This window comes from Meles meles, chromosome 12, assembly GCF_922984935.1.
Source record: "Meles meles chromosome 12, mMelMel3.1 paternal haplotype, whole genome shotgun sequence".
NCBI lineage: Eukaryota > Metazoa > Chordata > Mammalia > Carnivora > Mustelidae > Meles > Meles meles.
Genome location: NC_060077.1, coordinates 65,189,425 through 65,477,782, shown reverse-complemented (window position 1 = coordinate 65,477,782; position 288,358 = coordinate 65,189,425). Strand labels below are relative to the sequence as shown.

The 288,358-nt window shown below is 38.8% G+C and overlaps 1 long non-coding RNA gene and 1 pseudogene across 1 annotated transcript; both read right to left on the bottom strand.

The window, feature by feature from the left end:
* Nucleotides 1–38,542: 38,542 nt before the first annotated feature.
* On the bottom strand, nt 38,543–38,643 carry LOC123954781 (annotated as a pseudogene).
* A 46,984-nt stretch (nt 38,644–85,627) lies between these two features.
* On the bottom strand, nt 85,628–194,143 carry LOC123954719. Its single transcript, XR_006821117.1, has 3 exons — nt 194,093–194,143; nt 95,499–95,601; nt 85,628–85,771 (listed from the first exon to the last, which is right to left on the bottom strand). It is a non-coding gene; the product is annotated as an uncharacterized LOC123954719 (long non-coding RNA).
* Between the last annotated feature and the right edge of the window lie 94,215 nt (nt 194,144–288,358).

Sequence of the window (288,358 nt, the reverse complement as noted above, 5' to 3'; positions counted from 1 at the left end):
GCTAGACAAAAAAAAAAGAAAAAAGAAAAAAGAGAAAAAACTTCTATCATGCTCTAGAGATTAGCTAAAATCTTTGTTTTTATGATCTGGTGGTAATTTCCCTAAGTAACAGAGAAAGAAAAATTCTGAGACGAGACCACATGAATACACAACATAGCATAATAAAATGAAAGTCTACCCAGAACTCTTTAAGCTAACTAAGTCTACCCATAACTCTGAGGTAAATAGACAAGCTTCTAACAATTCTACTCATTTTTAATAGGGTTGATTGCATCCTATGTGATAGTTGGTGAGTTATGTGAAAAAGCTGGTTAAATCAAGATACTAAAAACAAAACAAAAAAACTCATGCACACCTCAACACAATATTTTAATTTATAAATATATATACATATGCAAATTATCTACCAATCTTTTTCTATTTTGTAATTTTTGACAACCTTGATCCTGATTACCTAAAGAAAACTGATTTTTGCAGGTCCAAGTTCTTTGCATTTTGGACTGAGACTACATCAGCTTCAGAATCAAAATGCCTGACTATATCCCTGGACCAGACACTTGAAGCTGAGAGGTTACAGTCTATTTGAATTAGATAAGCGTTACCTTCTGAAACCTCATGGAACTGTTATTTTGAATGAAGTGTTTGTCCAAAGTAGTTAACAAAATAACTATCACAGATGTTCAGTATATTAATTATTTATCATGGCAAAATAATAAGAGTAATAATAACTTTGAATGGGAGTAAGTCAGAGAGGGACCAGACAGGTTCTTAACTACAGAGAAAGCAAAGGGATAACATAGATCCAAAGAAGTGAGGAAGAAATAAAAAAGGAGATGGCTGTGACCATCAGAGAATTTTAAACATGGTGGTGTGTGGTGCTGTGAGGCAACAAAAGTAAGAGTCTGCTTCTCTGCAGGCTTTTACCTGGGTACTCTCTGGCTCACAGATGGAAGTATAAGGTCTTGACGTGTTTGACCACAAAGAATTAGTTCAGACTCAGGATGATTTTTAGTCAAAAGATAAGGTAGAAAGAATTTTGGACAAGGTCAGCAAATGGCTTGTGAATCCTAACACCAGCATCCTGATTTGCCCTGAGAAAATAATTCAAATATTTTGGCTTAATTTCCTTATCTATAAGAGTATAAGGCTAAAAAAATACCAGCCCAAACATTATCAGTTATTATTCCCACTCCTCTTGTCTGAATTTTCTGCAGAATACTTTTTGCATATTTCTATCATAGATCATTATATAATTTATATGGGGCTTCGAAAAATATTTGAAAACAGCTCTTCAGGAGCCCCAGCTTAAGAATCACTAGATAAAACTATGCCCAAGCTAATTCTCTTTCAGTTTTCCAAAAAATTATGAGTTTAATATATTCTATCAATATACCTATGTGGCTAATAAACAGCACGATTTGCTAGGAACAAAAATTTTTCTTTCGCCTTTTATTATCTGAAAAAAATATGTATATGTATATATAAAAAGACTTTAAGGTAATCACAGCTAGTGGCATAAATGAGACTAGGACGTAAAATAAACTTTTACTACCTTTAAAATAACCATTTCCCCTTTGTTTCTTGGGCCAGCACATAAGATTTCAGTCTGCAGGAACCGGAACACACATAAAAACAGTTTTTGTGTCCATACACCAGGATTTTATCTGTGTCATTAAATTCGCATGTCAGACTACTCATGTTGTAAAACCAAAGGAAGGAGACCGAAGTGAGCATTTAAAAAGTCAATTTTATTTGTCCCACAAGGAAATGATTTCCTATAACATAGGCCAGAAAGAGACAAAAAAAAACCGGAGTACTAAAATGCTCATCTCTTGGTCTACCTGCAGATTAACCCTAAGCAAAAGATGGATTATATATAAGGAAAGGATGGCTTTCAGAAGTCAGAACTGAAAAGGAATTTAAACATCTTGGCGTTGACTGAGAGTTGAAGAAACCAAGTTTGTGAAGTTGACTAACTTGACCTATCATACAGCAAGGCAAGACGAGAGCTTAAGCTAGAACCCACGTGTTCATTTTTCTCATGGAAGTCCTTTTACAGAGATTTTAAGAACATGGTAAATATCCACTCATCTGAGTGGCCTAATTTTCAGTGATATATGAAAAAAAAATTAGAAGCTAACGTCATTTTCAAAAATCATTTCAATAGACAAGGTTCAATTCAAGTCAAGAAGTGTATTGTGAGTGGGTTACTTACTTGCAGTTACTAATATAAGGCACTTCAAAGAATAGAGAGATAATACTATCTCCACATAACATTATTAGGAGGTCAAAATAATTACCGTAATAAGAGTATAGTAAGTGCCCTTGGAGAAGAGCAAAAAAGTACAGAACAAAAAAGTAGTTTCAAAAGAAAGGGATAGTATCTGAATTAGATAACACAGAAAAACTCCACAGTTAAGGAACAGAATAACAATGACAAAAATAAATGGTTATTAAATGCTAACATGTCAAGCACTATTTTATACTTACTATCTTAACCTGTATATTGATTTTTTGAAATAGGCAAGTATTACACACATTTTTTTAGATGTAAGGATGTTACTCACTTGGAGTCATACAACTTTCAATGAGTGGTATCAGAACTCAAACTTAGTTCCATTTGTCTCAAAGTAAATTATTTAAACTCTGGTATACACTATGAATGAGATGTTCTTGGAACTCTGGGATGGTTTGGTGGAAAGGGCTCTTTTTTTCCTTCCATGTTACAGAAAGAACATATAAAGTCTTAGCCTGAAAACAAAATTTCAGCAAAAAATCTATTTTTAGTTAGACTGCAACTCAAGATATATATAGAAAAAGTGTGACAAATTTAGAAAAATGCTTTGAAATGGGACTTTGGAAATCAGACTTAGAGGTGCATATTTTACTTCTTAACAAATGAGATTCCAAATAAATTTAATGAGAATCTGAGAAGGGCTATGGTTCTTCTCTGTATTTATGACCTATTGCTGCATCACAGATTACTCCCAAATTTAGCACCTCAAAATAACAATTTTTCATCTTCATTTTCTGTGGGTCAGAAATCCAGGAAGGCTTAGATAGGTAATTTGTACTCAAGGTCATTTGGGAGGTTGCAGGCAGGCTGTCAGCTGATGCTACAGTCTCATCTGAAGGCCTGACTGGGGAACAATCCATATCCAGTCTCAATCAACTATTGGTAGCCCTCAGTTCCTTGCAGGAAGGTGGACCGGAAGCCTCAGGTCCTCACTGGCTCTCAGCCAGAGACAACTACCTCAACACACTGGCCTCTCTACAGAGCAGCTTTCAACCTTCCTTCAGAGCAAGTGACCAAAGAGAATGAGAGAAAGACAGAGGTGGAAGATTCAGTCTTTGTATAACCTATTTTCAGAAGAGACAAACCATAAATTTTGTCATATTCTATTTTGAAGGTAAGAGTATCAGATAATTTCTGGACTTATTTTTATAACGCACCAAAACTTTTCTGCCTTAAATGAGATGAATAATTAATCAATTTATAATTATAATAAATCTAATAATTAATCCAAAAGCTGGCTATCAAGTATCTTCTTGGCTACCTCTCTTAATATCCCTTGTCTTCTCTCTGAAAGTCAAGATACTCCTGCTTCAAAAGTTTAGACTGTTTTTTCTTCGTTTGGGGACTTCTAAAAGAAAATCCTTTATGTATTTTATAAGCAAATCCTGTCCTAAAAAAAAATAAAAAAGTAATTATGCCACATTTTAACCTTCTTGTCTTCAGAATGAAATCATCCTAGGAGAAGTAAGAATTAAAGAATTGTGGCTCTGAAAAAGTTTAGGGATCATCTGCTCTAATTAAGACTGCTGAAACCATACAAGCAAGATATGTTTAGACACCAGAGATATTCTAACCTAACTGTTTAATTTCATGGCTGCAGATACTAAAGTTCAAAGATGTAAGACGATTCACCCACTGGCACTACTGGTAGGCATCTCAATATTAGAATCTGGATCTGCCTCTATATCCATTTTATCATCTTGCCATTTCATGTGCTTAGCCACTGATTGTCCTTTTCATCTTTATTAATCCTAACCTAAATTCTTTCAACTTTATCTTATTGCTTCTGTATTTTCCACTGTGACATTTTCAGTGTGTAAAACAGTTCAATTTCCAATAGAAATGACAGCACCTAACATTTCACTGGGCATATATCCCCACTCTCAGGACCTCAACATGAGTATCATGACTTGTGAACTTTGGTTCAGGCAAAAACTGGAGGAAGAAATGGAAGCTGTACATGAATATCAGCTTGTTGGAATGTCTTTATCATTACCTCACTGAGAATGTAATCTGAGAATTACCTGAAAGTTTTAGGGGAATAGAATCAGAAGATGAAAGTTACTGGTCAGCATTTCAGAATACAGTCAAAAGAAAATATTAGTAACTTACAGACTTCTAAAGATCACTCAAGCCAGGTACCTTGTCCAAAATCAGCAAAAATATAAGAACTGTTGAGGCTTGGGCTAGAGAGATTTTTATTTTGTTTTAGTAGAAATAAGTCTTCCTCATGCCATCCTTCCCCAAATACCACATAGGGACCGAAGTCTCATTCCTCCTCACATCTATGAGGGCATCCATACTTTACCCAGTTAGTTCCCACTACAAGCCTTTTAGTCTACCCCAGGATGATTCTTTAGATGTAGAATTTAAAGTTCCTAGGGCAGAAACCTTTCTGTTTACTGCTAGATTCCTGGTGCTTAACATAGTGCCCAATTCATAACAAGAGCTCAACAGTAAATGTTCAGTGAAGAAAAGCATGGAGAAATCCTGCAATAATGATCCAAGTGAAGAAGTTACGTACTGATTACCAACTTTTCCACAATTCTCTCCCCTGGCTTGATTTGATATGATAATTAGTCTTCCCAAATAACTAGGACAGATGCAATTCTACTTAAAAATCAAAGATAACTAGTTTTGTGAATGATCATTATTTGACTGATATCATTGACAGTTGAAGGTATGTGGAGATAAAACTAGTTCAGGGCTAAGATTTACCGATTTAAGTATTTTTAGAGGCACAGATGAGTGTTTGAAAGGATCCCAAAGACTGCTTTTCTCTTCTCTATAATTGCAAAAAGAAAGAGACTGAAGCACATTAAGTGTAAGTGATGTATTTAAAGTTCCTGGGGTAGTCAATGAAATACAGGTTGTTCAAAAGTTTGTTGTTTTCATTATTATCTTATTAGTAACTCTGACATGCCTGTATCTTTATGAGGCAAGTTGTGAACTGACAGAAGCCTTAAATGTTGATATGTCTGTTAACAAGAGAGACGAAAACAATAAATAGTCAACAATTGGTGAGGAGTGAAGTAAATACTAGTTCTCAGGGGAGAAACCTATCAAGCTGAAGAAATTTTTTTGAGGGTAAAGAAAAACTTTATTTTCAGGGATGGCCTATCATTTCAAGAGCACAGTTACAAGGCTATTTCTTACGAATCACTGAAGTGGAGGAGGATGTACAAAGAGGGAAATGATATCTGATAGTTTTCTATGAAATCATGCAAAACTCTCTTCATCATGATCAGAGGAAGCTGTATTACTGCATTCAGAAAAAAAATGCTTTCATAAAATAAATTTAGATCATCATCTTTGCGAGAACTACCATTTTTAGGGTATGTGAGTCCATAAGCATAAAATGTATATAGAACATTTGATCTATAGTAGATCTGAAGACTGTAGAAAGATGAGAAATGAAAGGCTTATCTTCTGACACTGGAAAAGGACACAGGGGATCAAACATGGAGCATCACCACTTGCAGCCTGGACTGGTCTTCTGGAAAGTGTACACTAGACCCTTTCCATCTAGCCTCCCTCTGCCCCATCTCTGTGTATTGCTGAATATAAATAGTTAGACTTTGGAAGTATGATGTTTTAGGGCATTCTGTCCTTTTAGGGGTGTGGCAGGGTCAGGGAGAGCATATCTAAAGACAGTGGAGCAAATCAGGGAATGGTGAGTCCAGGGAAGTTTTAATGTTGGTTACTGTGCCTAAGTGTCCAGAAAATTCCATAATAGGCATCCAAGTTGATTTCTGCCCTACTCCCTGTGCCACAACCTTAAACAACTGGTTAGTCCCCATCCTTTAGTCAAGTGTCTTGTACACATAGTCATATTTTTGTGATAGTCACAAAATTTCACAGATAGGGCCCTTCCCTGCATTACCCCTTTAGTGAGGTCAGCAGTGGTGGCTGAATTGGATGAGAACAGGGTTGCTTTGGAATTAGTCACAGAGCCTTTGCAGAGGAAATGGAGGCACTAAAGTGCAGCAAACTTGCAAAGAGGAGCACCTGCAAGATGAATGGACTCAAGGGCAATTGTCTAGCAAATTCTACGTTGCACAAATATCTCCTAGAAGAAGACTCTTGAAAGAGGTGAAGTTAACACTTGGGATTACATAACACACTACAATTTCCACAATTATTAAGGAAGGCAAAAAAAATCAGGAGAGAGAACTGTATATACATTTGATCATACTTTAAGTGTGATCTGTACCTATATCTATACCTATATCTATGTGTGTACATTTCATATATATATATATGGTTATACCTGACATATAGATAAAAACCATCATATGCATATTATACAGTTTACAAATGAAAGACTAGAATTTAATGACTAGAATACTCCACAATTTTAGCAATGGATTTGTACCCAGGACTTAATGTCATGAATCATTTTCATGCCAGCCTTTTCTAAATTTTTCACTATTGGCATCTTTGTGTTTACAAAAAAACAGAATTTTAAATCCTAAATAATAGTTCCCATTTGAATAGCCATCAGGGGTAACGGTGTCTTTAGGGAACCCTGAGTAATATCAGAGACCTTCTCCATAATAAATTCTCACTTGATTGCTTGAAAAGCAGCCTGAGTTTTCTGTGAAAATGAATTGCCATTATAGCCCACTAATCAAATATGGCCTCACACTGGAATATCATAAGGTTTATTTGGTTAATTCTTTTTAGCTTGGTTATTTCAGGAGAAACCATATGATTATTAAAGAAATATCGTTATTCTTCGGCCAAGTTTCTACTCCACTGAGGTCTCTTCTCATCCCCCAGAATATTATGCCTCAGAGCCTCTGATGCTGCTACTCACCCTGTAATGCCAACCTATTCATTCAGGCAGCCGGTTCTTCAAGATCCAGTGCAGTGAACATTTCCTGATTATGGCTCCTGACTATGGTTTCTCCTTAACGATTGTTCTCACTTGGGAATATCTCAGACACCGCTTGCTTGTGCTGCCTGCTCTGCAACATTTTCAGATTTGGACTGGACCATAAGTACCAACAAGATCAGGAGTCCCTGCTTAGCAAACGCTGTTTCATGTCTTTGTTCTCTGCTAAAATGCTATACCTTTCAGGTAACCTCTACCGTCACTCCTCCAGATACACTCTTCTTTCTCCAGCTACTTGATGGCAGTTATCACATGATAGACATTACATTGTGGTTTGTGTTATAACAATGTGTGCCCCACTCCCCACCCCTGGAGACAGCAAGCATTTGCGTAATGGAGAGGAAAGAGTACTGGGTTGGGAAGCAGATGACCTGGGTTTACCTCTAAGTTTCACCACCAGCAGAGGGGACTTTGGGGAAGTCACTTTGCCTAAACAGTCTTGGTTTTTTGTTGTATACGTTCATAGACTTTGTTCTGGGAGTCAAGTAAGATAACATCCACAAAATCACTTTCTAAACTCCAAAACACTCAAAACTGTATGCAAAATGTTTACGCCATCTTCCATACTTGAGGTCCTAAACATGGCTGATTATGTTTGTGGCCTCCAGAACACCCACAGGAAGACTTGGTACCTTCTGATTCCCCTGTAAGTATTGCTACATAAATTAATAAATGAATAAGTGATCCACAAGAAACCCATGCAACATGAACTAAACAGAAAAGTTTGAGAATAATCCTATCCCAGGACTCCTTTTTAAAGATCAAATTTTTCCCACTTTCTTAAAAGTTAATGCTTTGATATGTCTCCTGTGCCTCACACCCATTTCTTCTTATTGCTGGTTTATGGGAGATTGCCTCATTCATGGACAGATTGTTCCTGTCTCAGATGCCTTCCATTTACAACCAGCTCTCATGCTGCCCCATATTTCTTCTTGATGGCTTTTAAAAAGCAAGCCAGCCCTTCATCCCAGCACAGCCAATTGCAGTTTCCCTTTTGGATCTTGTTCATCTGTTTACAAGGCAACAAAACACACATAAACATCCTTGACACAGCCCAGTGGTGGAAAAATATGATAGTAATAATCTTGGTTTTCAGGCAGGTACTGAATGGTATATCTATATCCCTGAAGAGAGAACATTAGAAATGATTACAGCATCCAGCTGCCATATGACCTACCTCATATAAGTGATGCTGACAAGAGCTAGGATAAAAATGTGTTTTTTTTATTCTATTTGATTTTAAAATGATGAAAACAACCAAGATCAAGATTAGGGTGATAATACTAATAAAAATAATACCTTACTTCAGTGTCAAAATAGACTTGTCCATTCTATATCTTACTTATTACTCATGAAGATCTCTTAAGGTACACAGGACACTGAATATTAGCTCAAGCAATAGATGAGAAAACTAAGGTATTAGGTAACATTTTAATGCTCCCTTCATTCATTTATGAAGTTTATGTTAAGTTGTGTAGCTGGTCCTGTGCGATCAGCATGACTCCAGAGAGAATTTTTGCTCTCAGGAAGCCTGTGTCCTAGTCCTGGGAATTACACAATGCCCAGATGAACATGGAACAGACAAGATAGTGTGGATATTGACAAATGTATTGATGAAAATTAGAACCTAATGATAACTGTTAAAGAGACATAGAGAATTCTGGATGGAAGGGTAGACAGGGAGGCTACTCTCAGAGTAGGTGGTCAAAAAACGTCTCTCTGAGGGCAAACAGGTGACCTGAGATGGGGTTAAGAGGAGATAACCAATAGGAAAGCTGTTAAAAAATTCCAGGAAGAGGTAATTACAGATAAAAAGACTGCAAGTCAATATAGAGCCTGATGCTCTGTAGAACAAGATAGCCATCTACGTGGTAGAATCTAGTAGAAATGGAGAAATCACAAATTAGGTCAAAATGGGTAGAGAGAGACCACATTATGCAAGATTTATAGGCCATGGTTAGGGGTTTGTATGGTAATATATCGGTAACCATCCTGAATACTGGTATAAATCCTATTTAATCATGATAGATATTTTTGTATTGCATTATTAAACTCAATTATGTAATTACTTGCTTTTGAATTTTTGTATTTGTCTTTTCTTATTCTACCTATATCTTATTAGGGATAAAATTTATATAAGCCCCATAAAATAACTAGACAATCATTCCTTATTTTCTGGAGAATATTATATAAGATAGATATTTTCGATTTCTCAAAAGGTTGGTAGAAGACACTAAAACGACACTAAAAATATTGTTATATTTGGATGGAGGAAGAGAAGTCGCTTTTATTTTCTATTTAGCATTTTACTATCATCAAAATTCATTAATCTATTCATTTTTCAGTTCCTTCTCAGGTCAATTTAGCATTTTAGAATTTTCTAGGAACTTCTACCTCTCATTTTTTCTTGGCAAAGTTATTGTCATGTTTTATATTTTAAATTCTATTATAACTGACCTATTTCTTTTTTTAAAATGTTTTACCTACATCTGTCTTTTGATTTTTATCACTCTTGTCAGAAAGTTTAAGAGTAAGTTTTTTAAAGAAGTATCTCATTATTTTCTTCCTTTTTTGTATACTTTTTGCTCTTTCCTTTATATAAATATATCTCACCAAGTGAAAAACAGTTTCATGTCATCATTTTAAAGGCTGCATGATCATAGTTTTAATCATTACTCTCTTAGTAGATTGTTTCTAATTTTTCTTATTAATAATTCTTAACACTTGTTTCTATTCTTTATTAAGAAAAAAATTTTACAAGTGGACCTCCAAAATTGAAGGTTATAAACATTTATAAACAGCTAATGTATCTTATGGAAAATTCCTCCAAAATGTTGATCCAATAACACTCTTCCCAGCACTCAATAAGTCTTTAAACTCCTATATCTTCTCACCTTTTCCAGGCCTCAGTGTTATTAATTATCTGAATCTTTGGTTATGTTAAAAAAAAAAAAAAATCCTGAAATGTCTGTCCATCTTACCCAGCATAAAACACAAAGTCCCTAAAATACCTACAAAGTCCTACATGACCTGGTTATCATCTTCCTAACCCCTCACATCTTGATAACTTTGTATTTTCTCATTCTCTCCTCTATCATTTGGTTTCACTGAGGTCACATACACTGGATTCCTCACTGTTGCTCACCCTAAGCAAATCCCTACATTAAGGTTCTGTACTTGCTTCTACTAATCTGAATACCTTAGAGTCTTCACTTCACTTCACTAACCTGGTCTTCACTTTCTTCATGTTACTTCTTTTATGAAGACTTCTCTAAAAATCTTGTTTTAAAAGCACCCATTCTGAAGGTACAGACTTCCAGTTATGGAATTAAATAAGTCACAGGGATGAAAAGTATAGAACAGGGAATATAGTCAATAGTATTGTAATAGTGTTGTAGAGTGACCGGATAGATGGTAGCTACACTTGTGGTGAACAAGGGGTGTTACCAACAAATAGAATTGTCGAATCACTATTTATACACCTAAAACTAACGTAACATTGTGTGTCAGCTATACTTCAAAAAATACATAATTAAATACAATCATTCCCTACCCAAATCCATACTGTACGGTTAGCACTGATTTAGAAAGAGCAATTTGCATTCATGATTTTAAAAAAGATAATACAACTTTTATGTATCCTTCAAAACTGTCAAAAAATCAAGTCATCCCTATAATATAAATTGATATATACCCAAGAATCCAGATGTTTTTCCTAATATATTTTTCAGCCAAAAGAATCCTAAATTCCTTGGAAAATGGCTAATTCTCATGTGTGAGGCAGATACAGTAAAAGGGGAACATGGGATATCTTGTGCCAGAAAATTGGGAAGTTTTCAAAAATTAGTATGATCACATCAAGAGAACAAAGGTAACAGCATGAAGGGGTTCCACTGACCAAAGTTGTGACAATGTGAACATTAAAAAGATAATAATGACTATATTGACTGAAACACAATGAGTCCATGAAAAGTCATTGGTGCATAATGATCCTCAAGGTGAAAAAATCAATATGAACCATATGAAATCACCTGTGAGGTCTCTTTGGAGGAAAAACTAACTTGTATTTAATTGAGTATTTAGAATTAAACTCCAAATTATAAGAGTTACAGAATAAAGGAAAAAACTCAATGATACCACAAGGAAGTAATCACACAAATCCCAAATTAACAATTTATAGGTCAATTGGTAGAACGACATTGCACAAATGACTTGAAACTTGAAAGAAACTTAAGAGACGGAACAACCAGATGTAATGGATGGTTTAGGTTGGATCATGACTGGGACAGAAAAATGACAAAGGACATCTATGGGCAGCAAGGAAATTTCTGTTGGTTGTATGGAGGGATGCTGATGCTGATGTTGTATGGAGGGAGAAGTTGGTGTTTTTATCAATATACCAGGGTGGTCAAAATGATGATATATTATCTTCACACTTGGGTTCTGATGAATATTTACCTTAAGACACAGTCATCTGGCAATTCAGCCAAAATGTATATGTGATACACAAGATAGTTAATAATGAATATTAGAAATGGGTTTGCAGTAGTAAAATTTTTTTTAAGAGAAGAAGGGGAGAAGGAGAGAAAAAATCCCAAGCAGGCTCAACACCTAGCATGAGGCCCAATACAACCTTGAGATCATGACTTGAGCTGAAATCAAGAGTCAGATGATTAACCAACTGAGCCACCCAGATGTCCCTGTAGTAATAAAATTAATGACTTGTTATTTAGAATAAAAATGTAAAATTTTGAGGTTTTCTTGGTGAAATTATTCTTGGTCAAAATACCTGGATTGTCCAAAGTACTAAGACAGTCTACACTGTTTCCTCCATGTAGTATAAGAATCTAGTGAATTCTTCATTATTCATATTTCACAATTTGAGACTGGCTTTGTGTCTCACATTTGACTCTTGGTAACCTGATTCTTCCTATCAGGGTCAGCTGGATCTCACCTTTAATATATTGTCACATTTATGTTCAGGGCCCTTACCTTGCAAAGTGCTCTTAGAACCCACAAAGGGCCAGATCTGAGATTCTGTCAAGTCTATTTAAAAGGTTATATGCCGGAGTGCCTGAGTAGTACAGTTGTTAAGCATCTGCCTTTGGCTCAGGTCATGATTTTAGGGTCCTGGGATTCCTTCGGTCCATGTCATGATCCCAGGGTCTTAGGATCAAGCCCCACATTGGGCTCCCTGCTCAATGGGAAGCCTGCTTCTCCCTCTCCCACTTCCCCTACTTAAGTTCCCTCTCTCGCTGTCTCTCTGTCAAATAAATACAATATCTTAAAAAAAAAAAAGGTCATGTGCCTACTTTATGCCTCCTTGCTAATAAATGTTTGTAATTAGTTTTTCCCATGAGTGTAGAAGAAAAGTATATCATTTACCTCTATTAAAATATATTAATTTTTACCAAAAAGATTATGATGTTGTTCATAACCAAACTGGCTTAAGTCAGCTCAAAATAACATACCTTCCTTAAAAACTCAAAACAGAAATTTGTTCATATGTGCATGCACACACACACACAACCATTCTCACTGTCATCCTCTCTCTTGCAGTCATAGTTCTTAGCTCTTCTAATTTTTCCTTTGGGCGAAAATTGGTAAATCTTAATGGAAAAAGACAAAGAATTGTGTAGACCCTAGATGTCCTCATTCCACCTCAAAGGGTAATTATACTTTGTTATAAAAGTGGGTCAAGTGGATATAACTTAAGTGAAATGTTTATACTCCATGTTATAACTGATATTAAATACCTCAAAGATAGGTTCAATAACATTAATACAAAAGAAAAAAAAAAGAATGAATGAATGAAATGCCCTGGGAGAAATAGTTGACTCCAAAAATAAAGCACAAAAAATAGCAGATGAGCCCAGAGCAAATTCTAACAGGAAGTAAGCAAGTATGCAGAAAATGATGGAGGTATGCCTAAGAGACAAAGGATCCAGATTGAAGGGGCTCTTATGAGTCAAGACTGGGATAACTTGAGCATAAGCTATACTTACATTTATATCTATAATACATATACACACACAACATATATAGATATACCTACATCCATGTACACAGATTGTAAATTATAACTAAAATAATAAGAACCATGATTATATTCTGATGTAAATAAGTGGAAAAATAAATAAATAAATGGGGAAGAAGGGAGAGCTCTTCCTTACAAAAGTCTCAATATATTCTCATAAAATTTTTCTTACTTGTTAATAATGTAAAATACTTATTAAATTTATAGTAAAGACACAGGTCAGACACCATCTTAAACAAGTGATAACATGTGTTTCTTAATATGATGGAATGGAAAGATCTCAGCATCACTTTTAATATATTTCTGTCCCTCCCAAATTTGGGTATGCATAAATCCTGCATAAATTATAAGAAAACACAATCACATATAAAATAAGTGGACTATACTCTTTAAAAATATAAACGTCCAGAAAGATAGGCAAAGGCTAAAGCACTCCTTAGATTGAAGGAGATTAAAAGAACGTGATGACTAAACATAACACATGATCCTGGACATTTCAAGTATCACTAAAACAATGGGTAAAATTGGAAGGGGGTCAGTTGATAAGATGGTAAACTTAGATAATATTAATTTTCTGACTCTGATAGTTGTACTACTGTTACTAGGAGAATGCCTCTTTTCTTGCAAATGCACACTGAAGCATTAGAAGTGACCATGACTTCAACTTACTCTCACCTGGTACAGAAAAAGAAATGAAAACGAGAGAAAAATGCTAAGGCAAACGTGGCTCCAGCTACCAGCTGGGGAAGCTACATAAAGGGCATTGTACTACTGCAATTGTTCTGTGGATTTGGGAATATTTTAAAATAAACAGCTCAAGTAAATAATACTGCTAAAATAAACAAACAAAAATTTTTAACAATTGCAGAAACAACTGTCCTCATTCCATCTCAATCCTAGAATGTGGGGATCCCTGATGAAGTTACAAGAATTCAACAACTCCCCTGCACCAAGCACAGCAATGTTGATCATCACTTATAAGGTTCTGAAAACTATTATTTGTTAACACAAAAGGCCTCTGCACCCAGAATCATTACTCTAATACCTTCCCAGACTCTGTAAACCTTCTACTCACTAATAAATTTTACATAATTATAGGGAAACTACCCTATTTGAAGCCTCAATTAGACACATCTAAATACATTAAATGCAGTCCATAGATGTATCTCTAAGAACAAAAGCATTTGTTAGCTAGCCAAGTTTATCTCTTCTGTTTCTTTAAAAAAATCAATAAACTTGAAGATGTGGGGAGGGGGTGAGGCTTACCTGCATTTTAACCCATGTAATCATCTCCAAATGGTATATAAGAAACAAATAAAGTAGATTAAAATCTTTCCAGTCATTTATCACCAATTGTGTTATCTTTTTCTCATACTCATAGTAACCTTCTTCCCAGAGAGACACAGATAACATCCAGATAATAAATTGTCTAAAGGTGTATAAAGTTATGTAGGTACGAGGATACATGCAGAACTGAGGGTTCCAGCCTAAAACAAAGCTAACTTCTGATTTCCACCATGCTTGCTCTATGGACTCCTTCCAGTCTGAGATGCCTGTATCTTCAAATCATGGATAAATCAAACTCAGGGTTTGATTTATCCTTCCTAAGGCAAACTACAAACTTCAGCTGACTGGTTTTGGAAGCTGTCTATTACATTCAAGTTCATTACTCCTATGAGATTGCATTTTGCAGTTGGTTAGTAGACGTGAAGTGGAATACAAAGGCTACAAGGAAAAACTGTTTCTTTGGGATTCCATGGTGGTTTTTCATCTCAATGTACATAGCTCTTACTATGTTGCATTACAGTGATGGTAAACATCTCTGTTTACCCATCCCAGCCAGGATAAATATTCCTTAAGGGAATGAATTGTGTCTTCTTTATCTTGATACTTCCAGGTTTTTGTGTATGTCTGGTATATAAAAGCACCTAATACATATTTGTGTTGTTGAATGAAAGACATTCATTCCCTTTGGAGATATAAAAAACTTAAAACTTTAACACTTAAGTTCAAGAGAACAGAGTGCCCAAGAGTAAGAACACATTAAGAAAATGGCTTTATAAGCAAGTAGAGAGAGCTCTGACCTACTATTTGCATTTTTTTTTTTTACTGGATTCTGGTTTTAGTAAAAATTATCAGATTAAATTAACCAGAAATTATGAGAAAGATGCTGAAAGGTTACGCAAGATGTCAAGGAAACATATTAAGGGTTTATATCTGGTCTCCTTTCCTGAAAATGTTCATTAATCCTTTTTTTAAAAGAAACCAGGAAGACAAATTAGAATTTATAAGGGGAAATAATTAGAGATGCATAGCCCATAGGTAACCTACAACTGCAGATGAATGTATATCTATTCAAAATTCAAGATGCTTATTCTTTGTTCTGCTTTTTTTCTCCCCAAAGGGCAAGGCCAGAAAAGATACTCTTTCTTCATAGACAAATGTGTGTGCCAAAAGCTCTCTTTGCTGTTCTCTACAGATAAGAAAGGTTTTTTGGTTTTTTTTTTAATAAATTAAATAAAACCTATGCTGCTGGCAAATTCTGCACTTGGGTCATTTGCCTCAATTAGCTGAAATATGGGGATGCTAGAATTAATGTTTCCAGGGGCTTATTATTTTTTACCTATGAAGCTGGTCTTTCCAGGGAGTGAAAACTCTAGCTCTGACAATTTTGTGGTAGTGATTTAAAGGGACAGATCTATTGGGCAAGGTAAATTTTTTTTCATTTATTTTGGCTAGTCAATACATTCTTAATATTTCACTAACTAAACATCAGAAAGACGTGAAAACAATGATAACTGAAGGTGTGGATCTTGGGTTAATCAGCCATGGGTTGTTGTATGAGTGAGAACAAAAGATGACCTGAAAGGTAATATCACAAACAGCATGGATTTTGAAGAAATGGTTAACTTTAAAATATTTCTTTGGTGAAATAATTGCTCTCTTATCACAGAAGACCTCGTTATACTTTAAACTTGACCCATTTAATTCAATTTTTTTATTTAATTGTTCTTTAAACCTCACTTATAAACTGCATACAAAATTATTTTATGGGATTAGAAATCCTTTGTCAGAGGAAATGACTATAAAAGCATTATGGGAAAAAAACGTGTAGGCAACTTTTTCCAGAGTTCCTTCCTGGTCTGCTCTTACTAGGGTGTGGACTGTGACTCTGCCCAGTCCCTGGGAAAACACTCCATAGCATACACATTTGGTAGCAGGAGGTGAGGACAAGACGTCTTACTCAAGAGGACTCTCCACGTCCGTATCACCAGATCCAGGGTTCTTGATTTCTTTGGCTGTACCTCTTTTGTATTTTCTGATTCATGATTTAGCATCCTTCCTGAAATCTCTATTTTAAGTGGCAAGCCAGTGGACCTTTTTTCCCCCTTCACATTTCAGAGCAATCCCCTATTTCTACCTTCCTCATTATCACACTTTTCAGCAGAATCATTTGAATGCTATCTGCAACAAAGGAATTATTGACCTTCAATATGGCATTTTTCCCAAATTGAGTCTGCTAACCTTTATCAGTTATAATATAAACTGTGTGTATTTACTAAATCCGGACATCTGTGTTTTAAATAACTATCCACTTTGCTTTGGGCCAAGATATAGATACAGATATTTTGAAGATTTTATTTATTTGAGAGAGTGAGAGAGCGCACAAGAGCAGGGTGAGGGGCAGAGGGAGAAGCAGACTCCCCACTGAGCAGGGACCATCCCCCCCATGCAGGGCTCTGATCTTGGGACACTGGGATTGTGACCAGAGCAGAAGGCAGACGCTTAACCAACTGGGCCACCCAGGCGCCCCATGGGCCGAGATATATTCATCGGGAATGGCTTTACCCTCTCATTTTGTATGTTTGGTAGGGGAGAGGGCTGCCAACAAAGGATCACAAATTGGGTGACTTAAACAACCAAAATTTATTGTCTCACGGAGATAAGAATATGAAAGAGAATGTGTCCAGGCTTCTCCCATAGCTTCTGATGGTTTACCACAATCTTTGTTATTCCTTTCCTTGCATGTGCTTTACCTCAGTCTTGCCTCTATGTTCACATGGCGCTCTCCCTAGGAGTGTGTCTGTGTCCCAATTTCTGCTTTTCAAGGATTCCAGTCATAAGGGGTTAGAGGCTTATTCTACTCCAGTATGACCTCATTTTAACAACCGTAAATTACATCTCCAGTGACACAATTTCCAAGTAAGGTCACATTCTGAAGTACTGAGGGTTAAGGACTTCAACATATGACATGGGGTTTTGGGGGGGGGGGGTGCAGGTAGATGGGGGCATTGTGAAAGGGTAGCACAATTCAATTTATAACACGCTGAAACAACTATAAAAGAAAAAAACACAAAATATTAAAACTTATCAGAACTAATAGGTGACACCAGAACAACTCTATACCAATTAATCTGAAAATATAAATGAAATGGATTAAAAGCCTTAAAAGCTTATTTATGAAAAAATAACTTGATTGGCCCTATATCCATTACAGAGATTCACTTGGTACAGATAAAACCTTGCACAAAGTCCAGAGCCAGATGGCTTCAAAGATAAATAGTATCATATTAATTCTCTAAAAACTATTGTAGATACTCATTTCACGGGACCATCATTATATCGTATTTTAGTTTCTCTGGGTTTGCTATAATAAATTATTGCAAACTAAGTGTCTTAAAATGACAGAAATTTATTCTTTCTCAGTTGTGGAGTGGAGAGTCTGAAAGCAAGGTGTCAGTAAGACCCCACTCCCTCCAAAACCTCTAGGAGAGAATCCTTGTCTCCTCTGGCTTTTGGTATATCCAGTCCTGGTGTTCCTTGATTTGTGGCCCAATCTCTGCCTCTGTGGTAAGCTGTCTTCTCTTCTGTGTGTCCTCTCCTTTTCTATCTATTTCAAATGTCCCATTGCTTCTGTCTTATGTGAACATTTGTCTTTGGATTGGGAGCCAGTCAGATAATCCAAGATAAGCTTGAACCTCTCAACATTCTTAACCACGTTTTTTTGCCATATAAGGTGATAGTTACTCTTTTACATATGAAATAAAACTCATAGGTTCTGGGCATTAGACATATCTTTTTGATAATTACCATTCAGCCAGCTAAATCCTGATGCCAAAACTGGGCAAAACTCTTATGATAAAGGACAACTACAGACCAATATCCCTCATGAAATCAATGGAAAAATTCTAAATAAAGTTTTAGAAATTTGAACACAATCATTTGTAAAAGGTTTATCCAGGAATGCAAGGATGGCTGATTATTTTAAAAATCAATCAACACAATTCACCATATTAATTCATTTAAAAAGAAAAAAAAATATGACCTAGAATTTGACTTAAATTAGTAGCTCAATATCAGTGAATAGCAAACTTTCCCTTTTAGATCTGAATACTTTGAAATGATGGTCTTCATGTGACCAGTAGAGATTTGATAAGATTTCTTTTAAAGCCAAATTTACTATTTTTTTTGAAACACTGAGATTACTTTATTTTCATATGTTAAAACTTCTTTTATATTATCAAATTAGATGTTGGTAAATGGTATATATAACTGACTTATTTATATATAGATATACACTAAACTTGCATAACAGTATCGGCTTACCTAAGTCCCTGGAAATCCTACTGATCCATAAAATTCCAAAGTCTGGGCCCCACTGTCCTAAAGCAGCACACCACATTATCTGTCACGGTATATATATATATTCTCCACTGTCATGAGACAGTGAGTCAAAAAAAGAAAGGGAAATAAAGCACATGAAATGTTCTCTCTCTGAAGTAAGTGTAAGAGAGTAGAAAAAAGAGGGAAGAGTAACTTCATTCACTAGAAAATATAATCCACTCACTGTTCTGAACTCTTCTGATCCACAAATATAGCAACTCCCTTCCCCCTCCCCTCAAACACAACACCTTTGGTGATGGGAATGGGTAGGAAGAAGTTAACATAAAGTTTTCCTTTCTCTTAAGATATTTCAGTTGTTGACTCTCCAGCCAGAGGAAGACTAATTCTTGCATTCAATCTTTGCGTTAAGTCCCTGTCCTCTCCCCTCACCCAGTAAACTGAAAGGGACAAACAGAAACACCCGCTAACTCTTTGTTTCCCTTTTGACCTCCCTCCTCTTACTTCTCAAAAAAGCAAAAGTCACACCTATCACCAAACCGTGCCCTCCCAAATTTTACCACCAAGAATGCCACACCAAAGGGTCTAAGAAATGGGATGGAAAGAGTGTGGACACGCCTTCCTCCTGCAAACCCAGTTGTCTCTCTGCCCCCACCACCATTGCAGTCTGAAGATCCCTGTGTGTCTGGTAGGGACTAAGCCTCGCGTGGATGAGGGTGGCAGGTGGAGTAGGGAGATGCGAAACCAACGTAGGATTTCAGGAAGTAAACTGGAAGTATTAACCTGGAAGCATTAAATGAAGACAGAAGTAACTTCTTCAGCCTGCCTCTGACCAGGTACACAATTCTAATCATCTGAACACCTTTGGTGGGAAGCTAAATGATGGGGATTGCTGTTTTCCTTTCTCTCTGCCTCCACTTTCCAAATTCATTTTGGGGTGCAAAGCTGCTCCACATGCTGTTTCCACCATAATAAACCTCCATCAATGCCCTGTTCACCATTTTAACATGCTTCAGATTAAAACAAAACAAAACAAAAACAGATTAAAAACAAAAACAAAAAAAACAAAAAACCCCACAATGTTGTCATCTTATTCTATGACTGTAATTCATCTTTAATAGGAAAAAAAAAAAAAAAAACAAAGAAATTTCAATAGACACAAGTATCAGAATACATGTTCTTTATCCTACCTTAACTCATCCTGGCCACAGATGGGATGGCTGGCAGAGACTATGAGGGCACAGTGCCAGGCTCGTTTTCATTTGGGCCTGCACAGATCTGTTTCCCTCCATTGCTTGGATATTTCTCTCTTAATTTTTTCTTTAGATGTCTCTTACTCCAGTGGCAGAACTCGAGCTCAAGTAATTGATCATTTCAGGAGGGGTATGTTACACTGTCACTTCCTTGGCATCTTGATACAAGTTTCTGATTCTAGAGCAACCTCTTTCCATTTAAGGTAAAGAGAGCTTTTTCTTCACTGTAAATAGAAAGGAGAGTCAACTGGATTTATAGTGAGCAAACTGTTTTTATCTAATGTAATCGAGCACAGAAATACTTGGAATTCATGTTGATTATGTAAATTGCTTACGAATGCCTTGACAGAGTTTGTGGGCAAGCTGTCTTTCTTTCTTTCTTTCTTTCTTTTTTTTTTTTTTATGAAAAGGGTGTTTTTTTAAAAAAAATAATTCCCTTCTTTCTTTTTGCCTGTAACTACTTACAGCAACCAGGAACAGAGCCACATCCATCCCCCTCCCCCTTTTAATAAATATAAGACCTTTGATTCTTCTCAGAATGAGATTTTACAAAGCAAGCAGACTAAAAAGGCTTGAGAAAAGCACAGTCAAGTAAATGTAAGATGGCCGCAGTAAACAACAAAATCCCGGGTTCACTCAGAGAAAGGGGTTCCTGTAGGCTGTACCTAGCCAGCTCTGAACTGCCAGGGGGAGGAATCTGGATTTCATCTGTGAGAAATGGGTAACTGTTGGAAAGCTGTACATTGGAGAGGGACAAGACAAATTTGGGCATCGAGGACCATGAATCTGGCAAGAATATACAGATGGATGAGTGGAGGGGAAGAGTGGGTTAAAATGCATCCATATTCCTCATGAAGAGCCCTATAGAGCCTTCCCCACTAGTAGGAATTCACCTAGGTGAATCTAGGAATTCACCTAGATCACCAGGTGCCACTTACAGAAGCCCTGTAATTGCCCCCTCCCCCCGTCCTGGCTCAACATCTAAGGGTGCGTCCTGATAGTACACATTTCCATAGAGAATTAGGCTGAGAAAAATATACACATCCACATGCACATACATATTCAGAGCGTAATACTCTCAATCTGAAGGTGAGCATTTTATAGCACATAAAATGTATATTAAGTTACATTTCAATGACAAATAGCATCCAGGTTGTCAAATGATTTAATACAAGATGTCCTCATTAATTCAGGTCTGAAAATCTGTGCTCAGAGCACATCTAAGCGCCTGATGTGTTTTTGGCAGCATTATTTATTTAATGCCACTTTCCCAGGTGTTGATATTCCTCCCCCCAAAAAGGAACTTCTCGAAAAAGTGCTTCCACAAAGTGTTACTGTTATCTCTTCAAATCCATATCCTCACTTAATAACATCTCTTCTCTCCTTAGTCACCTCCCTTAAGTTTCCCATCTTCAACTATGGTTATTTGTTGAAAAGAGAGAACTTTTTTTTCCAGTGTGAGACCTGGGAAACTGCCCTCCAACTCTGAATTAAATAGCAGCAAAACGCAATTCCTTCCTCCAGATCTCTCTCCTCTTGTTCAGCTACAGTGCTTAACACGCCCATGAAAAGCTATAATTCTTAAGCAAGGGAACTGACTCAAACCATTCTGTGCTAACTCTTCCATTCTTTTGAAGCAATATTTTTAAAAAATATTTATTTATTTATTTATTTAAGAGAGATGGGGAAAGGCGGGAGGGGCAGAGAGAGAGGGAGAGAACACACAGGGCTTGATCTCATGACTCTGCGATCATGACCCTGAGATATGACCTGAGCCAAAACCAAAGGTGAGCCGCCCAACCAACTGTGCCTCGCAGGCAGCCTACCAGCCTTAGGTATTTTGGAGACAACAGGAGTCACTGAAATATTGAAGCTCTGTGATGCTCCCTTCAAAACCGTGCAATTAGCATGTACACTGAAAAGCAGTCACACATCAGATTTTGACTTATAAATAATGTTTATTTAAAAAATAAAAACACCATTATTTGTAAGCAGGCAGAACCATTCACTCCACCTGTAAGTCTCTGTAAGCTTGTAGTCCCTGCTGTCTTTCTCAATGTGCTAACCACCACCTCATCTGAAAGATCCATTCAAGACACACATGGTTTCCCTGCAGAGGTAAAATTCTGTTACTCTTAAAATCATCATCATCATGCAGCCCCATCTGTTGTCTTAAACCAATGTCGGGACCACATGGTCTTGGGTGCTATCCCGAAACTAAAGACTGGTGATCTTCTAGATTTGTACAGTGTTCTTGCAAAGATCTGAAGGGATTTTGATTTTTTTTTACCTATTGATATATCTTAAGTACCTTTTAATTTCACCAAGAAGCACTGATTTTATCATACCCTAAGCAAATTACAAAATAACTAAATCATCAATAAAAATGTTTGTCATTCACCAGTCTAACTTGAATAGGAGATGTTGATCAAGACGCCTTGTAGTAACTGTTTGTAGAATACAGACTTTTTTACATTATGCTAGCTATCATCCCTGCAGTGTGGATTCTCCCTGAGGACAATTGCCCCTAAAGCTGAAGTTTAACTATTTAGCATATTATTTCACTGCCCACGTCAGAGTATTGAAAAGTAAATCATAGTCTTAAGTTATCTAGCATATTTGAGAAATTCTGGACCATGAATAAATAAAGCTGAAATCTACAGATGGATTTGTTCAAGTAATATTTAGGATCTTAGAAAAGTTCCTCATTGTAGTTATTACTTTCCTTCCTTCCTTTTCATTTATTGAATAGGTAATCTCCAATATTCTTTCGACTCCTGATATCATATAACAACTAACATGGAATGCATCTTGCCCTTTTTCACATAACATGCTGGTAATATTCCTATTTTATAGACGGAAATGAGGCTCAAAGAGGAGATGAACTGGAGCCTGCAATGGGCCCAATTTGATTGATGTTCCATGGTCAAGAGCAGGAAAATGTCACTATTTCTTTTTCTGTGATGGTCTATCAGAAGTTTACTGCTGAAGGGCCACCTTACTCTGTAGAATCAGACTTAGAACTCACCAAAACCAATTCTTTAGATGTTTTTTCACAGCCTTGCTCTTGACCTATATTATGAACCTCAGTTTAAATCCAAGAGATACATACTCCCTCTAATGACTAGAGTTGTGTTACTGGGTCATTCTTTCCTGTCTCGTTCTTCTCTTCAGAGAAAAGTTTCTCCAGTGAGGTTTCTCAGCCCCTCAGAGAGGTAGACCTCTGGTGAACATGCCCTACAGAATGAGCAGACATGACCCCAGAATCCAAAGAACCTCCTGTCATTCACCTCATCAAAAAACCTTGTTGGAAAGTGGGAAACACTGGCAATCTTTTTTTTTTTCCATTTTATTTATTTTTTCAGCGTAACAGTATTCATTCTTTTTGCACAACACCCAGTGCTCCATGCAAAACGTGCCCTCCCCATTACCCACCACCTGTTCCCCCAACCTCCCACCCCTGACCCTTCAAAACCCTCAGGTTGTTTTTCAGAGTCCATAGTCTCTTATGGTTCGCCTCCCCTTCCAAATTTTTTTTTTTTAGTAAACATATAATGTATTTTTATCCCCAGGGGTACAGGTCTGTGAATCGCCAGGTTTACACATTTTACAGCACTCACGATAGCACTTACCCTCCCCAATGTCCATAGCCCCCTCCCCCTCTCCCAATCCCACCTCCCCCCAGCAACCCCCAGTTTGTTTTGTGAGATTAAGAGTCATTTATGGTTTGTCTCCCTCCCAATCCCATCTTGTTTCATTTATTCTTCTCCTGTCCCCCTACCCCCCCCATGTTGCTTCTCCATGTCCTCATATCAGGGAGATCATATGATAGTTGTCTTTCTCTGATTGACTTATTTCACTAAGCATGATACGCTCTAGTTCCATCCACGTCGTCGCAAATGGCATGATTTCATTTCTTTTGATGGCTGCATAGTATTCCATTGTGTATATATACCACCTCTTCTTTATCCATTCATCTGTTGATGGACATCTAGGTTCTTTCCATAGTTTGGCTATTGTAGACATTGCTGCTATAAACATTCGGGTACATGTGCCCCTTCGGATCACTATGTTTGTATCTTTAGGGTAAATACCCAGTAGTGCAATTGCTGGGTCATAGGGTAGTTCTATTTTCAACATTTTGAGGAACCTCCATGCTGTTTTCCAGAGTGGTTGCACCAGCTTGCATTCCCACCAACAGTGGAGGAAGGTTCCCCTTTCTCCACATCCTCTCCAGCATCTGTCATTTCCTGACTTGTTAATTTTAGCCATTCTGACTGGTGTGAGGTGATATCTCATTGTGGTTTTGATTTGTATTTCCCTGATGCCGAGTGACGTGGAGCACTGTTCCATGCTCCTGGATTGGAAGAATAAATATTGTGAAAATGTCTATGCTACCTAAAGCAATCTACACATTTAATGCAACCCCTATCAAAATACCATCCATTTTTTTCAAAGAAATGGAACAAATAATCCTAAAATTTATATGGAACCAGAAAAGACCTCGAATAGCCAAAGGAATATTGAAAAAGAAAGCCAAAGTTGGTGGCATCACAATTCCGGACTTCAAGCTCTATTACAAAGCTGTCATCATCAAGACAGCATGGTACTGGCACAAAAACAGACACATAGATCAGTGGAACAGAAGAGAGAGCCCAGAAATCGACCCTCAACTCTATGGTCAACTAATCTTCGACAAAGCAGGAAAGAATGTCCAATGGAAAAAAGACAGCCTCTTCAATAAATGGTGCTGGGAAAATTGGACAGCCACATGCAGAAAAATGAAATTGGACCACTTCCTTACACCACACACGAAAATAGACTCCAAATGGATGAAGGACCTCAATGTGAGAAAGGAATCCATCAAAATCCTTGAGGAGAATGCAGGCAGCAACCTCTTCGACCTCAGCCGTAGCAACATCTTCCTAGGAACAACGGCAAAGGCAAGGGAAGCAAGGGCAAAAATGAACTATTGGGATTTCATCAAGATCAAAAGCTTTTGCACAGCAAAGGAAACAGTTAACAAAACCAAAAGACAACTGACAGAATGGGAGAAGATATTTGCAAACGACATATCAGATAAAGGGCTAGTATCCAAAATCTATAAGGAACTTAGCAAACTCAACACCCAAAGAACAAACAATCCAATCAAGAAATGGGCAGAGGACATGAACAGACATTTCTGCAAAGAAGACATCCAGATGGCCAACACTGGCAATCTTTTAATCTTCCCAGAGACATCAATACCCAAGACGCAAGGTCCTGAGCTATATGGACAGTTCCTTCTAGCTGCCTGGTAAAGCAGTAGATTTTTCAATGAATCTGGGCAAAGGACATAGAACCTCACACCTTGTTCTAGAAATTTCCAATAATTTTCTTCACATAAATTTTCTTCTTCACATAAACTTTCCATCCTAGGTAAGGGCATCTCTGGCTCCTTTTTAGTCCTTCCTGCTTTGGGGGATATACATGTTCAGAGGAGCTGTGGGCTGAGTGGCCATCACACATTAGATTGATGCCTATATGTATGTTTCTCTGGCCCACAGTTTAATGGCACCTCCTCTTTCCTCCCTCATCTTCTCTATTTCATAAAGAGGTATGAGAAGACGGACCTCCAAACCCTTTCTTCAGAGTTCACCTTTTCCTTGATTTGCTGTCTGCCAACTGGGCTTCGAGGCAGAAAGTAGGCAATGCCATTAGTCTTCATTTAATCAGAGGATATTGTTTAATCTGCCAAAATCAGAGACCCTTTCCTTCTCAGGACCGGTATGAATTTAGTTTATGTGATTGGAATGAGTCAAATATTAGAGGAATCAAATAACAGAAACTGCTGAAAGTGTTTTACAAGAACTTTTACTCCATTTCATGTGCAGTGCCCAGACTAGATTTATTTATTTTCTACCTTGCATTTAATCCTCTGTGTCAAGGTCAGACACCTCACTTCTCAGAGTGCACCTGGCATTGCTCCCTTGGGTTTAGGGGCAAACAATCAGTGTCCATGGCCTTCAACAATGAAACCTTTCCAGTATAAGGCAGAAAAATCTTGCTTTGTACCTTTTTTGGGGCTGAAGACTAGGGAACCTATGAAAAAATTTATTTGTAACCTGCTCCCTTGTGCTATACCTGTACCTGTGGTAAAATCCCATGAGACATTTCTTTTCTGTCACATCTGGTCAAAAAAGGGATGCTCAAATAGGTTAAGGTACTTACATCTCAAATGACAAGTAAGTTCCAACCCAAAAGGAAGGAGTTTGAAGCAGGAGATAGCATGTGTTATTCATTCTCTGACAGTGCAATACTCATAGGGAATGATTTATGGAGAATAAACAGTAGCTTGACTCCAAGAATGACCACTATTTACTGATCTCTCTGTCCTAGTCAATTGGAAATTGCACTTCAGAAACCATGAAGTTTGGGCTTCAGTGGAGCTTTTCCCAAAGATCTTTCCTAACAGTGATGTCTGTGTCTCTCTTAATTAAATCTGCGTTTGTTTTCACCTGCAGTTTGATCTGCTCTTTCACCATCACATAGAGGAATTAATTTCTTTTGATGTAAGTGGTTTCATCCTTTTCAGATATGTCCATGTTTTAGCTAAATTTTAGCACTGCCCTGGAAAACCATTCTGGGGATTAATGCTTTTCAGTGTTGCAGCTTGGTCAAGTGTTAAGCTTCTTAATGTTTGTCATTTAGTTTAAGCTCATACAGATTGGGGCCTGATGAGTTCTCACTGGTATCATTCATTCCACACAGGCCATAGAGGCCGATGTCATCACTTCTCGTGACACTGTAAGTATGCACCAGGAATGTTACTTTCAAGTTACTTTCTTTTAGAAATACTCAAATTTATGAGTGAATGTCTGAAATGGTAGATCCATCTAAAACATAATAAAATGATGTTAGTTTATTAAATATCATTCCATTGATTCCCTCCTTAGAGGGTATACTCTGTTTTCAGCTCTGCCACCTGAAGGAAAAGGTCCCATTCTTTAGGATTATCAATGGTCCTGACTTCCTTTTGGGAACTTACTCTTGGTGTTCTGTGAATATGCCCACTGAAATGAGGAAACTGCTTGCTAAGCCCAAATTTATGATATGTATTTTATGGTCAAGTAACACAACCAGCCACCACTGACCAATTCTGTCCAGCTTGATACTAGTTATAAGCAAGTTACAGAACTCATTACTTCTAGAAAGAAATGTTATAGATTTCCTTTGAGAATTTCTCTATGATTGCTAACTTGAGAACTAAGAATTTAAAATTTTTGATAAAATTTCTGTTTTATAGAAGCTATAGGCCTCTTACCTTTTTATCTTTGGACATATATATAGCCTTAGCAGTCTTAAAACTGACATTAGTGAAAATATATGTGGGGTCTTAGTACAATATGTAAAGATCTAGTCTGGAGGTTGAACCAAAAGAAGTTGACCAAAGTCTTCTACCATAGTTTCATTGATTTACTTCCCATACTGATTCCCACAGAGTGCAAAAGGCTAAATGATCTTCCTTCTCTTTTTCCCATAAAAAAGTCCTTTTTTTGGATCTATTTTCTCACAGGGTCAAGCTGAGACCTGAAATCCACTGGTTATTGTTTCTAATGATGGACTTGTTCTTTATAAATATCCCAGAGCATAAGTTGCACTCAAAGAAGGTTTTAACCCTCAGTCATTAGTGGTTGTGGTAGGTAGCCAGTGAAGAAATGTGCCTGGTTAATTCTTAGCTCTCCCTGGGTCAATATACTGCACATATTTTAAAGAGGCCCACCAGAATTGGTCCTAATCATGGATAATTTCCAACTAGCATCACACCTGGACATATGGAATGTGAAGAAATGTTTCCTGCAATGTCTTGACAATAAATCCATAACAGTGTCTACTATAATCTATTCAAAGTTCATGTCAACCATCACTTTCTCCAGTGGTTCTTAAGGATCTCCTGCTTTGCCCATTACTAACTTTGTAACCTTAGTTTTATCTAGGGTTTCCAGATTTAGCAAATAAAAATGCAGGACACCAACCTAAATGTTAATTTTAGATGAGCATGTATTATTTGAAATGTCTTTAAACTAAAAAAAAAAAAAAAAAAAAAAATGCTTATCTCAAATTTGAATTAAACTAGATGCCCTGTATATTACCTAGCAATACTTATTCAATCATATTCTCTAACTAAATTTTATTTGCCTCATCTCTAAAATGTGGACTCTTGGGAGATGAACACACTAAATGTGTCAATGGCTTGGGGCACCTGGGTGGCTCAGTCGGTTAAGCATCTGCCTTTGGTTAGGTCATGATCCTGGAGTCCCAGGATTGAGTACCATAATGGGCTCCCTGCTCAGCAGGGAGTCTGCTTCTCCTTCTCCCACTCCCCCTGCTCAAGCTCTCTCTCTCAAATAAATACAATCTTTTTAAAAATGTGTTAATGACTTAAAAAGAGGTTTGTAAACAACAAAGGATTGGTTACCTGTTATTAGTGTCAGTATTGGTATTATTTATCTCAATTACCCAACTTTTACTTCTATAAGGCTTACATTTAATTTACTTCCAAATGGATTATTTAAAGATATTAATATTAATGATATTTTCCCCAGAGATCAAAATAATGGTCTTTGTTTTTTTTTTAAGTAAGGATTTAAGATTGTGTTTTGGTGTCTATGGTCATGAGAGCAGTTTCCTCTTAGTTTCTCCTGGCATTGATGGATTGCCTGCATCTGTTGTACAAACAATCATGGTGAAACAGCAGGAAACAGGGTTCCAATTTGACTTTACTCCCTGAAATACTCTAAGCATATGGTGAGGTGGCAAGACTGTACTCCCAGGGTGGGCATTATGAGAGAGCAGGGGGAGCCTACATTTTTACATTGCTCAGTTGGAAGCCTTGATCCTTCACTGCAGGATATTCTCAGGCAAGTGTGCCAAATAGCTAGCTAGGTTCCTCTCCACTTGGACCTAAGGTGGCAGAACTGAGGAAGTAGTACATGCTAACAATTGGCAAAAGATCCTTTATTCAGAGGAAAAATTTTTACCCTATTTTCAAATAAGAATTTACATTTTGGGAGGACAGAAAGGAGGAGAATTTTTAAAGTCTAGAGTGGTTGATTTTAAAACAAGTATTAAATCCCATATTTAAGTTTTACAATCTGGACACTTTCTAGATTTCAAAACAAAACAAAAAAACCTTCACACAAACATTCACAGTCTACATAAAAATAAATCAAAGAAGTATTAGTATGTGGTTCCTTTGTAGTTTAATATACTCTCAGCAGATAGAGCCTCCTTTACAAAATCACACAAAGATGTTTATTCTGAAGAAACGAAGGATTGGACATCCTGGCCAGAAAGGGTGACTTTGTGGTGCTTACATATTCCAGGATATATTGTTAGTCAGCCATCTTAACTTCCAGTAACAGCAATCTAACACAAACTAACTTCAGTAAAAACAACGAAGAGACTGAAGTATCTCATAAAGCCAGTTTATGTCTAGGAGGATCAATTTGTGTACCCTGGCTTCTGGAAAAACCAGAACCAGGTACCCAAATATGGCTGGTACTCTCCCTCCTTTTCTCATCTCTGATTCTTTCTGCAAGTCAGTCTCATTTTCTCCCATGGTAGATGTCTAGGAGTTCACCAAATTGTGCAGAGAAGGCTGTCAAGAGCACCAGTTGCTACTCAAGAAAAGGCTGATTATGATTACTGCAGTTTGAAGAAGCCTACTGAAAAACTCTAATTGGCCCCCTTTTCCAATAAACTGTGACTAGAAGAGGTACTCAGTTGGAATTAGGTGTCCATCCTTCTATTACACAATTTTTGGGATGGGCTTACAAATGCATAAATGAACTTTCTAGAAAAGATAACATAGATGGAATGGGGAATAAGTTTCCAGAGGGTACTTCTGTACAGAAGAATGCTGAGGGGACAAAATAGTAGGTATTCACTCCACAGAATCCATGACTATTAAACTAACAATTAGATACAAAAGTAAATTACAAAGACTGGTGAGCATTCAGTTATAACAGGGCACCATATTTGGAGGTTGGGGAAAGCCTTTTTCAAGGAATGTCCTTTAACTTGGAATGGAGAAATAAGTGGGAGAAAGGTATTCCTGAAGAGGGAACAGTAAGTGGGGAAGCTTTAAGGTAGGAAAGTGCTTAAGTGTTGAAAAGAAAGAAAAAAAAACTGACCAAAAAAACCCAAAACAAACAATAACAACAAAAAAATCAAGCGTATTGCATGCTGAGAATGATAAAGACATGCAGTAGCACAACTTGAAGTTACAAAGGCATGGGCCTGACCATGTCCACTGTGGATGAGGTTAAAGATTTTGTATTTTTTTTTCCTCAAGTGCAATGGGTTTTGATTTAAAATGTGATAGAATCCAGTGGATGTTTTCATAACTTACATCACACAGCTGAGAATGCCAGGGCCATGAAGGGTAAAAGCAGATATATAAACAAATAGAAAACATTTGTAGTTGGGATAAGGTAAGAGATGAAGACTGAAATTACATATTACGTCTTGCTATTTTGACAGATTGACATTTTTTTTCTTCTACTATACTGAAAATCACCACGTGGAATATCTATATTCAGCAGGGCTGATGGAGTCTGACATTTCTTAATATGTGCCCACCTGTTCCAAGATCATGAGAACTTAAGTGTATTGTTGAGACACTGGATTCAGCTCTTATGTGAAGAAAGAAAAAATATTAAGTTTGAAATGATGCCTTTCTGCAATAATTATTCCATCAAAATAACCATGTATTAGTTGTAGGAAGTTAGAAATGCCTATGAGAGATGGGACACATGGGTGACTCAATTGGTTGAGCACCTGGCTCTTGGTTCATGACCTTATGGGTCATGGGATCAAGCACACATTGGGCTTCCTGCTCAGTGGGGAGTCTGCTTGGGATCTCTCCCTCTGCCCCTCCCATTCAGTGCTCGCTCGCTCTCTCATCTTGCTCTGTCTCTAAAATAAATCTTAAAAAAAAAAGAAAAATGCCTGAGACAGTTGATATATCCCACTGCCCCCTTTTCAGCAAGACTTTACCAAACTGATCAATAATAAAGAAAAGAGTGCGACATTTTTAAAGACATCACAGAAACTGAATCAACAAAATGGATTATACAAATGCTAGAAATACTTGTCTTTGTTCTTCTTTGTCATTACTGTTTCTGGAGAAATAATTTCTTTGAGATAAACATAGGACAGAACTACAGTGGAGGTCAGCAAAGGAATAAAAATACTCCTGCTTGTATGTGGTGAGAAAACACTTAATCTGGCATTGAGTCCACACGTACTTTTAAAAATAGAACAGAAAGGGAAAATCAGTCCAAAATTACCAGTTACTTTTTCTACAAACTGATCACCAACCAATTTCGTGGAATCTTTTTTCTTTTTCCTTTTTTAAATTCATTGTCTGGATAGTTAATTTGGCCATGCATAAAGATATCAATTTAATTATCAGGATAAGCTCACCAACAAAACACATTTATTTACAGTGTACCATATTTTTACACAGCAAAATTCTGTAAGTTAAGTAAATTAACTAGAAACATATAAACAGAGTTCTCCCTGGTTAGGACAGACTAAGCTATCCTGCTGCCACAAGACACTCAACATTAATTCACTGGCTTAAGAAATAAAAAAGTTCCCTTACTCGTGTAACAGTCCAGGACGGGTGTTTTAGGCAATGGGCACCTAGCTACCCACATGCCATGATTCAGAGACCCAGAGGGACAGTGGCTCTGCTACCTTCAACAAATGACTTCATAAGCAATGATGCTCTGCTCATCTCAGCCAGTAGGAAGAAAAGAGTATATATGGCAAGACATCCAAATTTGGGGCGGGCCAGGAGAGAATTCAGTTACATGACAATGCCTTTGCAAAGATATGGTGTACCCAGTAAGACAGCTGAGCTCCAGCCCAACTCCATACGTTTGAAAGAAGAATATGGATTTCATTGGAGACCTGTTTCTATTAGGTATTTAAAAGATGGTAATTTTTTAGAAGAATATAATGTAAATATCTAAAGAGACTTAAAGTATAAGGGAAGTCCTCAGTTCTGATATGAGTCTGGCCCACAGAGCAGATGTGGGAGCTCTGAGGGAGGTGCTTCTTCATGGGGGAGGGGGGTACATGTTAGCTATAGCTCTGACACTTAGGGGCTATGTGATCTTGAATGTTCTCAAGACAATGTCTACCTACAAAAGACTAGGGTATGAATTCAATGACTTTAGGTAATACAAGAAAGTAAAGCAAACGACTTAGTGGTGGATATGGAATGAGAGCTTAACAGATGAGATTTTTGTGCTTCTGTTCTCCACATCATCTCTGGCTCAGAGAGGTGCCATCTTCTGAAGGAACCAGAATTAGTTTCGGGCAACTAGAGCTGCCTCCTCATAGCCCCTAACAAATTTAATGATTAGGATACATTTGTAGATCAGGTAGGACTTTAGGGTTCTACTCAATGATACTGGCTTAATCCAAAAAGTTGGCTGTGGCTCATCTTGCCCTTCTCACCTTAATGAGAGGATCAGGGAGTTGTACACATCAGGAGGGGGATCCCTTCAATGAAGTCCCAGGGTTGGGCCAGAGCCCATAGGCTGGGATTTCCTCCCTCTGAAGAAAATTCCAGATTTTTATCAATAAAGAATTCAGCCAGAAGGTTGGGGTGTGGTGAGATAGAGAGAAAGAACATAAATGACAGAATTGGTCCTATGTAGTCAGCCTCCTCAGACAGCCAAATAGTGAAAGTAGGAGAGATCTATTAGCAGGTGTATTCATCAAAATTCAGAACCGAAAGGATATATATGTTGAAGAGTATTTGTGTGTGCATGCGTGTGTAGGGAGAGTAGGTGACAAGGCTACTGAATAAAATTTATGGGGAAAGACAATCAAATCAAATAAGGAGGAATTATCCTTACATAGGCATTGCAGTAGAGTATGAAAATCTCTAAATAACTTTCTATCAAATGTATCCTGAATAAATAATATCTATGCCTTTTTACAGGGAGGAGGTTAATATTTAATATTAAGCTTACTCTTGTCAAAAGCAGGCAAGAAGAAACTAGGTTACTGGTCTTAGAAACATGCTAAAATGTAAGCAATATGATAAATCTTTTGTTAAGTTGTATTTTTGTAAGTTTTCTCTAAACAGCACTGCTGAATATTGTCTGATAAATTATAGAGGAAATTGGCACCCTTTAAATCTTCTGAGAAACCAACCAGTAATAGAGTATATTAGAAGAAGCATGGCTGCAATTTATGGTAATCATCAAAGACACAGGATAAATTTGTTTTAAATGAGAAAAGTTTATAAAGTAATTAGACTATTTTTCTGACCAGGGAAATATAATTTAGGCTTAGTCTTGTAAAACTAGCATATTCTTTTGTTCTTGGGGGCTGAAATTTTAGAGAGATATCAACAACAAAAGAAACTGACAACCTGTAATGCGTCTAAAGAAGGGAATACTGTATCTGCATAGAAATTGTTAAAAATGAACAATTGTTCACTCTTCAGTATAGTCAGTCAATAGATACTCTGAAAGCCGGGATAAGCGGGGGCCTCACGTGTAAGATAAAATCTCAACCCTCAAAACAACTGTTCTCAGCCTCACATTGTAGACATACTTTATATGATAAGACATCCTGTCTCCGGGTATTCCCATCAAAATGCGCGCTCAGCTCAGATGCAATTGTTTTTGATAATAAAGTGTTTCATGGGAGTGCTTCATGGAAAACAGGGAGTGAGATAGTGTTTCAGACTCAACATACTGAAGAGCTTCTTGCCCTGAAAGAACTGTAGTAATGCCGGCATTACAAAAGCTAGAAGAATATAATTCTGAAACCCAAATAATGCGGTTTTGATTACACCTCTCATTTGCTCAAGAGTGATGTCCATTGTTTTCCTCTTGTCACCACACTGCACATTATAGATTCCCTTATTTCTGTTATTGGCTACAGAGAGGAGCAGGACAACTCTGCTTGGAGTCTGTATGTTGACTCTGTGTGTGTGTGTGTGTGTGTGTGTGTGTGTACCTGTTGAATCAACAGCTTACTTATGGTATCACCTTTATTATAGTGCTGTTTAGGGTATGTCTGAATTGCGGTGTGGCCATTTCAGTTAAAGCAATTAAAAAGCGCTATAGGGGCGCCTGGTGGCTCAGTTGTTAAGCATCTGCCTTCAGCTCAGGTCATAATCTCAGGGCCCTGGGATTGAGCCCCACATTGGGCTCCCTGCTCCTTGGGAATTCTGCTTCTCCCTCTCCCACTCCTCTTAGTTGTGTTCCCTCTCTCACTGTGTCTCTCTCTGTCAAATAAATAAAATCCTTTAAAATAAATAAATAAATGTGCATATGAATATATCCTAATGTTCTCTGTTTTTCAAAAGATTTCCTCAAATCCAAAAGAATACACAGTTTCTCACTGAAACACCCTCCATATCCAATCCCAAGGAAACTTGTTAAAGTACACATACACACACACACACACACACACACACTTACTGTTTTCCTATAATCTACCTGAACTTCTGCTTTATAATTTTTTTGGAACTTCTGCTTTTTTGTATTATTTCTTTTCTTGGGCATTCTTTGGTTTGTCTTTTTTCTAGTTTCTTGAGCTGGGTATTTGTTTTCTTTCTTTTTTTTTTTTTAATTTGTAATGGTGGAAGTGTTTGTAATATAAATTTTTCTTTGACCACTGCTTATAGCATATCCCAGAGGTTCTTGTATGTAGTATTTTTATTATTTGACTGAATTCTGTAGTTTCAATTTGTATGTTTCCATTTCACCTGAGCTGTCCAATAGAAGAATTTTTTTTTAAGATTACTGGTGGAAGGGCCTCTTATTATTTTGATTTGTTAATAATTTCTAGTTCTATTGCATTGTAAGTGGAGACTATATTTTGTAGTACGTCTGTATTATAGGACATCTTGATGTTTTCCTTGTGAACTTGTGTATGGAAAACTTTGTTCCATAAGCATCCAAAGAGGAAGTATATTTTCTATTATCAAAGCCTAAACTTTGGTATATAATGATAAGATCTATTTTATTAACTTGTTCAGGTCTTTGGGCTTTTTGATTTTTGGTTTGTTCACTTGATCTGTCTTGATCTGAGACTGGTGCACTTCTAGGAGTTATAATTAAAAATTCAGTCTATAAAGACTTCATAATTATGCTATTTCTATCTATGTTTTAGAGTTTTTACTACATAAACATGGTTGCTGTATTCTTTGTTCAATAGTATTCATAAATACCTTATCATTTTGAATCATGGTATTTAGCACTAAAACATATCTCTCATCAATCTTTTTTTTAGCTTTTTGGTTGAAATGTTACTTTATCTGATATCAAATTCACACCCCTTCTTTCTTACCATTTCTGAGGACCCAGTATACTTTTGTCTGTTTTGTTTGCTTGCTTTTCTGAATCCCTTTATTATTCCCCTTGTATAGAGCACATGGCTTGGCACAGCTATGAAAACCACAGAGCCTGGTGATGGGTATTAAGAAGGCCACGTACTGCATGGAGCACTGGGTGTCATATGCAAACAACGAATCTTGGAACACTATTCAAAAGATAATGATGTACTGTATGGTGACTAACATAACAATAAAAAAATACATTGTTTTAACAAGTAAGTTAACTTCATTCATATTTATTGATATGACTGATATGTGTCTTCTAACTTGAATGTCTGAATTCTGTTGGTCCCAATTTTTGTCACAATAATTTTATAACTATGCATATTAGGTTATACTTGGTACATTTATTTCTTTACAAAATGTACATTATTTGCTCTTTAATTAAAAATGATAACTAGTGGCTCAGTCAGTTAACCATAACTTTTAGGTTAGGTTATGATTTTGGGGTCCTGGGATCCAGCCCTGCATCAGACTCCCTGCTCTCTCTCTCTCAAATAAATAAATAAAATCTTTAAAAAATGATAACTGGGAAGAATTATATTTTCATTCTACTTGTCACCTTTACAGTTATGTCTTCCATAATGCCCTCTGTTTTATATTTTCTTTGGAAAAGAGTCTTGAGAAAAAATTCAGTTTGGAGCCTAGTATTTTCTAGTTTGTTAGTTTTTAACAATACCCTTGAAATCCTACCTATTCCCTATACGTCAACCAATGAGCTTATTCTACTTTCTACTCCCCCTCTGTCATCTCCACTCATATCTCATTGCCTTATTTCTGCTTTGCCACAAAAATGCAATATCCATGTGTTCATCTTCTCCACTTACCCACACCTTTGTTTTTGTCTTAGGTCCCCAGTTACATGCATTAAAAAGCCCATCATCAGTGTTTGGTGACATTTTCCCAATCATTTATTAATTGAATAAAGCTGATCTAATAAATTCTTCATGGAGAACTCATACAAACTGTATGTTCTAAGCAGTATGAGTTTAAAACTGTTTAGAGACCCTTAACCATAGGAAACAAACTGAGGGTTGCTGGGGGGGAGGCGGGTGGGAAGACAGGGTAACTGGGTGATGGGCATGAAGGAGGGCACATGATGTGATGAGCGCTGGGTGTTACATACAACTGATAAATCACTAAATTCTACCCCTGAAATTAACAATATGCTGTATGTTTAAAAAAAAAAAAAACTCTTCTGCAGGTTTTTTTTTTTTTTAAATCTTAATGTTTGACAAACACCTTTGCTGGACATAAAAATCTTTTCCTACATTTACTTATTCCTTTTTCTAAAGTGACTCTCTTTTTGTCTCCTCTTGTATTTTTTTATTATTACTATTACTATTATTATTATGTACTAACATATATTATATTAGTTTCAACTGTACATGAGTCCATATTTGTATACATATGAAATAATCCCCACTACAAGTCCTATTAACATCCATCACTGCACAGAGAATTTTTTCCTTGTGATAAGAGCCTGCAAGGTTTCTTCTCATAGCAACTTTCAAATATGCAATATAGCATTACCAATCATAGTCACCATGCTGTACATGACATCCCTGTGACTCACTTATAACTAGAAGCTTGTACCTTTTGAACCCATTTACCGGTTTTACCTGCTCAGAGTAGATGGATTCTTCCTGGCAATGCTTTTGGCTTAATTTTCTTCTGGTCATCAGCTCTTTTGTTTCTTCCTTGTACTTTTATTTTTTTTTTCTTTTTAACACTTCTTGCTTGACCTCAAGATCTTGTAACATTGTGGGAACATAAGAGATCATTTGCTGGGACTTGGTTTTATTTTTCTCTCTTTTTCCTTATTCTTCACTTCGGCTACAGTTATTTTAAGTTAAGCCACACTTTAGCTCCAAGTATGTTGAGTGCGTTTCACATATAGTTCTGTTGATCTCTGTTTTTCTCTGTTACATTGCAGGAAATATTGAGTGAGATGGATTTAGGTCCATTCTTTAAGCTACTCTTATGACTTCCTTTTTTTTTAAGATTTTATTTATTCATTTGACAAATAGAGATCACAAGTAGGGAGAGAGGCAGGCAGAGAGAGAGGAGGAAGCAGGCTCCCCGCTGAGCAGAGAGCCTGATGCTCCGCTTAATCCCAGGACCCCGGGATCATGACCTGAGCCAAAGGCAGAGGCTTTACCCCACTGAGCCACCCAGGCTCCCCTACTCTCATCACTTCTTAAACTACTCTCATGACTTTTCTTTTCCCCCAAGAAACCAGAGTCCAACACTCCCTGCTGGGAGTAACTAGAGGGCATTACCCAAATGTTTCTCAGCCTTCACTTAATTCACTTCTTGAGTCTTCATAGGGTACCATAATCTAGGCTCAAGGTAAATTTACCTTAAAATCCTCCTTAATAGAAGTCTCTTATTCATGCCCTTAAAAAGTGAGGAAACAAGATTGCTGAGTATTTGGGAAGCAGACCTCCTACATTCAGTAGCCAAAAGTCCCAGTATAAGTAACTCCAGGGTCAAGATCTCCTAAATGTCTTTCTTGAGAATAAGAAGTGCATTCGACAACAAAAAATGTAGTTTCATCACTAAAGTGCATCACTGGAAGAGACTTAGAGATTGTCTGGTATGACTAGAAATTAAAAACTAAGATAAATACAACAATGTTTTAAAACTCCCATAGACACTGACCGAGTCATTGCCAGAAACCAGATCTCCTGATTCTGATTTCCCTGCTAGTGTTTGTGTTTTCGTATCCAATGCATGTTCATTTATTTTATACTTACAAAAGGAACCACCTACTCTTCTTCCCCATACCTTCTTCTTTCACAAACATTTAAAAATTAAAACCAAATGAGGATAGTTAATTTCAGTACAATTATTTTTCAACGTAACTGTCACAATGTTTCTAGTTTCAATTTCTTAGAAAGGAGCAATGTCCAGGTGACTTAGAGAGAAATCCGATTATTGGCCAAAAGGAAAATTCTGTATTCAAGTTAGCAAATTTCAGTACAAAAATAGTTTGTGTGTTGGAATAGCCTTTCCTTTTAAAACTATGGAATGCTTTATGAATTTACATGGCATCCTTTCTCAGGGGCCACATTAATCTTTATATCATTCAAATTTCAGTGTATATACTGCCAAAAGCAAATGAAAGTACTGTTTCTTATGCTTTCATGCCTAGTTTATATGAGAAAATATTTCCTCAGTATCAAGAACTACACAGTCATTAAGCGTTAAGTTTAGTTGGCTAGTCTGAACAGAAAACCCAGATTTTATGTACTTCTCATAAATTACTTTACTACTAACCAAAGCTTCTGGATAGCAGTGAGAATACACATAGCAGTGTTATTTATGCCCTGAGTTGGTATCTAGCCAGTCAAAAGCAAATAAAGTTGAACCCTACATCAACCAGTAAATGTATGATCTCCAGAAACTTTTATGAAATTCTGAACATGATTATCAACTTACATTTCTACCTTTATAGACTGGTGATCCTCTGTGGACTCAGGAACTAGATGGGAACCCAAGAACAAGATGATTTTTTTTTTCTTTTTTCAAAGATTTCATTCATTTATTCCACACAGAGAGAGAGAAAGCACAAGTAGGCAGAGAGGCAGGCAGGGGGCGGGGGGGGAAGCAGGCTCCCCGATGAGCAGAGAGCCCGATGTGGGGCTCTATCCCAGGACCCTGAGACCATGACCTGAGCCAAAGGCAGAGGCTTAACCCACTGAGCCACCCAGGAACCCCAGAACAAGATGATTTTTTAGATCCCATTTACCCAGAACATTCTTTATCTCTGATATCATATAATAAATTACCATGTTACATAATAGAAGCCCAAGAACACCCACTTCATAATAAATTTAAGAACCATATGGAATTTGGATTTTGATGTATTTATGGAGAACTCCTTGTTTTCATCATGCAAAAAATGAATCAGTCTCAATTTACAAAGGTAGAGTAAATACGGGTCAACATGGCCTTTCTAGTCTCAAATACTTGAGGCTCTTTTTAACATAGTCCTCAAATCCAGGATGAAATGGACAGACTGGTTGTATTAGAGACACTTATTTGTTACCAGCATCACCATGGGTGTTACAGACAAAGGTGCACACAACTCTCTGAGAAGGGAAGGAGGTAAGACCCTGTCTTTATACACTGGTTTTCATAGAAGTGACGTTTTCTCATGTTGTCAGCATTCAATTTTCCACTGATGCACTTACAAGTTTTCATGAACACTTGAATGCAAATGTGACACTAACCCAGAATGAAGCCCAGCTCTCCTCTTAGAGCCCTTGGTGCTGAAACACTGGCAAGCAATAAACACTCACCCCTGGCCCATTTCCACAGCAAAGTTTCTCATTGCAAACTCACCAACAACTTTTGACCTCTGGACCCAAAGACCATCAATTACCCAGCTTACAGAAGTGGAATATAGTGAACCAGCAGCATCATTTGGCCGTCACCGGGTTAACATCCTATCATAGGTTGAAAAGCAATTTGTCCAATATTTCAACTGCCAGGGAGAATTCTTTATGTGCTTTTGGGTAGGTTTGCCTTTCAATCGGATGATTTGAATAGCTTCTGTGGTGGAGAGATGCTGCCCTCAGATAATGATTTTGCATTTCACCTCATCATTAATGCTTTGGACCTCAAGGGAAGTCACTGTGCCTTTTATGAAGGTCGAAGCATTTTATAACCTTAATAAAGACTCATAGCCTCAGGAACAGCAAGTGTGAGCAAGTGTGGGGGATTGACTGAATAAAAATATAACTAAATTGGCACTTTAGACTACACACATTGGAGGACTTCAAATGCAAATCAACAGTTAAAGAGTATAATGACACCCCAAACTTCAGTGCTCTTCAAACACACAAACACACACACATGCATACACACAGGCAGTATTCAAAGCAAAATTAGAGAAATAATCTTTTTTTTTCTTCTGGAGAAGCTTTTCTCTGTAATTTTATGTTTAATTGCTAAATATTTTACATGCTTACAAGCTTGACAGACTTGAATTAAAAATAATTAATAGTCATGGTGATTCTTAGTTATTGTAAATTTCTTTCTGTATAGCATATAGGTTACTATATCTTGAAGTGTCAAATGAATACAATAAGCCAGAGTGATTATGAAAACTATACCACATTTCCCAAGGTCACTTTGTCCCAAATATAACTAACAAATTACTGCTTTCAATAACTTACTTAGGGGTACTCTCCAGAGGAATCATTTCAATTTAATAATTCAAGGGACTCTTTCAATTTTCCTAGGCTTCTACTTCCCTCCTCTGGGCATTGTTTACTGTCCATACTTCTGTTCACAGGAACTGAGAAAGAAAAGAGGAGCCCCTATGACAGGCATTGTGATAAAATAATATCTCATCTTCTTTGACTGTCACAGAAACCTTCAGAGAAAGGCATATGATTCCTATTTACAGACTGTGGATTAGAGAGCTGAAATAATTTCTCAGGGTCATATTCCTGAGTGTTATCAGGGCTCAGTTCTACTGAATTCATCCCATTCTTCAAGTGCAGAAAACCAGGCTGTCTATTGCAGCAACAGAAAGAGAAGACCAGGAAGGCAGGGGAATGATCTAGAGCAGGACAGTGCGTGGATTGCCCCCAAAAGACCCTCTGAATGATAAGACACCTGACCAGGGGGCTGGTTCTCATGGTGAGTCCTGGGGAGCCTGATGTGACATGCCAGCCTTGAGAGGATCGGGTCTGAGTGAACGCTTGAAGTCTAAACTTAATAGTCAGCTTTGTAGACTGTCATGTGGCTAGATGGACACTGAGTTTCCCAAGCAATTATGCCGTAGGCTACAGGAAGGTTTCAAATATCCAACTTTATTTGTGTATTGCTCTATGAACTTGAGCTGTGTGAGGGCAAGGTATGGATCTCTCACTTTATCTCAGATATCTAGAAAATGCTTGCTAGAAGGTAGTTTTTCAGTAAATTAGCAATAAATGAAGATGATCAAAATTCAAGCTAGGCAGAGGAAAAAAGTCAGGGTTAGGATTCAGACACCCATCCTAAGCCCAAGACCACTGTTTCTGGGGGGTAGAGAGCACTCAGCAACTGAAACACATTAGTGTACCCAAGAATTCAAAAAATCAGAACAATGCTCATTAACTTTAACTCCTTCATTAAAATCTGGCACATCAATATCCTGACTTTCAGAATCACAGCTTTCCTTGAACTGGTCAGACTTGCATTGCAGAGCAGAAAGCAATTTAATTATTTGAGGTTTATTCAATATATTTCTACCATCTTTGCAACTTGTCGATATGCCCACCATTCACCCAAACCTGGAGCTGACCTCTACTGAGTCACTTGATCTAGCTTCATGAAACCCTTGTCTCAGCACAAGCCCTAGAATGTCTTTTAAAAAAATATTTTGATTTATTATTTGAGAGACAAAGAGACAGAGATAGTGAGAGAGAGCACAATCAGGGAGGAGAAGGAGAAGTAGACACAGGCTCCCCATTGAGCAAGGAGCCTGGTGTGGGACTCGATCCCAGGACCCTGGGATCATGACCTGAGCGTAAGGCAGACGCTTAACCAACTGAGTCACCAGGTACCTTCTAAAATGTCTTTATCCTCTTAATTTAACCTTCATTCATTCACTCATTTATTCTTTTGTTCTCAAAATTTATTAAAACCAAACTGTGTACAGCAATGGGGATAAAATATTTACCTTAGTAGCCATCATGGAGCATACCAGTTGTCAGGGAAAAAGGAAATGACGAAAGAATTTATAATGTAAAAGGCTTTAATAAGGACAAGTAAGGAAAACTAGCCAATCAAAGGCTGCTATTGTCTGTCTTCACAGACACTACAAATCTTAAGCTGATGTATATTCCCTCTTTACTTTGAAGCCGGAACAATTAAAGCTGGATGGGCAGTATCTGCCTGCAGTTATATGCACTGACCTCCCTTTCCTGGTCTTGGTTTCCATTTGTCTCATTTCCTTCACTACTAACTTCATTCTCATCCTTTCTCAGTTACCTCAATGAGCGCAATGAGATAGGGTATGAGGAAATACATATACCATCCCAGAAAATATTCCTTTCATTTATTAGGTATCTGGAAACTTTGGACGTAACAAATTGTCTTGTGTACTTATTTTCCTTCCTGGAAAACTATACTGAGAGTAAGACCACAATTTCCTCAATATTTAAATGTTTGAGAGGTCTAAGGTCTTATTTCCAATACAATGAAGTAAGAAAGATGTAGTAAGACTCTATATTCCTTTATTCCTTCATACAGTCCTTCATTCACCACTTAGTTATTATGGGGCTATCCTGCACCAGGCACTGCTTTTAAGCACTGGGAGAGTAAATAGTAGAAATATTTAAAAAGATAAAAAACCTTTGCCCTCATGGAGGCTGCATTCCAGGAGAGCAGATAAACAACACATATATATGCTCTGTTCAAAGACAAGATATATTGGGGTGCCTGGGCGGCTCAGCTGGTTAAGCATCCAACTCTTGGTTTCTGCTCAGGTCTTGGTCTCATGACTGGTGAGATCTAGCTCTGCACAGGCCTCTGCACTCAGCACGAGTCTGGTTGAATATTCTCTCTCCTTCTGCCCCTTCCTCACTCCTGTTCTCTTTCTCTCTCTCTCACAAAAAATAAATAAAACTTAAAAAAAAGAAGATGAGATATATTGTGATAAAAGATGATACAAGGAAGGTTATTGTTTTTTACACAAGAAGGCGGGAGATGAAACCTTGCTAATAGCTCTAAAGAAGATGAAGCAATGGTCGTGAGGTTTCAACTGAGCCAGCCAGATGCCCCTGACCATTTGGTTTTCTAGGGAAAACCTCCCAGACAGAGAAAGCACAGACTGCAAAGACCCTTATACAGGAGTTTGTTGCCAAGTCTGAGGAATACTGAGGAGGACACTGCCACTGGAGTAGAAAAGCAGGTGACAGGTAGTGAGGTTGGGAAGGTAGGGATCTTGCAGATTGTCCCACAAGCAGGGAGGAGACAGAGTGACATTTCTGAGACTCTCTGAAACAAACCAGGAGAGAGACAGTGGTGGCTTAGATGAGAATGGTGTCTGTGGAGATGCTGTGAAATCATTAGACTCTGGAGACATTCTGACAGGAAAGCTGAGAAATTTGCCAGTGGATGTGATGCTGGAGGTGAGCAGCCAGATTTCCTGGAATAGGAAAGATCTAGAGGACTGCCTGAGTTGACTAGGTTGAGGGAAATTAGGTGGGCAAGTACAGTCAAGCAAGGGGGACCTTTAGCAAAGAAATGAGGAAGGGGCAATCAAGAATGGAGTAGAGGGGCGCCTGGGTGGCTCAGTGGGTTAAGCCGCTGCCTTCGGCTCAGGTCATGATCTCGGGGTTCTGGGATCGAGTCCCGCATGGGGCTCTCTGCTCAGCAGGGAGCCGGCTTCCCTCTCTCTCTCTGCCTGCCTATCTACTTGTGATCTCTCTCTGTCAAATAAATAAATAAATAAAAATCTTTAAAAAAAAAAAAAAGAATGGAGTAGGGGCAGGGAGATGGAGAAAAGCAATCTGAGGGCTGAGAGCAGCCCCATTTTACACTTGGGGAACCCCAACAGCTGTGCTGATTGCCAGTGACCAGGAACTGCGGGCAACAACGGCAGGGCCGGCTCTCCCACTGCCTTACACAGACACTGGCACCTCCTCAAAAGCCTGTATACGCAATCTGGCCTTGGACCCACCTTATGGGAAAACTGGCTTCTAAGGAGTAACTTGAGGAACCTGTGAGCAAAGTAACTATCGCATGGATTTCTAGATTGACTCACTATTGGCGGGTTCTCTGAAGTACATGGATCATGAGAGTAGTTTGTTTTTTTCTTATGTGTACTTAAGTATTTCTTCATGAATATGATTACATTTTCATCTGTCTATTTGCTCCCATATTTCCAATGATGTTGGACATTTTATGTTGTAGGATCTTTCTATTTATATCTCCCAAATTATCACTCCCTCCACTCTAGCTAAAACCAAGGTTGGTTGTGTTACCCTAAGACAGAAGGAGCTTATTTAGATTTATCTACCAACCAGTCTTGTGCTCCCAGAGACATTATTTCACTAACAAGTGATAACTTTTTTTAACAATTAGGTATTTAGATTGTAACAATGCTATTACATTGTATCCATCAGGCATTGTATCCATGAGGCTAAGCAGAAGCACTTTTATTTTTTTTTTTTAAGATTTTATTTATTTATTTGACAGACAGAGATCACAAGTAGGCAGAGAGGCAGGCAGAGATTTAGGGGGAAGCAGGCTCCCTGCCGAGCAGAGAGCCCGATGTGGGGCTCAATCCCGGGACCCTGGGATCATGACCTGAGTGGAAGGCAGAGGCTTTAACCCACTGAGCCACCCAGGCGCCCCCAGAAGCACTTTTAATATGAAAATATTTCATATACATATTAGATATATTTAGAAACTATATTTTGTATAGTTTCTGTATATATACATATATGTATATAAATATATATACATATATGTATATAAATATATATACATATATGTATCATTTTCTGTATTTTACATATATTATTATATACTATTTATGTATTACCTTCTGCTGCATTATAATGAATGATTCAGGTCAATCTGGAATAAGATTCCTGTTTCCCAACTCTACAGATTAGATGTTATTAATATAAAAATATGCATGGTATTTTTAAGGGCAGAATCCTCCTCTCTCTTGCTTGAAGAAAGAATAGCTTTTATTAAGCTGTGAATGATAAAGGAAAAACAGATGGAAGTAAGATTATCATACTGAAGCATTAGCAAAAAGAAAGAAAGAAAGACAAATAAGGAGAGAAATAATTAAAAAAAAAAAAAGCCGGGGCACCTGGGTGGCTCAGTGGGTTAAAGCCTCTGCCTTCAGCTCAGGTCATGATCCCAGAGTCCTGGGATCAAGCCCCACATCAGGCTCTCTGCTCTGCAGGGAGCCTGCTTCCTCCTCTCTCTCTGCCTGCCTCTCTGCCTAGTTGTGATTTCTCTCTGTCAAATAAATAAAAAATATTAAAAAAAAAAAAAAAGCCAACCTATAACTCATGAAGGGTAATGGGGAAAAAGGAGAAGGTAATGGAAGAGTGAGATTATGCCTCAGGGGATTGATGCTCTTAGTCCTGGCCTGTGAGAAGAAGGGGAATGAATGAGCAAGTTAAAGACTCCCATGATAAAATTGTTTATTAAATATTTCCATGAACTTAAAGAACAATTCTTCCTCCCTAATGTAATGAAATATATCATCTGCTATTACTTAAAAAAATAGACAACAAAAAACAAGCATTTTCTTCTGGAAGTTTATGTCTGAATTTCAGACATAGAAATAGGTAGACTCCTACCACATGGAAGGTTCTGTGTTATAAAGTGATGAAGAGCAACGAATAGATTTGGGGTTGGAAAATCAAACCAGTTCTTAGAAGAAAGTGATCAGCCTCTATAGCTCATGCCTCATGACTTCAGCCTATTTTAAAATGTGTTTTAAAAAAGTCATAAGATTCCAATTTTATTCCTATGATAAATGGATTTTGGTATAAAGAAGTCCTGGCTATAATTCTTCATTAATTTCCAAACCACATTTATCATTATTAGAAGTTTTATGAGAACCATAAAAATAAAAATTGTTGTTAATACCTGCAAAAGCCTACTTACAAAAAATAGACAAGAGACTAAAGGTCATTATGAAACAACTCTCTCTCCCTCTTTCTCTCTCTCTCTCACACACACACTCCACACAAATACCCGTGAAATAAAAGAAATGTCCAACTTTATTAACAATGCAATAAAATCAATGCCATTATTTTCACCTATAAAATTGACTAAGATCTTTCTATAAAATCATATTCAATCTGACAATGCATCTTTTATGAAGTAGATGGGCCTCCTCTTTCATTGAACGGATGATAAGTTGGTATTTTTAGGGGAACAGTTTGGCAATATGAGCTCACATCACTAAAAATGTTGATATATTTTGATCCAAATAGCTTACATCTGGGAATTTACCCTGAGAGAAAAAGCGTTGAATTATACATTGATGTTAAGTGGTGTTTATCAAAGTGTTAATTGCAATAATGAAATATTATGAAAATGCAAATATTCAAGAATAAAGAATATTTTAATAAATTATGGTGTGTTATGTGGAGATTAAGTATAGTTTGAAATGGCATACTTTTTAAACATTTTTTAGGAAATCTTCTCTAATGTAACAGAGGAGGAAAATTAAGATACAAACTATATATTTGGTAGGACAACAATTATACTAAATACACATACGCACATGCAAATAGATAGACAATTGATCTCCACATGCTATACAGGAAAAAAAAAAAAGGTGATAAATTCGCCGAAACATTAGCTGTGATTTCTTTGTAAGACTGTGGGAGACTTTTATTAAATTTTCTAATTTACATATTTCTCTAACCTAGTTTGTAAGCCAGAGAGATGGAGATAAACATGGGTTTTTAAAACCTTGTGTTCTGGGCAGAGTGAGTGCTTAGTTGTTCAAGCGAAGGCAGAAAAATAAACAAGCAAATGCAGCCATTAAATATCTCCAAAGCCCAGCCTTGCAGAGAAAGCCACAGACTGACAACTCTGGGGATAATGTATGGGTGACCAAGGGAAGCAGCATGAATATTTTTTCTTATGAAAGAACCATGAGATTTTGCATATTTAATGCAAAGCTGTGAAAATGTCTGCTTTCATGATCTGATATGAAAGATCTGCACACATAAAAACTCCTCGGAGTTCAATTTGTCTACTTTGCTGGAAGACTGAGTCAGTCTCTCCTGGGAGGCCACCTTCCCTTTCACAGAGTCTGGATATCATGGTGAGCCAACATTTCCCAAATAGGACATACACTCATTTTATTTATATATTTTTGTGTGTGGGAAATAGGAATTTTCCACATGTCTATTGATGATATAGCATCACAGAATATTTTCATTTTCTTCCAGTTCTGTGCATTTCTTTCTCTGCACTTTTGTTCATTTTCTTATTCCTCTTAAGATGAACCCTTATTTTCTCCTCTGCTCATACAAGTCTAGTATCTTTTCCAAAGCCCAAGATAAGCCCCTCCCCCCATTGCCCATGAAAACCTTGTGACTCAAGAGTCCTCTGTCTATCTCTCCCTTTATCATTTTAAGCTCCACACAAGTTAACAACTGATCACAGAGTAGATTTTTCCATAGCTTTCCAATTAGTCCAAGGGTATTAGAAGGCAGGAACCTTGAAGTACAATTGTTCTTCCCTCTACCTCTGCCATGCCTAACTCAGTGCTGATCACAATAAAGGCTAATTGAATGATTTCCAAACATGTTTGAAGTAGTTCAGTGTTCCTCCGGCAGGTTTTTAGCAAAACAATTCAATGCATTGGGTACCATGAGGTTGTTTAAAGAGAGTACTCCAAGGAACATAAGAGAACTTGGACCAGATGGGTCTTCATTTCAATATGGCGGGGGAACATTTCCAATGCTGAAGGAGTGCTTTTTTCCACCTCCTCCTGTGTAAACTCTGGCTTGTCACACCTTAATTATTTAACAGCCCCTGCCTGGCACGAAACCAGAAGAGACTGCCTCATTAATGTTCCATTCCAGCACACATTCTTTCCAAAAGCCTTTAAGAAACTCATGAATATTTCATTGTCTCCATAAGTGCCAGGAAGATGGCACCATTATCTAAGAAACTGAATGCTACTTGCTAGGTTTGCTTCCCTGAGCTACTTATGCCCAAACAAGGTGCTTTCCCTCAAGAATCCTTTTGGTGAGCCATACGCAGGTGACACAAATGAAAAGCAGAATTTTAAACAGGGCATTTGATAACAGAAATCATGGGGTGGGAGCTTCTCTTTAAAGGCAGCAACACTTCAAGCCAAGAAAACTCTAGGGAGTTTGAATATTTAATGTTATGCTTTCCCACCCTCTTCTTTCACACTCTTCCCTATATGCTCAAGAGCCATATGATTGGGGCCATAAGGAAAAGCTGCTTTACTCAAATATATCCAAGCTGTGAGCCAAGTTTGAAAATAGAAACTTAAGAAAAAAAAAAAATATACCACATTTCAAAGTACACCAGGTCCACGATGGCTAGTGAATTCTAGGACATGGAACACAATAATCAACCTTGGGCTTGTTAAATGAGATTATATTTTCCAAATACTTATTCCACTGAAAATGAACATTTGACACCCTAGAATTCCTGCAAAAGGCACAGGCATTATTTTCCCATTTTATAGGTGAGAAAACAGGAAGAAGTTAAAAGATTTGTCTCAAGAAAATACATAGCTATCCGATGGTGGATCTAACTGTAAAATGCATACCCACTGATCAGTTCAGATCTTTTTCATTGAAAACATGTGCTGTATTCCCAAGGGACATTCCTTTCCCAGAGACGACTTACTCTCTGCACAAGATTAATACCAATATAAGTACTGTTTCAAGGTATTTTGAAACTGGGTGCAAAACCTAGCTCAAAATTGTCGTGAGAAATAAAAGTATGGAAAAACTTGGAAATATCTCCAACTGACAACTAATCATTTTTTTTTCATGGCTTAAAAACACTGTTTGAAAAGATCTGACCACTAAGAATATCATTTAGAGCACAGAACTGGGTGTGAATTCAACAGCTCAGCACCACTCACTTGGATTCATTAGACCATGTTCCTTTCTTTCTGTTCCCAAAGACATATTTTATTCTATCTTCATGAAGGGGACAGGTCATTATCTGCAGTTTGACAAGAGAGGAGACAATTAAAATGCAGCTTGACCATTATTAAAATAATAACAGAGTTATCATATTATAACCTCAGCTGGGAATGTGCCCATTTTTTCTCTAACTAAATACAATTCTGGAAACAATCTCTGAAAATTAAAATTTGCTCCAGTTTGAAATTGTTTCCCTGATAACCAATCCAGTAGTCTTGCCGAGAACACTGTTCTGTGGCCAGTCAACGTTGCGTCTAGGCAGTTATACACAACAAGTAAGACTGGGTGATTTGGGGCACAGAGAACACCCCTACCTGACCAGTCCCCACCTGCTGATGGAACGTTATTGCTAAGGGCAGTGCTGCTTTTGAGATTCAGCCCATGCAGTGTGGTTCCCAGAGAACCTTGAGACTGGACACAGAATCAGGGCCTGAAATGTCAGCCTTGTAGGGCAAAAAAGATTTCAGGCAGCTTCCGTGGGCTCCTCAGGTAGAGGGGGCCCTCAAATCTTCACCATCTATAAACCATCTACCAAATAAATATTGGATGGATGTGTTAAATCTTTTTATGTGAGAGTAATTATTCTTCTTTGCAAATGTATCAAAGAAACGAGGAAAAGGAAGACAGACACCAAAACTGGCAAGACTGCATGAACTAAATATGACGTAAATGTCACAAATGCATTGATTGAGCTTATACAGTGCAAGACCCTTGCACTGGGAAGCAGAGAAACGGAACTGTAATCCCAGATCTGTCACTAAGTAGAAATAAATGTATCTTCCCAGCCTATCTTCCTAGGCTGCTTCAGAATTAGATAACGAATGTGAAAGTTAGACAATGATATAAGTGAAAATGCTCTTAGTAGCCGTTTATTGGTATGAATATTGTTAATAGATAAAGCAAAGATAAAAAGGTAATGTGAAAACACAATTATAGAAATACCTAAGTGCTTGTCATAATGTAACTACGCAGCTTTATATTCTGTACAGTGCATATTTATAACTGAGGAGATTGTTCGTGGCCTGGAAACTAAAATTAAAAGTAATTGCAGAAGAATGTTCTAAAAATTCCCTGGTAACGTTCATCAAAATTCTGCGAAATACAAATATTTTCTTTTCTAATGTAGCTCCTAGATTCCTATTTCTGAAGTCTAATACCACATGTTTTCTTCAGAATCTCATTTCCCAATTAAACAATCTCAATGTCTATAGTGGTTAGACATCGATAATGTACTGCACTCACTTGTGGATCAAATCTGCATTGAGGCCTGGGGAACACACGGAAGTAGAAGACATCCCTGGCACTGAAGAAGTTTAATATTTAACCTCATGGAAATTTACAATAAGTTATAGGGTTTTTTTTGTTGTTTGTTTGTTTTAGGATTAGAAGTGAAGAAAGAGCTGAAATGGGGTATAAGACAGGGTTTCCCCATAATCCCCAAAGGCAATGAGGCACTGTGGATCATTCACACATCCTTTCTTACCCTCTCATGTTTTAAAATTTCCTTTCACCACCTCCACACACATCTAGCAACAATATTACCTTGCTCCTCACTTTAAGCCAAGCTTCTTGAAAACTAATTGTTTCCCGAGGGGCTGTCTGCATGGCCCCACCTACCCGAGGCAATCACTAACACTAATGACCCCCACCTGAGGTTGTATCAGAGAAATTCTACCTGGCACTGCTAGTTCACTTGGGGTACATATAGTCTCCATTCCAAGTTACTACAAGGAACAGTTTTTCCAAACTTTCCGCCTCTCAGTACACAACCAGGCATCTTTTCCATCTCCAAGGTCAGGCTCCTCTCCATTTTCTTCCTGACCACTATCCTTTGCCACATGTTTTAGGTGTTTGTGATGGTAGCACTCTACTTCTGTATCAGCGAGGACAATAACAAATGTTATTTAAAAATCCCGATGCTTCAAATAATAATGATAAAAATCTCTCTCTTCCACCAGTGCAAAGGGAATCAGAGGATTCTGAAACAGGAGCACCCCATGATGGAAGGAATCCAGATCCCTGAGTTGTCACCAGGGAACCTATCTTTTTCCCATTACATTGTGCGGTGAGCAACACAGAATATTCTCAGAGTTTTGTCACTGAGATTTTGGGATCACTTGTTATAACAAGTAGAATGATCCTGACTAAGGAACCCCCCCCCCTTAAAATCCTACCTATTTCACTGAACCACTATTAACCCAGTTACCTGAACCAGGAACCTGGGCATGACTTTGGTTTTTACTTTTTTCTTATTCCCATCTTTCCATCCTCACAAAGACTTCTTGATTCTTTTTTTTTTTTAAGCTTTTATTTATTTTACAGAGATCACAAGCAGGCAGAAAGGCAGACAGAGAGAAAGAGGGAAGCAGGCTCCCTGCTGAGCTGGGAGCCCGATGTGGAACTCAATCCCAGGACCCTGAGATCATGACCTGAGCCAAAGGCTGAGGCTTAACCCTCTGAGCCACCCAGGCACCCAAAGACTTTTTGATTCTACCTCCAATGTAGCATCTTTGAAATGTGTGTATTTCTTGGTACCACCAGTACACAATCTCATTGCCGACTACCAAAATTCTTTCCCAAATTACAGAGCCTCAAAGCACTTTATCCTTCATTTCAACTTCTAGACCCAATAATCCATTTTCCACATGGCATCCTGAGTGAGCTTTTAAGGGTCCAGCCTGGTCATATCACTTCTGTGCTTAATATCTTTCAAGGAATTGCTATTGCCACAGGATACAGCTCTAATTACATAGATCAGTTATTAAGACCTCTCACGACCTGATCCCTTTTCCTCATCAGCCTCAATTTGCCACTTGCCCTTCAACTCGACACAGTTTTTTGAAGGCACTATTCTTTCCCATGCCTCTGAGCCTTTGTAATACTTAACTTCTACCTAAAGCTCTTCCCCTGATTTCATGTCCTCTTTCCCTTGCTTTTCATTCCAAACTTTGCTTTTTGAAAGTCTTTCTTGATTCCCTAAAATATTTGGATTATGTGTCTCATGTCACATTGTCACAGAACATTGATTTTCATCTGTAACCACTGTCTTCTTGTCACTTTCCCTAAACCCTACATTCCTTATGGTTCAGGACTGGGGCTCAGAATGTGCTCGATAAATATTGAGTAAGTGAATGATTAACCCTCTCTTTGTATAAACAGTTGCTTGTGGAGAGGTCAGCGTAATCACGGACTAGAGTCTTTAAAATCTCCAGAGTTTATAAGAAGTCTTACCGGCTGTTGTAAATGCAAAAGATTCTGACTATTTTGCACCTCTTTGGTATATGGACTATGTATAGGGCTAGAGGCTAAAGGTCAAGGAGGAAAACCTGGAAGTTTAATATGAATATTTATATTCTTACATTTTTTTTTTAATATGGAATGATTCATGAATCTGTGTGTCACCCTTGTGCGGGGATTTTAGTATACATGCTGCCAAAACAAATTCTTAGATTTCTATTTCATAATCTGATTTTTAAAAGTTTTCCTACTGCTACAGACACACGCACACAAGCAGAAATGAAAGTACTTTTGCATTTTTCAAATTTGTAAGACCTGCATGCATATCTAAAAGCACATTCACCAGATATATCCACATGAGCACAATTCCAATCAAGGCAAAAGATGGAACTTCAACAGTAAGCCCTTAGAATCAAAATTAACATGAAAATCCAATTTAATCATTTTGCAGGGTTCATCCTTTCAGTAATCCCAATTTTACCCTTGACAATAATCAATGCCATTTCTTATGATTTTCTTTTTGTGATTTATCCCCAGAATGTAAACAAACTCATCTAAATAGGCTCAACTAAAAATACTGAGTTCTGTCTAATAAATTCCTTTTTATTGGAAACAATTTGTGTAAAAAAAAAAAAAAACCCAAATGGGTCATTAAAGCAATTATTGTGACTGTGTAATTTTACTGCCCAAATTACCTAAATAAATAGTATTTACTGCAGCAAAATACAAGCTTATTGTCTTTTCACTTACTTTCAAATGAAAAGAAAGACTGTTCCTGATGTTCCAAAAAAAAATCCATACTGCTCATAGACATGATGGTTTCTGATTCATGAGAACTCCACTGCTTCAGCCCATAGGTATAACATGCTTTGAAAGAATATTCACATTTGTTGTCTTATTTTTCATGTTTCATATTTAATAATTTTATTTTAATTTCAGTTATTGAAGCTACATAACACAGCTATGCTGTTCTATATCTGAACTTGCTGCATGTAACATTACGTGTTTGCCACCTGTCCTAGAATTCATTCTTAGTCTTTTTAGAGGCATGCATAACTCTTAAAGCATCCATGCTCGTATTCAAATCTGCATATTTTTTAAAATCCAACAGGTTCAAAAATTGTTATCTATAAAAAAAACAGAAACAAAATATGATCATTACTGAAGGCTAATTTTAGGGGGCTAGGAAAGGGCTTCCCTTTTACTCTAAACGTTTTCTTGCCCTGCATGAAAAAGGCTCAAACCCTTTAATCAAGCACCAATCTTCTTTCTATTCCTCTACATAAAACCGAAAAATGCAAACAGGTGAAAAATATTTAATATCGGTTAAATATCGATACTAGTTTCTAATGAGTTTTTAAAGAAGAGAAGACACAATGAGGTCAGTGGACACGGCAGAAATGAGAGGCCAAAGAACAACTCCCATCAATTTCAGAACTTTGAGGCCAATAACTCCTTGTTCTCCAGTTATGATTTACCCACTCCTGACTCTAGCTGATTCACAGTTGATGAAGGAAGGACTTCAGATCATGTGATTCATTCTTTACCCCTCAAAATCAAACATATATTCATTTCTTTATGAATAGGTACCCTTTGGATACAACCCACAAATTCAATCATAGCGTATGAAGTATCCTACACCATTCAGTAATGATTTAAAAAAATGAATTCCTTATCTAGTTTTAGAATTTGTTAATGTATTTTAAACTTGAGAACTTTTAGTTTCATCTTAAAAAAAAAAAAAAAAGATGTTTTGTTGACTTTAAGTGCCCTCAGAACCAGAGACACCACACCAAAGTTAAAATCAAGGCCAGGAGAAATACCATTTACTAAACTTTGAACTTAAATACCAAACTATGCATTTTACACACATAATGCTTTAAATCTTTGCAAAGACTCTGTAAGGTAGATGTTACAGTCCCATTTTAAAGACAAACAACAACAAAATAATACTGAGAAAGGTTAAGTTATCCACTAGCTAGTGACTAGTAGTCACTAGTAGATAACTAGTGACTAGTTATCTACTAGTCACACAGTGAGCCTGCTGATTGTGGTTAGATCTCACTTCTGTTTGACTCAGAGCCACTTGTGATGGGAAGGTAGGTGGCAGCAAACCTACCTTGACAGAAAGGTCTGTGTCCCACAGATATTGAGCTGAACAGAAAGGGCCAAGAACAAAACAGAGCAAGAGGGATTTGGAAGCTACTCTTGGTCTCCTAGACAAGCATGCTACACATGACAGACCCACCAAGGGGCGGGCCTATAAACAGTAACACTGAGGTTTGTCCTGATTTTACAAGCAAGACTTCAGGATTGCTGTTATAAACTCTGCTAGGAATGGGTGAGCAAGTATTCACCTAAATGTGTTTGGCACAGAGAACAAATAAGACCTTAGCACCTGAAAAGGACAGTCAGGGAGTCCTTTCCTAGAAGGAATTACCATCTTCTGAAAAGTACCTGGAGATGGAGTGAAAGGAAATAGTTTCTCAAAGAAAATAAGAGCATGCCAAACCATAACTCTGGCCATTTGATGGGTTTCACACAATATACTTGAAGGAAGAAGCCCTCAGACTTTCTGGAACCATATCTGATTCTCTATAAGGTCACTCTCAAGGTTGGACTTAACACAGGTAAGCTAGACAGCTCATCATAATGTCCTGTTAGGGGATGTCAGCAACCTTTTACATCTCCATTTCTGGCCTCCAAAAGGTATGTAATTCCCCAAAATGAGAGACCAAGGCCTTTCTCTTGAGAGAAGTATAATTCATATAGAATGGGTAAAACTCAGATGATCCTTAAACACACCAGTAAAAACTTGTTGGGAATCACAGTCACAAGGGTACACCCCATCAGAATGGAATCCACTTAAGGTTGTTCTTGTTGTTGTTTGAGAGAGAGAGCATGCGCGCACATATGTCTGTCTGTGGGTGGTGGGGAATGGGCAGAGGGAGAGAGAGAATCTCAAACAAACTTCCAGCTGAGCAGGGAGCCCAAAGTGGGGGGTCGATCCCAGGACCCTGAGATCATGACCTGAGCTGAATTCAAGAGCTGGACACATAACCAATTGAGCCACCCAGATGCCCCTGGAAATGATTTAAGTTTTGCTTTAGGAGAAAGACAGAAATTCTGGAGCATGGATCCATGCTCAGAAGGAGCACTGTGATTAGAGCAGTGAATAACTCCACATAAAGCTGTGAAAACCTTAAGAGAGGGAGATGCTTGGTTCTTGGGGGCACTTACGGATGTTCTAAACAGTTAAAAAAAAGGGGGGCTGCTGCATAAAGACGAAATACAGAGTCCTCTGTTGTATTTGCATGTAACTTTCCTCTTCAAGGGAGACAAACCATAAATGACTCTTAATCTCACAAAACAAACTGGGGGTTGCTGGGGGGAGGTGGGATTGGGAGAGGGGGAGCGGGCTATGGACATTGGGGAGGGGAGGCGAACCATAAGAGACTATGGACTCTGAAAAACAACCTGAGGGTTTTGAAGGGTCAGGGGTGGGAGGTTGGGGGAACAGGTGGTGGGTAATGGGGAGGGCACGTTTTGCATGGAGCAATGGGTGTTGTGCAAAAAGAATGAATACTGTTACGCTGAAAAAATAAATAAAATGGAAAAAAAAAAAGAGTGAATATAAACATTTTTCAATCCTTTCATGGTGTGACATAGCAAAGGACACACAGTCAAAGCTTAAAATTCTTCTTGATTTGAAATATCAGCTTTATTTTTTAATAAATTTTTTTAAAAATTAATTTAATGAAATCTGTTGACTATAACCCATATCCCATTCTCAAGGACAAAACCTATCAAGGTATAACCTAGACACCATGATAGGTATTACTCTGCTACCTAACTCTAGTTCAGAGAAGACTCATCTTCTCTTGAATACATTCTCAGAAAGAAAGAAAAAAATCACGTAGCATTTGTAATGAAATACAAACAGCTTGGAGTCCTCAACATAGCTAGAATTTAGAGCATTTCATTGGATCGAATATATGGTATATGAGTCAGCAGACAAACGGAAAAGAGATCTCATGATCATAACCCACAAGACAAGGGTGATTCCAAAATAGCAAGCCAAGGAAGCCATCTACCAGGGGAATAATTAAGCCAGAATGACATTCTATTCTGCTGCTGCTTGCAGAATGCATGTCACAGCACTTTACCCTGTAATTCCCACTGAGCAGCACTGACAGTGTACATATTCAAGCACTCTGCACTATAGTTTCCTCATCTGTCAAGCAACTTTTCAAATGGGCCATGAAGAAGGAAACACTGGGGACTGCTGATTCATAAGATGAAACATACTTTGAGATCCTTTGTGAGCAGGCAATTAACTACTTTTGTTTTTAATCTTCTCTTAAAAATGTTCTGATCTTCAGAAAAGATGAGAGTGTAATTAAAACTGCAATTAGTGACTAGGTAATCAGGAGCAATGAGAATAAAAGGAAACTGGAAAGAGCTCTCAGGTTAAATCAGAATGCAACCAGATTCAAAATAGTCTGTAGTCTAAAAATAAAGGAATTGCCTGATAAATCGTGGCCAGGATTTCACATAATTCTTCATTAAAAGTATGGGGGGGACCTAAAATAATTTTAAAGTTATTTATTGCATTCCAAAGCAAGGAAAAAAAAATGAGCATCACATACATAGAAATAAACAAAGACCAACTGAAGGAGAAAGGCAAAGGCCATTTATTCAGAGCTTGATACAGTGGGAGAGTCAGCTATTATTACTTGTGTGGTGGCAGAGACTCAAAGACCAGCAGAAGAGGGGGAAAGTTATAATAGTGGGGGAAAAAGGGAAGGCTCCAAGTATGCCCTGAATGGAGGCTGTTGGAATGGGGAGCATGTAGGCAGCCTACCTAGAAGGGGGGGGGGGGAAATCCTATGTGATTGGTTAGCGTGCATAACTGGCTTTCTCTGGGTGGTCCAAAGTTGGTAGTGGGGACAAAAATTAGGGAATTGGTTGGTTACTAGAGGTAGCAATCTTGTTTCCTGCAAGTATGACCTGTGGTAGGCTGGCTTCCTGGGTTAACTGGGTAGATGAATGGCTGGTTTCCTAGGCAAGTTGCTACAGGCTGTGGGTCACAGTTCTATTTATATGGATGGCCTGGGTATTGTCCATTTGTAAACTGAGTCTCTCACTTACATTTAGGTTATTAAATAAGAATAAGATCTTTTAAGGTCTATAAGAATTTCAAGCAAAAGGATTTTATTATTTTATTAAGAAACAAATGATAATATATCAAGGTGGCCACAGAGCCTATAATACCTAGTAGGGCATGGACTAATCCCTTTGAGAAACTCCGTAAATATTACTCAAAATAGTTACAAAAATATCAAATTAGGACTCTGTAACTGTAGAAACAAAAGACTGTCTTTCCTATTGTAAAAAGCATTTTCAATAGTTTATTAAATATTGTAGGATGCTGTTTTTGAAGGAATATATTCATCTTTGTCATTCACTCCTTTTCAAACAAATCTTGCTTAGTGTCTATATTAAATCTTCTCAAAAGAGGTCAATCCTTACATTCTAGGTGGGCTTAATTTTTATTTTATTCTGCTATATTTTCTTTTATTTCAAATTACAGAAATTTATAGAAGACCAAGACTGCCTTCATATATGGCTCTGAAATGGCTCCAAGTTTCAAAATGGGATTTCCCTAAGAGTTTGGGCAGAGGCAACATTAGCAGAATCATGGTGTTCTATCCCAAGTAACCATATGGAAGGGGATCCCACACATCATTAATTTACTCTCTGAACAACATATAGGAAATACATGCCACATGCATGATACGAAATGAGCTCTGGGATTGTAGAGAAAACTTACATAGACCCTGCCTCAAAGAACTTTGAGTCTGATAGAGACAGACTTATTATCAAATAGGAGTAAGTACTAATGAGCCGTTCATCTGCAAAGTCATTTCAGGAGTGCGAGATACAATAAAGCTCACAAAGGAGAGTGCTCCAGTTCTCTGGAAGAGATAAATGATAAAGCATCAATGAAATCTGTTTATAACAGATCATTTCTGGACTTTCTATCTTTGATCATTTGGACACAGTCAGGAAAGGCATTTAAGACAAGGGGAGAGGGGCACCTGGGTGGCTCAGTGGGTTTAAAGCCTCTGCCTTCAGCTCAGGTCATGATCCCAGGGTCCTGGGATCGAGCCCCGCATCGGGCTCTCTGCTCAGCAGGGAGCCTGCTTCCCCCTCTCTCTGTCTGCCTCTCTGCCTACTTGTGATCTCTGTCTGTCAAATAAATAAATAAAATTAAAAAAAAAAAAGACAAGGGGAGAGAGTAAGCAAAAGCACGGAGGATAAAATAGCCTAATTCATTTGAGAAACTTTAAGTGGTTTACAATGGCCAAAAAGAGGATATATGTTGAAGAGGGGTAAAGGGGAAAAAATGAGAGGGTTCATAAGGACCAGATTATGGAATTCAAGAATGTCCTACCAAGAACTTCATACCTTATCCTATAGGCAATGAGGAACCTTGAAAAATTTAAAGGAAGCTTCTATTTTTACAAAATGGCTTTTTTAGAAAGATACATCCACTGTTGATACATATATACTTGTTTAAGAATAATTTTTCTTCCTTGTTGCTCTTGTAGTCACTCAAGTGAGAAGTCTAATGTCCTGATAAGAACATTTACACTGAAATTTTTTTTTCCATTTTATTTTTTCAGCGTAACAGTATTCATTGTTTTTGCACAACACCCTACACTGAAAATTTTGATCAGAAACAATTTGTATAGCAAAAGTAAGATGTCTAAGAACTCAGGGGACAAAATTGACTTGGGGTGAGAGAAAAGAAACTTGAGTCCCAAAGAAGGGTAGAGAACTAGCCTAAGACTCTAGAGATCATCTACCCCAACCTCTTCTTTGACACAGACAGGATGCTAAGTGAGAAATTTTGTTAGAAGATAAAACCGACAAGATGCACCAAAGTGAGCTATCAGACCACAGTGCAAGTTTCCAAAGGAAAATGTAGAAACCCAATTACAAGGGATAAGGGAATAACAGAAATTGGTCACTGGAGATTGAATGAGGGAATGTGGAAAACACTTCTTTGGAAGGAGGTGTTTCTTTGTGTGAATCCCTGCCTCTAGCGGTAACCATGGGAAGTACCTGCCCCTACCACTGAGTGAATAGACAGCAGGGTGACCTCTCTGAGTGTGTGATGTATCAGCTGCTGATGAAGAAGCACAGAGACTCGTGTCTGACCATGGGGTGGAAAAGCTAAAGGCAAGAAACAGCTGGGTGGCAGCTTAGATAGCAGGAACAAAGGTGAGGCGGTAAAATTGATGGTGTGCACTCCCAGACTTAACAGAACAAAGGCTGCATGAATGTTTCTAATTGACCAAATGTAGGCCAAGCATGAGAGATCTGCTGTGTGAGTTGTCTTAGATCTTATCTAATAAGGCATCCACAGAGGCAAACGGACACCCCTACAAGATACACAAGGTGTATTTGTCTCAATAGAAAGATCACCCACATCAAGGCAACTGTAGCTAAACGTTCCCAGTAATAATGGGGAGTCCCTAAGGATACAGAGTTGTCAGATTTAGCACATAAAAATATGAGGTACCAGGTACATTAGAATTTCAGAAAAACAACAAAGAATATTTTAATATAGATCTATTTCACACATTGCACAAAATCTGCTGTTTATCAGTTTTGGCTGGGCATTGTTTACTTTATCTAGAAACCTTACTGAGAAGCCACATGGGCAGTGAAGAGTAGCCAGAGTCAGAGAGCATAAAACCACCATGAGACCATACGGGCTATGTAAGAACTCTTCTGCTCCCTTTACCATTCTTCCTTCACTAAGATTCAACCCTGGAGGGCTCACAAATTGCAATTTGGGGGAGGAAGGGAAGAAAGGGATCAAGGGAAGAAAGAAGAAACTGCCCAGATCTCCTTCTTCCTCTGCAGCAATCTCCGCCAGGAGAGCAAGTAAGAGTTGGAAGTGTGAATACATTTGACTGTTCCATGAGCTGTGTGTTCTGAGTACAGGGATAAATCTGTTTCGTGACTCCAGTCGACTGTAGGACATTGAATTAAGACATTGAATTTAGTTATGGGTCTGCCTGAGTTTTCCTCTAGATTATGGAGGAAAAGTGGCTTCTTCCCTCTCAAACAAAGTAACTGGGACAGTGAGAGAAGAAAAGGAATCTGTGCTCTGATTGAGTGCATGAGCTTTGCATATTCAATACACCAGTTATAGGCAAGTTAGTGAACGTGGGCCTAAAGAGATCTAATGACTGCTCTGATAGCAAACTGCTAGAGATGGACGAATGTGAGGAGGAGCTGCAGGTTCACAGACGTGCTCTACAGCTCTTCCCATGGTGATTCTCTCATTCTTCTGCCTTCAGTGAACCATCCACTCCTCCTCACAATTCCCAGGAACTAGAAAGGTCATAGCTTCTCAAGTTGACTCAAAAATAGTCAAATAATTAGCATCTGAAATCTCTCCAGAGAGACTTGCATGAAAACTCAAAGTCAGTTTACCTATCCGAGCCACGTGAACTGAGAAAAGGAAGCCATCTATTGCTTGTCTTTAGCCTGTGCTCTGCCTCGATGTGTTTACCAAAAGGAGAAGCCCATCACCAGTGGATGTAAAAAGCGAAACAGCAAGAGAAAGTAGTTTATTCTCCTGAGCACTTAGTGATGGGTTATTTTTCAAAACTGTGGTCCTGCTTTCCAGGGAAATATGAGCCAGGGAATGTCAGGCCAGGTAGGGTGAAGACCTAGGAAACTGGGTATGGTGACAGGGAGGGAGATCAGGAAAGGAGAGCTATCAGAAGAATATATGAATCCTGTATTCATTTCCTGTGGCTGCTCTAACAAATTGCCACCAACTTTGTGGCTTAAAAAAACAAAATTATCATGCTACAGTTCTGAAGATCAGACTCCAAAATGGGGATCGCAGAGCTAAAATCAAGGTGTCATGGATGTGACTGCACTCCTTGGGAGATGCTGGGGGAAATCATTTCCTTTCCTTTTCTAGATTTAGAAGCTGTCTGCATTCCTTGGCTTGTGGCCCCTTTAGCCAGCAATAGCGCCACATTCTTTTCTCTACATTTCCTATTACCTCTGATTCACTCATTCACTCCTTGCCTCCCCCGTCCACTAATGCAGACCCTTGTGAGAACTCTGGGCTCACACATACCATCCAGGATCCTCTGCCTATCTCATGAGCCTTAACTTAACCACAGCTGCAAAGTCTCTTTTGCAATGAAAGAACCACATTCACATGTTGTGAGGATATATTTGAGGACCATCATTCTGTCTACTACAAATGTGTTCTCTCAGCCTTCCTTTTTGGGCAAATTCAGAATTATGAAATGAGAGTCAGGAACGGCTACATTGGCTGGGATTTCTCCCTTTGCTTCTTCCCTCTTCTAATGATGTTGTTCATCAGCCCATTTTGTTATGATTCGTTTCTGCCATCTTGCCAAACTTGACATCTATTTAACATTCACCTTCCAGTGGCACCTTATATCACTCCCTAATCTGTCTGCTTTCTTTTCCTACAACTATACCTTCCTGCTCCTCCTGGGGACCAGTGTTCTTCCCCTACCCCAACTATGTGATTCTGCTAGGGAGACCAGTCTAAAATCCCCCATGCCAGAGCTACAAGGGTGGACTTGTGGCCCAAGGTTAGAGAAATAAAATCCTTTGGGATATCTGTATACTGCTGAAGTAGGGACATATAAACCCACTCCTAACCACAGACACTGAAAGGCAAGATGAATTCCAGCAGAACCTGTGTTGTGTCTCCCAACAAAGAGAATAACTAGTCTGCACAGTAGGAAAGAAACAAAAAACGAAGCTGAACCTCAGGAGAGCAAGATGAACAAGACGAAGAGGCAGCTCTTTTAGCAACTCGATTGCCCGAAATTTACTTTACCTAACAATCAACCTCACCTTTATCCTTCACTGTTAACAAAGGGAAAAAAAATCCTTTTGTTGTTTAAGCGAATTTAAATTGGATTTTAATCATTTGTAGCAGGAACAATCTTAATTAGTACAAACTGACAACAGCCCATTAAATTCTCAAAACAATCTTGAGATGATATAATATATTTTACAAATGAAGAAAGCGAGGCAAGCACTTTTAACCCTGGTCCCTGTGTCAGAAGCCTGGTCTCCCACCCGTAACACCAGACGGCCTCCCCCTCTCACCCCCCGCAGTGAGACAGCACACCATGCCAGCCAAGATGAGACTCCTTGGCACGCTCGGAGTATGTTGTGCTTATTTGGCACATGCTGTTTCTTCCATCCTGATGGATAATCACCACAGTGCTGCAGACAAAAAATGGTAAGTGTATAAACCAAGAAGGAATATTCAGCATTCACTGCTGGTTACGTTAGCTGCCGCTGTTAAAAGGGAAAAAAAGTATTTAGACCACAAACTGGCAATGGAAACTGATGGTGCCCAAAACCCTGCACCTCAAAGGCACCATTGTGTATTGTCAGCTTTCTTCGATTTGTTTTGAGTAAAACTTTCTACCTCAATGTGTTGTGCTACATTTGAGGGTCTAAAATTAATGATGGAATCTCGGAAAATCTATATAAAATGACTTTAACATGCAGCTTTCCAATCTGTTCAGAGCCTTAGGGGACGTCAACCACTCCAAGGAAGTTACCAGGCTACTGTCATGAGGAATCAAGGGACACGATCCAGACTGGGGATAGGATGAGCAAGGGTTGTAGGAGAGGCAGGAAAAGGATGTTGTTCTCTCTGTGTTAAGAGTTCTATGGTAGACTCAATTCAGCATCAATATCACTACCTCGAAGACATTTTCCTTGAATCTCCACTCCAGTTTAGTTTCCCAGGTATATATTCTCTTAGAAAGCTGCACTTGTCCTTTACAGGACTGACTTCCATAATTCATGGACCAATTATTTATTTATTTTTTCTGTGTGACCACCAGATTTGATGGCAACCTCCCTGCTTGCGGTGGTTGTGTACTTCCCTAGTACCCAATAAGAGAGCTTTGTCCTTGTAAAGGAAAAAAAGAGAAAGGGACAAAAGCAGGAATGTTGACTCATACAGATGATGATACAGGGAAGTGGATAAAGACCACTCTCCAAGAGGCCCAGGGATGTCAATAGGAACACTATGATTTTAAGTTGATTCTTTGCTTTGGGTTGGTATCAATAGTCCATATCCTAGCAACAATCTGTAACCTGTCTTTTATTGTATCTCCAGAACTTCTCAGAGCATCTAGCTGATGGACAATTTTGATCAAATTACTATTCTTCAATCCCTATTATTCATTGCAACATCATTACTGAACATGCTAGAGCCAGTTTAATACACAGTATGAGATGGTGCCTGGCTCTGGTATTTGAGGATTTGCTGCCATTTCTTTCTGGGTTCCAAGTCCAACTCCGAGTTTCAGAACAAAAGTACATTCCTTTCCATTAATAGAAATTGAAACTGGGCTTTATACTAGACCTGCTTATTTGTCCTTAAACATTGGTTCTCTGTCTTACCCTCCTACAAACTCACCTCTCTTCTCTGATCTAACATGTGGTCCTCCAATCAGTGCATACCCTCTCTTCATCTCCTGCTGCTACGCTTCTTCAGTACTCTTAACTCCATCATGTTCCTAAGCAAGTTGTTTTTCACTCTTTTCATGATTTATTCACGCACTTTTCTGTCTATTCCTCTCCCTCCTTGCCTCTTCCCTACGTCTGCTGTTTTTTACAAAACTAGTATCTCCAAACTTCGCATTTGCCCAAGGCATGTAAATGCTCATCTACAAAGGTCATGCTAAGTCAGGGGAGACAGACATTTAAAGGATCAAGTGAAGAGCCAGATACAGAAAGCTGAGCACACATGAAAAGAGCAGACCAGAGGCCATGAAAACAATAAGGATGAGCCTACAAAGAGAAGAAGGCAAGTCAAGGAGTCAATTGTCCATGAAATAGTCAACAGCAAGAGAGTTTCAGAGAAAGATGGCTGGTAAAAAGTCCTATTAAATTAGTTAAGAGAATGAGTCCAGAGACATGTGAGAGAAGGAGGAGGGTATCAGAGAGCAATGAAAGTTCAACAAGTTTACCACAAGAAAAGTCTCTGTTTAAGCCTCTTACGCCTCAGTCTTAGACACCTACCGGCCTTCTTGTTCCCAGTCAGAGCCATCTTCGGATGAACCTGTCCTGAAGTTAGCAAGGAAGAGATCCAGATCTCCTGAGACTAAAAAAGGGAACACTCCATGATATGGATTTAATCAGGTATTTTCCTAAATTTGCTAACTTCAGCTTCCATTTTAAGACACGGAGAGAGAGAGACCAGCATATTTTTAATCTCCCTTCAGACAGAAACCATTCCCTCCCAAAACTCTTGTCCAAATCAAGCTGTGGTATCACTAAAGAATGTTGTCCTGCAGAGAGCTCCCACCTCCAAAACCCTAATTCTCTTTCCTCCTAATATATCTTCAAGACAACCACAGTGATACTGTAAAGGTGTTATGAAAAGATCAGGTGAACTTAACTCCAAATCATGTTTCTCAAAGTATTCTGATAATCGGGGCATCTGGGTGGCTCAGTGGGTTAAAGCCTCTGCCTTCAGCTCAGGCCATGGTCTCAGGGTCCTGGGATAGAGCCCCGCATCAGGCTCTCTGCTCAGCAGGAAGCCTGCTTCTTCCCTCTCTCTCTGCCTGCCTCTCTGCCTACTTGTGATCTCTTTGTCTGTCAAATAAATAAATAAAATCTTTTTTAAAAAGTATTCTGATAATTTTTAGAGCTGTAGTTTTTTTTCTTTGTTTGTTTCCCCACCCTACACTATTTCCCTTCTATTTCTCATAAGCGTTTTTAATCAAATTTTTGATGAGTTTATTATTTCAAACCACTTGTGCTGTGAAATATAACATATTATTTAAAAAGTGCCCCCAAATTGTACAGCTCAATGAGGCATCACTAAACAAACTGGACAAACACCATCCAGGTAAGGAAACAGTGCTGATGATACCCCAGAGCCCTCTTCCCTCTCTGTAACACTTCTTCTTTATCACTGTTACTGCCTCACTCTTCCTTGAAAAAAAGTCTGCTAACCCCTACTAAATAATACTCCATCATTTGGTTCCCAAGACTATCAATCTGTACTATTATTGACAAAAAAATGCATGCCGTTTTTAATGTTGAGGCTATTATGGATAAAGTTGTGTAAGCATTCTTATACCTGTCCCATGGGGTACATGCTATTATTGGGTGTAGACTCAGATGAGTGTCTATAACTGTAGTGAATAATATCGAACATGTTTTATAAGTGGTTGGGCCAATTAACACTTCCATCAGCAGTGTGTTAGAGAACGCAGTGCTCTTCTTCATCTCCAATGAATTTTATTTAACGAATTTGGTGCCATGTATAGAGGCATCTAATATGGGTTTAATACTAGTTTTGTATTTTTATTGGTTATTGGGATATCTTCTTTTGTGAAGTACCCATTCCAGATCTGGCCCAATTTTTATTATGCTCTCTCTGCCTTACTGATTTGTAGATTTTATGTATTTTGGATTCACACCTTTCAACAGTTAAATGTTTTGTAAACATCTTCCATTTGGTGGCTTACCTTCTAATTCTCTTAAGTTGTTAATGTTAATGCGGTTACACTTAATCTTTTTTCTTTATGAAACATGCTTTCTATAGACTAAAAAAGTTTCTTTTTCCCTCTGCTCCAAATCATGATAGCACATAACAATATTCTCTACCTTCTTGAAGCTCTATTCTTTAAACTTAAATATTTAAAACTAAATCCACTTGACACAATTTTTGCATACAGTATGAGGTAGAGATTAAGGTTCATTTAAAAAAATGTATATCTAAATGTTCTAGTGATATTTACTCAGACTATCCTTCCCCCCACAACTCTGCTGTGCTAACTTGAATATAAATCAAACTTTCATATACATAAGTATTTGCCAGTAAACAGGCAGAATCTACTAAAGTTAAATGTATTCATATATTATGATCTAGTAATTATACTCCTAGGTATATAACCAATAGAGGAGCATATATATTTATAAAAGTCATGTATAAAAAGATTTCAAAACAACACTACTTCTAATAGGCCAAAACTAGGAACAAGCTAAGTAATCGCCAACAGTAGAATGAATAAATACATCATATGAATTTATTCAACATAAATATCCATACAATGAAAATACTAAACAGCAATAAAAATGATGAAATACAGTTACATATTTCAGGAACAAATCTTATGAATATAATGTTGGGCAAAAAAAAAAAAAGCCAAAAGAAAAAAATACATGTTGTATGATTCCTTTATCTAAGATATAAAAATAAGTAAAATTAAACTGTTAAAATTTTTAAAAAGCTACCATTGGGAGAAAATAGAGAGTGATGAATGGAAAGATGGTAAGAACTTTGAATTACTGATAATTTTTTTAACTGTATTTTTTTAACCTGGTTCATTTTGTGAATTCATTTATCAGAATGCTTACAACTTGTACATTATTTTTCTGTACCTGTGCTATATTAGAGTAAAAAGTTGTTAAAAAATCATTAAGGTAATGAAAAATTAAAAAAAAGAATCAGAAAAAAAAATCATTAAGGTATAAAAGCACATATTTATGTTGATGTGGCATGTATCAGTTTTGAGGAGAACAGGAACACTTTGTGATGCAGATGAAAGAAAGCAAGAGACTTCAGGAGAGAATGCTTTGGTTGTGGCTCTGTCATTAACTAGTTTGCAAACTTAAAAAAAAAGTCCATTGACCTCTGTGGATTATTGTTTACACACCTGTAGAAGGAAAAGCATTGGCCCTTCAGTAGCCACTTCAAGAAAACCTATTCTGAAATTAACATTTACCTGGATGACTGGGGTGGAGTTGTACACCTTCTTTATGCCAGTCTCCAAAGGGACTCTAATCTTTATTTCTGTTTTGGGTGAATTCCCTGTTGGTTTTACTGTTGGACTGTCTCTATGGATTTTTCCCATAATAGCTTTCATCTTGGAATAATCATAAGATAGATTTGAAAAAAAAAAAAAAAGAAAGAAAGAAAGAAAGAAAGAAAGCAAAAGCACTTCAGTGTTTCTCAGAGGCGTGTGTGACTGGCCATCTGGTCGCATTTACAGCTATGGCAAGATGAGGTTTTCTTGATCTTATTAATTCAGTGCGTGTCTTTCTTTGAGAAGTTAAATGGTCATATTCAATTCTAACATTCCTGTCAACACTTCGGGAGAACATGTGGCCCTTTTAAGTTGTAGCACATGCCCACCCATTCACAATTTCTTAATGATGGGGCAGGGTTTGGTATGCTAGAGGATACCTTTCATGCACATCAAAATAAACATTCATACAGCAGTCTCCTCGATTCATTACCATGATTTAGAGTCATGCACCCACCCAAACACCAAGATTAATTTCTGTCCTCCTGCCCTTACACCTACCTTAGAAGTACAATAACTTTCTAAATGTGTCACAGATCCCCAAATCTCCCTGATATAATCCATCTTGTACATGCTAGCACGTTAATCTTCCCAAAATTCAACTTTCAAAACTCTTCAGTAGCTTCTGTTTTTTTTTTACTTCATATCAGATGTTTTAAAATTTTAGCAATCTAAAGAATCACAGGGAGGTAGGTGCTATCTTAAAAGGCAGATTCCATGCCCCCTACCAGAGACACTGTTAGTCAAGAGAGAGCCCCCAAATCTATACCTGTTTTCCTGTCCAATTTGGGGAAAGATGGGAAACCCAGAACTGTTTCTGAATTTCATAAAAATGAAATTTTTATAGATGCTTCTCTAACCCTCTGTAAGTAGAGAAATGACATGTAAAAATAAACTCTGTGCTTTGGCCAAATAGTCTACAACAGTGAGTGTGTGTACTGCCAAGAAACCATCTCTCTTAGCAGGTTCCTCTAGATAACTTTAGAACTTTCCCTCAGTTACTGCAATAAAACTTAACCTGACTTGGAAAATAAGGGTAAAAAAAAAAGCTAAAATCAACAAAGAGTATGACAGCAGGACCTGTGTCACAGGCTTCTCAGAGGACAGGATAGGAAACTTTGGACAATTTCCCCAAAAGTCAGATCAAGCAGCTCCTTGGAGCTACTCAGCAATCCCTTCAGAATAAACAGTCTTTCCAGAAAAATCAAGAATTGACTTGACATTATCAGAGGAGTAAGAAACCCTCAGAATTCTATAGGAGGTGTCACTGTAGCTCCTATATAATGAAATAATGAATGGAAGCCCCACCAGAGATCAGCAAGGAGACATTAGGAAAAGAATGTTCTGTTGTTTGGAGATGTCCATTCCCTTATCCCCCCATGCAAGGAAATAACCCATGATGGAATACACACATCATCATTTCACATGGAACATGAAAGGGATAGATGGGGAAAAGAGTAATTTTCTATGAGCCCAATGAGAAGGGAGAACTAGATTTCTCAAAAAGAAATGTGGTGGGATGGAAATAATCAAGATACATCAGATTATTCTGTCTATCCCAACCACTCCCATTTCCTCTTCCCCATCCACTTAATATTTTTCTTCTGCAACCAAACGATGATTTGCTCTTGTTCTGCCCATGCCTTCTATTTCATTCCTTCATATACTTACATGGGCTCTTCTCTTTGCAACTCCAGAGTGCCTACTCATTCTTCAGAGCCCAGCTCAAACTCCATTTCCAATCCAGTTCTCTTAGACCTACTAGAAATAATTAATCATTTTATCCCATTACCCTCTGCTGGCACCCTACATTTAGGAACTTTTATTGTGCTACTACACGTATTACTATACTAGGATCACGTGTTTCCCCCACCAGACTGACTCATGAGGATAGTGTCTTTATCATCTGCATCGCCCTCACATATGGAAACAGAGTGTGATCTAGTTATGGAATTAAGTAGAAGGGAAGTAATTGAGAGAGGCATCAAGTTCATTATAAAACATCCAGGTGCTCAGTTCTAGCCAAAAGAGTAATCCTGATGGAGAAACATAAATATTGCATCCTCTACAATAGCTAAGACATGAAATATATAGGTGGATTTCAAAACCTATTATTGAACAAAATGACATTGTGAGTTCCCTTAAATTGGCCAGAGAATAAAAAATAAAAGGTAAATTCAGAACATCAATCAATGTGACTATTTTGATTCACTGTGCCACTAAAATAAAAGATACATTTAGTCAGAAAGGATAAATTGTTAAAGCTTTCATCTTAAGATAATCATAGGTAATGTATATTGATTACTTAAATAGACTGAACACCATGCTAAATATTTCACATGCTTTATCTCATTTAATACAATAAGCTGATGGTGTAGGTATTGTTACTGTCTTCATTTGAGGGAAACTGAGGCTTAGCATGGTTGCATGATTCACACAAGATCATGCAGTTGAAGAAAGCGCCACTGGACTTCGCAGCCAAGGAAAGTGATTAAAAACTGCACCCAAAATAACTGCATCACATAGCATATCACAGGACAAGGTTATTATGTAGGTAATGCCCAATGTAAACTATGAAATTTTTTCACATCTAATTTTTATTGTTACACTGCTCTTTGAAAGCTCTAAGTTTAAATGAAATTCTTTTTTTCTGATGTTTTGGCTCATTAAAAATTAATCTTGTGGAGTTTTTTCAAATATTTATTTGTGTTTGAAGGCCAGATGGCAGAGGACACTGTTCAATGGCCAATTTTAAGAGTTATCTCAGTTGGAACTGATATTCTAATAACAAAATCCCCTTCATCTCATATGGCAAAACCCATAAAAAAGCCCTTCTGGCTGGTACATTATGACCACGTCTAGAGAACCAAAATAACATGTCTCTGTACATACCCTCCCAAAGAAAACAGATAAGAATATGGAGTTCCTCCAAGCCCTTGGGCTCCAATAGATTTTCTCAAGCTAAAGGAAATGGAAAAATGTTACAGAAAAAAAATGGGCCATGCCATTGTTTGTGGCATTTACCAAGTAAGAGCCCCAAGTCAGAGACTGTAAATGGGCTGACTCCTGTTAATATGAACATTCATCTAACAGTGCCAAAACCCATAGACATGAATTCCCATAAATGCCCTTCCTCAGTTTGGGTAACCTCATCACCCCATTCCTTCCTACAATTTCATGAAGAAATCTAGTTGATATTCACTGACTGAACTGAAAAAAAATTCACTTAATCTCTCACTCTAAATGACTAGGAAACTTCCCTGTATCAGATTATTAGTCAACTGTCATTAATCTTTATCAGCAAACTTAACACTGGAAGCTAAAATCTTACGTTGGCCACAGTAATAAAAATGATTAATAAATAAAATTAAAGAAAAATATTTCATCAACCTGGTCACACTGCTCCATCCTACACAGGACTTCAGATTTAAAATCATTTGTAAGTAATTATCTGGAAGTTTCTGTTGACAGTTATGGCAAAGTTTTGTTTGTTCTGGTAACATGTTCATTTTGATAAAATCTCAAACTTGGAGAAAAGGTACACATACAGCACAAGAAACTAAAACCTTTTACAAGGACCAATTGTTTGCTTTCTACCCCATTTACTTTTTTATTTGGTTAAATGCAAGTGGAATATCCTAAGTCTTTACATTTATTTATTATTTATTTATTTTTAAGATTTTATTTACTGATTTGACAGAGAAAGAGAGACAGCAAGAGAGGGAACACAAGAACAGGGAGTGGGAGAGGCAAGCTCTGCACTGAGCAGGGAACCCAAAGTGGGGCTCAATCCCAGGATCCTGGGATCATGACCTGAGCCGAAGGCAGACGTTTAATGACTGAGCTACATAGGTGCCCTAAGTCTTCACTTTAAATAAAGATCATCCTTGTTCCTTGAACTCTCTTTTGAAGTCTGTATCTGGTTAGCTACATTGACTACTTCCATGCATTTAACTCCTGCAGATATGAATCCCCCTAAAAAAAGCCATCTCCCCTCAGTAACTCAACTATAATCACACATGGCATCTGATCTTCTCTCTTACATAAGCTAACCACTTCACACTCACTTCTAAAACAGAAAACAATCTCTCTTCCCACTTCCAATCTAAACCCCAACTGCATCCCTCTATCTTGACTAGTAGCATCTGTGATTAAAACAGTCAACCCAACTTATAACTATTGGTTACGAGATCCTTAACAACTCCATGTCTCTCATATTCCACATCTTTCTAAGAATGTAAACTCCTTCCCCTTACATTTTTTTTTGTATTTAAATTTATTTATTTTTTTCAGCGTAAGTATTCATTGTTTTTTTTTAATTTATTTATTTTTTCAGCGTAACAGTATTCATTGTTTTTGCACAACACCCAGTGCTCCATGCAAAACGTGCCCTCCCTATTACCCACCACCTGTTCCCCCAACCTCCCACCCCCAACCCTTCAAAACCCTCTGGTTGTTTTTCAGAGTCCATAGTCTCTTATGGTTCGCCTCCCCTTCCAATTTTTTTTTTTTATAAACATATAATGTATTTTTATCCCAGGGGTACAGGTCTGTGAATTGCCAGGTTTACACACTTCACAGCACTCACGATAGCACATACCCTCCCCAATGTCCATAACCCCCTCCCCCTCTCCCAACCCCACCTCCCCCCAGCAACCCCCAGTTTGTTTTGTGAGATTAAGAGTCATTTATGGTTTGTCTCCCTCCCAATCCCATCTTGTTTCTTTTATTCTTCCCCTACATTTAAAATTTTCTCTCCATCACCATTTTCACTCTCAGATAATAAAGCTCTCTCTGTATCTCACTGGGACTTGAAATAGTCTCCTATGCATTCCCTTTACTTAACATCTCCCTCATCTAAAATTCATCCTTAACAATGCTATCACAGTGGTCTCTCTAAAACACAAGAAAACATTATGTCATTATGTCACTCTCCAGTTTGTCAAGCTTTGATAGCAACTTGTTGCCTAAAAGATGAAATCAAAAGCCCTTAGACTTGTAAATGATGTCTTTCAAAATCTGACTCTTGTCTTCTTTCCAGATTTATGCCTTTGTATTCCTCCTCACACCCTGTAAATACTAAGAACTAGACAAATGGAATCATACACATTAACTGGTCACAAAATTACTTTGAAGCACAAACTCAGCTTCTGTTAGGATTAAAAAGCCAATCCTTCTCACTTATAATAATTTTCTTCCTAGAAGATTCCAATTTATTATGCAAACCAGGGTCCAAATGCCACCTCCTCTAACTAGTGTTTCCTGAATTTGCAGTCGACCATTATTTCATATCTTTTCCATAAGCTCATAATGCCTCACCTATGTTTCTTTGGTTCTTATATTATAATGCTTCTTTACTGTGTGTCTGTTACTCCATTAAACTGTGAGCTGCTCAATTCTAGCTTGTTGCATCCCCGTAAGAATTGCTCAGGACATATTTTACAAATACGACTATTGCTATGAAGAACTAACAATTACTGGACCTTTACTATTTTCCAAGAACATGTATGTTATCTCACTTCACCTCCCTCCAAACTCTCCAGGAACAGACCTTCATATGCTACTAATAGTCCCATTGTAAGTAAGGAAAGTAAGTGAAGATAAGTGAAGAGAAGTCATCTTCCTGAACTTTTACACACAACAGAGTCAGAATCAGGAGTCATCCTGGATGTGCTGATCCACAGCTAGCGTTCTTAAACCCTTCTCTAGCAAGAGCAATACAATTTAGTTCTTGTACTTAAAATGAAGAATTTGCTACCCAAACAGCAATGCCCTTGACATTTCTCTCTCTTTGTGTAATAAAGGTCTGTGTTTTAAGAAGTGTACTTCATATTTCTAAACATTTTTCCAAATATCTTTATCATCCCTACAATTTCTTTTTGCTTAGCTTGATTTACCCAGTCAAGGAACAACTTTCTTAAAGCCGGGATTGTTTCAAATGTGAAGAATTGCTTTTTAGATGTTGGTTATGAACGACTCATTCAGACCTTTAAATTATTCAACCCAATGTTTCCATTATTATTGCAAATAATGAACTGAATTGCTCTTCAAAACACTCATCCGCTCTCTACCACATCAGGGGAGCAGTTCTTCCCTCAAGAAAGACTCAAGAGGGAAGTCTGCGAAGGGTAAAGGGGTTTTGCTGTTAGCTACACTTAAATAGAATTCAGAGGAGGAGTTGAGTTAGCAAGACTCATGACTGAATTTGAATATTTCTGACCAGATTTGGATATTTGTAATTCCATTCTAAATAAATGCTTAATTTAATGCCACCACTAGTACCCCTGCTAAAACCAGTTTGCATACGTACACACAAGTCTGTTTGGTTTTTCAACTCTATCATCCCAGACTCTGGATGTCAGATACAAACTTAGAGCCATCCGTATTAAGAGGTCCCATGTCAAAGAATGCAGGTGAAGGCAATATGATATGCATTTTTTAAGCTCCTTTTGCTGCTCCCAGACTAGTAAGTTTAAAATGACCACAGTAAGTAGAAGAAACACTATTACCAAATTCAATGCTTCCTCTGAACAAAATCCTGAGAACCTAGAGGGTTATCTGAAAATGTATCCAGAGCATCATCCAAAGAAAATGTTGTAGGTTCAGATAAATTTCTTTTTTTTTTTTAAGAATTTTATTTATTTAAATGACAGACAGAGATCACAAGTAGGCAGAGAGGCAGGCAGAGAGAGAGAGGGAGGGAAGCAGGCTCCCCACTGAGCAGAGAGTCTGATGCAGGGCTTGATCCAGGACCCGGGATCATGACCTGAGCCAAAGGCAGAGGCCACTGAGCCACTTAGGCACCCCAGTGAGGTAAACCTTTATTCACAAGATCTCTCCTGTTTCTCCCAGAAGCTGTGATTTCTTTCTTTAAGTACTTCAGAAGTGAAATCCATCTACTGTGTGATTTGGGCAAACAGGTGAGTCCTCACTAGAGCCCCTTAGAAACAAAATAAGGTTTACAGAAATGGAAATTGAAATAACACAACATCTTCTTGGAGTGATTTATTTTTTTTTTAAGATTTTATTTATTTATTTATTTATTTATTTATTTATTTATTTGTCAGAGAGAGAGAGAAAGAGAGCACACAAGCAAGCAGAGAGGCAGGCAAAGGTGGAGAGAGAAGCAGGCTCCCTGCCGAGCAAGGAGCCTGATGTGGGACTCGATCCCAGGACCGTGGGATCATGACCTGAGCTGAAGGCAGTGGCTTAACCCACTGAGCCACACAGGCATCCCTGGAGTGCTTTAAATTGGGCCCTAGGAAGTTAGGGCTGGAAGTGCCTGGAGGATAACCTGATACACACCTTATGGGAAAGCTGAGATCCAGGGAAAAGAAAGGACTTGAGCCTCACATGGGAACAGAGCTGGGTGCCAAGCTGGGCCAATTCACCCTACAACCATGGGCTGACACCCATCATGTCCCTTAAATAAGACACAACAGTGAAACAAAGTGGGCAATGTCATCTCTGCCGTGTGCAGGCCTTCATAAGAAAAACTGACCCAGATAAAGGGGAAGGCAGTAGATATATTCTTCCCCTGATACTTTTTCTTTATCACACTAATTTCTATTGTACTTCGGACTAAGGAAATAATGCTTAATTAAATATGACTTATAACTTCACAATTAACTAAATGCTCCTTTCAGTATGGCAAAGAGCTTTTAGTGCCAGTTCTAATATCCTCCTTCCCTGACTTCATTGATCCAAAGTCCATCTCTGAAAATGAAACACAATATTAAGATTTTCTTTCTCTGGGTGATGGGGTTAAAGGGTAATCTTATTCTCCTGCATATATATATTTTTTTGCATTTTCTACATTTTATGTTATGAGTATGTGTTATTTTAATTCAAAAAATAAAATTTATAAAAGAGAAAATGAGCTAATCTTTAAGATATATCTTTAATAGGATCTCATAGTAATCTCCTATAGGTGAGGACCAAACTACCAAAATTTAGTGGCTTAAAATAACATAAATTTATTATCCTAAAGTTGGAAGTCCAGATATTCAAAAAGGGTGGGCACAGCCTGATCACTTCTAGAGGCTCTAAAGGAGAATCAATTTATTTGCCTATTCTAGCTTCTCCAGGCCACCTGCCTTGCTTGTTCCATGGCCTCTTCCTCCATCTTCAAAACCAGCAGTGGAACAATTTCAACACTTACCATCTCTTCCCTCTCTCTCACCTCTGCTTCCCTCATTACATCTTCTCTGGTTCTCTTCTGCCTTTCCATTATAAAGACCCTTGTTATTGTCCTGGAGTCACCTGGATAATCCAGGCTAACATTCCCACCTCAATAACCTTAACTTGATCATACTTACAAAGCCCCTTTTGCCATGGAAAGTAATATATTCACAAGCTCCCAGGATCAGGATGTGGACATCTTTGGGGAAGGGGGGTTCATTCAGTCTACTCCAGATCTTGTTTCTCAAGCCTTTCTCGTGTCTTCCAAATATTCTCAATTTCTCCTACTTCTGTCTCCATTTACTACTCCATTTATGGGACTTGGGATATATAAAGAAATAAAAGAGGTAATAGAGAAATAGCCTTCAGTTTCCTCATCCTTTATATTAAGGAGTAATAAAATATTCTATGTGTTTGATGACTATGTATATAGTTGCAATTTATATAGTTTTAGATGCACTGTCCTTTGGGATACTGAAAGTCAAAGGCATTTGGCACTAATAAACTGCTCTATTTAGGTTGTGTGCATGTGTATGTGTGTCCAATAAATGTCAAGATGGACGAGCATTTCATTCTAGGAATCATCAAACAGGCCAATTGAAAGAGCAGAAGTAGGCAGGGAAGCCTTTGGATTGGGGTATACAGCAAGTATACCTGACTGGAGATTAGGAAGGAGGGAGAATTGGGTAGAAAGAGACTTGCACTGTGGTGCAGCCCCAGGAAAATCTTGGCCAGACCAACCAAAGCTCTGGTGTGATGATGGACCACAGAGAAGGCCCATGTTGGGCAGAAATGGTTGGGCTCTCACATCCCCCATGATCAGCCATTGGCTGGAATTGAATGCTATGACATACACATATATGGGAACACACACACACACACACACACACACACACACACACACACACACCCCATTGCTTTTTCTTGTTTTTAACATCTCTACAGAGTATATTTATGAATATTTTTAATATTATACCAATTAATATTCTTGATCCCTTCCCCTATGGACTTTAAACACTATCAATTTTTTCCCTCTTTGCTTCTCTCTCATTCTTCCTTCTTTTATTCAATGATCAAACATGAATTGAGCACCTACATGGCCCCGGGCACTGTCTACTTTCTGAATATAGAGTGGTGATGATAAGGATCCTGCTCAGGGACCTTTCACAGTGGTAGGAACAGTGGAACAAACCTGCTGACAGGTTTTACATAAACAAAACAATTAGAATTTTTCCAAAATATGAATAGGAAACTAGGCAGGATATAATGAAAGCATAATGGAAAGATGGATAATAAGATCATCAATGAGGTTCTTTCTGAAGAGGGAAAACTGAGGCTGAGGTCTGAAGTAGGAGAACAAGATGGGGTAAAACAAGATGGACAAAGACTCCTCTGAGTCATTTCCTAGAACATCTACAGTATATCCATGAGCAAACCAGCACTGAGTAGTGGCATAAGTACTGATCTGGGACTTGGGAGATATAAAGAAATAATAGAGGTAATAGAGAAACAGCCCTCAGTTTCCTCATCCTTTATATTAAGGAGTAATAAAATAAAATATTCTATGTGTTTGATGACTATGTATATAGTGGCAATTTACATAGTTTTAGATGCACTGTCCTTTGGGATATTGAAAGTCAAAGGCATTTGGCACTAATAAACTGCTCTATTTAGTTTGTGTGCATGTGTATGTGCGTCCAATAAATGTCAAGTTGGACGAGCATTTCATTCTAGGAATCATCAAATAGGCCAATTGACTGAAAAATAATTACAAGATTATTATGGCCATCTAAGCCCATGTTATTATCATTTCTGAAATGAGGCTTCTGATTCCTTCATGCTCCTAATAAAAGTGTACACACAGCCCAAGTTTATTGCTCTGACTCAGACACACTGTCCACAGGCTGCGTTCATCCTTCCCCTGCTTCTCAACACCGGGAAATTGTCTCACACCAATGACCCCAATACAGTTTGGATCCTATTCAATACCCAGGAAAACATTATAGATCATTCTTATTTGATCATAACAAGGCAGCTCAGCCCTGTTTTATAATGGTCATAAGTAAAAATAAATAACCAATTTTGCCTGAATGAAATAAAATCAATACTTCTCCTTTGCAATATGCTTCTCAGGAAGAAAATCCACAAATTTGTCTCATTTCTAAAAGTCTGGTGGCAAATCACTCAGAGGTGTAAGTTTTTTCTTTTTTTTTTTTTCCAAGTCAACATGAAATGGGCCAAAACACACCATCCCGATTTTGCATGTATCCAACAAGCTCCTAGTGACTCAACTTAAAGTAATTTTTACGGATGATTACAACAGATATATATCCTCTTGCCTGATAGAACAACACAATCTAATTCTTTTTTGTGACCGAGCATAACATAAAATGAGATTTATCTGTGTGCCCACAATATCTATTAGGTGCTGGGGAGATGGAGATCAGGTGAGCTACCCGCTTATTCAGTAAGACATTATCACGGATAGTGTTCTAACACTTACGATAAATGCCGTTACGGCAGCAAGGCTATAAAAGTCATTCCTGGATTTTTTTTTCTTCCTTCTTAAAATCCCCAAGTTTACAGAGCTAATTATCAGGAGAAACCATGAACCTTTCTTTTACAGGTATTCATTAACTTTCGTCATTCCTTTATGAATTTTTGGTTAAAACATTGGACAATGTAAAGAATATAAATATAACGGAGCACCTAACTTTGTTAAGGAATAGATAATAAAGAAGTAGAAGTCACACCTTTTAGAAGATAAAAGCACATCTGTTTCATCCACTGATTTGGCAAAAAAGAGAAATACAGAGAAATAAATGCAATTTCAAATAGTTTCACACTGAACATGTTATAATGTGTGCTATAATGTTTGTCAAGCAACTCAAAAAACTGGGAAAAGTTTTCATATTGCATAAGAATCAAATAAAAAGACATATGTCAATAAAATACATTATTTACTTTGTCAGGACTTCAGGTTTGTTTCATTTTGTATTTGATTTTTATTTGATGACTGAATATAATGGGAATAAATGTATGAAGACAAAAGATTTTTTTTTCCTCAAGTGTATTGCAAGGTTATGGGCTATAGTTTATCTTTAACAGTTGAGGATGTCCCTCCAGTCTGATTAGTCCTTGCAAAATAGCAGAACCACCTATTTCCTAGTTCTACCTCATGGAAATCGTGCAGTCCACTGTTCAGAAATACCATCAGCATTTGATTATCAGTTGGGTGGCATTAAACAAAAATAGAAACAGCACAATAGCCATAATACATCTGAAACCTTGTTTTCTTTAGGGCTAAACACAAGTACAGCTATTTTAGAATACCTTTGCGTGTATAATTATAGTAAGACATGTATAATGAAGTTTGAGTCTAAACTCTAAACTAAAGACTGAGCATTCTGCCATCAAAAGGAAGACCCTCTTCCCATGTTTCACACAGGTCCCCCAGGTCTCATGGACAGGTCTCCTAGGGAGGCTGATATTGCCCTCATCCTTTTATGCACCCATTTATCAAAAATCATACCAGCCTTGAGTAGAGTAGAATATAAGGCTACCTCAGTTCCAACTTTGGGAAAAGGAAATATTGGAAGGAAGCACAGAGTACCCTTCCCTTAATTATGGGAAGAGGATTGAACAGGAATTTGAAACGCCAGGCTCTCTCCTCAACTATAGTGAAGCTGGCTAATGCATTCATCTCTCTCTCCTTCAATGTCTTAGATAACAGAAAGAGGTTAGCTTAGCTACTCTCCAAGGTTCCTTTCAGAATCCTTATGAATTCCCAATTTCAGCATTCCTGATGAAGAAGCTGTTTCCTTCTTCCTTTCACCATGTGGCTCATTTCATATAAATGACCTGGAGCCGCAAAACCCTTCAACGCTTGCCAGCGCAGTGTGAGTAGCTGACCTCCATTTTACACTGCCTATGTCTCTATAGCTGACTGCTTCGACTATGGGCAAGTCAGCCTCTGAGCAATTCATCTTATCTCTGCAAGCTGGCAACAATGATTTAGTGGTTAAGACAACTGGGGTAACCTGACCGTGAAATGGCCACTCTCTATCTAGCTCCACATTGGCATAACTGGCCTTTTATTGTCTGTTGCAGCTCAGTCTAATTCCTATAGTACTGAGCCCAAACCCTTAACATCCTTAGACTTATTTCAGATAAGATAATGGATAGGCTGTCCAGCCACTTCTGCTTCACACAGGCAGGCAGACAGTGGCATCCCCAAAGTCCAAGGGATGGACCATCCTGAGGGAGGATGACTTTATACATTATTCCACCCATGCTGAAGCAGGTGCAAACCTCCTCTCCAAGAAAAGTCAAGGCAACACAGGAAATGCAAAGACAAGTTTGTGAAATAAAAAACAATCAGGAAAAACTCAAAAGTTCAATACTTCAATGTTCATAATAAATTTCTGCTTAACGAAAGGACACATTTGTCTTGGGAATGGTGAGGGGTCAAATTAATATCACTGGCTCAAAGGTCAGAGTCAAGAAACAATTCATGTTTATTCTAACACCACGGTACATTTTTATGGAGCTATAAAGTTTTAAATGTCCTTTTGTAACAAGTGACCCCTAATAATGGAGATAGTTTTTCTTATGACATCAGTTGTCACGATTGCTGACCTATCCATTCTGGATAATACTGGGCTGTAGACCATATATTCACAATCGTTGTCATAAGTAACTTTGACTTTTGGCAGTGAAAGAACAAGTCTTAGGTTGAATATTACCTGAAAAAGCATATCTCACTTTGCAGAAGTCACTGACTATGCTTCCCTCCTACAAGACGTTATTGAACTTCACTTACTTCCCTACCAGAGCATATAGCAATCCAAAATAGTGATATTAACAGTTTCCTAGGCTACGCTTTTACAGGTATCAGCTCATTTGAATATAAAATTAACCCTACTCTCAAGAAAACTGAACACATTTGAAATTACAGAACTGCCAAGGGACGGCACTGGAATCCTTATTTCAATCCTGGTATGTTTTCCACTGCACACAGAAGTGCAACTCAACTCGCGGAGCTGCTTTGGGCAATCAGATTAATTCAATGGTAGCACTGAAAACACAAGAGTCAGGAATCTTAAGAAAATGGACCACAGAGGTTACTCCCAGGGTAAGAGCTCCAGCATCACATGGTAGGTGAGATGAGCACAATGAGATGGAATCCAGCACAGAGTTTCTTCCACCAAACCTATTTCATAAGTCTTTTTTGACCCACGAAGTGAAGATTTACATCAGTCCTTTATGTGATTTTCACGGTGCAGGGAGCACCCAGCTTTAGAGAATGACTGAATACCCTTTTCTCCTCTCAATTACTTTCCACCCCAAATGATGACTGCAGACCACGGACACCTCACTTCTTTGTGGTAAGACATCAACAAAACAGGTTTGTGACTTAGACTTTAGTATTTAGTCAAGTCCAAGTATCACTCTTTAAAATTAAAATACATTTAAAAAAATTTTTTCTTCTCTATAAGCATCGTGTGAATGGGCATCAATGAAATGAGCAGTGGTTGGTTTAGCTCCCCATTTCCAAAATAAGCAACTTGAAATGAAGTATGCACATAGCCTATATGAGACCTCTGAAAGTTATGCTGTACAATCTGGCTACACCTGGAAATCTGTTGCCTGAATCCTCAGCACCATTCATTTCAAGGATACAGAATGACAGGCAAATGGGACCGACCAAAATAAACCGCTGTGCGCATTCAGTTATTACATTTAAAAAAAGAAAGAAAGGAAAAGAAAAAAAAAAAACCTCTATTCTCACCAAGTGAAAGCAAACTCATCTGAATGGAAGCCATGTCACTCCATAATTTTGTAAGAGGGAATACAATGTAAAATACAGCCAAGATTTTCAACGAACATACACAACAGAAAAGTGAACTTTGGTGATGGAAGCATCCTGCTTTATTCGCATGACTGTTCTGTGGATTTTGAGAGATGGATTTTTATTTTTCATTTCTAGGTATCAGAAATAATACTAAGAGGTGTGCATTGCCCCAGTGGATGTTCAATATGATGTGGGTCACACAGGTCATACTTCTAAATGCTTCCAACCTCTGGAGAATTCACCCATGCTTCATGCATCATTTGCTTCCCTGCTTTAGCTAGACTTTTAGTCAAGAATCTCAACAATGTGACCATGATATGATGAATCTTTTCTACAGGAATAATTTTCCCCTTAACTCACACATGCAGCTTTCTCTAAGGCTGTGTCCACATAATGCACAAAGGGTTCAATGAGAGGGTCATACACATCCATCAAAAAATGCTTTTTTATAAACATTCGGGTACACGTGCCCCTTCGGATCACTATGTTTGTATCTTTAGGGTAAATACCCAGTAGTGCAATTGCTGGGTCATAGGGTAGTTCTATTTTCAACATTCCGAATGTTTATAGCAGCAATGTCTACAATAGCCAGACTATGGAAAGAACCTAGATGTCCATCAACAGATGAATGGATCAAGAAGATGTGGTATATATACACAATGGAATACTATGCAGCCATCAAAAGAAATGAAATCTTGCCATTTGCGACGACGTGGATGGAACTAGAGCGTATCATGCTTAGTGAAATAAGTCAATCGGAGAAAGACAACTATCATATGATCTCCCTGATATGAGGACATGGAGAAGCAACATGGGGGGGTAGGGGGATAGGAGAAGAATAAATGAAACAAGATGGGATTGGGAGGGAGACAAACCATAAATGACTCTTAATCTCACAAAACAAACTGGGGGTTGCTGGGGGGAGGTGGGATTGGGAGAGGGGGAGCGGGCTATGGACATTGGGGAGGGGAGGCGAACCATAAGAGACTATGGACTCTGAAAAACAACCTGAGGGTTTTGAAGGGTCAGGGGTGGGAGGTTGGGGGAACAGGTGGTGGGTAATGGGGAGGGCACGTTTTGCATGGAGCACTGGGTGTTGTGCAAAAAGAATGAATACTGTTACGCTGAAAAAATTAATAAAAAGGGGAAAAAAAAGGAAAAAAAATGCTTTTTTAATTCATGAAGCAAATATCTTAAATAACTGTTTTGGAATGGATTTGACTACCCTCCCCCACCCCCCACGCCTTTTTTTTGGCTTTGTGAAAATGCCGCCTTACTTTTAACAAGGATTTGCTACAAATCCTAGAAAATGGACTTGTCAACTGACAAAGGCCTTTATACTATCTATGTTCTACTTTTGAGCGCTGGAGCGTTCAATTTGGTGAAATTGTGCAGATAACTGGATTTTAAGCTTTGATACCTAGGCTCTCGAGTTCTGCAGAAATGCACCATGGAATTTCATTAAATAGATATTTAAATTTCAATTAAAATGTATTTGAAGATCTTTAAATGGTAACAATAACATTTACTCACCATTCCTACTTTTGTTTTTATCCTTCCACCTATCACCTGTTCTTACACAACCCTTTTTCCTTTCCTGGAAGAATAATATTCAAAACTTTAAGCTCTAAACCAGGAAGAAAATCTCCAAAGCCTTCTAAGGGTTTAGCCAGACAATACACATGTTTGGAATGAGAAAGACATGGATACCTCTTATATACATGGGGAGGGGAGGGATGGGTGGAAGAAGCAGGTAGCAGTCAACCCCAACCACTATTGGTGTGCTTACATCAGGCCTGAATTGTTCACTCTCATCTTGGGAGGTGAGAATAATTTTGTTGTGTTTATAGCTCATGTAGAAGAAAACATTTCTATGTACCTTGAACTTTAGACTGATATGCTGAGGTTGTAGGAGGAGGTGTTAAAGAAACTAGCTTGGAAAAGAAGTGGTCTCTACTACCATGTTGATGACTGAATAGGAGTTTTCTAAAAAGTTGAGCTCCCAATTGTCTCAACTTCCTACTCTTGATGGAGATGCTACAGTGAGTTTCAAAACTGGGGCATACGATGGTGTTCTAATTGGTGAACAGTATGGGTTATTCCAGTATCATTAATAATATGGTCCTACAATTTCTCACTCAGCATTCATTGATCCAGATATTCAACAAAGGCATTAAGCATTTTTTGTGTGCTAAGTCCTATGTTACATGTTGGGAACACAAAAAACTCTGAGTCAAGAAGAACTCAAAAGAGAAGAAGTTGTTTCTATTTGGAAACTAAACAGACAAACAAAACCAGAGTTTAAATGGCAGAGATAAGATGTGACGCTCCAAAAAGGACCTAGCGTTACCCATTTGGCCAAGGCTAAGGGAAGGGAAAACTTGTTTTCGTCACAGAGAGTTTTGGAAGAGAAAGCAAGGAGGCAGGAAACAAGGTGGCATGATGGTGGCAGACATGAGGAGTGATGGCTGGATGGAAGGGAGTTTTGTGAGGGGTAGGTGTGAAGGAAGAGTGAGAAGTACCGTTAGAGTGGACAGAGATCAGTTCCCAGGATTCCATGTTAGATGTCAGACCTTGTCCTGTAGGCAGGAAGATGCCTTAAGATTGTAAAGTGTTTTGAGCAAAAGGAAGGTGAGTAGCAGGGTTTGTTCTGAAAAAATATATTTCTACCTTATTTTACATATGTGGAATCTGAGGTTCAGAATTATGACAATTTGCCAACATGTTTATTAAGCAGAAATGGCACTCAAAACCAAGATGTAAACACTAGTAGTCTGACTTCGAACTTAGTACTCTATCATAAGATAAACCCTTTACTAAAGGGCACTACGGCATCCTACTTTGAATATCCGCAAGTGCTCACAGATGCCTCTGAAAACCATAACAATAAAAAAGGGAAACAAAATCCATATGCAGAGTTTTAAAATGTCATTCAGTTTGGATGACATGGATGCAATTACGTTTAATTTTCCACCTTCATCCCGCTAACACTGCAGAGCCAACAGCCTCTCACTTTGGCCCATCTGAACATTTCAGTGGAGAGCATCTGTGCCTACCAGACACAGCCAGGGCCTGCGCTGGAAGTCCCACAGTACCCCGCCAAAGGTCACACATGAGCTATCACTGCCACAGTCAGAGCTAGGAGAAAGTCTGTTCTCAGAGATTTTCCCACCCAATGAGCAAATCCAACTGCTTTAGTCAAACCATAAAAAAATATATATATGATCATCAAAACAGGGTAGTCAAGACGAAAATGATCTTATTACATATTGCCTAAGTATTTCAAGGCCTCCCTCCTCTCACGCGTTGCGTATTAGTGGTACAAAGGGCAAAGACCTCTTCGTTGAGGGGCTGTTCATCAGGGTTCTCCTACACTGATCAGAAAGGAAATTACACCCATGCTGCCATTTCTCTCCATTCTCCAGCCTATTTCAAGGTCAGTCTCATGGTGATCCACACTGACAGGACACCTGTGTTGTTCAGGTTGGCCAGTCACATTATTATATTTGTTCCTCTCTGGATGGTCTCAGGTTTTCTAGTTCATGGCCTGGCCATTTAAGAGAAGAGTGGATGGCTGCTATTCCCAGAGTTTTGTCTATTTCCTCCAGTTATAAAGATAAAACAAAATGTCCCTAAGTTTTCCAGCCTTTAGGAAATCACCCCTCCTTTAACATATAGTTAACAATCTTTCGATCCCTGATTCTGATTCAGGCAGGCAGCTCTATCTCCAGTTTCTAATAAGGAGTCTGACCAGCCTACCATTCATGGTGGTTACCTGTCTCTGGTCTCTCATCTGCCTTCCTTTTCAGTCCATACCCACACCCCTGGCTCTACATTGCTTTGGCTTTCCTTTTCCACCTCATTCCAAGCGTGGCTTCTCCCTTCATTCCACCCAGAACAGCAAACACCAGGCTGAAAATTTGGCAAAATTTTCTAGACTTAGGGATAGGATAAGGAAAAAAATAAAGTGGGTGTCCACAGAGAATTTTCCTGGAGTCCTCTGTGCATAGTTCTATCTGCCAAAGGCTTCCTTTTGCCCTTCTCCTTCCTTAGCCCCCTGCCTGTCTTCACATTAATATTTCATCCCTATGTTTTCTTGTGGTAGGGTGGGGGTGGGGTAATCTTACCTTCAACAGATGGAAGATGTTAACCTTCTCCTACTCAGAAAACAGGCCTTCAACCTCTTTTGAAAGCAACAAAGAGTAAAGCCTTGCTTACCTTACCGTACTTTCTTTAGCCAGCTTCAAGTTCATCCTGTAGTTCGGTCCCACGGAAATGTCACTCTGCTCCAGTAATGACAGTTGTTTTTATAATCATGAAGTGCATATTCATATCTCGCTTTCTAGACCATCTCCATTCCAAAGAACCTGTACAAAATCAAAACACCCATCAGAAGGAATAACCTGAAGATGAATAGAGAAACCTGAAGGAAGCCCTTCAAAAACATGTCATTTCTGAGACATTACTTTGCTCACAACTTGTTTCCATTAGCATATTATTCTGCACTCATATTCTTTGGGATTTCACCAGTTCAGTCCCTCTCCTTCCCTGATTCTTCAATTCATGTCTGGTGGAACGGGGCACATTACATTCACTTGCCATTATTTTACAACAGGGATATCGTGATTTCTGCAGATAGCAATATTTAGTGTGTTAGTCTAAGAATATTTCAACAATTACAGGATATACATTTTCAGGATTTTCATACGAAGGACATACTGCATGATTTCAGTGGATTATCCCATAAATCACCCAGAAAAAAGTATTGGGACATTGTTAGCCACTGGCAATGAAATAAGTCAAACACAAAGATAAATAAGGCATTACTTCAGCTGGCTTCACTAATAAGGAAGGTGGACAAGAGAACACAAAGACCAATAGAGGTGAAAATGAATCTCAGTAGAAACAGAAAGGGAATGAGAACATACTCAAGCAGTGAGTATGTTGTCTTACCACTGGAGATGACTGGGCATGAAAACTGAGCAGGATTTGGACAGGTAGAGCTGAGGAACAAAGGCCAGCAGTAGAGGTAAATAGGGCTGAGAGAGAAAAATTTTGAGGGAAGGGGAACAAAGAAAGCAAACGTTTATCAATTTCCAAGTATCAGAATTTTGGTGCAAGGGTGGTGATGGACATATCCCCTTTCTGGGGTTGCAAATTTAGGGAAGGATTTCCTGTCTCTTCTTCAGCAGATGCACAGCAATTCTCAGGGGAGGCCCTTTCCAGAATAGGAACAACCAACTGCTCTCTGTTTTTAAAAAAAAAAAAAAAAGAAAGAAAGAAAAAAGAAAAAGCAGTCTTTTAAGTAGCAGTAGCCAGCATTTGAGATTAACTAAGAAACAAATGCTGTGTTCCCTCCAAACAAAAGAGGTGTCCTGTATCATAGCACCTGAAATTGCCATTCTGAAAATGATGAGATCTTTCACAAAACATGTGCCTACAATGTAATAATAAAACAAAACAAACAAAAAAAAAATAGACCAACAATAATCCCAGTGTTCACGGAGCCTCTCCAGATCTGACTCGGATGTGTGTCCGACGACCTCATCAGTTTTCTCAGGGGTGGGAAGTAGCCCAGACAGATGTCCTGGGCCATGTGACTGGGTGAAGACGAATAGCCAGGATGCAGCTGTGTAGACAGCTGTCTAAACCGATTAAAAAAGAGATCTATCCATTTCCCTCGGTACTTTCAAAGGCTCTGGGATTATCACAATTTATACACCAGTCTAAATATGTCTCCTGCATAATAACACAACTTAGCTCTTCCCTGGCTAGGCAATTTTTCAAAGCTCACTACAAATACAGATTGAATTTTACAATCTTTAGGAAAGGTAAATAGGAATTTCTAGCTATGCAGATACACATGGATTGGAGCATTGCCCCTAATTAATTAATTAATTACCTCTCTGGACAACATCTTCGGATGTGTGATCCATGATCTCATGACTTCAGTCAAGGAGCTGCAGCCCCAGAGACCTATCGTTCATCCTATGCTATAATTCTGCATAACAGAGGGGATGAGGCAGCTTCAAATTCTGGGTCTGATATAGTTATCAGGGATCCCATAATCTCCATTCTAAATATTAATCTGAGAGACACAAAAACAGAACAGCCCAGTTGTCCATCAGTTGGAGAATGGAAAAACTATTAGATGGTTAAGCAATGGAAGCCAAGTCAGTAATGAAAATGAACAATTTACTGTTTCTACCAGACTTCAGATGAGATCACTGAGATTGAGGTATGAAAAGATACGTGTTGCATTCAGTTAGGTAGGTCTGCATTGCCTGCCCAGGCCTGCCTGTCATTTCATCTGTGCATCACATTGGGGGAGAAAAGGGGACTCAGACCTTTCCAACAATGACCATGGAAACAGGGCGCTGCCAGTGTCCTTTGTAAAAGTTTCTGTTGCTACTTTCACCTCCCTAAATGTAATCTTTTTTCACAAATTTTTGTTTTCTGACTTGTAGAAAGACAGTTTTAAAAAAAATATACCCAATAAGAATAATTTTATTGATTTGAATATTTGTAAATTATTTGGGGTTCTCTGTGTATAGAACCAATTACCTGAGAAACATTATAATTTGATTCATCTTTTCTAAATAACAAAAGCTAATGCAGTCTATATTTGGAACATTCTTTTCAAAATGACTGAAATAAAATAGAGCAAAGAAACTTGACCTTTCCAAAGCCAAACAAAAACATCTACTTATGACGTCAATACTCTAAAAACTGTCAATTTACAAAGGTAAACAACAAAGTAACTTGGCCTTGAAAATAAAAATTGCAAAATGTTAATAATACATTTAAGTATAACAGAAAACAGAAAAAAATATATTCCATTAACCAACTCAGAAAGCATAAAGCATTATTAATCTAAGTGGAGAAATCAAAGGTAAGGAATCTAGCCACACTTTTGAATTATTTATTATCAGTATGATGAAGTCGTAGAATAAGCAGTGTTTTCAACTAAAAAAAAAAAAAAAAAGAATTTGGACTCTCTTTCCATCTTTGCCACTAATTTGCCACTAACTAGTCTTTGCCTTTATGGAAATTATTTCTCTGGGATTCTGACCAAATAATACCTGTGATCCTTCTCACCTTAAAAATTTTATTTAATGATAAATACTCAAAAGTTATTTTAGTCAAACTTAAAAGTGTTTTCATATGATTCCTATAACCAAATTGACTGATAATTCCTGTGGTAAAAAACCAATAGTGCTCTGTACTAATACTGTCTTTCAGAATGCCTTTGCAGACATGACCTTTTTATCCCATCACCCTGTATAATAAGTATGAAACCCAAAGTTGAGAAGTGATTTATCAAAGGCCTCCAATAAAAATATTATCAGAACATAAATAGTACTTAAGTCCTATTAAGAAAACCTACAGGTGTTAGTTCACATTTCTCCCCACAATGGTGCTCATTTGAAGAGCAATTAATGGTGAGTGATACTCAGGTTGGTATTTTAAGATGACATCAGTGGCTAAGAAGATATATAAATAAGATGTAAGAAAAGTTTGTATTTGAAGAACTTACACTTTTGAGAGTCCTGGGAATGGGAGAACAGTGAACATCATGAAATCACAGAGCCAGTATGTGGAGGTTTAGGAGTTCTAGGCTACTATGCCATGTGTGAAGAGACAAGATAGACCCTGGGCTTTGAATGAGTAAAAGTGTAAAAATGCACATGGTATACTGTGCTTACAAAAATACTGAGCTATGCTGTGTTTCAAGGGTGAATTTGGCTGGCAGCATGACAAAAGAGTTGGCTTGGAGTAACACATCAACCTATGTGGCCAGGAAGCAGAGCGAACATCCATTTGAATAGAAACCTCCTTGATGTTAAGATGTGAAGATTATCCCAACTGCTGGATACAGAGACAAGAAGGTGTTCCACCAGATAAAGAGCAAGATGCTAGACACTGACAATGGCAGTGTGATACTGAGGGAGTCCTTCCTGACTTCAGAGTAGGTGGTTCCTGACAAATCAGGGGCAAGGTCTCCGTCCTTCAATGAATCTACTCACATGAGTCTGAGTCTATGCCTCAGGGTATTCCCACTGACACTCCTAGGTGAGCCCAACATAGTAGACTCTCAAAAGCAACAGTGTCTGTAGGACAAACATGAGGCCAAACACATACTCAGTAATCCATTCTGAATTAGTCACATCTCCAGTTCCAGTTCTGGATATATATTTTCCTCATCCTTGCCCATCCTTCCAAAAGAGGGACTGATAATATCCTTTTGTTGATATTTTCTCCTAGAGTATGAAGTCATTTCAGTAGAAGTCTGTGATAGGCTGCATGCTGGTTCCCAAAGACAACCCCCCAAAATACCCTGATCCCTTGAACCTACAAATGTTACTTTATACAATGAAAGTGACTTCGCAAATATCAGTAAATGAAGGATCTTTGGATGAGATTGTTTTGGGTTATCCGGGCCATAAATGCAATCACAATTGTCCTTACAAGGAAGAGGGAGATTTGACACTGATCAAGAAGGAAACGTAACCACTGAAGCAAAATGCTATGCCACTTGCTCCATAGATGGAAAAAGGGGCCATGTACCAGGATTGCAGCTTTAGAAGCTGGAAAAGGTAAAGAAAGCTATTCTCCCCTAGAGCCTCCAGAGGGAACACAACTGTTGACGTATTGATTTTAGCTCACAATAGCTAATTTTGGACTTCTGATCTCCAAAATTGTAAGAGAATAAATAGTGCTCATTTAAATCACCAAGTTTATGCTAATTTTTTAAAGTAGCAACATTAAAATAATACAAAGTCCACAAACCAGTAAAGTTAATCTGGTGGATAGCACAAAATCACATATAATCCTCACAAAATTAAACAGAGGATGCTTTGGATGTCTGACTTTCTGTGGGTCTCAACTTCTATTAGGCTCCGTTCACTTTTTATCCATGTCAGTGACCATGTCTGTCATGGCCCATTCTGCACACCCAGATTCTGCATGTATTTAAAGAGTCAGTATTTCAGGGTCTCCCCTGTCTCCAGGGTCAAGTCTTGGACCCTCTATCCTTGAGGGCAGATACAGTGTTTTGCTTCAGACTGCTGTATGTGGGGCTATTTAATAAATATTTGTTGAGTCACTCAGTGATTGATTGATTAACTGTTCCAAACAAGCACTGAACCAAACCAACCATGACATGGCTAAAATAAATTGGTCCTTTGTTTGCAGTGAGGAATAAGGCCTTTTTAAACAAATTCAGGAGCAGACAAAAATAGAGTAATTAGTGCCAAAAAGGAAGGCAGGTATAGAGACCCACACAGTTTTCAAACTCTGTGACATGGAAGCTTTGGGGAATAGCCCCTCTTGAATGATTTCGAAGAGATATTGATTCCAAAGACTAGATGCTGAAATCAGTGAAATAACAGTGGCCATTGTGGTTAGGCAGCCATTCAGTTATAGTTCTTCCAGCTAAACTGGTCACATCTGAGAGCAAATTATCCATGAACAGCAACCTAAATCCATGCAAGCTTAAGGGGAAAAAAAAAAAAAAGTTTAACATGAAGAATTTCAGTTCAAAGAGACCAGTTCTCCTAGAATCCAAAGAAATTACTATGATAAAATGAAAAAACAATGGAAAAAAGACAGTCTCTTCAATAAATGGTGCTGGGAAAACTGGACAGCTATATGTAGAAGAATGAAACTCGACCATTCTCTTACACCGTAAACAAAGATAAACTCGAAATGGATAAAAGACCTCAACGTGAGACAGGAATCCATCAGAATCCTAGAGGAGAACATAGGCAGTAACCTCTTCGATATCAGCCACAGCAACTTCTTTAAAGATATGTCTCCACAGGCAAGGGAAACAAAAGCAAAAATGAACTTTTGGGACTTCATCAAGATCAAAAGCTTCTGCACAGCAAAGGAAACAGTCAACAAAACAAAAAGGCAACCCTTTGGGAGAAGATATTTGCAAATGACAGTACAGACAAAAGGTTGATATCCAGGATCTATAAAGAACTCCTCAAACTCAACACACACAAAACAGATAATCATATCAAAAAATGGGCAGAAGATATGAACAGACACTCCTCCAATGAAGACATACAAATGGCTATCAGACACATGAAAAAATGCTCATCATCACTAGCCATCAGGGAGATTCAAATTAAAACCACATTGAGATATCACCTTACACCAGTTAGAATGGCCAGAATTAGCAAGACAGGAAACATGTTTTGGAGAGGATGTGGAAAAAGGGGAACCCTTTTACACTGTTGGTGAGAATGCAAGTTGGTGCAGCCACTTTGGAGAACAGTGTGGAGATTCCTCAAGAAATTAAAAATAGAGCTTCCCTATGACCCTGCAATTGCACTGCTGGGTATTTACCCCAAAGATACAGATGTAGTGAAAAGAAGGGCCATCTGTACCCCAATGTTTATAGCAGCAATGGCCATGGTCGCCAAACTGTGGAAAGAACCAAGATGCCCTTCAACGGACGAATGGATAAGGAAGATGTGGTCCATATACACGATGGAGTATTATGCCTCCATCAGAAAGGATGAATACCCAACTTTTGTAGCAACATGGACGGGACTGGAAGAGATTATGCTTAGTGAAATAAGAGAAGCAGAGAGAGTCAAGTATCATATGGTTTCACTTATTTGTGGAACATAACAAAGAACATGGAGGACATGGGGAGATGGAGAGAAGGGAGTTGAAGGAAATTGGAAGGGGAGATGAACCATGAGAGACTATGGACTCTGAAAAACAATTTGAGGGTTTTGAAGGGGCGGGGTGTGGGAGGTTGGGGAACAAGGTGGTGAGTAATAGGGAGGGCATGTATTGCATGGAGCACTGGGTGTGGTGCAAAAACAATGAATACTGTTACGCTTAAAATAAATAAATAAATAAATAATAAGAAATTTAAAAATCCAGTAAAATTTTAAAAAGTTAAAAAATGAAAAACAAAGCAAAACAAAAAACAAATAAACAAACAATAAAAACAAATACAATAAGAACCTACACAGTAAGTCATGTTTCTTAATTTCAATCTTTTGTGACTATATGACCACTGCCAGCAGACAAAAATCCAACCTTCAGTTTGATTCCAAGAATGTACTTTCCCATTGTTTGTTCAGTTTAGTATTCTTGACCAAGCCCAACTTTGGTGAAGTTTCTCTAACATGTAAATTACTTATAATTTCACATAGTGATGCAAAACTGTAAGTAAAGGGACCCTTTCAATCTTTTTTAAGCTATTGAGCCTAAAGGAAATTTGTCAGTCTTGATGACTTTATAACTGTTCTCACTGAGGAATCTGTGAAACACGAAGGTTCTACTTTGATTAAGGCACATTACTTTTAGAGATGAACCCACATCTGGAGAGCTGAGAAAAGACAAGGAGTAGTCAGGCATTTTCATGTGAGGGAATCCTTTTCTAGCAAGCATGGTTTTGCTTTTGAAGACCACCTTCTTTACCTTCTGGATGTCAACCCAAGTCTGGGGAAACAAACAGAAAAAACTCAAAACTTCAAGAGATTTTAACTTCATTGTTCAGGGGCCTCCCAACACCTCACCTCACTGTTTTCTTTGTATTGACTTCTGATTGGTTCTTCTCAGACTTCCTACCTTGTCTGGTGTCTTCAGTTTGCAGTTCCAGTTGACAGACAACTCAAGCTTACAATCCTCCTTATGTTTTAGCTTTCTTTCTACTCCCCTGCCAAAGCATATGTTTTCTTCCAGCTCATATAACATTTCCTTTTCACGATTCATTTTAATCTTAACTGTTAACATTTCAATGGGATCAAAACTTACAAAGCATTAATCAGATTGCCAAAAATGTGATTTTTTAATGTAATTTCTGTGTTGAAGATCATCTATCTCTTTCATCTAATAGCTTGTTTTTATTTGGTAATTATTTGGTCTTTGGGGATTTCTCACCTACACATTAGAGTTTTTATCCTTCTCCCCCTTCTAAAAGTAAGATCATTCTTGGTAAGGGGAAACATTTACAGCTCAGAGGTTGGAGAATTATTACATGATCCCTATTGCTTCTACCTCAGGTCCTTGCTGTGTTCACTGTGGTGCCACATGGGTCACTCATCCATAGTACCCTGGAGTGAGAGATAGTTGGTCCCATCTGGGCTTTTGGGCATGATATTGGCTGTTGCTGAAATCCATGGCCATTTCTTCCCAATTTGATAACTGCTTTAACTATAATCAGTCACAGATAGCTTTGTATGAACTAAATGACTAAATATCAACCTTCTTGGAAGTATGCACCCTACACTAGTTGTGCCTGAAAAGTTAAAAATCAGACATGATGTTCCTTAATCATCCCAAATTACTAGCATTTTTCTACTCCTCATAACCCATCACATTTGCCTCTGGGCTCTTACACAACACTTCTGCTCTCTCATGGCACCACTTCCCACTGACAAGAAAGATTTTTCTTCCCCTGGATGAAATAAACTCCACTTCTTTATGATAAACTTTCTCTTCCTATTCATTGACAACTATGGCCAGACTTCCAAATAGTAGTATATTTTTTTTGGTACCTCATTTAGTTCTATTCTAATCTTTATTAGTGCTTATCTGTTGGGTTTGGGTTCAGTTTTATTTCTTTTTCTAGTTCCTTAAGGCATAGTTAGGTTTCTTGAGATCTTTCTTCTTTCCTCTTTTTTTTTTTTTTGGTTGATGATAGATTTTTTAATGTTCACTTAGCTAACATATAATACATTATTAGTTTTTGATGTAGTGTTATACACTACATCTTTCTTGTTTCTTAATGTAGACATTCACTGTTGCAAACTTCCCTCTTAAATTTGCTTTTGCTGCATCCCGTGTTTTGGTATACTGCATTTCCATTTTTATTTTTTTCAAGATACTTTTTTTTTATCTTTAATTTCTTCTTGGTTCAATAGTTGTTCAGGAAAGCATTGTTTAATTTCCATGTATTTGTGAGTTTTCCGGTTTTCTTCATTATTCATTTCTAGCTTCATATCATTGTGGTCAGAGAAGATACTTGGTATGATTTCAACCTTCTTGGATTTGTCAAGGCTTGTTTTGTGGAATAACATATTGTCTATCCTAGAAGATGTTCCATATGCATTTGAGAATGCATATTTTGCCGTTGTCATATAGAATGCTCTAAATATGTCTATTAGGTTCATTTGTAGCATAGTGTTGTTCAAAGCTGCTGATTCCTTATTGATTCTCCATCCAAATGATCTACCCATTATTGATAGTGAGGTGAAATCTATCGCTGATTGTTTTAAGGGGAGAAAGGAAAGAGGTGACTAAAGATGGCTTGGTTAAGGGGACAACTGGCAAGAAGAGATATGTCAACAGGTTTTAGTTATGGACTGTGCTGAGGGGCATGGTAGGCAAATGGTTCTTCTATTTCCCCTACCATCTGCTCAATAAAATCTATGCATTTCACTAATGCTTATGAGGGGAGTAAATTCTAGCAGTGGAATGTCAAGAACTGCTGAATCTACCAAATTTCTGGGTGCCATTGTTTACTGGGCCAAAACAATTGACACAATACCTTAATGACAAAAATTTTCTATCCTGAGACTCTATCAACATCATATTATACTTCTTTCATCTTATTACATTTATACCAGGAATGGGAACATATTAGACAATAAAAATATTAAGTTAATGCAAGTTAACTTAATTTCATTAGTTTTTTAAGGGATTTTTAAACAATGAGTACTTTGTTGAAATAAAATATTACAAACTTCACCCATACAAGAGGAGGAACCGTGCAAGTGTAGAAATAAGTGTAATGTCTCTATACTGTTTGATTGCTTATAATAGGGAGGGATCAGAATGAAAAGGCAATTTTACCCTTAAAACCACCACGCTTTCACTTCTGTTACAGAAATTGACGAAATTTCGTTATAGAGGATACCACATACCCAGTAAGAAGATCCATGACCTAGATCTGACTTATCTTCTCTACCAGTCCTTCAGAAGCCATTTCTTCTAAATCCCTATGGTCAATGACAGATTTTCTCTGAATTCCTAGCAAATGCTTTGCCTTGCTGACAGAGTATTAAATATTACTTTTTGGTTGAACAAGTCTTTAACCACCTAAGTGCACAATTTTCCAATTACCTTTTCAGAAATGATGTGCAGGAATAATCCAACTAGAAGGTGAAACCTTAGCTCGTTCACTGATGTGAAATTGATTGCTTCCTTTGTTCCCAGTGATATTTTTCTTAAAAGAAAAGAAAAAGGCAAATCATTTTAAGTGCTGAATTGACAGCCTTGAGACTAGAGTGCCAATAGACATTCATTTGCTAAAAGTTGATGTAAAGATAAAGCAAACTTCCCTATGGTAGAAATTAAAATGTCTGAAACAAATTGGTACCAACATCTGGGTGATCTTAATTTCTAATGCTGGGCCAATCACCTTACACAGAAAGTTTCGAACCCTGATATGCGGAGTTGGGCCCCTCCTAAAATACCTCAGTTATTTTAGATTCCTACTTCTTCCTCAGTTCCCAGTACTGATTGGTCAAAGTTGCAAAATTTAGGTCTATTTGTTACATTTTAAATTGCTTTAATGTGAATATTGCCAATAAGGAAGCATTAGATGTCTGGATAGTTGAACTGATTCTGATGTTAACACAGGAATGATTGTGCAGTCATTGATGGTACTGTTTAAGACCAATCCAAAACCTTTAGACTTTTTTTTTTATATTCAAAATCACTTAAAATGCATGCTTGAATTAAGTAGCATGACTATCTGGCTTTTTTTTTTTTTTTTTGGATACTATCAGAGATAAATAGTTATTTGAAATTCTTAATCTGTTTATAACAGGTCAAAAGGAAATCAAACAATATAAACTTTATTAGGAATAAATACTAAAACTTTTAAAATTATAAGACCAACCAGAAGCACAAATTAAAAACTGGATCATGCAAAGGTCATATGAAAAAGGTTTAGGAGTTTCAAGCACAAGGAACTTCGTAAAGTTTAGTGGTTTTTGGAAAATATAAAGTTGGTGGAAGCAGTTTGCTAAAATCATAACACCCAGGAGGGCACTCCCAGAAACAGTCCACACAGTATTGCTGTCCAGTCCCCAACCAAGATGGCATGTTCAGTTCTAGCTGTTGTGTTAAAGGGAATTCTTACACTCTGTGGAATCCATCCAGAGATAAGGGTGTTAAAAATATTCATACTAAATAGAAGACTCAACTAGACCACAGTATTGTCTACAAATGACAGGACAATGGCAATATTTACTGAATGCTAACCTGAACCCGCCACTGTATTAGACACTTTGTATGCCTCATCTCATTTAGCAACAGCTTTAACCACCTACTATTACTACAAATAGTGGTAGTTACCACCCTAGAACTTGATACTAGTATTAAAGTGCATTTTCCAGAAGAAAGAACCGAAGGAGAGATAAAGTAACTTCCGTAGTATGCAAAAGACCACTGTGAGGAAGACAGCTTCAAGTTGTTCCACTTGGCTAAAAAGAATACAGCAAAGACTAAGAGTAAGAGCGGCAGGGAGGGAGCACATAACTATGTTAAAGGAAAAAGGGTTTTTTTGGTTTTGTTTTGTTTTGTTTTTTAAGGATTTTTTATTTATTTATTTGACAGATAGAGATCACAAGTAGGCAGAGAGGCAGGCAGAGAGAGAGAGAGAGGAGGAAGCAGGCTCTCCGCAGAGCAGAGAGCCTGATGTGGGGCTCGATCCCAGGACTCTGAGATCATGACCTGAGCCGAAGGCAGAGGCTTTAACCCACTGAGCCACCCAGGTGCCCCAAGGAAAAAGGTTTTAAGAGCTGGATCTCTCTAAAGACTCGTCTGCTGTCTCTGGGAGGTTGTTCAAGAGCAGCTGAATAGCCCCTCAACAGGGATGAAGTGAAGAAAACATCTGCTACAGACCCACCACTTCTCTAATCCTAGCCAACACTCTGGTTTTTATGAGTCTAAGAAAATTATCAGCATTTTAATGTCATGTGAATCAATCTATTGAACAAAAGGTGATTTCTGACCTCAGTAGATTTCCTTTTTTTTTTTTTTTTTAAGATTTTATTTATTAGAGAGAGAGAGAGAGAGTGAACATGAGAAGAGGTAGGGTCAGAGGGAGAAGCAGACTCCCTGCCAAGCAAGGAGCCTGATGCAGGACTCGAACCCAGGACTCCAGGATCATGACCTGAGCCAAAGGCAGTCACTTAACCAGCTGAGCCACCCAGGTGCCCCATGACCTCAGTAGAGTTCCTGGCACCCATTTCTAAGTTTGATGGAGAGAGAGAAGGAGATATGAATATCATACATGGCTAGGTTATGTTGCAAGAATGTGAAGAGCCATGACATGCAACGGTAAAATAGAGACCCAACCCAACCTCTTTCTATCTTTATTCCTAATCTACTACAAGAATACAATCCTTCCTGAAGAGCATTTTTCACCTATAACTCCTAGCATTATGTAGTTCCTTGCCTGAACAAAAAAGAATGATAAATTTCTAGCATGGTGGAAGTTTGAAAAGATAGTTAGCAGGCTCTGGGCTTGGGGCCAGTTTGTTTCCAGAGAACAATAAAACCTTTTGAAAGGAGGGGAAAAAAAGCCCACAAATTCTCTACATTTAAACAGTTGGCATTTCTCTCAATATTTTAGCTGCCCCAGTCCTGTTATGGAATGTGATTCATTTTATTAATAATATTTTTACACTCCAGCCTCTAGCTACCAAAGGTCAGTGTATTTTAATAAGATGTTTCAATTTTATCTAACATAAATGCTTCCAGAAAAAACTAAATTCTTCCTTTCTGGTCAATTACCTATAAGAAGTTAAATACAAGACCCTTTGTTTCCTGGTAGGCAGTAAAGGGAGGATAAAATTTTCAGTAAGCCCATCAAACTCTCAGGTTCAACGAAAGTAATTTTCTCAGGGTCCAACAGGTCACCCTCTGAAAGGGAAATTGCACTGTTCTTCCTGGTTACAAGTGGCAGAGCTAAGATCAATGTGGAGAAGTCCCAGGAAGGGAACAAGTGAAGTAGCTGATTGGGAGGTGAGTGGATTGGTCCTTCTCTAGCTTTTCTTACGGATCCCACATGGTCCCTTAGTGCCCAGGAGAGCAGAGTGGATCAGCGTACCCACCACCTCACTCTTTTTTATATGAAGTAAGGTCAATAATGGGACAACACAGTGGTGTGACTTGACCACAATGTAAGTAGGATGAGAAAAGGAAATCCCCCCATATCTGCATCACTTGTTTTTCCTTCCCTTCTAAGTTATCTTTTCCTCTCATTTTTAAAACTCTGCCTTTTTTCTCCTTTAGTTCCACAGCATAGAATATCAGAGTTAAGGTTAGCAGTGACAAGAAATCAGAAATATTTTCTTTATTAAGAAATTATTTCTTATTAAGAATTACATCTAGTGTTAAATTAGGTAATGACAGAGCTCAGAGTATGTGTGACATAAAGGTGCGAATGGACGATTATAAAACAATTCAGTAAGTATATGTTTGTGATAAGTGAGAATTATAGAAGGAATAAGGGCACCTCACATTGTCTGGGGAAGGGTGCCTATGGAAAGAGGCTTAGAAGCCTTCACAAGCACTGATCCTTATGTTTTAAAATTTACGTTTATTTTCATTGTAAGTAAATTCTTAGTCCATGGAAAACAAAATCAAAAGGTACAGATAAAGGGCTAGTATCCAAAATCTATAAGGAACTTAGCAAACTCAACATCCAAAGAACAAACAATCCAATCAAGAAATGGGCAGAGGACATGAACAGACATTTCTGCAAAGAAGACATCCAGATGGCCAACAGACACATGAAAAAGTGCTCCACGTCACTCGGCATCAGGGAAATACAAATCAAAACCACAATGAGATATCACCTCACACCAGTCAGAATGGCTAAAATTAACAAGTCAGGAAATGACAGATGCTGGAGAGGATGTGGAGAAAGGGGAACCCTCCTCCACTGTTGGTGGGAATGCAAGCTGGTCCAACCACTCTGGAAAACAGCATGGAGGTTCCTCAAAATGTTGAAAATAGAACTACCCTATGACCCAGCAATTGCACTACTGGGTATTTACCCTAAAAATACAAACATAGTGATCCGAAGGGGCACGTGTACCCGAATGTTTATAGCAGCAATGTCTACAATAGCCAGACTATGGAAAGAACCTAGATGTCCATCAACAGATGAATGGATCAAGAAGATGTGGTATATATACACAATGGAATACTATGCAGCCATCAAAAGAAATGAAATCTTGCCATTTGCGACGACGTGGATGGAACTAGAGCGTATCATGCTTAGTGAAATAAGTCAATCGGAGAAAGACAACTATCATATGATCTCCCTGATATGAGGACATGGAGAAGCAACATGGGGGGGGGAGGGGGATAGGAGAAGAATAAATGAAACAAGATGGGATTGGGAGGGAGACAAACCATAAATGACTCTTAATCTCACAAAACAAACTGGGGGTTGCTGGGGGGAGGTGGGATTGGGAGAGGGGGAGCGGGCTATGGACATTGGGGAGGGGAGGCGAACCATAAGAGACTATGGACTCTGAAAAACAACCTGAGGGTTTTGAAGGGTCAGGGGTGGGAGGTTGGGGGAACAGGTGGTGGGTGATGGGGAGGGCACGTTTTGCATGGAGCACTGGGTGTTGTGCAAAAAGAATGAATACTGTTACGCTGAAAAAATTAATAAAAGGGGGAAAAAAAATAAAAAAAAAAAAATAAAAGGGAGTTACATTAAAAAAAAAAAAAAAAAAGGTACAAATGAGAAGAGAGGAAAGGTTAAGTCTCCCTCTTATTTTTTTATTTAGAGCATCCCAGTTTCCCTCCCAGATTTTCTGCATGTCCTTCCAGAAATACTCCATGCATTTAAAAATATATAATATTTTATGTGCTATGGTGAGTGTTGTGAAGTGTGTAAACCTGGCGATTCACAGCCCTGTATCCCTGGGGCTAATAATATATTTTATGTTAATAAAAAAAGTAAAAAAAAAGTCAATATATATATATATATAAATATAATATCTTTATACTATGAATGAAAGCATAATGGATAGCAGCATTGTCCAAAAAAACATAATTTCTAGACACATATATAATCCTAAATTTTATAGATGCCATGGTAAAAAGGTAAAGAGAAACAAGTGAAATTAATTTTAATATTTTATTTAACACTGCATACTCAAAACTATTTCAATGTGTAATGTATTATTTAAATTACTGACTTTTTTTGTTTTTCATACCAAGTCTTTAAAACCTAGTATGTATTTTATACTTATAGTAAATCCCAGAGAGTGAATTTTCACCTGAAATATTTGCTTTGCATTTAGACTTTATAAGATTAACAGGTTAAAAAGTACATCCCCATAACCAAATTATGCCCAACATACTTAAATTTTTCTTTCAATAAACAAAGTATCAGATTTAAATTTTAATTAAAATAAAAAAAACAAATTTATTTCTTCAGCTACACTATCTACATTTCAAGTGACTATATACTGAACATACTGAACAGCTCAGACCCACTTACTGTTCTCTATCTTTTTTCTGTTAATAATGAATCTCAGAACTTTTTCTCATGTTAGAATATAAAGTAGACTCATTTCATAAAGGCTACATAAAATTCCGTTGTATGAGTGTGCTATAATGTACTCAAGTAGCCCCTACAGACAGGCATTTAGGTTACTGTCCAACCCTTTGTTGAAGTACTACCATGCTACAGTGAACGTTCTGTGTTTATCAGCCATTTCACACATTTGAGTAAGTGTATCTTTAAAAATCCTTAGGGGGAAGGGGCGCCTGGGTGGCTCAGTGGGTTAAGCCTCTGCCTTCGGCTCAGGTCATGATCTCAGGGTCCTGGGATCAAGCCCCACATTGGTCTCTCTGCTCAGCAGGGAGCCTGCTTCCCCCTCTCTCTCTACTTGCCTCTCTATCTACTTGTGATCTCTCTATATATATCAAATACATTAAAAAATCTTAAAAAAAAAATCCTTAGGGGGAAAAGAAAACTCCTGGGTCAAAGGGGTTTTGTATTTTTTATTCTTGAAATATATTTCTAAATTACCAAGCAAAAACACCAAGATTTCCTACTAACTTACAATCTTCCATATCTTATTAAACTTTTTATTTTTGCCTTTCAGAAAAGTGAAAAAATGGTGTTACAGAATATTTTAAGTACATTTCTCGTATTATGAATGAAGGCAAATATCTTTACTTAAAAATTATTAGTATTTTCTATGAACTGTCTAGTCATTGCCCTTGTTCCTCATTCTGTCAGGTTAATTCACAGAACTCAGAAAATTTTGAGTAAATAGCCACTGATACATCATGTGAGTCGCAAATACTTTGATATCTGTATTTTGTCTTTGTTTTGGAACATATGGAGGGGTCGTGCGTGTTTCTGTATGTGCTGCCATACAAGCATTATACTCTTTATGTCATCAGATATACCAAAGTTTTGCTTATTGGTTGGTTTTGTTTCTATATGGATTGCTGGTTGGATATTGTGATAGGAAAGCCCTCCTCCATTCTTAATATTATTAAAGAAGTTTTATCTACTATTTCTACTTTTATTCTTTTTATACTTTCTACTTTTATTCTTTTTATAATGCCATTGCTTTGATAATCAAATAATTAATCCAACAAGATTTCATTTTGATATAAGATATAAGAAACCGTTTTATTTTAATGGCAACTCTTCTGTCTCAATACTATTTATTACATAATCCATCTTTTATATATGGATTTCATTTGTAACCATGATTATATACTAAACTCCTGTAGGTAACAAGTCCTTCCAATGGAACGGTCTATTTATACACCTGGCATTAAGTCTTAAAGAATGAGTATACTCAATTGGCGTAAGGGAAGTGAAGATGTTCCTCACAACAAAGCAGAAAAAGAGGCAGAGGCACAGAGTAAAGGTAACCAACTAACTAAGGAGAGCACTACAAGAAGTTCTGTCTTGCTAAGATGAAAGTTCAGGACAAGTATTAGAGAAAAATAAGTCTGGGCTGGCAGCAGACCATGAGCAACATTACATGCTGCATTAAGTAAGCTATACTTTATTATGGAAGAGATCAACTGAATGATTTCCAGCAGAACAATATGGTGGGATTTATGCTTTTGAAAGATTGTTTTAGTGACAGAGTGAGGACTGGGTTTGAGGAACCAGCCCTATACATCAGTAGCCAATTTGAAAGGCTCCTACAACAGTTCACGTGAGAAATGGAATTATATAGCAGATGAACTATGTAATAGGGATAGAAAAAAAAAAAAGGGTGGACTAGAGAGACTGGGAAGAGAACTGGGGCACGTGGTGACTAATAAAAAGGAAAATTAGGTAAAAAACAAATAGCAAGTGAATTTTGGACTCGGGTTTGAGATACTTGCTGAATGTACCTAGTATGCAATCAAATATGTGAAAATGAATCTTAAAGTAGAGCTCTGTAGTAGAGATGCTGAATGGGATGCAGCATATGAATATTAATTGATACGATACAGAGACAGGAGATCAAGCAAGGAGGGAGTACATGAGGAGAAGAAGGACCACACACTGAAGAACAAAAGATCATCAGAAAAGGAGATACAACAATTATACAATAGTGGTATGAAATAAAAGAAAACTGAGGTTAACAATGATGAGAAAAAGCAATGTAGAGAGAGATTCAGTAATATAAGAATGTAAAATATCTCCTATATGTGACAACTAGTGTCCTTGAAGAGAACCTCTTAGAACATGTCCAGAAATAGGATTAACAGTAGATCCCAGTCATGTGAGAACAGGAAGGGAGGCAGGAAATGAATGTGATGGGAATGGAATGAGAGATTAGAGGTTGTGCAAGGTTTGAGCAGGAAGTCAATACAGACAGAGAGGTTGAAGAAATGGGAGAATCAATCATGACACAAAAGGCACAAAGAGAAAGGTCACCATTGAGGAGGAAAAGGAACACCTCATTCTCTAAAACCACAGAAGAAGACAAACACTTAGAAAGTTTGTAGACATAGAAAATATTTTGAAACCATTGTTCAGGAGACTGTTCAGAAAAAGGAAAAATGGTGAGTGTTACCAAAGGTCCAGCTGATGATTTAATATAGAGGATATTTTGTTTGAATAAAATTTGGGAAACTAAGTACCCAGGAAATGTTAGATATCAGGAGGATAAAAATAAGTAAAACTCTCATGTTGTTTATGATCAAGTTGGGAAGGACTTGACAGTACTCATGAACAGCTAATTTCTTCATAAGAGTTACCAGGGACTGGTTTTAATGTAGAGAAAGAAGTGGAAGTGATAGAGGAAGCTGTTGTTGGGTTCAGAAATCTGATATCATTTGACCTCAGGCATTGCAGGGCAGGTAATTTTTAACAGACTGAAAAGGAGACCGAGCGTAGGGTAAAAGGCACATCAGGAACAAAGCTACAGAGGCTGAAGTGGTATATGTGTTAAGGAAGGCGTGGTAGAGAAAGTGCTCATTTGAGGGCTGAGAATTAGGAGACAAAGCTAGGGAAGAGAGTAGCAGACTTTAAGAAGGCTCATGGGAGGGGCGCCTGGGTGGCTCAGTGGATTAAGCCGCTGCCTTCGGCTCAGGTCGTGATCTCAGGGTCCTGGGATCGAGCCCCGCATCGGGCTCTCTGCTCCGCAGGGAGCCTGCTTCCTCCTCTCTCTCTGTCTGCCTCTCTGCCTACTTGTAATCTCTCTCTCTGTCAAATAAATAAATAAAATCTTTAAAAAAAAAAAAAAAAGGCTCATGGGAGTATGCATACACATGTATGTGTGTGCCACACAATGTCATATATAAAATGTATATGACATAAATATACAAATAAAAGTGTATATATAGTTATTAAATATATAGTAGAAATATAAATAATAATTGTATATAGAACATACACAGAATATCATACTTAAGATCACCGGACCCCAGAATAAAAGATGTAACAATCTCTGAAATTTATATCTTACGTAACATGCTAACTTCACATTCTTAGTGAATGTGCAGAGTATTCAAACTCTAATTATAAACCAGCAAGTGGTAAACCAAGCTCTGGGATCTCTGTCATCTAGATCTAGATCTGAGAGAAAATCAGCTCCAGGGGACTCACGCCATCTCTTTATTTCACTGAGCCAGTGCCTCACATCCCAACTCCAATCTCACGGGCCAGCTTTTTGCAGAAACTGTGCCAGAATCAGCCCTGAAATGGACATGAAGGCAATTTGGAGGATTAGAAGAGATTTGGGTTTCAGACATCTCACTTAGGTTTACAGTTCTGTTTCGGTGACGTTATGCCTGCACTATCCGCTCCTCATTTTTGCTCCCATCCCCTTAGTTTCCCAAAGATAAATGTAAAAACTAAAATTCTCCCTGGACTATAAAGGTGAGTGCTTCTTTCCAAGTCCAAGCTCATTGCCAAAGTCTTTATTTGACTTTAGCAGTCTAGCGAGTAAGAGGATGTACATCTCAAGGAGAACACAGGTGGGGCTTGCTCTGCAGACCCTCTTCATGAGAACACTTATTCCTATTTCTCAAGAGAAAGTAAAAAACAAAACAAACAAACAAACAAATTAAGACCTCCTCATGAACTCTTTATGTGTCAAGGAGGAATTTCTGTTGAAATAAGTAGTGTATGTGTCTTAATCTGAATTTCCCCCAAAATAGACATAGATTCAAAAAAATCAAATGTAAGTATCTTACTTACTCAGACAATGAAGGAAATGCTGGTATGAGAGTGGGGAATTGAAATAAGAAAGGGAAGCATACTAAAGGCAAGAGAAGCAGTAAATGGTAAATTTTCAAGCCAACTACCACTATAGGAGGCTGGAGATTCAGCCAACAGGGTAAATCTAGGAGCTAGCAGAACACCCACACCTCAGAATTATTCCACCAAAAGGATGTAAAGCTGGGGTTTCCCAAAAAGTGTTCAAGAAATCCCTTTGCCAGCAGGTAGAAACTGACCAATGTGCACTGAGGAGGAAGATACAATTAGTTGGGGAAATGGTAGCATCTGCCTTCCAAAGGTGAAATGCTTTTGCAAGTTTATATGTACCATAAATTATCAGAAATAGAATTATTGGAATTTCTTTTTCAAGTCTTCCTACAATTCAAGTGAGTTTAGTTATTATTATTTTTGCAACACTCTTTTCTCTTTTATAAGCTGAGTACATGCAGTCAATTTAGATGCTAGCCTGGTTTTACAACAGCATAAGGAATCTCATGATACAAATTATATGTTGTATCATAGTCAGTGAAGATCTGTTTAATAAAGAAGAATTTACTTCAACAACTTCCTTATCATGGCGGAACTTCCCCTCTTTTTTTTTTTTTTATTGTACAGCATCATTTATGAACACCTACTATATATAGAACAATCTGGCTGTCAGCATAGATACAAAAGAACCTGAAAACATAATTGCTGGCTTGTGGAATTTCCATCAAAGCAGAAAATTCTTGACAAGTACATAAAAAGAGATGCAAAACATACAAAAGATAAAACATAAATAGATGTAAGCAAATCAGTTAACCAGGACATATATATTGAGTGTCCTTCCTCTACTAAATGACATGGTAAATGCTATGTGACTAAGCCAAAGCCTTGTACTCCCAAAGTTTACAGTATGTATACTTGGAAGAAATCCTAACAATGAAATGGTAAGAGAATCTGACAAGAGAACACACACTGAATTCATACACTGAGTAGTATACAGTCAAGTGATTTCAGAACAGGGAGCCATGAAAATGGGGTACCTAGAAAAATGTTTCCTGTAGTAAAACAGAGAAGACATTCCAGATTAGTGTTATCAAAAGAACAGAGGAACACATTGTGGAAAAGTAATTGTGTGGATCTGTTTGTTTCCCTTGAATTTGCTGGTGTTTTTCTGAGTTAATCAAGCCAATGTTCTTTTGGTGACAAAAGCATGTGTTCTGGCATTACTTACAATTTCTCATCATTATTGACAAAAATCTAGTTTTGTGCAAACATCAAACATAAAGTTCTCATGTCTAAACGTGGTAATTTGACCTGAGAATACATTTTGCAAACGTGATGCCAATTTGCCTCCTGAGAACCAGAACTGATGCTTTTCTCAAAGGAACATACTGATTTTCTTTTGTTCCCATGACAAAAAAGCCAGAGCTACGAAAACAAACAAAACCCAAGAAAGTCTATGCTAGAGATCTGAATGTTTAGTATGTACTAACTCATAATTACCGAACATCTGCTATGAATGGGGAACTGTTGTAACATCCTCTTTGTCCAGGGAGTAGTCTAAGAGAGCAAAATGTAGAGAAACAGGCAAGAATAAAATCTAGCCAGTGACCAAATAAAACCTTTCAGCCAAGGGAAAGCTACTGGAATTATTAATAAGGAGAAAAGCTTAGGAACATTTAGAAATGCATTATTTATTAAGAAACTGTCAGTGGGACTCATAAAAGGCAGGCTGTGAGTGAAAAATATGCTTGTTTGGGTTGAGTATATTACTGCAGACAGGCTGGAGATAAGCTGGAAACAAAAGGGAACATTAATCTACTCTCAGGAAGGCATTTGTTATGGCAGCAACTATTGCTGTGGTTTTAAGCAAATGAATCACCGTATGTGGTGAAAGCAAGTAGGAGTAATTAAAGAACAAAGGTTGTATGTTGTCTCAGCGATGGAGGTGAATTTAGTCATCTCACCTTGGGGCCAGTTAGAGGAGAGTCCACACACCAGACAGCCTGACCTGCCTCGTGAGAAATGAGAAAACGGACAGGAGACAACCAAATAAATACATGAGGATTAGGCAAAGAACACTTGACTGAGCAACTGAATGATGGGGCTTTCCCACTAACAAGAAACATGAGGAGTTCACTGTCTTGTTAATTTTGGCCATTCTAACTGGTGTAACGTGGTATCTCAATGTGGTTTTGATTTGAATCTCCCTGATGGCTAATGATGAGAATATTTTTTCATGTATCTGTTAGCCATTTGTATGTCTTCTTTGGAGAAGTGTCTGCTCATGTCTTCTGCCCATTTTCTTGACGTGATTATCTGTTTTTTGAGTGTTGACTTTGAGGAATTCTTTATAGATCTTAGATATCCACCCTTTGTCTGTCCTGCCATTTGCGAATATTTTCTCGCATTCCATGGGTTGCCTTTTTGCCTTGTTGACTGTTTCCTTTGCTGTGCAGAAGCTTTTTATCTTGATGAAATCCCAAAAGTTCATTTTTGCTTTTGTTTCCTTTGCCTTTGGAGACATGTCTTGAAAGAAGTTGCTGTGGCTGATGTCGAAGAGGTTACTGCCTACGTTATCTCTAGGATTCTAATAGAGTCCTGCCTCACATTGAGATCTCTTATCCATTTTGAGTTTATCTTTGTGTATGGTGTAAGATACTTGTGGAGCATAAGGAATAACATGGAGGACATTAGGAGAAGGAAAGGAAAAGTGAATTGGGGGAAATCGGAGGGGGAGATGAACCATGAGAGACTGTGGACTCGGAGAAACAAACTGAGGGTTTTGGAGGGGTGGGGGGTGGGGGGTTGTGTGAGCCTGGTGGTGGGTATTAAGGAGGGCATGTACTGCATGGAGCACTGGGTGTGGTACATAAAAAATGACTCTTGGAACACTGAAAAAATAAAATTAAATTAAGAAAGAAAGAAAGAAAGAAAGGAAGGAAGGAAGGAAGGAAGAAGGAAAGAAAGAAAGAAAGAAAGAAAGAAAGAAAGAAAGAAAGAAAGAAAGAAAGAAAGATGAGCAGTATCTGTGGAGAGCCCTTCTGTACCCCCACGGATGACTGGGAAACTGCTGGTCAGGACACACTGGAGTGAAGGTGGGGGTGGGGGGGGTGGATTTTATCTCCAAAGCCCCTAAGTATTTACCTCTCTCATGCACAAGAGGAAGAATGAAGTTAATGACACAGGGATTTTATGCAACAAGCTCAGACCTTAGACCAAGCTGATCTGGAGTCGAACCTGGATTCTGCCACTTACTAGCTATATAATTTGGACTAGTGTTCTTGCGGTCTTTTTGTGTACAGTGGGAATAGTAACACTAACCTCACATAGTTAAACATTTCATGTTTAACATATGAAGGTTAAAAATTTAAAAGAATTAATGAACACGAAATGTCCAACAGAGTTGCTGGCATATAGCTGGGGCTTAGTGAATATTAGCGACTTTCTCTTTTCTTGGCCCGGTATATAATACTTTCTTAAACACAAGGAGAATAGTTTGATATGGATCTGCTCATTATATTTGGAGTACATATCACTGATATACTCCAAAGCTTTGTTACTTCTCCATTTGGTTCAGTATACACTGACAGAGTTAGATTAAAATCTCATATAATAATTCTGTGTTGATTTCTGAAATGTTTGTTTTATATGAGTTGCTGTATTCATATTTGATAACTGAATTATTGGTTTTTCTATCTTCATTGTGGATTCTACCCTTTATCTTTATAAAATAATCTTTTCTTATAAAATAATTCTCTTTTGCCAATTTTTCTTGAATTCCAGAATATTATTGAAATTAACATTGTCAACATTTTCTTTTTGCTTGGATAGTTGCCATTTCATTTCTATTTTTAACTGCTGTATAATGAATTTTTTATAAGCAGAATAAAGTTTAAAAAAGCTCCTGAGTCTTCATATTTTAATCTGCTTCAACTAAGTGATAATTGATAATTTACATATTCAATATGATTGTTCATCTTGATTTTTATTTCCTTTTTAAGTATTTTAATGTTTTTGCTCTTTGCTTCATTTCATGTTTTAATTATATAAATTATATTTCCTTTGCTTTTCTTCTTCTCTAGAATTCATAACATAAAGTCAATCAGAGAAAGACAACTATCATATGATCTCCCTGATATGAGGACATGGAGAAGCAACAGGGGGGGGTAGGGGGATAGGAGAAGAATAAATGAAACAAGATGGGATTGGGAGGGAGACAAACCATAAATGACTCTTAATCTCACAAAACAAACTGGGGGTTGCTGGGGGGAGGTGGGATTGGGAGAGGGGGAGCGGGCTATGGACATTGGGGAGGGGAGGCGAACCATAAGAGACTATGGACTCTGAAAAACAACCTGAGGGTTTTGAAGGGTCAGGGGTGGGAGGTTGGGGGAACAGGTGGTGGGTAATGGGGAGGGCACGTTTTGCATGGAGCACTGGGTGTTGTGCAAAAAGAATGAATACTGTTACGCTGAAAAAATAAATAAAATGGAAAAAAAAAAGTAAAAAAAAAAAAAGAATTCATAACATACAAAGTAAGCCTTAATTCTTCTACAATTTACCTCTAGTTTTTTCTGAAAATATTCTTGCTTTTATGTGTTTTCTTATTACTAAAAGCGCAGGGTATCTTCAGATACCTTTCCTCCCACCCAGTAGGAGTATGTGGGATTTTTAGTACTTCTATCCAGTTGCTAGTCTCGATCTTACTCTTTATTCTCTCACATTCCTCTTTCATAAATGATATTTAAAGCCATGGATTCTCCTCAGCTTCAGACTCGTCTATCTAGCTGGCTATTGAAAACCTCAAAGGGATATCTATTAAACATCTCAAACTTAATATGCTCAAAATTCATCTTTTGATTTTTTCCTACAAATCTGCTTCAGCCAGCATCTTCTCTATCTCACTGATGGACATTCTGTCCTTCTTGTTACTCATGCCAGAAACCTTGGAGTAAATCTTGACTCTTTACCCAATTACTTACCAAATTTTAGTGGTTGTCTCTTAAATTTTTCTCTACTATCCTGTTGCTTCTCTCTCCAACTTTGACTCCCTAAGCATCACCTTTTACTCACCTGGATTATTGCAATAGTCTCCTACCTAGTCTCCTTCCCTACCTTGCCTCTTATAGCCTACAGTCTGTATAGCAGCCGAAAGAAAACTGGTCATAAACTATCTTTTGTGATTTTCCCATATCCTCAGTTTTCCTCATTTCCCTGCATGATGTAATAGAGGCACTCTAGAAAAGAAGCCAAGGTCCTTGCAGCTTTGCTTGGAAGATTGTCAGCTAGGAGGTTCTCCTCACCCCCTATATCACACGAAGAAGTAAACTAAAAGCATCCTTCCATTGAGTTAAACCATGAGATTTTGTTGGCGAGTGGTGTGGTTATTGCTTCAGAATAGCCTCAACTAATCCAGAAATTATTACCAAAAGTGAGATGTCACTGAAAAAAAAAAAATCCTAAAACACAGAGTATTGACTTAGAAGTTACATACCAACTGGTAACAAGAACTATTATCGGTCAACTGGTCTGCTGGAGGTAGTTATAATTGGCAAAATATTTGCTGGTACCACCAGTTACTACAACTTAGGAGACAGTTCATGAGTTTACTGACCTTAAAGCTCCAAGGGAAAAGGTTAGAAAACATAACAGTAGTAGCTAGATATTCACGAATCCCATCTGATCTAAACACATAGGAATACTGCAGTAACAAACTTCTCTTGAATTACGACTATATGACAGAGTACTTGACAGTGGAATGTGGGTAGGAGGGATGATGGTCATATTCAAATGGGGTGCAAGATCTCCAGTATGTTCTCATTTACCCATCTATATAGTAGACAGCAGAAAGTTTTGAGGGGGCAGGGCCACACATAAGAAAAAAAAGTATGTGAAAGGCATATTTTCTGAACTTCTTGCTACCTGAGAAATTCCTTTTGGCTGCTTCTACTGAAGAATTCTTAGTCCTCAATATTTTTGCTGAAAACTCTATACTCATGTTAAGTTTCATTTTCTTCTAACATTTGGTATTACTAAGACAAATGCTGATGCCCACATAATGTTTGATCATGATATTAAACTGTTCTTTTCAAACTGATACTTGTGTTCTTTACTGATACTTGTGTGAGATTTTTCTCATGTTCTTTACTAACCATCTATTAAATCTCTCTTTGGGACACGCAGAATCTTTCAATCTAAATACCCGTGATTTCTTCAATTTGGAAATGCTTTTCTTTACATCCTAGATTCTTGTTTCCTTCCCATTTGATTTTTAACATTTTCTTGTTTCATTTTTTAGAAGAGCCATAAATCTGTTTGAAGTATTACCATTTAAAAATGTATTTTCTCTGTTTTCACATAGTAGTGGTGTTCCCTTCCATTTAGGTGTGTCTTGATTTTATACCCCAGTCTACTGATTCAACTTTCTGTAACCTGAATTCTTACCATGTGTAATTTCTAAGTATTGCCCTTACAGTTTTCAATGGCATTCTTTTTCTCAGGGAGTTCTATGTCCATGGATACACCTTTTAGCATCATCTTCCATTTTAGATTTTTCTTTCCTTGTGAACTTGTTCTTTCACAGACTCACACCATTAAAACTCTGCCCTTTGGAATATAGCAAGTAGTTTTCTCAAGTTTCAGCAGAACATTTCCAGATGATTTTTCTCACAAATCTTCTTGATGATATTTATTTCCTTTCCCATGTCCTACAGTGCACTTTTATGTCTGCATGTCACTCAGTCATAAATAAGGCAAATCTACTTAACCCTCATTACGTGTCAATAGAAAGAGTGTTTATATAGATATTCCTTGCCTTCCTTCACCATTTATTTGGGTGACAGAGGAGCCTACTTCCCCGATGCACAGCCAGAGGATGGCTGTATCAGCAAAGCTTCTCCCCAAATCCCATTATCTTGTACCCATTTATCTAGTAAGCTTTACTAGTTTAACATAGTATTTTTTTCTCTCCCCACTGCTGATCTGAATCTCTTAATGGTTGAAACACCTTAAAAACCATAATTTTAAGTCCAGCATGTTACCAGGGCTCATGCTGTGTCATATTTTGTTCATTTGTTGAGTCATTGATTTGCTTAACAATATGTGTTACTCAATAAAAATAAGTTCTCTAACTTCAAGATGTGAGTTGAGGTAGATGAAGTTATAATCTAACATCATTCAAGGGAACTAGCTCTAGATGAAAAGCTATATCACCTTCTTCAGCCTCCAGCCTAGCACCTTCTGCCCTAATGTTACTTGAAAGGCAAATGAAAAAGGAACGGGCCAGTATTACTCTAATCCCATTAAAAAAAAAAAAACCCAGAATATACAACAAAACAGTGCAGTTTTCTTCAGATTATACATCACTGGTCTCTGCGCTATGAGCAGGAAGTAGGGGAGGCCAAAATGTCTTTACATCTTTTGGATGAGCAGAGTTGTTTTTATTCTTAAGCTAAGATGCTATTAGGAAGTCAAATATTTTCCCCCAAAAGCTCAATTTCCTATGTAACCAACATGTTGAAGGCCTTAAGTTGAAGGCTTGGTCTTTGTCTTTTGGGTTATAAACTTGTTTTCTATTTCTTTTTTTCTATCTTTCTCTATTTTTAATGTGCCTACCATGAATTTTCTGTTTCCATTACTTTACTTTTTATATGTGAAGTTCTCCTTCTGATCTATTTCACTGATTCAACTAGCTTCAACCCAAGGTGTATGCAGAAACCTCACAGACATAGTTCTTCAGCCCTCACCAGTCTCCTGATAACCATCCCCACATACACAACTCCATGTCAGACATCCCATCCCGACATGCTAATAGACACAGAATACAATTCCACATCCCAACAACAAAGCCAATCTTTTCTAACTGCCAAAATAAAAAAATCACTCCTCTTACCATTTCCCTTCCATATAATGAGATCCTAATCCTCTCCATCAGTCAGGCTTAAAATCTTAGAAGCACTTTGCTGATCTTCTCTTCCTGAGTACACTTCCAATAACTTGTTCCTTTAAAAACACCATTAACTTCCTCCAGAACTTTTCTGAATAGCTTAATGTATAGCAATTACAATGCTCATTTTATTTATCATTATCATTTAGCATAGACTGAAGCTTCTATATACCAAGAAATTGTACTAAGGGCTTTATAGTTAATCTTCATGAAAATCCCACATGATGGTTACTATTCTTTTATCCAATTTATAGATGAGGAAACTACACCTTAAGGAAGTTGAAGTTTCCCAAGTTAATATAACTAGTAAAGTGTTAGGAAATGTTCCTCCTTGGAGGGCAGTAAAATATAGAAAGAAAATAGGCTTTGAGATTGGATGGATATACCTATACCTTGCTTCTTTTATTTAGTTTCTCTGTGGAGCTATTTAATATTTCTGGACTTTGCTCTCCACGTTTATACAACATAAATAATCACAGAGTTGTGGTGAAAATTAAGCATAAAGTATCTAAAACAATACAAATATGGATGACCCTTCAACATGAAGGTTAAATGTACCAACTCCCCACTCAGTCAAAAATCTGTGAACAACTTTTGACTCCCCCAAAATTTAACACCTGCTGACCAAGGCCTTACAAGTAACATCAACATTCAATTAACACATATTTTGTAGGTTATATCATATATTGTATTCTTAGAACAAAGCAAGCCAGAAAAAGAAAATGTTAAGAAAAATATAAAATACATTTACAGTACTATACTACATTTATACTAAAAAATTCCATGTATAAGTGGACCCATGCAAACCCATGCTGCTCAAGCGTCAACTATAATTTTAAAAGCTAATTCTCTTTTCTCCAGTACAAAAACAAAAGGACCTGTTGAGCTTCTTTTGGTCAACTAATTTGGAATATGAGAGTTTCTGTGATCCCTAAATCTTATCTAAGAGGCAAATATAAATGAACATAGCTTTTGGTCTCCTGTTTTAATATTCAGCTTTAAATCGTGACATTTAAAAATGTTAAATTAATGGGTGATCAATTCCAAATAAATTATCATCTTTAGAGGTGATGCTAATCAATGGAGGACATGGCAGTGTTGGTTTCATAAAGGCTCATTTGACATTGAAGAAGAAGTGATAATAATGACTTGATATTTGTGATTTTTACTCACTTATCATGTCATTACCACAGCAAACTTAATAGCTCTAATTAAACCCTTTGATGCTATTACCTCTACCAAGATGATGATGGTAATCACGTTATTATATAGATTATATTAATAACAGGACTGGCTTTCTTAGAAATAAAGGAGTGATAACAATAATTTAACGGTGTCCATATTCTTCACGTATCAGCAGAGCAGCACAATATTAGACATGCACTGTGTGAGAAGGCAGCCTAGACACAATAGCTGTAGAAGGAGACTTGAGACATAAGGTAACTGGTTGGGAATGGGGGGAAATAGAGAGAGAGAATGTCACATAATGGTAGCTCAGGGACATTCAGATAAATTCACCTATACCAAGAAAAAGTATTTGCACAAAAGAATTCTGACACCAGGGGAACCTGGGTGGCTCAGTCAGTTAAGTGTCTGCCTTGGGGTTAGGTCATGATCTCAGAGTCCTGGGATCAAGTCCCATGTCAGGCTCTCTGCTCATCGGGGACCCTGCTTCTCCTTTTCCCTCTGCCTGCTGCTACCCCTGCTTATGCACATTCTCTCTTTCTCTGTCAAATAAATAAAATTTTTAAAAAATCATGATATCAGAAAAAGTAGTGTAGAAGTGAGAAGCCTATGCTCTAATACCCAGAAATAGTACTGTGGATATAAGCAAAGATTCTAAGAGACAAAGGACAGAGTTGAGCCAAAGAATTTGAAAGGTCAGTGGACAGGAAAGAGGGGAAAGCAGGGAGGGGGAGAGAGACAGAGAAATAGAATATAAATTTAATGATGAGATGCTACTCTCTGAGTCAAGGAAGCAATGAATGTTAAGTTTAGCAACACTCTAGATTTGAAGAGGAATGAGGTAAGTCTGAGACAAGTCTCCCAGCAGCCATGAAATTCTCTCCTTGACCTTGTCTTTACAATATAGAGAACAACAATTGACAGAAGACATTCTAGCAGATTTTAAGCTAAGATGATAAATGTCACTCTGGTTCTCAAGTACTCTTCTAGTTCAAGGTTAAGGCGTTCTTGTAATGTTCCATTTAGGCACTTAATGTTTTTCAGATAAAATGATTATAATGTTTATGTGTTTAACTAACTTGCTTCTAAACAATTATAATCCAATTCTTTCCAGTGAGGAGGAGTAACTAGCAGCTAAACAAAGAAATGTTTCTATTTTCAATCATTAGACAAAAAAGGGACCAATGAAGTTATTGATTCTAATTCCATCATTTTAAAGCTAAAGAAACTCAAATCAATAATATATGGTACTTACCCATGGTGGTTAGCATTAGTCAGTGGAAGAGTTAGATCTAAAACGCCTACTTTCTAATTCCTAGTCGATTTTTCTTTCCCTACTAAGTAATACTATCCTTACATTACAATATGTAATTTCCGAAACACTTTTCACATTTTACCTTATTGAATTCTAAAAACATCCCTGAAAATTAGCTAATGAGAAAACTGGGACTTAAACTAAAAAATTTAAATACACCCAAGTAACTGGTCTCTTCAACATTATCTTCACTCCTTAGCTGTCACTGGATACCCAGGTTCATGTATCTACCTATCCTTATGACATATCTGATGGAATATCTAACTTGCTTCTCAAACTTAATGTGGTAAAAATGGGAATCTTGATTCCCACATCCAACTTTTGCTCTTACCTGCTGATCCCCTAGCCTTTCTTATCTTATTAGATGGTACTGCTATGCATTCAACCACTAAAATCTAAGTACAGTTCTTAAGTCTTCTCTTCCCCTTCTTCCCAGTGTCATGATCATTCAGCAAATCTACTGACTACCTCCAATACATATCCCAATGTCCACTTCTTACCAGCTCGACTTCTGCCATCCTGGTCCAGGCCACTGTTGTTTCTTGCCTAGATGATCACTACAGTGTGTGTCTAGGTCTGTTTCAATACTGCCCATCTGAGCTTCTCCCTCCATAGAACTGAGAAGAAATTTTCTCAGAAATTTGGGAACAAGAGTTTCAGAGCTCTCAACAATGGACACTTTGACAATATCTGCTCATCTGTCCCTGTGACCATCTCCCAAACTGGAAGGTAAGAACATCGTGAAGGAAAATCTTCAATTTTCAATATTGTATGCATTCAATACATGTGCCTAAATACAAGTATGTTTGGAGAATATTAAAGTAATTGAATTTTAATAAATATGTACGCCCATCATCAAGGAAATCTTGAAGCCCCTAATATTGCAGGCTCCCTTCATGTTTGAATGTGCTGTCCCTCCCATCCCCCTCAAAAAAGAAGCCATGCTCCAGATCTTTGTGTGTAGGAATCTTATGTTCTGCTTTATAGTTTTATAATAGATTATTATAATCCAAAATCACATTTTTATCGTTTTTCTTATCTTTAAACTTTAAAGAATTGGAATCATAGTAGTTATATTCTTATGTGACTTGCTTTTTCTTCTCAGTCAACATATACGCAACATCATGAAGTCTGTATAGTTTACACATGTTCAAGTGTAGAGCTACGGTTAATTCCTTCCTACTGCTAGATTGTCCATTCTGTCACTCTATCACTGTTTATGAATTTCATAATTTTTATTTGGGCTGTCTTATATACAAAGACTACATAGTATTATGTAGTAGTTTTATATAAAATCATTCTTACATGCCCCCTGGTACACATGTCCAAGATTTTCTTCAGAGTATATATCTAAGGGTAGAGCTGCTGAATTGTAGGACTTAGAGACCTTCAAGTTTATCAAGAAGCAACAAAGAGCTTTGCAGAGTGGTTACAAATACACCCTTCTACTCCCACTAGCAGTGTGTAAGCTTCCCTACTGTCTCACATTCTTCCCAAATCTTGACATTGTCAGAAATTTTAACTTTTGCCAAAATGATTAATGTGAAATGAAAGATTTTATGGCTTTAGTCGCAATTTCTCTGATTTATAGTTAGCTTGAAAATTGTTTCATATTTATTGGCCACTAATTTTTCTTTTTCTATGAAACGTCCTTTCATATCTTTGAATTATTATTTATTTTCTTAGTTCATAAGAGTTTTTTACATAGTCTAGATGCAAATCTTTTGTTGAATTTATATATGGCAAATATTTTCTTCAGATAGCTTATATATTCACTTCAAAATATGTAACCTGATAAACTGAAATGTTAAATTTATTTTTAAAAATTCTATGTAGTTTATGCTTTCAAAAATTTGTTCTCATCCCCAAACAGCAATAAATACCTCTTTCTAGTTTTGAAATTTTACATTTTACACTTACTTTACAATCGTCTTGGATTGGATTATTGTGCACTGTGAAAGGTAAGCACCCAAATTTATATCTTCCCTAATTGAGAACCAATTGCCTCAGCATCAATTGTTCAGTAGGCCACCCTTTTCTCCAACTGATATGTTTTCCACCTTTGTCATAGAGCGAGATTCTATATATGCTGGATTCTGTCTCCAAGTTCTGTTTGACATTCCACTGGTTATCTGTCTCTCCTTGGGTGAATCTAACCTGCTCTGAATTACTAAGACAGAATAGAGAGCCAGTACAGTGTCATGCTCAGAGAGTGGGCTCTGGCACCAGTTACCTCAGTTTGATTTCTAGTTCATTTCCATTTGTGTTAGCTGTGTGACCCAGAGCAGGTTCCCCATCCTTTCCCGTGTCCATTTGTAAAAAATGGAGATAATAACTCTACCTATTCCAAAGGTTAGCTATGGAGACTAAATAAGTCAATAAATATTTTTTAAAAACTTGTAAAAATGCTGATGTGTAGTAATGCTTCATATATGTTAGCATTGCTTTAAAAATTAATTTTCCATTACATGCATTTCTTTCAGACTGTCAAGAAAGCTAGTCCCAAAAAAAGTAGTCTGTTATTAGATAGGCAAATAAAAACTACATTCTGTCTTCTCCTCATTTTCAAAATGTAATTAATATCATTACTTTTCAGGTCATACCTGCTGTCCTCAAACCTGCTGTCATTTCTCCATGAGGAATTGTCCTTGACAAGTATTTTGGCCCCTTTCCCTGGCCTGCTACCAGCCTTCTGCTTATTTCCTGGGACCTGCCGAGTGATGTATTGTTTCTAGCCTCAGTATTGTTTAATGTTCATACCCCAAACACTAATTGAAGTTTCCAGGAGCTTATTCCTGCAAGCCAACTTTATGCTAGTGCTGGGTCCAATCTGTCCAAGACCCCCTGGGAAATCATCCATCCAAATGTAGGGATGCAGGGGCTTGGTCATCTGGCTACAAACCAGAGGTTTCACCATGGTCCACTTGGCTTTTAAGGTCTTTAGCCTTGAAAGTCCACATTTTAGGAGAAGGTTTATTAAGGGAGAGACTGAAGCATCTCTGAAAGTCCTCCAAAAAGGCAGTTTTGTCTGAGTAAAGAATAGGCATAGATGTTCAGAAAAAAAGTGAGTACATTCTCCAGGTTGCAACGTGCTGTGTGTGCTTTGCCTGAGACAGAGCAAAAAAATAAGTTATTTGTCAGATGGACCAATGATGATGATGATACACTTTATCTTTGCAAATCCCCTTCTCCGAAAGGCTTTCTCATATATGCAATTTTCACCTTATCACCTTGGGAAAAAATTCTCATCACTCACTCTTCTTATCAGCCTCATTTTTACCACTGAAAAACTAAAGAAATGGCAAATATATGGATTAAATCAAAGTTAAACAGTTTCATGTTTCTTCTCTCACTTTCTGATTTAGCAGTTTTTGAATGTATGTCAGGAACTGTTAGCTAATAGAAAAGCAAAGATGATTAAAATAATGTTCTCAATACCACTTGCTGTCTTGCCCACTCACCTACAGCTTCATGTTGCAGAAGGTAAAATAAAGGTGTAAATACATTTGTATACAACAAAATTACAAATGCTGTCACAGAGATCCACGCAATGCACTAACAGGAGCAGGATTACAGAGGTCCACATTCTACTTAGAATGACCAAGGTCTTAAAGAATCAACAGAAGCTCCCAAGATAAAGAATGAAGTAAGGAAGTTAGAGACAGGCAAAAGTTTAAAGGAGAAAGGTGATTTTTGTCTTCAGGAATGGAACAGAGTCATCGGGATTTAAAAAAAAAAAAAAAGAGGATGGACATGGTATAATTTAAATGGAGGTGAAAAACTAAGGTTAGCAAAATAAATAAATTAAGAATTTATTTTGGCTATTATGAAGAGTGAGACTATAAACGTATATGAGTTATCTAAGCACCAGTTTTCCATTATTTGGGCTACATAATTAGAAGAGCAATCACTAGGTCACATGGTAATTCTATGTTTAACTTTTTGATGAACTGTTAAATTGCTTTCCACAGTGGCTGAAACATTTTATATTCCTACCAGCAAGGTAAAAGGATCCAGTTTCTCCTCATCATTGCCAACACTTGTTATTTTCCAACTTTTTGATTGCCAAAACTTTTATATTCCATCTTTTTTATCAGAACATCCTAGGGGATGTGAAATATATTTCATTGTGGTTTTGATTTATATTCCTCTATTGACTAAGAATATGGAGCCTCTTTTTTTTTTTATTTTCATTTTATTTATTTTTTTCAGTGTAACATGGACATTGGGGAGGGGAGGCGAACCATAAGAGACTATGTACTCTGAAAAACAACCTGAGAGTTTTGTATGGAGCCTCTTTTAATATGCTTGGTCACTTGTATATCTTCTTTGGAAAAATGTCTTTCCAGTCTTTAGCCCACTTTTTTTTTTTTTAAGATTTTATTTATTTATTTGACAGAGAGAAGATCACAAGTAGGCAGAGAGGCAGGCAGAGAGAGAGGAGGAAGCAGGCTCCCTGCGGAGCAGAGAGCCTGATGTGGGGCTCGAACCCAGGATCCCGAGATCATGACCTGAGCTGAAGGCAGCGGCTTAATCCACTGAGCCACCCAGGCGCCCCTTTAGCCCACTTTTTAAAAAGATTTTATTTATTTATTTGACAGCGAGAGAGCCATCACAAGTAGGCAGACAGAGAGTGGGAAACAGGCTCCCTGCTGAGCAGAAAGCCCTATACCGGGCTCCATCCCAGGATCCTGAGATCATGACCTCAGCCAAAGGCAGAGGCTTAACCCACTGAGCCACCCAGGCACCCCCCTTAACCCACTTTTGAATTAGGGTGGGTCTCTGTCCTTCAGTTGTGAGTTTCAAGAGTTCTCGATATGTTTTGGATAGTAGATCCTTGTCAAATAGATGACTTGCAAATATTTTCCCCTATTCTATAGATGATCTTTTTGCTTTCTTGAAAATGTACTTTGATAAAAAGAAGTTTTGAATTTCTGTGAATTTCAATGTATTTCTCCTTTTGTTACTCATACTTCTGGTATATTTAAGAATACAATGTCAGGGGCACCTGGGTGGCTCAGTGGGTTAAAGCCTCTGCCTTTGGCTCAGGTCATGATCCCAGCATCCTGGGATCGAGCCCCGCATCGGGCTCCTTGCTCAGCAAGGAGCCTGTTTCTCCCTCTCTGCCTGCCTCTCTGCCTACTTGTGATCTCTGTCTGTCAAATAAATAAATAAAATCTTTAAAAAAAAAAAGAATACACTGTCAAATTTATAGATATAATGATTTACCTCCATGTTTTCTTTAAAGAGTTTATGGCTTTAGCACTTATATTTACATTGTTGATCTATTTTGAGTTAACTTTGTATTTGGTGTGATGTATGAATCCAATGCATTCTTTCACCAATGAAAGCTCTTGGAACCCTTGTCAAAAATGAATTAGCTAGGGGCACCTGGGTGGCTCAGTGGGTTAAAGACTCTGCCTTTGGCTTGGGTCACGATCCCAGGTTCTGGGGATCAGGCTCCGCATCAGGCTCTCTGCTCGGCGGGGAGTCTGCTTCCTCCTCTCTCTCTCTCTTTGTGTGCCTTCTGCCTACTTGTGATCTTTATCTGTCAAATAAATAAATAAAATCTTTATATAAGAAAAATCAATTAGCTATACAAGCAAGGGTATGTATATGTACAGATGTACATATCCGAGTTCTATTCCATCAATCCATAAGTCTATCCTAATGTCAGTACTATATTATCTTCATTACTGTTGCTCTGTAGTATGTTTTAATATTGGGAAAAATTAGTCTTTTTTAAAAATTTTTTATTTATTTCTTATTTTTTTATAAACATATAATGTATTTTTATCCCCAGGGGTACAGGTCTGTGAATCGCCAGGTTTACACACTTCACAGCACTCTCCATAGCACATAACCTCCCCAATGTCCATAACCCCCCTCCCCTTCTCCCAACCTCCCTCCCCCCCAGCAACCCTCAGTTTGTTTTGTGAGATTAAGAGTCACTTATGGTTTATCTCCCTCCCAATCCCATCTTGTTTCATTTATTCTTCTCTTATCCCCCTAACCCCCCATGTTGCATCTCCACATTCTCATATCAGGGAGATCATATGATAGTTGTCTTTCTCCAATTGACTTATTTCACTAAGCATGATACCCTCTAGTTCCATCCATATCATCGCAAATGGCAAGATTTCATTTCTTTTGATGATTGTATAGTATTCCATTGTGTATATATACCACATCTTCTTTATCCATTCATCTGTTGATGGACATCTAGGTTCTTTCCATAGTTTGGCTATTGTAGACATTGCTGCTATAAACATTCGGGTGCACGTGCCCCTTCGGATCACTATGTTTGTATCTTTAGGGTAAATACCTAGTAGTGCAATTGCTGGGTCATAGGGTAGATCTATTTTCAACACTTTGAGGAACCTCCATGCTGTTTTCCAGAGTGGTTGCACCAGCTTGCATTCCCGGGAAAAATTAGTCTTTTAACTTTGTTATTTTTTTACAGTGTTGTTTTGAGGACTGAATTAGGGTTCTAGAGAGAATCAAAACTAATAGGAGATAGACAGGTATAGATTGATGGATAGAAGAGGTTTATTAGAGGAAATGGCTCACTTGAGAAGTCCCCCCAACCTGCTGCTACAAATTGGGAAACACTGATATAATTCAGTCCAAGTCTGAAAGCCTGAAAACCAACAGAGCTGGCAGTAAAACTCCCAGTGTATGGCCAAAGGCCTGAGAAACAGGAGCTCCAGAAGAGAGAGAGCAAGAATTCACCCTTCTTTACCTTTTGTGTTCTATTCAGGTCCTCTAGGGATCAGATGAGGCCCACCTACATGACAAGGAAAGATTTCCTTTACTCAGTCTACAGATTCAAAGTTTAAATTTCTTCCAGAAATGCTCTCAGAGACACACCCAGAAATAATGTTTTATCAGCTATCTAGGCATCCACTGACCCAGCCAAGTTGATACGTAAAATAAATCATCACAGGGCTCCGCCTGGCAGTTACATACGAATTTGAGGATCAGCAATTTCATTTCTACAAAAAAAGGCTCTTAGAAATTTGATAGGGATTGCATTGAATATATGGATCATCTTGACAGTATTGTCATCTTAACAATATTAAGTCTTTCAGTCCATAAATACTGGATGTCTTTCCATTTATTTAGGTCTTTAATTGCTTTCATCAAGTTGTTATGGTGTTCAATTTACAAGTCTTTCATCTCCTTGTTCAAATTTATTCCTAAGTATTTTTTTCTCAAATCCTACTTTATTTTTTTTTAAAGATTCATTTATTCATTTGACAGAGAGAGACAGTGAGAGGGAACACAAGCAGGGGGAGTAAGGGAAGGAGGAGAAGCAGGCTTCCCACCTAGCAGGGAGCCTGACACAGGGCTCAATCCCAGGACCCTGGGATCATGACCTGAGCCAAAGGCAGATGCTTAACGACTGAGCCACCCAGGCGCCCCTCAAATGCTACTTTAAATGGAAATCTCCCAAACAAACACATAGTAGTCAGCCACATAAAATACACCACATGTATAAGCTATAACAAACCAATAGAAAATAGAGTAAGATCTATACGGCTATTCCTGGAAATGGGAATTTTCAGATGTAGATTTTAGAATAATATGTATACTACCTTTAAGAAGATAAAAGGTTACAAAATTCAGCTCATCAATGAAAATGTTTTTTTAAAAAGGAAGTAACTTATTTGAAATCAACAAGTTAAAGTTTCCAATCAGAAGAAAAGCTGAGACCATATGTTCTGCTGACTCTGCTTTCATTATAACAAGAACAGCTGTTAATTTTTGAGCACTTATTAGTGCCAGGTCCTATTTTAAGTGAATTATATGTTTTAACACAGTTAATCTGTATAGTAACCAGATGAGATAAATACCATTAATACCTCATTGTTCAGATGAAAACCAGAGGCAAAGAGACCATAAAGCCCTTGCCCAGTATCACAAAGCTGGTAAGTACTGAAGTCAGGTTTTAAGTCCCAGTCCCCAAATCTTAGAATACTAAAAGTATGAATACTCCTTTCCATCAGTTCCTTGGAGGAATACAATTGTGCCTTTGCCAACTCTGAAGAATCTGAGATTTTTTTTTTTTTAAGAAAGCCATTTCGTTTCACAAATATACACCACATAAACTGTGTATCAGATTATCATAAGTTTTATTTCAGGAAAAAAAATGAAAGTAAGCATTGAAAGCTGAAGCAAGGCAAATAACTTTCAAAGAAAGAAATAAAAAAAAAATTGAAAGGTCACATATGACCTTACTATTAGTTGGAAATTATTTCTACATTTGGAGAAAGAAAAGAAGGGTCTTACAGACAGAAGGAATAACACTGATGTGTTCAGGGATCATGCCTCATTCCTTGTGCCTGGAGCACTGAACGTATGGAATACCAGGAAAGGAGTTTCATGGAGAATGGAGGATAAAGATGTAAAACACACACACACACACACACACACACACACACACACACACACACACACAATCCCCCCAAAACAAAGATTCTGGAGTGATAAACTGAGATTGTGAAAGGTTTGAATTAATTTTAATGTGGCTTTCGTGCTTATCTTTTAGCAAAATAAAATTACCAGGGACATTGAACAGGGCAATGACACGATCAGAACAATGTCTTAGAAGGTGACAGTGGTGGTCAGCACCCAGTGAGCAAGCAAACCAGCTTGGAAGCAACTGCCACGGTTGGCAAAAGAGAAAATTAGAAACTCTTTTAAGGCACTGGCTAAGAAAATAAAATCGACTTTAAAATGTAGTAGTTAGAGCTCACGCAAAACAGGAATGGAAACAATCTACTAAATCAGTATTTTAAAATGTAGGAAAATGAGACCTTGTCATATGGCTAGAATTACCTACACAATTACTTCAAATACCTTTCTTTTCCTTTCTTTTTTTTTTTTTTTTTTTTTTTTAATAAGAGTTGCTATGGGGCACCTGGGTGGCTCAGTGCGTTAAACCTCTGCCTCTGGCTCAAGTCGTGGTCTCAGGGTCCTGGGATCAAACCCTGCATCAGGCTCTCTGCTCAGCAGGGAGCCTGCTTCCCCTGCTCTCACTCTGCCTACCTCTCTGCCTACTTGTAATCTCTGTCTGTCAAATAAATAAATAAAGTCTTTAAAAAAAAAAAGAGTTGCTATAAGTTTAATTTCAGGGTATTTACATCAAGAAAATGTTTGCATACTCTTGACTTCTTTGTTCTAATTGTTTTAAGTATAGGCATGTACTGACTCATGGCATGTTGAATTCAATAGAAAAAAACATAACTAAAAAAATTTTCATCCCACCTGTGCTATAATCAAACTGTGTGACATTAAGAAAGTCTTTGGAACTCAGTTTTTCTTAAAATTAAGGGATACGGAACCAACCTAATCTCTAAAATCAATTCCCTCTACAAAATTATGTGCATAGATTGCCACATGAACAGTCTGGTTATTTACATCCCACAAAGAAATAAGTCTTTCAAATGTTCATTTGAAAGAAGGCCCAAGCACCTATAGCAGCTGTATACTGAAGTGATTTTATTTTTAAAGATTTTATTTATTTGTCAGAGAGAGAGAGAGAGCACACAAGAAGGCAGAGTGGCAGGCAGAGGCAGAGAGAGAAGCAGGCTCCTTGCAGAGCAAGGAGCCTGATTCGGGACTTGATCGCAGGACCCTGAGATCATGGCCTGAGCCAAAAGCAGTGGCTTAACCCACTAAGCCACCCAGGCGTCCCTACTGAAGTGATTTTTAAGAACTTCAGCAATCCCACAATCCCACTGATAGCCTAATTGAAAGTGTTCATCATCTTTCTTGATCCTTGCACTGTACTCTTTTCAATCTTCAGAAAGAAGAAGAAGATTGAAAGAAAGATTGAAAGAAAGAATCTTTCAATCCAGAAAGATTTCTGGACTTAACCAAAAACCCATTCCCAGAAGAGGTGCTCTCTCTTCCGCTGAGAGGGTTGGCTGAGGAGTTGGGCAGAGGAACGGTCAGACTAGAGCATTAGCCAAGCCTGCATGGGACCAGGATGGAGGGGAGGAACAGTGGTACGTTTATCTCCAGGGCTATAAACGTGAGGCCTCTCAACGCCCTTGAGACTATTCTGTAGAGCAAGTGGCATTCAACAGTATCTGCTGACAGCTCCTGACAGCCTCAGCTGGCACCACACAAACCAAACAGAAGGAGGCGGCTAGGAGGTCACAATTTAATTATGAGACCTAGTTGCTCTTCCAGTCTTCCCAGTCCTTGAGACTGGCCAGAAACCCTAATACACACTATGTGGACACCGAGTCTTCCTTAGGACTTCTGCAAGTTCTGGGAAAGCTAACATTCTCAGGCTGTCTTCTGCCAAGTTTCCAAGCTGTTATCCTGTGTCCCCACAGCACTCAGCCTAGGTATAAACCATTCATTCACATTCATTCATTCATTTCCACAATAAACACACACACACACACACACACACCCATTCTTTTGTTTTGCTTTTTTTAAAGATTATTTATTTATTTATTTGATAGAGACAGAGATCACAAGCAGGCAGAGAGGCAGGCAAAGAGATAGGAAGGGAAGCAGACTCCCCGCTGAGCAGAGAGCCTGATACAGGACTCGATCCCAGCACCCCGAGATCATGACCTGAGCCCAAGGCAGCAGCTTAACCCACTGAGCCACTCAGGCACCCCACACAACCATTCTTAATAAAAATGTTTCCGAATGCAATGATTATTACTGAACAATGGAGAAAGATAACACTAGCCCGGGGGGATGGGGGCACAGACTATTGCAACTGCACAGACCACCTTCAACCTGCACAGAAAAAGGTATTTTTCTTCCTTAAGAGGTTTGTGAGGCAAAACTCCAGGAGCATCCCCCTTCCCCAGGAATTCTGGTTCAGCTTCTCAGGGTGGGACTCAGCAATGTGAATTTTTAGCAGTTATATAGTAACTGATACAGGAGGCCAATGGGTCACAGATAAACTGTTCCTTAGGGTATCACTTTCTCCCTGAGAAGCATATCAACTAATTTCACTAAGGGTAGCTCCTTTAAGAAGAATTCCAATTCTGAATGTTAAGAAAATACAAATTTCTCTCATTTTTATTTTAAATTTGGTTAGTGGCAAAAGTGTACATAGATGATTAAGGCCCTAAGTGACTGTATATTGTTTAAAGTACCTCGATAACTCCATTGAGAATGACTTTTTTTTTTTAATAATAGATTCAGAAATTTGCTTGGAAGAGGGTTATGGTAAATATCTTACTCATTTCTTTGAGTTATGTTAATTTTGAGGTAACTCTGAAATACACTGTGTGTGAGGGGGAGAGATGAGATACTTTCAGAGCTCTGGAAGATGGACACGCAAGCTGTTAATCTTAGAAGACTGTGCCTCTCCTGTCACTGAAGCAAATGCATTGTTTAGATGAGTGCGTGGGCAAAGAAAATGCACTTGAATCACAAAATGCCCCTAGTCAAACTTAAAGAGAAGTGAAGGGAGAGTTTCAAATACTTTCCATCACAATACCTTCAATCCCCAAATCATTGAGGTGTTTGCACTGTCTTTATTTTAATTAGGGACTGCTCTAATTTATGCTTGTATTTTAACTTCAACAACTTCTGTTTTTCAGTGTAATGACAATCACTGTATTATGGTGACAAACCACTCATTATAAAATTCAAATAATACTGAATGGCAGAATTTAATAAGCAGAAATCTCAACTCCTTCACTGTTCTAGTTGTCCCTTTATGCAAATACACACACATACACACACACACACACACACACACACACACAAGCATCTATATTTCAACATACATAGAATTATGTTCTATATCCTTTATTATAATTTCCTTTTTTCCCCCTTAAATCAATGTTCTCTATCAATGACAGAACACTGTCTTATCCTGTTCTTTCCAAGAGGGTTATCTGATTCTATATTAACCATATACTGCAATTTATTTAACCAATCCTTTATTGTGGAGGTCAACTGTTTATTTGATTGAAGTAACTATTACCTGTAGTTTGGAGAGCTTTGTTTTTTAACGTGCTGGTTGTTTTTAAGTTTTTCTCATGATATCTATTAATATTGTGAATAATTTTGAAAAACAGCACATTAACAATTTGTTTTCTCTTACGGCATAATTTTTGTTCTTCTATTGCTCAATATTGTAACTTTACATGGTAAACTAAAACTCTCATTCTTGTCACATCAATCTCAGTGTATTTGTGAAATCCTCAGGGTGAGAGATGGTAAGCAAAAACACATCCTTCCATTTTTATGCTCTCTTCCCCACCTTCTGGTTTAAAAAAAGTCCGTTAATATTTATCATACAAAGCCAGAACCCAAATTAAAATCATCTTCTATGTTTTCCCTAAGTTGATTCTAAAATTTCCCACCCAGTAAAAGTAATAACAATATGAGTATTATATAAGTATCATTCTCTAGAGAAGCAAGTAGTGAAGCAAGATCCACAAGGACAGAAAAATAATCTTAGGTCCTCACCTCAATGTTGCTTGAGGGAGAATGCCTCAGGCAGCTAGGACCAAAGGAGTTTCCTGTGATCCCTTTGTTCACACTTTTTTACTCTGATTGTTCCAACTCCTTGTGATTATTGGACCTTACATGTTCTTGCCATTGTTGGTTTATCACCTTATGTCCTACAGTAATATTTTCAAGTTGAGTATAATATAAATAGTTCAGTATCTAGTCCCATGCATATTTGAAAAATACCTGTGTGTATGTATGTGTATTTGATTAGCAGTTGTGCAATGCGTAGAGGTACTGGTAAATATAATTTGCCCCTTCAGAATTTCTTCATCATTTTAGTGTGGGAGCAGATGAGCCTTCGAGGCAGGTGGCAGAGGTAATTAACGGTGGGCTCTGATTCTTAGCCCCTCAGCCACTTAAGTAAAATTACTTTGCTTTTCTGTACCTTACCTTTCCCATTCATAAAATGAGCATCATATTAAGACTGGTGAGATGAGTTAATACATATAAAGTTTATAGCTTAGTGCTTATGACTTAGTGACATTTAAAAAATGACCCTTCTTTGAGGTAGTCAAAATTGCTAATGAGAAGTTGATGTCATATTTATTTCAAACTCTCATAAATAAATCTCATATACTTATTTTGTACCTATTTCTGAAAGTTTTAAGATTTTCTCTTTTCCTTGGAGAAGTTAAATTTCACAGAATGTGTCTAGGTATGATCTTTAATCATCCATCCTCCTCAGTTACAGATAGATCTTTAAGTTTGAACTCTGTCTTTGCCTTGGGGAAATTTCATTTTATATTTCTTTGATTACTTACTTCCTCTGCTATCTATATTCTCTATTTCTGGAAATGAATTCAGAGAGATGTAGCTATCCTGAGTCTATTCTGCATTTTCCTTCACGTTTCTTAACTATTTTCTATTTTTAGAGTATTGCTGTAAATTGCAGATGTTCCTAGTTTTTCCTTCCTACTGACAAACTGCCCATTCATTGACTTTTTTATTTCAGTAGTTAAATATACTCTGATTTTCAGGAAACACTACTTGTTATTTGATTGCTAGTTTTTCATAGCAGCCTATTCTTTTTCTTGGATGCAACAACCTCCCTAAGGATGAAAATTAGAATTTAATTCTCAATTCTCTTCTTTTCCCTGAATTATCTCACCTTCTCCTGGATTGGAAGCTTTGTTATTCATTCATCTTAGTTACTCTCCATTCTTTTCTTGTGTTACTCTATTGTCTGGTGAACTCTGTTTCTTTATGTAGAGATGTTTTATGTAATTTCAACCAAAATAATGCATATATATAGGTTAAAATTTCAAATGTGGCCTGAAAGTCTATGCTGTCCAGTCACTGGACCCCTCCATCCCTGAAAATTTCCTCCAGATCTCAGACTGGAGCAGTCACTTTCTACTCTTTCATTTCCTCTTGTGTGTTACTCAGGTTTTTGTTTTCTTTAAGATTTTATTTATTTGAGGGGCGCCTGGGTGGCTCAGTGGGTTAAAGCCTCTGCCTTTCGCTCAGGTCATGATCCCAGGGTCCTGGGATCGAGCCCCGCATCGGGCTCTCTGCTTGGCGGGGAGCCTGCTTCTTCCTCTCTCTCTGCCTGCCTCCCTCCCTACTTGTGATCTCTGTCTGTCAAATAAATAAATAAAATCTTAAAAAAAAAAAAAGATTTTATTTATTTGAGAGTTAGTGAGAGAGCACGTGAGTGAGTGGGGTTAGAGGCAGAGCGAGAGGGAGAGAATCTCGAGCAGACCCTGTGAGCATGGGGCTCAGCCCTCCAGCCCCAACATCATGACCTGAGCTGAAATCAAGAGTTGGATGCTTAACCGATTGAGACACCCAGGCACCTGCCATCTCAGTTTTTTCTAAATAATGTGTTCATAGTTCTGTATGTTCCCTTATCAGTTCTAGACACCTTGTACTGAGTTTCTACTATGGAAGATGAAAATTTAGATCTTATACTATGATCCCAGGATACACTTGCCTCTTCCTATCTTTATATTGCAATATTTGGTTAAGTCAATATGCACTATTTACACTAAGATGTCCCAGATGTGGTTTTACTTTGCATTCATCCTCATTAGGGTTTACTATGCTTCTTGAACCTGTGGGTGACCATCTCTCAGGGGAAGAACTGCTCAGTGAGATACTAGTCTAGAAGCAGAAGGCTCCTTCTAACCTGAGTTTAAAACGCCTTGTTCAGGAGTCAAGGTCTTTGGCTTTGCCTTCAAGACAATAAACATGTGAAAAATTTGTTTGCCAAATCAATATGGTGCTGAACGAGTTGGATAACTAGAAGAAAAGCAGATTTACATGAGTAAAAGATTGAGAGTATTTTTCCATCATATGTTAACTGTTTTTAAACATTCAATGCACTGTCTAGGATGTGCTAAATTTTCATTGCTTATCTTACAATCCAATAAAAATTCCAGTAAATAATTTAAAACTAGTCTTATTAAAATCAGGCTTATGTGTGCATTTGACAGACTTCCCATGCTATAGCTTTATAACACCTTTTTTTTTAATATTATGAGAAAATTATCCAAACTTAGACTTCTGTTTGGTTAAACATAAATCATAGAGAATACAGTTTCCTTACATTTTAAGAAAAATAGTCATTCGTTAACTCTTTAAATTTCCTGATTATTCAAGACATATTCCATTAGCAAATGTTTCACAACAGTACTATGAAATTTCTCAACACTAAAGATTATTTTTGCTTTTCACCTGTAAGATAACCAATAAGAATCAAATAATTAGCTACATTAGTGGTAAGCAATGTTGTTGAACCTATTACCTATTTCAAGGACCTATTACATTTCAAGGAAAATAAAAAATGAGGATGAACTGCTTCCCATTTCCCATTCAAAAGGAACTTTTTTAATACCACAGAGAAAACACGAGTATTCTGATAACTTAAATCAAGGGTTAACAAACTTTCTGTAAAGATATAAAGGGCCAAACAGTAAATATTTTCGATTCCATGGGCCTAATATCTGGGCCTCATAGCTCAAGATAGTACATTTTATTTTTTTAAAGACTATTTATTTATTTGAGAGAGAGAGAGAGAGAGACAGAGTGAGCACAAGCAGGGAGAGGGGCAGAGGGAGAGAGAGAAGCAGACTTCCTGCTGAGGATGGAGTCGGATGTGGAGCTTGATCTCAGAGCCCTGGGATCATGACCTGAGCCAAAGGCAGACACATAACTGATTGAGCCACCCAGGTGCCCCAAGACAGTACATTTTTTAAAAAGGTGAATATGGCTGTGTTCTAATACAACTTTCTTTAAAAAACTCAGTTTTCCGTCATTTTGCCTACATCAGAGAATCATTCTTTCCATCATACTTAGCCCTTCTCCCAGCCCCAAACGAAATGTTCTGAAGGGACTAAACCCTCCAAAGCTCAGAAACTGTCTAGAACTTCCACTAGATGACCAAAAAGTGGCATCACCATCTGTACCTACTACGATGAGGATTCTGTGCATGGCAGACAGCTGAAGGACTAAAGTCCACACTTCTGCTTTATCAAAATCACCCCCTTTCAGAAAAAAAAAAAAAAAATCACCCCCTTCCTGTTTGGTTTAGCACACTTCATGGCTCTCTGGTCTCAATGCCCTTAGGATGAAGACTTTAGTGGAAACAAACATTAACTGGTGGAGCGACAGGAGAGAATAACTTGTGTTTTGCTTTTCTTGCATGGGCTCTCTCCCATGTCTGCCATCAGCCGCTGGGGCGGTTTAGGGCTGGCCAACACTGGTTGGGCACCTCCCTTCCCCACCATATAGTCACCCATCCTCCAGCTGACCAGGGTGGGCTCCTTCCCTTGATAACAGGTTCCATGAGAAAGCAAGAGGGAAAATCCATTGGAAAAGTATTTGTCAAACCTGTGTCATGTTTGCTTTTATCCCACTGGCTAAAGCAAGTCACATGACCAAGCCCAGGAAGACACAGGGCGGCCTGAATGAGCTAAAGCCATATTGAGCTTAATGTTAACCCCAAGAAAGGTTATTAAAAATGAGAGTCAGGATAATAATTATTCATTAGGTCAACTGTAAAGCTACCACATGTCTAGATTTTTTTTCAAACTGTTTTAGTTTCATAAATCTTATTTTCAATGATGATGATTTATTGAATATATTACTAATATACATTAATCTCACAGAGCTATTTTACAGATAAATTTGAAAATCAATTAGCATTTTTTCAGTTTGATTCTTTACATTCTGTTTGGGAAATACAGCTACTGCCCTTATTCACTCTTCAAAGATTTATTTCTAACCTACCACTGGTAGGTATAACATGGCACTTTATTATGGAAGGCTGTGTCATTACAAGGGCATTTTTCAATCAAGAACTGATAAGGAGAGCTAATCCAGTTTGCAACTAATACATTTAAAAGACAAAAGCCATAATCCTTTCCAGCAGCTTTCTGGCTCCTATGTTCAGGGTTATAATAACTGCTAGAGGGGGAAAAAAAAAGAGCCTCGGCTTGATTTTTTCCTCTTAGAAAGGACCTACTAAATCAGAATTTATTTTTAATCTTTTTTTTTTCCTGCTTTAAACCCAACTCATTTAACCATGTATAGCCATGTTTTTCCTGAACCTGAATATCATATTTCAGTGAATTCAGAAGACCACGGCAAGGAGACTGCAGAAAAAGCCTTGCATGCCTTTAACCTGGACAAACAGACAGCCACAGCAAACAGCTCCTTTGCAGAGACACAGCTTCTATCCAGGACCCTTTTACAAATTAGAAAATCATTTAGAAAAAGAGACATAAACGGAGCCTTTGTTCATGCCACTTTTGTGTCCCCAGATAAGATCAGATGATCTTCTTGTTTAATCAAAATGCTGTTAGGTAGATTAAGTACTCTTGCAAAAACCCAGGAGAGGGATTTGGCAAAGTGGAAGCAAAATGCATGTGCCATCGAGAACAGCAAGTGTGCAATCCCAACATGAGAGAAGAGATGTCTCATGAGAAAGCGGGGGCACTGCCCTTCATTTTGAGGAATGACCCATTTGGAGTCCTCCTTCTCCCTGGAGTTGTTAACTGTTTTGCCTGAATGTAAGAGGACTCTGACAAGGGCACTGCTACTATCTGTTTACAGAGGCAGAATGGGTTTTATCTGGACCACAGGGATCCTTTCCTCCAAATTAAATTGTTAGAACTATCTGCACATATGAGTTTATGTTTCTGTGTCTTAAGGACCAACTCTGGCTTTTTACCTGGTGATTCTGGAACAGAAGTTGATCATAGTGTTCCCTATTCTGAAATTCAGTCACTTTCCAACAATTTTTCTCTTACAGAAAGGGAACTTTCCCTTTCGTATCCTATGTTCCATGCTGGGAATGAATGTCTGTGGATGAATTGATTTTTAAAACAAGAATGCTAATAGAATATATGCATGGTGTTGTAACAGATTTGGATTTTATTGGGCAATGTATCAATAAACTTGTTCCTTTCTTAGGGTGTTGAAAACCAAATGAGCAAAAAGAAAAGAAAAGCAGTGTATAAAAATTTAATGAATGCAAAGACCTTCAAAGTGTCACTGAGACCGTAAGTACAAAGCTTACCCACTGATGGAATAATGCAGGAGTAAAGTTATTAGCACTTACAACTTTCTGGCCTCATGCTCCTGTGTACCTGCGCTGGGCCTTCTCATTGTTCTGATCACTCTGTTATTTTTTGTTTATCAGTGAATCATATTCCATTTCTTTCATTTGCAGTCTATCATAGGAAGGGGACTTCTGCTAATTCCTTATGATGCCCAGTGCCCTGGAGGAGAAGTTTAATATTCTATGTCGTCTGGCCCTTTGCTTTGTTATAGGATCATTTATTTCACAGACCTCACCTCAGAGACAGTCAGTTTTGGGATCCAAGAGCTTTCCCTAAAATGATATTAAAGCACCATTTTCCATCCTAGCCCAATGCTTTAAGGAAACAGTCCTACTTTAAAATTAATGACCTCAGGGCGCCTGGAGGCTCAGTCAGTTAAGCAGCTGCCTTTGGCTCAGGTCCTGATCTCAGTGACCTGGGACTAAGCCCTGCATCAGGCTCCCTGCTCAGTGGAAAGCCTGCTTCTCCCTCTCCGTCTCCTGCTCCCTCTGATTGTGTGCTCTTTCTCTCCCTCTCTCTGCCAAATAAATAAAGAAAATCTTTTAAAAATAGTAATAATAAAATTGATGACCTTAAAAATAATACACCTCAAGAGCGGAAAACAAGTAACTAAAATGGAGAACATTCCTCTTTGAGGGTTTTTTCTACCCCCACCCCCAGAGGGTTGGTTGGGGAAGTTAGCAGTCTGAATACAATAACTTCAACTAACTACTTGTGAAAAATGACCCAAAAAAGAAACAAATGAACAAACAAAAAAGCCCTACCCCATAAATTGATACTAATGTTTTCTAGACAAAAAGAGAGAGAGAGTAATATTTCTTTGTATTCCCCAACATTTACACTCATACGCACATATATCCTACAGATACACACAGACTCTCAATTCTGCATGAGAACTGTGCCCAGAGGGGAAAGAAAATGTTAAGTAAGGGGTTTCTGGTAGAGAGCATCCAGAGTCCTCACTTGTAGAGATAAATATTGAGAGATACATATGTTTAATATGTTCTTCTAAAACAAAAGTTAAAAGGAAACATCACTCCCACTCCACCTTTCATTATCATGATAATGAGAGGCAGATGGGGTTTCACACATCTTAGTTCTTCACAGAAGCGGAATTCCCAACAGCAGCAAAATGCCCACCAGTGAATTGGACTCCATGGAAGCCCTCCCCCTATCTTGAGTCTTTAAGGCTTACAGTAGCACAGGAGGGGTGCATAAATCACCCCGAAAGAGTGAAAAAGGAAACAGTTTCAAGGGTAGGAGTTTAGGGAGCCATTCTGGAGTTACAGAAATCCCAATGTTACATTATAGTCTCATTAGCCATGGCCAAACCCCAGCAGGGCCTGGCTCTGCAGACTCTCTGAGCAATCCGACGTCTAAAAGCTCCTTTCCATCTTGTCTGAAGCACCCATACTGATCCTAAGAAGGGAGGTTGTGGGTGCAGGACCGCCAGGCATCCTGAGATTCCCAGCTCAAGCGGAAAATGATGTGAAGGGTTATCAGTATTCAGTGTGAGTCAGTGTGATGTTCCGGTAAGTTTCCTTCTGTAACCAGTTACAGGATTTCTGGAAAGGCTCTCTAAGTAACAAGAAAGGTTTTAGAATATATGTGTGTGTGTGTGTGTATTTATATATAATAAGTTTTGTGAAAAGGAGCTTACTACAACTCCGAAAACAGCGTTTCCTTTTATAACTATCTCAATAACCTGTACCGAGAACATGCTTTATTGCTCATTAGTAAAATACAGAAAAAAAATATATATATATATAGTTTATATATATGTATTTTACATATAGTTTATATATATGTATTTTATACACACACACACACATATATATATTATCAAGTGGTATCAAGGAAAAGCCCTCTGAACAGTATAGATGAATAATAGAACCACCCTTTAAAGGAAGGGTAAAAACAAACAAACAAATAAATAAATAAAGGAAAAGTAATGATCCAAACATTAAAGAGAGTCAGATCCCTGCCACCCCCTTGGGTCAAAGGGACAGATAAAGAATTGATTGGTAGAGGATATACCAGCAACAGAATGAGAAATGAGGAGATGAGGATAGAAGCTTAACCCTTAAATCCAGGAGGAACCTGAACAGGTCACTGATTCTCCTAGTCTTACTTTCAGGTCCAAACACTAAAAACACACTTGTTATGGGATGTACTTCCCAAACTCATATGGTGAAGTCTTAACCCCTAGCACCTCAGAATGTGACTATATTTGGAAATAGGGGCCCTTAAAGAGATAATTAAGTTAAAATGACACTATTGGGTGGGCCCTAATCCAATACGACTGGAATCCTCACAAGAGAGGAGATTAGGGGGGAAAAAAAAAGAGAGGAGATTAGAACATGCACACATACGCATGTACACGCACACACAAGCAGAGGAAAGACCATGTGAAGACACAGGGAGAACACAGCCACCTGCCAGTCAAAGAGAGGGAACTATGAAGAAACCTGCCGACACCTTAAGCTTAGGCTTCTAGCCTCCAAAACCATGAGAAAATAGATTTCTGTTGTTTAAGGCACCCAGCCTCTCACACTTTGTACGGCAGGCTAGCAAACTGAAACACCATTTTAAATAATTTGTATCCATTCGTTTAACAAATACTTATCAAGCATCCACTCTCCATCAGACATTTGGGTAAAGAAATCAGCAGAAACGAATCCAGTCTCTGCCCCTATCCAGTTTAGAGGCTAAGGGAGGAGACCCACATGATCCAGTCCCACGCAGACACGCACAGCTGCAGTTGTGACATCTGGTGCAAAGAGAAGGTAGAACAGGACGACACGGCCAGGGAGGTCAGGGAAACTCTCAACAGGAAGGAAAGCGTTGTCATAGATGTGAGTCAGGAGTCTGTCCGGCAATGAGGGGAGATTATGGAACAGGCTTCCTCCCTGACCCCCACTGCAGTCTTTTCTCAACAGTTCCCAGAAGAATCCATTAAGGGCATGTGGCACAGACAGCTCTGAGTTCAGTAACCCATTACCTTCCCCTCCTGGGACACGCAGAAGAACCAACCACCCGCAGCTTCCCTGGCCTCAAAGTGAGGTCATGTGATCAGTTTCTGTCAATGGAATACGAGCAGAAGTACTGGACACAAGTGCCGTCCCAAGTGTGGGGACAGCAAAAAAACCTGGTCTCAAACTCATACTGCGTGTTACTGAACAGTGGTGAGATAGAAAATCCTTCCTGCAGGATGTGAATCGCCCATGACCCCAGGCACACCTATTTGGCTGACATTTTTCTTTTTGCACTTTCTTTTTTTTTTCTTTTTTTTAATTTCTTTTCAGCGTAACAGAATTCATTGTTTTTGCACCACACCCAGCGCTCCATGCAATACGTGCCCTCCTTAATACCCACCACCTGGCTCCCCCAACCTGCCACCCCCCGCTCCTTCAAAACCCTCAGCTTGTTTTTCAGAGTCCACAGTCTCTCATGGTTCACCTCGCCTTCCAATTTCCCTCAACTCCCATCTCTTCTCCATCTCCCTATGTCCTCCATGTTATTTGTTATGCTCCACAAATAAGTGAAACTATATGATACTTGACTCTCTCTGCTTGACTTATTTCGCTCAGCATAATCTCTTCCAGTCCCGTTCATGTTGCTACAAAAGTTGGGTATTCATCCTTCCTGATGGAGGCATAATACTCCATAGTGTATATGGACCACATCTTCCTTATCCATTTGTCCATTGAAGGGCATCTTTGTTCTTTCCACAGTTTGGCGACCGTGGCCATTGCTGCTATGAACACTGGGGTACAGATGGCCCTTCTTTTCACTACATCTGTATCTTTGGGGGTAACTACCCAGTTGCACTTTCTTTTTAAAATGGTTTTAGGTTACAGAAAAATTGAGAATATAGGGGCTTCTTAGTGGCCCAGTAGGTTAGGTGTCAGACTCTTGATTTCAGCTCAGGTCATGATTATAGAATTGTGAGATGGAGTCCTACATTGGGCCCCCTGCTCAGTGGGGAGTCTGCTGGAGATTAGCTCTCTCCCTCTCCTGCTTCCCCTCCCTTCACTCTCTCTCTCCGCAAAATAAATATTTTTTTTAAAAAAGTAAAGTAAAAATTGAGATCATACAGAACGACCCCATGTACTTTATACCCAGTTTCTCTGACTATTGACATCTATATCGACGTGGCCCTTTTCTCAATGACTGATGAACCAATATTGACACATTGTTATCATCTGAAGTCTATGTTTTATTCAGGTTTTGTTTTTTCTTTTGTTTTTCCTCCTTTTTTCTCTTAGTTTTTTTCTAATATCCTTTTGTTGTTGTTGTTCCAGGATCCTATCCAGGATACCACTCTGTATGTGTTAAATAGTCCTATCTCCTAAATTTCTAATGGTATGACAGTTTCTTAGACTTTCCTTATTTTTGTTGACATTGGCAGTTTTGAGGAGTACTGGCCATGTACTTTGTAGAAGTCCCTCTATGTTGATCTTTTAGGTTTTACTCATGATTACACTGTGATTACACGTTCTGGGGAGAAAGTATCATTTTCCTCATATGGCATCAAGAATATATGCTATCAACATGATGTCACTGTTGCTTTTCACCTTGATCACTTGGCTGAGAGAGCAGCTGTTAGGCTCCTTACTGTGTGACTATTTGCCCACCCTCTTCCATATCTTGCTCTTCAGGAGGAAGTCACCATTTCCAGCCCACATTTAAGAATTTAATTTAAGAAGTGGAGAGCTGGGCTCTACCACCTTGAGTGGCGAGCATCTTCTTCAATTCTTCTGAATTCTTTGCAAGGGAGATTTTTCTCCTCTCCCAGATTTACTTATTCATTATTTGTTCATGACACAATGGACTCATAAATATTTAATACTTTGACTTACAATCTAATATTACTTTATTTTATACTTCTTTTATATCTTATTACTTAATACTTAAAGAGGACTGATGAAATCTCTAGTCATAATAGCAACTTTGTCTATTTCTCCTTTCAAGTCTACCAGTTTTTGCCTCACATATTTTGACACTCCATTTTTTAAAAGATTTTATTTATTTATTTGACAGAGAAAGAGAGAGCAAACAAGCAGGCAGAAGGAGAGGAAGAAGGCTCCTCACTGAGCAGAGAGCCTGACATGGGGCTTGATCCCAGGACCCCAGGATCATGACCTGTGCTGAAGGCAAACTTAACCAACTGAGCCACCCAGGTGCCCTGACACTCTGTTGTTAAGTACATAGACATTTAGGAACATTATGTCTTTTTGGAAAATAGACCCCTTCAAAATTATGTAATGCCTCCTTTTACCCTGGTAACTTGCCTATTTCAAAAGTTTCCTCAGTTTGAAATTAATACAGTTTTTCTAGCTTTATTGAGATTAGTATTAGCACCACATAGCTTTCTCTATCCCTTCACTTTTAACTGGAGTCTTTGTATTTACAAACTCCACTCAGTAATCACAGTTTTTCTTTTCTTCCCATAGAAATGCCTCTTATTGAATACTTAATTACTTGAAACAGAGACCTAACTTTGGGAATGCACCCACATTGCCACCTCCTAAAATAAGTTTACCTAAACCTACCCATTGTTGGGACTAACAGCTGGTATTGAGTAGGACTGCCAGCTCAAGCTGTTTGTATTTGAATTTTCAGGGAATTTCAGAGGATGAAATTCTAGGGAGCCAAGGGAGGCTGTCTCCAGAATATTCAACTATGGCATATTTATTATTTTGATTTAAAGATTAAAAAAAAAAACACCCTATGATCCAGCACTTATACTACTAGGTATTTACTCAAAGGATACAAAAATACAGATTTAAAGGGTGCATGCACCCCGGATGTTTCTAGCAGCATTATCAACAATAGCCAAACCATGAAAAGAGTCCCAATGCCCATCAACTGATGAAAGGATAAAGAAGATGTGGTATCCATACACAATGGAATATTACCCAGCCATCAAAAAGAATGAACTCTTGCCATTTGCAATGACGTGGATAGAGCTAGAGTATAATATGCTAAATGAAATAAATCAATCAGAGAAAGACAAATACCATATGATCCATCTCACTCAAATGTGGAATTTAAGAAAGAAGACAGATGAACATACAGGAAGGGGGGAAAGAAAAAAAAAAGGAGAGAAGGAAACAAGAGACTTAATGATAAAGAAAAAAACTGAGAGTTGATGAGGGAGGTGGCTGGGGATGGGCATTTAGGAAGGCACTTGATGGAATGAGCACTGGGTGTTGTATGCAACTGATGAATCACTAAACAACCACTGAAACCAATAATACACTATATGTTAAATTAATTGATTTTATTTTTAATTAACATATAATGTATTATTGGTTTCAGAGGTAAAGGTCTGTGATTCATCAGTCTTACACAATACCTTGCACTCACCATAGCACATATCCTCCTCAATATCCATCACCCAACCACCCCAATCCCCCACCCTCCTACCCTCCAGCAACCCTCAGTTTGTTTCCTGAGATTGAGAGTCTGTGATGGTTTGTCTCCCTCCCTGATTTTGTCTTGTTCCATTTTTTCCCTCCCTTCCCTTATGAACCTCTGCCTTGTTTCTTAAATTCTGAGATCATATGGTAATTGCCTTTCTCTGATTATGTGAGATCGTATAATTATTTTTCTCTGATTAATTAATTTTAAATAAAAGAAAAGAAAAAACAATGGAGGAGGGAAACAAACCATAAGAGACTCTCAATGACAGAGAACAAACTGAGGATTAATGGAGTGGGGATAAATGGGGGATGGGCTAGATGGGTAATGGGTACGAAGGAGGGTACTTGTTATCATGAGCACTGGGTACTGTATGTAAGTGATAAACCACTGAATTCTATTTCTGAAACCAATACTGCACTGCATATTAACTACCTAAAATTTAAATAATTAAAAAAAAAACAAAATAAAAGAACTTCATAAATGGCCAGTGCAAGAAGAACCACTCTGACTCTCCCTTGTCTCCAAAGAGCAGGAAATAAATCTTCCATGTGAAATATGCCCCCACTTCCTCTGCACCAGGAGGTAGGTGGACATCCTTATCACCAGAGGAATTCCTTAAGGAATTCAGGGCCAGAAAGTCTATATAAACAAAACATGTTACTTTTACTAATTTACTACCCCAGCCCAAATCCTGTTCAGAATGCCGTACTAATTGAAGCTCCCGAACATAAGGTGTAATTGTCCTGAGAATTCCTCACAGATTTATACGTGTCTAACAAGTACAGAAGCTGCCCACCTTGGCAGCTCTTTAGGTCTCAATTTCATTCCTGGGCCTCCGTGCACACTTAATGCAACTTTTTTTCTCCTGTTAAAGAGAAAAATAACAAGTGCATTTCTTGTTGATGTTATAAGGTTGGGGCTTATTTTCTTATCTCTGTCTTTTAAGTGCTATAAACATTTTGCAATTAATGTATTTATATACTTTTAATATCTATTTTCTACTTGCTGCATTTATTCTCTCTTTCTGCCTCCTGTGGTTTTAATTGAGGATTTTATGTTATTTTTCTTTCATATGTTAGCACTCAGTTCTACTTTTTGTTCACTTTTCCTGCAACCTCAGTTCTTTGGCAAGCCCATGAGAAGTTGTTCACTTTCAAACTGTTCAAAATTTTTTCTTGTTTTAAAGATGGGTGTGATGAATTCCAAGATTTTTACATGTCAAAGCTAGAACCAGAAGTACTGATTTTTTTTCCCTAACACCAATTTCTTGATGAAGGAAGCCATGTTTAGATTTATATTCTGGTGTAAACTGTTGTTGTCACAACCAGAGATATATACCACTTCCTAGCCTACCCTGTAAAACTGATCAAGTATGATGTATAACATTATAATAATGCAGATAAATATATCTCTGATCTAGTTTGTTGCATATATGATTAGCTCATGTCCCCCAGAAGGACCATAGGATTAGATACAAGTCAGCAACATTTGATTTGGGAGAAGGCTGACTGGGGGAGGAGAAATAATGGCAAATAATATACAAGTCTGGTACAATGGGCATTCCTAAGAAAAGGCACTATCCCAATGTAGAGAAAGAAAGAATGGAGTATTACATATAGACTTGCCTGCTTCTAAAATATAACAGTCCTTTAACAGCTGATACGGAGGACCTATGTGCTGGTAAAACATTCTACGTGGAGATAGCATCCCAGGGGTTCACAGTTTCATCCATTCACTCATTTGTTAATTGTCCAGGAAAGTTATAAATGAAGATACTTATTCCTAGATTTTACAATTGATTAACCACTCATGAATCATTTCTTTCAAATAACTATCCTACTGCGTCTACAATTCTATAAGAGGCAGCCTTATCTTTGTAAGTGATTGTCATTGGATTTGGGGTACATTCCACTCCAGACTGGGAGGCAGTGGCCAGAGCAAGCTTCCTGCTGCAGCTTTCAGGTGGTTTGATTAGAAGCTTGACATCCCAAGCCAGGCCAGCTCTTTGTGGAATTATCTCTTACTCAGTTCGTCCACCCATTCCCTGCCTGTTCAGCACTATTTCCCCTCTTCCTACCTTCTCTGCTCCAGGTGATCTGGTTTCCCCATTAATCCATGAACCAGCCACTTACCTTCCCACTGCAGCTATTTATTCACATTCCTAACCTGATCCAGAATCTATTCTTTCCTCCATTCAGAAGTTCTGTCTTCTACATAAAATCTCTGGGATTGTCCCAGTGCAAAAAAAAAAAAAAAAAAAAAAATGGCCAACAAAACTGGGCAAGTGCTGAGAATATTACATTTTTCAATGAATTTAATCGGCACAGCTGCTCTAAGAGCTGACGTCATTAGCTCTATTTGACAGATAAGGAAACTGAGGTAAGTGAAGGCCAAGAGTGGAGCTACAGAGTCAGTGAGCAGTGGACCCAGGGTTTGAAACTGGGAAGCGCAGCTCCAGGACTCCTGTATGTAGCCTCTACATGATAGTGGTTCCTACCATACTGATTTCCCACTTCATTCTTGCTGTCAGTAAGGTATTTTAGAATTTCATTAGTCCTTGGTTTTATAGCTGAATGTCTCACCTCATAGAATAATGCCAGTACCAGAACTGGAGCCATGTTTCATATATTTCTGTATTTTACTCAGTATATAACATGGAACCAAGCTCATAGTCACCAAATAAATATATTTTGGCTGATTAATTATTCTTAATCTGGATTATTGAATTTCTAATCCATCCAGGCAAATAATCAAAATGATAAAAATAACATGACACATGAAAATGGCATTATCATCTTTCTATACCTAAAATACATATTCTTACATATTTAATAGGCCTCAAAGAAATGGGACTTAAACACAACTACCATCGCAACAAAAAGACTTCCCATCAACATCCATAACCATGACTAAGAAAGAAAGTGTATGAAATGTTCTAATATTTCCCTCCGTGACTCTGAAACGGTGAGTACAAAGTCTGAGAGCCCTTATAGCTCCCAGCCTCAATTTTATTCTTCCCTTCCTATACTGCCACATAGGACCACATGAAGTGAGTCAGATTTGGCCATTTTACAAAGACAAGTGTAAACTCAAGACACTATCCAGCCAACAATTACAATGTATGATCTGTGTGACTGTGGCCAGAGTTTTGAAACTTCAGTTTCCTTGGAACTCAGTATTCTCACTTAAAACGAGTTCATAAGCTACCCTGCCTAACTCATGGACCAGCAATAAGGAATTTAAGACACATGCACCTAAATACATTGACAATAGTTTAAAGTATTAATGACAAGAAACAAGCAAGTGCAGACCCATTTCTTAAATATAAAACACTGCAAAGCACAGGGATTTACACTGCTGGTCTGTACCTGTATTATAAGGCGATTTCTGACACACGGGGTTCCCATGTAAAACTCCTGGAGAGTTCATCATCTCCCAATCCAGGAGGGAGAATCTTGTTTTGAGTTTCTATTTTCCCCCTTAGGAGAACAAAATTAACTGTAACATGTAAGTGGGGAAATTTGAAAAAAAAAAATCACTTTCCCCAAACTCGGAGCCCCTTTCTTTACCTCAAACCTTTTGAACATGTAGAATGACCGTTTCCACATATATATATATATATATATATATGACCGTTTCCATATATACAAAATCTAGGATGGAAGCCCATGATATCAGCACATTCTAGCTTCCTAACAAAAGTTCTCTAATCCCCAAATCCCATGATCATTGCTTTGCATAGTAAATTAAGTTAACGGTGTTTTAATTAAATATGTAAACTACTGACTTAGAAGATGCTGACTTTCAGTGGATTCTAAATCATTAGCTAATAAAAGTTACCTAAACACACACATATCCAGCATTTTTAGAAGGACAATGTGTTAACTTTCCAATTTATTAGGAAATGTAAATGTTGATGCACACCTGATGTTATCACTAGTTTTCACAAATGTCTCTTATGATATAACATTGATCGAGCGTCAAGAACAATTGTCATCCTGCTCCTGCATTTTCCAAACCATGCTGTCTGTAACACATTGACTGTCATGGCTACAGAAATAAACCCCAGCTCTCATGCTATAGGACAAAAAAAAAAAAAAAAATTAAATTCTTCAAAAAACTTCAAATTTTCATTTTTTGTTTGATAATCACTGTCAGCTGTCTTTGTATGTGAATTTCAAGGCCAAGTAGGCACTTATTAAGGTTATTCAGGCCAATAAAATCAATATTGTAAGAAATAATCAAATCAGTCAACAGTTTCATGTGCTATTTTTTTGAACCTCACTTACCTGAAAAATTTTATCAATTCTCCATTTAATAGGTATTAGCACTGTCTTAGACTGGTGAGATAACAAGAGAGTAGAAGGGGGTTAGAGGAGAATGACATGTGGCCAGAAAAATGGAAATGGACATTAAGTGTTTCAATATTGTTTTTGCATTCAGGTTAATTTTTAAAAATCATGATTAATGTCCTAAGGACAACTATCAAGAACTCTTTTATTCTAACAATTTTCCCCCCAAAAGTTTCATGTATCATGGTAAGATTCCTATGTAGCCAAAGCCCTGAATTCTCAAGATGGTAGGTAGTCTTCCCAGTGCCAAACACCTTAAAAAGCAAATCTTGGAAGCCAAGTAATTCTATAAACAAATGGGATAACCACAATTTAAGAATTAGAGTACTCATGTACATGCTTCAGATAATTTATAAATCCTTATTTTCAGATTTATATATTTTTAGAATATGCAGTTTGAGTTCATGCCCAGTGGAAGATGACTTGGGTAGACAGTTTAGAGTGCTTTGTTATAGATTTCCCCTTCAGTTTTGCAGTTGAGGTCCCTACCCAAGGATATTAGAACTCCTTTTCATCATATGTTAACAATTCCAAATTTGCCACAGAGTTCTTTTCACAGACTTCTTCCTCTTGTCCTTTTCCTGACCTGTAATGGTGAAATGAGTTCTAGTTTTAGGGAGTGCAGCAACTCTCTTTCTGGAGTCCTCTCTCACCCCATTCCTCTTGCTATGACAATAAAAGAGATCCTGCTGCAGGGTATTCTCCAGGACAGAGGATACTATAGTAATCCTTCTCTTGGGTAGATGTCAGGAAATCACTCACAGAGGCTTCTCAATATCTTTTTCCTCCTTCACTGGAAGAACACATACAACGCAGTGGACTTCCCATAGCAAATTCCAGGCATCTACCCAATTGGGGATGGGAAAAGATGTTATAGAATGTCCCTTTCTTAGTGATCATGGGTTTTCACTCTTACTTTCTCCTAGGACAGATACTGGGGGTAGAGCAGGAGGACACTGAGAACAAACTGATCTCAGTAAGTTTTGTGGGTCCCCATGTCCCACTTTAAAGAAACATATACAAGAAAAATACTCAAATCACACTCAATTTTCAAGAAAAGTACACCAACCATAATCCCATAATTTTCAAGTAAGTGAACATGCTCATAGAGTTAACACCCATATCAAGAAACAGAACATAATCAGACTATGGGAGGTATCACCCTGCTCATGTTCGCTTCTGATCATTAGGCATTTCTCGCCCAGACTAAGGAAAACCACTATCCCAACTTCTAATTCTAGTGAATCATTTGTCTCTTTCTCTCACTCAATATGTGAGATTCATACACATTGCTGCATGTACTTAGTGTTCATTCATTTTAGTTGCTGTATCGTATTCCATTAGTGAATATATGACAATGTATAATTCAACCATTATACTCTTACTTGGGTAGTTTTTCTGAGAGGGTTATCAACAGAGCTGCTGTGGTTAATTCTCTTACATAACTTTTGATACATACGAGCACTCATTTCATTTGAATATTCAGGTATACTTGCTGGGTCATAAGGTATGCATGTGCTAAGCTTTAGCAGATATTCTAAAACTATTCTCCAAAATAGTGTACCAATTTGCATTCCTACTAGCAGTGCATGAGAAATTTAGTTGCTCCATATTTTTACCAGCAGTTTGGAACTCCCTAATTCATTTTATTGTGTTGAGTTTTGATGCATTGCATTATGGCTTTAATTTGCATTTCCCTATGGTTAATTTTTGTGTATTTACTGGCCATTTAGGTAGTATCTTTTATTAGGTGCCTATTCAAGTATTTTGTCCTTTTTTATGCTGGGTTGATTTTTTAAATTGATTCTTAGAAATTCATTCTACGTTCTGGCTATGAATCCTTTACTGAGCATATGCTTCGTGATGATCCTTTCCCCCTCCTACTAGCCTGCCTTTTCACCATTTTTTTTCTTAAGACTTTATTTGTTTGGGAGAGAATGAGAGTACAAGCAGGGGGAGGGGCAGAGGGAAAGAGGAAAGCATACTGTCCACTAAGCAGGGAGCTGGATGTGGGGTTCAGTCCTGGGACTCCAGGATCGTGAACTGAGCTTAAGGCAGATGCTTAACTGACTGAGCCACCCAGGTGCCCCTGTGTTTTCACCTTTAATGATATCTTTAGATGAACATGATTTTTATATTTCTGTAATTAGACCTGTTTGTATTAAGAAATTTTGTTTATTACAAGGTCATGATGATATTTTTCTCATGTTTTCTCCTAAAAGCTTATTGTTTTACCTTGGTATTTAAATCTACAATCCATCTCAAATTGGATTTGAGGGTAGGTTGTGATTTACTCTATTAGTGCTCATAAATTGAGTTCATGGAGTTCGATGATTAATTTCCCAAAGAGCTGGTTTTTTACCGTTTAAATTTTTATTTTCAAAGAAAATCATGTCAACTCTAATACAATTAGATATAGTTATAGCAACAGATACAGTTACTATTAAAGATATGTTGTTCTCTCATGCTGAGTTACTTTTGTATTTATTCTTTTTTCCTCATCTACTTTTTTGGGTCGAATTTTCACAAATCTAAGTTTTAATAAGACTTTTGTCTCTTTAGTAAATATATTTTAAATCCCATAGTTTTAATTAGTGTCACTTTAAATACTGTTTATTTAGGAATCAGATAAAGAATAGCAGCTTGTTTTATATGTTAACATGAGAAACCTGGGAGTGTTCTTCAACAAGGAAGAACAGAAATAGATAAGGTAGGGCTGAAGAGTTAGAGACATAATCTCATATGACTGTGTTTCCACAAGTAATGCAGAGCAGAGACTCAACATTCTTGAGAACACAAAGGAGTCAAAATGTTGGGATAATCACCCTACTCTACACCTAGGACAAGCCAATTCAGTCTTCTATATAAGATTGTCTTAAAAGACATTCTAGTGTCTGTCCTACCTCTACTGATGACTTGATATGGTAGGCACACTTTTCAACTAGGAGGATTTAGTTTTCAACCCAGCACTAATACAATACAATATTATATAAGACATGTGAAATCATTTAACATAACAGAATTAACTCTGATATCTTGCAGATGCCTATTTTAGTGTCTAGAAATTAGATAGAGGGGTTTTTCCCCCCCTTTCTTCCCTCTGGAAGAACATTCTTAAATGGATTGGAACTAGCCTAGTGAAGTGTACGAGGATTCAGTCATGAATTAATGGAATTCATTTACAAATGGCCATGGCTTTTTAGATCTGATTCTAACTGCTTCTCAATTTAAAAATAATACTGGTATTTCAGAGAAAACTGAGGGAGCCTGCAGGACTGTACTCATAAGGGTGTGGAATGAGTGGGAATAAAACTGTCCAAAAGCCAATTCTATATTCAAAGTGTCTAAGTTTCTTTCCTAATTTCCTTCAAAATGATGTGGACTCTTTCTCCAGCACTCCTTGACCACCCCCCCCACCCCGCCCCTTTTCTGGATCCTACAGCACAGCAGAGTCAATAGCTATATATTAATTGGTTTGACAATATTTACCACGTTAATCCTATCTCTATGTTGTATGCCACTTGAGGACAAATACGGATGCAATATAATAGGATAGCTACATTCTTTGAGTGGCTTTAGAGGACTTTGAAAGTATTATTTTCTACCCTAAATATATTCTCTTCCTTTTTTATTTAAATGTCTGAGATTCCATTTTCATAAACCAAAGCTTTTCATTACAGTTAGAAATATACCTTAAAATGAGAGTGATGTACTCATCCCTGATTTACAAATAGTAATTTGAAAGCCTATTTGGACAGCAATTCACTAGGGTGGATGGATAAGGGATCTTGAGGCAGGCTTATCTCCTGAAGAGGATCTCAGAAAGTTTGGGATGCATTGAAGAGGCTGTCCCAAGGACACACACAAAAAGGAGTTTGAATGAGAACCTAAGTGGTCAAGAAGAATTTTGTTCAAATATGATTTTGCTGAGGAGCTGGTCCTAAGGGTAGCAATTGTAGGCTACACTTTATTATGCAACCCCCTACAGTATTTCACATTTTAATTTTGACTGACAAAATGAATACAGCTATCATTGAAATAATTATAACATGTGAATTTATAGATAATCAAGTAACTTTCTGTCAGGTAAGACACATCTTCAAATTATGGCTGTTATAATTGGCTTAATACATTCTCATTATTGTGCAATATGCCAAAATAAGTTTATTTAAAAAAAAAAAAGAGCACTACAAGCCTTTCCTTCCTAACAGCTAGGTAGATGCTGCTTCGCATTCTGAGCATTGCCTCTGCTCCCAAATAATGAATGTAAAAGGAAGTGGTTACATAGATTTATGATGTGATTTCATGGCATTATGGTGAATACTCATAACTATGGGACCTTGTAGAAAGCAGGACCTGATATTTAACTCAAGCAGTCTGGACCTTATCCCTCTGTGGGAAAGCATATATTTTCTTGTAGCTTAAGGCCATCTCAGAAGAATAGATACACACGGCATGAATGTTGTAACATTTTGTGAGTGTGTGTGCAGAATTTATCTCTTCCAGTCATTCCTGGCATCATTTTTCACCATTGAAAAGCTCTATCCTTGTTATGCAATCCCCTATTTCTAGCTATAAAAATGAGAAATGTTTTTTTTTCCTCCAGAAATGTTTGATTAAAAAAAAAAAAAACAAACAAGCAACTTGCTGTCAAGTTTTGGTTTTCAGATACAAATTGTGCATTTTACAACGTCACCCAAATAAATGTTATTTTTCCCAAGAGGTCACTGTTCTGAAATGCATAAATAAGAGTCACTGACACCATAAAATTAGTTGGTATTTTTTAGAAAAGTAAAGGGAGAAAGAGACTTAAACGTGTCCAAATAGTCTTCTTATTATCTCTATTTTCTACTTCAAAGCTAATCACTGAATTATGGGAAGAACACATGTAACACCAGGGAGATCTATGTTTAAGACAACCTATTATTCTCAGGGTTTCTCTTTCTGCCCTTCTATTATGGCATAAATAGATACCAAGTGCTATCATTCTAATTTGTCTCTCTGCTTGGGGTTGCTCACCCCTCACCCCTGCTTCTATATTCTTGAAATATCTCTTGAAAAGACTGTCAAGAAGCTCATCAAACCAATCTTAATACCTTCAGGAAGAGTCACAAAGGCAAATTTGGCAGTATTTACAAAAGATGTACCCAGCTACGGGCACATGGGTGGCTCAGCTGGTAAAGCATCTGACTCGGTTCAGCTCAGGTCACAATCTCATGGGCTGTGGGATCGAGCCCCCGTGGTCCTCTGCCCAGAGCACTCTTCCTCCCCTCACCACCTATGTAATTCCTCCTCATTCAGCAGGGAGGCTGCTTGAGGATTCTCTCCCTCTGTCCCTCCTCTCACTTGTGCACCCAGTACATTCATGTTATAAAATAATCTTAAAAAAAAAAAAATTACCCAGCAGACATCTTGTGCTTGTACTACAAGGATTTAAAAATGTAAGTAAATGATTAACATTTAAAATTCGGAGAGTACACACACACACACACACACACACACACACACACACAAAAGGCAGCTTTCTGAATACTATTGACCAACAGAACATTCCTTCCATGGAGAACCCAAATTCTGGTATAGGACAATCAGTCTCCAGCTCCCACCCTCTGCTCTTTAACCACTTATATGGTTAAATTTCGGGAGAGGCTTGAGTTCTGCATTCCTGAGATGCAAAAGATCGCTTGTCATACTGCTCATCCCGTACTGTGTAACATTTAATCCTACCTTTGATGTCCCTGACCCACTCAGGATGCCCTCCTTTTGGCCCAGCATTAATCTGACTATTTAAGCCCCACTTTCACTCAAGAATTTCCTTCAATGAGGCAGTGCCACACCAGCCAGTACTTGATCAGGCTCTATCATGCACCAGGCCAAGGACAGTGTCCCAGCTGGACCTTTCACCAACATCTTCCCAAGTTAATTCACAAGTTAGAAGGCAGGGTGAGTCATCAATCTTGCCCTACGTAAAAATGTTTTGTTGACTCTAGACTCCCCTTCTTTTTCCCTTTTTCTTAGGTGAATCTTGTCCCCACCCTCTAGGCATTCCTCCCTGACAACTGGGAGGAGCAAAGAACCCAGGTGACTCTCCCTTTCACATCCAGGGAAGCTGCTGGAAACCTGGGGTTTCCTTAAGAACAGGAATGGCATTTTCCCTCCTGGGTACCAAGCACATGGGCAGGAACACTGTGCAGGAGTAATCAATGAAAGTATTTGGATGAACAAATGAGGAAATGAAGCCCAGGCTACATGGATGCATGAGCTGAACTTAGCGGAGTCGTTGAAGCAGGACTGGAGTTAGCAGGAAGTAGAGCAGGGGTGATTTAATGAAAAATGGTCTGTGTTCAGAAATAAGTATTCCACTATTTATCACTGTCTTAAAAATCTTTCCTCAGAGTCATTTTTAAGAATCCCAATATAGGGGCACCGGGGTGGCTCAGTGGGTTAAAGCCTCTACCTTCGGCTCGGGTCATGATCCCAGGGTCCTGGGATCGAGCCCCACATCAGGCTCTCTGCTCCGCAGGGAACCTGCTTCCCCCTCTCTCTCTGCCTGCCTCTCTGCCTACTTGTGATCTCTGTCTCTCAAGTAAATAAATAAAATCTTAAAAAAAAAAAAGAATCCCAATATAATAAAATACCTTAATGAAAGGCATTTCTTTGAGTTAACTTTTTTTTTCTTTTGGCAGAATTTCATCATTGGAGTGACTTCTACTGATAAAAGCTAGAGAACTTCAGAGAATTTATCCCACAACAGGCTTACAGGAAGATGAAAGAGGAATGGGGGCCAGGTTTTGCAATGTTGGTAGATCCCACATCAATGAATTTTATTCCACAATGAAGACTCACAAACTCATACAGAAAAGAGACATTAAATTTATCTTCTTCTCCCTCATGAGAGCATAGGAGCCTACCCTACCCACTGCAGATGTGACTACCCCAAGACCAGGTCACTCATGAGTGGCCCACAGATGATGCTGGTCCTCATCCCGTGTTTGTTCTGCATTTCCATAAGCAGATAATATTTTCTTCCCCACCTACTAAATATTTTTTTTTAACTGATTGGTAGCTTGAGACTCATTTTCCCAGTGTCACTTTATAGCAGGCCTTTGCACCAACTCTTGGCTGAAGAATAAACTTACTTTCCCTTCTGATGGGTACAGTCAGTCATCCAGGCTCTGCTCCCATGAAGAAGAGCTGGCACTAAAAAATGGGGTCAGGGGGTGACATGCACTGGGTAGGCAAGAGAAGGCAGCCCGAGGGTGTTGCAGGGAGACTGAACTAATTCAAAACCTCATTATCTGGTCATTCTTCTGACGCTTGTGCCTAAACTTCATCATGGGAGTGTGTGCGCACACGTGCACGCATACACACATCTATATCTATGTATCTATATCTATGCAGAAAGAGAGAGAGATTTTTATGAACTCACCTAACAGGGAGATGAAGCCTAGAAGAGAATGTGTAAGAATTTGGGGGGAAAAAAAAGCACACACACAAAAAAAACAAAAAACAACTGTGGAATGAAGGAGGAAAAAAAATACATGGGGCATTGTAAATCTATTTAAAAACAAATTCTAAATGTCACACTATATATCATCCTATAACGGATCTCCTGCTGTGTCCTTCACGGTCTCCTTCCTGCTTTGGCCCCATGCTAGCTAGCATCAGCCATGCAATAATATCTGTATGTATTTTTCCACCGGCAGCCCTGAACAAATGATTGCGTTGGTTAATTTCCCAATTTGCATTTTAGAATCAAGGAAGAGTGTGTCTTTGGCAGAAGGGGTTAAGCCAACACCCTTGTTGGCCCTGACAGCCTCTTGGATCTCTGTCGCTCTCAGCTCAGATGTTTTCTTGGGCTGCTGTCCTTCCTGCGGTGGTCAGCGTCCACAGACCCTATCCTTCCTGTTCACTGTCACACCTGCTTTCTGCAAAGCATCAGGAATTCATTCAGACTAATGCAAGAGCATCTGAGGGCAGCTTTTAGTGGGTCACTTGGACAAACAAAATAGCAAAGGGCTGACCAGTGAAACTGCAAGTAGCCTTGACCGAGTGACATGTATACAGGAAGAGGGTTGGGCAGGGGCTCGAGAGGGGTGCCCTTTCCCTAGAAGAGCATCCTACAAATTTCAGCCATTCATTCCTGGGCCAGACCATTCTGTTAAAGGGGAGAAGAGGGAGGGAGGTGGGAGACAGAAACACCATTCCAGAACCATCAGGGAGGTCAGTTGTCACGGTCACTTGTCATCTCTCTGGTCTTCTAGGCATGGTTCCACAAAGGCTAGAACCATACTGAAGCATAAACAGTAAAATCAGAAGTTATCACACAGATGCCTTATTAAAACTCAAAGTAGATGTGCAATCTATTCCAAGGATAGAAGTCATTACTTTCCTAGATTTAAAAAAGAGAAAGAGAGAGAGAAGGAGTATAAGGGCTCCTATGGTTATGTCTTTTGACACACTTTGTTTTTATCTCTGGCTCTTGTCTGATGAAAAGAGGCTGGGGTTTGGGATTTGTAAAAGAGAAGCTTTCTGAGAAGGAAGAAGGCACAAGCAGGCATCAGTGACAGATAAATGGGACCAGCACAGGCCTGCCCATTGCAGCCCAAGACCTCTAACAAGAGCCCATATAACAGGCAAAGCTTTAATAAGAGGCACCTTGTGTTCACTGTGCTAGACGGGGAGCAGAGAAGAGAAGTTCATTAAATACTGTTTTCTTAGCTCCACACTTTCGACGGGGCCATCATTCCCTCCCTCTAGCCTTTCCAATGCAAGTCTCTGTTTGGGGATTTGAAGGGGCAGCGGCATACAGTCTTAATATTCTTTATTAAAAATCAACTAAAAACACAAAAGGAGAGGCAGCCTGAAGAGCTTCCTCATGGCAGGGGGCCCATCTCTTGGGAAAAAAATGACCATCTATTGCTTTGTCTTGTGTCTTCCCCATTAGAGGCTCCTGGAGTGCTCCCTGGCATCATCTGTAATCGCACATCCTCAGCAGAACTCTGAAAGAGTGATTTTTTTTCTTTAATGAAAAAGATTGAGGCCACTGTGGAGGGGAGGGGAGGGAAGGGGAAGGGAGGAGAAGGGAAGAGAAAGAGAAGCTGTCGGTATGTGTGTTTGACAAAAAGATAGGATATTCTTAAACTTCATGTCACATATACATACGTGGAACCAATTAACCCATTAAAATTTTAATTCTGTACTTTCAAAGAAGTTTCCCTGAGAATACTAGGTAAATATATTTCCATTTCTGGTGAGCTTTCTGTATAACAGCACGTTAGTAAACTGGATTTCCAAATCGCTTATATTAGGGGCAAAGCTTCTCCCACAGATGACATTTTGAAAGGGACTTTGCAAACATCTCTGTCTTCTGTGTTCATTATGTATCTATAATATCTAGCAGCGGAGGACTTGGGGAGTTCATCACTGCTAATAATGGTAAAGTGGTAATTCAACATAAGTGATCTGTTCTTTTCTCCAATGTCTCCTCAGCTCCAGATTCATTATATGAAATGGGCTAATCCCTTCTATCCCTGTGCCTGAGCCCTGTTTATTCATTTATTCATTCAATGCATATTTATGAACAGGCCCTGAGTAGTCAATTGTGAACACAACAGAAATGGATGTTAACTTCATAAAGTTTGTATCTGAGTGGGGAAGACAGGCAATAAAAAAATAAATGAGCATAAATGAGTCTGTATATGCTGTGATAGGTTTCACAAGGGAAAAGGACCAGGTGTCATAAGAAAGACAAACGGGAACAGGTACAACAATTACAGATTTTGGAGGGGTGGGGGTCAGACAAGCCTCTCTGGAGGATGGAAAAGAGCCAGAGGGAAAGTATTCTAGAGACAAAGCAGGTATGTAAAGATCCCAAGTCTGGCTTTCCTCTTGTTCTGGTATCTTCCCCTTCCTACTTTGCTTTTCATCGTCCCTTCCTGATGGCCAAAAAGGACTAGACTTAGCTCTGGCAACCAGCAGCATGTATGGGCTCTACTTCTTAGCTGCAGAGTCCTCTGCTGGTCCCTCTGCATCTATCTGCTTACACACTGTCTCCTTGACTGGACTTTATTGTGTCCCTAATGATTCTGCTCCCAATTTCAATGTGTGGATTTCTTCCCCCATACCATCAAGTGATTCCCTTATACCAGTGGGTTTTCTACAATTTAATTCAGCTCTGACATGATCTACTTACCTGGAGATAGCATCAGATGCCACAGGTTAAGGGCCCACTCCTAGAAGACTGTTCTCACTTAACACACCAACTGCAAATCCAGCTTGTTACCTGTAATCCTGACCAACAGGCTATCTCAATCAGAGATTCCCAGGTCTCCCACCTTGGGTTGGGTTAATTTGGTACAGTGGCCCAAAGAACTCATAGAAATGTTTTACTTACTAGATTACTGGTTTATTATAAAAGGACACAACTCAGGAACAGCCAGATGGAAGAGATGCACGTGGGAGGGAAGCAAACCTTACATGCCCTTTCTAGGCAAGCCACTCTCTTTGAATCTCTACCTATTCACCAACCCAGAAGCTCTTTGAAGCCCATCTTTTGGGGGTTTTTATGGAGGCTTCATTACATAGGGATCCCTGATCATACCATTAGCTATTGGCAACTGAACTCAATTTCCAGCCCCTCTGCATTCCCCGGACATTTAGTCATCTGTATCCTCATTCCACCAAAAGGACCTAGCTAGTGTCCAATTATGCCCATTAAGACAGCAGATACCATTTCTTTAAATCAAGTCAAAGAGTGACAGAGTGTTTATGAGCATAGACTGTAGAGCCTGGCTTCACACTCTGAATACTGGCTCAGCTATTTATTGGCTGTGCGAGCTTAGGAAAAATATAACTTTGTTTCTCCCTTCATTTTCTCAACTGTAAAATGGGGTCATAGTGTTAACCTCACAGAGGAGTTAGAAGGATCAAAGAAAAATACACATAAAATACTTAAAATGGTACATGGAACACTGAAAATATTATCTAGAGCTGCAAAGGAAATAAATTGGTAACTGGTTATGACATCCAGTATATATATTAGAAGGCTTAGTCCAAGAAGCATAAAATACTAGACTGTAAATACTAAAAATCTAGACATAAGATTAGAATGGGTCCACATTAAAGCTGAAGGGTTAACGAATTTTGTGCCATAAATTTCCTTACGTTTTTCCTTTTGTTAAAAGATTTTATTTATTTATTTGAGAGACAGGGAGTACGTGTGTGAGAGTGAGAGAGAGCATGAGCAGGAGGGATGGGTAGAGGGAACGAGAGAAACAGACCGTCTGCTGAGCAGGACCCTGGCATCATGACCTGAGCCAAAGACAGATGCTTCACTGACTGAGTCACCCAGGTGCCCTTCCTTATATTTTTTTTTCCTAATCTGAAGCAGGAGTAATACCACTTTGTATGATAGGGCTGAGCAGGGGCCAGCTGTCCTTGATTTCTGGAAAGGAGATATGTGGGGGTCCGACAAACTAAGTAGGTGATTTTTTTCCATCATGGGCTCTACCTGTACCCTGTTTTCCTTTCACTGTCAACTGAGAGATGTGGGCTGGATGATCCCTTATACAGTTCTAGATACTCCACAATGCCGAATTTCTGTGCTTACAGATTTGAATAATTCAGATAGGAAATGGTTGCTTCCTGAAAGGACCTCATTTATCCCTTAAAGACGCACGACAGAGACATATAAGAATCTTAGTAGCAACATGACAATAAAGCACGACTCTATAGGAATTTATTACATGAACAACAAGTGGATCATCTCTGTGAGATGGGAAGACTTCCTGTAGGACATGGAAATTCCATCAAGGCATAAAAGCCGTAAGTTTAGGCTATTTGCTTTCCCAAACGCACACCGCCAGTTTGAAATGCTGCTTGCATAGAAACACGTTCACCGGCTCCAGCCAGCTACAGATTCCTGTCATTAGTAATAAATGACCGTGGCAATCTTGGAAATGAATAGCATCCAGCCTTATAAAATGGCTGTATTCCCAATGATGTTTGTTTATGGGCAGCAATTAGAGCCCAGCTGCTGTAGGGGGACACTTATATCCCCAGCTGGACTTCAGGAAGTGTGGCCTTTCATGAAAGAGACCTAGAAATTGGATTGGATTTATATGAACGAAAAGAAGTATACCTTGCAAAGATGTGTCAAAAATGCTGCATAAAATCATGAGTCCCCTCTGGCTCATCCTGACACCCCAATCATACCAGTTTGAGTAGTGGCAAACTCCATTTACTTATCAAAAGAGGACCTGTCCTGGGACTGCCACAGGCTACAAAAGAAAACCAACATGAACTTACATTTGGATTGTAGACCCAAACCTCTCTTTTCAAGGAGCTTCAATTTCCAGATCCTCAATCCAATGAGGAATTGATACAGTCTAAGATCGTGGGGATGGGAAGGGGAGAGGGAATGCTGGTATCAAATGGGAGGAGGAAGCCGCAGGAGAAAGCTAGTGGAAAGTTATGGGGGAAGTAAATGTAACTCCAAAGATGCATCCTGAATAAGAGTGGGGTGAATAAGAGTGTCCCGGAGAATGTGCAGGCTGCATTTCTAATATCAGTGCTATTTTTATCCTATATCCATTCCTCCACTCTCAGGTTCTGGTACCCCTTGACCTGCAAGGACGTGCGGTGTATTTGTAGTTGGCATGTGAAGAGATTTGTCATTGGATGGAAGGCAGAATCCATTGGGAAGACTTTCTCCTTATGTTTCATTTCCTGAAAAACCCTTACTCATTCAGAAGATTATCCTAAGTGTCCCAGACTAAGGTCATTTTAAAGACCTCCTGGGCCTCTCAATTAATGGTTTCATTAATTTGCTTCTTTGGCCTCAAGAGCCATTTGATTTGATGATTGATAAAGGTGGATTTGAGAACAGAAGGGTGACTTCTTTGGGGGAACTGTGCCTGGTGAAGCAGATTCCTTCTCCCTAAACTCTACCAATGTCTTGGGGGAAAAGAAAGGGACTTGGAAGCCTTGGATGCACACAGTAAATCAATCTCCTGACCTCACCAAAAATGCTAACTCCACTGCAAGGCACAGAAAGAGTGGTGATTCAAGTCTTAAGGATCCATGGGAGCTAAGCCAACAGTCATCTCCACAATTATGAGCATGGACAAAAAGGCCAAGATCAGCTGGGTCTCCCTAGACCGTTAGTTTTGCCTATAAACATGCAAACTTGGTAAAACCCTTGGCAAAACTCTGGGGCACATACCTAATGTAAAATTTCCACCAACCTCAGAAAGTCAGATTTGGAAATTAAGTTAAGAAAATAACTAGAAGCATTTGGAGAAAGAAGGGAAAAACAAAGAGGGGAAAATCAGAGGGGGAAATGATCCATGAGAGACTATGGACTCCTGGAATCCAACTGCGTTTTAGAGGGAGGGGGGTGGGGGGATGGGTGAGGCCGCTAATGTGTATTAAGGAAGGCACCTAGTGCACGGAGCACTGGGTGTTATATGCAAACGATGAATCATGGAACACCACATCAAAAACTAATGATGTATTGTATGGTGACAAAAATAACAAAAAAAAATTTTTTTTAAAGGGAAGAAAATAACTAGAAGCCGTATTTCTTGCAAACTGAATTCAGGGACCTGGAATTGTGTCCAGGTTCAAACAGCTGAGAGGAAAGAGTTCCATTATCTCTGAATCAGGACACCCAGTATTAATGACATCCAAGTGACATATTTTCTTAACAGCTGGAACTACCCATTTTTTAAAATTTTTTTCTTAGAAAAGCAGCAAAATCAAATTCAAACAAGTAGTTAATTGCAACATTAATTTAATAGCATCCCTCTGTCTTTAGGACTGAAGGAAACCCATCATTCCATTATCACCTTCTTTGTGATACTAGACTGGAGGCCCCTGACCTCCCCGTACACAGAACCAGAAGGCAGGCAGCCCGGGCTCCACCCACAGTAGAGAACGTACTCACACACTGGACAGGATCACACCTATTGTATGAATTACATTTAGCAGTCTCCACTACAGCCTTTAAAACTCCCTTTTTTTTTTCTGATAGTGTGACCTATGAAAGTGCCCCAACAGCATAAGTATATTAACTGCATGTATGCACCAAAGGAGATAACATTTCGAATAATAGACCAGACTATCTAGCTTTATCACGTGTAACAAGCCTTTTGAAATTAAAAACAAGATTATCCCGTAAATGCTTGGGAAGCCACAGTTAATCCTCATCTTCATGAGGAAACATGAAAGGACATTCTTTTTTTTTTTTTTTAAAGATTTTTTACTTAGTTATTTGACAGAGAGAGATCACAAGTAGACAGAGAAGCAGGCAGAGAGAGAGAGAGGGAAGCAGGCTCCCTGCTGAGCAGAGAGCCTGATGTGGGACTCGATCCCATGACCCTGAGATCATGACCTGTGCCGAAGGCAGTGGCTCAACCCACTGAGCCACCCAGGCGCCCATGAAAGGACATTCTTAACCAATACAATACTGGCTCCATGTTTCCGGTGTCATTATTTTGAGGGGTGAATTTGGTGCTCTCATAGTGAAACGCTTCCACATCACTATTCTAGATGGTTTCCACTGGTCATAACAAAAAGGCATTTTTTTTTTCCACCATAGCATGTCTGCGTTGTTCTTTTCAGTATCAAATCCACTGAAGATTCTGAACAGCATTGCCTCAGCTTTGAGGAACTGGAAACTGCAAACCATAGTTTGTGGCCACAGATCTCAAACACATAGATGATAATACTGATGGTATGATTTTTTGGTTGTAGAGTATGTTTCTAAGTGGGTCTTTGCACAATAGTAAACCAGCATGTTCTGTTTCCCAATAAGCCTATGGCTTGTTTTTTCATGTTTAGGAAAAACATGGGGCAATCTACCTGAAAGACAAAGAAGCCTAGTGCTGAATGCTAAATGAGGAATTCCCTTCTCATTTGTAGGCCATTCTGATTCTGATTATCATGTCAGAATCAGAACAGAGTGGGGTGAAGGAAGACATCTCACATGATCTGTAGCATGCTAGAACTTCACAGCTAACTTATTAAATCACAAAACATGCTGGTCTAATTTTGATCAGATATTTCTGATTTGTTGATATAAGACCCTGCATTTCTCAAGCGGGTGTGAGTTAAAATTTTCTTGCCAATTTTATTTCTTTAAAGATTTATTTATTTGAGGGGGGCCAGGCAGAAGGAGAGAATCTCCGACTCCCCACAGAGCATGGAGTCTGATGTAGGGCTAGATCCTACAACCCATGAGATTATGACCTGAGCCGAAACCAAGAGTTGGACGTTCAACAAATTGAGCCACGTAGGTGCCCCAAGACTTTCTCACTAATTTTAAAGTAAACTTCTACACATATCTGATAAAATGATTTTATCTATTTACCTATCTACACACACACACACACACACACACACACACACACACACACTTCAAAAATATGTGCCCAAACTTACAGTTGGATCCTTTAAAACTGAACTCTCAAAATGTGCCTGGAATTTGATTTATAGGTATGATTCAGTGATGACATGGAAAGGTCAATGCCTTTGAAAGCAGAGTTTATTACTTACAATACCCAAGAGGAGGAGGCATACCACACCATACAGAGCCATATGGAGAAGCACCAGCTCACCAGGAGACAGGAGGAGTGACGGGAAAGCTTGGGAGGAGCTATTATTACTAAAGTGGAGGGAAAGTGTGGGGCAGGGACATCTCTTATGAGGCAGGAAGAAAAATACAGATATTAAGGTTTGTCGTGAGGGTATTAAATAAGATTTTTGTGCACCTATCAAAGCACATGGATGGTACAGCTGTAAAAAAGCTTTGGTTATTAGTTTGGCCCATGCCTCCAAGACACCAAATAATCAATTACAGAATATTAATAATTCCACGACAATGTAGACTAACACTTCATCAACTTACATGCCTTTTCTATTTATCAGTAAGTAGTCTTTCAAGTATTTGAAATAACGTTTATGAAATATTACCGAATTTCATATAGATACTTTGGAAAAACTTTGAAATTTTCTTCAAAACCTTGGTTTTCTCCAACCAGACTAACAAAATTACATTTCACTTTTTTTTCTTTCCTTTAATGCATGAGTAAATAATCAATATTTTTCCCTCTCAGATTAGCATTCTATTTCATCCTTATTCCTAATCTGGATAATTAACTATCAAAGGTACAATTTTGAACCATGTAACCTTATTTTACAGCAGTTACAGTATGTATTTTGGTAGAAAGCCATTCACCTTTTAAAAATTTCACTCAAGGCTAACCAGAAACTATTCAACACTTAAAAGATTATTATTATGCTTCCATTAAGGTTGGGAATGGGCTCTAGTTACATTTAAACTGTTGTTTGTTGGTGTTGCGCATACAGGAGAGAGAGAGAATTTAAAGGGTTCAATTAGTATTCTGTGATAATCTGCTCATCACACCGAAACATCACACGGAAACAGCACCTATGCAGAGGGCTTGACATTCAGAATCAATACTGTGCTGAACATTTACATGTCACAGCAAATATCAATAGGCCCAAAGTCGTTCATGTGCTGGGTGAAGTCTGACTGGCAATGCAACCAGAATGGCCAATGTATTTTCAAGTTCCTCCCACCAGATCTTTCCCCTCACTCACAGCCAGACACTGGAATCCCACAGGGTCAACACATGCAGAGACCCACATGGGTTCAGTTCACTTGAGCTCCCTAGGAGGGCAGCAGCTCACTCCCTGTCACACAGGACTTAAACTCAAACTACCAGTTTATGGATCTGACATTCCCATCCAAGCACACAGGCTTCTCCTCTTTAAGTTTATGCTTTTATTTGTGATGTGATAACATAAGAAATAAAAAAAAAATAGCATTTAAACTAACTGAACATAAACAACATCCATAATTTGACCAATGCGATGTGTACATGACTTCTTTAGACTGAGCAGACCTTGCCAAAATAACCTTATCATGTAACCATTCGTTTTCTCCTGGTGATGGGGAATAGGGTTGTGTTCAGGACAGTGAAGGTGACCAGAATAGGAGGATCTGAAGTCCTAAAACCTTCATGAGTTCCCTACTTAAACTCTTAGCCTTGGTTTCCTTCTTGGACAAGGGAAGAAAATTATCCATGTCTTACCTATCTTGTAGTAATCAGATGAGATCATTAGAAGGGGCTATGCAAATATTCCATGTTATTAGCTGTGTCTCTCCCTACACCTCATTTGTTCTAAGAATTGGATTTTATTTAATTTATTATACTATCTAATCATTATTTTAAAATGGTGTAGTTGAGTTTGGCCAAACAGCTTGTTTTATTTTATTTTTTTTTAAGATTTTATGTATTTATTTGACAGAGAGAACACAAGTAGGCAGAGAGCAGGCAGAGAGGGGGCCAAGGGGAAGCAGGCTCCCTGCTGAGCAGAGAGCCCAATGCAGGGCTCCATTCCAGCACCCTGGGATCATGACGTGAGCCAAAGGCAAAGGCTTAACCCCCTGAGCCACCCAGACACTCCTGGCTAAACAGCTTGTTATCAACTAAAAAACAGTTATTTGTATTAACCACTTCTTATTTTAAGTAGATTGTCTCTACAGATACTCTTTTTTTTTTTTTTTTTTTTTTAAATTTTTTTTCGGGGCACCTGGGTGGCTCAGTGGGTTAAAACCTCTGCCTTTGGCTCAGGTCATGATCCCAGGGTGCTGGAATGGAGCCCCGCATTGGGCTCTCTGCTCAACGGGGAGCCTGCTCCCTCCTCTCTCTCTGCCTGCCTCTCTGCCTTCTTGTGATCTCTGTCTGTCAAATAAATAAAGTCTTTAATTTTTTTTATTTTTTTATTAACATATAATGTATTATTAGCCCCAGGGGTAAAGGTCTTCTACAGATATTCTTAAAACAGTTCACTTAAAGATTGGTCTTTCAATGTTCAGTAACATTGATGAACAGAGATAATCCCTCACACTATAGTCTTCATTTTTCTCAAAATTCAAGTATCAAACAACAACAACAACAACAACAACAAAATCAAGAATATACTGACCAGGTGTTAGACATCAGAAACAAAGTCTGGCAATCCCAGGAGACCAAGCCATCTGCATTCAGACACTTCCACCCAACAGCTGAATCAAAAACAAAGTTCTATTGGTGGTGTTAGAGGACCATGGAGGTGGGCAGTAGCATTCAGGTTTTTCAAATTTGTATTCTTACTATTCAATAAATACCCACTGTGTGTAAGACAACTTGTAATAATGGAGAATATAAAAATGACTAAGGCACAACCCCTTGTGAAAAAGCATCTGTGAAACAACGTTATGGACTGTGAAAAATTCCCTAGACCTCTCTCAACAACGTCTTCAGTCTGGGCTTGTCCCACAATAGTATTCTGGGTCTCAACCACCTGTAGTAGGGTCATTAGTGCCCCCTCCCCAGCAAATTCGCATATAGCCAGAACCTACAAATGTGACCTTAGATAGAAACAGGACCTTTGCAGATACAATAATGCTAAGATGAGGTCAAACTGGATTAGAGTAGACGGTCTTACAAGAGGGAAATTTAGAAACAGGAGAAACATGGGGGAGAAGGCCATGTGAAGATCCAAATGGGGACTGGAGAAATGTATCTGTAAGCTAAGGAATGTCAAGGACTGCTGGCAAACACCAGAAGCTATGAAAAGGAAGGAAAGATTGTTTCCTAGACTCTTCAGAGGAAGGACTGCCTTGCTAACAACTTGAGTTTAGACTTCTAACCTCCAGAACTATGAGAAAATAAATTTCTATTGTTTTAAGCTACCCAGTTTATACTATTTTGTTAGGACAGCCCCAGAAAACTCATACTAAAGACATTAAGACCTGCTATTTCTCCTTTAGAGCAAATGTCATTTAGATAGTGAGGGAAACTGATTCAACAGATATCAATATAGTATAAAATAGGATTGAGTGCCAAAAGGATTAGAAAGGAATAGCGATCAGAGGACAAGGAAATTACAGAACAGAATACTTGATTAAAGCTAATTTCTTAGGGTTAATTATGTAACACTTAATCTAACTCACTTTACTGAGAAAGTCCTGAATAAATGTCACTTGAGCACTGACAACATTAATATTCTCTTTAGGGATTCTACTCACTGGGAAACTCAGTGCGGCTGGCCTTGCCTCACTTTCCCAGAGGGTCTGTCAGTCTCCCAAGATCCCATCCCCACTCCACAGCCATATCTGATCAGTTTGAAGGCAGGATAACGCCATCATTTGCTACAATTTATAAAGGGAGACAAGAGGGGAGGGAAGTGAAGTTGTCTAAAATGTCAGGCATCACAGTAATTACTTTTACATATATAGATTAATCACTTGTGCTCCATGTCACTCGGCATCAGGGAAATACAAATCAAAACCACAATGAGATATCACCTCACACCAGTCAGAATGGCTAAAATTAACAAGTCAGGAAATGACAGATGCTGGCGAGGATGCGGAGAAAGGGGAACCCTCCTACACTGTTGGTGGGAATGCAAGCTGGTGCAACCACTCTGGAAAACAGCATGGAGGTTCCTCAAAATGTTGAAAATAGAACTACCCTATGACCCAGCAATTGCACTACTGGGTATTTACCCTAAAGATACAAACATAGTGATCCGAAGGGGCACGTGCACCCGAATGTTTATAGCAGCAATGTCTACAATAGCCAAACTATGGAAAGAACCTAGATGTCCATCAACAGATAAATGGATAAAGAAGATGTGAGATATATACACAATGGAATACTATGCAGCCATCAAAAGAAATGAAATCTTGCCATTTGTGACGACATGGATGGAACTAGAGGGTATCATGCTTAGTGAAATAAGTCAATCGGAGAAAGACAACTATCATATGATCTCCCTGATATGAGGACGTGGAGATGCAACATGGGGGGTTAGGGGGGTAGGAGAAGAATAAATGAAACAAGATGGGATTGGGAGGGAGACAAACCATAAATGACTCTTAATCTCACAAAACAAACTGGGGGTTGCTGGAGGGAGGTGGGGTTGGGAGAGGGGGAGGGGGTTATGGACATTGGGGAGGGTATGTGGTATGGTGAGTGCTTTGAAGTGTGTAAACATGGTGATTCACAGATCTGTACCCCTGGGGATAAAAATACATTATATGTTTATAAAAAAAAGAAAAGAAAGGATGAATACCCAACTTTTGTTGCAACATGGACGGGACTGGAAGTGATTATGCTGAGTGAAATAAGTCAAGCAGAGAGAGTCAAGTATCATATGGTTTCACTTATTTGTGGAGCATAACAAATGACATGGAGGACATTGGGAGATGGAGAGGAGAAGGAAGTTGAGGGAAACTGGAAGGGGAGGCGAACCATAAGAGACTATGGACTCTGAAAAACAACCTGAGGGTTCTGAAGGGGCGGGGGTGGGGGGTTGGGGGAACCAGGTGGTGGGTAATAGGGAGGGTACGTATTGCATGGAGCACTGGGTGTTGTGCAAAAACAATGAATACTGTTATGCTGAAAAAAAAAATAAATAGATTAATCACTTGTTCATTTGACACTCATAGATATCTTGTTTGATTTTATTAAGCATCTCTTAAGTGCCTAGCATTAAACCAATTTGGGGGGATTCCCAGTTGGACAAGAGAGTAGCAATCCTTGTCCCCTTTTCCACTGATAGTCTTTTTTGCCTGATTTGGGGAGTTACACCTTCATCTGCCTGCTGGGTTCCTGGGTGGCCTCAAAGCCTCACCTGACACCAGGCCCAACTTCTGTCAGCATTTCAAGTTCCCTAAAGCACCTTCACTGACCTGCCTCCCTTAAATTTGTCCAGTTGACCAGTTTGGGCTCCTCCTTGACAACTCATATCACTCCACAGTTTCCCCTGTTATCTTTGGTAAGGCCTCATCTCCACTGTTACCAAATTCAAGCCTAGAACCTTGCAATGGCAGAGGATCTTTGGCTAGCATCCGACAGCTTTCCTTCTTTAAAGCCACATTCTCCCCCTAATATGCGCATTCCCCTAAATCATTCATTCAATCTGTCAGAGAGGCATTGAATATTTACGTAGAACTGACTATCCCCCTGAAACTACTCTCAAGACATGGTGCTAAACATGATAGCTACAGTTTTTCTGTCATGGAGCTCATGTTCTACATTAATAGACCAAAAGAAAGAAAAAGAACAACAGCAATAACAAAAATACAAGTAGTACACAGATAAATAAAACTCTGCCAGGACGAAGACAACCTGTCTAGAAAACAAAACAAAACAAAACAAATTCGGGGTGATGAAAGAGGAGGTTGAGTAAGACCTTCCTAAGGAGATGTCATTTAAACCAATATTAAAACCGCCACCACCACCACTACCACAAGAAAAACTAACCCTATGATTATGGGTAAAAGCACACAAGGCCCAGCAAAGAACCTGTGCAAAAATCCCGAGGAACACTGCCACATGTTATGTTCCAAAAACAGAAGACATACAGGCAAAGCATAGTTGAAAAATGAGAAAATGGACTATATCAATTTCCTATTACTGGCACATATTACCACAGACAACACAAGTTATAGTTGTAGAGCTCTAGAGCTATAGTTCTAGACCCATTTCAGATGGGTCTCACTGTCTAACATCAGTGGGTCTCACTGGGTCTCACTGGCTAACATCAAGGTGTCAGCTCAGCAGTATTCCTTTTGGAGGCCCCAGGGGAAAATCCACTTTCCTGCCTTTTCCCTTATCTAGAAGCCACCTGCATGCCTTGGTCTGTGGTTCCCTTCTACAAATCACATCATTCCAGCTTCTGCTTCCATCCTCACATCTCATTCTCTAATTCTGACTTCCTGCCTCTGTACTATGAGGACACTTCTGATTACACTAAGTCTACCTTGATAAATCTGGCCAATCTCTCTCTCTCTCTCTCTCTCTCTCATACACACACACACACACACACACACACACACACACACACACACACATCTGCCTATCCATGAAAATGGAAAGGTACAAGAGGTTTTGGGAATAAAAATGTTGTTTGATAACTTTTATTTTCAAAAAAGATCACCTATACCATTACGTGGGAAAAGAATTCAGGATGGGAGAGAGGGCTACTTAGAATCAGGGAGAAAAGATGCTACCCTTGCAAAATGGGTAAGAAAATGGCAAATGTCGAGACGAGAATGGTGGCAGTAGACATGACAAGTAGAAGGAAAATCCAATTCTATCAGCTGGGCTAGACAGACTATAAAATGAAGAGTGAAGGAAAGATCAAGAATCAACGATGACTCTTAAATTTTTAAAAAATTAGTTTATGGGGGCACCTGTCAAGCTCAGTGGGTTAAAGCCTCTGCCCTCAGCTCAGGTCACGTTCCCAGGTTTCTGAGATGGAGCCCCGCATCAGGCTCTCTGCTCAACAGGAAGCCTGCTTCCTCCTCTCACTCTCTCTGCCTACTGATCTCTGTCTGTAAAATAAATAAATAAATCTTTTTAAAAAATTAGTTTATGATGATGTTATTTACTGAGATGGGAGACTAATGGAGAAGTTAGGGAGGGAGTTAGAATTCTATCTGAACATGTTAAAATTTAATTGACTATGAGAAAGTAAAGGAGAGATGTATAATTAGTTTCTCATCTGAGTCTAGAAGTCAGAGAGGAACTGGGCTAAAGAAATTAATCTGGGAGTTATCTAAATAAAGATAACTTTCAAACTGTGATTGAGGAAGTCATCTAAGAAGAAAGCCCAAGTAAGGAGTGGGGAGGAGAGGGAGGAGAAGGAAAGAAGGGAAGGGAAGAGGCGAGTTCTTATCATCGAGGATTCCTTGAACACTCAGACACCAATTGTTAGTCTCTGACCTTTTTAGACTCAGCTATCATCTTACACTTGGCCTTCTACTTCTCTGACTGATTCTCCCAGTCCTTCCAATTTACATTCCTTTTTTTAAATTTTTTTTATATATTTTTATTTATTTATTTATTTGACAGAGAGAGAGGTCACAAGTAGGAAGAGAGGCAGGCAGAGAGAGAGGGAGAAACAAGCTCCTCACTGAGCAGAGAGCCCGATGCGGGGCTCGATCCCAGGACCCTGAGATCATGACCTGAGCCGAAGGCAGAGGCTTAAACCACTGAGCGACCCAGGTGCCCCCCAATTTACATTCTTACCCTCCCGGGATATTATGCAGGCTTCTCTTTCCCATTTGAACTCAAATTCTGGCTTTCATTTACCTGTTCTCTACTGTCACCATCAATAATTCCTACTGGTCATTAAATGTGAATTTTTCTATGTTCCTCAGCTACTGACTTCTAGATGAAGCTACTTCCTCATCTAAGGGTCACCTATTAAAATACTAATCTTTTCTAGGAGAAAAGCCTCAGGTTCCCACAGTCCCAGGATTATCACAAAACCTTTCAGGAAATGTCTTAGAATCCAATAACGTCAGAAGAGAGTTTGAGAAATCCCATTTAAGGTCCTTTATCCTACATATAGGGACACCGAGGCTTCAAACTGTATTCAATATTTTACAAGCAGATGCAGACCGAGAACTAGAACTTAGGCAGCAACAACCTTCACGTGACAAAGATGCTTTCTACTAAACCATGTTATTTTTAGACAGAAATAACAATCTGACACCAACATGCTCTTGTCCCCATAGACAATGATAACAAAGGCTATGGAATCTCAGTGCTTTTTCTGTACTGTGGGATTTAAGACAAAAAACAAACAAACCTTTCCTGGAGATGACTAAGCCCTCAGATAACTCTTTATGCAAAGAAGAAATTGGGGATAATCGTGCGGCCCTAACTAGAAGAAAGTTAACATGATTGTCTCCATCATATTATGCTAATGAAAGATGTCCAAACAGCAACCCTGTAGACTTAAATTGCTCTCTTCTAGAAAAAGACAAAACTCTAGGTTTCAATGCATATTTAGAAGGAGGACTGGAGACATGCTAATTCAATTTCTACAACCAATTCCATCTCCAATCCTCTTTCTAGATTTCCAGCAGCTCCCGATAATCATCAGTTGTGAAGGTGTTTTTTGGCTATGCCAGGAACTTAACTAAGACCAGTAACTCATTTCATAAGTCACCAAGGAGTTGACAAAGGATAATGACTTTCAGTCAATCTTAAACTGGGGATAGATTCGAACCAAAGACAATAACAATGAAAGTCCTCTACCCGGTGTCCATTATGCAGCCTCAAGGTAAATTTATGTTTAATGCAATTGTATATTTGAGAGCTGAAAAGAACTGAGTGGTAATTAATCTTCAAGGATGCATTTAGCTGTGACTTGTCTTCCTGAAAGCTTTGGAAAGTGGCATTCACAAACTCCTCCACATTAAATAGGTGTGACTGTGTGTCCAGAGGTCAGCCAAGCACAGCATGTTTTTGTAGTACTCACTGAAGCAGCAAAGTAAAATTCAATGCAAGTTGAAGATACATGATAATATTAGAGTTCTTGTGATTGATTTTTTTTTATATCGTGCTGTGGAAGGTTTCTGTGTAAGTGATAGGGAATTTTTTATATCACTCAGTGTTTCCCAAGTCCATTATTTAAAAGAACTCTGTAATAAATATATCCATTATCATAAATACATTGTAACTTTTATACAAGAGTGTTCTTTCATCAACAGATTTTTTTTAATAGTTCACAGATAAACACTGAGATTTCTGTTAGACAATAGCATACATGTGCTATTAAATGGCGTGAAGCTCTTTCCTTACACAGCACAGAAACATTCATAGAATTATTCTAGCTGGAGGACAGAATGAAATATCTGATTTAAGCCTCCCACTTTGTAAATGAGAGAACTGAAGTCCAGAGTGCTCACCTGACTTCCCTACATTCATACAGCTCAGACTCTAAACCAAACCATTTTATTAGAGGCCAAAATAGTTTTGAATTCATCATACCTTCTTACCCACGAAAATCTATAATTATTTTTAAAGAGATGATTAGTTTTTAATCCACACATTTTTTGTAAAATAACTATGGATCCTGCCAAATGAAATGCTTTCTCCCAGGAAAACTGATCAGTTCAGGAGCTTGTTTATGGAGTACTAGATATGCATTTAAGCAGCACCTGTGGGAAGAGAGGGACCCAAAGTGAGCAAAGCCCTGTTACTGCCCTGAAAGAGCTTAGGACCAAACTGGGAATAATAATAATGTCATAGTAAAATCAGTACTGGGACAGTAATTTAAGGATGGGAGAGGGAAGATAACTGTGTCAGAGGAGGTGTTCAGTAAGAATTACAGTTGAAAAGGTTTTGAAAGTAAGATTCAGGTGGATGTAAGAAACTAAACATCAGAAAGTTGAAAAACAAAATCAGCAAGTGAATGAAACTGGAATCCGCAGTCACAGTATGATAGTGACCTGAGCAACCCAGAGTAAATGTAAGGAACTATTTTGCTTTAGGAGGAAAAGGAGAAGACTTCCTGGCCCAGCCTCTTTGGTTTCAGCTCCTTGTTGATGACCATACTTTCCACTCAGATGCTATATTTGAAAAGTCATTTGGAGACTGTAATTTGCATTTATCACTTCACTTTTTGTTGCTTTCTGCTTTTCACAGACTCAATTTTTAAACTGTGCTTATCCATATGCTATAATGCAGGAACTATAAGGGGTCCTGGAATATAAGGATAAGTGCGATGAACATAATCCTAGCTTTTTTATGGGAAGGCAAATAATTGGGAACAAATACAATGAAGTGAGGCCATGTCTATGTATGAAAAGGACAGGACAAGATGATACAGCAATGCATGGTATAGACACCTGTTTAAGCTTAAGTATCCCAGAAAAGTTTCCCATAGGAAAGGGGAAGTTGGTTTGGTATCTAAAAGATGGGTAGGAGCAGCTAAAACAAGAGGACTAACATGGAGGTTTAGGGGAAAATGTTCCAGGCAGAGGAATCAGCATATATAATAGCCAAGAAGCAAGAAGCAAGAGAGAACATGAGAAGTTCCAAAATTATAGGAAGTGGATCAGGGCTTACAGATAAAGCTAGAGGGTTATAGATAGGAGGCAATCACAGGGGAACTTAAAAACTGAGATATGTAATTATATTTTCTCTTTATGATAAGAGATTAAACTATTTTGAGTTGGTTTTTAGGTCAGCTTTCTTGCTGGGCTTGTACCAACCTTATTAATGGAACCCATAAAAGATGGTATTTAAAATGAAACCATGTTCTGCAGAGTTTTCAAACCAAAGTAATTGTTCAGGTTGTTATCCCACAGGCAATGAGGAAGGGAGGCTCATTAAAGGAGTGTGACATAAAATTGTATTTTAGGTATAAATTCCATAGAAATGCCAAAAAAATGATGGCAATGAAAAAGTAGAAAAGAAGAAAAAAAAATGCATGGCAAATGCTATGTCCATTAGCTGATACAGCAATGGGCACAATGTGAATTCAGTGCACTTTTGGGGCAACCTCCCCTTAAATTTTGGTAGTTCACCTAGGAGATTCTTCTCACATTCCAGATACAGCAGCAAAATGATGATTTTTGATTATTTAGAATAGCATAAGTCTTACCATTTCGACATTCTCCTATCTGGCTGATAATTTTTTAGAACAACTGGTACAAAATCCTTAACTTGATATTGTATACAATTAGGCAGCTATATAAAGGTGATTGTAAGTCATACCTTCTTTACAGGAAATTAACAATCACAGTATATAAGCAGACACATTTAAACAATGTCTGCTAGAACATCAAACATTATTCCTAGTCAATATTAATCTTTTTAATTGAGTTAACTGTGTTCACACTTTCCCCAGTCAAAGTCTGGTCTGTGCTGCATGAGAAAGAAAGAGCCCAATCATATCCACTCACATTGCTTACTCTCCATGTTCCTGACAACATTAAGACCACAGGCATCAACATCAGTGTTAAAGGATTCAAGCTACTGTAGGTGACAAAAGACAAGCAGCCCAGCTGTGCTCGTGTGAATTCTGGGTTTACTCAAGGCTCATGGCTTTCACAGGTAAAATTATAGTAGCCTAAAGCTCTGGCATGTTGTTTTTTTGTTTTGGTTTATTTTTTATTAACTTCATAGTTCAACTAACGAAGTTCTCCAGAAATGTTCACTCCATTCTTAGTCTTTCCAGTTAAACACACTATGTGCCATGTACCAAAAGCTAACATGCAGAATATAACTTGGATGGAGCCAAGACCTATGTGGTTCTCTCTCTTGTTGGACCAAGAAACACTACCCAGCAAATAAAGTCATTTCAAAAATAGGGAGGAAGCAAGATGGCAGAGGAGTAGGAAAATGAAATATCATCAGGTCCCAGGGGTTCAGCCTCGGGCAAAGACATTTGAGAATCATTGCAACACCCCTCCCCAAGAAGATCAGCAAGAATATCCAGCCAAGACCAAATTTACTGATCAATGAGAACTGCAAAACGTGAGAGCTAGGTGAAAACAATACATAGAATTCATGGTTTTTTTGCCCCATGATCCTTTACTCTTTCAAAGTTAAATTTTTTTAACTTTAGTTTTTGTTAGTCTATTTTTAACTTTTCCTCTTTCCTCTAACATTTTTAACTATTTTATCCTATCAATACTGTTTAAAAAATCTTTTTTAAAGTCTTCATTATTATAGTCATATATATTTTTTTATTTTTTTTTAAGATTTTATTTATTTATTTGACAGAAATCACAAGTAGGCAGAGAGGCAGGCAGAGAGAGAGAGGAAGGGAAGCAGGCTCTCCACTGAGCAGAGAGCCTGATGTGGGACTCGATCCCAGAACCCTGAGATCATGACCTGAGCCGAAGGCAGCGGCTTAACCCACTGAGCCACACAGGCGCCCTATTTATCCTGTCATTCTATTTAATCTTATTTATTTGCATATATAGGTTTTTTTAATCTTTAAAATTTGAGGATACAATTCCTTCTAATAGATCAAAATATACCCTAAATCTAGAGCATGGCTTTGTTCTAGTCTCCAGCCTGATCACATTCTGTCCTCTATTTTTTTCTTCTTTCAACCAACTTTTCTTATCAATTCCTTTTTCAGAATATTCTTAAATTTTCATCTTTACAGTAATATTCCATCCCTTCATCATGTGTGTGTGTATATGTATGTGTCTGTGTGTGTATATATATATCTTTCTTTCTTTCTTTAAAATTTTGGGAGGTAGTTTCTTCTAAGTTCTTCTAAGAGACAAGAATACACCAAAATCAAGTGGGTGCCTCTGTTCTATTCAGATATATATATATATGTGTGTGTGTATGTGTATATATATATATATATACATATACATATATATGTATTTTTTAAGTCCCCCCCAAGAATACACCCAAAATCAAGTGGGTGCCTCTGTTCTATTCAGATATATATATATGTGTGTGTGTGTATGTGTGTGTGTGTGTGTGTGTGTGTGTGTGTGTATATATATATATACATATACATATATATGTATTTTTTAAGTCCCCCCCCCCCCCCGCAATTTCTTCTCCCCCTGGTTTCAGGTCCCTTCTGATATGGTTAGCATATATTTCTCTGGGGTCTTTACCACCCTTTTCATATTTTGTTCTCTCATTCATCTATTCTTATCTGGATAAAATGACAAGACAGAAAAACTCACCACAAAAAAAAGAACAAGAGGCCATACCAACAGCTAGGGACCTAATAAGTATGGACATTAATAATATGTCAGAAATAGAGTTCAGAATGATGATTATCAAGGTGCTAGTTGGGCTCAAAAGAAATCATGGAAGACATTAGAGGATCCCTTTCTGGAGAAATAAAATCACTTTCTGGAGAAATAAAAGAACTAAAATCTAACCAAATTGAAATAAAAAAAAGCACTCTCTCTGGCACAGGTGGTTGCTGGCAGTGCCCATCCTGGATACATGGGCTGAGGCCCATGCCCATAACCCACCAGATTCTAGCAGTTGCCCCTTAAGATCTTTTGATTTTTTGAGTTCTTTTAATGAGACTCCAAGTTAATGCTCATTCCCAATCACAAGGTACTTTCATACTGGGGGTATTACTTTCCAGTGGGTCAGTTCTAGAGGCTCCCTCCACCTCTGTTTATCCTCTGATATCAGCCTGAGCATTCCCACTCTGCTTTACCTCTCCACGGTGTCTTCTGCCCCCGTAGAGTTCTGGGAGTGTATAATCCTACATCTCAGGCTGCTCTCATGGGTGTTCAGAGTGTTCTGGTAGATACTTAGCTCATTTTAGGGAACCAGATAAAACAGGGTCTCCCACTTCTCTGCCATCTTGCCCCTTCCTCTCCCAGATAAATTAGATTTTAAGCAAAAGACTATAATAAGAGATGAGGAAGAACACTATATCATACTTAAAGAGTGTGTCCAACAAGAAGATCTAACAAATTTATATATCTATGCCCCTAACATGGGAGCAGCCAATTATATAAACCAATTAATAAACAAAATAAACAAACATATTGACAATAATACAATAATAGTAGGGGACTTTTAACACTCCCCTCACTGAAATGGACAGATCATCCAAGCAAAAGATCAACAAGGAAATAAAGGCCTTAAATGACACGCTGGACCAGATGGACATCACAGATATATTCAGAACATTCCATCCCAAAGCAACGGAATACACATTCTTCTCTAACCCACATGGAACATTCTCAAGAATAGATCACATCCTGGGTCACAAATCAGGTCAACTCTCACCAAAAGACTGGGATCATTCCCTGCATGTTTTCAGACCACAATGCTCTGAAACTGGAACTCAACCACAAGAGGAAAATTGGAAAGAACTCAAATACATGGAGGCTAACAAGCATCCTACTAAAGAAGGAATGGTTTAACCAGGAAATTAAAGAAGAATTAGAAAAATTCCTGGAGGGCACCTGGGTGGCTCAGTGGGTTAAAGCCTCTGCCTTGGGCTCAGGTCATGATCCCAGGGTCCTGGGATTGAGCCCCACATCAGGCTCTCTGCTCTGTAGGGAGCCTCCTTCCTCTCTCTCTCTGCCTGCCTCTCTGCTGACTTGTGATCTCTGTCTGTTAAATAAATAAATAAAATCTTTAAAAAAAAAGAAAAAGAAAAGAAAAATTCCTGGAAACAAATGAAAATGAAAACACAGCTGATGAAAATCTTTGAGACACAGCAAAAGTGGTCCTGAGTGGCAAGTATATACCAATACAAGACTTTTGAAGAAACAAGAAAGGTCTCAAGTATACAACCTAACCCTACACCTAAAGGAGCTACAGAAAGAACAGTAAAGAAAGCCTAAACCCAGCTGGAGAAGAGAAATAATAAAGATCAGAGAAGAAATCAATGAAATAGAAACCAAAAGAAGAGTAGAACGGATCAACAAAATTAGGAGCTGGTTCTTTGAAACAATTAATAAGATTGGTAAACCCCTGGCCAGGCTTATCAAAATGAAAAGAGAAAGGACCCAAATTAATAAAAGCATGAATGAAAGAGGAGAAATCACAACATCAAAGAAATACAAACAATTATAAGAACATACTATGAGCAACTATATGCCAGCAAATTTGATAATCTAGAAGAAATGGATGCATTCCTAGAAACATATAAACTACCAAAACTGAGCCAGGAAGAAATAGAAAACCTGAACAGACCCATAACCTGTAAGGAGATTGAAGCAGTAATCAAAAATCTCCAAACAAAAAAGAGCCCAGAGGGGCGCCTGGGCGGCTCAGTGGGTTAAAGCCTCTGCCTTCGGCTCAGGTCATGATCTCAGGGTCCTGGGATCGAGCCCCGGAGCCTGCTTCCTTCTCTCTCTCTGCCTGCCTCTCTGCCTAGTTGTGATTTCTCTCTGTCAAATAAACAAAATAAAAAAATAAAAAAAAAAAAAAAAAGAGCCCAGGGCCAGAAGGCTTCCCAAGGGAATTCTACCAAACATTTAAAGAGGAATTAATACTTATTCTCCTGAAACTTTTCCAAAAAACAGAAATGGAAGGAAAACTTCCAAATTCATTTTATGAGACCATGACCTTGATCCCAAAACCAGACAAAGACCCCCACCAAAAAGGAGAATTAAAGACCAATGTCCTTGATGAACATGGATGCAAAAATCCTCACCAAAATACTAGCCAATAGGATCCCACAGTCCAATAAAAGGATTATTCACCAGGACCAAGTGGAATTTATTCCTGGGCTGCAAGGTTGGTCCAACATCTGCAAATCAATCAATGTGATACAACACATTAATAAAAGAAAGAACAAGAACCATATGATACTCTCAATAGATGCTGAAAAAGCATTTGACAAAGTACAGCATTCTTTCCTTGATCAAAACTCTTCAAAGTGTAGGGATAGTGGGTATGTACCTCAATATCATCAAAGCCATCTACGAAAAAACCATAGCAAATATAATTTTCAATGGGGAAAACCTGAGAGCTTTTTCCCCTAAGGTCAGGAACACGGCAGGGATGTCCACTATCACCACTGCTATTCAACATAGTACTAGAAGTCCTAGCTTCAGCAATCAGACAACAAAAAGAAATACAAGAATTCCGTATCAGCAAAGAAGTCAAACTCCCACTCTTTGCAGATTATTTGATACTTTATGTGGAAAACCCAAAAGACTCCACTCCAAAACTGCTAGAACTCACACAGGAATTTAGTAAAGTGTCAGGATATAAAATCAATGCACAGAAATCCGTTGCATTTCTACATACCAACAACAAGACAGAAGAGAAATTAAGGAGTATATCCCATTTACAACTGCACCCAAAACCATAAGATACCTAGGAATAAACCTAACCAAAGAGGTAAAGAATCTGTACTCAGAAAACTATAAAGTGCTCATGAAAGAAATTGAGGAAGACATAAAGAAATGGAAAAATGTTCTGTGTTCATGGATTAGAAGAACAAATATCGTGAAAACGTCTATGCAACCTAAAGCAATCTACACATTTAATGCAATCCCTATCAAAATTACATCATTTTTTTCCCAAAAAATGGAACAAGTAATCCAAAATGTATATGGAATGAGAAAACCCCAAATAGCCAGAGGAATGTTGAAAAAGAAAGCCAAGGTTGGTGGCATCACAATTCCAGACTTCAAACTCTATTAGAAAGCTGTCATCATCAAGACAGTATGGTACTGGCACAAAAACAGATACATAGATCAATGGGACAGAATAGAGAGCCCAGAAATAGATCCTCAACTCTATGGTCAAATAATCTTCAGCAAAGCAGGGAAGAATGTCCAGTGGAGAAAAGACCATCTCTTCAACAAATGGTGTTGGGAAAATTGAACAGCCACATACAGAAGAATGAAACTGGACCACTTCCTTATACCACATACAAAAACAGACTCAAAATGGATGAAAAACCTTAGTGTGAGACAAGAATCCATCAAAATCCTTGTGGAGAACACAGGCAGCAACCTCTTTGACCTTAGCCACAGCAACATCTTCGTAGGAACATTGCCAAAGGCAAGGGAAGCAAGGGCAAAAATGAACCACTGGGACTTCATCAAGATCAAAAGCTTTTGCACAGCAAAGGAAACAGTCAGAACGAAAACAAAAGACAACTGACAGAATGGAAGAAGATATTTGCAGATGACATATCAGATAAAGGGTTAGTCTCCAATATCTCTAAAGAACTTACCAAACTCATACCCAAAGAACAAATAATCCAATCAAGAAATGGGAGGAAGACATGAACGGACATTTCTGCAAAGAAGACATCCAGATGGGGCACCTGGGTGGCTCAGTGGGTTAAAGCCTCTGCCTTCGGCTCAGGTCATGATCCCAGGGTCCTGGGATCGAGCCCCACATTGGGTTCTCTGCTCAGTGGGGAGCCTGCTTCCTCCTCTCTCTGTCTGCCTGCCTCTCTGCCTACTTGTAATCTCTGTCTGTTAAATAAATAAATCTTTAAAAAAAAAAAAAAGATATCCAGATGGCCAACAGACACATGAAAAAATGCTCCACATCACTCGGTACCAGGGAAATACAAATCAAAACCACAATGAGATACCATCTCACACCAGTGCGAATGGCTAAAATTAACAAATCAGGAAACGACAAATGTTGGCGAGGACGAAGAGAAAGGGAAACCCTCCTACACTGTTGGTGGGAATGCAAGCTGGTGCAGCCCCTCTGGAAAACAGTATGGAGGTTCCCCATAAAGTTGAAAATAGAGCTACCCCACAACCTACCAATCACACTATTGGGTGTTTACCCTAAAGATACAAATGTAGTGATCATAAGGGGCACATGCACCCAAATGTTTATAGCAGCGATGTCCACAATAGCCAAACTATGGAAAGAACCTAGATGCCCATCAACAGATGAATAGATAAAGAAGTTGTGGTACATATATACAATGGAATACTATGTAGGCATTAAAAGAAATGAAATCTTGCCTTTTGCAACAACATGGATGGAACTAGAGGGTACTATGCTGAGTGAAATAAGTCAATTAGACAATGACAAATATCATGTGATCTCTCTAATATCATAGAGACAGGGCAGGGGTTGTGGGGGGTAGGGAAAGAAAAAATGAAACAAGATAGGATCGGGAGGGAGACAACCATAAGAGACTCTTAATCTCATGAAACAAACTAAGGGTTGCTGGGGGGTGGGGGATTAGGAATAGGGTGGCTGGGTTATGGTCATTGGGGAGGGTATGTGCTATGCTGAGTGAGTGAAATGTGTAAGCCTGATGATTCACAGACCTGTACCCCTGGGGCACTTAATACATTATATGTTAATAAAAAAATAACTCAACATTTGTGCTTCTCTCCCGATGGCTTAAATATATACTCCATGGGCAACACTTATTAAAATTCATTGGACACTGAAGTTTACCTTCCTCACGTTCTGCAACAGTTGCTCCAAAACTTTCCCTTTAAACCTCCCGAGAAAAAAATGAAATGTTAAAGAAGACAATGGCCAAAACTAGATAAAAGTCCTCCTCTATATTCAGCTTGATGAATTTTCTCCTCCTTTTTAGTTCTTCATTGTAAGTCAAGCCTTCCTTTGAATCTTACTTCCCCTCTAGCTTCTGCCCTCATAACTCACCCTCTTCTTCTGGAAATTATCGCCAAAGTCCAAAGATTCAGTCTGGCATAAAGAACTCTGCTCAGAAAGATGAGTAGGGTAAGGAAGACATGTTGGCAACATCTGGGGGAATGAGATGAGAAGAAGGGTAATAAAGGTAGATAGAGACCCAAAATTATTTTTGGGTAGTGGAGTCTATGAACACTTACATGGTACTTGTATTCTCATTCAGAATCCTACCACCCTCTAGCCTTTACCTGTCACTTCTTCCCTCCTCTTAACACCAACCACACTCTCTGATTCTTTCCTGCTTATTTTCCTTATTGTACTGGCCCCAAACCTATGATTCCTCACCAGGGTTAAAGCAGGAAAGCCAAGGTTGGTCCTTTTAGTCTCCTAGATAGTCATCCCTCCCCTTCAAGGTCATCTTCAGTATTTCCATTTTCCTGGTTATTATTCCCAACCACAACACATGGTCATGCTCTTCTCCTCTTCCTTCTACTTAAGCATGGTCTTAAGAGTTGCTGGTATTGGGGGGAATTTTTTGCATGCAAATGCTCAGATTTCTCCATCAGCATCATAGACTGACAACTCCTAGAAATTTACAAATTTCACTTTTGAGAATCAAAATAATTTGCAATCTGACAGTGTGTCAATAAATGATACAATGTGGCAAGCCCATTTAAAATGAATCAAACAATCATTTAGTGATAATGGTACAGATAGTTTCATATATTTATTTCTGTTGTCATTTGCATGCCTAACACATAGCCTTCCTTCAAAGGATGCAAAAGCACTTTTAGCACTTTGGCCTATGATTTGATGGAAACTTGTGCTTTTAAATCACTACCGTGTCCTCTGCAGATAGATAATATTTACCATAGGGGGCACTTCATGTTCAGTGTTTTATTTCAGTACTGAAGTCTCCATGCTTAATGACATCTCTAAAAAAACGTGTAAGTGATTGGAGGGGAAACATTCAAACAATGGGCAATGAAACAGCTTCATGGTCTGATAACAATGTGCAGTTGTAGAGACTGCAGAAGGTAAAGATGAGAATCATTTCTCAGACTCAAGGGTCTGGGATGTTATTTTGTTTACTCAGCTAATACTATTATTGATGAAAGTTCTCCAAATAGAGCATTAGGCTGTTGTTGATATTAGGAGACCTGACAGCAGATCTCATGAAGGGTACAATCTGAAGCCTTCTTAACTGTAGAGCACATTCTCAGTGGAGCTACCAAAGTGAAGGAAACTCAGTAGAGGAAAACCTTGCCTAAGAACAAGAGGATCGAATTTACACTTGAGGAGACCAGAAAAGAATTCCAAATGGTGGAGTGGACCACAAAAGGGATGTCCATGATTCAGTTATAGATTATTTCTGTTGCTATAAACATTCTACATTAACCCAAATATTTTGTATATTTACAGACATTTCATAGAGTGGCTTTGTTGGACAGTCACATCAAGACACTGAGTTCAATCTTCAGTCAATAAATAGTGTTCAGGGAAGAGATGCATCATGGGAAGGAAGCAGTAATGTAGTCCAGGCCTGGATGGCAGAAAGAAATGAGACCACTAACACTTAGGAAATTGTACGACTCAGATTTTATCAAAGTCTTGGGACATAAACATTCCATAGAATGTGGGGGTGAATTGGACTGGTTTTCATTTTTCATGGAGTACAGTGACTTCTGCAAATATCTAAGCTAAATTCCATTTTCTCCTGTCCACTTTCAATTATGTTTTAAGCCAAAAAAATGAATTATCACAGAAACTGTTTTCTCTTTTCATATTATCTTTATTTGAATCCATCCATGATTGGTCAAAGTTGTATCTGTGTCATTTGCTTGAAAATTTCTTCTGGATATTTGTAACTCCTCAACTACTCTCTCATCCTAATACTGTTTTTCTCTGCCCTCTGCCCCTCCTTTCTTTTTTTTTTTTTTTTTTTCCATTTTATTTATTTTTTCAGCGTAACAGTATTCATTCTTTTTGCACAACACCCAGTGCTCCATGCAAAACGTGCCCTCCCCATTACCCACCACCTGTTCCCCCAACCTCCCATCCCTGACCCTTCAAAACCCTCAGGTTGTTTTTCAGAGTCCATAGTCTCTTATGGTTCGCCTCCCCTCCCCAATGTCCATAGCCCGCTCCCCCTCTCCCAATCCCACCTCCCCCCAGCAACCCCCAGTTTGTTTTGTGAGATTAAGAGTCATTTATGGTTTGTCTCCCTCCCAATCCCATCTTGTTTCATTTATTATTCTCCTATCCCCCTACCCCCCCATGTTGCTTCTCCATGTCCTCATATCAGGGAGATCATATGATAGTTGTCTTTCTCCGATTGACTTATTTCACTAAGCATGATACGCTCTAGTTCCATCCACGTCGTCGCAAATGGCAAGATTACTGGGTATTTACCCTAAAGATACAAACATAGTGATCCAAAGGGGCACGTGTACCCGAATGTTTATAGCAGCAATGTCTACAATAGCCAGACTATGGAAAGAACCTAGATGTCCATCAACAGATGAATGGATAAAGAAGATGTGGTATATATACACAATGGAATACTATGCAGCCATCAAAAGAAATGCCCCTCCTTTCTTAAGCACTTTTTTCAACCAAGGGTTGTGGCTTGGCAATGCTCTTTCCTGAAGTCCCAAATGAAGATAAATACATATAGTTAGTCGCTTATTTGCAGACTTCCTTCTGCCCACTGGAATCAAAGTTTGCCAATGTCCCTCTTTCTCAGAATTTAACTAAAAATATATACTCAAAATATAAAAGAACTTTAAAAGATATTAGTTCATACTGCATCTGCACATTCTAAAATGACCTAACCATCACAGACAGTGTTCCCAGGGCATAGGCAATGTTCTATCAAATGTATGAGCCTGGACATTTCAAAGAAATAGATTACACCTTCCCTAAGTGAACGTGATGCTGGATTTAGCATCACGTAGATCACAGAAACACAGTCTGCTACAGCTGACAGCAAAGTGAAAGGTCATGTAATCCATTCTTTCAGATGAAGAAATGGAGAGGTTAAGATATTTTCCTAACACTATACAGTTAATTAATGGTAAAGCTTGGACCAGAAACTGTCTCTGGCTTATACCAAAAAGGGATGCACAGGGAACAAGAGAGTCCCCATTATTCTTTGGGGAAATTATTTCTATTTTCCATTTCCATAATCATAATCCCATGGTGTACATGAAACTGATCAATATACTTTTTGGGGGTGAGAGGGTTGGCGAGGCATGGAGAGCATGGATTTACTCTATTTCAAAATCCTATAAAAGACTATAGGAAATATGTTCAAGCATACAAAAGAGTACAAAAAATTTAAATAATGTTTGCATTTGTATATGACTTCCTGTGATAATTACTTTGAAGGAACTAGGATATTTTGGAAAAATAAATTACTTTTTATATTCACCAAAAGTTAGTAACATAAACTTAGAAATAACTCATGAGACAGTACACACTCAAACCATATCCTTTAGACCATCATATTCAATGGGACCTCCAAGTGAAGCAAAATGTCATTAGGATCTTCAGTGGTACCATGATACGTCATCATCCTTGGGGCAAATTTTATATCCATAAGATGTTAGCCTTTAAGATGCCAATGAAAAATCAACTGTGTATTAAGTCCCAGGCTAGGGGATTGTGCTCCCATACCAGGTTCTGACACAGAGCCATAGAATGAGAATAAGCTGAAAACAGATAATGCAGCAATATCATGAGACTCACTTTAATGCCTCCTTCAGAGCATATCAATAATGCATTCAGGTTACACAAAAGAAGTGAATAAATTCTACAAACTTTTTTTAAGGAAATTTGTTTGGATAGACCATTTATTTAAGGCCAGAAGGCAGAAAGATCCCAATTTTCAGTCCTTCTATAGAATTTGATATATTCCAGTTCCTTTTTTTCCCCCTTCCTTATTACATTCGTGTTTCTGTAAGCTCTATGACCTTTGTCCCAGGGCTTAATTTATTTTGGAGCTGTCCTTGGTGCTTACCTCAGACCTGGAAATCAGCTTTCAGGACAGATCCAGCCTGCAGTTCTCTAATGATGAGGAGTCTACTTTTCATGAACCAGGAGCTTCTCAGCCCACTTTGGCACCTGCCACTATCCCCACGTGGACCTGCAAGGAAATGTGGCAATTCTACCTTCCCCTGCCCTCCTCCACCATGTCTTCCCAAGTCTGACTGTCCTTACAGTTTTTTCTCAGTCTGGTTTTCCTGGTATATCTCCCTACTGAGATACATCTACAAGAAGTAATGACTGTCATTAAGTGGAAGTAGTTTGGTACAGTGAGAACAACACAGAGCTGGGTGTTAGCAAATACGGTTTTTAGTTATGGCTCTAATACTAATGAACCATGTGACCTTGACCACGTCATATAAAATCTCAGAAATCAATTTTCCCATTTACAAAATTGAGATAATAATATATTCTCTATATTAGTACAAAGGGTAATTGTAAGGCTCACACAGGATGATAACATGAGACCAACTCTGAAAAATAAGTATAATTATCTTTGTTTGCAAAATATTTAATGTTTTAGTCAAAATGATCAATAATTACGATGATCCTCCTTGAAGTCTTTAATCCCTAACCCTAGAGATGGAAGATGAAGTTTTTTTTTTTTAAAGAAGATTTTATTTATTCGATAGAGATCACAAGTAGGCAGAGAGGCAGGCAGAGAAGGTGGGGGTGGGGAGCAGGCTCCTTGCTGAACAGAGAGCCTGATGTGGGGCTCGATTCAGGACCCTGGGATTATGACCTGAGCCGAAGGCAGAGGCTTTAACCCACTGAGCCACCCAGGCACCCTGGAAGATGAAGTTTTAATATGATTTTTAAATAAATCTATTTCTTCATCTAGTAAATTAATGAGTAATAAAATAGACATATGTTGCATAGAAAACTTAGAAGGTTAGGATTATTGGGGCTAGGAAATGTAATAATTATAAAGTGAGAGTCATTTTTTCTAGGAACAGGACATTCATTGATCAGGAAAATACCCACTGTGTGGGTGTGGGAGAAGTAGTCTTTTATACTGAATAAAAATTATTTTTGTTCTAAGTTTGAGACTGAACAAGAGAGATATCAAAAATAATTTCATGACATTAAGAATATTCATGGGAAGGAAAGAGGGGAGAAAGAAAAAAGAAAAAAAATGAAGGGAAAAATAAGGGAAGGAAGGAAGAAGGGAGGAACACAGGCAGAAGGGAGAGAGAAAAGGAAGCAAGCAAGGAAGGGGAAAGGAGGGAAAGAAAAAAGGTGTGCATTATCAAGATACTGGAGTCACTCAACTTCCTTGGACTTGATTTCTTTTACCAACAAATGAAAAGACTTGGACTAGAGGACTACTAAGATCTTTTCAAAATCTCTGGGAAATTCCGCCATTTTAATTCTCTTTTTGAACTCCATAAGGCTAAGAACTGCTTGCTTTGTGTTAGTGCAAGCTGGAAAAGCACTATTATGGAGCACCACTCTCCAATACATTTTGTGACAATGAAGAGAAAAAGAGGGTCAAGGATACTTCTGCCATACAGTGTTAGACAGCAAATAGCTTTTCACCTTATTAAAAGTTATCAAGTCTTTCAGCGTGGGGCTAATGTGCTGAATGCAGCCGTTGGAGCTGTCTGTTAACCATTAAACTAAATAGAACACCATTTCATGCCTGACTTCCTTCAGCAATATGAGGACTGCAGTGGCATGTTAGAAAAGGTAGCAGGGGATCAAGAAGATCAGGAATTTCTCTGTGTGAAGGGTGGCAGTCTCTTCTGATTTAAAAGTCTTCTAAATAGAGCACCAACACCCTACTTATGGGAGCAGCGCATTTTTGCAGATGGTGCTGCCTACTTGGATGACAGCACAACTGTTTGTGTCCTTCATGATAAAAGGAACAGGAACACAAAGAACTGGTAACACAAAGCTTCACAGATATATGCACAGTGAAAACACACTGGTCTTGGGATCAAACCATTAAAGAAACACCATTTTATATTTCACAAAACCATCCTGACCCAAGGCAAAACCAAAATTAACCTGGTCAAAATTCCCTCTGCCACTCTAAGGCTTCTCTTTCAACCTCTTTCCTCAAAGTTCCCTCCCCTTTACAATTTTCTGTTTCTCTCCATTTCTTAGGATCCCGTAATATTTAATTCTGGTTTCCTCTATCTCGTAGTGTATAACTCGTTCATAGTGAAGTGTTAAGAACTTACTGCGTGGTCTCTCCTGAAACTTCCTGATGGTGGAATAGAATATTGGCAAGAGCAATGTTAACCCAAAGGCAACATGACATGAGAAAAGCATATAAAACTAGAATTCACAAGTTCTGCCTTAACTTTGTGAACAAATAGCCATGTGGCCTTTGGCAGCTTCACTCTTCCGAAACTGAGTTTTCACACATAGAAAATGATCTAGGGATTGTTTATGATTCATGAATAAAGGAGGCAGAATTCCAGGCCCAACAGAAGAAAATATGGATGGGCTTGGAAATATTCAAGTCTCATGACATGACACAGGTCTCCATATGCTCCATATTCTGTCACAGAGAAGGGCAGGCTTGATTACAAGCAAGTGTAAGCACTATGATTTATTTGCAAATATAAGAGAACTCTTTTTCTATGACCTACCTAAAAAAATCCATGACTTACCAACACAACTACCTGGCTGGTATACACACCACCTTTATCTCCTTTAGGCAGAGCAGTGTATCACTGCTGAAATTGGCAAAAGTGCCCACTCTCCTTCTCCTTTTGTTTCATCCTGGTAGTGTTAGTAAATTACTTAGAATGTAGTTCCTGCCGAGCCTGCATGTACTTGACAAAGTAATGGGACAATATAATGTTGTAAGTCCATTGATGATATCCTACAAATGAAACAAAATATGATAAGTTGACTTTGTAAGTCCACTTAAATAAGGCCAATGAATTCCTCTTTATCTCTGGAGAGAAGTTTATCTCAGGAAAAATGGTGTAGGACTGAGAGAGCATTCCCAGGTGGCAACCGAGGAGACCATGAGCTACAGACCAGCAGCTGAGTAGTCAGAGTACCGCATGAGACAGTTCATGAGAAGAGATGAAGACAGATTAGGTGAAATGGTGCACAGTGACACAGAAGAGGGATTTTTCTACAAGTAGTGAGAATCCAGTCCCAGAGGCTGTGAAAGGTATTTGGGAAGACACTGGAAGTTTTACATTTAAAACCTCAGCACTCTGTGGTCCTACATAACCAGATTCAGCCTTAAGTATCCTATGAACAGTGTTGATATCCTTTTTTTTTTTTTTTTCTTAAAAATTTTATTTAAATTCTAGGGGGCGCCTGGGTGGCTCAGTGGGTTAAAGCCTCTGCCTTCGGCTCAGGTCGTGATCCCAGAGTCCTGGGATCGAGCCCCGCATCGGGCTCTCTGCTCAGCAGGGAGCCTGCTTCCTCCTCTCTCTCTCTCTGCCTGCCTCTGCCTACTTGTGATCTCTGTCTGTCAAATAAATAAATAAAATCTTTAAAAAAATTTTTATTTAAATTCTAGTTAGTTAACATACGTATAATACGGTTTTCAGAAGTAGAATTTCGGAGTAGAAGTTTTGCAGCACTGTATGATCACTAGACTTGGTGTGTGGGAAGGGTTTGTGCTTGTCTTCTAGGGCAATGGACTGTTCCACTGATGCTCAGGACCAACTTGCCTTAGTGGAGATGAACCTGCAAGGGGTTGGGGGAGGGGGTGTTTTGTGAAAGCGGCTCTGGTCTTCCCTTGATGGCACTGTTTAGCTGAGGTCAGTCAGTACTGATGGGCGGGGCAAAATGGCTTTACCCTGCTCTTTCCTTCCTGGAGTGGAGACTTCTGGCAGTCACTATTCAGAAAGCCCTCAGAGAAGAGTGAACAATCATCCCTCCTTGTCCGCATTTTCTATCAGATCCTGGCCTCACCCAGACTGTGCCCAAACTGTCCGCCTACCAGGCAGCACAGTACTCCTGTTTTACCTCAGGCTGAGGGACTCACGTGGCACAGACCCACACTAATCCTCTCAGGAAGGATCTCACTGCCCTTTTACATTTGCTGGTGTTTCCCCAGAAAGTGGTTGCATGACCATGCAGCAATTCTCAGTTTATGGAAAAGCGCAGAAGAAAGCCAGCACCCCAGCTCACTGCCTTCAGCCAGTGTCCTCAGCCACTCCCAGCCTTGGGAACAGTGCAGAACGTAGGCACTACCAGTTCTGCCATGCCGCCAGTCCTGAATGCACTCCAAGCAGGACAACTGTCCAAGAGGGACCCAGAGATCTCAGACCACACCTCTCCTCGGTCTCCACCCTCCTTCCCCACAGGAGCACTGCTAAGCTGGCCACTCAAAGACTTCTCAAACTTCAGATTTTGCCTTCTACTGCTTATAATACTTTGTGGTAATATCAGTAAGCAGGGCTCTGTCCCCTCACAGCACCCACAGGTCTTATCCCCCATCCAGGTCTACTTTTCACAGCTCCTATCTTCCATGAGGTAATCATTTTTGTACTTAGAGACATGGAGTTTTGTTCTCTAAGTCCTCAGATTGATTTCCTGGGTGTTCGAATGATTTGATATTTATCTAGCTGTGTTTAAGGGACAAGGCCAGCTTAGGGTACCCCTGCTCCTCTGCCATCTTAACTCTCCCTCCAAGTAGAATAGTTGATACCCTTGGTTTTATAGTGTGTACTGTACAAAGGTATTTAGTCAAGAAGGAGTGGGTGGGGCATGAAATCCAGTCAATACTGTACTTACTCAGTCCTGCAACTTGGCAAAGAGTTGGGTCTGCCCTGGCTGGGGATAACGGGGGATTTCTTCCCAATTTCACAAAGACAACTTAAATTTAGAAAGGGCCCTGTCCATCAGAATCACTTGGGAAGCTGCGTATATTTTTATTCTGTGTATATTTTAAACATATGCAGACCTATTGAGTTAGACTCTTCTAGAAAAGTGGTCCATGTGCTTATCATTTAAGAGCAATGCAAATTATTTGAATGGGCAGACAATTCTTTAAACTACTGATCCACAGCATAAACAAACACCTCTTCAACACTGCTCTCACTCAAAACATACTCAGCCTCCTTCTCCCCTTCTTTCCCTTTCCCTCTCTCTCACACACTCACTCACTCTCACTGTATCATTTCTGTCACCAATTATTTTCACTTCCAGGAGCCCAGTAACTTACTATTTATCAGGAAAAAAGTCACCAAAAACACACAATCAGGTTACTCTCCTGGGAGATATGATCCTCTGGTGAGAAAAAAATGAAAGTCTCAAGGTTGTTTTCCTCCTTGTTGCCCTCCTGCTTTCCCTCCTTCTTTCGAAGAGGTAGAATGGGGTTAGACTTTGAAAGGCATTTCCTACTAGTAAGGGTTTAGTGAAGTCAGGGAGAACCACTGAAGCTGGGTGTACTGGTCTGGCTCTGGTCTTGGCCTTACGGAAAAAGAATAGACATTGTCGAAGTTTTAGTTCTTTCAACAGAGTCTCAAGGCAAGAAAGCCCAAAAGAAAATCAGAGCCTTGCTAGAGAAGTGCTAAAGTGTGCACCTGGATGTAGCAAGTGCTCAGAAAACCAATTATGTCAACAGAAGACTACATTGAACAGATCTCATTGAGCCCACTGTTGAAAGTCTAATGATCTTAGGAATCCTTAGTACACTGTTTGCTTCCAAATACTGAGCAGCACAATTCCACACATCAAAGTCTTCAAATGACCAGTGGAGAGCCAAAGAAATCCTTAAAGAAATTTCTGCTCTTCAGAATTTCCAGATACCATTGGACACACCACCAAAATACACATTTATTTTTTTTAATGTGAAATAACTGCAAATGGATGGTGTGACTGCTCCTCTGGCTTCATCTACTGTCATGCCCAGGTAGAAGATTCTCAAGCATTTCCTTTTAATCTCAACTCTTTCATGGATTCCAGCTTCATAAGTCCAATTACAGAAAAAAAGGACATTGTCACCAATGCATCATGAACTCAGCATATTTAAATTTAATTCATCATCCCCATGCTCAAAGTATTTCCAAGTTTCTGCTCTCTAGTTCTGAAACATATTACTAGTTTGCTCAAAAAATTCCAGAGTTTAATTTTGTTGCTTTTTCTCTTTATCCTTTTCACATCTGATCAGGACTCAAGACATGTCCTCCATTCACATTATGTCATGAATCCATTCCTTTACTTATGTTCTCTTTACAAATGCCTCAAACGGGTTCCTAACCATATCCAGCTTGGATTTTTATAACTGTTTCCCAAGCTATTTTCCCACTCTCAGACTCTTGATGATCTAATCTCTTTTATAAACCAATAGGTGATTAATATTCCTAAATCAGCCCTCTCTACCATAAAAAGAACCAAAAGAAAATGGAAACTTTCAAGATCCCCAAGAGGTTTGTTAAACAACCCTTCCAACTTTACCTCACACAAGACTGTTCACACTACTTATAATTTTCCAAACACAAATAACACATTACCATGCTTTTTCTACAGCCATGCTTACTTGCTTTCTCTCATTGATTCTCCCTTCCTGCAGCTCTCGTCACTGAAGTATTTCCATCTTTCAGAAACAAGCTCCATGCTTCTTTGTTCATCATCCCAACCAGGATGGACTTTCTCTGGCCTCAGCACTCACATCTTCCCTTACCAACTACACTTATGCATTGCTTTCCAGTGTAGATAAGGTATGCACATCACATCTTTCTTACTAAGGTTCTTCAAATCAACCTAAGGTAGAGTTTCTCAACAAACAGAACTAACAAAAAATAAAATTAGACCTCCAGAGATGGAAAGAGTGACAATCACTGAAGTTAATCACAAACAGAAGCAGAAGTGTAAGACTACAAGGGACAAATGGTATAGAGGTCATTCAAGCATCATGGAGATGAGAATAGTTATTCACAAGTCATAAAATTTTCCTGCCAAAGGCACATTTTACTCTCTATAAGGAGAGGAAATAAAAATAGTCCATTTATTTTAAGAAGTATACTGAGTGTCACTGACACTCAGATATTATTAAGATATTATAAGAGGCAGTATAGATAAATATTTAAAAAACATGAGACTCACTCCTTTAGAAAACTGTTTTAGTAGAAAAGACAAAATACTGATAATAAAATGGGCAAGCGATTTGCATTGGACCCGCTACTAAAATAACAAAAATCCTAAATTATACATTTAAATGTAAATGCATACTGTTTCTTAAATGCTTCCAAGATACCACAAGAGAGAAGGAATTCTTAGGCAATAAATAAAAGAAAAGAAAAGAATAGAAAAGAATCAAGATCTCAAGGAATTAAAGGGACTACTGAAGTCTCCTTTTATCTTAAGGGCATTTGCCAAACTTGAGGTCTGTAATACATATAAAACCTCAAGATACAGACACTGATGGTAAAAAGATGAGATGTCTTCCCCTACCAAGACAAATGCAATATAGTTATACTAACACTAGACGAATTATGATTTTTTTCAAAAAGCTTCACTACCTACAAATTTTAATTCATAAAAATAAAAGTCTAAAATCACCAATAAATATAGAAATTTTAAACTTAATAAGAAACTAATCATGTAGCCTCAAAATATGTAGGTAAAATTGACATATCTTCAAGAAGAAAATGACAATTCATTATCATACTGAGAAATTATAACACATCCCTCAGTTAAGTTAGTACAAACAGAATTAAGAATATACCAGAAGATACCAAAAGACTTCCACAATATGATTAACACACTTAGCCTACTGATATATAGAATATTCCATAGAATTATTTCCAAGTGCACATGGAACATTTACAAATACTAATAGTATGCAATTATAACAAAATCTCAGGGTTATTTATAGCCTTAAATGCTTGTACTAGAAATAGAAAAAGCTACATTTAATGAACAAAGTATTTAAAGACAAAAAAAAAAATCAGCAAAGTAAACCTGAGAAGAGCAGTAGAAAGGAAATAATAAATGCTAAGTATCAAAATTAATAAAATGGAAAATAGGTACGCAACAGAAAGAATCAACAAAGCCAAAGTTGGTTCTTTAAAAAAAAAAACTTAAAACAGGAGAATCTCAGAGAAACTGGCAAAGGGAACACAAAACATAAAAGAGTTCAGGAAATTTTAAAAAAGGAGAGATTCACAGATATTGTAGACACTGAAAAGTTTTAAGTTATGGGCACCTGGGTGGCTCAGTCTTAAGTATCTGCCTTCAGCTCAGGACATGATCCCAGGGTCCTAGGAGCTAGTCCCACATCAGGCTCCCTGTCTAGAGTGAGCAGGGGGTGAGGGTTGTCTGCTTCTCCCTCTATGCCTCCCCCCTGCTGTGATCTCTCTCTCTCCCTTTCTTGCTCTTATTCTCCCTCAAATAAAAAATAAAATCCTTAAAAAAATTAAAATAAATTTTAAGAAAATTTGTATGTTATGAAAAACTTTAGTCTATAAATTTTAAATATTAGATGAAATACATTATCAGAAAGCATTATTTTACTAAAACTAGACACTGCCCCACCCAAAGAATTAGAAAACCTAATTCTATGATCATTAAAGAAACCGAAGGTCAAAAGTATTCCCACAAAGAAAACCTGGAGCCCAGATATCTTCAATCATGAGCTCTACCATACATTAAGGAACAGATCATTCTAATTTTAGAGGTATTATACAAGTTTGTAAGGCTACAAAAGAATTTTTAAACTTCAGCACTATTAATATTTTTAGCCAAATAATCCTTTGTTGTGGTGTGCTGTCCTGTGCATTTGAGAATACTTAGCAGTACCCTGACTTTTACCCACTAGATGTCAATAGCATCCCCCTACAACTGTGACAATAAAAAATTTCCCAGATATTCCCAAATGGTCCTTGGGAAGAAAACATCAATCTCAGTTAAGAAGTACTGATACCTGGCAAGAAGGTATGTGAATTAAAAATTAGAGTCTAATATGACTCACAAACATAGCTACAATTATTTAAAATGTCATATTATTAAACTGAATACAACATATAAAAGAGATAAAAATTATGACCGCATTGGATTATCATAATAACTAAAGAATCAACATCAGAAATTAGTATGAATCACTGCATATACAATTAAAGAAAAATAATCACAGGATCATTTTACTAAAGATTAGGAGAACATTTAATAAAATTCAAAATATACTCTTGATGAAAAATATATACTGATTAACTATAAAGTGAAGGAAATTTTGTGCCCCCAACATAGGCACCTTTAAAAAAAAAAGAAAATAACTAAATAAAAAATAATCTTGAAGTAAATGTAACAATTAAAGTTTCTGTGTTTAAAATATTTCCTTTCAGGAAAGTTCCATATGCCTTTTATTACCACCTCTATTTAGTTAGCATAGTGATGCATTTAAAGAAAAATTAAAAGACATGAAATTTGGAAAGGACAGAAAAAAATATCATACCAAATCCAAAAGAAACCATAAATAAAATATTGGCAGTGGTAGGACAGTTTAACAAGATTGCTGCACACTAAATTATTCCACGAGACAATAAATTAAACTTCTATACACCAAAAACAAATAGCTAAAAAAATGAAAAACAAAATCTCAAAGCCAATGTTTACAATAGCCTCAAAAACAGAAATTACCTAGAAACAGATCTACAAAATAGTTTGCAAATCCTATATGGAGAATATTATGAAACATGATTCAGAGATACTGAAGAAGGACTGGGAAAGGAGATTCTATGTTCCTGGATTCAGGATTAGGAGACTAAGTATGATAAAGATGTCAGTCCTTCCTCAAGCTGGTAGATATGTTCAAGGTAACCTCAATCTAACTGCCAACAGATTTTACTGTTGGAACTAAACAGGTGGATTCTGTGTTTGCAAGGACAAAGATAAAGAATAGCCAAAACATTCTGAAGAAATGGATCGACGATGGAAGACTCATCTTATTACACATCAAGACTTATTATAAAGTGGTAGTAAATAAGGCACTGTGGAACTGATGGACAGACAAGTAGATCAATGGAACAATACAGAGTGTCCATAAACAGAATGACGTAAAATATGGACATTGATGGGCTATATGACAGAGGGTGCAATGCAGCTATACAGAGAAAGGGTAGAGTACATAATAAATGGTGCTGGGACAATTGGTTACCTGGTGGAATAAAATACATTTAGATCTTTTCTTCCCACAATAGATAAAATTCAATTAGAAAAGGAAGATTTCAACTTAAAAGACAAAACTCCAAAGACTTTAGAAGAGAATGGAGGAGAGTATCTTCATTATCTGGGATTCAGATGTTCATTACACAAGACAAAATGCAATGACCATAAAGGCAAAAATTGATTAATTCATAAGAATCAAAGTTAAGATTCTCTACATTTCAACAGACACCACAGACTAAGGGGAAAGAAAAAAAAAGTGTCTAACTGACAAAGGACAGTATCTGTAACATATAAAGACATTTTATGAATCAATAAGAAAGAGGTAAATAAGCCGATGGATAAATAGAAGCAAAGTTGTTGAGACAATTTACAAAGGAAGAAATCCAAAGAAATATTAACATATGAAAAAAAATCAGTTCACAGTATTTGGGGAAATGCAAATTAAACCCTCAGTGAGACACAATTACACAATCACCAGGCTGTCAAAAATTATAAAGTCTGACAACACGTAAGTATCAAACTAGGATGGGCTAGGCTAAGCAGTAACTTTTTTTTTTAATCATCTGGTTTTAAACAATAAAAGATGATTTCTCAATCACAAGCTAAGGCCAACACAGGAGGCTGACAGGAGATTGTGCACATAATAACTTGGGGACAAGGCTAAAAGAAGTCTCACCATTTTATGACACTGCCATCTGGAATTGCTACAGCAGGGAAGGAACGTGGAAAATTACCTAAAAGGATGTAAATTCTTCCACCCAGAAATGAACCTTATTGTCCAAAGCAAAGGCAAACTAAGTCACTTGATTTTGGCTACCTTAAAAGAGGTGAGGAAGTGTAATCAGCTTTATTGTTCCTCAAGAAAGAAATGAAGTGAAAATCCTGACAGGCACTAATAATTTCTCTGAAATCAAGTGATGGCTTGCACATGCATCAGTGGGAACTGTCACACGGTGCTGGAAGAGGTATATATTGGCAAAACCAATGTGGCCAAAGTTTGATGTTGCCTAGTAAAGGGAACATGCCACTTCGCTGCAATCCCACAATCCTGGCCCTGGGCATATACTTGGGTCATTATCAGTATACATCACACGTGTACCTGGAGAAATTGGAAAGATTCTACAGAATCTTTATTCACAACAACAAACTTTTAGGAATAATCAAAAATCCATCCACAATATAACAGGTAACAAACTGTAAAGTATTCACACAAACAGATTCTATAAAGTATTGAAAACGAATGATGGAAGCCACTCAAATCAATATGAATAAATATAGTAAATATAATATTGAGGAAATAAACAATACAACATAATTTCATTTCATTAACTTTGTAACAGGCAAAACTGTACTATATATACACACATACACACCTATGTATATATATTTGTATAAAAGTATCAGGGATATATATGCATATTGATACTTTAAAATATATACATAATACTTAAGTGCATATGTGTGTGTGTTTGTGTGTGTATGAATTCATTTGTACATATTCTCCTAGGTGAAAAAGCTATCCCAGAAAAGCAAAGAATAATCATCACAAAGGTCAGGGTAACAGTTACCCCTGGAGTAGAAGTAGGAGGAGGCACTTAGCACACAGGCGGCTTCTTGGATACTGTCTGTGGTTTTTTTCTTACCTGGGGGTTGTTATAAAGGTTCTTGTTTCATCCTTCATGCGGTTTCTCTGTCCATCTGTATTTATGGAAAAAGAAAGTAAGACAAATACACTTAAATAACATAATAAAACATTTTAAAATAGAGAAAAAACATCCCAGCAAGAAGAGACACTCGGCAATAAGTTATAAATAATACCAAACTAGAATACAGTCAATGAATCCAAAAATGTCAGAGGAGGATGGAGTGACTATGGGCTGCAATGGTCAGATGCAATGGACAGATTACTGAAGGAGTCAGGACTGGATTTTGGAATCGAAGGATACAATTCCATTAAGTGGGGAAGGAGGAAGACCTTACTAAATGAAATTGGCCTAAGAAGGAAGAGACCAAAAGAGAATTTAGAGGATGGTGCACAAGCAACACAGGTTTAAGTAGTGGTTTTATACAGAGTGGTGGCTCTGACTTGCTTTCCATTGGTCTATTGGTTCATTTCTCAGGAAGGTATATATAAAGGTAGCACAGAGGCAATTGCAAAAGTCTGTGCATTTTTCACTTAATTATCAAAAAAAAATGATAAAAAATTTTAGGTACAGTCTACTCATATGCCAAATATGCAGGAGATGGGGAAAAAAAAAAAAACAACCCTGGAGGATTTCCAAGAAAGAAAAGAGAACTTCTGGGCCTTTCTGAAATCTTTGAAATCATATCATGGAAATGATCACCCAGATCAATGATTGATGCAACGGCAGTATAGACAATGCTGGTACATGAGCTGTTTGTTACTGGTACAACGAAACAAGCTACAGCACCTGGGTGGCTCAGTCAGTGAAGGTTCAAATCTTGATTTTTTTTTCTTGGTTTTGCTTCTTTTTTTTTTTTAATTTATTTCATTTTATTTTATTTCTTTTCAGTGTTCCAGAATTCATTGTTTATGTACCACTTCGAATCCTCCATACAATACACGTCCTCCATAATAACCACCACCAGGCTCACCCAACCAAATCTTGATTTTTGCGCAGGTCATGATCTCAGGGTCCTGAGATCAAGCCCTGCACTGGACTCTGCCCTCAGAAGGAGTCTGCTGGAAATTCTCTCTCTTTCTGCCCCTCCCCCTGCTCATGTCCTCTCTCTCAAAATAAATAAAATCTTTAAAAAAAAGATACTGTTCTATCAGTTTGATAGAGTAATCTTACATTTGTTGAATAAAATTTTAAAACAAGGATCTGTATTGATATGCCAGTCTTCATTGAAAAATATATGACATACAACATTATGTACACATAAGGTGCATACCAGGTTAATTTGATACATTTATATATTGTATTATGATTGCTACTGTAGAGATAATGAGTACCTCTATCAAGTTGAATATGTCTTGTATGTTTTTTTTATTCTTTTTATCTCTATAGGAATTTAAGCACTGATGAGAGGAAATTTTTTTTAATGAAAGAGCTCCTCACCACAGATAATTTGAGAAATACTAATACCTCACTTATCTATATATGAGGTTTACACTTAGAAATACCTGGATGTCTGCATTAAGCTGAGGGAAAAAAAAATGAATCTTATTTTTTGTAGTATTTCTACTAGTCTGTAGAGTGATATCACCTTTTAGGAAGTGGAAAGTTTAATTTATTCCCACAGTATATGCTGGGAGAATGCCTTTCTCTGTCCCCACCTCCATGTCACATATCATCAAATTTCTTTCCACCCACTCAAAATAAAGGTCATCTAACAAATTCTTTCAGCTCTCTCTAAACTCCTAAACTTTCACCATTCCTGTTTTCTCTGAATCTCAGCACCTATCCATGGATATAAGAGAGAACAAGAGAATTGGTAAGTCATTTGATTTTGATCTTGTCATATCCCTGCTCTCAAGTTTGGGGGTTTTCCTCATTATTCTCAGCAATTTCTTTTAGCACCAAAGCACTTTCACATGGCCTCTTCCTTCCACATTCATTGTCACTGTCCTATTTCAGGATGTCATTATGTCTACCTCAATCATCTACAATAACCACCAATGTGAAGCCCAGCCCACAGAACCTTCTACTATACTTTATCCCACTTGCAACTGTCAGTTGTATTTTCCTGAAGTGAAAATGTGAAAATTTTCGCTCTGGAACTCAAAACTCTTCAGGGCTGCCTACTGAAAAAGAGCCTGCGACATTCTCCACACCATGACCTCAACTGGCCTTACAAATATGACCTTCCACTGTTCTTCATAACCTAATTTATGATGCTCTCAACAACGTGAATGCAGTTCTCAAACACAATGTAACCTGTGAAGCCTTTCCTACAGTCCTCAGGAGAAGACGCCACCCCTCCCACCCTTTAACAGCCATAGTCTCCTTCTTTCCCTCATCATACTCGGCTAGATCAGTTACTCATCTTCCCCTACAATATGTTAGAGTTACCAGTCTTCTAGCACACTGGAATTTAATGCCTCAGGGAAGGTGTTAATATTCTCATGGTATCTGTGACGGAGGTTCCATGAACAGGAATCTCCTGTGGATAACTGAATTCCCCACTACACAGGAGACAGACTTAAGCCTGCTCTCACTTGTAACTACCTTTCCACTGCTGTTGACCATTTACACATTTTCAAAATTATTAGTCCCACATATTGACTTAAATGTGTTTCTCATGTCTTTGCTCATACTGCTTTCTTTAGTTAGAAAATGCTTTCAAGGTACCTTGTGTGTGAAAATCCCACTTTTCCTTTAATGGCTTGTATAAAATTCCAACACTGCCATCTTCCATATTTTGAGAGTAAGAAGTGATTTCTCCTCCTACAGTAACTTATTTTTCTTATGTACATTATATCCCCATGACTTATTCGTTTTATAAGTGGAAATTTTTACCTCTTCACCCCCTTCACCCATTATACCCCACCTCCCTCCTCCACCTCAGGCAACTACCAATCTGTTCTCTCTATCCCTGAATTCAGGGTTTTATTAGACTTTTTTATTTCTAATTTGGCAAATTCATACTGAACTGATGCATGGTATTAGATAGATCTTTTTTTCAAAGTCACTCTAGAGCATTATGTTCATCATTTATTATAATTTGAAATGTCTGTGACGCGTCTGCCATCTAATCGATGGGAGAGGCATATGCTGTGGTAGCTGGGAGCATGCACTGTAGACCCAATTGCCTGGGTTTACATCTCCCTTCAGCTATTTATTCTTAACATGAAAAAGTGTCTTATTTTTTATGTGCCTCAGCTTTCCCTATCTGTAAGGTGAAAATATTAATTGTATGTACTTCATACAATTCATGTGAAGAATGCATGACCCAATACAAGGAAGCACCTAGAACAGGGTCTAGTCTGTGGCAAGTGCTCAGAAAATACCACCTTGCATTATTTATCCTGGAGAATAAAGGTTTTGGTGTAATTGGGTTTTTTGTTGCTGTTCTTCTATGCAAGCGTACTACCTATGTGTATTTAGTACACATAGTATATTAGTTTAGTATATTAGCTCTGGCACACGTACTACCATTAGCCAAGTGAACACAATAAAGCTTATATTCTGATAGACATATCTGAGCTTGTTACTTGCCTCAGTTCCCTACCATTCCTCACCATTTAAACCAAAGAGGCTCTACTATTTCTAAGGTCATGATAATTCCAGCCTGGCTTTAGTCCCATCTCCCCACTAAGAAAAATATGGAGTGAACTTGAAGTTCTATGGAAGTTAGTCTGACCTAGAAGAAAGCCCAGAGTTTTTGAAATACGCAAGTCCTTAGTTCATTGTTTGGGTCCACCACTTACCAGATGGCTGACTCTGAGCCCACTAACTTTTCTGAGCTTCAGTTTCCTACTCTTTAAAATCTGTATAATATCCACCACTGAGGATCACCGTGTAAATCAATTGAAATAAATATTTAAAATGCTTTGCATATAGTTACATACCCAATAAAAGCAAGCTATTATGGTTTTTATGGAAGTGTATATATTTCTTATAGACATCAGGGACTTTTATAATAAAACATCCTAGAATGCCTACCCCATGATCCTGTTCCACTAAAATTAGATTTAATTACTTAAATTTAATGTATTAGAAGTACAGTAGGTAATCTTAAAAACCAAAAAAATTATGGGCTTTTTAATAGATAACATTTAATAATCCTTAATGAGGCTTAAATATATAAACTAATATCTTTTTTTTTAAGATTTATTTATCTACTTGACAGCGAGAGAGAGAGATCACAAGTAGGCAGAGAGGCAGGCAGAGAGAGAGAGAGGGAAGCAGGCTCCCTGCCGAGCAGAGAGCCCGATGCGGGACTCGATCCCAGGACCCGGAGATCATGACCTGAGCCGAAGGCAGCAGCTTAACCCACTGAGCCACCCAGGCGCCCTAAACTAATATCTTAATATAAACTCTCTTTTCTCATAAAACAAAATTGGGATTCATATCTGTAAAGAAAAGTCATGTTTTTACGTTAATTCCTTTTCCAAGTCCTCTCCTCATCAATACCAGTATTCCCAACTAGACCTATTCTTTTTTTTTCCCCATTTTATTTATTTTTTTTCAGCATAACAGTATTCATTGTTTTTGCACAACACCCAGTGCTCCATGCAAAATGTGCCCTCCCTATTACCCACCACCTGTTCCCCCAACCTCCCACCCCTGACCCTTCAAAACCCTCAGGTTGTTTTTCAGAGTCCATAGTCTCTTATGGTTCGCCTCCCCTCCCCAATGTCCATAGCCCCCTCCCCCTCTCCCAATCCCACCTCCCCCCAGCAACCCCCAGTTTGTTTTGTGAGATTAAGAGTCATTTATGGTTTGTCTCCCTCCCAATCCCATCTTGGTTCATAGGAGAAGAATAAACCAACTAGACCTATTCTTAAGTCCAGAAGAAGCAAACCTTTCCCCAACTGCAAGCCCATGTGGAAATGTACGGAAGAGAGGGCAGTTATGCTATAGGGTGTCAAAACTAATAGGTTCTTAGTCCCTGTTTTCGTCCTTTCTCTCTTCTGGTATTTCTCCAAGTGGTGTCTATTGTGAGAAGTGCCATTCTGTCACCACACTTAGAACAAATTAAAGAGTTCTTAATGTGCTTAAGAAACACATCGAACAGGGGAACCTACATGGTGCATTCAGTTAAGCATCTGACTTAAGTAATTTTATCCAATAATTTATTATCGAGGAACGCACTGTCCAAAATGGTAGCTACTAGCCACAGTGGCTAGTGGGCAGTGGTGTGTTGTTGAATATTTAACAATCAGCTACCCGCCTACCCCTCACCCTGCCAAACTGCAATGGTTGATGTTATCTGTGGAATGAATATTCCCCCAGTGCCCAATTTTAATCTGCGAATCAACCAGGTCATGAAATTCTGAAAATTTAACAATTGGCTCTGGCAATCTAGTGCAAGCTAGCTCCAGCAAGCCACCAAGGTAGCTAGTCCAAATTGAGATTTTTTTTTTCAAGATTTCATTTATTTATTTGACAGAGAGAGAAATCACAAGTAGGCAGAGAGGAGACAGGCAGAGAGAGAGGGGGAAGCAGGCTCCCCTCTGGACAGAGAGCACTATGTGGGACTTGATCCCAGGACCCTGAGATCATGACCTGAGCCAAAAGCAGAGGCTTAACCCACTGAGCCACCCAGGAGCTCCGAGATGTGTTTTTAAGTGGAAATGCACACTCTATTTTTAAGAGAGTAAAAAGAAAAAGAATGTAAAATATCCTAATAGTTTTATACTAGATACACTGAAATAATATTTTAGATACATGGAGGGAAATAAACTATATTATTAAAATTACAGTTATTTCCTTTTTAAAATGTGGTTTCCGAAAATGTAAATGGGTATGTGGCTTGGCTCACATTCTATTCCCACTGAGTGACAGTGATCCAAGGAAATATTTTTTAAACAAATTAACATATTTACCTTTTAAGTTGTATTTTATTGATTCATATCGTTTGCTTAGTTGCATTTGACAAACACTTGGTTCCAACTGAATTTCTGAAATCCTAACCTGATTAACTCAGAAAATGATTTGGAATGGTCTTGTGATATATTCCACTTTACTGACTCACCTGCATAAAAAGCCCACAAAATAACAAAAAAAACCCCTTTGAACACACACACATACACACACACCTTTTACTACTTCTCAGATGCCATTAGTACTAAATGGCACTTGGAAACATTTTATCTCTGACACATCTAATAAGGATGGGGTCAGTGAGAAAATTTTAAATGTATAAGGTGATCAAATTGCATAACCCTGAGCACATCTGTAAGAAATAATGGGTGAGGCAAACTGAAAACTGTAGACCATCGGCTGACTTCAGGGACATGTAGGTTTTATTGAGTCCTGTAATTTCCCAGTGGTTCGCTGAATACACTGCATCGCAATACGAAGAGTCTTTGCACCTCAGTGAGCTAAGAGATGGGCTCGAAGGAATGATAGTGCAGCCTCACATGTGAGCTGCACCTTAATAAAGGAAGGGAAGGGAAGAGGGACCAGGACACAAAAGGATGGCTTCAGGTCTCAAAGTCACAACCGGCAGATCACATAGGTGCTTTCCTGGGTTACCACGCCCTACCAAGCTCGTCAGAAAACATTTCTCGTAACCCTGTCCAACACAAAAAAGTAGAAGGGTTTCACTTCTCAAAATTATAAATCCCAGATTCACGAGGCCTTTCTCACTAAGACATCTGTAGCATCTGGTAAGTCACTGTAAATCACTTTTTTATTATGCTGATATGCATACAATGATGGCCATCTTTACAGAACGCTGTTGTAAAAGGACGAGTACTAGAGCTTCACACTAGGTATAATACAGTGGAAGGCAGGAAGGTGTCATGCCAGGGCAGGAACAGTCTAGACTGGACATCAGAAATCTTCCGTTCCAGTTCTGATTTTCTCCCTAACTCTGTTTAACCCTGGCCACTCCATTTAGCCACTAGACTTTTTATCTGCAAAACAGAGATAATAGTAGATGTCTTCTGGGTTGATTGTGAGCTTGAGTTAAGCAACAGCATAAACAATTTTATACAGAGTATTATTATTAAACAGCTTTAGGGAGCAATTATGTGTCACCAAAGAAGAGTTAAAGATGGTAACTTCCTGAGAAAAATCCATCAAGATATGTTCAGATAAATAATTTATTCAGGGGGTGCCTGGGTGGCTCAGTGGGTTGAGGCCTCTGCCTTCAGCTCAGGTCATGATCTCAGAGTCCTGGGATCTAGCCCCACATCGGGCTCTCTGCTTCCCCTTCTCTCTCCACCTGCCTCTCTGCCTACTTGTGATCTCTCTCTCTGTCAAATAAATAAATAAAATCTTTAAAATAATAATAATTTATTCAGTAAGGCTGTCTAAAATTGGGAGTTCTCTGCCAAGTGTTGAGGAAGCTTTTTTAAAAGTTACCTCCCCGGCTCGTCAGAGTTTAGTTTGGAAACTGTGAAGAAACACGTAAACAGAGGGCAATTCTGAGAAACAACTTAAACAACAGGATGTTAGTGGGAATTAGCTGAGTTCTCTTGGCACTTTTGTTGTAAGAGACCAGACTAGGTGTTACTCTGCGTAGGTTTAAGGAAGCAGGTAAGTTGTAGGCAGAGGCTTAGAAAATGTTTGGATTTAGCTGGGAAGAGGAAGGCACAATAAAGAAATTGGAGTAGACAGAGCCAGAAATACAGATTAGAGAGCTAGGAAAAAGTCACAGAATGTTCAGAAGTTAGGCATGGAAGATTTTGACCATTGAGGAGGGTCTAGAATGTCAAGCCGAACAATTTGGCTTCAGTCAGCCTACTCTGTGGAGAATTACTGAAGTTTCTGAGTTGAGTCATATTTTTAGTAAATGAAAAACCATGATCCCTAGAGCCTAACATTCCAGAGCTGGGAAAGCCCTCTATAAAAACTCTCTGTTTCTCCATCTTCATCTGTAAAATGGAAGCCCCTCATTTTAGGATTTTGTTAAGGATTGTAGATTTAAAAACTAAAATTGCCTGTCATATACATAGACCTTCAACATATAGCAATGTTTATTTTGCATTGAAACAGAGTTTTACATTTAAGGAAAAAAAAAAAAAAGATTTCCTTAAGTTCATCCTGAGAGGCTCACTAGCTGCACACAGAACAATGTCTAGCAAATGGTGGGGACTGAGCTGGCATCTGGGCCTTCAGGCTCACTCTCACACCTGCTAATTCTGCTGGGCTCAGGATCACTGAGGAGGATCAGCAAATGCAGCAGAGCACCGTCTGTAGACTGAACAGCGTCTTGCCAAAGGGTCCAGGGTAGGCAAAAATGCTATGTCGCCATTCCCACCAAACAGATACTAAAGCACAATATTCACCGCTGGGACCAACTGTTCCCAAGCTCCGGCCAGCTGTGTGGGGAAAGCGCACCCCTACAAACACATGTCTCAGGAACTCCGGTGGTAGCAACGGGGCTGAAGAGGAGGAGGAAGGAGCCCCCCTGCCCAAAAACAGAGTGGTCAACACTGACCACAGAAGTGGCATTTCGACAGGTTGCCGATGTTGGGGAGACATTGTGAGGTAGAAAGGCCGGTTAGATTGATATCGCTGCTTGGAGGCATTTGTTTTCTTAGAGAAGGGTATCTGCCCTATTTCAAGTAGCACCTTATTTTTCTTGGGTATGCACCCCACATGCTTGGATTGCATTTACCTACCATAATGAGTTGTTAGATTAGAAAACTTATCCATACATTTATGCATTCACTTGAACAACAAAATGTGGTCAACATTCCCTGTGCATCAGATTCTAAACCAGACACCCAGAACGAAAATCTAAGACTGGGTTGCAACCTTCCAGGTTGGGGTTCTACCTTTCCTTTTTTTTTTTTTTTTTTTTTTTAATTTCCGACCCTGACCAGGTGCATTCTTGGCATTCCTCACAGGGGAAGGTGTTCAGTGCTGTCCTTTACCCGTAAAACATTCACGCTCTCTTTTAAGAAAGTCTTTTTAAAAAAATGTTAACGTCTTCACATATTCATAAAATGTAAGAGGAGATGGTTGCTAAGCATTTTAAAATGGTAAAAATACCAGACAATTGTGTTGGAAACAGGTTTCTATTCGAAGACTTGTTCTACAGCTATATGGCCTTTGGCCAGCTACTGGAACTTTCCGGGCACATTCACAAATTGCAAAATAAATTCTGTTTGACCTACAGGACGAGACAGCTAAAAGATGAAATGAGGGACTATATGTAAAAACAGTTGTAAAGTATAGTATGCTCTACAGAGACAAAGATAAACCTATGTGTTTTGAGTATACTGAAGTGTGAGGAAGACAGAATTCTAACTATAGAAACAGTATGTACATAATTGTCTCCAGTCAGCCTGGGTCCTTTCTAGGAGGGCAGCAATGATGGCACTGTCATGGGGGACATGTGCCATTTCCGAAACTGTAAATAAAGACAGGTGGGCTGATGCCGGCTGGAGGAGCAGAGGGGAGCTGCAGGGCGTGCGTGTGTTTGCAAGGGACACGCTATGCATGGTCCTCAGCTTCCTAGGAGCAAATCCTCCATCTGTGAAGACCTTGTAAGGTCGCACGCTTGTATGAAGCAAAGGTTTTTCTTTTACCTGGTAATAAGCTGCTAACGCTGGTATCCCCAGGCCGCCGCAAGTGGGGCAGCCACCTCGGGAGCACTTTGCCCTTAAATAGAAGCTCTCACAGGGATTTCTGACAGCCGCTGATGTTGCTGCTCCTGCTGTCATGGGGAGGAGAGAGGACCACTCGAGAACATCTTAAATGGGAACATCTTTATTGGTTTCCTGCCCTGGGAATTTCCCCGAGTGACCTCCTAAGTCAGAAGAGTGTGAAAAGACACTTGGTGGCAAGCTGGATCAGAGAGAGGAAAAAGCCCAGGCCAGTTTCTGACCTGGCTAGAAACTTACTCTGTGTTTCCACTGCTGTGTTTCCCCTCCTGTTCTGCGTTAACTATTCCTGATACGTGAGTGATCGTGCTTCGTTGCGGGTCCTCAAGCATGTGAACACATCTATTTCCACACATCATACGGAAAACACTTACCAATATCTGTTATGCTACACACACAGAAAGAGAGAGAGAGAGAGAGATGGGGAGGCAGGAGGGAAAATATCATCTCCCTAGGGAAGAGATTTTGATTGTTTTTTTCAATACTGTATCTCCAACATTCAGAGCAGAGTCTGACACACACTAAGTGCTTCCCTTAGTCAGCTTTTGCTGAAGTTACGCTGCATTAAAAATAAAGAAAGAAAATCAGTAGCTTATCGTTCTAAGCATCTGCTTTTCGCTCCTGGATCTTTAGACTTGCGACAGCCTGGCTTTGCTCTGCCAAGTCCTGCGAGCCTTTCCTGGGCTTGGCTCCAGGCTGAGAGCTAGATTCAGGTCATCTTCATGTCTCCACAATAGGGGATCCAGGACTAAACGCCTGGGATATAAACCCACACTCTTGCTTCATGATTAAAACAGGAAAGCATAGAAAAAGTCTTGGGGGGGAGGGGCATGTAATAAAGGCCTGCTGGGAAGGGAAACTTGAATTCCCTGTGACTATAGCCGAGTGACCCTGAAAAGGGACAACAAAAGGAGTCACTCTGCCACTTGCAGTAAGCAGAACGGTGGGCTCAATCGATCGTTTTCAAACTTTTCTTTGGAAAGCTCATTCAGAAATCCACTGTGCACAAGAGATGAGTCTCGGGGCTTTATCAGTCTGAATGGAGGCACTTGGGAGCAGAGGGAGAAAGATGCTCCTCATAACGGTCCTTGGCTGACCTAAGCAGGAGCAGTGCTCTAAAGAAGAAGAAAGCCTTGAGCAAGGTTAGACCCTCAAGAGTGGATGTGTGCACAACAGGAAGCGTTCTGCCCTCGTGGGGCAACAGTCCTCTGAGCACCAGGAGTGGAGCCCCGATGTGTGATCACGGCTGTCACCACCGACTTTCCTGACCAGGGCGTGAGGCAGACACCACAGCAACCACGGACCACTACCTGTGGGACCCCTACCTCTAGAAACCCTAGAGACGAGCAACAGGTCTCAGAAAAAACGAGAAATTCTCTCCGTTCTAGGTCATGTGATTATGTAATGACAGCGTCTGGGAAAAGGCACTGATATTTATGCTGTTTCTCTTTTCTTTTACTTAAAAATAGCTCTGATGTGTGAATGCATGCACACACTCCCAGGGACATCCCTGAAACAGCCCCACGACAGACCAAAAGAAATGAGTCCTCTTAGCTCCTCAAGAGGTTTACTCACTATTCCAATTTACTTCTTAAACACTTGAATCCATTTAAATAAAGATATTTTCAGTGACTCTGTCTAGTTGCTCAGATCTGGGAGAGATTCAAGGTAAATTCTAGAAAGGTATGTAATAGTTCTTAACATTTGCATGCCAGAACCCTTGATATATTATAAATTTCTCTTTTTTAATATTGCAACTGTTGTACAGAGCAACAGTTATAAAAATAATCTTCACGGGGCAGCAGTGTGGCACTCAGGGAGAAGACATGGATGATCTTGGGTGTGCTGCTTTTATCACATCTAAAAACAGGAAGGAAGACTAGATCTCTAAAACGCCTTCTAGCTTTAAGTCAGGGTGGTTGTGTTATTTGCAAAGTTAAAATTCAAAGATCCAGTTCATGATCACCAGAGAGGACAGGGGGAGGCTAAGCAAACTCTCCTGATGCAAAATCAGGAGGCCAAGGAGGACTAGAGTTTGAGGGGAAGGCTACTCTCTATCCTTGCATCCTTACAAAAAGGCATACATTCTAACACAGCTCACTGCATGAATGCTTGATCACTCTCAAGGACCACCACGTAGTCCTTAGTAACTTTTGAATTAAGGACCTCTTTTTAAAATGTATGAATGCTATGGACCTCTCCATAGAAAAGTACAACATGTACTTAGGGTCATAAAATTGTGTGTCCAGTCTTAGAGGGTTTGAGGTCCCCTGAAGCTCATCATTAAGAAGTCAATTCCAGAGTAGGAATCCAAGCAGACTCAAAATCATAAGATGACTTTGGAAAGATGTAGAAAGAAAACATGGTCACTTCAAGTTATAAGAAGTGTCTTAAGGGGGCACCTAGGTGGCTCAGGTGGTTAAGCATCTGTCTTCGGCTCAGGTCATGATCCCAGGGTTCTGGAATGGATCCCCATGCTGGGCTCTCTGCTCACTGGGGAGCCTGCCTCTCCCTCTGTCCTTCCCCCCTCTTAGATTCATGGTTGAATTCTCTCTAGAAAATGAATTTGAGGGGACAAAACTCCCGGAAAATGCTAAAACATTGTTTTCCGCCTGGGAGTGACTTTGTACCCAAGGATCATTTGGCAATGTCTGGGGACACTTTTAGTTGTTGCTGCTTACAGGGAGTGCTATGGGTACCTAGTAGATAGAAACCAGGTGTGCTGCTAACATCCTAGAATGAACAGGACAGCCCCATCCACCACCAAAGAATGAGCTGGCCCAGATGTGAACAGTGCCAAGATGAGAAAGCCTGTCTTAAAGGAAGCAACGTCCTTAAGACTGACCCAAGGTAGGAGTCAAGGCCAGAAATGTGTGTTTCTCCAACGGCTACGTGCCAGCTGTTCAATATCCCAGAATTTTCAATCCTAAGAGCAGTCAGTCTTCCCCTACTAGAGTCTGAAATATCACTGATTCATCACCAACTATCTCACAACTGGGAGGAAATTGAAGACCAGCTCTATCAAAGGAAGCATAAATCTGCCCTTTCCATCGGCCTTAAAGAAACAGAATTTAATGATCTCAGCTGAGGCCTAATGAGCCAGTGTCCACATGAGAAAGCTGCTCTGTGTTTGACGTGTTTGACAGTGTGTTAGGAGAAAATAGGGGGAAAATATTGGAAAGCTAATTGAGCACCGCAACTGAGCAATCCACGGAAGTCTGGTCCTCCAGCTAAAGGTTGTTATGCTCCGATGGAGCCAGAGACAGACTCTGCTATGAGGATGTCACTCTTCTGTGTGGGGGAAGAAAAAAAAAGGACTTTAAACATAACAAAAGCTGGGAGTATTTGGGAGGTGGTTTTAGTTGCAGGAACTACTGTCAGAAAGAACCACCCAGCTGTGGCTAAAGGGCTGACTTCAGTGTAAACTACACCAGACGTTAAAAGGTACCAGGTGCCTAATGTTCTGCTCCGGGACCGGAGAAGGGAAAGGGAGGTGTGCGGAGGTTACCATCACAGAGCCGACAAGGCCAGTCCCATGAGACCAGGTCATTGTCCAGCATCTATGAGATGGTCAGGGGGTTCCAGCACAGGGACTTGCTACTCCCCTACCCCACCCGCCCCAATACAGCTGCTCCAGTGACAAGAAAGACAGGAGGAGGATGTAAGGACATGTCAGCAGAGGGGGTGAGATAAATGTAATTCTGAAACTGACTCAGGCAACAGGCTCCAGCTCTGGGCTGCCGGGAAAAGACTGAGGCCCGGACGGGTCAGAAGCGTTGCAAGCATTTATGCTCCTCGATTAAGTTGCACTTGGATATGAAAACGGATCTGTCAGCTACCTGCTGTCTGGTTAAGTCACATCCCTTGGTCTCTGTTTTCTCACATTAAAAATGGAGATACTGGGGAGCTTGGGTGGATCACTTGGTTAAGTGGCTGCCTTCTGCTCAGGTCATGATCCCAGGGCCCTGGGATCAAGCCCCACTTTGGGCTCCCTGCTTAGTGGGGAGCCTGCTTCTCCCTCTCCCACTCTTCCTGCTTGTGTTTCCTCTCTCATTGTGTCTGTCTCTGTCAAATTAATAAATAACACCTTTTAAAAAAATGGAGATACTAACAGAGTTACTGAAAACCATGTAAGTATATTACCTATGAATGTTAGGGCCAATTTAATGTTAAAACCTGTTTAACTATTAGGGCCTGCTTAGCCAGAGCAACTCCATCTCGCCTCGGTAGCCGTATTGTTGTTTACAGCCATGGACTTCATTCCGGGAATAAACGCCCCAGTAGTTCCTGGTATGGTTCCGGGTATAGATACCGGGAGTAAACGCCTTAACAATAGAAGTCACATATCTTGGGTCTGCGGTTATGCCCTATAAAACCAGCCTGTGAGATTGGGAGGGGGTCGCTCTCTTCCAAGGCGGCCCAGGCCGGTCAGTCTGACTTCTAATGCTTGGCATAGAATAAAGCTTCACATAACTTTCACTTTGTCTCAGTCTTGTTCCTTTGATAACGGACCCCAACAATGAAGATTAACTGAAATCTTGTGTATATATTGAGCACACAGTAGACCCTTTTAATGGAATAGTTATGAACACATGATTGAAATCAGCTGAGACGGGCAGGTCTGGGAGCGGACAGGCAATAGACCAAGGAGATGAGGACAGGGCCCTTCTATCGCCATTATCTCATAAAGGTTGCTATGGCATCTGGGACACTTTTTTTTTAATGTTTTATTTATTTGACAGAGAGAAATCACAACTAGGCAGAGAGGCAGGCAGAGAGTGAGGAGGAAGCAGGCTCCATGCAGAGCAGAGAGCCCGATGCGGGGCTTGATCCCAGGACCCTGGGATCATGACCTGAGCCGAAGGCAGAGGCTTTAACCCACTGAGCCATCCAGGCGCCCCTCTGGGACACTTTTTAAGTGAAATGAGTCCCCTGCTTTAAAGTACTCAAGATCTTCACTAAAATGCAAGCAACCCCAGAGAAATTGACCTATTCCATCTACTAAAACCTCCGTGAAAGTCATTTTAGCAAATTCAAGAATTGTGTAGAAAAAAGACACTAAATTTGGAACAAGCAGGTCTGGAATCCTGACTCTAAGTCTAGATAGCTGCGCGACGTTGGCCAGATAATGTCACCAGTCTGAGCGGCTGCATCCTTATCAGTGGTAGAAACCAATTCTAACCATTCCCCCAATCCCACTCAAGTGAAAATCAGATGAGATAGTGGAGACATCAGCATCCTGAAAATCTCAAAGTGCTACAGTATTACTCGTGCCATTACCTCAGAAATTCCACACACAGAGTATGTGTTAGTATTACACTCACTTTGGAATGTAAACTAAGAAAAAGACAAGTCGCTGTGCTGCCAACATTAGGGTGGAGAAAATGAGCCCTATGAAATAGCATTACTTGGGAGTATCTTCTAGAAGTGAGTGTCCTGAAAGAAGGAAACAATGTAGCATTATAGACCGTGGACCAGGACTGTGGAGATGCACATATCAAGGAGTGACGCAAATGCTGATCCTTGGAAGTGTATCCTTGCCCCCGGGCCATCCCACTCCTCACCTCCAGAAAGGGCTATGGGAAACCTGAGGGAGGAATGCAAATGATCACTCTCTGCATGTATTGGTTTGTTTAGTGTATGTCTCAGCTCTACATTATTAACATCAGACACTGGATTTGGCAGGAGTTCCTGAGTCAAACCAGAAAGGAAAAAAAAAAGCCTGGATCAGGAGTGTCTGAGGTCATCTGGGTTACCCAGGCTGCAAAGATTAAGAGGTGTAAAGGGGACTGGAGTGCAGATGTTTGAAACTAGGCAATCAGTCCAGGAATAATGATGAGCATGACGAGTGTGTGGATCCCTACAGCTAGGAGATGTCCTGAACTGACATGAGAGTTGGTCACTTCTCCTCTAACAGAAGCTGGAGCAGGGCAGTAATGACGGACCCGATGGATAAGAGACTCCCCAGCTGTGGAATCAGTGCTGTAAGAAGTCTGTTCTCGGGAAGTCTGGAGCTTCTGTCAAGAAATTTAGTCTTTGGAAATCCCAATTTCCATGGTAGGTCTTAATCACAAGGCAAGGGACAAAAACAAAACAAAACAAACCCCCCCTAAAAAAACACTTATCTTTATTCAGCGCCCATTGTGCACCGTGTGTTGAACCAGCTGCCACACAGCCATCGTGGGAGAATGTGGTGAGATGCTTCCTCCAAACCTCATTCTACGACTGAAGAAATGTAGGCTCAAAGAATCTCAAGAAACCCAGATGGAAAGTGGAAAAGACCATGTTCTTTCTCATGTACCTCCTAACACAGTGCCCTCTGTAAATGCTTAATTAATACTACTTTATTGAGGCAACACTGAACTGAATTTTACTAACCCACTGTCAAAATACACATGCCCGTGTGCATTGTCGCCACAGGTCTATAAGCTTAGCACCCTTCTCCTATATCTCCATCAGCATAATGAGGGACAGGTAGAAGCTTAATAAGCATATAGAGTGAATTTTGAATGAAACTGAATCAAAAAGTTAAACCAATTAATATTAAGACATGTGTCTCAGGAAGGTATCTTTCCTTCAGAAGCCTCCCAAGTATACAAGAAAAATCAATACCCCCAAAATAAATAAAGTGGACACATCTACACATTAGGTGGTCCTTTCTCTCATTTATGAAGAGGGTATTTTGTTTTAACCTTCAAAGTACTTCTCTGGAGATTCCTGTCACCCCCCCAGGCTCTCTCTCTCATTCTTTTTTTCATCCAACAGGTCTAAGGCTGGCTGACTCACTCTACACAGACAATTACACCCACGAAGACCTCCTCTTCAGTTTCATGCAATAATGAGCCTCTGGGATTCTGTGGCCTACAATCCACACACAAATACACACCCCCTGAAGTTCATTCACATTGTGGAAAGACGTGGAGACACAGAGAGTGGGCAGTGGAGAGATCTAGCTGTTGGCATTGCTGCTGACCATTCCGTCTTCCACTCAGAGGCAGAGCACAACACTGACAACAGCACACAAGTGTTTTCCCTTCGTTAAGTGGAGAGGCGGGGACCTCTCACAGAAATAAAGAAATGAAAGAGGAAAACACATATGTATTAAAAAAAAAAATGCCTCACAGTTCTGAATTCAAAGAATCATAGTACTACGTGACTTTATTTTTTCACCCAGATTCCTTTTATAACTGATGTCATATTGCTGTTTTTATCGTGTACCAGAATACATAGAATAAAAGCAAATGGTTGCTACCCAGGAGATATGGATCAGCACAGAAAGCTCTGTGGAACTATTAAATGTCACCTTTAATCACGTTAAATGGGAGGGAGTGACACAGCTCATCACAGAAGACAAGGTTCTTCTTTCCATTTTTTTTAAAGTGTGTGTGTGTGTGTGTGTGTGTACTGCAACCTTCAGTAATGTACATTCCCATTTCTGCATGCAACATATTTCACACCCATTTTAATGAACCCCACTGGGCATTCATTCCTTTGTTAAGCTAGAATGACGGCCTCCCTAAACATCAGTCAATAAATTGAGTGTCTACTGACGGCCAAGCTGAACCATTTGCCAGCCCCTGGGTACAGCTTCCTGCCCTTTGCATATACTGTGTCCTAAAACTCTTCCACAGCTTGACCTGGTTGTATGTTAAATATTTTTCATGACTCGTTTCAGTCCCCTATTTCTTCCAGAAGCTCTCCCTGGCCCATTTAGTACCAACAAATGTTCCCACCAAAAACACCCACTCCCATTTGCTCGATCGTACTTCCATACTTCCATGTCGCCTCTCCATCTTTCCTCCTCAGGCTGTATGCACCCCCTACCTGAGCTCCCAAGAGACAGGAATGACATTCATATTTCTATTTCAGCATTTAGTGCAGTGCCTGAGTCACAGTGGGAACTCCTCAAAACAAAGAAAGCAAAAAGACATCTAAGTGTGTGCCTTTATGTGAGTGAGTCGGTGAGCTCAGAATAAGATAGAAAAGTTATTCTGGCCAAATTTTGGTTATTTGGGAGTCCAGTCGGTCGGGGGAGGCTAGTGGATTTGGACCAATTTTCTACTGAGTTGTAAGGAGTTAAAAAGAAAAAACATGGGAGCTTTTTGGCATTTTTTTTTTTTTAAGAGAGCCAGAGAGCCATAGAATCTTCTACTCCTGTAGTGGAAATGTGCCAGGGGCACAAGATTTGTGCTATAGACAGTGACTCCTTCATGGACTGGCCAAGAACAGAAATCTCTGATCATCTGCCCTGTGGATTTTCACTGTAGTGAATTATCACTAGATCTGCACATTTCTGCACAGGCTTGTGCTCTGAAACAAAGACACAGCTTTATTATATGGAACTTTTGTTAAATGGCCTTTGTCATCATAGAATTTTAAGACAATAAGGGGCTATATTGTTCTCCCCCACACCAATTCCTCATTGATTCTTAGGGCCAAACAAAGCAGCCCTCTATTCCATAATATTGGTCGTCCAATAGGTATTTACCAATCTCAGGTGTACCCTGAATGGAATAAGCAAGTATATGCAACAAAGCTAATCTATAAGCCAGAGAAGCAGCTTTGAGAATAGAAGTACCTTAGTATGGGATTGCCTATGGCTCTGCCCTCCTTCCACTGCATACCATGGACCTTATCTCAAAGAGATCCAAGAAGGAAAAAACAAAATAAAACAACAACAACAACAAACAAACAAAAAAAGCAGAGATCTCACTCAGGCAAAGGAAAAATCCTAGTTACATAACTCAGTGTGGTATCCATGCACAAACAAAGCTTTATTAATCAGATCTGGCATCCACCATGATTACAAGAGCAATGGAACAAGCTTCTTCCCACAAAATATCTTCCTAACCTGTTCATGGATAACTAATACTTTTTTTTTTTTTTTTTTTGAGAACAGTCTTTCCTTCCATTAAAAGATTTAAAAAGGAGGTTTTCAATAGCAAATTATCTCTGAGGGGGTGGGAGAGGTCCATAAATTTAATTCATAACAAAATAGGAGAACAGATTGGGGTAGGAGTTCAGGAGGGTAGTTGTTGGGTGGTAGGATCTCTACGTAAGGGGCAAAAATAAAGACACAGGAAAGATTGAGAATTAAATCCAGATTTAGCCTGTAGAATTATTTCACCCTTGTTTCCTAAGACCTTAAGCTGCTATCCTCGAACCAAGAAAATGCCTGCTGAAACAGCACAGAGCTAAGCAAGCATCCCATCCATCTCCTCTGAAACTGGCTGCTGCTACACAACACTAAGTATTAGCCTGGGCATGTGTTCACAACTTTCATTTTTTCTACTAGAAGTAGATGGTAAATTTCTTCTTATTACTCAAGTATTGTGGGTTGAATTATAATCAAGCTAAGAAAAAGGTCATACTGGATTACAATGGGCCCTAAGTCCTATGACTAATGTCCCTATAAGGAGAGGGCTATTTAGAGATGCTGAGACACACGCATGCAGGGAAGAAGGTCATGTGACAGAAGGGGCAGCGATTAGAGTGAGGCAGACACAAGCCAAGGAGCGACAGGGACTTCTGGGAGCCCCTGGATGCTCTGAGAGACAAGGAGAATTCTGCCCTAGAACCTTCAGAGAGAGCATGGCCCTACTGAAATCTCAGTTTGGGACTTCAAGCTCCTGAACTGTGAAATAATAAATTTCTAACATTTTAAGCCCCCCAATTTGTGGTAATTTGTTACAGCACCTGCAGAAAACTAACATACCAAGTATCATCCAGTCACTCTATGTTTACCTGTGGACTCAAATGCGATTCCCCAGAGGTCTCATGTTTCTGTGTATCTTGTGAGCAAACACACTGACAGCCTTTGATCCAGACTCTCTTTTTGAGGATGTCTGAATAACAAAAAGCTTGGAAGATAGAGAAGCTACCTCTTGGACAGAAGGTAGACATGTCTGTTGTCCAAGATGAGAGACATAGTGTCTGCCTCTGGAATTGAGGTTGAGAAAGTCTGCTTTCAGTCCCTTCAAAAATAATTAGCATTTCCTAAGCTCAAGGTCCCTCTCCTATAATGTACCCCTCTGCATCTGCAGGAATCACTCTGTCCTTGTTGCAGTGGCCTGGGGAAACAGGGGTTTGGAAAACCAGCACTCGTGATGATATTCCAGGTACTGTGAGTGAGTGTGCTGTGAGTAACAAAGTGCTCTTTGTCTCGGACTCAGGAGTCTTGTGTCTTCTGCCAACACTCATGAAACCACGGAAGACGAATTTGTTAGCTTGTGCATAGGGTAAATTCTCAGTCTTGCATAGTTCCTGACACTGTGGTCTTGATATTCAAATACCTAACCATCTTCCCTCCTGCCTCCACCATTGAGTGAGCATATGCCCCCTCCCCACTTGCTCATCAACATGTCATACAGTTAGTACAGAGTCAGGTTTTTATAGTTCATGGCCATTAAATGCATAGTTGGGCAGTCGAAACCAGGACACAAAAATCAGTTAGACTCTAGACCAGCAACATGGATACCCTTGAATGTTTGTCAGAAATGCAACATCTCAGACTCCACTCCAGACCTAAGGGCCAAAATTTGCATTTTATCAGATTCCCAAATGATCTATGGACACACTGCAGTTCGGGAAGTGCTGAATCAGAGCACAGTGAGATGAAAAAGACCTGCTTCACTCAGCTATGGCAGCTCAGTGAGGGAGACCAGTGTCACCAGGGACTGCTGGAAAAAGCTACAAGATTTTGGTCTTTTTGAGCCTCTAAGGAAAGGCAGAAACTGGTGGAGGGGCTAGAGGACAAGGAGGATGAAGGCACAGAGGACTCTGAACTCTCAATTTTATTTTGATCTAGTCAAGTCAGAAGTAAACTGAAGATTCCCAACCTCTCAAAGTCCCCCAGGACCTTGGCTGCCTTGCTGGGAAGTGGGTGACTCAGACCTGGAGGGCCTCAGAGAACAAAGAAAGGTGTTTAAGCTTCTGTGATTCTCCCTACCTCAGGTTGTGGGTTCTTAACAGAAAATTTTGGTTCAGGGGAAAGACCAGTGTTGATAGTCTCTTCCATTCTTTACTGATTCTTTAATCTGTTTCCTTTCTTCTAGTGGCCCAAACATGTCGATTTCCTCTCATATTTTAAATAAAAACACTTCAAAAGTTGGGCTATTCTAACAGATTTTTAGGTTTCCCCCAAAACTTCTAGGGAAGGAAGTTATACAAAGAACAGCAAAACCAAATATTACAAACAAGTGGATTAGACAGCAACATGGAAAGTGGCCAGATGCCTCCTGGCTTTCCAGAACCTCTGCCCTCACCCCCACCCCATGAAGCAGCAACTCCATGTTTGAAAGCTTGAACCAACCCCAACCCCGGGCTCCATCCCCAACATCTGAGCGTGCCATCAGTCCTGCCACATGGGCCACAGTATGTAGCACAAAGACAGAGACCACAGGAGCAGCTAAAAAGGCTTAGAGCTGGAAGTTTCAAGACTAATAGGAAGGTTTTATTGTAAGAAAAATAAAATGCAAATTGCAGTGTCTGCTTAATATCCTTTGGAGAATCCTAATGCTATAAATACGCTATTTACTCCTAGACGCGTGCATAGGTGCATAATTGTGTTAATATGCAGGAGGGCAGCTCATCCTGCTTGTTAAATCTCCCCCTACATTTTATAGCTTTACAAATGTCAGGCCAATAGGCCATAACTCTCCTGTGAGGACCTCATTACCTATAAAGCATCCATATCTGCCACATAAAAGATGCAGGTGAGACGCAGATTCGGCAATTAACCCATACATCTTTATCCACCTGACTGGTCTTGCCTATTTTTTTTTTAAAACAACAATTATATTTTCCTGGGACCCTTTCACAAAGTACCACTCTTTCTCTTTATGTTCAATTTGGGAACTGGAACTGTCAGTCAAAAGACATTTCTTATGGTAAGTAGTCTAGGTGGGGCTCCTTCTCAAAAACAGAAAATAGTAATAATAATCCAAGTAGAGTCCCAAAATTCAAAGAAATTTTGCAGCAGTTCCTGTGGCAGGAGGTCCCCAATTTCCTTGAGTTGGCCCAGGCAGAACTGCAAAGGGGAGACTTGCCTGGACTCCCCCAGGACTCCCCTCTTGTGCTGCACCTTGCCTGCCACCAACAGGCCACCTGTGGCTCTAAGGCTTGCCTCACAGAACCTCCTCTCAGGGCAATACCCTTAGCTCTGGGTCTTTTTATCCTTCGGTTCCTATCCTTGCTCCCACCCTGTCAGAATCCATTTCCTTGCCCATGAGAAACAAATGTACTCTAGAGGGTGACAAGGATTTTCTTCCTGACAAAACTCTTCTCAGGTTCCCCTGAATTCTTCTCAAGTTAGGCCTGAATTTTATACTTCTGTATTCATGCCTGCACTGTCCAACTGTAGCAGGAGTCCTGCTAAGTCACCTTAACCAGAATCTCCCTTCCTCTGCCACTTCCCAGGTGATGTCTGATCACCCTGACCTGCCTTCAAGGAGAATCCAGTCATGTCTTGTTTAGCTGTACCTCTCCCTTACCCTGGACTGGATGTCTTCTTGTCATTTCCCTCACCCTGCTCCTTGGCCATAAATTCCCACCTGCTCATGACATAGTCACATTCAGAGGGGAGTCTGATCTCTTCCCACCACTGCCATACTCCATTGCCGTGGTCCCCATGCCTGTTGAGATAACCACCCCACCAAATATCTTCCTTATGATATTTTAACTAGTGCCATGGATTTGATTTAAAAAAAAAAAAAAAAGAGTTTTTTAACCAACAGCCAACAAAACAAACAACCAAACAAAAGTTTTTAAACCAACTCCTGGGAATGGGGAGAAAACGAACATTGGTTCAGAATCTGTGCCTACCCAGCACTCTACTACCCATATATGAGCTCCTTTAATCCTTATCATTACCCCCTAGAGAGTAGCAAATACCTTCCTTCTATTTTAAATGTGAAAATGTATACTCAGAAAAGCTAAGCAAGGAGGCCAAGGTTGCCAGGACTCCACAGGACCTCAAAGCTGAGGCTTCCTTCCACCAGGCACTTGCACCCTCCTTCAAAGGAAGGCTCAATGTCTCTCCTTAGCACACACAATGAACAAGAGCCTTTTGTGAGGCAGCTTAGTAACTATTTCATGATTATTTTCTCCTCAGGAATAAGACATTAACCTAAAGCAATGGAATTAATGACCCTGATAGGTGAAATATTTTTCTCACCATGAAGAGACCATATTGCCTCCCCAATAGTTTTACACACAGAAAAACAATCAAATCCCCGTTGGCCTTCTAAGCTGGAGCTGATGAAGGCAGGGCAGTGCTGCTTTCCTGGTACTGAATAAATGTAGAACTCGACTCGATTTACATTTCTAAGAGGAATCAGCAAAGAACATTTCTATACTCAGCCTGAATGTGAATAGGTTAATTCCCCAAGGAACACTTACAAGAATCTTACAAACAACCCCCAAGAAATTAGAATGTAAGTGCCATTTTTATGACAACTCTCAAGTCCCCAGGATAAAATCTATAACGTCTTACATCTATTAAGGCAATTTATTACTAGCCTGCCTCACTTACCAGGTTCTTTAGATTTTTGAAGGACAACTTTCAGTCACTTTGCCAAAAATGTTTTATCTGCAGCAAAAACTCTTTTTTCTCTAAGGAGTGTGGTTAGTCGGGTAAGTCAATCAACTGAATTTGAACCGTACTGAAAATAACCCTACTGAATTTTACAAATTCTTCAAAAAATTTTACTGAACATTTATTCTAAGCCAGGTGCTAGACAAAGTGATCATGACCGATGTTCCATATGCTGAAGTTAAATAATAATAAAGCTCCTAATTCTGTATAGCATGTTCAAAGCATTATTAATAGTAGCAGCAATCATTTATTGAGCCCCAAGCGCTTTTTGAAAGCTTACTTCATTTAATCGTCACAACCACCTTGATTATATGGTGTCCTTAGCTGAATCTTAGAATTGATGGAGTTAGGCAAGTGGCCCCTTTAAGGACAAACCCTTTTGAGCCAAGACTTTCTCAGTCCCCAGCTCATACTCTTCATCCTGGTCAAATATAGTCCTCTCACAAGACTCTACTCCATTTGCTTCCCAGAACAAGGTAGTAAGAGCCATGTGAAAGGAAATTATTGTCCCTATGTAGCAGAAAAGAAGGCTGAGCATTAAATAATTATCCTATATGGTATAGCTAGTTGGTAAGAGAACACAGACACACCAGTGAGGTTCCTGATTGCAGACCTAGGCTCCTCTCTCCAGAACATGCCAGCAACCTGAAACAGGATTCAGATTAGGCTGTGTTCTTGGGCCCATTCTGCAACCTGCTTCCAGTAAAACTAAGGCTAGGAACATTATGAGTACCATAATTTGACACACTGAACACTTTATGGCTTTGAAGCATGAGATATAAAGAGGGGATCGGATAGAAACACCTTTAATAGACCATGTAGCTGGCCATTAGCAGTAGTGATGGTTGGCCAGTACCCAGGCTCTCCAAAAACACCAGCCCTCAGGTGTAAGGTCTGCCAATTTCCATTGTCTAAATACACCTACCATAGTAAACTTCAAACTACCAACATCACTGGACATTGAGTAGGTAAGTGGTGTACATGCTAGGCTTCACAAGCCAGTGGAAGCCAGTTCAAGCACACCACTACCAAACCGCCAGAAATCATCAGTTCTGAATCCTTCCCTTGGAAAAACACCTCATGTGTCATCCATACCCATCACATTTGCAAACAAATGTCCCGGGAAGGATGCAGGTAAGAGAGGTATTGATTTTAGAGTTTTGACAACATTAGACTTAAGGTCTGTGCTCTCCTGGGTGCTAATTTCTGACAAGTGGAGAAAGAGCCATTGGAAAGGCAGCATCAGAAATGATGGTAGAAAACATAGGACAGGCATGTTTTACTTGTCAGTAAATGAGAGATTAGACTAAAACATGAGACGGAAGGCACAGAGAAAAAAAAAAAAAACAGACAGGCCTGAGAATAGGATAAATCCATAAAGATACAAATGAGTAATTCCAAGTAACCAGGACAAGCTCTCAGCCTGAGAGGCAGAGTAAGCCTGAGAAAAACAGTTTCACCCAAGTCACTGGTCAGGTTAACCGGTACATTGGGGAATGCAGCCAGGAACCCTAGGTTTTGGTTATCTTGCAAACCAGCCATGCCATTTAACTATTGGGACATAGTTTATTACGCAAGGTAAGTAAGTTCTTCAGATATGCTGTACAATATAGTATCTATAGTTAACAATATTGTGCACTTTAAAATATGTTGAAGATAATAAAAAGCATCCAAACTGGTAAGGAAAAAGTAAAATTTGCACTGACATGAAACTATATAGAAAACCCTATGACTCCATCAAAGAACTCCTAGATCTGACAAATGAATTCAGTAAGGTGACAGGACACAAATCAATGTACAGAAATCCATTGGCTCTCTATACACTAATAATGAAGCAGCAGAAAGATAAATTAAGAAAAAAATCCCATCTGTAAGTGCATCAAAAATTATAAAATACCTAGGAATAAATTTAACCAAAGAGGTGAAAGACCTGTCCTCTGAAAATTATAAAATCCTAAAGAAAGAAACTGAAGATGACACAAACAAATGGAAAGATATTCTATACTCATAGATTAGAAGAACAAATACTTCTAAAATGTTTATACTGCCCAAAGCAATCTACAGATTTAATGCAATCTCTACCAAAATACCAATGGCATTTTTCACAGAACTAGGAAAAAGAATCCTAAAATTTTATGGAAACGAAAAGGACCCCAAGTAGACAAAGCAATCTAGAACAAGAAAAACAAAACTGAAGACACATAATTCCAGATTCCAAGTTATATTACAAAGCTGTAGTAATCAAAATAGTGTGGTACTGGCACAAAAATAGACAGAAGGATCAAAAGACCAGAATAGAAAACCCAGAAATAATCCCATGCTTTGTGGTCAACTAATCTAGAATAAAGGAGGCAAGAATATATGGGGGAAAGACAGTCTCTTCAGCAAATGGTATTGGGAAAATGGGACAGTTACATCTAAAAGAATGAAACTGGACCACTTTCTTACATCGTACATAAAAACAAACTCAAAATGGATTAAGGATCTAAAAATGGTACCTGAAACCATAAAAATCCTAGAAAAGAACACAGGCAGTAATTTCTCTGACACTGGCCATAACAATATCTTTCGAGATAGATAGGTCTCCTGAGGCAAGGGAAACAAAAGCAAAAATAAATTAATGGGGCTACGTCAAAATAAAATCTTCTGCACAGCAAAAGAAACAACCAACAAAACTAAATGAGAACCTACTGAATGAAAGAAGGTATTTGCAAATGATATGTTCAATAAAGGGTTAATATATAAATCTAAAGGAATTATATAACTCAACACCCCCAAAAACAAATACCCCAATTAAAAAGCGGATAGAGGCACAAACAGACATTTCTCCAAAGATCTCCAGATGGTCAACAGACACATGAAATGATGCTCAATGTCACTCATCATCAGGGAAATGCAAATCAAAACCACAATAAGATATCCTCTCACACCAGTCAGAATGGCTAACGTCAAATCTGCAAGAAACAACAAATGTTGGTGAGGATGTAGACAAAAAGGAACCCTTGTACACTGTTGGTGGGTATACCAACTGAGGTAGCCACTGTGGAAGACAGTATAGAGGTTTTGTCAAAAAATTAAAAATAGAATTAAATAAAAAAGAATTAAAAATATGACCCAGCAGTTGCACTACCAGATATCCACCCAAAGTATACAAAGACACTAATTCAAAAGGATACATGCACTCTTGCATTTACTGTCATTATTAACCAAATTATGGAAGCAACCTAAGTGTCCATCTGTAGGTAAGTGGAAAAAGGAGAAGTACTATATAAATATACAATGGAATATTATTCAGCCATAAAAAAGAATGAAATCTTGACATTTGCAACAACATGGATGGATCTAGAAAGTATAATGCTAAGTGAAATATGGCAGTCAGAAAAAGACAAACATCATATAATTTCATTCATACATAGAACTTAAGAAACAAACAAAAAAATGAAAAAGAGAGAGAGAGAGAGAGAAACCAAACAATAGACTCTTAACATAGAGAAGAAACAGATCATTACCAGAGGGGAGGTGGATAGAGGGATAGGTACAACAGGCAAAGGGGATTTAAGAGTACACTTAATCCCCATAACCACAGAATGTATGGAATTGCAGAATCACTATATTGTACACCTGAAATGAACATAACACTATATATTAATTATACTGGAATTAACATTTTTAAAAAATGTATTGAGAATAGATTTCAGATGTTCTCACCACTATTACCACCACCACCAACAACAACAATAAAAAAAAAAAAACAAGGACATTTTTGCAAGGATAGGTTTGATACCTTGGTTGTGGTGATGGTTATCACAGGTGTATGTATGTTCTAAATTCACCAAGATATATACATTGGATATGTGAATTTTTTGTATATTAATTATGCTTCAATAAATACACATATACACACACTTTTTTAAAGCACTTCTTATTCCTTTCTAGTCTGGCTGGGTCTCCTTGCATGAGAACACCAGTCAGAGACCAAGTGACAAGTTCATCATCCTGGAAGGTGCAGAACATTCCCACAAAGCAGTTCCGGGCGCATTCCTTGTCATCATGCAACTCCTTCTCATATCCTGCCCCTTGTATGATCCTGTACTTTTCCTCTCATGTGGCTCTCTCCTGCCATTCCCATGCCACTGGCAACTCCTCTGTGGGAACAGTGTGGAGGCAGACTCATCCTCCAAATTCTGCCGTGTGTGGTCACTTGGGTAAAAGGCCAAGGTCAGAAAGACCACAGTACCTGTTAAGCAATCTCCTTACGTGTCCCGTGGGAACTCTGACTAGGAAGGGGGAGCATGGACAGAATAAAAAGAAAAGCAACAAGAGTGGAAAATAAACAACTTAGACTATGTCCCTCCCTTGGTCACCTGGGCATGAAGCCTCCACCACGTCTCCTGAAAACCCAAGGTCCTTCCTCTTCACTTGTCAACTCTCCTTCCCTACGTTCCTGGGCCTCACAAGACTCTCTCCACCCTGGAAGTCAATATTTCCAAAGAAGGAGGGCTTCCTCCTATCATCCTCCAGAGCAGATGGTCCCTAATTGCCACGAGTAAACAAACATAGGCTGTGACAGATACATCTTGTAGCACTGAATATCATTAATTTTCAAGAACACCAGGGGCACCCATTCCCAATTAGTGGAGGGAGCGAGGCTCCAAGCAAAACTGAAGGAGCCTTGCCTGGCTGGGGATGCAGGGGGCCTGACTCCCATCCTGCCAGCCCCAGACCTGATAGGAGAAATTCAAGAAGCCACTTAACCTTGTTGCTTTTGTTTTCTCATCTGTGAAACAGTGGGTAATAAAATCCCTCTGCTTCCTCACAGGGTTTTATGTGAGTGAACTAATTAATGGTTGTATAAAGCCTAATACAATGCAACATATAATTGAAAAGTTTAATCATCAAGGTAATAGTCCAATAACAGTAAGTTGCAAAGCAGTGATAAAGTGCACTTTAAAAATGCAGATATTATCATTTTGATATTTTCTCTCTGATCTGCATATTCAAATTAGTAGCATATATAATTTCAGTTTTATGCCCATTTTTATAATATTGTATAATCCTACAAAGCTTCTTCTCTATTGTTTTAACTGATATTTCAACCAAGCAGGGAATTGCTATAGACTCCAGTAATAACCAGACATTCTAATTAAACCTTTTATGCCCACCAGTCTTCACACCAAATTAGATGGTCAAAGATATTCCCACCCCTTACACAGCTGAAGAACTCACTACTTTTCTTACCATTTTCCCTATTAGATAAAAGGAGGTCCTGTCAATCATAATTTCTTACCCCTTTAAATTCTGTGCTGTTCCAGTAAGTTCATATTTTGCCTTTCCCTTTATCTAAGCCATTGACAAGTTGTTCTCTGCTCCTGGAATGCCCTCTATCCCCCTTCACAGCATGTTTCTTTCTAGAAAGTTCTTACTCTTTTTTCAAAAGGTATAATAAGCCTGGGGTGCCTGGGTGGCTCAGTTGGTTAAACATCTAACTCTTGCTTTCAGCTCAGGTGACGATCTCAGGGTGGTGACACAGAGCCTCACATTGGGCTCCATGCTCAATGGGGAGGCTGCGGGAGATTCTCTCTCTCCCTCTGTGACTCCTCCCACTCACACTCTCTCACTCTCTCCCTCAAATAAATAAATAAATCTTTTTTTTTTTCTTTTAAAGATACATTAAGCCTTACTCTGTGACATTTTTTTCTGATACCTCCAAGGAAAACTAGGGTTTTTCTTTTTTTTTATTCAAATATAATTAACATAGTTTTATATTAGTTTCTGGTGTACAATATAATGATTCAACAATTCCATACATTACTCAGCATGATAATGACTTTAAGTTCCCTTCAACTATTCCACCCATCCCCCACCAACCTCTCCTCTGGCAACTACCAGTTTCTTCTCTATTTTGTCTTTCTTTGTTCATTTCTTTCATTTCCTAAATTCCACATATGAGTGAAATCACGTGTTGTCTTTCTCTGCCTTATTTCACTTAGCATTATACTCTCTAGCTCCATCCATGTTATTGCTAATGGCAAGATTTCATCATTTTTTTATGATTGAATATATACCTTTACACACACCACCCCCACATTTTCTTCATCTATTCCTCTATGGACATACACTTTGGTTGCATATTATAAATAATGCTGCAATAAACATAGGGGTGCATATAGCTTTCTGAATTAGTGTTTTTGTCTTCTTTGTGTAAATACCCAATAATGGAATTACTGGATCATATGGCAGTTCTATTTTTTTTTTTTTTTTTGAGGAACCTCCATACTGTTTTACACAGTGGCTGCCCCAGTTGGCATTCCTCTTCACAGTGTATGAGGCTTCCTTTTTCTCCATATCCTCACCAACACTTGTAGAAATAACATGTTTTTGATTTTAGCCATTCTGACAGGTGTGAGATGATATCTCATTGTGTTTTTGATTTATATTTCTCTTATGATGCATGTCATTGAGCACCTTTTCATCTGTCTGTTGGTCATCTGGAAGTCTTCTTTGGAAAAATGTCTATTCAAGTCCCCTTCCCTTTTTATAATTGGAGTATTTGTTTTTCTTGGTGGTGAGTGGTTTAAGTTCCTTACATATTTTGGTTATTAACTCTTTATCAGATACATCATTTGCAAATATCTTTTCCCATTCAGAAGGCTGTCTTTTTATTTTGTTGGTGGTTTCCTTCACTGTGAAAAATCTTTTTATTTTGGTGTAGTCCCAATAGTTTAATTTTTTTTTGTCTTTTATCATTTTATTTTTTTTCCATTTTATTTTTTTCAGCATAACAGTATTCATTGTTTTTGCACAACACCCAGTGCTCCATGCAAAACGTGCCCTCCCTATTACCCACCACCTGTTCCCCCAACCTCCCACCCCTGACCCTTCAAAACCCTCAGGTTGTTTTTCAGAGTCCATAGTCTCTTATGGTTCGCCTCCCCTCCCCAATGTCCATAGCCCCTTCCCCCTCTCCCAATCCCAACCAATAGTTTAATTTTACTTTTGTTTCCCTTGCCAGAGGAGACAAATCTAGAAAAATGTTTCTATGGCTGATATCAAAGAGTTTACCACCTATGTTTTCTTTCAGAAATTCTATGATTTCAGGTTTCACATTTAGGTCTTTATCCATTTTGAGTTTGTTTTTGTGTATGGTGTAAGAAAGTCATCCAGCTTCATTCTTTTGTATACAGCTATCCAGTTTTCCCCAACACCATTTGCTGAAGAGACTTTTTCCCATTGTATATTCTCACCGCTTTGTCACAAATTAATTGACCATGAAAGCATGCATTTCAGGGCTCTCTGTTCTTGGCTAGTGATGTGTGTCTGTTTTTGTACCAGTTCCATACTGTTCCAATGACTACAGCCTTGTTCTTCTTTTTCAAGATTACTTTGGCAATTCTGAGTCTGTTCGGTTCCATACAAATTTTAGGACTATTTGTTCTGGTTCAATGAAAAATGCTGTTGGCATTTTGATAGGGATTGCATCAAATCTGTGGATTACTTTGGGTGGTGTAGACATTTTAACAATATCTATTCTTCCAGTAGGATCCTCTTATCTTTTTAATTTCTCCAATACTTACAGAGGCCTCCATTATGGGAATGATCCCAGTGTGTTGTTCTGATTGCTAACTGTTGCTTCCCTCACTAGACACCAAGCAACTTAAGAACAGGAAGGATTTCTTCTATCCTGTGCATCTCTTTTTCCCAGCACAGTAAACGGCACAATATAAGTATTCAACAAGTACTTTGATATTGATTAATAAAATATGACTTCTTCTAATCCATTGCTAAATGAATTATAGCTGTGTGTCACGTATTTTCTCATTTAATCACTATTTCAACATGTGTAAGTCTTCAAAAAAAAATGTGATTTTTAGCAGCATTCTCATACTTGAGACACCTGTGAACTGCATCGTGTCCAAATCTATATGTCTCACAAGGAATGTCTTCCATGATTTGATGCCTACCTACCATCCTAACCTTAAAACCAATCACTTGTCCTCACAAGGATACCAACTGGAATCACACCAGACTTCCCACAACCTCTTGCATCATCCCAGTTCCCTGCTGTCTATACCCATGCATGCATCTATCATGCTCTGCAGTGGCCTTCCCACCTTGCTTGATAAAGCCCTACTTAACCCTCAGTTCAACTATCATCTCCTCTGCGCTCCACCTTAAAGATGGGTGCTTTTATTCTTTGTACTTCCCCGAGGTCTTTACAAACCACTCCCTTTCATTTAGCTCACTACCCTAAGTGAATATTTCTATACCTCCTCTGCTTCAAGCTACAAGCTCCTTGCAGATAAGGACGGTGTTTGATTCTCCCTTGTAAATAGCAGATCTTATCACAGGGCCTGACACATAGTTAATGCTCCATGAACAGTTGTGGAATGATTGAATGAACTGCTGATAGTTCTGCCTGTTATGCAGGCTGATTGGAAAGGGATGAAAATTATAGTGTCCTAATCTTCAAATCTATGAAGCATCAAGTTTTATATATGAGATATACTTGAACACTCACCTTATTTCTACTAAATTCACTTGGCATTATTTTCTTAGGATGCAATATGTCTTTGCACTCCCTTTCCTTTGACCATTACACCTAGATACCCTGCTGTGCAACTCGATGGTCCCAGTTTTAGAATCATTTCTACACTGCTCTGAAAAGAGTTACTTCTAGCCTGCACAACTCCAGCCAACAAAAGATTTCCAAACCATACATGAAAATATCTCATTTGAGACTTGGGGAGCTTGAAGGACAAGGGTGATTGTGAGCACTCAGGAGTGAACCAGCACATGTTAAAGTTGAAGAATACTAGAGAGGAGACTTCCAGATTGGATAAGTTAAAAAAATCATTATTTCAGCAAACTTATCTAATATACAGAGTTTGGAAAAAAAATTATTTCTGCACCAAAACTGATGGACTCATAAATTTTTCCATTTCTTTCACTGAAGCATTTCATTGTACAGCTCAGAAGTGGTTGCTAATTAAAACTAAATGTAAGCATTGGTGATATAATCTTGTTCTAGAATTAACATACAGAAAATGGGAAACTGAAAGCATTTTTTTTGTACCAAGTAGAAAAAAAAGTCTGATGTCTTCATTTTCAAGGAAAGACCCTTGTTCAAAACTGAATAGGATTTGAAATATACGTATTTCTTTTTGAATGAAATAAGGCTATCACCATCATTACCATCATCAACAACTAGTAATCCCTGAGCACAATTTATTCATGGCTTACTGGATGGGATGGTGTCCCCCCTGCAATACCATTAGAAAAAGGAATCATGAAGGGATATTCCTTAAATAAATCTCCAAGATGTTAACAACATGTTCCAAAGACTCCATACCAGAACTCCAAAGAGAATAACAGAGTTAAGCTCTTTTGATGTCACGTAAAAGAGAAAAATCCTAGCTTCATCCTGAGAAAAAAGCTTTCAGTTATTTATAAACACTTTAGATTACATACTGAGGTTAAGCCATAAACTTCTTGCATTGTATCTCTTTTTAACGTCTATGCTTAAAGAAACAAAGAAGCTCTCATTCTCTAAAGAACACTAATTCTTCCCCTGATAGTAATAATAGTAGTGGACTTAGCTGAATCCACAAAGTATGTCTCTATGGGGTCCACAGTGGAGGGGCTGATTGGGCTACTATAGGACCTTTTGGTGACTGGTCCTTTCAGGAGTGAAAGCCCACAATCGTGTCACTATATCATTACCCCATGAGATTTTTATCTACCCTGTTTCTAGATGAAGAGAATTTTCTCAAGCTGGACTGCAGGACTTCACAGAGGAGAAAAGAACCACTGCTAGAGTTATTTCCCCTGGTTTTTAGAGCTCCTTTTCAGAAGAAAATGACTTCTGAGCAAGATTTAAAAACAAAACACACACACAGCCCTTTTTGAAAGCCCCAGTTTGCTTTTCATGGATTCTTTTCCTGTCGGGCTACTTCTTCCTTTCTCATTTCTTCCTTCATCCTCAAAGACTGCTCCTGGGGAAGACTTGCAGACCACTCATTTAATGGCTTTTTGTGACTTTAAGTTACCCTTAATAGGACTGTTTAAATCTTATTTTTAACATCTTCATGACATGCCTAGACCATTGCAGAACAGATTCCTAATAACAGTGAGTGAATAGAACAGTCTTCATGGAGCAGGAAAGTCTGCTCTCTTGCAGTGAGAATTAGGTTTCTGGCATAACTGGGTACTGCTCAGATAAAGTAGAAGTTTTCGTTACTAGTCACCTTATTTGCTCAAGCTATTGCCCCCCTCTCACCTTCATGGAAGGTACTCATTCTACCTGCTGCTGAGATGGGTAACTTAAGCTCTTCACTCCCCTGGGGAGATATGAAAGACCCTGGACCCTAGTTCTTACATATACAAGTCTGTTGGAGGCTGTTCATTGGACTGAAATACAAGTTTGCTGAAATACTTCTGATCCCTTCTATTCAAGATATTATTTTAACCCTGCTCAAGAGATATAAATAAATCCTAGACTTTTATCTTGATTCAGTCAATACTTGGTTAGTCACAAATGAATACTTTAACATAAGTTCAGTTTTCACTTCTGACTTCTCACTGTACAAAATCTGATTATGTAGAAGAAATCAGATGCAACCTTAGCAAGAATCTCAAAGTTCATTTTTTTTAAATTAGTGGTTTCTATCATAAAACTTTAAATAAAAACTGAAGTCTACCAAGTTATGAGATATATTTAATTATGTGGTTCTTGAAACAAGCTATGAATATTGGCCCCTGTGGTAACATTTATAAATATTTTAGATATTGGAAGTTTCAGTGAAATAAGCATGTGGCTTCCCTCGCTGAGCACTTATATGAAAAGAATATTGATTTGGATTATGAATTCAGTAACTTAAAATCATAGAGTGTTAGCATTGGAAGGAAAGGGGCCTTGGAGATATTGCTGGTATATTAGAACCTGTAGCAAATGCTTTCAATGGAATTGAAGGAAATCTCAGTCAGTCCTATGGGTGCTCAGGAAAAGGGAACAAAGATTCTCACATCTGTTCTTTGATACAACATTTAATTTCCTGGCGGTAACATTTTTCTGCTCATCACTGGCACCAAAACTTCAGTTTGTAATCCCTTAAGCATAAACTCATTATCATGCCTTACACATGATAATAATGTTAGCAACAGACTCCAGAAACTATGCTTACATCAGAGTACCCTTTCTGTGTCACTCTTGTATCAACAAGCATTTATTGAGCATCTGCTGTGTGCTGGTCATTACGCTGGGTGCCATGGACTACAGCCATGAATCACTGTAGGCACGGCATCTCCTTGGAAACCTTCCATTTTATCTAGTGAGTTGGATTTTAACCAAACAAATCAATGAGTTCATGAATGATGATGAGTAAGATATTTGGGGATAGTAAAAAAAAGTTCACTATCAGAGTAAGGTAATGTATTATGATACATACAAAGTTCCTGGAGTATGTATAGAAAGAACTTTTTTAGAGTGTGAAAGACAAGGAAGAGACAGTTCTGCAATACTATGGGAGGACAACATGTCAAATGGAGGGATCAATGGCACAGGGGCCCTGGGAAGAATGTGTGCAGGGAGAAGAGGCCAGGCACTTCCGAGGCAGACAATTTTCTTCTCCTAGTAGCATCTTCTCACTTATTCCCACTGCATGGCATCTGTTCAGATGCCCTCACTTGGGCTTTGCTTCCTTCTCATCATACTGCATGGTCTCCTTGCTTTCATGCTTTCCTCTTTCTTTACTGCCACTCAGAAAGTCTCCATATAAGAGAATTCTAACTATGTTCCCCTGTCCTGAGCAGACTGCCTCTGGAGTAGTCCAGTTTCCTCAAGCTTAGCTTCCACGACCCCCAACACCTGGCTCAGAGTCCTTGCGTTTCCATTCACTTGTATGTTACTACAGACATGCCAGACAATTTTGCTACCTCTGTGGCTTTGTTCAGAACACTCTCAGTCCCCTTACACTCTGCTGTATAAATTTTGTCCATGTATTCAAGTCCTTCATACACTTTCAGACCAATACTTAAGGCACTAAGATCTAAGACCAAACAAATCATTTCCCTCAAAGTTTTCCTTATCTATCATAATCTGAAGTATCACATTTTCTTTAGGTCTATGGCAATTCTGATCTGTATAGTTCACTCATCCATTAGTTAATTTCCACTTTATAACACCTTCTCCTTAATTATTAAGAAATACTACATATTTTTATCCTTACTCATTTGTATGCTCATTTTGGTCTTTCCAATTGGAAATTGAGTACAAAACCATGTTTCATGTTTCTTCTTTTCTCTTAGAAACTCAACAGAGTACCAACTCTGGCACAGAGATGGTATTCAGTAACTGGTTATAATTTGAATTGACCTGAACACAGCTCTGCCCGACTTAACATGCCTAAGTATGTTTTTAGTGGCTCATTCATTTCATTTGGGAGTTCCCTTCAAGAGTCACATTAAAGAAACGAATTATGGTACATCCTTTAGGGAAAGGGAAATGTCTTTCCAATTCCTGTCCCAAGCCCCCTCCCGGCAATATATATGAAATGTACATTAGTTTTCAGGTCTATTGACACAGAAAAAGGAAACCTCGGGAGGTTAACACTACACAAATTAATGATTCTGTGAATGATGAAGGGAATTTCACAGAAATAGACAAGAGACCCCAAGGACAGCTATCTAGCCAGCATGGAATAAGAACAGCAAAGAAACAAATCCATTTAAATAAACGTCACATCTCATATAAAACCTTAAGAAACCCAGAACCATGAATACTGAAAACTACTTTGTGATGCCAGTCTTGACATGGTATAATTTTCCCAGAAGGAAAAGAACATTTTGTGAAAGAGAGATATAATACCTGGAAATCTACATTTTGACACTGGAGACAAATGACAGTAAGCACTCACTTTGAAGATGAGGAAACTGAACCCAGACAGAGGAAAACCTCTCACTTGAGGGATAGTCATACCATGGAGACAGTGCTTCTCACACCACCACTGCCCACTGGAGAGAAGAGCTGTTTCCAGTACTTGGGGACAGTTCCACGGACCAACTTCTGTGGTAAGCCTCTCTGTGACCAGAATTTTCTCTGGAGCACCCTCATGCCAGGTCGTGAACTACTGAAAGGCCCCAAATCCTCTCACTCTCATGCCTCCTTGGGCCCTGGCAGAGTTACTCACTGTGGAAGTCATAAGGCCATCCAAACCTACCACTCTGCACTCCAAGCATCCCACCACATTCTATTTCCTTTGAGATCACTGGATCTTCTCCTTCACTGGAAACCTCACCATCCTCAACTCCTTCATGAATTCAATTGTCCTACCCCTCTCAGGCTTTGGCAGATACCACACAGGGCCTGGAAGACCCTATGTATTAAAAAATGCATCTCAAATAGAATTTGTCATTCTCCATCAGCCCTGACACTAAGTTTCTAGTACTCCTTTCAGAACATCTCTGCTTGAGCCTTAAAAAACAAAAAACAAAAGCAAAAAAGAACATCTCTCATGGCTCTTTGCACCTCGTCACAGATTTTTCAATACCTCCTTTATCGTTGGTATCTACCATGCTCCTGGTCATCTACCCGTATTCACTGAATCCTTCCTTGAAGTCAGAGCTTGCCATCCTTTGGCTTATCCCAAATTATGCCTTCACCTTGGGTGCCCTTAGTACCCCTGGTTTTTAGCCACCTTACAACCAGTATCCCCCTACATTTTTATCACCAAGGTGTCCTCAGATCTTTCCTGCCATCCACTCCTCTGGACTTTGTCCCTGCCCAATATTGTTCCACATCTGACACATTTGATCTGAAGCTTAATTCTCAAATAACTCAAAGGCCCAGTCATAGGAAAATGGTTAAATTATTATAATTGCATAATATAAATACACTAGATATAAATGGAAGTTCACTAAAATACTTTCATTGAAAAACAAGTATTATGATATATTTTTGTAAGAATAAATTATGTGCAGCTATGTGTGTATGTAAAGGCACAGAAAAATTTCCAAAAACATAAACACCAAACTGCTGAGTGTGGTTACTTTGGGAAAGAGACTGATAATAGGGAAAGACCTAAAAGGCACTTCAGTATTTAATCCTCTGTAATTTGCTATGCCCTGAATTACTTTCCATAAGAATACTTTTATACATAATTTGTGCAATTTTAAGTGTGCAAATATGAAAAATAATTCCACCCTGACCACAATCTTTCTTCCTCTTAGCACTCAGAGAGTTACTTCTCTTAGTTATATTTTGACCACGCTGACATCTATTATTATATTTATTATTTTCCCCCCATTTTTCTTCATTCATTTACACTCCTTTTCTGATCACTTCAAGCATCGTACTGTAATTTTCTAAATCTTGTGACATTTTCCTACTATTGCCTCTATCATGTATTATGCCAACTTAGGAAAGATCCAACTGTCCACATTCTCTTCCTGTCCAGACTACTGCCAGCATTTCTTATTTTCTTCCTACTTCCATGACTCCTCCATTCCAGGTTATTCCCCTCCACCTGTACCTAAAATATTGGGTTTTCTTAGAGTTTTGCCTGAGGACTTCTTCTTTCCTCACTTGACATGCCCTTCATGTAGATCTCATATGCTTTTGTAACTTTAGAAAAAGCATCTAAAGCTTAGTAATAATTCCCAAATCTTTACATCATCCTATGCCCCTCTCCTAAGTTCCAGACTCATGTATCCAGTTGGCTCCATGTGACCCTCACAAATATCTTGACCTTGATGCATTCAAAACCACATTCTCTTTCTTGTCCCCAAATCTAATTCCTCTTCCACTATTTGTTATCATTATTTCAAGGATGATCTATCATCCTCCAGCAGCCCAAGCCATCAGATTGTTTCAGATGTGAATTACACTTCTTTGTTTCAGATCTGAATAATGCTTCTTCCTTGCTCTCCACATTCATGCATTCACCTCTACTGCTAACTGTATGTTCTAAATAACTCTGAAGATGTTTATAGTATATCTTCATCTCTTGCCTAAATGATTATAAAGACTCTTGTCTAGTCTCTCCCATTTTGGCTGCTTTCCCCCTAATTCATTTCTCACACAGCCTGAGCCCCAAATCTGATCATGTCACTTCCCAGATAAAAAATCACTTAATGATCTCCCTGACAAAAAATAAGTCCAAAGTCCTTTATAGGGCTAACAACACTCTTCACAATAACCCCTGGTTATTTCTTCAGTTCATATCATTTTACTCACCTTTTACCTTCTATCTTCCATCCACAATGAGCTTTTTCAAAGTACTATGCTTTTTGAGGTGCCTGGATGGCTCAGTTGGTTAAGCTTTTGCTTTCAGCTCAGGTCATGATCCCAGGGTCCTGGGATTGAGCCCTAAATCGGGCTCCCTGCTCAGCAGGGAATCTGCTTCTCTCTATCCCTGTGCCACTCCCCCTGCTTATGCTCTCTGTCAAATAAATAAAATTATATATATATATATATATATATATAGAGAGAGAGAGAGAGAGAGAGAGAGAGAGAGAGAAATGTGTTTCTTTCTGACTTTCAAGTCTTTTCTTTCTCTGACTCTCCGAGAACTATAACTAGTCTTTCAGTATTGTCCAAATCACTCTGTATTTTAACAGACTCTTTATCTGCCTCTTTCACTCTACTGTAAGTAAGTGCCTTGAGAAGTAGGGTAAGGCAATCTAATATATAAGGTCTGTCATGTGACAGGAATAGGACACTAGCCAAATGTAAATGACTCCTGAATCTACCGCTCAAAATGAATCTCTACCTTAATCTTCATATCCATAACTCATACTATCTACTGGACTTCTATACCTCAGTTTCATGTGCTATGGGTCCAACGCATTTAAAATCTATGCCCAATCCCCTCAGAAGAACATGCTCTGCCTCCTGGGTGATTTGCACCAAATCCACCCAACATCAACCTTCACATTGGTCTCTCAATCTTTATTTTCTTCTCCTCTGATCCATTCTTCACTTAGTCATCTGAGTGACTTCCTAGAGGCTGAGTAAGGTCATACTATTCCCCTACTTAAAATCACATGCTCACTCTGTTGGTAGGAATGTAAACTGGGGAAACCACTAAGGAAAACACTATGAAGTTTCCTCAAAGAGTTAAAAATAGAATTACCATATGATCCAGTAATAATATTACTATGATCCACTAATAATAATAATAACAAATAAATAATATTTACCAAAAAAAACACTAATTCAGGGTGCCTGGCTAGCTCATTCAAAGAAGCATGTGACTCTTGATCATTGGGTAGTAAGTTTGAGCCCCCAATGATGGGTGTAGGGATTACTTAAATAAATTAATACTTTAAAATTAAAAAAAAATGTACTAATCCAAAGGAATACATGTACCTTTATGTTTACAGCAGCATTACTTATACCAGATAAATTATCAAAGTAGCCCATGTCCACTGACAGATGAATGGGTAAAGAAGATGTACCATATATATATACCAGGGAATTTTATTCAGCCATAAAAAGAATGAAATCTTGCCATTTGCAGTGATATGGATGGAGTGAGAGATTGCAATGCTTAGCAAAACAAATCAGTCAGAGAAAGAAAAATACCATATGATTTCACTCATATGTGGAATCAAGAAACAAAACAAAAAAACCTAGGGGAAAAAAATGGAAGGCAAATCAAGAAACAGCCATTTAACTATAGAGAACAAACTGATGATTACAGGAGGTGAGGGCAATGGGGGGATGGGTAAAATACGTGTTGGGGATTAAGGATTATACTTGTCATTATGAGCAGTGGATAATATATAGACTTGTTGGATTACTATTTTGTACACCTGAGACTATTATTATACTGTGTGCTAACTATACTAGAATTAAAATAAAAATATAATAAAAAAGACACAATAGGCTTTGGAATATCTTAATGCTGGTATTTTTGTTACCGAACATCAACACTGTGGATTAGCTATTAATATTCACCATCCCTTGGATATAGCCTCAGAATTGATCAGGCTTAATTTGCTCTTCTTTACCTTGCAGGGCCTACACTGGGACTTAATCCGAGCCAATGTTCAAATATTCTTCGTTAAATGTTTTCATTACTACATTTAATTGTCCCACAAGTGCTGTATTTCTAGTTATCTTCTTGGAGAGATGAACTCAGTATTAAATTACACAGGAAAAGCAAGAAAACAATGATCAAAACCCCAAAAAATTATGTGCTCACTAAATATTTGTTGTACTAAAGAATGAACATTAAATGGATGACTGAAGACCTTGTTCTAATTAAGTGGAGAGAACTTTTGGGCTAAAATCAGGGATTAATATGACAGAACTACTTGTGTTGTTTACAACTGTGTGAGATTGGGCTCCCAGATGAAACACTGCATGGGACATATTTCTCCTAAAAAAATACTTTGTTGTTGTCTAGTATCATATTTAATTGGGCATCTTGTATTTATAGTTGCTAAATCTGGCAACTCTAGACCCCAGATATAAAAATATAGCTGAGCCTCAGCTTCACTACCAATGAAACTGTTAATTATATCTACCTCATCTGTAAGAATTAAATTAGATCATCTATGTATTTCTTTATAAATAGTAAAGCATTTAAAAATCATAATTACTAGCATCTATTATCAAACATTTCACTGGTGAGAGAACAGACACAAATCTTCAGGTCTCTACATATTCAGTGTAGTTGTCTTTCCAATTTATATACAAGCCATTGCTCCAACACTAACCAACTCAAAAAATCATTTGAGGAAAATATTTTAAAATTACAGCATTTTGCCACTGATTTAGATCTTTTAGTTTTAAGACAGTTATCTTAGGTAGAGATAGGAAGATGGCGAGAATAGGAGACAGTGGAGTAGGCTCACCTCATCCAAGTAGGTAACTATCAAATCATCCTAAATACCTCAGGAATTGACCTGAAAACCAGCAGGACATACTCCACAACTGAAGGTAGAGAAGAGACCACATCAAAGAAGGTAGCAAGTGCAGAGACACGACTTGGAAAAGAAATGGATCCTGGCCACTGCAGTGAAGAGGGAGCTGTGTGGCAAAGAAGGGTGAAAGACAGACTAGCACACAGGGCAGCACACAAGGAAAATGAATCCCCATACCAGTTGGCTTAGAAAGTGAGAGGGGATGAATTTTGTGAGTTCCTGCAAGCAGCAAGGCTTAAAGCCTAGAATTTTAAAGGTTGGTGTACTTGGTTCTGGGGAGTTTGGAGGACATTTGGGCTGCTCCTGGAGAGAAGGCAAGGCAAACAGCCCAGGGATATTTAGTATGAAACAGCAATCTGAAGAGCACCTGGGGCAGGCAGTGGGGAGGTTATTTGCTCATCTCAAAGCACTTTTCAGAGAGACCATATCCAGAGAAAGACCTCCTCAAGAACAAAGGAACCAGTGGGTGCCATTTCTCATGCCTCTCAGCATAAGCACAGGGCCATGTGCCAGAACCAGCACAGCACCAACACTAGCTACCTAACTTCCTTACACCAAGCTCTTTCCCCACAACACACACACATACTCCAGTGGAACTGCCCCTCAGTCACACTTGCCATAGATCCAGTACGGTGACCCCCTCCTCAGAAGACTGGCCCAAACCCCTGCTCACAGTGTATCCTCCAACCAAAGGGTTTTGTAGAGCCTCAATTCTGGAGGCAGCGGCAGCATGTCTCACTTACAAACAGATCGGAGTCTATCTAGTGAAAACTCACTATATTCAGGCCAGAAACAAAACACTGCCCACAACAAGCAAACAGAGCCTCTGCAGATGATTGGCCTGATGGATAAAGCAACTATGATAAAACATCAGAGCACAAACGGTACACATTGGAGACATTCCTGGAAGCACCAGGCCCTGGGAAAAAGAAGACACTGAACAGCAGAACACTACAGGCCCTCTTCATAAGGCCATTACCATCAGGAACAAGACATAGATGGAGACATGCATAGAAACTTATACAAAATAATAAGACAGAGAAATTTATCCCAAATGAAAGAGTAGAACAAGGCCACAGCCAGAAGTCTAAGCAAAACAGATACAAGTAACATGCCTGATGGATAATTAAAACAATGATCATAAAGATACTCACTGTACTTGAGAATAGAATAGAAGATATGACTGAGACCCTTAACACAGAGATAAGGAATTACTGCAGATAAAGGGCATAGTCAATGAAATGAGAAACATGCTTCATGGAATGAACAGCAGGCTTGAAGTAGAGGAATGAATTCATGATCTAGAAGACAGAATAATGTAAACTAATTAAGCTGAATAAAAGAGAGTAAAAAGAATGATGACTCAGTGACTCCATCAAATGTAATAACATTCATATTATAGGAGTCCCAGAAGAAGATAAGAGAGAAAATGGGGCAGAAAAATTATTTGAAGAGGTAATAACCAAAAAGTTATCTAATCTGGAGAAGAAAATGGATATCCAGATCCAGGAGGCACAGAAAACTCTCATCAAAATCAACAAAATCAGGGGCACCTGGGTGGTTCAGTGGGTTAAAGTCTCTGCCTTTGGCTCAGGTCATGATCCCAGCGTCCTGGGCTCGAGCCCTGCATCTGGCTCTCTGCTCAGCAGGGAGCCTGCTTCCTCCTCTCTCTGCCTGCCTCTCTGCCTTCTTGTGATCACTCTCAGTCAAATAAATAAATAAAATCTTTAAAAAAAATCAATGAAAACAGACCCACACAAAGTCACATTGTAATTAAACTGGCAAAATGTTATGATTTTATTATTTGAGAGAGAGACAGAGTACACAAGTTGCAGGGGTGAGCAAAGGGAGAGAGAGAAGCAGAGTCCCTCCCAGGCCCTATGATCATGACCTGAGCCAAAGGCAGACACTTAACCAACTGAGCCACCCAGGCACACCCCCCAAAATTTTTTATAGCAGCAAGACAAAATAAGATAATAACTTACAAGGGAAAATCCATAAGTCTAGCAGATTTTTCAGCAAAAGCTTTCCAAGCCAGAAGGGAGTGGCATGATATAATTAAAATCCTGAATGGGAAAAATCTGCAGCCAAGGATATTCTACCCAGCAAGGCTATCATTCGGAATAAAAGGGTAGATAGCTTACCAGACAAACAAAGAAATTCATGACCACTAAACCAACCCAGCAAAAAATATTAAAGGGGACTCTCTGAGTGAGAGAGGAGAGATCAAAATGGATAGTATAAAGGGAGGAAACACAAAGAAGTAAAAATGAATATTTCTATGAAAAACTCAGTCAAGGAACTCACAGAATAAAAGAATACAAAATATGACACCATATACCTAGAACATGGGGAGGAAAGGAGTAAAGAGTGGTTCAAACTTAAATGACCATCAATTTAATGTAGACTGCTATATATAGAAGTCCAATACAAACCTAATGGTAACCATATATCAAGAACCACTAATAAATATTCAAAGAGGAGAAATAAATCCAAACATATCACTAAAGAAAATCAGCAAAACATGAAACAAAAACAGGAAAGGATCAGAAATAACAATAAATGCATATCATCAGTAATTACTATAAACATAAGTGGACTAAACAGTCAAAGAAAAAGACACAGGGTGATGGAATAAATGAAAAGTCAAGACCCATCTACATTCTGCTTACAATAGACTCATTTCAGACTATATTGAAAGTAAGGGAATGGAGAAACATCTATCCTGGAAACAGATGTCAAAGAAAGCCGAGGTAGTAAAACTTATATTGGACAAAGTAGACTTTAAAACAAAGACTGTAACAAGATACCCTGAAGGGCACTATATAATAATAAAGGGGACAATCCAAGAAGATCTAACAATTGTAAATATTTATGCACCCAACATTGGAGCACCCAAATACATAAAACAGCTAATAACAAACATAAAGGAAATAATCAGTCATAAAATAATAATAGTAGGGGTCTCAATGGATAGATCATCTAAACAGAAAATCAACAAGGAAACAATGACTTTGAATGACACACTGAACCAGATGGATTTAACAGATACATTCAGAACATTCCATCCTAAAAAAAGCAGAATACACATTCTGTTCAAGTGCACATGGAACATTCTCCAGAATAGATTACCTATTAGCCCAGAAAATAAGGCTCAACAAATTTAAAAAGATGTAAGTCATACCATGAATATTTACTGCCTGCAACAACTATGAAACCAGAAGTCAATCACAAGAAAAAATCTAGAAAGACCACAAATACATGGAGGTTAAATAACATACCACTTAACAATGAATAGGTGAACCAAGAAATCAAAGAAGAAATTAAAAAGTACATATAAACAAATGAAAATGAAAATACAATGGTCCAAAACCTCTGGGATACAGCAAGAGCAGCTCTGAAAGGGTCATATATACCAATACAGGTTTACCCCAAGAAGAAAGAAAAAATCTTGAATAGACCATCTAAACTCACACCTAAAGGAGCTAGAAAAAGAACAAACAAAACCTAAAACCAACAAGGAAGGAAAAGGTAAAGACTGGAGTAGAAATAGATGATATAGAAACTAGAAAAACAGTAGAAAAGATTAAGGAAATCAGGAACTGTTTCTTTGAAAAACTCAATTAAAATTTATAAACCTTAAAAAAAAATTATAAACCTTTAGCCAGATTTATCAAGAAAAAAAAGGAGAAAGTTTTCAAATATATAAAATCACAAATGAAAAAGGAAAATAACAAACAATAGCCCAGAAATACAAATAATTATAAGAGAATATTTTGAAAGAGTATATGCCAACAAATGGGAAAACCTATAAGGAAAGGATAAATTCCTAGAAACATATTAAGTACCAAAACTGCAACAAGTAAAAACAGAAAATTTGTAAAGGCCAATAACCAAGAAACTGAATCAGTAATCAAGAAACTCACAACAAACCAAACTCAGGACCAGATGGCCACACAAATTCTACCGAACGTTTAAAGGAGAGTTAATACCTCTTCTTCTCAAACTTCCAAAAAAATAGAAAAGGAAAGAAAGCTTCCAAATTCATATTGAGTCCAGCATTACCCAGATACCAAAACCAGGAAAAGACACCACAAAAATAGAGAACCATAGGCCAATATCTCTGATGAACCCCGATGCAAAATTCTCAACAAAATAATAACAAACATAATCCAACAATATATTAAGATAAATCATTCACCATGATCACGTGGAATTTATTCCTGGGTTGCAAGAGTGTCAGTATTTGCAAATCAATCAACGTGACACAGTACATCAATCAGAGAAAGTTTAAGAATGATCATTTCAATAGATACACAAAAAGCAATAGAACATCTATTCATTATAAAAGCCCTCAACAAAGTAGGTTTAGAGAGAACATGCTTCAATGTAATAAAGGCCATATATGAAAGACCCACAGCAAATATCATTCTCAATGGGGAAAAACTAAGTTTTTCTTCTACTATCAGGAATAAGACAGGGATGTCCACTCTCACCATTACGATTTAATATAGTAATTAAGTCCTAGCCACAGCAATCAGACCACAAAAAGAAATAACGTGTCCAAATTGGTAAGGAAGAAGTAAAACTTTCATTACTTGCAGATGACATGATACTATGTATATAAAATCCATCAACAGACTCCATCAAAAGCTACTATAATTATAAATTCATTAAAGTCACAGGACACACAGGGGCACCTGGGTGGCTCAGTGGGTTAAACCTCTGCCTTCAGCTCAGGTTATGATCTCAGGGTCCTGGGATCGAGCCCTGCATTGGGCTCTCTGCTCAGCGGAGAGGCTGCTTCCCCCCTCTCTCTGCCTGCCTCTCTGCCTACTTGTGATCTGTGTGTGTGTGTGTGTGTATGTCAAATAAATAAATAAAATCTAAAAAAAAAAAGTCACAGATACACAAATCAATGTAAAGAAATCTGCAGCATTCCTATACACGAATAATGAAGCAGAAGAAAGAGAAATTAAGTAAACAATCCCACTTACAATTGCAGCAAAAATAATAAGATGCTTAGGAATCTAACCAAAGAGATGAAAGACCTGAACTCTGAAAACTATAAAAACTAAAAAAAGAAACTGAAGATGACACAAAGAAATGGAAAGAAACTCATGGATTGGAGGAATAAATAATGTTAAAGTGCCCAAACTACCCAAAGGAATCTACACATTTAATGCAATCCCTATCAAAATACTACCAGCATTTTTGACAGAACTAGAATAAACAATCCTAAAATTTGTATGGAACCACAAAAGACTAGGAATGGCCAAAGTAACTTTTTTTTTCCATTTTTTTTCCATTTTATTTTTTCAGCGTAACAGTATTCATTGTTTTTGCACAACACCCAGTGCTCCATGCAAAACGTGCCCTCTCTATTACCCACCACCTGTTCCCCCAACCTCCCACCCCTGACCCTTCAAAACCCTCAGGTTGTTTTTCAGAGTCCATAGTCTCTTATGGTTTGCCTCCCCTTCCAAATTTTTTTTTTTAATAAACATATAATGTATTTTTATCCCCAGGGGTACAGGTCTGTGAATCGCCAGGTTTACACACTTCACAGTAACCCTTTTTTTTTTTTTTAAGATTTTATTTATTTATTTATTTGACAGACAGAGATCACAAGTAGAGAGAGAGGCAGGCAGAGAGAGAGAGAGGAGGAAACAGGCTCCCCGCCAAGCAGAGACCCCGACGCGGGGCTTGATCCCAGGACTCTGGGATCATGACCTGAGAGAAAGGCAGAGGCTTTAACCCACTGAGCTACCCAGGCGCCCCTACCTTTTTTTTTTTTAAAGATTTTATTTATTTGACAGGCAGAGATCACAGGTAGGCAGAGAGAGAGGAGGAAGCAGGCTCCCTGCTGAGCAGAGAGCCTGATGTGGGGCTCCATCCCAGGACCCTGAGATCATGACCTGAACCAAAGGCAGAGGCTTTAACCCACTGAGCCACCCAGGCACCCCCAAAGTAACCTTTAAAAAGAGAAGCAAAGCTGACGGCATCATAATTCTGGACTTTAAGTGATATTACAAAGCTGTAGTAATCACAACAGTATGATACTGGCACAAAGGAAGATACTTAAATGGAGCAGAATAGAGAACCTGAAAATATTTTTTAAAAGAAAGAAAGAAAGTTTTTTAAAGAAAATCAGAAATAAACCCACATTATATATATATAAAGACAAATACCGTATGATTTCACTCATATGTGGAATTTAAGAAAACAAGTGAGTAAATGGAAAGTAAAAAAGAGAAGCAAACCAAGAAACAGACTCTTAACTATAGAGAACTAACTGATGGTTACCAGAGGGAGAGCCGGGGGCGGGGGTGGGGGGGGGGTGGGAGCGGAGATGGGTGAAATAGGTAATGGAGATTAAGGAACGCACTTGTGATGAGCACCTGGTGATGTATGGAAATGTTGACTCACTATATTGTACACCTGAAACTAATAAACACTCTTTGTTAACTGTAATTAAAATAAAAACTTAAAAATGAAAATATCATATATGTATGAATCTGTAGAAACATATAATACTATTTTGCTTCAAACTTTATAAATTTATACAAAAAGTATAGTTTAAATATTATTCAACAACTTTCTACTACTATACTTTTTAAAATTTGTGTATGTTTATATATCTGATGAATTACAGTCTAATTATTTTTTAATATTAGTATAATATTCAAGTAAGGATTTTTTAATTTAATGATTTTATTTTTCATATGTAAGTTTTACAGTTAATTTTCATTTCTGTATGTCTGAATATTTTCTTTTCAATACTGTTATGTATTTTTTTATTCTTTGTGAAGTTACATCTTTACTTATCTCATATTATTGTATTTAATACTCAGAAAAATTTCTACAGTAATATGAAATTTACAACAATAATATAAGGAAATTGACCCTCAGAGGCATTAAGTAATTTGCACAAATTTTTATCATTATCAAGGAGCACTGATGAAATTCAAAATAAGCTCAGCTCTTTTCACTCTGCCTTTAACCTCTTCCATATGAAAATAATTTATTCTGTGAGTCTTCAATCTGTTTAATCACTTGAATAATAATGGTGGTATCAAGAAATAATGAGAAACAAGAAGGGAAGGACAGGGAATATCTCATTTAAAAACAGGGGAAAATCATATCATATTAAAAATAAGAGAGGGCGCCTGGGTGGCTCAGTGGATTAAGCCGCTGCCTTCGGCTCAGGTCATGATCTCAGGGTCCTGGGATCGAGCCCCACATCGGGCTCTCTGCTCCGCGGGGAGCCTGCTTCCTCCTCTCTCTCTGCCTGCCTCTCTGCCTACTTGTGATCTCTCTCTCTGTCAAATAAATAAATAAAATCTTTAAAAAAAATAAATAAAAAAAAATAAAAATAAGAGAAAGCCTTTTGTGCCTCATCATTCCCTCCCTAGAGTTTTCCCTACCCATGAGTAATCAAAATCCTTTACCCGAATTTATGTTTCAATTGGATAATAAACTTTAGCCCAAAGGGATGTGTCTCAAACACAGAGGTCAGCAAACTCTGTCTATAAATGGCTAGATAATAAATATTTTTGTCTTTGTAAGCTATCTAGTTTCTGTCACAAGTACTCAACTCTGCCACTGTAGTAAAAAAATAACCACAGACAATAAGGGAATGAATGGGTATAACAAGCATTTGGTCATACAGCCTATTGGTCATGATTTTCCACTTCCATCTCCACAGAGAAATTATTTGGCATTATATTAGTGATAGGCAAATGATAAATAGAGTTTTGAACAGGAAAAGCATCCTATAGCACCTCACAAAATTAACTATACACCCTTCTCTCATAGCTAGTCAGCCCTACCTTTAGGTTAGCAAATAAAGAGATCTGTAACATCTTCCCACTATCAATTCCAAAGCAACTCAACCCCTTCAAGGGAGCCATGAGACCACACATGTTCTAATCATCTCAGTGTCTTCTAGGGGAAAAAGGTTAGCAGACATGGATCTTGAGAATTCCTGTCCCACAAGTGTCCGCAGAACACAAAACTTTCAGAGCATAATTAGGGAGAAAAATACATCTATAATATATCACATAAAAACTTAAAATACAGGTATTTTGTCTTAAAGGGACTTTCCGGTCATTTACTCTTTCAAGTAGCTAGTAATATATACCAACCATAGGGAGAAAAGGGACTTTGGAACAATCAATCAGGATCCTTTAATTTCCATACTTGGATTTCCAGAAATTAAAGTAACAGGGAAAAATAAAAAAAAAAAAGGAGAGGTGAAGGAGAAGGCAAAGGAGAAAGAGGAAGACAAGAAGAAGGAAAGAGGCAGATAGTCACAACAAGAAAAAGAAGGAGAAATGGACAAAAAGACAAAGAATCTTTACCAAACACAGCCATTATTTTTGCCAAACAAAACATGGATCTTTGTTATTCATTTATTTGCCCATTGGTCAAACACATACAGGGTATATTTCCCTACACTAGATATCTGGCCAAGCTATCTTACATACATCTCACAGGCACCTAACAATTTATATAATTACTTCCATGCTTTTTTTTCCTTATCATATTGCGATTTCCTTGAAAGCAAGGACTACACATATTACCCTCTTTGCATCATCAGCCCATCTGTGGTAGATGGCAGCATTGGCAACAACCCTTTACCTCTGTCTCCCCAACTTTGTCATATGACTTTGCAGCCACTTCCATAAAGTAATACCTAAGTCCCTTGACTTTGAGCTTATCCACATGACTTGCTTTGGCTAATGAGATGGGATGACGTTTGCATGTTTCAGGCTGAGGTGCTAAGAGTCTTGGGTGGTTCCGCTTGCTCTCTCGTGTATCTGGCATCATTGTGGAGAAGGCTTCCTTCAGGCAGTCACTGCACCCAACCTGGGCCCAAGAATGACACACGTGGCGGGAGCCTGAGCAATGAATTTAGTGTGGAGTTGAGTATTGACAAGTCCATGGTTTTAAGACTACCTCTCACCTAAACCAAGATCAACCAACCCCCTCCTGACCTGAAGACACAGAAGCTATGTTAAATGTTGTTTAAATCTACTGAGTTTTGAAAAGTCTTAGCAGTGATAACAGATATGCCATTCCAACCCTTCCTCTAGCAAAGTGTGGGGCACATGGGAAATGCTCCATAACAAATGGGAAAACTAAAAGATTCAACTATATCCATTAACCTTGATCTCCTATGCCTATTCTACGCAGACAGCCCTCCTTTTCATCTTGTCTGGACTTGACATTCCAAATAACACAGATTTAAACTGATACAAGCCTCAGGGATCCTTCAACAATAGATTAAAAATCCCTCCTAGAGAACTTTATTTGAAGAAAATCTTTAAAAAGAAAAGAAAAGAAAACAATGCCTGACCCTTTCTCTGGTCTAGTTTGTTTTTCTGTTTTCTTCTCCCCATTGAACGGCTCAGCTACCAACCCTTTGTCCTTTCTCTTTATGTTCGCAGGCCTCATTACAACTTTGTCATACCTACCAGGGAGATGCAGTACAATCTCCTTCACTAACTACATTTGTAAAATATTTTTCTGGCTATTGGTTATAAATCCAAGAGCAATATTCAAGACAGTCACTTTTTGGGATAATGACGAATGTCACTTGATCTGTGATCTTCTTGGTTTTCCTTAGGGAAGGCTCTTATCCTGATATTCCCCAACAGACATTTTATTTCTCTGAATGTGTCTAGATAAAGAGTTACCAACAGTAGGCAAGTAATATAACAGGTCAAGAGATAAGGTATTTCCATCTCACAAGAGTGCCATCTGCAGGAGTGAGCACCCAATGGATCGGGGCAACAGCCCCTAAAAAAAAAAAAAAAAAACAATTAGCAGAGTAATCTAACTTCTCAGTGGGATGAGGGGCTTCCCTCTGCCCTGTTAATGAGTGTCCCCAAATGTAATGATTTTTAAATATAAACAGACACCTAATAAAATGTCTTTTCTCTAAAAATAAACAAAACAACAATGTATTCTGAACCTTGGAGAAAAGACATTGCTTTCAAGTTCCTCCCCGAATTTTTCTCTTAAAATAAGCAATGCTGCTGAGTCTTGACTAGGATGTCAAGGGTTTTAACCTTTGTCCTAAAGCTTGCAAATTCTGTTTAATTTGGAGAGCACCACTTTTGATAGTTATTTTTTCATCTGCCAAATAGGAAATTTGTATGAACTTAAACATATCTTCACTATGTTTAGTATTTGTATTTAGAATCCCACACTAATTTCCACTACTGACTCTACATATATGCCCAGAGTTAATTTCAACTAACTTTAGCCACATCAGCCAAAAGCTCACCTGTCAGGACTGGCAGCTTGACTTTGGTTACTATGATTAGAGTCACTTTGTTAAGGTGCACAGGTATCTAAAAATATTCAGAGATAGCTTAGGATAAACATGAAAGAATTTTTATCCTCATCAAAGTTCCGCTATCTCTTAAGTAGATACATTTTTGTCTGTACTGGGCACTGAGCATGAATCTTTAGCCTCCTATTAAGACAGTAACCAGATTAATTTATTAGCACATCCTGTGTCCAGACTGTTGGAACAGAAGCTCTGTTGCATAAACTGCTGTCTTTTGCTCTGAGAGTATTTCTCACAGCAGTTGCTGACCCACATGGTTACAGAACCACTATCATTATGAACACAGTGAGAGGAGGGCTGAATGATTAGACACAAAGCCGTGCTGTTTTAAGAAAAAAGAAAAAATGGAGAGAAGTGAATATTTATTGATCATCTACTATGGATCAGATTCTTCATGTATATTATCTCACTAAGCCCTCTGCCAAGGATGTAAATGGGAACTAAAGGGGATCAATGATTTGGGCAAGTAATGCAAAATTTATGGCCAGATCTCTCAAAATCACAACCGTATATCCTTTTAAAGATCACCAAAGTGAGGGGGCGCCTGGGTGGCTCAGGCAGTTGAGTGTCTGGCTCTTGATTTCCGTCATGATCTCCAGGTGTTGGGATTGAGCCCATACCAGGCTTCATGCTCATCAGGGAGTCTGCTTGGTTTTCTCTCTCTCCCTCCAAGTCCCTCCCCCTGGCTTGCATGCTATGTGCTCTCATGCTTTCAAGCTCCCTCAAATTACTACATCTTCAAAAAAATAAAAAATAAAAACTACCAAAATAACAGGAAAATGAAAACAAGTTGAATAAAAAGGAAAGAGGCCAATTATATATTTTATTGAATAGTGAAACATCAGTTTCTGTCAAAATTCCCAAACCAACATTTCATGACATTTATGCCATTTTTGATGTGCCTATTAAAATGCTCAACCAATATACTCGCCTATCACATGCTGATTTTAGGAAAGCCAGCCCCACATGACTTCTTTGTGGACAAGACAAAAATATCTGGCTTTAATAATAGCACAACCAGATGGAGAAAATCTGGTTAAACATTTGTAAATCACAAAATGGTAATGGATAGGTAGCAGATTGGAAAACCCAATTCCATAAGTTCATATACCCACACAAACATACAATGAGAGTGTTATCTTCTTGATGTTCATGCTATGGAGTGACCAAGGGTCAGTTTTCCAAGGACTGAGGAGGTTTCCAGTGCACAGTATTTTCAGCACTAAAACTGAGAAAATCCCAGATAAACTAGGATAAGTTTGTCATCTTATCAGAGTGGTAAATATGTATACACACTACTTATTTATGCCCAGATATTTTGGCTGTGTTACCCGGGAAATAATCCTGGTTCCAAGGCTAAGCGGTAATGGGGTGTTGTGTCTGTTAATAATTAAGACTAGAGATGAAGTTTTGCCTCAGCTACATTACCCTTCACTGGCATGTGCAATTTTTTTAAAGATTTTATTATTTATTAGAGAGAGAGAAAGATCACAAGTAGGCAGAGAGGCAGGCGGGGGAGAGGGGGAAGCAGGCTCCCTGCTGAGCAGAATGCCCCATGCGGGGCTTGATCCCAGGACCCTGAGACCATGAAATGAGCCAATGGCAGAGGGTCAACCCACTGAGCCACCCAGGCACCCAACATAGGCAATTTTAATCTCTAATTTCTCCCTAAACCTTTCTCTGACTATTTATGGAGTTGATGCCAACTGAGAAGTCACTTTTCCAAACCATATCCACCTTCCCCAAGCTGCCTGAAGTCTAACCATGAACAGACTTCCTCACTCCCTCTGCACCATCTAGCAACTAGAAGAACATCAATATTATTTGCTCTAGCTGACTACCGAGTGAATGTCAATGAGCATGTCAGCTTCATTCCCACCTAAACAAACCTAATGATAAAGACTGACTGATGGGGCATCTGAGTGGCTCAGTTGGTTAAGCATCTACCTTTGGCTCAGGTCATGATCTCAGAGTCCTGTCAGGGTTCCCACTCACTGGGGAGTCTGTGTCTCCCTCTACCCCAACTCCACCCCACCCCACCCCCCGCCGCTAATGCTCACTTGTTCTCTAATAAATAAATAAAATCTTAAAAAAAAAAAAAAAAAAAAAAAGAATGACTAAGGTCTGAGAGGTCAGAGCCAAATCTACAAGTTGTCTCACTAGCTGAGGATGAACCTTGTATTCTTTATTGGCTGTTGACCAGGAAGGAGAGACATCAATGAGAGGCAGTAAATATGACAGAGTATTTCATGAAATGGAAGCTGACACGCGGGGGCTGGAACAGTACAGTGATGGACACATTCAATTTTCCTGCCAAAATACATAGACTTTTGGTTAAAGGGAATCACTTTTGTTTAAGTTGGTCAATTTTGGTTTTTTTGACAAACCCATGAAAGGGAAGAGAATAAACTGAATACCATTCATAGATATCCAAAAGTGAGAATTGGCTTATGTTTTTAATACCCTGTCTTCTCTGTGGCCCAAGAGTGAACACAACCAGTAAAGCTGGGATACAGTCTCTAGTGAGACTGCAGGGCTTAATAGTCCTTAATAGTCCTGACTTAATAAATTTCTGTGGTGGCGGTAATGGTGGTAGCCACGGCTTATTAGAATAACTGTCCCAGTTTTGAAGGACAGGGTTTCCAGAAGAAAGGATAATTAAGAGAGATAGAGTCAGTGTGGTGTCAAAGCCAGCCCATCCGCATGCCAACTGGTAAACTGTCAGGGCCCTTCAAGCCAGTTGTTAAAGCAGCTGTAGACTGAAACCAGCATTAGTAAGCATATTCACACTGTGGAAATCAACAAACACAGTAATCAGGTTTTTATATTTCTTTTTTGTTTTTCCCATAAATCCTATTGTTAAACATTTCCCAACATACAATGGGGTAAAATCTCCCCCCAAAAGCTGCAACCCCGACCAGAGTCAACTATGATTATCCTCAGAGCATCATAGGAAAAACAGGTCACCTATATCCATTTTCTCATCCCTAATATGAGAAATCATCAGTAGAGATTATCTTCATTGTCTAGCGCTCTAGATTATCTCACAGAAAAGTAAAAGTTAACCTTCCTAAAGAATGTAGGCCACGTGGAGCTGAGGAACAACCAAAAAGAGTTAACATGAAGTGTGAAACGGTTATGAACACGAAGGGCCATTTATTTTAGCTGAAAGCATATAATTTATTAAGAATGGGCAAAAAAGGAAAGTCATCATTTTTCCTCCAGTTAATAATGCCCTCCACTTCCCTTGTCTCCAAATGCTTTGTGCGGTGAAGTTCAGAAGATTAAAAAAAAAAAAAAATCCTGATACAGCTTTTCCACCCAGAGGTCTTCTTAAAAGCTTACAAATCTTTTCTAAGATTAAACTTAACTTCAAAAGCATCAGTTGTGGTCTCTGTTTGTCACTGTGAGAAGGAATTAAAGCGTTGCAGGGCTAAGATCCTAGAGGGATGCTTCCCCCCCCCCAAAACACATTTTCTTTCCCTTCACCCCATGGACAAGCAGCCTAAAAAGAAATGTTAGGAAGAATACCTTTTGAATTTTGTACACACCTTATGGATCTCAGTATTCCAGGGTGAAAGTGGGGGTTTTTTATCATAAATCTGAGGGGTCAGCTACAAAAATACCAAAATGTAGCTCATTTATTTCTCATTTTCCTTTTCCTTTTCCTTTATTTAGATACTTGGGTGTGGGTTTCTTGCTGTGGGGATTTGCATTCTCTGGCATTAGTCAAGGTCAAAATACAGAGCCTTTGTGTGTATTCTAAGCCCCTTCAAATATGTGATCACCCCCTAGTGTGATGCATTTAAAAAAAGGTACCTTGCTCAGATTCAACCCACAGGCTCCTGCATTTTGTTTGTCTTCTATTAAAGACTAAGCAGCTACATTTTCATTTCAAATTCCATATAAATGCTTTCAGAATAGCTTACATGTGGAGCTGTCCGAAGACAGGGAAAAGTATTGGGTGACCTTCTGCCCTCCTTGTTCTCAGTTGTAGGAACTGTAGGGACTTCCTTCCCTCTGTACACACAACTACTTGTGACCCAGGACTGAAGCTCACCCCTTTCTTTTCTCTAACGTTTGCTCCCCATCCCCCAGGGGCTCCTGATGTTTCCAGATTTCAACCTGTTCTCAACAAAGTCCCTGATAAACAATATACATAGGGTGCATCCACAAGACTGATCGAGAATATATCCATCTAAACAACATCCAATTAAGGTGGTGTAAAATCTATTGTGATTCAGGATAATGACTGTTTAATAAGAAGGACTTCACAGACTGACAGACATAGTTAAATTCCTTACGAAGTTCTTATGCAAAGACAGGTCATTTACTGACCGTCTGTAGTCTGTAGATCTCTAGGCTACTGCCCCAGCTATAAAAATGAGAAAAATCATAGTCAAAAGTACCTAGGTTTGTTACGAGAATTAGATTATAAAATGTGTATGAGGCGCTTGCTCTGGCATATAAGAAACACGCCCCCCCCCCCCCCCAAAAAAAAGGCGCAAGTAGCAGAATAGCTGTTAGTCAGTTTGGGAAGGCTGGGCTCCTCGTAAGAAAGCAGGATATTGAATTCAGACACAGCCTCAGCTCACTTCAGCCTCAAGCGCAAAGCTAGCGCCTTGGGCCCCCAAGATGCTTCACCACTTAGGAGATGCACATGCTCAGAGGAAATACCAAAGAATAAGAGGGCAAAAGGAAAATCAGGCCCCAAGCTCCCTGACTGGCCCCAGACTTTCTTCGTTTCTCCTCATTTCAGTTTTCTCAGCTGTACGACACACCTGAACGTTCTTAAACTGGGGCATCAATGGAACCAAAATACTACTGACATGTCGTACTTCTTCATTCTTAGAACCCAGCACTGATTCAAGGAAAGTTTTCAGGAGGAAAAAACCTTCTAAGCATTCAATATAACTATTAGTTATAGGATACAGTGATTTCAGAAGCAAAAATGTAGAAAACAAGTATATTTTCAAAAGGAAGGAAATATCAATGATCTATTCCTGTGTTTGGAGCCATCAATATTTCCATACTTCGACCTTCTCTTCTCACCAATTGTTCCTCTCTCCTTCACTGGTTGTTATGGAACTTAGACTGGTTTCTTAAAAAAAAAATTTTTTTCTATGTTGATAGGTCAGATGTGATGTTGTAGAGGCCAAGAGCATACCACTCCAAAATGTGCCACTTTGGCATATTATTTCAAATAAAAGTTACTGAGAGGCACCTGGGTGGTGCATCTGACTCTAGATTTTGGCTCAGGTCATGATCTCAGGGTCATGGGATAGAGCCCCATGAGGGGTTCCAAGCACAGCAGGGAGTCTGCTTCTCTCTTTCTCCTTTTGCCCCTCCCCAGCTTGCACTCACTCTCTCTAAAATAAAGAATTCTCAGGGCGCCTGGGTGGCTCACTGGGTTGGGGCTCTCCCTTTGGCTCAGGTCCTGGTCTCAGGGTCCTGGGATTGGGCCCCGCATCGGGCTCTCTGCTCCGCGGGGAGCCTGCTTCCCCCTCCCCATCTGCCTGCCTCTCTGCCTGCTTGTGATCTCTCTGTCAAATAAATAAATAAAATCTTTAAAAAAAAAAAAAAAGAAATCTAAATAAATAAACAAAAAAAAGTTACCAAAGAGACAATCTGTGCAAGGACACTCAGACCCTCCTTCCTCTCCCCGAAAGCAAGAAATATATCTCCTATGTGAAAGGTACCCTTCCCTGTACCAGGAGGTAAAGAGACATCCCTATCACCAGAGATAGGAGATTTAGAGCCAAGAAGGTTGTAGAAAACAAGACGTGTTATTTTACTAACTTAATACCTTACCAAATTCTGTTTAAAATTCCTTGCTAGTTTGGGGCACTTGGGTGGCTCCATTGGTCAAGTGTCCAACTCTCGATTTTGGCAGGTCATGATCTCAGGGTCATGAGATCAAGGCCACTGTGGGACTCTGTGCTGGCATGGAGCCTGCTTAACAGTCTCTCTCTCTCTTCTCTTTCCCCTGCCCCTCCCCCAGCTCACACCCAGAGGTGCGCACACACTCTCAAAAAATATATACATATATAATAATAATCCTTACTAATTTAAGTTCCCAAAGTTTTCCTTATCCTGTCAATTCCTCCCCAATTTATTGTCTTCTTGTATAAAAAGTATAAAAATTACCTGTTGTGGTCATTTCTTTAGGTCTCAATGCCCTTCTTAGGACTCAGTGCTCACATAATAAACCTATGGTTTTTTCCTCCTTTAACCTGTCTTGTGTAAATTTCATTCTTAGTCCTGCTAGATGATCTTGATGGGTAGAGGAATAATTTTTCCTTCCCTTCAATGTTCAGAAAAGTGGGCTAAGACATACATTAAAAGATCAATTCAGGAGTTGAGACAAAACTCGAGCCAGGTAAGATTTGACCTTCCAACAATCTATGCATGTGGACAGTCAAGTGACTTGAGTACCTAGAATGGGACTTTCTTGGTTACTATCTTTGAGCCTAGGGGCTCCTTTTACACATCCATTCTAAAAGCATCTCTGTGCATGCAGTATGGATAAGTGTGCTTAACTATGCAGAGGAGGGTGTGATGGGTTGGCTAGTGGAATAGCTGGGTTTGGCAGAGACAGTGGTCTAGAGGAATAAATTATGACTAGCACTTCAGCATTGCTAATGTCATCAGGTTTAGGCCTTGGACTCCTAAAAACTTCAAAACCACAATTTGGGAAGGAACTGCACCCAGACAAAACAGACATATCCAAGCCCCTGTAGGACATAGATCAGGCTGACCTGGGGAGAAGATGGCCACTAGGATAGTGGGTATCACAGGTTGGAGAGTTGGGGGGAGGGCATACTTCCTTAAGCGCTGACAGCCTTTTTAACCAATATATGTAAAATTGTAAAGAACCAACAACAAAAAATCAGTCGCTGATCTTGTCCAGGTATTAGGGTTTACAGCATTCATGTGGAAATAAAGAGCAAAGAAAAAATAATGTTAAAAAACTCTGTGCTATATCATTTTCTGTAATGATACTCAAATGTAAGGAATTTTAAAAAAATCCTTGATCATTTAAAGAAAAAATCTAAGGGATGGGATAATGGCCTATCTCCCCTCCCTTTCTATGATCACTCCTTTTCCTTCTCCTTTCAGAGGACTGTCTCTCCCAGTATAGGCATCTCAATGGCTGTCTCCTCCCTGCACAAATCAGTGCAGTAGCCATATTCTGAATATTTCTAATGTCAGTCTTACTCCTCCGAGCCATCTGGAAGTCTGGGTAAATCTCTAAAGGGATCTAGACAACCTCTGACCCAGGGGAAGAATGAAAACTTGCTCTCCGTTTAGAGAGTCCTCTATCCCACTAGCAAGTCTCCATGAGTTCCCTTTGTGTGAGACATTCTCCTTATATAACAAAATGGCTCAGAGTAGCATGATGGCACTTTGGACCTGTAGTTCACGGACACTCCAAATAATGTTATAAAAATGCCATTTTGAAATAAAGATAGAACAAAAGAAATAGTGTTAGTAAACATAAAGATGTCCTGTATCCCTTTATCATTAACCTTACAAAGGTTATTCTCAGAACTAGGCTTCTGCATTTGTACATTTAATATATCAAAAACAAATGTTTAAAACCTTAAACAAAATGCTGTTTCCCCATAATGCTTATGAGCATGCCTGAGAAGAACAGGGTATGGAAATACAGTATAACATGTATCATAGTAGAAGCACGCACATGTGGAATATTCTAGGAACCCAGAGGAGGAGGATAAATACAAATCAGGTGACATGACAGGGGATCAGAGAAATCTTCACAAGGTGGCTAAGCTTTGTGCTCTATCTTGAGAAATGACTGGAAATTAGCCATGGTAAAGACTCTTGGCAAATGCAGTAACATAAACATTAAGAGAATATGTAGAAGTAGGTATCTGTGTTTGGGGGGCACATGGAGACCCCAAACTCACCTTTCTTCTAAAGTGCAATCAGTCATATAATTGCCTGATATGATTAATTATAAACTGATGTCCTCTGACCAGGGATCTTGCACTTTAAGTGAGAGGTTACTCTAGCTATAGACTCAAAAATCTTTGTTCCTCAATAAAGGAATCCCAGGGACCTAAATCAGATGGATCTCATATAGATCTCATATCGATTTATTTAGTGGTGAGAGTTACAATAGTCCTCAGAGAGTCATCTCCTCTACATGCAAGCAGTCCCTGCCCTAGCTTTGGCATTATCACAAACTCCCAAGATGGCTCACAGCTAGGAGGCTGCTTCTTGCTGTGCAGAGAGCATCCAGTCCTCACCAACCATGTGGCTTCTCTATTGCCCTGGCCAGGCTCCAGACTATTTCCCTCTGTGAGACTTGCTGCTCATGACATAACTGGGTCACACCTCAACCACAATGGGACACTTCTGGGGACCGAGCCAATTTCTTTCCCTCCCCAACCCATTCGCCACTCAATGGGTCAGTTCGCGGTATTGGAAATGACAAGGAGCACCGTCGAGCAGGAGTGATGCTAAGGGGTGCCGCTGCAAATCCTGAAATCAACCAGCCCTTCTGGTGTCCATGGCCTTCAGAGCTGAAAGGTTATTGTCTTTGGCCATTTATTTATTTATCTATTTTTTTCATGAAAGAGTATCACTTTGGTGTTACTGTGTGAGTTAGTAGCAATAGAGAATAGAACACAATCCCTAGCCTTGTGGATCTAAATTCTAACCCTGTGCGAGGGCTAATCCACTACGTCACTTCGTAGAAGCTGCTGATCTCTGCCCCCGTGCTTCCTCATCAGGTGAACAAAGATGCCTACTCTTCCTGGTCTGGAAGGAATACCTGACTATCAGAGAAATGAAGGCATTCTCAAAAACTTGAAAACACTAAACAATGTTGAATTAAGCCAGGAAGTTGTCCATCCAGAACATCCGCTGAGACCAGGGAGAGCCGGCAGGCCTATTTTTTAAGGCAAGTGGGTCAATTGCTGTTGTCACACTCTTCCATCCATGCAAGATATGCTGCCTAATTTAGAAGGAAGTCTGGGATCAGAGAAGTTAAGTTCACTCCACTGAATACTAAATATTCATTGAGAGCCTATCATGCACAATGTGCTGTGCTCTATGTTTTAATTTCAGTGATTTGTCCAAGGTCAGAGAGCTGGTTAGTGTAGGGCTAAACTAGCTGCCCTCGCTCCCAGCTGTGTTATCCATCATTCTCTTCCCTCACGTATTTTGGAGCCAACCATTTTCCATCAGGCAAATAACACGGAATTCATCTGCTTTTGGTTCACAACTGTTTCATCTGAAGCTCTCTGTAAAGGACATGGGTTTTTCCCAGAAATATTTCATTGGATTTCTCTTAATTTAGGGAGAGGAAAAAATACATTAGTGACACCGGGACATTTCCAAAGAGACACAAACAGTATCACAGAAATACAACTGTATTCCTAAGAAAAAGCCAGAGCAAGAACAGCACGAGATGCCAACACAATCAACACATAAATAATTCTACGGTTATTGGCAGGCCTAAATTCACTGGCTGTCATCCTAAAAGAAAAGGAAGTCAGACCTGAGGTCCAGCAATATGAACCCAGTGATCACCTGCCACTCCAGCTTTAATCACTGCTGCTCATTACTGGATGCTCTCTCCACCAAGCTGCGGCCCTAACCTCATGGAAATAAAGAATGGAAAGGAAATTTGGCTCTGTCACAGAGTACGTCATGCTGATTTATCAACCTGAAATATAGTTTAATCTGCATAAAAATGGAGTCTTGCAAACTGACTGGGATTAATAGGTTCCAGCTCTAATTCCTTCTGGTGGTCTCATTTAAATAGGCCATTTATCACTGTGACCTCTTTCGGTAATAGCCTTACTGTAATATTTAATTTTACATTAATTCTGTTGTAACTTAGCCAATGCTCATTTGCAGAATAATCACCAAGGAATTAGCTTTGGCCCCCACTCCCACCAACATTCACATGAATGCCAAAACAAGTCAAGACGGCCGGTTCCCTTACTCTCTGAAATGCACTGCTCAAGAATCATTTTCACTTGGGCAGGACAGAGTGTTAAAGAAAAGGGAACATTAACACAATCTTTACCTGGACTCTGAGATAGGATATTTATTTTGAGCCAATGAAGACATAAAATCAGGTCCAAGAACTCAAGTTATCAGGTCAATTTGCACACATTAGTTAACATTCACTTGTGTTAGGGTCTGGCAAAGTCCTCTATGTTACTATTGCTTCTTAGTCAGAACATCCCTGGCCTTGAGTGACATTATGAATTCTAACAAATTCAGTCCAATTGAATTCGACCTAACACATTTATGGAACAAGTATTATGCATTCTCTGAATGTGACAAAACTAAACTACAGTTGTCCTCAGGAGACTTTTCAAGGACAGTTCATGCCACATCAGAGTCATGGAGAATTTATACCCAATGTTCCTCCCACCTTGGCCAGGGGTGGGATGCAAGCCTTCTCTGGCCACTTCACAGCTCTCTGGGGGCAGTCAGCAGCACACTGAAGGGACACAGGCAGATGCCCAAGAACCAGGGGTGTGTGTGCATTCATACGTAGTTCCACAGACAGTCAGAAAACCCAGGGTGCTATGTCTGGCAAATAGAGGGAGAGCAGTATGAAAACTAACCTTCCAGGCAAACATTATCCACGGGTAGATAAGATTTTTCTCTCCCATTCCTGCTGGATAGATCTTGGAAGGCACTGGCAATTGACTCCTAAAGGTTACCTAAAGGTTCTGGATCTGCTAAATGAGCTGGTGTGTCAGTGGTGCTGTGGGCGGGCAGCAGCTGGTGACATGATCTCCGTGGTTGCTCAGAGAGAAAAGATGCTCAGCATCATTCTGCAATGTGTTATTCTCCCTCTTCCTGTAGCTGCATCTTTTTAGGCAATAGGCATGTGACTAATAATGGAATTACTTTTCCATTTTAGAATTGAGAGCTATATTAGAGATGAATCCAACTCTAGGGGAGACACAATTACCCATTAAGAACAAGGAACTGGCTCACAAGTTGCAAGTAGAAAAGGTGCGTGCTGACAGGGCCCAGACCAGGATGCACATCTCTGGATTCCTGGCCCACTGCCCCTCCCACCTTCCATGCCCTCATAGGCCCCTTCATCCCTCTCTCACTGAGTGGCCCTTTGGGCAAGAGCGCAGTGAAGCTATGAACCAGCTGGGCAGCTGCATGAGTGCCTATTTGTAGAGTAAATTAAAACAAGTTCCTCCTCACCTTCACTACTTCAGTAAAATCATTTTGAAAAAACACCAAATTACTAGCCGAGAGTAAGGATATCTCTGTCTTTCCATTTACCCCTGATGTGGACATACATACATAAGTGAAAGTTACTACTTAAATAACACAGTAGCCAAAGACATAGAAGACGATTCTTTTCCTGGACCAGCAAGCTATTGCAGGCCATGCTGAGATGTCTTTAAAAAAAGGGGGGGGGGGGAGGAGTCATAAAGTTGAGAATTGACTCCTTTCCTAAATAATCGTTTACCATAATTTTCTTTCTTTTCATTTCTCTCCAACAGCTTTTCCACATTCGAACTCAGCTAATGACCTTCTCTCACTTGGTGTAGGGGTGCGGCACACGGAGCAGTCAGAACGGAACTGCAGCACATGCCGACCGTGAAATCTGCATGCCTGTCGGCGTCCGCACATGTCCACCCTGCCGTGCAGGAGCCCTGCACAGACTGCCCGCCCTCCTGTCTTAGGCCAGCTCAGAGGCTGTCTGTCTGTCTGTTTCTCTATCTCTCTCACACACACTCCACCTGTAGATAGAGAGGAGTTTGGGAAATAATGGATTAATCAAAGTCGAATACATGTTTTTGTTTTTTCTATGGGATTGGACCTGCCACTACACAGTGTTTCTCTGGGAAGGTACCACGTAGCCCGTGAAGACGTGTGTGGGAATTCCTAACCTGCGGATTGGCTATCCTTCTTACACTTCCGTCTTAGCGATGGTGTCTCTTCATTTTCTGGGGCACATGTACTTATACTGAGGCCTATATGTACCCTCATGGTTTTTTGAAGCTGGCTCTAGCCCTCTCCCAAGAATATGAGCCGTGCTGGCAACACCAATTATTCTGGCTGAGTCCATGCTATGTGCCCCTCAAAGTCCCTGATAGTCACCCTTTAGCTATGGGCACTTTCTCTGAATGTCTACTGTTGGAACTCTTGACTAAGTTTGTACATTACTAGTACTCTCTGTACTTTTGTTTTATTTTGGCAAATGCCAACCATTTGGCAAATGCCAAAGTTTACAAGTTTAAGGCACCCAATGCAAGAAGAATTGAGTGACCGAGGCTTTCTTTATAGACGTCTACCCATCTCTATTATTAGAAAAGCAGTTCCTATATGCAGCCTGTTAATAGATGGCAGATATTCTTTTCCATATATGACAGTGTGCTCATTAATCACCCCAAACAATTGGAAAAGATACTATCAACCGTGGCTTTCAGCTCTGACAGGGAGATTCTGTGAACGGCCACTTCTCTGGGACAACCAACCGACTGCACATTATCAGCTATATTTGCAACTCGGGGACTTAATGGTCCTAAAAAATCAATCTCAGGACCTCAGTAGCTCTCTCTACCCTAGTCTATATGACTTCATAAATATTCACATGAAAACATAAACAATAATATTAATAAAAGAAAGGCCTGTATATAAAAGATATAAAAGGTCTAAGTTTCAAATAAGATCAATAGCCTTGCCTTTAAACACTAAAAAACAGGGGAGCCTGGGTGGCTCAGTGGGTTAAAGCCTCTGCTTTCGGCTCAGGTCATAATCTCAGGGTCCTGGGATCGGGCCCCGCATCGGGCTCTCTGCTCCGCGGGGAGCCTGCTTCCCCTTCTCTCCCTGCCTGCCTCTCTGCCTAGTTGTGATTTCTCTCTGTCAAATAAATAAAATATCTTAAAAAAAAAAAACACTAAAAAACAAAACAAACAAAACAAACAAACCCTGGACACAAATATCCACTTCATCTGTAGCTTATGGACATACAGCCTCTCAGGGCAGAGATCAGAGATGTGTATGCACATTATGAAAAATACAGCTGGGAAAGTTGGATGGGGTTGGATTAGTAAAGGTCTGGGAGTTTCAACTCTAATTTCCTTTTCTTTTTGTCCTTAAAAACTTCTTTTACTCAGAAAATAAATTCTGTCCCCGTACAGAGCATTGCATCCCCAGCCTGAGATCTTTTGCAAGCCTAACATGCTTGCTGCCATCCCCTCACATCTGTAACATTTAACTTTAATGCCTCTGCCCCTGAGGAGGGAGGGGCTGAACACATTCTGGCCTGAAGAACCAGCCACTTGGCAGCCTATCAGCTGGTGACCTTTCCTATTGACACTGTCTGCAGGGCAACTCTGCCACATGGACAGGAATATATTCCTTCCTGAGCCAAGCCTCTGATGGGGGCTGGGAAATTGCATTCCTGTTTCGATTAAGAAGAAAGACTCTCTATGGCAAGAGGGTCAGAAACCACAAAAATAGACCCAGAGAGTGGGTCCTCTCCACTAAGAAAGCTCCAAGGGCTGTTGCATTTGCTGTGGCCTCACTTGGGGTGAGACACTAGGTCTGTGATGTGGTTTCTCCCCACTTCACACAGTGGGGAGAACACACTTTCTCTCAGCCCGGCAGATACCTGTTTTCAGAGCTCCAAGACCAACCACCTAGGGTTAAAGGGAAATTCAGAAAAGCTCTTCATCTCACAACCCTTCTTACAACAGACTGCCATAATTTAAACTTTAAATTAAAAATTGGGACTACTGCTATTTGTGGGCGGCTTTGATACGTAATGAGGTGTAAGATTTAAAGACACTATAGATCAGAAAACTTACCACATTTGCAGCTGCTTTTTTAAAAACAAAACCCCAAGGAACCTCCATCCGAAATACAAACAAAAGTATTAAAGCATCTCTGGTTAAGAGGTTAAGGACAAAAAGGGCTGTAACTCCCTCCTTCCCCCAAAGCAGCTCCAGGGCAGATGGATACAGCACTGGGCCTCTGAGAAGGACTGAAAAAGGCTTCCCCCTGTAGAGGGGTTACTCGAAACCTAAGTTTCCATCATCAAAACAAAAGGGCCAGTTCTTGGTGGAGACAAACAGGGACATGAATTATCCAAAAGACCTTTCTATCCAGCTCTCCCAGCACCATTTATTGAAGAGCTATCATTTTCAGATTGAGTATTCTTGACTCCCTTGTCAAATATTCGTTGACTGTATCTGTGAGGGTTTATTTGTGGGCTCTCAATTTTGTTTTACCAATGTACGTCTCTGCTTTTGATGTGGGATACAAAGGCAAAAGAAAATGAAATTTCCTTACTACTAATGGCCCATTGACAACCCCTTGAAACAGGCAGCGTGACATTCCTCTAGGGACCCAACCGCCTCCATGTCAATACTTTGCTAAGGGCAAAAGACAGTATTAGCCTGATCCCGGATCCTGTAAGTCTACTAACATATAAAAATTCCTTTGGAAACTTCCTTTATCTCTAAACCCCCCTACGATACATGTTGGCAATCATCCTCCAAGCATATGGCCCACCGATATACATCTCAAGGGTCTCATGACTAAGGCTTTATTAAATGGTAATAAATGTCCTTCTCCCAACAATAGGTAGCTCCCTCAAGGTTCTGGAAACCCTGCTTCTAAACTCCCTCCTTACTTGAAAGTATGTAATGGGCCACTCTTTGTGATCCCAGTGCAGCTCCTTCTGCCCACAGGTCCTGTCCCCATGCTTTAATAAAACCACCTTTTTGCACCAAAGACATCTCAAGAATACTTTCTTGGCTGTCAGCTTCAAACCATAACTTTTATGCCAATATCATACTGTTTTGATTACAGCAGCCTTGTAATCTAGTTTAAAATCAGGGCATGTAATGCCTCCAGCTTTTTTCTTCTTTCTTACAATTGCTCTGGCTATCTGGGGCCTTCTGCGGTTTCATTCAATTTTTAGGTTTTTTTTTTTTTTTTCCTATTTCTGTGAAAAACGACATCAGAATTCTTACAGGGATTGTAAAAATCTATAGATGGCATGTCAATTACATCTCAGTGATGTTGGGAAAAAAATAAATGTTGGTATTGAAAAAAGTTACCTTTGCAATGCATTCAGTGATTTTTGAAAGAACATTATGTCCGTAATTGAGTTTTTACATTTTTTAGACATCATAGTGGTTACAAGTACTTTAACCTCCCAAAGCTATCTGGGGCATATTAATCCTTATGGCTTCATGGTGACAATTAAATGGGACAGCATAACAAAACTATCTGGAACAGTCCTTAGCCTAGATCTACCTCCCTGCCCCCTCCCCAACCTGCCACCGTGCTCCCAGCCCAGCTGATGGTTTTCAGTGAGTTTAGAATGTTGAGGGATGGCGGGAGGGGGAGGGGTACATATGTAAACAACCAAGAACACTCATGTTTTTAGTGCTAAAATTGAAACATAAACCACTATGGGAACACTAATGAGCAAACAAGTATACACATTTGTATCCTATAAGAGGCTTCAAAATGCAGAGGGCCCCTGAATAAGTCTTGGAAGGATGAGCTCACATTCACTCCACAGAAAAAGGAGGCATGTGGATGCATGAAGCCCGATGAAGACTGAGCAAAAGCAGAGGGGCAAGCAAGTATATCAGGACTCAGTGCAGCCACAACCCAGGGAATGGGGCCCTGAGAAACCCGGGTCTTGCCTATCCATGTGTGCTCTGAGTCATCACCAGCTTTGATGCAAAGTTGACTAGTACCTGGAGATAAGACTGAAACAATAACTCTAATCAATTTTCATTTGTCTCTATACCTAGGTAAGGGGTCTAGACTTTATTCTACACATAGGAGGAACCACTAAAGCTTTTAAATCACAGAATGCTTTTAAATCATGATTAGAACCTGATTTTACAAAGATAATCCTGATTTTCCTCAGGAAGACCAGTGGAATTCAAACACTGATGCCAAGGAGATAAAGGAAGATACTTTATGTAGTCCCGCAAATGATGATAATGTCATCATAGTTAGCATAGTTAGCATTCATCTTAATATACGTCAGGGACATTTCAAAATGTATTACTGCACTGTCTCATCTACTCCTCATCACAATATAATGGAAAAGACACTGCAATCATCCCCGTTGGAGAGATAAGCAAATCAAAGCACTGAGAAGTTACACAATTTACCAAGATCCAGCACTACTTAGCAGTGACATCTAATTATGAATAGGAGATCTAACTGATGACAAAGACAAAAGTCAGAATGTTTCTAGCTTGAACCAGAAGGTAGATCACAATATTATTAGGTGAAAGAAAACATTTAGGGAATGAGTAGAGGTGCTGAAAAAAAAAAAGGGAGATGTTAGGAAAACATGGCTGGGACACTGGGGATGAGAACTGTACCTTTAATAAAAATTGCTTCAGGTTTTTTACAATGTTAATTTCCTTATATTGGCAATAAGGAGTCAAAATTTATATCGATATCTATACATATATAAAAAGAGAGGTATATAAACATATACACATGTATACATATATACAATAGATAGAACTGGATAGATTTGAATTTGGATTTATGTCTAGTACTATTCCCAAATTCTGAATGGTTAGTTTATTATCACACTTAGGGTATCCGGATCTTTCAGAATTTTATATCTAACTAGCAGAGGTGGATGAGCATATACATAATCATAAAATACACTAACAGGTGAAAGAAAAACATGAAAAAGCATGAAAAGACATTTGAAGAATGTCCCAAACATGAGATTTTAAAAGATATTTTGTAGTTTTCATTCACACCTTATCCTGGGTACCCATCAGAGTTAAACATAGTAGACAAAATTACTGGAGACAAGCTGGATAGAATATTCAGTTAACAGTCTTTTTTAAAAACTTTTTTAAAAAAAATCTAGTTGTTTTTTTTTTCTTTTTTATCTGATGATGGTTTGCATCTTCTATACTGGCATATTTAAGGAAGGCAATTTTAAATGCAAATGGTAGAAAACAACTATGGGATCCTTCCAGGATGCTGAGCGCATAGCTGTAGGGGTCATACTGTAAGACTCCTTGAAGAGAGGGGGACAGGGACATGTGGATGCCTCCCACAGATAAGGATATTTTCTACTTTGGTATTTTCCCCAGATTCTGTATGGTATTCCCCTGCTCTTGAGACAACTAGGACTCCCAACAAATGTAAAATGCTAGAGCTTTTGAAGTCTTTTCTGAAAACTCTAGCATTTGACGCTACCATGTCTTGTTTTATAGATTTATTTCCTCTGTAAGGCAGCAAACTTCTGTAAAGCAAAGGTAGTATTTTTATTCTTCTTTTACTGCACAGCATATCCAAGAATAGGAAACACAGTAAGAATTCAAAATATTTATCGATATGTCTTGCTTCAACATGATTTAGTCAACTTTATAAAACAAGTTCTGCAAAAGCATTCTGTAAATTTAAAAAAAAAGGAAGATCATTTCCAACAGTGACAGTTCTACATCTTAATGTTTCATTTCTTAATTATACTGCTTTAAATAGATATACACTGTTAGTTAGGAAATGTTGGATTTATTCAGTAATATATAGTTGGTGATTCTGATCTTACGATCACATTTCATTAAGAAATCCTCTCCTCTTTTCATACTCGAACACGGCACTTCCATTTTTTTTCTCCTAACCCAAGTTGCTTATTTATACTCGGTGGTCTTTTCAGGGTAGCTCTGTGATTGTATTTTTCTCTTCATTGTTTATTATAATAAGCATCCATAAAATATTAAGTGTTGATATTCTAAGTTGTAGTTTCTGGCTAGAAAAAAAACCACTTTTAAATGTGAGTGACATTAAGGACTAGAAAGTAATCTGGTAGGACAGCCATGTAGCTGAGCCCCTAAGCACTCTGAATTTCCATCGAGGAAGGATTTTGGTGTTCGGGAAGCAGGAGCAGGACACAAGAGTACACCCAGTCCCAATTGGTGCTACAGACATGTTACTGAGAGTCATTTAAGCCTAAATAGAGACATCTCACCTTTTACAGAATCTCACACTCCTGTGAAACTAATAGGAAGCTTTGCATAACCCTCAAATGAAAACACACACTCACCTGGGAGTTTCAGTATACTATATTACCTCTCTGTTCTTGCCTTTTAGAAACAAACACAAACTCAGCTGCCTTCTTTACAGCCACCAAAGGAAGGTTTCATTGGGACAGAGTGGGAGACACTTGAGACAGGAAAGCCAGGCTAAAAGGGTATTTGCAGAATTAATTTTGCCATTCTGGTTTGGTCACTACCTCCATAGGGCTTATGCTGAAGCAGAAATTTCCTATTAAATGTCACTTCCTACAGAATACAGTATTTACTAGCCTCCCACTAGCCCCCTGCACATGTCTCAGATCACTGGCCTCCCAATCTTGTTCTACAGAGTATAATCTGCCAGGCAGCCACATAGTAAAAAAGCAGATTTGTACACCAGGATTAAAATATTATATTTCAAAAGAAAGCCATTAGGTATTTTAGCAGTGTATTGCCATGCTATGATTTATATTTTTAAAGAGTCACTCTGGCTCCTCTGTAGAGAGCGAGCTCTAAGGGGGGAAATACACAGAAACAGAGATCAGAGAAGACGACTACATAACAGTCCCGATGGTAGAAAGCAGGGGCTTCCTGTGGAATGGTGGCTGAGGAAATGGATAAAAGCAGACAGATGTGGAACACATTTGGGGAGTAGAATTACACACAAGGGTAGGAAAGGATGATACCTCAGGACATGGAAGAGATCATTTCCTCAGTCAATTCTCTTCTTGGAATTCTTGACCGTGATGTCTTATTACATAGCATCTCGCTCATTCAAAAGGACCGTTGGTCTTACCTCGTACTTCCTGTGCTTAGGGTTTTATTTATTTTTACCTCTGCCAGAACTTTCTGATTTACTCATAACTTCCTGTATTACATAATCTTAATTTAATAAGATAATAATAGTACAACAAGATTATATAATCTTAAAAAATAATAATCTAATCTTACTTATTACAGATAAAGCAAACTGTATATCTATAATTAATAGACAGATATGTACTTTTTTTTAAGATTTTATTTATTTATTTGACAGACAGAGATCACAAGTAGGCAGAGAGGCAGGCAGAGAGAGACAGGGTGTGGGGGCGGGGAAGCAGGCTCCCTGCTGAGCAGAAAGCCAGATGTGGATGCGGGGCTTGATCCCAGGACCCTGGGATCATGCCCTGAGCTGAAGGCAGAGGCTTTAACCCACTGAGCCACCCAGGTGCCCCGACAGATATGTACTTAATAGGGGAAGGCCAAAAGCCATCTACCTGTCTGTTTACCTCTATAAAAACATCATTTTCCAGGGACATTTTAGCTAAAAATCAGATCCGTCTCATGCCAAAGATTTTGCTTTTTCCCCTACACTGCCATGTCTCCCTATAGGCATGATACTTTACTCAAGAGTACAAGAAATATACATATTTATGAGGAATCCACTTCTCTTAGGTAACTTACAGTCTTGTGTGGAAAAGAACTTTAACTTCATCAATACTGATCAGTAAAGGTTAAATAAATGAGTAGTCTTACAAATATGTAAGATATAGAGACATTTCTGGCCTCAAGAGTCCCAAGACCAGAGACGGTATCTACAGCTCTTTTCAGTTTATTGGTTTTGGGACTCGCCTTCCCTAACCAAATATCCTATTTGTGATAAATGATACACACTTAAGTATGTGAACATATTTTTCCTTTCTCATTTCTGTGTTCTGTAATGCCTAGAACTGGCAACCAGGAGGTCAGCATTTGGATGAAAGGGACCAAAAAAAGAAACAAACAAAAAGGAAAGAAATGGGAGCAGTTAATAACTCATGGTTTTTAAAGTTAATCTGAACTCAAGATGTTTGATCAGGTATTTTTTTTTTTCTTGGGCTCTACCTCTAAGATAGAGTTAAAGAAACACCTTGAATCTTACCTTTCCTTACCTTTCCTGAGAATACTTCCAAGTTGTATATATAATGCCCTCTTCTACATGACTGCTGGGCTGTGTTTGAGCCTCCACGACAGCCATACACTGATCGCCCACCTGCCAGCCTGGGCCCCCCACCAGGGAACTGCCACGGGGGTACTAGAGGGCAACAGCTATAGGAACACTCGGAACCTGCCTGCTCTGAGCAAATGCGCTTCTGGTGAGGCTGACTGCATCTGACAACATCCTCATCGGGCCAGCCTGGATTCACTTGTGTCTCACCCTGTCAGCCTGAAGAATCGCAAGGTCCCCCATGTGCCCGCAAGAAAGGTAGCAAGTCAGCTCCGGGCCAGAGGAGGGAAGGAAAAATAGGAGAGGGTTGTCAAAGTCAGTGAAAAATGAAGATTTGGGCCATTGATTCAAAGGTCTTCAATGCTCCACAGGGCTCTACCTAATTCAAAGGAGGAAATACAAGAAACACACTACCATCATAATAGCTGTCAAAATGTCGAAATAACTCTCTCAAGAGTCACAGGGTGGAGAAGGCAGGGAATTCTCTTTGGTCGTGTTCAGAAAGAACCGGGAGGAACTAAATGTCTTCCCGAGAAAACAAAATCAGTAGAGGTCAGTACCAGGCTATAGGTATAAAGCAAGATCACATATACTGTGCCTGTACCAAGAAATGCAAAGCAAGACCATACTGGTATGGATAGCAGACTGGGCCCCATTCAGGCTTGCAAGTCAGTGGTCCCAATATGATTCTGGAAACAGAGTACAGGTCAGAGGAGGCAAAATTTACCACTAGCTGTACTAAAAGGTGTACCTCCCAGGTTAAAGCAAGATTGAAGCTGATAACTGTAGGAGGCAGCAAGAATTTGAAACAACTCAAGAAAGCTAAAGACAGATAGTAAGAAGGCACTGGAAGCTTCAGCAGGGAAAAAAAAAAAAAACAAAATATAACACTATTTTTTTTTAAAAGGAGCATAAAACTTCTCACCCCTCATAAAAATACAGTGATTAGAACAAGGAGGAGAGGGATGCCTGCGTGGCTCACTCAGTTGAGTATCTGACTTTTGATTTCAGTTCAGCTTATGATCTCAAGGTCATGAGATCAAGCTCTGCAGGAAGTCTACTTGAGGTTTTTTATCCCCTCCCCTTCCGTCCCTATCCCCATTCACACCCACATCTGCTATAAAATAAATAAATCTTTAAAAAAAAAAAGAGAGAAAGAATAAAATTGGGGGGTTTTTGCATGCTGATGGTAGCATAATTTGTAAACTTCTTACGTAAAAAAAAAAAAAATGGGTGCCTATGCACAAAAAGGCTAATTGTTCACTAGAATAAAGTAACACTAGTCTCAATGAGAACTCTTCAAAAGGACCGAGGCAGTTCTGCCTGGAGATGGAAGTCTTAAAGAGGAACATGGGAACCATCTTCAAATAGCTAAACAACTATTGTCTCAAGATAAAAATGATTATATTCTTATAGCTTTGCAGTCTCATCAGTCAAGTTTTGTTACTTAAATATTTCCTTGGATCTTCCTCTACGTTCTCCATGAATTTTATAATGTAAATTAGATAATGAGCAGAGATGAACACCACGTTGACAGGCGCAAAGGGCAAGAGCGATGATGTCATAACCGTGGCAGATTCTGAGAAAAGTAGCCTGAAGACCAACCACTCACGCATAAGGAGCAAGACGGAAAGGTGACCAAGTCGGGTGCCAGGTGAGGGTGGACGTTGACAAATGAAAACTCCCTAGAGCCTAGGAGAGACCAGGGGCCTACTCTAATAGCTCTGAGCACAGAGTCGAAGTATTCCTGAAGAGCACTTCAAGAAATGAGAGTTAAAGTGCAACAGAAGCAAAGTTATAGTGCAGAGTACAACACAGTGGATGAGGAATGAGAGTCCTTGAACTTTCAATGGCAGCTGCACCATTTCCTAAGACTGTCCCCTTGGGCAATACATCGACCCTTTCTTAGGCTCATTCCTCATATGTCTAAAAGCACAGGGTAAAAAATGGCACATCATCCACATTCTAAGAAGCACAGATCCAAGTCTTCCCCCCTTCCCCTGATGAGTATGTTTCATGGAAAATATTCTTAAATATTAATATCACCTTCTTAAGTTCTGTATGTTTCCCATCCCAAAGAAAGCCAAAGGAGAAGGAGGGCTACTTCTTAGAGAATGTTCCCAGGGGATGCCAGCCACATCAGCTCTGCTCAGGCACATTGGTAGATGAGGCATTCTTTCTGGCAGCTTATTGTCAAGCCTACAGGATTTCTCTATGCCCAAGATCCTAATAGTATGATCTGCTGATAAGTATTGTTGGGCTCATCTGACTTTACCACATGATAGGTTTGATTACACCTGGTTTGAAATAAGCAGCTTAAGTCGAATCTAACTGAGTTCTTGATTCCTTCTCCATTAGAATCCACTGGCTGGTTGTTATATGCAACTAATGAGTCGTTGAACCCTACATCAAAAACTAATGATGTACCATATATCGGCTAACTGAATCTAATAAAAAATAATAATGATAAAAAAAGAATGCACTGGTAAGCTAAAAACTATTTCTCAAAAGGAAGATTACTTGTTTCTGAAAAGGAAGCCTTGGCTTTGCTTCAAAAGTCTAGAGACCGCAACTATGATTTCCTATTGAGTTTATTCTTCATTTTTATTTAAAATATTACTAACACAGTTCAACAGTACTTTCAGGTGTACAATTTAGTGATTCAACATTTCCATACAACACCCAGTGCTCATCAAAACAAGTGTGTTCCTTAATCCCCCCCACCTAGTTAACCTATCTCCCATGCCCACCTCCACCCTGGTAACCATCAGTTTATTCTCTATAGTAGAGTCTGTTTCTTGGTTTGCCTCTTTTACCCCATAATTGCTTTGTTTCTTAAATTCCAGATGAGTGAAATCATATGGTACTTATCTTTCTCTGATTTATTTCACTAAGCATAGTACTCTCTAGGTCCATCTGTGTCATTATAAATGGCAAGATTTCATTCTTTTTTAGACTGAGTAATACTCCATTGTATATATACATATATACCATCTTTTTTATCCATTCATTGGTCAGTGGACACTTGGGCTGCTACTATAAACACTGGGGAGCACGTGTCCCTTTGAATCACTACTTTTATATTCTTTGGCCAAATACCTAGTTAGTATCCAAAATATATAAAAAACTTATAAAACTCAACACCCAAAAGATGAATAATTTAATTAAAAAATGGACAGAAGAAATGAATGACATTTTTCCAAAGATGACATTCAAATGGCCAACACATGAAAAGGTGTCCAATATTACTGACAAATAGGGAAATACAAATGAAAACCACAGTGAGATATCACCTCACACCTATCAGAATGACTAAAATCAACACCACAAGAAACAGCAGGTGTTGGCTAAGATGTAGGGAAAGGGGAACACTCCTACACTACTGGTGGGAATGAAAACTGGTGCAGCCATTCTGGAAAAGTTTGGTGGCTCCTCAAAAAGTTAAAAATAGAAGTACTCTATGATCCAGCAATTGCACTACTCTGTAATTATCCTACTGAGTTTATGACAGGCCTGTAGAGTACCTTGCTCTGTTTCAGGTATTTTGGCACCATCAAATTCTCAGGCTCATGAGACTCCAAAACCAGTGTTGCTTGTATTACCAGTCAGACCTTGTAAATCCTCCTCTTGCTCTAGGCTATAAGCATGATAGGAAAATAAGTTGAAATAATATGCTTTATGTTTTGTCCAAAGTCAAAATAGACCCATTAGACATTGTGCCACTTTCTTAATGAGAGGTCACATGTGTTGCAACTTGTATTTCCTTTTGGCAGACATATCCTCAATATACTCAAGGATACATCCCCAACATCTTCATGGAGGTGGCCTGCACACACATATCTCATTGAACTATTCAGGATACCTGCTACTTCCTGCTTCTTTGGTCCTATCAGCATGATGTCATTTTGGTAGGCTAGCACGTTGTCCTGAGGAATTGTGTGATGTTCCTGAGGAATAAATTAAAGCAAATAGAGATTGGCATAGCCCAGATCAAGTTACTCTTGTACTTTCGGGTCAAAAGAAACTACTTCTAATGGTGTATATTAGGATGTGGGGAAGGGATCAATAGTTTCAAGATAAATAGCTGAAGAACAGAAGCCAACAGCTGGGATTATCTATAATATATATAAACACATCTGGAACAGTGCTTACACTTGAAGCCATTATTTAATTACATGTATCACAATAATCTACTTCATTTCCCAAGGTTCTTCCGTCACACTACAGACCGTACAGGGGAACTAACTAGGACATAATAAAAATTAACCATCTTTGAATCTGGCAAGTACATAAAAGATGGATCAATCTCTGCAATTATTCCAGGTATATATTTCCTTTATTTCCCAAGGGTTCCCACTTGGCTTTTAATAGTTACCATTCCACAAGTTAGGAGACGAACCATAAGAATCCTGTCTTTTTCTGAGGATATACCCTTTCCATCTATGCACCAGTGACCACAGTGGGGACCCACTGGACCCACTATTATATAACATCAGACCTAAATTCTCTTTACCACCTAGTATTCATAAATCTTAGTTCTGACCTCTGAATCACAATACTGTCCTGAAGCACCAGACAGTAATGTTTTCCTAGAGACAATGTCCAATAATTTTCCCTCAAAACTAGGTGATTTCCTAATGGTCAGCGAATAATTAAACTTGAATTTTCCATAGGTCTGTTTGGGGAAGCCTAGGAGGATGATCTACAATATAACTTGGAAAGTTATATACAAGATCCTTCCATAAGCATGACCAACTTCTTCACTTCAATGATGCCAGATGGTTTGTAAGTTGGTTGAGGATCTGCAAGTGTCTATAGTGTTGTTCAAGTCAGACTTCTAGTCACTAAGTCTGAATTATATATATCTTTTTTATTCAGGCATACACATCAAGCAGAATTTTAATGGGGTGCCCATTTCAGTTCTAGGAAACCATGATCAATTAGCCGTTTCCAAAATTCCATGTAGATCAAATTATTCTGATTACCACTTATGCTTTGCTGCCTTTGATGGTAACGTTTATCTTGCTTCTGGGCTATAATGACTAATAATTTGCCTCTGGTGCTCTAAGTACCCAACATTTTCAAATCAGGAAGCCACTTAAATAGTTGCTTTCCCCACTTTTATCAAAGCCTAGAGAGACCAGCCAACGAAGTAATTTTTAAAATCTCTGGTGCTTCCCTCATCAGTGTATTTTTAATGTGAGATCAGGTGAGTATCATCTAAGTTCCCTTACAGGACATGTTTTGGAAGAATGGGCCAGTAGTACGTATTAAGTCCATTCCAAATCCCATGTCTTCCTAAGACTCTAGATTTCTTGCTTTACAGTAAACCCAAGGCATTTGTCATTTTCACTTCATTTGACAAAGGTCCAGTTTTACTCAACAATTCCAGATAATAATTAAATACACATCCAGTTACTTGAGTTCATTTGGTATAGCACAATGAATCCGATATTTCTTATAAATGCACCAAAACTGACAAATTCAAATGCTTCTAAAATAGGTTTTTCCCTCACTTGTCTTGCTTCCTTAGGATCAATTCCATTGGTATTTCCCAAGATTTTTTGTTGATGTAAAATATTGAAATGCTTAAATCAACACCTAATTTGATTTATAACTGATCCCCAAGAGCATACTGGGATCTAACTCCAGATGCCAGATGTGGTCGAGTGAGGCAGGAAGAAACCTGGCACCTTATTCTGCGAAGTCATCACAATGCCTCAGGCATCACAGAATCAGCCTCATTAACAGGAGAGAAGGATCGTTTCTGCTGCCTTAGGATGTTCAGGGAATCTGGACTTAATCCAATTCTCCTAAATGTTCCAATTCCATTCTTCCAGGGTCTACTTCTTTTCCAACTAATGTTCTACCTTTTATCAGAGAGACTGGGGAAAGCTATGAATTCAGCCTATGTTTTAATCCCACACCCTACAGGGACAGATCCTGTGGCGTCTTTGCACACATCAGCCCTGAAGTTATAGGAGATTATTTTGGGTGAGGCCATGAAATGCCTCTCTTCTCTAAAACCCCAAGTCTGCTCTTGTTCAGCATTTCCATGTAGTTAGAAGCAGCCAGTCTTTTCCCCTGTAACTGTGGTTTCTATAATGTTCTCCCACAGGTTTTTTTCTTTTTCTTTTTTTTTTTTTTTCCAGTCTGTCAAAACCACTCCTTCAATCCAAGTGGCCCCAAGTGATAAGCGTAACAGTTTCCACTAGGTAGTTTGGAATAGTACCAGTGCCCCACCCTTAATGGTAACTGGATCTTTCCCCACCCAGATCAGCGAGCTCATCCCACATTCCCCTTTCTTTGAGAATGTGCAACCAGTTCAGGTCCCAGTTATTCTGTGGGTCAGTTCTTAGTTGCAGACAATAGAATTTATTCTTAATGTAACAAAAAGATATGTCCATGCACACCACAGAGTGTTCCAGTAGAAATCCCACTGATAGTGCCACCCACTGCTTAACATTGAAAACCCTAAGTACTAGACACCAGAACATCCAATACCACTGCTGCAAAGGGGGGGGGAAAAAAAAAGAGGTGACTCCCTAAATGTACTTTCTACAAAAGCTGCACATCATCATATCCTGATGTTTACATCTGCCTTTAAGGTCTCAGCCAGGTGCATCTAGTTGGCTGAATCAAATCAGAGCCATCTGAGCTCTAGGCCGCCACCAAATGAAGCATCACACTACAGGAAACACATGCATGCCCCAAGAAGGTTGGCATGGAGTGGAGTGAACCTATCTCCAGAAGCTGCCATAGTCACATTTGCCTTTGTGCGGTGACTTCTGATTCATGATACAGAGGAGACAGAACCTACTTACTAGGTTTGCACATGGCTGCTATTTCTCTCCCAAGGTAGAAAAACATCTGCTGAGAAAATTTTCCACATGCAAAATAAAACTTGCTTTACGTTTTCATATCTAGTATCCAAGTTTAGACAAGCACAGAGAATGCTAAGACCCAGCTTCCTGAAGTTCAGTCCCTACCATCGTCAAGCTGCAGTCCGATAAGAAAGGCACACAAGTCAATAGGGATAAAATATTATGGGAAGTACAAAGGGTGACACACTCACGGGAAAATAATGTGGACATAACCACAATGATAATGAGAAAATGTAAAACGGACTGAATGTGTCCAACAGTGTTCTAAGGAATTTTCCTGTGTTTTATGTCATACTCCAATCCCTATTAAAACCCCACTGGATTCTTGTACTGTTCCCATCCTGCAACTTACAAATTCTCTTGGTCCAGGAGGGAGCTGACCTTCACCTCTCAAATCATACCAGAGAGAAAGAAGCTGGTTTCCTTTACATCCTACAACTGGTAGCTCTAGTCCTGGGTCGTGACATTCTGCCCTTTCGGACTGAACAACGATGACATCTCTGCTTAGCTTTGTGCCACTTCTCCTCTCCTGAAAGTAGGAGTATATAACCTGGAGTTTACATAAATATATTTGCTAGCAAACAACTTCACTTTTAAAAGTTTGCACCTGACAGTGTGGGGGAAGTATCATATTTGTTCCAAATCATTTCATTTTGCCCTCCTAAAATTTGATCGATGCCCAAATAAAATAGGGTAATTTTGCCACATACCTGGAAAGCCATCTGTTACAAAAAATAACACATTGCAGTAGTTCCACAAAACAGTATCCAAAGAGCAAAATTAGAATCAGCTCTGAACTAAGTGGGAATGCCATCGATCCCAGGGTGTCTGAGGCAAAATCTCCCTGTAACTCTTCTCGAACTAAGACAACTTTTTCTCTCAAAGACAGGCTTGAGGCTAGAGAAAGTTCACCAGGGCTTCTACATTTTTCACCACCTCCATTCTTTCCCTGCTTTCCCTGGGCCACGGGATTCTGAGACAAAACAAATCACCTTCAGACTGAAAAATGAAATCATTTACCCTAACTTCTTCTTTGAACCAACAAGGCAATTCTGCTTCTACAGTGACTCAGCAAGTCTGTGAAAGGACCCAGGACAGCTACCCTAAAATAATTTGATACATTTGATGTCCCTGCATGCAGCTGGCAACTCTTGATCTGCTATCAGTGTTTTGTTTTCTTTACCCCAGGGGAGGAAATGGGTCAGCCTGGCTGGACTAAGCCTGTCAACAATTTGATTTATGGGGCCCGAGTCCTAGTTTCTCTCCCCCAACATTAGCCAAATAGGCTTTCATTCCATCATTACAGTTTTATTCCTTTGAGGCGTGGGGCTTTTAATCCTCAAGACATTGATTAAACCTCTGTTAGCAGTCACAAATTGTGTTATTACCAATATCCTTTGCAGAGATTCTTAAGATTGAAAACTTAGATAGAAACTTGAGTAAGGAATTTGGGTGAAAAGACAGGCAAAGTTTAGGTTTCACTGACTTCCCAATTTTTCCAAGGGATGCCTATGATGACATGGCATACCAACACTCCTCTAGGGTCCTCTTGATCCCAAGGATATTTATTTGGAATAAACTGGTCTAGGTTGCAGGCACTCTAAAGCTATAGAACAGACTAAAGAAAATCAATGTCTCCTACTCAGGAATGTTGGTCATGACCTTGGGCTAGGGCAGTTTTCCAAACAGACAAACCACAACCTGAGGCAGATGGCTGAAACTAACCATCGGTACTTAGAGCATCACGGCACATGGTGAAGGGAAACATTTCTCCATTTCACACCCACGACAAATCCTAAATTTTTTTCCCCAGGAATGACCTTTGAGGATTTTTACCCAGGATACCTGTCTTTTAAAATCCATAATAAAGGCCTGTCAGATCAGGGTGACACTCTAACATATTACCCCAGCACTGGGATCAATCACAAACTACGGCCCGAGATTCAATACATCTTGTTGAAAGGATGCAAAATTTTCAGAATACATTATAGTGAAGTTTGCAAATCCCACAGACATAAATTAGGAAATCTGCCTGATATACTTGCATGTCACTGAATCTTTGCTGGGCACCTGGCTGGTGCAGAGACTGAACAGGGCTTCTTCTGAGGCCAAAAGAACATTGGCTTCCAGACATGCAAACCTACCTCCTCTACCCTGTGGGGTTCTGGGGTTTCTAAACCTGCATTTCTCACACCCTGCTAGCCCTGTATAACTTTGAAAGTGCTATTTCTTCAGCAAAAGGAAGGAGGAATCATGAAAGATAGAAAAGGGGGAGGGGGGAAATGAAGGGATAAACAGACACAAAAATGAATTTATTAGCTCAGTGAAAGAAAGGAAAGAGAATTTTGATTTTATTAATATTAAACTAATTTTTAGAGCCATTGCTCTTGCTTCTGACAATGTTTGATGACACAGGAACTGGGTCACTCCTAATTAGCTCAGAGGTTGTGGTTTTATAACCTGAGTGACCCCACATTTCTCTCCTTCAGGGTCCACGGCCATCCTGAAACTTTATCCTGCAGACCTGGAAGGATAGTGTTGCAAGGTTGCGAACCTTGGCCTCAGTCAGGAGTGACTTTGGGATGAGAGAGTGGGACAAGCAGAAGAAACAAAGCAGGAGAGAACACCGAATGACTTTTGAAAAGTATTTGTTCCCTTAAGAACACTGTGCAGCTCTGTACTTCAACACCCACACCTGTACCTTCTCAAAGGCTGCATTCATCAACTATTTTGTGTTAATCAAGTCAGAGAAATGAAAGTATGAAACCCCGCAGAGAACAAGCCTCTCCATGTGTGATAAACTGGCTGAGAAGAATGACCCCACACGACAGCTGCTGGCAAATGAGGACACCTCCTGGTCTTTTGAAAGTTCAAAGTCGAGACATTGTAACCCTTGCAATGAGGTTCTATGCCTAAATGTTTTAACATCCAATTTTCAAGAGCTTCCAGAATAAAGATTATAAAATAAGTAACTATAGTCTTCAAGTTAACTCCAACAGTGACATGCAACAGTCTGAAACAGCAAGCCCTATATTTGTGGGACCTTACTCCACCATCAACAAGAATAAATAAGCGAAAAATATAGACGGGGCCATGAAGCTGCCATCCTTCCTACAGAGTGAATTTGTCTGAGGCCAAGAACAAAACCAAATTCTTCACAAGAAAATGTTATCAGATCACATGTTACATAATATGACCTTCTTGACAAAAATCACAATGTAAAACAGACTCCCGAAATATAGTGGCTTAAGACAAAAGGTAGTACATTTCCTTCTTAAAGAGAAGTCAGTTAGTCTGGGCCTGGCATGGTGACACCACAGATGTGGAGACTCAGATTCCTTCCATCTTATGGTTCTGTCTTTTCCAGGGTGCTACCTCATCCCTGTGATCCAAGGTAGCTCATCACATCCACATTCTGGTCCATAGAAAAGAGGAACAAAGGGATACAGAGGTCATGCCTACTCTCTCTTAAGGGCATGACGTAGAAATTCAACACATGAATTGGCTCACATCCCATTGGACAAGTCTTAGACAAATGGCTAAACCTAACTAAGAGCAAGTCTGGAAATTTTAGTGTTTATTTTGGGCATTGTTGTATCCCAACTAATTTTCTAATTCTGAAAAGAAAAAACAGAGAATAGAAACTGGAAGAAATACAGCCACTGCTGCCATGCATGTGCACATCTAGAACCTGCCATAAAGTGATGAGTAAGGGGTATTAGTCCTCCAGTACCCTGAATCCTGTCCCAAGCCAACCCCATGACCTCCACACTGCCCTCCAACACTGTGCCTTCAGAGCCACTCCTTAGTTTGTCTTTTAAAGCAAACTGTACCCCTGGCCCGTTTTCTTGTGATTTTCCTTAGCATTGCTACCCTGTGTCATTAAAGAAATGTATTAACAGACATGGTATCATGAATACTCATCTTGAAACTTTTTCAAAAGAGTGACCTCTGGGTCAGTTATGCTCAGGACTTTGCCTCCTCTAATGTTTCTGATCACCCCTAAAAATATCTGTCTCTTCTACTGTTTCATGGGAAACTTCAGGTAGATTCTTTAGCTCATGAGGCCTTCGTGGATTCTCTCCAATTTTCTGTTTATTTCAATTAATCAACTCCATCATGATGGCCAACGTTTAATCCCACCTCCTCCCTGAAGTTCTCCCAGACCACTTTATGTCTTGCTGACTATATTTTCACTTGAACTTCTCAGCTCTCCAGGAATTTTATCCCACAATTTATACTTACATGCTCTCTTACACAAGCTGTTCACATCATGTAATATCATGTGTATTAATACTGCCTTCTCAATATTATGAATTCCTTGAGGGCTGTGGCCATTCATCACACTCACTACAGTTCAAAACTTCAAACCAGATGAATTGACTTTTTAAAGGCATTTAAAAGGTCCTTATTGTATGACTATCACTATGCAATCAAAGCTAACATCCATTAAAAAAAAAAAAAAAAAGAAAAGAAAGCCTCTTGGAGGTGATGGATTGTTGATGGCACAGACTGCGGGGATGCTTTTACAGAAGTATATTTATGTCCAGGGTGCCTGGGTGACCCAGTTACCTAATGTTAGATTCTTGATTTTGACTCAGGTTGTGATCCCATCCCTGTGTTAGGCTGCATGCTTAGCAAGGAGTCTGCTTAGGACTCCCTCTCCCTCTGCTCCTTCCACCATCAAATAAACAAATAACTCTTTTTAAAAAAGTGTATTTATGCCCAAAGTCATCAAGCTATATACATTAAATCAGCACAGTTTCATGTATGTCAATCATACCTCAAAGCAGTTTTTAAAAATAATCAAGAACCACAATTTGATTATTTGTGAAAATAATCAAGAACTGTATACCAAAACACTAAGGCAAAAAGGTGAGCCAGAAGAGGAACAGAACACAGAAGGTAACATGAAGGCTTCATGTAAGCAGTAAGAACTCAGACTCCCCTTCAGTTTAGTTCTACAGATGAGTCAATGTTTTGGCAGTAAACATTGCAGAATGATATAAGAAGAGACCACTGGCAGGGGTGTAATTTGCCTATTCCATAAGTTCTAGGATCCACAGTTTGTTTCTTTGTTTCTTTCTTTCTTTATATTCTTATTTATTTATTTGAGACAGACAGAGAGAGAGAGAGAGAGAGAGAGAACGCATGAATTGAGGGCAGAGGGAGAAGCAGTCTCCTCACTGAGCAGGGAGCTCAGTGAGGGACTCTATCCCAGGACCCCAGGATCATAACCTAGGCCTTCCAGGTGCCCTTAGATTCATTCTTAACTAAAGGTACACATACACACATATATATGCTACCAGTGCAAGTAATTGTAATTGTACTGTATAGTACACATAGTACAATGTACTATAAGTAATATAATTGTACTATATAGTTATAGCGCTAAGTAAAATTCTTCCTCAAAATGGACCAAGAAAAACTCTCATCCACCTATCAAAACTGATAATCCCTCTCTATTTTCTTTTGTCATGTAATTCTACATTATCATTACTTCTACTCCCAGATCATTCCATGTCCTATTGTGAGTCACAGGCCTGACCATTTTCTTTTATCAAATCTGAAAACCAGTAACAGGTCTCAGTCTGTCTCCTTTTTCTTCTCTTCTCTGCCCTACCCCCACCACCCTTTCTTTTCCTCCTCTTCCTTCTTATTCTGGCACTTGCTTCTTTTCTTTGCTGTAGCTATTACATGAATGATATCAGAATTCCTCATTTGTGCAGGAATTAAGTAATTTTCAAAAGAAGTGACACATCATAAAATACCCATTATTCTTCAAAAACCCACTATTATTTTCTATCTCAAACTATTACACTTGTTTGTGCTCACGTGTGGGGGGCATAACTCTATACATAGCAAGTGATGGTTGTTTTCTCCCAGCTATGCAGCTAAAATGATCCACATACTGCATACAAAACTTTATCCACTTTGCACATTTTGAGACATGAAGACCTGAATGTAAAAGAAAGTCATTCTTTTTGCCTTCCTTTTTTTTGTTCCACATTTTGCATTCTGACCAACAGTGCAACTGCTCTAATCGCTCCAGCTTTGGAGTGATACAATGCATTAAAGTGGCTTTTATGATTGATTAAATGCTCCAGCTCTGCTACTACATTTAATCAATGGCAGCAACCCAACACAGCTTCATTGGCTACAAGGCATTACAGATTAAGCTTCACACGTTTTAGCTATTTCAGAGCAAATTGTAATTTTTGTGACCACAATATTTTTTGAGCTTCAGAGAGTGACAATTGTTTCTAGGAAAATAGCATGTTCACATTAATTATTATTAATTACAATGTTCTACATTATGGTAAGATATATCTCACTGAAACCTTGCCTTTGCAAAACCTATAATAATGTTGATTCCATACTTACTTCTGTGGTTTGGGGGAGGACTCTTACAAGTAAGTGGTCTTACATAAAGAACATCTGAAGTTTCAGTCATCAGACACCAAATTTTCAAGACCTGGAGAGTTTACAAGGAAGAATTTCCATCTGCTTAAATCTTCTACATTAGGCAAATCTCCCTTGGTTCTACTGACATAGGAGATACCTATTCTCTCTTATGTGTTTTTCCAGAATTAAGTGAAGAACACATTTCCCCCTTCCAGGACTCATATTTCTTCTCTAAGCAACTGGCCCAGATATATCACATGCTGATTACAATAACAGACTGCGGACTTTTGGCCACAACTGCTAAGACACCTATGGACCACTGTTCACTGTCTTCTCAATGGTCTGTTTCTCTTGAAAGCAGGGACTATGTCATATTATCAAATGTCCTTCACAAGAAGTACAATTCCTTGCTCATACTAAGTATTTAACATGTATGTGAAGAATGTGACCTTTATGGCCTAAAATCCAACAAAATCCTGAAAACGTCAAAAGAACATCAAATACCAAAAAATAATTAAGAAAACATCCCTTTTGCTTATAAAACTAAAAGTATTCCTGGAGCACCTGAGTGGCTCAATCTGCTTGAGATTCTCTCTCTCTCTCTGCTTCTGTCCCTCACCGTTGCTCTATTTCTCTAAAATAATAAATAAATCTTAGGGAAAAAAAAAAACACAACTAGATGGTACTCCTAAGTGAACTCATGTACTCTGTTGATTGCCACTCTTGCTTTAAGGGACAATGTTTCCAGGAGAGGCTACTACCAGAGAAGCCCAAAACACTGAATAACATATTTGTGAATCCACCAAAATGGCAAGACTCTTCAGTTTGAAAACGAGAGCTGAAGAGTTGTAACCAACGATCATGAGAAATAACTGATCAGCACTTTCCAAAAATGTCAAGATAGTAAAAGAAAAAGAAGGACTAAGGACCCATTACAGATTAGAAGATGCTGAGGAGCAATTGTAACTAAATGCAATGCATGATTCTGAGTAAGATCCCAAAAGAGAAAAATGGATATTAGTTTAAAAAAAAAAAAAGTGATGGAATTCAAATAAGGTCTGTAGTTTATTAACAGCACTGTATCAAAGTTAATGTCCTGTTTTGACCATTGGACTACAGTTATGTAAGATGTTAACGTTGGGGAAAAGTGAGTAAGGGGTTTGAGAATTCTACCATTTTTGTTACTCTTCTGTCAATCTAAAAATAATCCAAAATAAAGGTAGATAACAAGTAAAGTTGGGTAGTGAACGCAGTTCCTGGTCATCAATTCCTATAGGATTAAGTTATCGGAATGCTTTTAGATGCGAGCAATTCCAATTTATTATCCTAAAGCAGAGTTTTACTCACTTCCTGGAAGTTCACAGGTGGCCTTCTGGCTTGGTCCAATGGTGATATCTGATTTATTTCTGTTCTTCTTTTCTACTCTCACAGTGGATGCTCTTCAGGCTGGATTTTTTTTCATGATTTTTTTTTTAAGATTTTAATTTATTTATTTGATAGTCAGAGATCACAAGTAGTCAGAGAAGCAGGCAGAGAGAGGGGAAGGGAAGCAGGCTCCCCGCTGAGCAGAGAGCCCAATGCGGGGCTCGATCTGAAGGCAGAGGCTTTAACCCACTAAGCCACCCACGCACCCCTTTCGTGATGTTTTGATGGATGCCAGCAATCACTGAAGCCAACCTTCTTCATTTGTTTTCTGAGAAAGGAAGAGAAACACTCTCTTCCATTCTCGTAAGAGTAAGAATCTTTGCAAAGGCCTCCAACTATTTTCTCTGTGAGTCTCACAGGCCAGACTTGAGTCATGCATGCATTCCCACACCAGTGACTAGCAAGAAATCAATCACCATGATCAGTTTAATTGGAACTCATCTTTGAAACTGAGGGCAGATTTTGCTTTTCTTGAACAGCACAACTGCGTAAAGAAGAGGAAGAACCTTGAGGAAAATTAGATTTTTGTCAGGGAGAAGGAAATGGATGTTTGCTATAATGAAAATAAATGTTCTTGAAATGTGAAAGTGATCATTGTTGAGTATATAAGATGTACTACTACTCTACAAGGTAGAGAGTACATATGCAGAGAATAGTAACCTAACAGTTGGAACAAGGAAATTCTGTAGTTCAAATGTGTTTCCAGCTGAGAACTAGGTAACTTTGGTTCTGTCTATGATTTACAGATCCTGTATTTCGTTTCCTTACAGATCTGCACTCACCTAGTGCAAAGTTCCTCCACATCTAATAACCAGCCCCTTCTAAAATACCTTACATATGCATCTGCTGGTCCCAGGTGTACTTATCAGGAAGCTATGTTTTATGTTGCTTCCATTGTGTCTTCTGGATCATCAATAATACAAACGTATTCCTTTTTCCTGCGGCAGGTTCTCCAATTTTAGAAAATAACTTCCACATTTCTCCTATCCATCACACTGAATGAGGTTGGTTTTCGGCACCTCATGCCTAGTCACCCCCTGGACCACTAGGTTCTCTCTCACACTGGCACCCACCTCCACGTTTGAGCTCAGTAAAAGCAGCACAGTTGGCCTACAGCTTGCAGGAGATCAGAACACTACGTTAATTAATGCAGCCTCACATTATGTGCTTAATGTGTTAACATTATTTCATATTAAGTTCCTTGGGGGGGTGTGGAGGAATGAGTTCCCAGATAATAAACTGCCTAAATGTGCTGAATAATGATACAAATGTCACTTCCATTCTTCCTCCCACCAACTCCTGCTTAGTGGCCTCCTGAGGATAATAATAATAAAGCAAAGTTAAGAAGAAAGTTGGGGGAGAACTTAGCAGATGTTTAGCCTATTTGAGCCAAGGGAGAAGCTCTCCTATTGAGGCGCCAAACAGCCTTCAAACTGTAATAAAATAAACCTTGTTATTGTAGCTGAAGGAATCGGCCTGAGTTATTGCCCTGCAGGCATTAGGAATTAGAATATGCATCAATCTATTCTGCGGCCTTGAGAGCAGTTCTAACTCAATCTGTGAGAGCAGAGGTGAGAAGGAGAGATGGGAAAATAATTATATTCAGCAAATCCCCATCTCTCACCCCACACACTAAAGTGTCCTTCACACAAACATGGCTTCAGGACAGGTATCCTTCAACCAGACAATAAAATTCTCGGTCTCACAAAGCAAAACAATCTGTTGCTATGTAGACCAAGAATTCCTCCTCTCTCTCCTGAAACAGAGTTCTAACGATGGTCTGGTCTATGCTACCTGAGTTGACCAGACAGCCTGACAGTCTGGGATAGTCCCAGTTGATACCTGCTTTTTTGGTGTCAATATTAACAGAGGTCCCTTTCATCCTCAAAAGTCTAGACTTGGACAATGAATTTATGGTTATTTGATAGCAACATATTTCAGTTTTAAATCAAGATATTAGAAGTCCCAAATGAAGGTCTTATTACCCAATAAAGGCCCTTAGGAAGAACAGGTTGATTGTAATAGAAGCCCTGTTAGGCAGATGAAAGAGTGACACTCAATGTTCTAAAATTTGGTCAGAGTAGGACCATCTAGAGAAGTCAGGTCACCTGAGTCTAACATTTTTTTACTAAAAAGATGTTGTTGGAGGCCATTTGTGCTACCTCTGTAGCCAAACTGAAGGGAAGACAAGGGCAGCTAAGGAGACCTTGTGTTTTCCTCTATACACACTGCTTTTCAGAGTTCTTCATTCTTTGGGATATATGAGATTATACGATTTAAAGAAACAGTAAGTATTTTTTTACTTTGATTTATAAAGTATCTTTTTTTTTTTTTTTTTAAAGTAACACATATAACTAAAGAACACTTGGCAGGTACAGAAAATGTAAAGAGAAAAATGTTGAGTCTCAGAACAGGCAAGCAGAGAGTCTATGAAGAAGTCAAAACTGTGTTTGTTTAGAATCATACTTTTACTCTCTGTACTATTTCCAGAATATCCTTTCTGGTTTTCTACATTAGCTGACACCTTCACATGTTCTTAAAGCCCCTCTGAGATATTTCCTAACAGCCCCGTACCACAGTCACCCCTCTCCCTCTACTGGGTCTCAACCACTTATTTTGTGCATGGTATATACTCCTTTCTAGTTTCCTATTACTATTTACTATTTACTAATTTACTAATTACTATTTACTATTACTATTAGTAATTACTATTACTATTAGATTTACTTGCAAATCTTTCTCTCCAGCTGGACTCACACTTCTCTAAGGAATGTGGTCCTGTCTTATACCTCTTCGTATCCTTGGGATTTAGGCTACAGGGTCCGTGTTGAAGGGCTATCTTTCTAACTGTAGTCTATGACGATGACCACCAACATGATGATGCTATTATCAGATGGGTTTCCATCTGATTATTGAGTCTTTGCACATAGGCTGCCTTCACTGTGTTTGATTATTAGCCTTGATCACATATCTTAAAGGACTTTTAAATCCTGTAAATAATACCTGTGTCCCCTCAAAAGAAATTACATTCAGGCCTAGAGCTTCTCAGATATAGAAAGATGTTGACAAATTGCTGCAAATTCAGTGGAGAGTTGCTGGATTGATTAAGGAGATGCAGGACTTGATTTATGAGCAAACATTAAAAGAACTAAATATGTATAGCTGAGCTCCACAGCGATTCAGAGAGGGCCTGGGGGATCTGACAACTGTGTGTTAGTAGCCAGAGGATGAAAACAGCATGGCAAGAACCACCACTTAAATTAGGGAAAGGGCCTTCCGTGACACTCACCGGGGATTTTAATTACTGGGGAATAAATGTCCCAATGTATGAATTCAGTTCTTCCGAAACTTTCATGTGCACACAAATCACCTAGGGATCTTGTTAAAATGCAGATTCTGATCCAGTGAGTCAGAGACTCTGCATTTCTGGTTAGCTTCTGAGTGGTCCAGAGACGAAAGGCACTCGGGCCAACCTCTTCTCTTTCAGAATTGTACAGTTCTGCTTCCTCACAGAGTAGAATAATAAGGGATATGGGTTATTTAGCCTAAATAAACTACTCTGGAACCCACGGAGAGGGAGCTGGAACATAAACTGGACAAGCAGGACAGGGAGAGGGGTCCTTCTCCCCTGCTGTCCCTCTGCCCCTCTTGGCATCCATACAGGGCCTGCCTACTGTGATTAACTACCCAGGCCCCTTGCCTCTCCCTTATTTATCTTTCCACTTGTACAAGCTGACAGCAGACTTGGCATAGCTACTGCCAAGTTATGATTGTAGGTGACCAGAAAGTTCCTTTCTGCTTCCAAAATAACTTCCCCACCTTTTGATTAATGCCTGGAATTCTACAGCTGGTGCTTCATTCCTTTAACTTAAAACTCCCATCCCCTTTATAATCCATTATTTGTACCATAGGGTGCACCACTTTTAATTATTTCCTGGTAAATGTTGGTAGAGGACAGTGAGATATCCTAAGGGCAATAGGTACAGGGGGGAGCAGACAAGGATGAAGAATGTGAGGACCAGTCACCCATTTCACACACAAGAGTGATGCCCAAAGAAGAGAAGCCACTTTGCCAAGGTCACCTACTTCCTTGTTGCTTAAATCCAGATGTCCAGATTTGCAGGCCAGTATTCCTTTCCAGTGTACCAAGTCATCTTCTCTCCTCTCCCAGAAATCTTCACTATTCCAATCTTCATCTGTTTCAGGCTGTAAGCATAACGGAGGGGCTTCCCCCAGCCCTTGGAACAAGTCACTCATGGATAGTTTTTCTCACTTGAATTATGCTTAATCAGATAACTTAAAGATAATGTTTCCCTCATCAGATATAACCCCTAAACAGGAGAGCTTCAGTTTATTATAACCAAAGCAATTAGGACGGAAATTGGGAAGGTGAGCCCAGCTGTTTCCCATCAAATAGTTCAAGGAGACTTTGAGTAACTCACTAATTACTAAATGACCCCATCTCATCTCTATACATATGATCAGTGCAAAGAGCACAGGAAGGACATTGCGCTCCCATCCCATCCCACCCTCTCATGCACTCCACGTTTCTTTCCATTTGATCCCCTGGGGACCAGGATGATGACATCCCCCCTTGTCATAAGTTTTCACATATCACCCAACTCTTATGTGCATCTTCCAATTTGATCATAATAATCTTTAAGTATTTATTACTTTTTTTCCATTTTTAAGCTGAAGAAGTTAGTTCACAAAAAAAAAAAAAAACGTTAATGGCACACCCAATGCTGCAATCTAAAGTTTGGACTCTGACCTTTGGTTCTAAAAGCTTGTTATTTTCTCACCAACATACCACTCCCACAAACTAGTTCTTTCTGTCCTGGGTAAGTTCGGAACTTGCTGCTTTTCCCTACTAAAGCAGACTTCACTCAGTCATGATAAAATATGGATTTTGTGTATTCTTGTGTGATTTTATGATTTTTCAATTCTGTTTTTCAAGCTGTCTCCCACCTTTAGTACACTGATGAGCAAATGACAATAAATCTCCAATTAAATGGAATTGAAATAATCAGACCTAATGAACAGTAGTTTCTTCAACCCAGTGGGCTAAGAGAAAGAAGCAGAAAGAAAACCAAATGGAGCAATTTTACTTCAAATATTCGGGGCAAATCCTAGAGTCATTATGAATTCAGTGTGAACTCTTCATTTTCTGTCTCTATCTTTAGTACAGAACACTGAGAATTCATAGCCATTAAGATGTCACCAGGGCTCTTAAGATCCCTCCATCTACAGAGACAAAGTCAATCATACTCAGTATGCTCTCCTTACTGAGACATAAAACAAATGTGGACATGAAGACAATACCCAACAAGAAAGTTTGACAAAAATGTGTTAATCTGGTTCTCCATGAGCTGTAACTGATGATATTACCACTACCTATAGCTCCTGCTTAACAGCCTTTACTGCCATTCCTATTTTCTTCTCCTAACTTGGCTATTAGAACTGAAAATACCAGAGTAGTCCCACCTCCCTTCATTGGGATGAACTTCTGGATCAGTAAAACAAAGCCTAACCATCACTTAAGGACCATCTTCTATTCTACTCAGAGCTATAGATAACATCAACTTCTTTCCAGTGATCTCAGATTGTCAGTGTTTAGGTATTAACATAGAGTAGCATTTTTTTTAACTCTTTGTGCTTTTTCTATGTATTTTTTAATATATGATCTTTTTTAAAAGAATTCTCCCCGCCGAGCAAGGACCCCTACCCAGGGCTCGATCCCAGGACCCTGAGATCATGACCTGAGCCAAAGGCAGATGCATAACCAACTGAGCTACCCAGGCACCCTTATATATGCACTTTTAATTAAAGAAGCGAGCAATGGTTATGTTTATTACACATTTTAGTTGCCCTACCTTATTTTTGTGGTATATCTAAATAACTAAAAGTTTTTAGTGCCTGGAAAGAGGGATAAAAATAAAACCGGGGTGGTATAAGTAGAACACTATTCCAAACAAACATATACAGGACTACACTGGAAAAATGACATCAAAAAGGGTGACATCAGGGGCACCTGGGTGGCTCAGTGGTTAAAGCCTCTGCCTTCAGCTCAGGTCATGATCTCAGGGTCCTGGGATCGAGCCCCGCATCGGGCTCTCTGCTTGGCAGGGAGCCTGCTTCCCCCCCTCTCTCTGCCTGCTTCTCTGCCTACTTGTGATCTTTGTCTGTCAAATAAATAAATAAAATCTTTAAAAAAAAAAAAGGGTGACATCAAAGAGGTCAAGAGTGACATCAAAGAGGTCTAGATATGAAAAGGTGCTGTATCTGATAATGAAAATGACAGAGTCAGAGACTATGTAAAAATCTAAAAGTTACCCCCAACAAGCCATTACATACACAAATGGCTACAATGAAAATGACTGTCACTACCAAATGTCAACAAAAGCTGGAAGTAATAAACTTTCACATATTGTCTACAATAGTGTAAAAGGGTATAACTAAGCTGGAAGATTATGTCAGTATCTACTAAACATTAACACACTTTTTGACATAGAATTTCCACTCCTAGTTATATACCCAAGAGAAATGAATTCATTTGGCCACCCAGAGACATACATAACACTCATAAGAGCTATAACCAAGACCAGGAAGTAATCCAAATGTCAGCAAGAAAATGGACATATAAATGGTAGTATTTTCATACAACAGAATTTTATATAGTAAAAAAATAGATATATTCAATAACATAGCGACTTTTATACACAGTATGTTGAAAGAAAGAGTCCAGACACATGAGATGTATAATACATGATAGCTTATACAAAAGAAGCCAGGGCAGTGGATCTGAGGCAGGGGTGGGGTGAGATGAGAAGGTTACCCATGGGAAAGGAGCATGCAAGAGTACCCTATAATTCTAGGGTGCTAGAAACATGCCTCAACTACTGAGTACATGGGTGTATATGTGAAAAATCCAGTGAGTTAACCCATCATGTTGGTGTACTTTATGTACTTTACAATGCACACCACACAGTTATGCCACAATTTTCAACAACCCTCTGAAGGTGACAGTAGTTCTAAACACAGGAATGGAGTAGAATCCACATTCCCTTCCCATCTTTGCTTTGGGGCTTCCTTTGGAGGCCCAAGTCCCAATTTAGGGAGAGTAATTCCAACACTCTGAAGGACAAAGAAGCTGGTCAAAATGCCTGACAACAAATGCCTCAAAGCACTCCTCATCTTCAGCTGCCTTCATCAGATGACATTTGGCTAATTGAGCCAGGTTTTTCACAGAATGTAAGTGCATATCAGACAAATGCCCACTGGCCAATGAGTAAGGCTGCAGTAATTGTCTTTCTTATGGGTATTATGCATATGTATAACTTTTATCACCAATGCAAATTTTTCTTTACTCACTGCATCTCCATTTCCCTATTTTAAAACCGTAAAATCTGGTAATTTGCCATGGGAATTCAGGATACTTGTGAAAGTGAATAATGTTCCATTATATTTTAATCACCTTTTATATGGGTTTTTATTTCTCATCTGTGGATTGCTAGTCTATTAAAAATTAGTCTAGAAGAAAATTAAAAATCCTTAGAAAGAGATAGTACCAGAATAAGATTTTTTTCTTTAAAAAAAAAAGGGCTTTTTAAATATAATACGAAGCTCTCCTATCATTTTTAAGGTAAAACTGAACAGACAACAATCATTGGGTGTAATATCTGGGCAAGGTACCAGACTGAACAAGGTAGCAGAATGAACAAATCAGTCTTAAAGGATAAATATAGTCTGATAACTCTTTTATCATGGGAAAAATCACCTGGAGAGATCACAGTGATTTTTGGACACTGTTGTGGCTTGAAATATTATATCATTAATTGAGATTATTAATAGTGTAACAATTATACAATTAACATTTAATATACATTAATAATATGCTATATTAATATAATCCTATCAAGACTATAATTGAATATACTATATATTAATGTAATACCATTATCTCAATTGCGTTATTAACTGTTAGTGATTCAAAAACTAGGATCTTTCTAACAATTATTCTGAGAATCTAACATCAATGACAGCCAAAGTAGTATC